This window comes from Pagrus major, chromosome 8 (genome assembly GCF_040436345.1).
Source record: "Pagrus major chromosome 8, Pma_NU_1.0".
In the NCBI taxonomy this organism is placed as follows: domain Eukaryota; kingdom Metazoa; phylum Chordata; class Actinopteri; order Spariformes; family Sparidae; genus Pagrus; species Pagrus major.
In genome coordinates this window covers 2,262,125-2,515,519 of record NC_133222.1, presented here as the reverse complement: position 1 = coordinate 2,515,519, position 253,395 = coordinate 2,262,125, and the positions used below count along the sequence as shown (strand labels likewise).

At 42.5% G+C, this 253,395-nt stretch overlaps 18 protein-coding genes across 23 annotated transcripts in view; 15 read left to right on the top strand and 3 right to left on the bottom strand.

Moving 5' to 3' along the window:
* Positions 1 to 9,855: 9,855 nt before the first annotated feature.
* Positions 9,856 to 25,525, top strand: hyal4 (hyaluronidase 4). The gene is made up of 4 exons (XM_073471340.1): positions 9,856 to 9,941; positions 18,295 to 19,284; positions 21,602 to 21,691; positions 23,246 to 25,525. The coding sequence occupies exons 2-4, from the start codon at positions 18,328 to 18,330 to the stop codon at positions 23,738 to 23,740; spliced, it is 1,542 nt and encodes a 513-aa protein (XP_073327441.1). The 5' UTR covers positions 9,856 to 9,941; positions 18,295 to 18,327; the 3' UTR covers positions 23,741 to 25,525.
* A 4,371-nt stretch (positions 25,526 to 29,896) lies between these two features.
* Positions 29,897 to 35,694, top strand: LOC141001354 (hyaluronidase PH-20-like). The gene is made up of 3 exons (XM_073472403.1): positions 29,897 to 30,811; positions 31,319 to 31,408; positions 35,200 to 35,694. The coding sequence occupies exons 1-3, from the start codon at positions 29,897 to 29,899 to the stop codon at positions 35,527 to 35,529; spliced, it is 1,335 nt and encodes a 444-aa protein (XP_073328504.1). The 3' UTR covers positions 35,530 to 35,694.
* A 4,936-nt stretch (positions 35,695 to 40,630) lies between these two features.
* Positions 40,631 to 43,000, top strand: LOC141001187 (hyaluronidase PH-20-like). Its single transcript, XM_073472178.1, has 3 exons — positions 40,631 to 41,575; positions 42,133 to 42,222; positions 42,478 to 43,000. Exons 1-3 carry the CDS (start codon positions 40,631 to 40,633, stop codon positions 42,895 to 42,897), a joined length of 1,455 nt encoding a protein of 484 aa, XP_073328279.1. The 3' UTR covers positions 42,898 to 43,000.
* Positions 43,001 to 43,839: 839 nt separating this feature from the next.
* LOC141000852 (uncharacterized) lies at positions 43,840 to 57,111 on the top strand. Its single transcript, XM_073471733.1, is given in 6 exon segments — positions 43,840 to 43,926; positions 44,312 to 45,998; positions 49,753 to 49,907; positions 50,067 to 50,293; positions 52,830 to 54,441; positions 55,303 to 57,111. Coding segments are annotated over 5 exon segments (5,316 nt in total). The 5' UTR covers positions 43,840 to 43,926; positions 44,312 to 44,320; the 3' UTR covers positions 56,947 to 57,111.
* LOC141000851 (E3 ubiquitin-protein ligase TRIM39-like) lies at positions 51,367 to 69,110 on the top strand. Its single transcript, XM_073471732.1, has 2 exons — positions 51,367 to 51,459; positions 67,389 to 69,110. The coding sequence occupies exon 2, from the start codon at positions 67,398 to 67,400 to the stop codon at positions 69,108 to 69,110; it is 1,713 nt and encodes a 570-aa protein (XP_073327833.1). The 5' UTR covers positions 51,367 to 51,459; positions 67,389 to 67,397.
* Positions 59,406 to 65,512, top strand: LOC141000510 (E3 ubiquitin-protein ligase TRIM21-like). Its single transcript, XM_073471213.1, has 2 exons — positions 59,406 to 59,520; positions 63,063 to 65,512. Exon 2 carries the CDS (start codon positions 63,072 to 63,074, stop codon positions 64,716 to 64,718), a length of 1,647 nt encoding a protein of 548 aa, XP_073327314.1. The 5' UTR covers positions 59,406 to 59,520; positions 63,063 to 63,071; the 3' UTR covers positions 64,719 to 65,512.
* faap24 (FA core complex associated protein 24) lies at positions 65,816 to 73,486 on the bottom strand. Of its 3 annotated transcripts, XR_012179580.1 has the most exons (6): positions 73,155 to 73,486; positions 72,053 to 72,195; positions 71,808 to 71,963; positions 70,798 to 71,063; positions 66,339 to 66,491; positions 65,816 to 66,129 (listed from the first exon to the last, which is right to left on the bottom strand). XR_012179580.1 is itself a non-coding variant. In XM_073472179.1 (5 exons), exons 1-4 carry the CDS (start codon positions 73,255 to 73,257, stop codon positions 70,812 to 70,814), a joined length of 654 nt encoding a protein of 217 aa, XP_073328280.1. In that variant the 5' UTR covers positions 73,258 to 73,486; the 3' UTR covers positions 65,816 to 66,491; positions 70,798 to 70,811. The 3 variants fall into 3 exon arrangements, 2 of the variants coding, with proteins under 2 accessions (XP_073328280.1, XP_073328282.1); XM_073472179.1 differs by having other exon boundaries at positions 65,816 to 66,491; XM_073472181.1 differs by lacking the exons at positions 65,816 to 66,129; positions 66,339 to 66,491 and having other exon boundaries at positions 70,199 to 71,063.
* Positions 73,487 to 75,038: 1,552 nt separating this feature from the next.
* Positions 75,039 to 95,656, top strand: tdrd12 (tudor domain containing 12). Its single transcript, XM_073471363.1, has 36 exons — positions 75,039 to 75,369; positions 78,036 to 78,191; positions 78,316 to 78,452; positions 78,643 to 78,762; positions 78,958 to 79,013; positions 79,190 to 79,275; positions 79,603 to 79,780; positions 80,528 to 80,592; positions 80,677 to 80,792; positions 80,872 to 80,937; positions 81,053 to 81,104; positions 81,379 to 81,458; positions 82,164 to 82,232; positions 82,346 to 82,411; positions 82,545 to 82,605; positions 83,523 to 83,630; positions 85,824 to 86,009; positions 86,200 to 86,353; positions 86,508 to 86,635; positions 87,134 to 87,325; positions 87,637 to 87,765; positions 88,266 to 88,383; positions 88,490 to 88,629; positions 88,764 to 88,993; positions 89,240 to 89,321; positions 89,450 to 89,631; positions 90,261 to 90,468; positions 91,122 to 91,214; positions 91,344 to 91,516; positions 91,706 to 91,999; positions 92,205 to 92,272; positions 92,561 to 92,639; positions 92,831 to 92,944; positions 94,890 to 95,043; positions 95,187 to 95,247; positions 95,354 to 95,656. Exons 1-36 carry the CDS (start codon positions 75,346 to 75,348, stop codon positions 95,425 to 95,427), a joined length of 4,299 nt encoding a protein of 1,432 aa, XP_073327464.1. The 5' UTR covers positions 75,039 to 75,345; the 3' UTR covers positions 95,428 to 95,656.
* Positions 95,657 to 97,731: 2,075 nt separating this feature from the next.
* ankrd27 (ankyrin repeat domain 27 (VPS9 domain)) lies at positions 97,732 to 121,187 on the top strand. Of its 2 annotated transcripts, none has more exons than XM_073471607.1 (28): positions 97,732 to 98,009; positions 103,073 to 103,195; positions 104,971 to 105,081; positions 105,810 to 106,118; positions 106,753 to 106,812; positions 108,191 to 108,244; positions 109,483 to 109,548; positions 109,818 to 109,894; positions 110,400 to 110,521; positions 111,768 to 111,846; positions 112,689 to 112,821; positions 112,911 to 113,003; positions 113,115 to 113,236; positions 113,923 to 114,005; positions 114,111 to 114,226; positions 115,054 to 115,146; positions 115,359 to 115,556; positions 116,353 to 116,412; positions 116,825 to 116,941; positions 117,156 to 117,200; positions 117,305 to 117,421; positions 117,530 to 117,724; positions 118,765 to 118,884; positions 119,018 to 119,191; positions 119,326 to 119,419; positions 119,594 to 119,672; positions 119,767 to 119,827; positions 120,510 to 121,187. In XM_073471607.1, the coding sequence occupies exons 2-28, from the start codon at positions 103,094 to 103,096 to the stop codon at positions 121,092 to 121,094; spliced, it is 3,465 nt and encodes a 1,154-aa protein (XP_073327708.1). In that variant the 5' UTR covers positions 97,732 to 98,009; positions 103,073 to 103,093; the 3' UTR covers positions 121,095 to 121,187. The 2 variants fall into 2 exon arrangements, with proteins under 2 accessions (XP_073327708.1, XP_073327707.1); XM_073471606.1 differs by lacking the exon at positions 97,732 to 98,009 and adding an exon at positions 100,134 to 100,230 and having other exon boundaries at positions 120,510 to 121,185.
* A 4,498-nt stretch (positions 121,188 to 125,685) lies between these two features.
* Positions 125,686 to 134,124, top strand: LOC141001392 (palmitoyltransferase ZDHHC7-like). The gene is made up of 8 exons (XM_073472458.1): positions 125,686 to 125,769; positions 127,221 to 127,298; positions 128,027 to 128,329; positions 129,480 to 129,604; positions 130,082 to 130,178; positions 130,683 to 130,764; positions 131,019 to 131,149; positions 131,370 to 134,124. The coding sequence occupies exons 3-8, from the start codon at positions 128,033 to 128,035 to the stop codon at positions 131,547 to 131,549; spliced, it is 912 nt and encodes a 303-aa protein (XP_073328559.1). The 5' UTR covers positions 125,686 to 125,769; positions 127,221 to 127,298; positions 128,027 to 128,032; the 3' UTR covers positions 131,550 to 134,124.
* Positions 134,125 to 135,586: 1,462 nt separating this feature from the next.
* Positions 135,587 to 137,729, top strand: tmed6 (transmembrane p24 trafficking protein 6). Its single transcript, XM_073472030.1, has 4 exons — positions 135,587 to 135,809; positions 136,381 to 136,507; positions 136,705 to 136,880; positions 137,165 to 137,729. Exons 1-4 carry the CDS (start codon positions 135,597 to 135,599, stop codon positions 137,396 to 137,398), a joined length of 750 nt encoding a protein of 249 aa, XP_073328131.1. The 5' UTR covers positions 135,587 to 135,596; the 3' UTR covers positions 137,399 to 137,729.
* A 12,382-nt stretch (positions 137,730 to 150,111) lies between these two features.
* Positions 150,112 to 150,940, bottom strand: LOC141000850 (mixed lineage kinase domain-like protein). The gene is made up of 2 exons (XM_073471731.1): positions 150,796 to 150,940; positions 150,112 to 150,618 (listed from the first exon to the last, which is right to left on the bottom strand). The coding sequence occupies exon 2, from the start codon at positions 150,610 to 150,612 to the stop codon at positions 150,112 to 150,114; it is 501 nt and encodes a 166-aa protein (XP_073327832.1). The 5' UTR covers positions 150,613 to 150,618; positions 150,796 to 150,940.
* Positions 150,941 to 155,576: 4,636 nt separating this feature from the next.
* On the top strand, positions 155,577 to 166,168 carry LOC141001289 (mixed lineage kinase domain-like protein). The gene is made up of 11 exons (XM_073472315.1): positions 155,577 to 155,630; positions 158,808 to 159,261; positions 160,516 to 160,587; positions 160,900 to 161,077; positions 161,558 to 161,655; positions 161,749 to 161,887; positions 162,821 to 162,905; positions 163,011 to 163,165; positions 163,294 to 163,343; positions 164,637 to 164,777; positions 165,435 to 166,168. Exons 2-11 carry the CDS (start codon positions 158,814 to 158,816, stop codon positions 165,479 to 165,481), a joined length of 1,413 nt encoding a protein of 470 aa, XP_073328416.1. The 5' UTR covers positions 155,577 to 155,630; positions 158,808 to 158,813; the 3' UTR covers positions 165,482 to 166,168.
* An 11,787-nt stretch (positions 166,169 to 177,955) lies between these two features.
* Positions 177,956 to 188,150, top strand: LOC141001309 (mixed lineage kinase domain-like protein). Its single transcript, XM_073472338.1, has 11 exons — positions 177,956 to 178,003; positions 180,718 to 181,171; positions 182,187 to 182,264; positions 182,577 to 182,754; positions 183,271 to 183,368; positions 183,462 to 183,600; positions 184,540 to 184,624; positions 184,730 to 184,884; positions 185,014 to 185,063; positions 186,267 to 186,407; positions 187,257 to 188,150. Exons 2-11 carry the CDS (start codon positions 180,724 to 180,726, stop codon positions 187,301 to 187,303), a joined length of 1,419 nt encoding a protein of 472 aa, XP_073328439.1. The 5' UTR covers positions 177,956 to 178,003; positions 180,718 to 180,723; the 3' UTR covers positions 187,304 to 188,150.
* A 4,097-nt stretch (positions 188,151 to 192,247) lies between these two features.
* On the top strand, positions 192,248 to 203,102 carry rfwd3 (ring finger and WD repeat domain 3). Its single transcript, XM_073472926.1, has 13 exons — positions 192,248 to 192,427; positions 194,269 to 194,549; positions 194,978 to 195,237; positions 195,351 to 195,406; positions 196,195 to 196,392; positions 196,516 to 196,607; positions 197,384 to 197,498; positions 197,993 to 198,245; positions 199,114 to 199,264; positions 200,473 to 200,649; positions 200,772 to 200,986; positions 201,328 to 201,542; positions 202,130 to 203,102. The coding sequence occupies exons 2-13, from the start codon at positions 194,269 to 194,271 to the stop codon at positions 202,271 to 202,273; spliced, it is 2,157 nt and encodes a 718-aa protein (XP_073329027.1). The 5' UTR covers positions 192,248 to 192,427; the 3' UTR covers positions 202,274 to 203,102.
* Positions 203,103 to 204,264: 1,162 nt separating this feature from the next.
* glg1a (golgi glycoprotein 1a) lies at positions 204,265 to 236,733 on the top strand. 2 transcript variants are annotated; one of them, XM_073471659.1, is made up of 26 exons: positions 204,265 to 204,648; positions 216,326 to 216,355; positions 217,180 to 217,266; positions 220,186 to 220,401; positions 222,728 to 222,931; positions 223,726 to 223,797; positions 224,094 to 224,280; positions 225,046 to 225,260; positions 225,658 to 225,779; positions 226,128 to 226,229; positions 226,963 to 227,116; positions 227,694 to 227,735; positions 228,680 to 228,904; positions 229,448 to 229,510; positions 230,229 to 230,342; positions 230,605 to 230,693; positions 231,109 to 231,226; positions 231,614 to 231,706; positions 232,518 to 232,655; positions 232,880 to 233,003; positions 233,220 to 233,362; positions 233,886 to 233,987; positions 234,480 to 234,587; positions 234,890 to 235,010; positions 235,130 to 235,236; positions 235,599 to 235,857. In XM_073471659.1, exons 1-26 carry the CDS (start codon positions 204,316 to 204,318, stop codon positions 235,764 to 235,766), a joined length of 3,477 nt encoding a protein of 1,158 aa, XP_073327760.1. In that variant the 5' UTR covers positions 204,265 to 204,315; the 3' UTR covers positions 235,767 to 235,857. The 2 variants fall into 2 exon arrangements, with proteins under 2 accessions (XP_073327760.1, XP_073327761.1); XM_073471660.1 differs by lacking the exon at positions 227,694 to 227,735 and having other exon boundaries at positions 204,266 to 204,648; positions 235,599 to 236,733.
* A 5,486-nt stretch (positions 236,734 to 242,219) lies between these two features.
* On the bottom strand, positions 242,220 to 249,768 carry LOC141001347 (fibulin-7). 2 transcript variants are annotated; one of them, XM_073472396.1, is made up of 7 exons: positions 249,704 to 249,768; positions 247,312 to 247,465; positions 246,499 to 246,669; positions 246,161 to 246,412; positions 245,956 to 246,093; positions 245,722 to 245,857; positions 242,220 to 243,671 (listed from the first exon to the last, which is right to left on the bottom strand). In XM_073472396.1, exons 1-7 carry the CDS (start codon positions 249,740 to 249,742, stop codon positions 243,311 to 243,313), a joined length of 1,251 nt encoding a protein of 416 aa, XP_073328497.1. In that variant the 5' UTR covers positions 249,743 to 249,768; the 3' UTR covers positions 242,220 to 243,310. The 2 variants fall into 2 exon arrangements, with proteins under 2 accessions (XP_073328497.1, XP_073328496.1); XM_073472395.1 differs by lacking the exon at positions 249,704 to 249,768 and having other exon boundaries at positions 247,312 to 247,652.
* A 2,108-nt stretch (positions 249,769 to 251,876) lies between these two features.
* The window catches only part of LOC141001137 (E3 ubiquitin-protein ligase TRIM35-like), a 2,480-nt gene continuing 961 nt past the window's right edge, over positions 251,877 to 253,395 (top strand). Inside the window, exons 1-2 of the mRNA XM_073472116.1 lie at positions 251,877 to 252,025; positions 252,121 to 253,395. The exon at positions 252,121 to 253,395 is cut by the window's right edge and continues 961 nt beyond it. Coding sequence (XP_073328217.1) covers positions 252,138 to 253,395 — 1,258 coding nt within the window. The 5' untranslated portion in view covers positions 251,877 to 252,025; positions 252,121 to 252,137. The remainder of the gene's footprint in view (positions 252,026 to 252,120) is intronic.

Genomic DNA, 253,395 nt, shown 5'->3' with positions numbered 1-253,395 from the left:
ACTGAATGCAATCGTTTGCAAACAACCAACAAACTGTTCTGATCCAAACAGGTGTTTCTGGATGTTTCTTTTGATGCTCCTGTCACAACGTGTTGCTGCCATCAAACTCAGAATCAGCATATTACAAAAATCAGTGAGGCTTAAGAGATGAAATATATTGTCTTTGTTCTGTTTTTTAATTGAATATATGTTTTAAATCTCTTTTAAAACAATATAGACAGAACTTTTCGCTACAAACTTGAGATATTTTTCCGAGCAGACCTACTGGTACGTCAAAACTTCTGCTGAAATAAACTCTGTTCCACGCGTTAGTCATCGATGGCCCACCTTCTGATGAACCTGTTTATTAAACATGTCGAGGACACGAATGAGAGTTGACAGGCACATAAAACAGAGCGACTCAGAATATTCTATAATGGATAAAAACATGAAACGTTGTCCAGTAAAAATACCATTAAGCAAACTTTTAGTGGTTTTCGGCTCCTCGGAGGACGGACGCTCTGACCGGACTGACAACCACCAAACACTCCGCCCCGAGTGGAAACTGTCAGGTCCACTCAGGACGAACATTTATTCACTTCTGGCTTTGTTTTTATAAAATAATGACAAATAATCACGCGCAGACCTCCAGACCTCTCCCATAAACAGCTTTTAACCAAGTTTTCAGATTTGTTTCCATCAGTCATTGAAAACATATTCAGATGAAGACAAAATATAAAAACATGTGAATGTATCTAATTTCTCCTGCTGTTTTTGAAAGGTTTACAGACAGTGATAAATATTACATTAACCTGACACGACAGATGGTTTGTGGCACAAAAACCAGAGGCGCCGCTAGAAACTGCTTGGAAAAAAGGGTCGGCCCTTAAAAAGAAAAAATACTCTGCAGGTGATTGGACAAACCATCGGTCTATCAGCGCCAGTTCAGCCAATCATATCACCAGTAGGAGTGCTACCACCAGCGGAGCCAGTTAGAAATCAATTTCGTGCCAAGGTCAGTCGAAGAAAAGCTTCAGTGACGTTCTCTGCTCTTTCTTATGAAATCAAACTCTCCAGTTCTGACACAACCGATGCTACAGCAGCTACGCTAACCTCTCGAGGAGTCGGCATTGTTCTCTCGCTGGTCGTCACAGATAAACCACACCGAGGTCATATTTTGATCTTTTGGTGGCGCTGGATGAAAAGTCAGAGGTTCACTGAGGTCATTCGGATCCATCCTCTGTTGACAATGAACGTCAGAACCTAATTTCACAGCCTTCAAATCCCTCCATGAGTTAACGGGACTTTAGCTGAAGCTGACTCGGCTGAATTATTCCGACAGCGTGACTCTGTCGGTGTTATTATTATCGGATTGTAATGATTGACAACCGAGGAAGTAAACAGCCTCCGCATCTGCGATTCACAGTCCTCTCAGTTTCATGTCGGGCTCCCTGTTTCCTCTATCTTCTGTACACAAAGCTGAGACTGGGAGGACTGAGAGTATCACGTTGTCAATAAAAGTTAGATCAGAAAATAGAGCGACTCTTTGTCTTTGTTTGACACAACCACAGTTAAAAACTTCACTGTCTAAAAACACTGTATCCTATATCAACGTTATAAAATAAACTTAAATACAGTATACAGAAACTAAATAGCTGTATTTTACAACCCACAGACATCAGTCAGCTCCTGTACTTTAACTAATCACCGTAATCAGCTTCAGTTCAGTGTCAGCACTCACTCTGACGCTCAGCTCATCTGCAGTGAGGCTGGACGAGACTCAACATGAGTTTGACAGTTTGTCAGAGGACAAATTCACTCCAAGAAATCAAACCAGCAACACCCCAGCACCGTCTCTGCATACTGGAGCCCTCAAAAGGCACGATATTTAATTTATGCCACCAGGGGAGTCTCTGTTGAAACAAAACAAAAGATGTTTTAGTGACAGAGAGTCGTCACTGCTCGCCGTTTAGAGCCGGCGAGATCTGGAGGAGGGTCGGGTTCAGATCCAGAGTCACATCCAATTCTGCTCTGATCGAGAGCCGTTTACTGACGGGAGGAGAGCGCAGAGATTTTAACTTTTTGGGATTCAAAAGTGGATTAATCTTCACTCCTGTTTATCAACCTGACTGCAGCAGTGATCCGCAGAGGGGAAATGTACTTCACTTCATGAATGTAACGTTACAGAGAGGAGACAAAGAAGTTAGCAGTTTGCAGCTTATACGTAGTAAAGTAATCCGGCTGTTCAGGTGAATAAACCCGCACATGAGTAACGTGAATAAACACAAATGATCAGGTGGTAAAACTCGCTTCGCTGGTGGTGAACACACAATTTAAAAAACACCACTCCTAATGAAAATCTATCGGACGTGACCTGGGCAGAAATGTTCACGGACGAGCTAATTTTTTAGTTTTATTCACATCATGTTCAGTCTCGTTCGTCGAGCTTGTGGATTTTTTCTGGGTTGGAAACATTTGGGATAATGTAAGTACACAACTTAACAAAATATAAAACAAAGTCCCAGTCGTTTTAAGACATTTCATGCAGAAATGTTACGTATTATTACGCGTTATTCTACGTTTCTGTCATCATCATCAAACCACATGAAAAGAAGAAAAGCAAAAAGAACAAAACAACAAGTTAATGAGTCTCAAAAGAGATAAAGTTTCATTTTATAAAAGGGCTCAGTAATTTACTCAAACAGCTGGGCAGTGTTGGTCTTAGTGCATTTGTTGGGGACTACTTTCAGCGGCGGATTAATCCACGGTGCTATAGCAGGACTTGCTGTTCGGAAACAAAACCGTCTCCGCACAAAATCCACCCAGAATCTTAAAGTGATTTAAACTGTGACCGGCTTTACACTGCGGCACTGACTGGCTGTTTATCAGCCGTTCATCACCTCGCTGCCGCTTCACCATCAGCTCCATCTGCTGCCGCTGATTACAGGCTGGGAGAGAAAGCAGCTAAACATTTACGACCTTCGTACACAAGCAATTCACGAGGTCTAAACACTGACGACTGATGATCAAGATGGATAAGATGGCTCGCCTCCAAAACCTCCACAGATGGGGAAAAAGACATCTGAACTGACTTCCGCCTCTCTGTAAGCAAAGAGGGGTAAAGTGATGACTAAGCCTCTGGAAAACACATAATTTCCCCATTTCGAAATTAAAGTTTGAATAAGAGGGAAAGCTGTTACTGTTAGATGTGATCTCATGCGGTTGAAAGTCTGAATCACGACTGTAGTAGAGAGAAAAAAAGAAAAGGATCTCATTCTTGTTACATTTTTTATGTTTAGTTGTGTTCAAGTTGAGATTCGAGTTTAAAAGTTGGCCGACAGCATCAGTTTTGTCCTTAATAACCAGAGGTTTGATTCAAAGTGGATTAAAAAAAAACAATACTACCACATTTCTGGATGAGATTCAGATTTCAAAAGCCTCATGCTGATGCAGGAACCCTGACAAACCCTAACCATGGATAAAATGTCCCCAAATTTCATGCCAAAAATTGCTGACACATGTCAACCAACCACTTCTGAACCGGCATTTCTGGCCAGTAGCGCTCGTCAGGGGCCAGTGTGGTCAAAGTGAAACTGCCTTAAACAAAAAGTCATCTCATCATTCGTCATTGGACCAAAGATGAGATGGTGGAACAAAGAAAACTTTGTTTTTGTGCCGAATTTTACCACCAGATCTTCTTTCTTCAGACTGACACCCCTCAACTCATCCTGAGCTCTCCGCTATAAAAAATAGTTTTAATTATGTGACTTATCCGGTCCGGAACAGTCAGAATCCGATCCGGTGACAGGCATTAATGTTAATGAAACCCAAATGCAAAAACACCAGGGCAGACAGGGAAAGAAACATGAAGTGAGCTTTAATAAAGAAGCTGTGATCCAAAAACAAAACTGGAACACCGCAAAAACCGAGGCGGGGGCAAATCTGAGAACTACTGAGGAACAAAAATACAACAATTCAAGAAATTACAACAAAGATCAGAGAACGCAGGACTGACGCAGGGAAACAGACAAACTGACAACGAGAGAGAGACAAAGACTTAAATACACAAAGGAGAGAAGACTTATAAGAGACAGGTGTTACTAATAAGACAAAAACAGCGGGAAAAGACAAAGACAGGAAGTGGAATGGAAAACATGACACCCGAGCATAAATGTACCAAACTAAAACAAACATCCAAACCAAGAGCCCAAACCACAACAATGAAGTATAACTATAATAATTATACAGAAATCTGTATAATTCACAAACGGTCTTCTTTGTTATGTAGGTCATAAAGAAGCATCGATATTAAATTAAGAGTTTAAAATTCACCCTCTGTGAACCAGGAAGTCAGTCAAGGACATCGCTGGATATCTCCACATCTGAACTACCTTTAGATGTCGGACAAAAGGTCAAAATCATCTGAGTGAAGTTTTAACCTGCTTTATAAAACTAGTACGACCACCTTTCAGAAGACTAAAATCACTCTGAGTCGTTTTGTAGCACTGTGAGCAGAGAAACAGTTCATCAGAGCCAGCAGAAGTCGTCTCCTCCAGTAAAAACACCCACATGGCTGCTGTCCAAGCTGCCTGGCGTCAGGCTGTTGATTCTGAATCCAGTCAGCCTCTCAGATCCTGATCCTACAACAACTGTGAAGCTCCTCGAAGGCCATAAAATGCAGAATTGGGTTGGTGGGCGAGGAAGGCATCAGAAACAATAATACGACCGCCGGGGAAAACTGACAACGCTGCGATAAAACTGAAATTCACCGACGTGTTTGAAAGAAACCGCACCGCCGTGACTGTATGAGACTCCTGCAGACCCTCATCTCTGTTTAACATCTGTTAATGACTGCAGACAGTCGACTGAGCTTCAGATCCTGGAGGTCAAAGGTCAGAGCCACAGCTGACTGACCGTGACGAAAGAAATGATGTCCATTTCCTTCTGTGTGACGGGCTGATATAAAACATCAGAGACTGCAGCGAGCAGTTGTGTGGTGTTGGTTTAAACAGGAAATGTGAATTTACTATAAACTTCGTTACGTAACTCTTCAGATGAGATAACACTTCTTTTCTTCTGTGTGGGAGGGTAACGGCGAGGAAGTGCTGCGTGACAGGAAGCGCTGTAGCCTCGTCCTGCCTGAAGCCCGAACTCGTAGGAATCATCCTCCTTTTGTGGCCTCTTTATACGACATCATCTGACTTCCTCCTTTGCTGCCGTAATTATTACTTTGACCACCTCACAAGAAATGTAAATATGGATCGTGATAAGCTGATTAATGACCTATGCTGCTGTGCATCAGGACCTCCCTCTGGACTGGCATATACGCCTCAGATTTGCTTGAAGTCCCGAAAAAGTTATCTGGGAAAAGGCCGATGTTCATAAAGGCCCGGTAATCCCCCCGAAACAGAGAGAATAAAAACTAAACATGGATAGTTTACAGAGCCACGTGACATTTTAAGACTCTGACGGAAGTTTTTAAATTCGATTTAATGAAATCAATAGCTGCCTGGAGGGAAACCTAAAACTTGGGAGTGATTGGGAACGTGATCGTGTTTGGGTTTAAACATGCTCAGCTACATGTGTGGCTCTTTAAAGCTGCAGATGTTTCAGGGAACCAACAGTTCAACCAGTCAACACGATGAAAAGAAGATTAGCTCAATCTGCAGCAACCACAGGAGTCAGTTTCTGTTCCTTCACGACTAAATTAAATTTCTGTCGACCATCATCCTGCAGGAGCAGGCGCCACGCACGTTTTACAGATGGAAATCTGCACGTTTCCCTCCTGAAACGCTCCATATTGTACAGTATGTATTGAACACAGGCCGGCCCTGAACCATCACTTCCTCCCCGGGCAACTCGATGCCTCATTACAGCAGAAGCCATTAAAGCGGCGGGAGGATCTGTGCAGTCTGAGTGCAGACATTTTCATAACACAATCCATATGTTCGTGAGGAGGCTCTGACCGCCGCAGCCAGCGACGCCGAGGTTTCCGTGCAGGGGTGAGCGAGTGGGGGGGTGGTGGGGGGGTGAGGAGGTGAGAGGGTTGCATGGGTTCAGCCTTTCATCCACGGAGGTGGTGGAAACGAATCTGCAGTCAGGATCACAACGGCCGGGCCAGAAGAATCCAGATACGCCCCTCCGCCCACTGTGGGAATGTGGTTTCCTCCACACACTCACACTGGGGCAGAGGTACTATGAAACCAGTCAGAAGGTTTGTATTCCTGTCGAGTTTGCGTTCATTTGAGCTGAGGAAAAAATGTGTGTGTGTACAATATGTCAGTATGTCATGTCTGTTCGTGACTATGTGTGATCTGTTGATTGAAACATTTACTGAGAGGGACGACATATTGGACTCAACGCGACTTTACACTTTCAAAAGTGTGCTGCTGAACACGAGCCAAAGTTCATTTTTGTGCAGGTTGTATGCCGATCCGTCCCATTGACTCCTGTGGAGAACAGCTCTTCAGTCAGGAGACCTTGGAAACAATGAGAACACATAACAGTTTGGTTTGGATTTGAGTCCTTAGCGCTGTATCGTAGGCAACTGGACCTGTTTCAGTTTGTTGAAGACGTTTCACGTCTCATCCAAGAGGCTTCTTCAGTTCTAACTAACTGGAGGAGAGTTGCAGGGTTTTAAACTCGTGTGGGAGTAACGTCTTCAAGAAACTGAAACAAGTCCAGTCGTCTACGACGTAGCAGTTTAAATTACCATGACCCGGAGGACTGAGAACCTTCATCAATAAGTGGATTTGAGCTGTTGTGCATCAGAAACACACTAAAATACAGATGACTTCCCCAAACAACGCTCCTCCGATTCCTAGTCACCCTCAACAGACTGCTCTCTCATGCTTCCTACGCAGAAATGCAGAGCAGCTAATTACCACCCACAGTCCGTCACAGCTGATGGAGAGTCCCATTCGCTGTCAGACTGTCCTGTGCTGCAGCTTCGACCTTCGGCCCCGGCAATGAAAGAAACGCTGTGTGTGTGTGTGTGTGTGTGTGTGTGTGTGTGTGTGCTTTTATTTTAAAAAAAGACAAAATTGTAAGGTGAGCTCAGGAAGCTAATTAAAGGAAATTGCATCTGAGGAGTTCAGAGAAGAAGATTTGTGGAAGTCTCTGATCAGTGATTATCCAGGAGGAAGCAAAAAAACATCTAACGTTTGCTCACAGCAGCTGGTGATTTAAAGGAAACACACACACACACACAAACACAAGAGTTTTGATGTCATATTTTAGAGAAAAGAATAAAACATATTTTGGTAAATGTTCTTGTTTTCGGCTAAATATCAGTTTAATCTCTGTTTCTGTTTCTCTGAAACTTTAGTGTCCCTGTGAAACAGCCAATAATGTGCTACAGGAGTTGCAGCCAAGAGGGCAAAATGTACGTTACACTAACCACCAACGCCGACTCTCCACGGACTGGCAGCTCCCAGCTGGACTGAAAGACACCGCCTCCCAGAAGAGAGAGGCGAGTTTGACAAAGGGAATACAGTTTGCAACCTGGCAACCCAGCGCAGAGTCAGCAAGCCAGCTGCAGCTAACTACATTTAGCAGCAGTTAGCGCTACATAAATCACGTCCGTCGTTGTTCTCCGAGGCCGAGTGCGGCTCCTGTCTGGAGCTGTTCACTGAGAAGCTGCTGATTATCAATATGTTTGTTAGCAGTTACATTAGCAACAAGTAAAGCTATCTGTGTCTCGTGGCAGAGCAGCCCGAGGGCAGCAAATATCTTCTCCATAAAACATGACCCGGTTTCGCACCAAATCACTGAATGAAGTTGTGTTTTTGTACAGTTATCGTATCGCATCGTTAGTCCAGTCACGAGCAGCGCTTCTCTGGAGACGTTCCTCTTTTTATACATCTGTGCCGGTGTCATAAAATAAAGAGCGCATTTATTGGACAGATAATTAATATACACCCCCGAGTGCAGGATGAGTCATCGTAATGATTTTCCAGGAGGTTACAAGCTGTAAAATACCACCTCTAAGAAACTTTAAACATTAAGGCCACAAATCCATAATGTAACTGACGAGGGCTCTGAGGGGAAGCCTACATGATGTTGCAGTGTGAGTAACTTGTCGTGCCTGTTGGCAGACAAAGTGGTGAGAAAACAATCCAAACACTGCTGGTGTCATTATTCTATAGACATTACATTGTGCGATAAACATTTTCCCTCATAATGACACGTTAAAGCAAAAAGTTGTCGATCGCCAGTTCATCAGAAATAAGACTAAAAGTTTCTCTGGAGCTCGTGAGGTCATTACACAGAAGAAACTGTGAAGACTGAAAAGATTTAAGACAACGCTCTTATTTTTAGATTCTCATTACTAGAAGCTTCTTTAGCTCAGTTAAGAAGGGAAAAGCCGTTTGTATTTAACAGAGGGGCTCGCAGGGATCGGGTTCACTGTGACTTTTGTCTTCTGGTTGTAAATATGTGCGGTGAACCACTGGAATCTCAGCGCGGGCTGGGTTAAAGTGCTGGGTCCACATGAAATGCCATCTAATCAGCACAGTGACACAGTGTGAGAATACTGAGTGAGAAGACAGATTATGAAATACACAGAGATGAAGATGCTCGTTAGCACGGCTGCGTATGTATTCTGGCAGAAAATAAATGAATGGATGTGTTGTGTTGTGTGACAGGTTTGATGATTTCCTGCTCAGATTCTCTCAGGACTTTCTGGGTTTACGTGGCTCCACTAAATAAACTGGATTTGAAAGAAGCAGGCTGATGTGTGTTGTGTGATTTCCCATTCAAATGTTCAGCAAAATTAGAGAGAAGGCGTGGCGACAAAAGCACAAATCTGTTTTTGTCTTAACGAATATAATGATAAAAGCTCCAGAGATTTTAAACTACGTGGTTCCCTAAAAATGAATCACAAATCTATCGAAGGTGCAATGTGTCAGGATTTTAGTTGAAATAAATAAGAAAATTAACTAAAATTATCAGCAGAACGTGAAGAAATATAAGTTTTGATGTTATACTACTTAAGTTAGCATGCTATCCAGCTAGCCCCGGCCCGTCGCGGTCCAAAGCTGCTGTGCTGGCAGGGTACAGACCGACACTCCCCTGGTCCACGAGCTCTGCACAGCTGACTGAGCTAAAGGCAGCTACAGTTAGCAGCTACAGTTAGCAGCAGTTAGCGGTTATTTTGTGATATGCTGCCCCCTATGTGTTTTAAATGTGAATTCAACAGATGGCAGATTCTTACATATTGCGTCTTTACACTTGAAATGTTACTTTTTACCTCAGAAACTGCTTTCTACACTTGCTAAACTATGCTCTCCAATATTCGGAGCAGTTATAGGATTTTGAAACATTTAAGTGGATGAAAAAAAGTTTCTCTGCACAAAAAAACAGACTAGAAACATCAAATTTTACATTTAAAGCTTCACTGTTCTGATCTGAATCCACCTTCGCCTGCTGCGTCCACATTAAGATGAACTCTTTGAAGTCGGCGTGTGAATGCAGACGTACGTCATCGCACACTCGGACTCACACGCACGGACTCGGTCGTTTGTTGTTGACAACTGTGTGTTTACGTCTGTCTTCCTGTCTGATGCTGATTGAAGTGGAAGACTTTTCTCCCAGAGAGGATCAAACCTCAGAGCTCAACAACTCACAGAGACTTAAAGCCTCTCTCTCTCTCTCTCTCTCTGCTGTGTGTCTCTATGTCTCTCACCCCCTCCCTCCCTCCCTCTCTCTCTTCTCTAATCGCTGTGTTGTGGTGGTGAAGCTTTCTCCTCCCTCTGCTCCCTCTCCTCTCCTCTCCTCTCCGGGCTGTATATAAGTGAGGATGGCAGTCTTGGTGTGTCAGACTGACAGAGGGAGTGAACGCGAGCCTTTTTTTGGGACGTACGGCGCAGAGGGCCACCATGACCCCTGCGGTGACCCCGGAGCAGAGACCCCCGCCTCCCTCCCCGGGCTGCTAATTAATAGTCGGTGTGTGGCATCTGCAGGTGAGCTGTTAAACTCAGGTACAGATCTTGTTTCTCTCGTTGTTATCAGACCAAAAAATGAAAAATTTTAGTCTAACTTTTTTCAGCAGCTTTTTTCTCTGCAGAGGAAAATAAAGTGTATTTTTAAACCCTGAGGGAGGCGGCACCCCTGGGTGTTACAGCATGGTCTGAGCGTCTGTTTTGGTTGATGCAGGAAGGGGGAGGATGAGGAGGAGGAGGAGGAGGAGGAGGAGGAGGAGGAGGGGGGAGCGTCTTGTCATGCCAGGAATGTTGGCTGACTCTGAACAATACCGTCGCAGCGGAGAGGGTTTCTCTGGTTCAGAAAAATCAGATGCACAGCAGCACTTTTTTTTGTTTTTAAGTCTCTGAGTGGAGTTTTTACCAAACAGGCATTCACGTTCTGCTGCAAGGCTGCACATCAGCTGTAACCGAGGCGTTAAAAAGGTCCCGTTTAGGTGGAGTTTCAGTCATTTAGCAGATGCTCTGACTCATAACGACTTACAGTAAACAGTCAGCAAAGCAAAGCCGACGACACGGGAGGTCACGGTTCTCGAGGGACGTCAGAGCGAGCAGCCGGATTGAAGTTCGGCTATAAAAAAGTTCTTCTCTGTTTATGGGATCTTGTTGGTTTTTCAGTCTGTCGGAGGGTTAACGTGTCTGAGGTTAAACTTCACAGGCTGCAGCCGGGAGTCTTGATTAGCTGACAGGGTTTCAGCTCGGCAGTCAATCTGAAGGATGCGCCGCCTTCAGGTGTTTCATTGAGCGACTGTAGTGACAACCACATGTTACAGCAGCACAAGAGACATTAAAAACTATAAGGGTGACTGTATTTAGCTTTATTTGGGTCATTAAATAACTGAGAGAAATCTGTATAGCAGCCTAGTTGCCTTAATTTTGAAAAGACTGAACGTTTTGTGGATGAAATCCTGCAAAAACATCATATTAATTGTCAGTGTTTGCTCAGGAATACATAAATTGTGCAGCGTTTCTTTTTTCTCTTAATCCATTCAACAACATTTCAGATCAATTCATCAGCACGACTGATATCAGCGGACAATTTCATCCCAAAGATCAGCCAGTGGTGGATCCTGGTCCTTCACTTCAAGGTGCACTGTGTAGTTTTGGAGAAGAAAACTCAGAATTTTAATATTTACATTATTGATAAGGTAATAACACAAGCTGAGATGTCCTCAGAACACTGTTTGAAGCTAGAAAGGTGGCAGGGTCCGCCACATATAAACAAAGTAAAACAGTATGAAACTGTGTCGTCCTTTAAGGTCAGTTTTTAAGTTATTTAGTTTGTTTCGGCATAAAAGAAAAAATCAGTTGATGAAGATCTTTCTCCTCTGATTAAAATGTCTCACTCAAAACTGCAGAGTGCACCTTTAAATAAAAGCAGCGCTACATTTTTAATATTCGACAAGTTAAAATCCTGCAATCAGAAGAAGCATAACGAGCCGCCAGGAAACACCTGTGTGGGTTTACACCACCTTTAATCTGTCATAAAATGAACATAGTGAAAAGATAGAGAAAATAAAAGTTACCAAAGACAAGTGAGGCACGATTAATGATTAATGCATCGTTAATGAGTAGTTCCTGATTCAGGACTGTGTAGTCGATGATGATGCACATTAAAGAGTAAGTGATGTTGGGACCTCTGAGGAACATGTAGTGTGTTTTACTTTACTTGAGGGGACACAAAAGTGTATGAATGAGTCGTTAACAATTAATTAATTAGTAGTTTGTTCCTCACATTTGTGTAACTTTTGAACTCTCAAATATCAAATACTGATTTTGGAATCTGCCTCAATAATCCAGTATCGTTGGAGCGGCAGTTTTCACAGCTGAAATACCTTTCGATACATATCTTAATATATTTGATGTACATATTTGATTTTTTATCTGTTCTAAATGCACCTTAAAGGGATATTTTTCAAGTTTTTAATACTCTTATCAACATGGGAGTGGACAAATATGCTTATTGTCGTCGCAACAATCCAAAACAACGATAAGTACTGTCCAGAATAATCTCCAGAATAACCTCAGAGGTGCTGCATGCTCAGAAAACATGCTGACAGCACAACATGGCAAACTCAAGTCCAACAAGCAACAACTGACGGGCATATTGAAGCTGAACCCGTCATTCGAAGTCAAGGAGGTTTGTTTCTGCTCCCCATCCACGTTACTGCTGCATCGCCTCCTGATTTCCCAAACTACAAAGCAGGCCGAGGGTCATAACGTGCGTGCGTTAAGAGGAATATGCGTTAACGTGTTATTATCGTTATTATTTGACAGCCCTAATTAGAAACATATAAAATAGGTAGAAATACATTCGTACACATTAAAGGAAGCGAGGACCTTGAATACTGATCATCCTGAGCAGCGTCCAAACAAACCAACAGGAAGAGTAAAACAAAGGCAGTCAGGAGTCTCGTCCCTGGATAGAAAAATAGTTTTTCTGCCTCCCTCATTATTTCATCTCCATCAGTTCTGTCTCCACTCTTCCTCTGAGGTCATCCATCTGTTTTCTCCATCTGACACATCCGCCCCAAACCCAAACTCACCAATCGTCCTCGTCCTGGCAGAGCGACGTCTGGAGCCTCGGCGCTCACCAGGCAGGCGCTGTGATTAGCTCTGGCTCCGTCGAGTGGAAAGATTTCGGCCTTGGTGGTTCCTGTTCTGCAGCTTTTGTTTTTCAGGCTGTCGTGTGAGGAACATGAATCATGACCACACTCAGTCACCAGGAATATTTGTCAAAATGGTTTCCTCTGCTCCGGTTAACACGGTCCAGCCAGCTTCATTTGATTGCGGAAAGTCCTGATGCAGAGTCGTGTTACCGAGATGAAACGAGCGGCAGCAAATTTAATATATCCCTTGTTGTATTAGCAAACCATGGCATCCAAACACCAACCACCCCTAATGATGGGAGGATTTTCTGCATTTTTTAGATGGATTATTTTATTGTTAAATTACTATCTGTGTGTTTTGGGACTGCTGGTCAGATAAAACAAGACATTTAAATGCGTCAACTTGAATTCTGGTAAACTATTAATATACATATATATAAGTAGCAGCAGCCACAGATCTTTTATCTGTCACATGTATTACATGTCGTGTATGACGCCTGAGCGTTGTCCATGCTGCTGGTGTAATCTGATGTCATGCTTCACGCTGTGAGGTAAAGCTCCGTTTATGAACAAAGAGCACCTCAGTTCTGTTATGAGTTCTTGATGCAACCGTTTCATCAGAACCGTTTCATCAGAACCGTTTCACAGTCACTCTCTGAGAGATACGGACGTTAGGAAACATTGCAAAACGAAGAGCAGGGATGAACTGGGACCAACTTTGCAGGTTTGCTGTGATATATAATATTTTCAAGCAACACCACCGTCTCTACGTGATAAAATAAACAGTTCACTACAAGTACTGCGAGTTTCAACACTGCTGAGGTTGAGCTCTCGTCTCCACAGAGACTTGGACAACATGCAGCTATCTAATTATGATACAGGTCTGCAGTTCTGCTACAGGAGCGGTGTTTAAAGCATTTACGCAGTCAGAGTGAGACTGAGTGATGCGACTCCCTGACGTCCGGTCGGTGTTGGAACATATTTAGGTGACAGATGGCGAATGTGAGGGAATCTGTTAATCTGGCTCCCGACCCCTCGTTCCCGCCATCAGGGGTTCGGCTCGATTCCCAAACATCAAACCGAGGACGTGCTTCTTCCTCTCCTGGCATCTCTCAACGTGTCCCGAGTGTTCTCGTCTTTCCTTCCTCTTAGAAACGCCTCCATCAAACTGTCAGCTTCATTTACATCTGAGTTCAAAATGTTTTTCTCTGGGCCTGAAGTTCACTCACATTCCAGCAGTAACAGCAGTGAAGTGAGCTCCTGAGGTTGCCGAGGTCGTGCGGCGGCACACTCAGCCCAACACCAAAGATAAAAGCTGGCGTTCCTTCAGTCCTCGCGTGAGCATGCAGATAAGAGATTATGAACTTTCCTGTTATCAGTGTGCCCACATTCCTGCCTCGCAGCTTCCTCGTGACCTTTGCCCTTCGCCATCTGGTTCAGGGACATCGCTGAGAGGCCGAACATACTTCAGAAACTGGCAACTGCGACTCAAATTCACCCCAATTTTCAACGGAGACACTGAAAATCAAACTGTCTCTTTCTTGTTTTTGTTGAACGAGCCGAGCCGTTCCACAAGAACCACAGACATCAACAAAGTCTTATCTTAATCGATGCCAGACTGGCCCGCGGCTCCAAACTCCTCAGGATAAATGATTCACTTTGACAAGAAGCCAAACCTTAAACATGAACTCCAATATATTTATATATTTCATCTGAGGCTGCTTTCTCTTTTTAATCGCGATAGGAGCCAACGACTACCGCACATGAAGGCTCGGTCCAGTCCAGCCTCCCAGGTGGACTCAAACTGTGGTTCGCATGGATGTTTTTTTTTTGTGCCTGTGATTAAAAATGAATTCATGCTCCTCAGGCCCTCTACAGTCCGAGGCTGGTTTCTGTCAATGATTAGTTAATGGTCCTCAGATCGAACACCAACAACCAATCAATGGATTGCATTCCCAGGTTGTCAAATACTGACGCTCTGACTTAACTCCAAGCGTTGGGAATGAGACTTTAAAATCATTTAATGCCAGTTGAATTTGTCACTGACATGCAGCTTGTGTGTGCTGCTGCTCACAGACCGTCTACACTGGATGCATCTCAGCTGGGTTTTCCCGACATCCCTCTCATGCGGAACAGATATGCTCCCATTTTAATCGATGCATCTATCTACGCAGGCTCCTAATGGCTCACGCTTCAGTCACATGTGTAGAAGCGTGACACATTCGGCTCTGGACATAAATCTTTGAGACAGTCGACTGAGTAGCGTGGATGGTTCGGTATCGTCAGTGTTTTAACATCTTGCTGACAGTGATAACTCTGACGTCAGTCAGGAAAATCCCTTGTAGGAACAGTCACAATCTTTCCAATGCCTCTGATAATTTCATGCTTGAATAAACCAAGAAGTTAAAGCTGAGATCTCCACAGAGATCCACAACCCGTGTCTTCTAACCTTGTGTTGCATATGCGAGGTAATTAATCCGTAAACTGTGACCCATGATGACGGCGTCCACAGAGGGTAGACATCTGTCACACCTTGATGCCGACCATCAGGAGGGTTTAGAGATTTCAAGCTCAAATAGATCAATCATCAAATCATCTCTCTGCCCGGCTTTAGATGGAAGTAGTTTCTGCCTTAACCGAGAGCCATTATCCTGCCATACATCCATGCGTTTACTGTAACACTGCTGCATGCTTGGCTTTGAAAAATTATCTGTTTTCACTGAAGGCAGCAGCTGAATAATTTCCAAACCTACAGGCAAAAACTGGCAGCGACACAAAGAAAGGAAAAGACTTTGACTCCAAACCGACATCACTCAGATTGGAAAATAAAAAACAGCTCACATAAATTTACTCGAACATTAAAATGCCTACAGGACTTCATAGGGCCAGATACCATGCTGACATGAACACGTAACAATACTTGTTTGAAAAATAGATGTAGGATTGTTTTTTTAGCTTCAGATTAAACTGATGAGGTCTTATTTTCAGCCCTGTCACCCTAAAATAATGGTTAGATGTTTGGAAAATTTAATGTCAGTCTTAGGAATAATTATTGTGACATGAACATTTTGAAAAACATCGGCTCATGTCGCAAAAGGTGAACTTTTATTCGTGAATCCCTAAAAAGTTGGCTGATTAGACGGATTGTTCTCGGGAACGTTGTAAACACATCGCTTGAGGCTCCTGCAATCCTACGATTTAGCATCGCCCACGATTTATAAGTAACAGTATCTCATGCTAACATGTTCGCTAAAGTCTTGAAACCTGAGAGATGAAACACTTCAAGATACACCGACTAACTTTTCCCTCGTGCCAACAGTTCAGGAAGCAGAATAAGTAATAAGTGGGAACTCAGAGAGACGAGGAAGGTCTCATTTTCCGATCACATAAGGCCAATAAAGAAGTGATTAATACATGTAAATTGCTACAAATTGTTACATAGAGCACCTTTAAAGTGACGTAAGTACAGGACTCAGACGTCTGATTGGTCTGTCTGCTGTCTGACTGGATGTTTGGCTCAGCCGGCTGTTTATGAGATGCAGAGACACAGCAAACACTGAGACATTTGGCAGGGAAGCTTGTTATTATGGCCTGAGGCTTCAGCTCTGGTCAGAGGAGGACTAGATGTGGACTGGAAAGCAGCAGCAGTCCTGAAGTCCTGGTTCTGATCCCTGGGTGTCAACTGACTTCCTCTCTGTGACATCTGACCTTTGGGTGCCGTGGAAATGAGCCAAGAGCTATTTACGGTCAGGAGATTAAAATAAAATGCCCCCAAAGCTCTGATTGGTCGACAGTTTCTCCAACCAGGAAATATTCGCGCTATTTCAGTCGCTGGAAGTGTGTTCAGTGTCTGAGACGGTTTGTCCTGCGGGTGGCACAAGTGGGAGCGTCATGGGGTCAATAAAATCTGCAGGATTCACAACGGGGGAGAAAATTTAACTGCAATCTGTGCAAAAGTTTTATTTTAACATAGTCCACTGCAGAACATAAAACTGACAGGATGCCATCGATAGGATTCGTGAACGTGGACCCAAATTTTAAACTCTTCCACGTCTCTCAACACGACATCTCGCATGCCTGCACCACGTCGCAGAGTTCAGGGGTGATGGCGGTGATCATGTTTTTTGTGGGGCCAATACGGATACTGATAAATAGTAACCAAGGAGACCGATAACTGTACGGTCCGATCATCAAGCCACGACCTGAGATCACACTGTAAGTGTAAAAACAGCCCGGCCCTCGCTCCCCCTGCACACTGCACGGCAAACGACGCCCGACGAAGCTGAAATTGTTGATGTTAATGTATCTCTGGATTCTCTGAAAAGTTTTGGGATCTTCCAGGAATTTAAAATAAAACTTCAACAGCTGTAAAATAAACGTGGATACAGTTTCTTGCAGTACGCGGTTGTGCAGAATCTCCACATCCAGATGTTTCCACAGACTTGAACATGGAAAAACTATTGGCTCATAAAATCACGTGTAAAAGCAAATGCTAAAGCTTTCATGATCCGCGATGTGCGCTTGTAACTCGAGCACTTCAACACTCGCAAACAGCGAGAATAGTTAAACAGAAGTTCATTTATATGACACGAGCTGTCTGTTGAGCTCATCCAGCTGTGGCTTCCATAAAGTCATTGAATGGGAACAATATAAAAACAGTCAGAAGGTCAAATGAAGTTGAAGAGACTTCTGCAGACGGGCTGAAACACTTCACGCAGTCATTAAAGGCTTCTGGTTTAATGTCTCTGCTGCTTATTCTGTCAGTCTGTCAGCATCTCTGCAGGAGACATGACGCCTCAGGCTGTTTGGTGTGGACGTCCAAACCCTGGAGATTTTTCATTATTTACTTGTATATTGTATTTTTGTTTTAGATTATTCCTTCAAAAGAGCTTTGAGCCTCACTACAGCCCTTTATGCTGCTGCACTGCATTACAACATCATGTCGCATGTTAATCTGGCCTGTCAGCAGCAAGTTTTTCATAGTTTAGTTCAGTTCAGTGTTTTTATTTAGTTTTTGGTTACGAAACTGCTTATTTTCATTGTAGTGTCTGTTGAGTTTACGATAATAACGCTGGTCTGTAGATATATTTGGATAAAGTAACGATATGATGATCTATACGTCTAACGCACCTCGACGTTGCTCTACCCGACTCTTCGACAGTAAGAATTGCCGTGCATACATAATTTCCCGATCCATCATCATCACTGCGACTCAATCTCGTCCTGTTCTTTTCAGTAAATTCACAGAAATGTAGTTGAAATGTTTCTTTAAAAATCGGGCTACATTTAATTGGAAAAAGCCTGAATGTTTTCATTGTCCAACAGATCACAGTCCGACAGAAGGAAAAGCTGCAGAAGGAAAAACAAAAAAAACACGAGTGGTCACGTGAATCTTAAAGGTTGAGTGCTATTGCTACGCTGCTTATTTCAGAGTTTTCTCTCGCTGTCCTTTGTGAGGCTCGCACACATACGCAAAATTAACAGTGGCAAATATTCGCCTCTCATTCACTTTTATTTTGTGCAAAAGAAGAGGCAAATAAAACATTTGCATCGAGCGGCGAAGCAAATTTGTATCTTGGCTTCTGTGGAGTTCAACTTTGTTGAACTTTGAAAGTCACAGCCTCGACCAAAAGCAAAGAAATGTGTGTGGTCGACTTCTCTGGCAGTCGATGGCCGTTCGCTTCTGTGTGACTGTGACCCTAACCTTTCTCTCTCTCTCTCTTCAGGATGATTGACAGCTGCTCCTTCTGAACCCCAGGATGCCTGTGGTGCCAGTGGGCGGGGCATCCTCCTCCCAACAAGTCGTACCTGTCGCCCTCACCTGCTCCTGGCTTCTTCTGGTCTTCCACACCGCCTTTGGTCAGAAACCCGCCAGGCTGCCCTTAATCGGCCGGAAGCCCTTCATCGCTGCCTGGAACGCCCCGCTGGACATGTGCACCATCAAGTACAACGTCTCCACCAACATCGATCGCCTGTTCCACATCCACGGGAGCCCACGCGCCGATTGGACGGGTCAGAACGTCACCATCTTCTACGCCAACCGGCTGGGCTACTACCCCCACTACACGCCACAGGGTGTCGCTGTGCACGGCGGCCTGCCGCAGAACTGCAGCCTGGACCAGCACCTGTTCAAGGCCTACCAGGACATCAACCACTTCATCCCTTCAGAGGACTTCCGTGGCCTGGCCGTCATCGACTGGGAGTTCTGGCGGCCTCAGTGGAGCCGTAACTGGCACAAGAAGGACATCTACCGGCGCAAGTCTAAGGAGCTGACCTCCAAGGCGTACGTCAACGTGACGGAGGCGCAGGTGGAGGAGCTGGCACGGCGCCGCTTTGAGAAGAGCGCCAAGGCGTTCATGCAGAGGACTATCCAGCTGGGGATACGCCTTCGCCCAAACACCCTCTGGGGTTTCTACCTCTACCCTGACTGCCACAATTACAACCTCCATGAACAGAACTACACGGGCTTCTGCCCTCTGCTGGAGAGGATGAGGAACGACGAGCTGCTGTGGCTGTGGAACAGCAGCACGGTGCTCTTCCCGTCCGTGGCCATCAGGAAAAGTCACACCAACAGTATCAGCAACCTGCACTTCTCCCAGCACAGGATCCGAGAGTCGCTCCGCGTCGCCTCGCTGACGTCCAAGGAGTACGACCTCCCCACCTACGTGTACCTGAGGCTGGGCTACCGAGATGATCCGCTGGGCTTCCTCACCACAGTAAGAACAAAGATCATCAGACAGTTTGTCCCATCAGCACTATGCTGGCACACAATGAAGTAGTTAATGTCCACATAGTCACAAGTCCAGCAGCTTTGCTAGAGTCACATTATGTTCAATATGGAAGCCTGAACCTCAACCAAGATCTGAGGTGGCACATCAGAAAACACATATATGGACTGTTTGAGTTTTTTGAAAGTTCCCAAAAAAACAACAACACTGAAGCACACATGGTTCAAAGTTTCTTAAAATCTTGCCCACAGTGGTAACTTTGACATAAACAGGAAACATCCCTTGCAGAATCATGAAGTCACTCTTCAGTAGTGTCATTTGCATCTTTTCTCACAGTCATTTAAAATACTTGACTTGAAACTAAATCGTACGTAACTCTGACTGATAAATTTTATCTTCTTGCCCCCAAGCCGATGAAAAGTTAGGTGAAGTTTCGTAGTCCACAAATCATTTCTGCAGAAGCAAAGCAGCGTTGCAGCATAAAAATCAACAGCTTGTCCAATCCAAGTCTCCAGAAGCCCAGAGATCCCAAATTGATCTGAGAAGATGTTATTTACACCCTTTCCTAAGCTGAAATCTTCCCTGTAGATGCTAAGCTAAAAGCGCCTGAAGTGGCTGCACAAACTCAACCACACATCTTTTCAGAGCATTTTAGAGACTTGGATTTTGCCGGACGAGCTGTACGGAGCCATTTTATGTTTTTTCTATTTCAAAGCTGCAACTCTGTTTTGCTGTGAAGCTCCAAAAATGTTTTGTGCAGAACGAAACTTCACCCGACTTTCCATCGTCACAGCATTAAGTCTGAATTTTCATTATTTGGAGAACGTATCCTTTAAATTAAGCGTGTCATGTCTGGGATGAATTATCCATCCAATAAAAAACAGTCATGTATTTTTTTTATGAGGAACAAGCGCACTGATTCTTTCGTCTGCACAAAGACAAACAGGAATGCAATAAATATAAAACATTGTGTCACTGAGAATGTCCTGACCTCAATTCTGAGTGACGTAGTCCTGCATGCAAGGTGAGTACTCACCTGTCTGTGTGACGTCACCGGCATGAGCAACAGAGAGAAGACGACTGGGTGAGGAGAGGCTGACAGCGACAGTCCAGGATGGCGCTCTGTGAAATGAGCATAAAAGATCAGTTTCCTGAGTCACTTCATCAAATAAAAGCTCTAAAGTTATCAAATAAAACTACATACAGTTACAATCTCCCTTGAATTTATTGACTACTGCCATCTAGTGGAGATCCACAGAAAGGCAGCAGCTCCAGCCTCCTCGCTCCACCTGAAAGGAGTTTTTCAAATAACCGTTGAAATATGTCGACCAGGTAACCTGCACAGTATTTTCACAGTGAAAATAAAAAGACAAATGTGGATGTTTGTTTCTTTTATTGATTAAAAAAAGCATTTTTTAGAAATAATCAGTTTTTCTTACCTTGATCTTGAACAGAATCAGAACCTCGGACTCTTTGCTCCACATCATTCTTCTCTCTGGTCACAGAAAGTGCTTAATCGTGATTATACAATACAGGAGTACAGGTGTAGCCTCCTCCAGACCACACAGATACAAAATGTATAAATAAATACTCAAATATTTTTTATTATTTATTATATATATATATATATATATATATATATATATATATATATATATATATATATATATATATATTTAATGGTGATTAAAAAGGTTGTTCCCTTTCAAATAGAAAATAAAGTAAATTAAAACAACTAAAAACTTAAAATTGGTGTCTTTATGTAATTATAACACTCCCACATTGTAAAATCTGACAACGTGACTTAAAAATCAAGGAAACCGTTTACCTCTAAACGACCAGGTGAAGCTGACTAATTATTTAAGTTGTTAAAACTCTTACAAGCTCGTACAACTTAAATGTAAAAGGCTACTTTACTTATTAAACTCTGATGGCATCGGTTTCATCGGTTTCCTTTATTAAAGTCAGCCTTTAAATTTACAGTGTATAATCGTAACAACAGTGTTTCTCACCTGAAAGCAAGACCGACATAACAGTGTGCGATCTAAACGTGTTAACATGAGCGTAGAGCTGAGGTCTATGAGAGGCGTTTATTCACCGCAGTGTGCAGAGGACTTCGTGGAGCTGAGACTTGGTCACGTCTTATCAAATGTACTGTATTTATTAAACATGATGTGATCATTTTAAAGCTTTTATTGGATAATTCAGATCCTTTCTTCTTCTCCAAACGTTCCCTGAATGTTCGCTGGTGTTAGTGACGGTGACAGGCCGTGATGTGACCTCAGCATCTGTGTGTTTCCTGCAGAAAGACTTGATCCACACCATCGGGGAGAGTGCTGCGCTGGGAGCTGCAGGCTTCGTCATCTGGGGAGACCTGAACCTGACCTCGTCCAGGGTGAGTGACCTCTAACCTTCGCCCAAAAACTCTTCGTCTCTTACGTTCTGTTAGAAAAGAGCTGCTGGTCTCACAAAAAGGGAAAAGATCCTCCGACTCGCTCTGTCACCTTCACTGATACATGAAGAACATTTAAATACAGGTCATATACGCTGCTGTGGTGGAAGATCTGCTGTCAGATGTTCTCTGATGCTCCATCATGTAGTCGTTGGGAGAGATGATGTCCGACGCCTTCCAGTTAAAAACGCTCTTCTCTCCACCGTCTTCGTTTGTTTTGGACTCCAGACGAGCCACAGCTGTAAATATGGTCAGACAATAGAGAGCTGACATCATGTGGTCGGTGTGTGTTGTGAAACCACTGACATTTTGAAAACTATGATACACATGTTTTAACAGCGTGCAGTCGTCCTGTCTGCATGGAAAAAGTTTATCCAAACAGCACCTAAACCACCAGAATCTCAGGGAGTGTCGCTTATTTATAAATTTAGCATTTTCTGTGCACATTTGTTTTTCATAAAACACGACCCACCTTAACGTTAACTGTATTAAATATGGACGGAGCTTCTCGTGTCTGAAAAGCGAAGCCTTTAACCTGCATTCTTTCTATTGGCCAGCAGGGGGCGACTCCACAAGTCCAACTCTATGTAAGCTTATGAGAAAACGACCCCACTTTTCCCTTGATTTATTATCTCAGTAAACAGTTTCCTGATGGGTTTATGGTCTCAGTCGCTTCTTCAACACAGCATGATGTTCATTAAGTGAATTATGGCTCAATTATAGTAAAATAGTCGATAAAGCAGGTTGTGCTTTAGGACAAGGAGTAGCTGGGGTCAGATGTTCGAATCCGGCAGGTAAGACGTTGACAGATCTGTCTGACATCAGGTGAGTTTGTGTCCAAATTGAGTTCAAAACTCTCTTTTTAGCTTCGGTTTGGTTTCCACCGACTCCTGAACACTAACATGCCTTTTCTCCCCATTCCAGTCTCTCTCTGTCTGTTTCCGTCTTTGTTTCGTCTCGCTGCGTCTGCCGTGCGTGATGTGCACTGATAGGTTGAAATCAGTCTTGTGATGTTGGGAAGGAATAAAAATAATCCATAATTTCCCTCAGATGCTAACTGAGCCTGTTTTGAAAATGTGAGGAGGAGAAAGTTCAGATAAGTCAAAAGCTGTCAGAGAAATAAATACTGAGGTAAAGATTTCTGAAACATCTACTTAAGTACAGCAACAAAGTATTTGTACTTTCTTACTTCCCACCTCTGCTCCTGAACGATATCTGGTTGTAATGCAACTTCAGATTCATTCCCAACCCATCAAAGACTGAGGCTTTGGGATCGTAGGTCGGGTCGGACGCCATCCCAAAGCTTCGAGTTGGGAATGAAACTCAAAAATTTACTTTTTTACAGACTTAATAAAATAATTGAACTATGCAACCTAAAAGAAAACAACTTAAAAACAGTTATTGTTGCTGTTTTTTTCCTTTAGCAAGTCTAAAAATGTATATGTGAGGATAAAGTGAGTCCTTATTCTTTTTTCGTATCACTTCTTGCTTCCACAGTACAACTGCTCCAAGGTGAAAGCCTTCCTGAAACACCGCCTGGGCCAGTACATCACCAACGTGACGCGAGCCGCTGAGGTCTGCAGCGACTCCCTGTGCCAGGGGAACGGTCGCTGCATCCGCCGGGACCCCCTCGCCCCCCATTACCTCCACCTGAGCACCAAAAGCTACCGCATCCGTCTCTCCGTCGATGGGGACTTTACCATCACTGGGTGGCACTCGCAGCACGATCTGCAGCTGCTGACTGAGAGGTTTCGCTGCCACTGCTACGAAGGCCACGAGGGCGAGAGCTGCGACAGCATCAACAAGGTGAAGGAGGACGACGGGCCGTGGAGGAAGGAGGAGGACGACAAGAAGAAGAGGTGGCTGTGGGAGAAGGAGCAGGTTGAACGGTCGGATGGAGAGAAGAGTGTGGCACCGCTGACCAGATGCAGCCTTCAGCTGATGCTGTTGATGCTCCTGTTGAACTTATCGTTAGTAAAGACGATCGTATGATGCAGGTGTCATTATTCAACGCAGCTGTGTTCAGATGTTACTTTTCAACACAGAGACGATGATGTGTTTGATTTACGATGAAGACCGACTGGGTTTTTGCTGGATTTGAACCCCGGATCTTATTGTTCCACCCTCTTTTAAAGACTTACCAAATGTTTTTTTATTTTTTACTGTCTGTGAATCTGATAATAGTTGGGTTTAGTTTTTTCAAATGATTGGCACTTTGGCCTGATTCCAGGCTGCTGACTCACAGCCAACATCTCACATTAGCTCAGTGATTCAAATACGTCTGGTGTTGTTGTCTTTGACGACTGTTTCCCTGCCTGGATGAGATGTTTGCAGCTGCACAGGTAGCTGAGAGATGACTTATAGAAATAACATCCTAACATCCCTCGGCTAATAGTTGACCCTTGGTTAGCCCTAACCCTGCTCTGGAGCAAGACCAGCAAACCTTAGGCTAAAGTCGGCGGTTTGCTCACTTTGAAATGTGCCAGTGTGAATGCTTTCGTAGCCTAAAGCGCAGTGTGAAAGCCTACGACGACCGTCTACAGTCGTCCCAGTGGTTCTGTTCTGTTCTTAGATACAAGGGTGCTTTGAAGTCGGCATGCTCGCAGTGACAATGCTAACATGCTAATATTAAGCAGGTATTGTGTTTATGTTTATAGCATGTTCAGTTTTGCATGTTAACATGCTAACAGCTGTACAGGCTGATGGTGATGACATTAGTTTTGCAGGTAGAACTGAACTGGATTTTTGACCTAAAAGTCAGGTGATCCCCAAAGTGATTAGAAACGATCCAGAGCTGGTCTGTGATGTCTGAACCAAACGTCACGGCAATCTATCAAACAGTCGTTCAGACATTTCCCTTCAAATCCACAAATGACAACGCTAGGGGAAAAGTCGGGGGACCGCCAGTCGGGTTCATCCTCTGGAAACCATGAATGTCTTTGAAAATGTAAACGAAAGAGGAACTTCATCCGATCAACACATGATCGCTCAGCTGAGGTCGCCGCTGAGTGGGAGAGAAACGTTTTTTAATTAGTTGTTCAATGTGAAACGAAAACGAAGCCTTTTTTTTCTCTGACCGCTGCTGTGTTGAAAAGTAACACATGTACAAATAAAACAAAAGAAAACAAAAAACACGTCCTTTTCAGGGAGCGTGATGGCACTTTACATGACACAGAGGTTTTGGCGTGTTGACAGGTGAAGGTTTTGGTCGACCAGGTGAACTTCTGACTTCTGCCAACAATCTGCTCTGCCTCTTCTGCCGACAACTGCATCAGTTCTTCCAAGAATGTCAATTGAGGATCGGATCGGAGGGATTGTTTCTGTTTTTTTTGTACTTTTAAAAGCTTCCTGGTTCAGTAAAACCACAGTAAGTCGTGGCAGCAGGACGGAGCCGAGCCTTTCAGTGGAAACCAAAGGGTGCTAATGCTACAAACAGCCACATGTAGGAGAAATAATCACTAATATTTGGTCATTCTGTGTTTTTGAAGACATCCTTGAAGAGTTGCTGTTTATTTCTAATGGCACGAAGCTTGTTTTGTTTTTTTCAACAATAAGCTGTTATGTTACTTGACATTATACATGAAGTATCTATTTTTTGTACTGTTGCTTACATAATACTAACTACGAGGGAAACGCCTCATATTTGAGCCTGGCGTGCACATGTTGAAGGTGCTATTTCAGAATAGTACGTATCTTTTCTATATAAAATACAAGTATAGAGGGTCGGGTTTGTTTTTTCAACGATCATGTAGACGTTAATGTTACTATATCTCAGTTCAGAGGAATCAGATGTGTTCAGTTCTTGATGATATCTCATCTTGTGGACGTCGTGTCTCTGTCTTTGAGGCTGATGTACACGACCGTAGGTGTGACGAAACACTGAACAGGATGTAAAGGATGGCACATATTGTATCTGGGAAGTGGTGAAATAATGATGTGATTAATGTGTCACATCCCATAGGATTATATGACTTGCAACCTGGAAAATGGCCGCTGTGTGAATATCGTCTATGCCTGCTTCCTGCCTACGTCGGTGGCTTCAATTCAAACCCAAAGTTTAAACCTAAACCCGTTTTTAAGGTGTTAAAGTATCGTCTCCTGCAGTAATGTAAGTGGAAGCAGGTCAGAAGTCCAAACATTTGTACCTGACATGAGAAGAACCTGGAGCGTTCAGCCTTCATGAGCAGATGAAGTTAACTGAGTTTTCATACATTTGTAGATATGCAGATATAACTTCCATTACTGAATACACCAGAATACAAACAATAACAATAATAATTAATTTTCTGACTTGATATCACGTCCGCTTCCACTAGGATTGGAGACAACGGTTACAAAACTCTGGGAGACGGAGCTGACGTAACTTCCTCCTCCCGTCAGTGGCCAACACGTTCTCGCTCCCAACTGGTCAGACACAGCGAAAAGTTAGCAAGTTAGCAATAAATGTAACTTCCGTTTAGACTTTCAAAATAAAGCTTGCTGACAAACAGTTCACATATTATGACAGGTTGTGACTTTTGGACTGTTGTTGTGGCGTGGTTGGGATTAGGCACCAAACTACTTGGTGATGTTTAGGAAAAGATCATACATACAATTAAAATGACTCCATTCAGCCACAAACTGAATCTGAAAACAAATCAATCCGGACTCTTGGTCTGAAAACAGCTCATATTGGTCAGTTTGAAAGGTAAAAACAAATGTCATGTAGCTTATTGTCCTACGAGAGCAAATGTGTCTTCGTATCAACTCAGTTTGTGCCACTAAGATCGAGTCTGTTTCCACTTGTGTCTTTACTTTGCACACAGTCACTCTGAAAATACACTTTGCACTCAATCTCAAAACACCTTTACACACTTTTTGAAAAAGCCTCGGGTGAGACTGGCTGGAGCTGGTGGATTTAGGGAAAACATGCACATTCAAGTTTGTAACTAGACTGTTCTGGAGGACAATCCAGATGTATCACAGACCAGAGACCTGCAGCATTTTAAATCCTGAGTAGACTGTTACTTTCTGGTCTCTTAACATAAACATGTAGCGTCAGACACACTGATCCTGGCTTAAACTGAATCAGTATTTTCATCTCAAACAAGCGTTCAGGTGAACTTCAGGTTCATGTTGCAGTAACTGTTTCCTGCACTAACTGTGTTTTGTCTCTGAAGATTGTAAACCAAATGCAACAAGGACTATGCAACACATGAAAAGTGTTATTTGAATGTAAATGCACTGCGATTAAAGAGTTTTCCTCAGTACAACCGTGTTTCCTCTTTTTCTGTGGAGGGGTTCAGGGGAGCTGTAGTCCAAAAGTACAAGTTTAAAGTACTTCTACTTCACTTGAGTATTTCCATTTTCTGCTACTTTATTCTTCCACTCCACTACATTTATTTGACAACTTTAGTTACTAGTTAATTTGTGGTTTACATGATGCATGAGGTGCAAAGTAGCACATTTTTAAGTACATTTATTTTATCAGCAAGGTGATAAAAATAATAATACTGATAGTCAGAAATATGCTGAATATATTATGTGATATTATATTATGTGTCATTATTCATGTTTAATGACTGACACATAAAAATCATACAGACCACAATGAATACACACTCCAGTGGCAACCTACCATGTCCGTTGGGCCGATATTAGATATTATTGAATATTGCGATATTTGCCATCATATGCAATATTTTTCACAATACTGAACAGCTGTCACGGCATCGTCTGGCTTTTATCTTGAAAAGAAAATGCACACAGAGCTGTCGTCGCAGTGGAGGCAAAGCACATCAATATTTCTGGAGGTTACGTCACGTGGCAGTTGAGCAGTTCACAGCAACAATAATATCGTCTATCGTGATATTTGTGCAGGAAAATATCGTGATATAAAATTTTGGATACTCCTCAAGCCTCCAGATCATCTGTATAATGACTGAGAGGAGGTAGCGTGGTGTACCTCAAAGCTAGCACATGAGCGCTATACTCCTCCTGCTGGAGACCTCCTGTAACTACTGCTACTTTTACGACTGCAGGTGTTGAACATAAAACATTAAAACACAAAAATACTGTACTCTGCTGCAACTGGCAGTAAACATTAAATTGCTGAATATGAGACCATTGAATGTAACTCTACTGTACATGTACTTGTAATTAACTTGTGTCCGGCAAATAAAATCACTTAAACTATTCATTTTCTTGAGTTTGAAGAACCAAAGCGAGGCCCTGACCCATGAAGCTTCAACACGTCTGAATGTGGATTCAGATAACGATCGATCGGAGTGAAGAAACAGGTTCCTCTCACAAATGAAACAGCAAAAAAAAAAAAACAGATGTAGATGAGTTTAGAAACAGTGAACAGCCACTGAGGAGAGAGGAAGGTAGGAACTGATGATATTTTTATTCATTAACAGATGGAAATACTACAAAACCATTCTTAAAATATGTATTACATTAACTGTATCTGGTACAAGTAAGGAGATAATTGGATATGGAATCAATCATCTTATAATACATTTTGTTTTAAAGGCACCTTTAATAACAATCAAGGTCACCTTACAGCATAAAAACGTAGTCAAAAAACAAAGGCAGTAATAGAACATGTAAGACATAAATATACAATATGAAGCAATGAAGTAATAAAACATGATAAACAAAGCATCATCTGAACATCTGGACAGCTTGTCCCTTAGTTTTGGGACCTGAAACTTGGTAACGGTGGTTAACTGTCATGTTAATCTGTCACATTAATAAGGGCTCATTTGTGATCTTTATTCTGACTTTGTACTTACGAAATTTTTGGTCAAATTTTAAGACATTTTAAAATGAATTTTAAGAAAAATATGAAACAAAAACATTTAGTTTATGTTCATTAAATCTTTAACTCAATATATATTGTTCTTTATTTAATATGCCAATTAATTTGAATTGACCTTTATAGAAGTGACATTCATTTTACTTTCGACATCCCTGATGTTAAAATGGCGTTAGATTATTAACAGAACAACTGCAGGGCAGCATTTCTAGATAAATATGCACATTTTAAAAAGTTAAGAATTACAGACAGCCTTTGTTTCCCCTTTAACTTGCAGCTCTGTTTAAGGCAAGAAGCAAAGCATTTTATCTTCCTCTTCCTGTCCTTTTGTAAGGAGAGCCAAATAAATTATTATTCACCACTCACACCAAAATCAAGCAGAATTCTGGACGGCTTTAAATACTGTGGAAGATAAAAACTTTAGTTTAGAAGTTAAATGTAATAACTGTGGTGTCAGAACAGAAAAAGATCTGTTGAGCCTTCAACAAACATTTTGTTGCTGCTGGCGATTTATTTAACGATGTGTATACAGGACCCACAACCACTCCTAGGGCTTGCATATACCTTGTAACCACGCCTCACTTAGCAAATAACACATATATTTAAACTTTACATTTCAACTGGTGTGATTCCCAGTGTCTGGAAGTCTGCTCGAACGATTCCTTCGTATAAAGGGAGGAGACATCAGTGATCTCGGCAAATACCCAAACTTCCCTTTAAAATCCTGGAATCACCGGTAAATAACGAACTCAAAGTTTTTCTATCAAATTATTGTGTTTTGACTCGTCACCAGTCTGGTTTCAGACCTGAGCGTCGAACCATCTCAGCTGTTCCATTAATTGCAAATGATACTGAGGAAGCATTGTGCAGCTGTTGTCATTGATTTGTCAAAAGATTTGGATACAGTTGATCATTCTCCTCTAATCCAGTTACTATGTCATAATGGGTTTGATTCAATTGCTCGCAGATGGTTTCAGAATGACCTTTTGGAAAGACTGCAATTTGTCAAAGCCGGAAATATTCAATCAGAGTTCTTGTCGGGGACAAAAGATGTTCCACAAGGATAGGTTTTGGGCCCCGTTTACAATTTATATAAATAAAAAAGTCTCTTTTATAACTGAATGCAGTGTCCGTCTTTATGCAGATGACATGATTCTGTATTGTTTTGCAGACTGTACAACTTGCTGTCGAGGGTTCCTCTCCACACTAAGAGGTTTCTGATGCCGCTTGATATTTAAAAAAAAACACTTTCCTGTAAACATGAGGCTGGAATGACTAGGGAAAGGGTGTCAGAGATCAAATTGCAAAGACCTTATTTGTTGTTTTTCCTCCTTTTGTCCAGAGACATTATGGCCCTGTCCTTTCTGTCCTGCGTCGCCCTCGGTGTCATCAGCTCTATCTCTGCCATCCTTGCACTGCCCCCTGCTGAGCCACCACTGATCAAAGACCATCCCTTTGTGGTCATATGGAATGCCCCCACCGACAGGTGTCAAAACCTCCACATCCCACTGGACACCTCAGCTTTCCAGGCGGTGACCACACCAGCCGCAGTGTCTGGTCAGTTCCTAACCATCTTCTACGAGAACCGCCTCGGCCGCTACCCTAAAGTCGACACTGTCAAGCACAAGCTCTACAACGGCGGGTTCCCCCAAAAAGGGAACCTGACTGAGCATCTGGCTAAGGCTCGGCAACAGATTGATTACTATATCTCCCAGGATTCTTCTCCTGGGCTGGCTGTCATCGACTGGGAGTCCTGGCGCCCCTTATGGGACCAGAACTTTGGATCGAAACGTATTTATCAGAAGTTGTCCATCAATTATGCCACGCAGAAGGCCCCATTTTTATCATCTGCGGAAATTTCCAAACTGGCCAAGAGCCAGTTTGAGGAGGCCGGACGGCGCTTCATGGAGAAGACCATCAGCCTTGGTATTGGTGAGCGTCCGAGCCGTCGCTGGGGCTTCTACCTGTTCCCCTACTGCCGCAACTATGACTGGCACAGTCCTGGCTACACGGGTAAATGCTCCATTAAGACCCAGAAGCAGAACAACCAGATGATGTGGCTGTGGGAGCACAGCACCGCCCTCTTTCCCTCCATCTACCTTCACCAGAGCCTGGGGAACTCCCCTAATGCTGCACTCTATGTGCGCAACCATGTCGTGGAGGCGTTGAGGGTAGCCATGCTGCCTAAACGTCCATACACAATGCCGGTCTACGTCTACTCCAGGCCACTGTACCGACAGCAGACCCAAAAGTACCTGAGCAAGGTGAGCCAGTTTCATTACTAGGGTTAGGGTTAGGGTTCATTTCTAGTTTCTCGTTCACTAACCTTAGATCTGAGGACAGAAATGCGGGTGACAGGCTATCCAGATTTGAGCTTTGCATTCAGGAGCTCCATTTTTTGAAAACCAAACCTGGAAAACAAATAATAAAACAAACAGTGAGTGACAGCAACTTTTCCACATATAAATTTGCCAAAGACACTAAATGCTACCACATTACTGTTTTATTTTTTTTTGGTCTAAGTGTGGGACATTTCTCTTTTATTTTGAACATCTTTTATTTTGAGCATTATCCAAATTTCACCCAGTGGTCACTTGCAGTATTGCAGCAAAAAATTCTCCTGCAGCCCTGAAGGAGTATTTCTTGACTAACTTGGTCATAAAGTTGATGAAACAGATTAAAGTTTACGTGCTGTGGAACAAACTAATCTATAACCTGATTATTAGGAGTATTTCTCGTCTAAAATCTCGTCTAAATTCGTCCTGTCTCAGATGGACCTGGTGAGCACTATAGGAGAGTCTGCAGCTCTGGGAGCCTCAGGGGTCGTAATGTGGGGAGCAACTGAAGACTACAACAACAAGGTAACCACAGTTTACTGAAGCACACTTACTGGTTGGACTTGTCTGCTCCAAGTCAATAATCACTTGTTAGTGTATGTTTAAAATGTAGCTGTAGGCGACTGCACTGTAGGAGATGAAGAACAAAGTACACAGTCTTTTCTTAGTCTCTTTAGTACAAAATGCCCTTTTTCTGTTTTCTTGGACATTGTTTTCATTCTCAACTGCCGTGGAGGAATAGTGACACAACAGTGACTGAGATGAAGGAAATAGAGTCAGGATCGGTATCAGAACCGCTTTATTGGCCAAGTATGTGCACGCACCTACAATGACTCCAGGTTTACACTGCTTAAATAGAGATAGACATACAGCGAGGAACAAGGACAACAAGACCTGAACAAAAGAGCTGAAGGTAAAGAGTAAAGAATGGTGAACGGCACAGGACAGTAATGTCCAGCAGCATGTAGAAAGTAGGTGTGTATACAGAGCTGTATAATGATATCATCTATGCCAACACCACACAAAGTACACACCGACCAGTCTTAATACTTATCAACTGTTCTGTGTGTTGTAAACAGAAATAGAGCAAAGAAATAATAACTAGATAAATATGCACATATGGGGAGGATGACATAGAGTCATATATCTATCTATCTATCTATATCTATATCTATATATATATATACATATATACATACATATATATATATGTATATATGCATGATTATATGTTGAAAACTGTGCATTGGTATCGTTGGTGTTTTGGGTCTCGAGGGATATTAAGAAGAAACTGGAAATGATCGTGCAGACTCGATATCTTGTGGCCTTTACAGTGTCTGTGTGTCTCTGCAGCCATGACGAGTTACTGTATGTGTAACACCGTTCACAGGACTGAAAACGGGAACCCAGATGACCAGCAAACCATTAATCTGCCCTTGTTTCCTCTTTAAGGAGGAACTTGAGGCTGTGACACTGCAGTTTTTTGTTATCTCCACCGACAGATGTGAAACTTATTTGACTTTTCTGCTTTTGCCTGTTATCGTTATGATTATTATTACTATTATTATTATTATCGATTATGGTATATATGAAATGATGGTATATATGCTACATGGTGCCGTTTAAGGTGAGTTCAGCAGGGTTAGTAGCAACGGAGACATCTGCCTGTTAGTGAAGGTCACCCTGCTGGACACAGTGCCAGTGGCGGTGGGCCTTTTAATTACAGCCTTCCTTTGACAGTTAACAGTCTCAAACAGAAATGACTGATATCATGCTGTTGAAGGTGCTTCTGGTTGGCTGTGCAACTTTAAATGGCAAGATATCTTATTATTTACCTGCAGCAGTTTGTATTTATGACAGGTATCTTGCTAAAAATGTGCAAAAAATGTAACATAATATCTCATCTATCATGTGTAGGCTGTTTTTTTCTGGGGATTGTGTAGACACTGACATTTTAATCATATCTGAGGAAAAACCATCTTGTTTGGAGGATCTGACTGGATTTGTTTAAAGATGCATGATGTAGTTTTTGAAAATAAATTCATAGAGGTAATATTTGCAATATTGATAAGGTAATAATGCAAATTAAGAAATATTCATTATTTCCATAAGTGAATAAACAAGCTGTTCTCAGAGGAAAATAAGGTCACCAGAATGCTGTTTGAAGCTGCAAAGCTGGCAGGGTCCGCCACATATAAACAGTAAAAACAGTATAAATTGGGTTGTCCTTTAAGGTCAGTTTGTTTATTCAGTTTATTCAGTCATGAAAACAAAGAGAGTTTGTTTATTTAGGTGTTTGAGCATAAAAATCATTAAATGAGTCACAATTTCTTCCCAAAAACTACAAAGTGCACCTTTAAGTAGATTGCAGGAAGAGAGAGGTCAGCTGCTGGGTCAGAGAGTGGCGCTGCACTGCTCACTACACACGGTCTGTACGCTTTCAAGGTAATAATGACATGAACAAGTCACACGGTGAATTTTCAGCTCTACCTTCCGTCTCGCCGACATCGTGTTCAGGTTCCTCTGGTCTCTAGGAAATGCAAATGCTGCGGTGACATTAGACAGTGACAACCTCACTGAGCTGTTCCTGCTCGTCCAGCTAGTGCTGTGAGGAGAAATGAAATGGAGAACATCAAGACACACACTGGATATCGTGGGAGAAAAATATGATTCTCCCAGGTCATTCTGTCCTCATACAATAAGGACGTCATACGTACCCTGTACAGACGTTAAAGTCTGGATAAGGATAGTGAAGACTGCTCTATGAGGAGCATATCTCATGGTCTCTGCAACCTAGTTATTCAAAGCTACTGTAGATATGTCTACAGAACAGATGTCTGACGAACCAAGCCAAGGCAAAGCTGACTGTTTGCGCAAAACTCGTAAGGAGGCCTTCGATCTATCTATGTTAGCAGACTTAGTGTCTGTGACCTATTTTCCTCTACTCCTCTGGCTAGAGGTGAGACGAACTCTGCACTCACCCCCCTTGATATGTTGTCAAACAGATAACCATGTATGGGAGGTACTGTCATGTTGTTCCTCCTTGATCAAGCTTGTATAAACTATCTCAACGTAAGTCATCGGTGTCTCTGAGTCTCCTTCATCTCTCCTGAATCTCTCCTGAGCTCTGCTGCCACGCAATGTCTCCGTCTGCTGGCTGGATTTTAAACACAATGGGAATTTAGAGTTTTGACTGGTGGAGGTTGCTGAAGCTGGTCAGTGGTGGAGGGTTCAAGCTGCAGAGAAGCAAACTGAGTTAACAATGTGAACTCAGGAGTTATTAGGAGGTTTTTTTTTGCCCTTTCAGAGCATGTGAAATACTGTAAGTGCCTGCAAATAAGAGCACACATCATTTTATATTAGATATGTGAATTTGTAGGTGTTTTGTTACGCAAAACAAAACCAGTCAATGAAGATCTTTCTCTTCCGATTTAAATTTCTCTCACAAAACTACGGAGTGCACCTTTAATGGAATTCCCATTATGTGTTATTATCGAGCAAACGGACGAAGCACTTTTTATATAAAACCGATTCAGCACCATCAGCTGGTTGACATTTGTGGTTCAGAGTGAAATTTCTGGACAGATTGTTGTCAAATGTTTGACTAAAACTCAACATTTAACACTTAATCTAATAAAAATGTCACCATAAATATTTCCCTTGGACATTTTCACTTTATTGTCTCTCTCTGACAAATTCCTCATTGTTAAACTAAACTTAAAGGAACAGTTCACCTAAAAATGTCAACCCAAATCCAGTCATCATCTCCTCCCTCCATGCTGGTGAAGTTTCGTAGTCCACAAAACACAAACAGCGCTGCAGCGTTCTGCTAAACAGCTGAAGCAGCTGGAGACTTTTTAAACATTTAAAAAAAAAAAAAAAAAGTACAACTCGTTCGATATAATCCCAGTGTCTGGAATCACAGAGAGCCAAAATTAATTTGAAAATAATGTATTTACACCTTTTTTTAAGCCAAAAATGACACTGCGAAGCCAGAAGCGTTAGCGTACACCTCATCTGACGTGGGTGCACGTTGACGGTGCAAACAATGTCTTTTCAAATCAGTTTTGGATCTTGGTGCGTCTGGAGACAAGTCTCCAGCTGCTTCAGTTGTTTAGGAGAACGCTGCAACGCTGTTTCACTGTGAAGCTCCAGAAATGTTTTGTGGACTGCAAAACTCCACCTGACTTTGCATCAGCATGGGAGTGAGGAGATGATGACTGGATTTTCATTTTTGGGTGAACCGTTCCTTTAACCCATTACTGACCTGTCTCAATATACCTCTCTCACCTGTTAACTCCTCCCCCTTCCTTTAGGTGGCCTGTCAGACTCTATCCGACTACCTGACCTCCACCTTAAACCCGTACATCGCTAACGTGACGGCGGCCGCCACGCTCTGCAGCGAGGTCTTGTGCCAGGGGAAGGGCCGCTGCGTTAGGAAGAGCTACAACTCCAGCCACTACCTGCACCTGAACCACGACAACTTCAGCATCCTGCGTGCGGACATGAAGTACGTGGCAGTCGGTCGCCCGTCCGCCGCCGACCTGAGCGTCTGGGCTCAGAACTTCACCTGTCAGTGCTACGCTGGAAGGACATGTTCACCCAGACTGCAGCCGCCGACCACGATCAAAGTCATCTGGGTTTAATCTGATTACATCTGATTTACAGATTACATTATGTCGTCATTACTCACTTAAAGCTACCGTCTGAAATTTGATGAAATTATGTCCACATCCACAATCTGCTGCTTCAAAAAATGTAATGTGCAAAAAATGATTATTAATCCGACACAATATTGATTTATTCGAAGCCCTAACCCTAATAAAAGCTTTTCTGCAAACAAGTTTTTGCTTTCGTTGTTTCACTGACAAACCATTGTACTGAACAGAACATCAGAACAGGTCAAAGAAATCAGAACCAAAGGGAAAAGACAGGGAAGAAAAACAGACGAACCAACGAAGAGTAAATGAAAAACACAGACTTAAAAAACACGAGGGCTAATGAACAAACGACACACGGTGTACACAGAAAAGTAGAAAGCAGGATAAACTTTCAAAATAAAGCAGGAAACCAACAGAACTTAAACCTTGGGCCGTGACAGTTCAGTCACTGAAATCCAGTCTTAATGTGGATCCGGACAAACACAAGTTAACGTGCTCAGGTTGCATCCTGGTGAACATTTTTCAGATGAGAAGATGTTCAAAAATGAAAATGCTCACTGGCATAATGAGGTTCGAAACTGGTTCAAAAGATTTTTCACCAACTATCTGAAGACGTTGATTAAACGTGCACATTGAGACCATACTGGCTGTGTCCTGGAGGATGAAAAGTGTCTCCATTGCAAATCCTGCACCACTCTGTTTTGCTGCAGGTATCAGAAATTGAACCGCAACAGCTGCTCCACCCTCGCAGCCACAATCACACCACATATTTCTGTGGCATGAAACCTCAGATTTATTTTTTCAGCATGTGCAACTCACTCCCAAAGTCCTGACTCGGTGTAGTCAGAGCTGTCACGCCTCAGTGCTCGCACATTGTCGGAGTTAGTCATTCTTATTTCCATCTGCCTTTGACCTTTGTTACCTTGTTAATGAAATTCAATTGACAGTCAGAGGACAATAAAGTCTGAATGACGAAGCTGATGACTATCTGTGTTGCAATCAGCTGATAATGTGATTCATCATTCCGGTGATGAAACCTGGTGGATTTCCTTCAGCTCAGTACGTTTCCAGCCACAGCTGACCAAGTTCAAACTCTCACTGCATTCTTTGCGTGTCCAGACGTGAGACCTTGGATGTGAGCAGCAGTCTGTCCACACATTGTCCTCATCCCACAGCTTCCTCAGATATCCTCCTCCGGGCAGAGCGGAGGAAAGGGCTCATCCTCAGCCCGGAGCACATCGGGACGTCCCAATGAAAAACAGAAACAGCTCAGGCCTGCAAATCATTCTGCTCTGACAAGTTTCCACAAGTGTTCTGCCAGTTACAGCTTATTTAAAGAGGAGCTATTTAGACTCCCAGAGGAGAGCGAGGTTAGTGTTTACGACTAACAGGTAGTAATTTCACGACTCACTCGGAGTGCAGTTTGGACGGCAGGAAGTTGGACCTCCAGAACAGGTTGGTGCTCATTAACGGCGTCTGCTTTACTGTCACGTTTGGGTTCAAAAGGTTTATTGTTTGTTTGTTTTTCTGCGAGTTTAACCCGAACATTACTGGGGTCCAGGTCAGTGGCAGCTGTGATATTGGTTCTACCTTGAGGAAAATGTAACCTGATTCATTAACTGTAGAAACACAGAAACCATAAAACTGTCAGGCTGTAAGCTGCCTGGAGACAAAGATACTGTAGTTACACATGTGATCCTGTGACCTCGTAAAGATACTGAAGTTCACACTGTGCAGCCTTTAAAACACAGTAAATACTGCGTGTGCTGTGTTTACACCGTCTTAAAAGTCACCGTGATCAATCCATCAGAACAGATTCGCTTGTAAAAATGATAAAAGTGCAAATGAGAAACTGGTTTTGGAGAAGGAAGATACGACTGTGGGAGACTGTGGACAGCTTACTATATTTAGAAGAAGATGTCTGTAAAGTGTCCGGTGTCAGATTTGTCTTTGTTTTTAACCGTCCTGATCAACACATCCTCACATCAGAACGACTGAACAGGCTGATAGCCAGCGACTCCAAAAACAGTTTGATTGTTGCTGCACTAGAGCAACAGGTGAACATCTTCATCCTGCAGTCGCAGTTTGAGGCAAACATTGTGGTTTGACTCATCACAACATTACTTGTATGACTCGTCCCTACGTTACAGGTCAGGTCATGTACGCGTCTGGCTGTCACGATATCAGATCATCACCACATGATCATCTTTGCCAAACAAATTCATGATAACAATATTAAACGTGATATAAATGAAATTACAAAAAAAAAAAAAGGTAGCAATCGAATCTGTCTTTAACTTTGTTCACTGTGTGTTTTGTCTCTTTTTTGCCAAATAAATTACCCTCAAAATACGAGTGTAGGAAAGTCTGTAACCATAACTGCAAACAAGTAAAACAGTGTGCAGAAAGAACGATTACTATCAACTGCTTCATCACTAGTGAAAAGGCAACTATGATTCCTCATGCAGACGTGAACGAGCTCACTGAACGATAAATCCTAAATCACTGTGCGACACTTAAAGGTGAACTAGTCAGCTTACTGTGAATCAGTTACCAGATTATTCAACTGGTCATATAAAACAACATAATGTGATCTGCTTATGCAAAATCAGATAAACACACCCAGCTTTTGTCCAATATTACGTTTTCTCCGGCGCATGTTTACCTTTAATCCGGTTTTCTTCATTCTTTTGCATCATGTGTAAAAACGTAAAAGAAACCAGATGTTGTTCAAACGCGAGCAGATTCGTCTTCTGCTCATGTGCATGATGCGAAGAAGCAAAGCATTATTTTGCAAACTTAACAAATCCCACATAAGGACGCCGCTGACCGCTGGAGACGCCATGATAACCGACGTCATGCTGACAGGATGTTTGAGAAAAAACTAAACAGTTTTACTTCATGTGCTTGAAAGAAATCTACCTGTTTTTTTCCATTTTGGCATTTAAAGTGCAAGCAAGCACGTTATCGGATTATTGTGGTCATGTAAACTTTTTAATGTATCTGTATTATTAATCCAAGTGTAGCGAGACTTACCGCCGCTGTAGGTTCACTCTGCACAACAGTCCTCTCTCAGGCGATGTTTCTCGGTTCCCCTTGTCTTAATTCATCCAGTCCACAAAAAATAATGTGCAAACAAAATCCCTCAGTGCCAACGTGCCTGTGTTTGGTGTGCAGCAGTCATCTGAGGTCCAGCACAGCACTGCATTAAAGGAGGAGAGTGTAATTAGCCAACAGACAACAGCTCTGACAATCAACTCAGCTGGCGCTGGAGTCACAGACTGACCACAACATAACTGTGACTGTCTGCTCATCTGAACATCAGATTTGGGTTCCTAAGAGCTTAAAGTCCAAACTATGATATTTCATTGGCAGAGACCCCAGAATTTGCATCGTCAGTCAAATTAGATGAGCTGTTTTCACCCAGCATGACACAAGGGTAACGTACCCAGATGAGTTGCTCTCATCTGTGCTGCTCTCACCAGTCATGTTATAATGAGAATGGGTGGTACAGCTGCAGGTGACGGGCCATGCATGTGACTCTCATGTCTCCAAATAAAGCTACAGCCAGGCGTTAGCTTATCTTAGCATAAACACTGGAAACAAGGTGGGAAACAGCTGGCCTGGCTCCACCCAAAGGTCAAATACACTGATTTCAGAGAGTTTATCTCGTTTTATCGCTCGTAACTAATTTCCTGACACCTTCAGACAGTTTTAACAGCTTGGTCTGTTGCTGTGGTGAATCAAGAGAAACACACAGATACTAACTGAAGCTGAAGAGGATTCGTGCCTCGACAATTACTGAATCAGCTCTTTGTCTTAAGGTTATTAAAAAGACATAAATCTTCCGTGAAGTCAGGACATGTGGGACGATGTATCACTGCTCTCGTGTGGACAACCTTCCAACTCCGTGTTTTAACTTGAACTGGAGGGCCTCTGGTCTGCTGAGCTGGAAAAACAAAAATATCAGGTAGTTAATTAAGTGTATGCAGGCTATTGTTGGAGAAATGGAGCCTTAACACTGACGAAAGGTAGTCAAAGGTTACGAGACAAGTCAAAACCAGTCTGATGTTCCCCAGTTCAAACACATGCGCTAACAGACTGTGAAAGTTTCCCTTGAGATGAAACACATCAGTAACCGAGGACACCCTTTGCCATCGATATGAGGTCATAATGTTTGTAAAAACAGCAGGGAAACCGCCTAATATTGTCAATTATGATCAGCTGACAAACACAGTCTCTGTCATTTTTGTTGTATTGTGAACAGCTGGGTCACTTCCTGTCAGCTCCTCACTTTCTGCAAGGAAACTAAAAAGGACATTTTCAGGAAATTAACTCACTTAAAATATTAATTTTGAAACTATTTATCCATTTTCAGTTGTGTTTTTTTTTTTAAATCTACTGTTTGGACATTTATGAGCTCATATGCATTTTAAAGAGATTAGACAGTGACTTTCAGTCATTTTGAAAAATCAAACCAGTCTCTTAATGTTGAATTGCCATAAATGAGCCATAGCTTTTTCTCACAACTTGCTGAACATTTTAAAGTCTTCCTGACCTGAAAAACTGTATTTTTCTGCTGTTGACATCTGAAGTTGGAATCAGTCTTTAAAAGAAAACGGCAACAAATTCTAATTTCTGCGCTGACGTCAAAGTGCAACATTTAAATTTATATTTGTTAAGACGCATCTAAACCTGCTGCTTTCCTTCTTTGCTGAAACTTTTAGCTTATTGCGCCGTTTCTTGCTGTTAAACCAGGTAAGCTACACGACAGGTGTGAGCTCATTGCCCGCTGTATATCGCTAGCCTGAAAGCTAATGCTACAATCATGCAAATCATGATAAAAATTCTACTTTTAACCCGTTAGCATGCGGTTTTCTTTCTAATGTTGAGGTTTAAGAGCCTACAACTATGCTAGCGGCTCGTAAAATTGTATTGTTGTTGTTTCACTTTTGTTATTTTGGGGAAAACACTCGGCTACACCTCTGAAATCAGGATAAATCCGATTTAGATGGAAGAGCTGCAGGAACAAATCGTGACCTCATTTCCTGTGTATGTTTCCATCTCCTCAGATTACTGTGTCAAAATGAACCAAGTCAACCTGCTCGATGTCAAACGGCACTTCTTCTCCATCTTCATCACCACGTTGGCCCTTCTGTGGTCCGGCCAGGCCTTACCGAGGACCGACCCCCCCATCCGTCCCAGCCACCCCTTCCTGTTCATGTGGAACGCCCCGACCGAGCTGTGCGACAGCCGCTTCGGCATGCCGCTCGACCTCTCCCACTTCCATTTTGTCAGTAGCACACTGAAGACGGCAACCAACCAGAGCATCTCCATATTCTACACCGACCGCTTCGGCCTCTTCCCCTACGTGGACGAAGACACTGGCGAGATGTACGACGAGGGCCTGCCGCAGCTGATCGACATGCAGGAGCACCACGAGCTGGCCGAGGACGACATCGAGTATTACATCCCTGTCGACCAGCCGGGCCTCGCTGTGCTCGACTTTGAGGAGTGGAGGCCGCAGTGGGTCCGAAACTGGGGCAGCAAAGACATCTACCGACAGATTTCCATCGAAACGGTCCAGAAGAAGAACGCGTCGTTGTCTGAAGACGAGGCAGAGGACCGGGCGAAGATCGTGTTCGAACGCGCAGCCAAAAGGTACTTCATCCGATCCATCCGCATCGGGAAGAGGCTGAGGCCCAACAGACTCTGGGGTTACTACCTGTACCCCGACTGCTACAACTACGACTACAACCAGGACTTGCCGGGCTTCACCGGAGAGTGTCCCGCCATCGAAGAGGGCAGGAACGATGAACTGCTGTGGCTCTGGAGGGAGTCCACAGCACTGTATCCATCCATCTACCTGGAGCTGGTTCTCAGAGACTCCCGGCAGGCCCGGATGTTCGTCCGGCATCGCATCCACGAGGCCATGAGGGTGTCGACGCTCCCCGACAGCTCCTACTCCATCCCTGTTTATGCCTACATCCGCCCCGTGTACAAGGACAGCATCGACGACTACATGTCAGAGGTCAGGATTAGATTAATTTTGCTGAGAGTCGAGGGTTTTTACAGAGGAAATCTGTTTTTAATGCTCCATAAATCAGAAAATACCATCAATGTGATCAATTTTCGCAATGTTTTTAGGAACAAAATATCTTATAAACCCCTCTGTATCTCAGAGTCCACAACTACAAACGTAAGGAACATTTCTAATAGAAACAGAACACAAAAACAAAACAATCTAATGACCTTAAAGTAAGAATGTGGAAGATTTTCATGTAAGTAAATATCTGTTCAGTCACTATCAATCGCCGGATGAAGCAACACAATGATGATTGAGCCCTGGCATTTGCTGTAATACCACAGATGTACACTGGGGGTCGGTGGTGACTTACCCGGAAAATATCGAAAGCAATGCAGTTAGCAATGCGTTTACGCAGCAGTGATTGGTCGGCCAGAGGGAGCAGGTGGTTCACACGTCCTAATTTTTCAGACAGGAAAAAATGGGCCATCTTGAGAGTTTACAACTGTTCATTGAGGTCGTGCTCTTCTCTGAGTGTCTGCCATGTTTTGTGTTTTTTGCAGTTTGATCTGGTGAACACCATCGGAGAAGCTGCTGCGCTCGGAGCCGCAGGCGTCATTTCCTGGGGAGACATGAACGTCACCGACACGGAGGTACAAAGTGACATCACTCTGGAGTTTTTAACTTATTGTCCTGTTTTTATTTAAAGCAACTTCATGTGACTTTAGCAGCGTCTTGTAACAGGGTGAACGGCGTCTCTGTCACTTGTGTCTGCACTGTGTGACTTCAGTGAGAGGGAAGGATCTCAGCGTTACAAACACGTTTACAAGTCAAATTGTACAAAATGCAAATTTCTACATAATGTTGCTTTAATAGCCGTTAACTGATTTAATATCCCAAAACCCTAGGACTCCTGCTTTGATGCCCGACGCCACCTGGAGCAGATCATGAACCCGTACATCCTGAACGTCTCCACGGCAACGCGACTCTGCAGCGAGGCGCTCTGCCAGGGCCGAGGTCGCTGCGTGAGGAAGCGCTGGGACGACGACGTCTTCCTCCACCTCGACCCCATGCGCTATCGGATCCAGCGGCAGCGTCGCGGCGGCCCGCTGTCTGTGAGCGGCGGCCTCTCGCAGGACGACATCAACGCGTTCAACCGCAGCTTCGACTGCATGTGCTACAGCGAGGAGCCGTGCAGATCGGTCCTGACGTTTAATTTAATCCCTGAAAGCGTCATCACGCCGAAGAGTCGAGGTGCTGAGAGGCCCATCGCACTCCTGCCGGTGATGATACTACTCTGTCTGAAGTTTGTCGTGATGTTGATATAAATTAACACAATAGACCTGATACATCTGACACAGAACATGTGGCAGTTTACGGACAATTGCACTGTTATTTCAGCTTTTTGGATAAATGTGTAGTCGAGTCATTTCTGACCATTTTTACAATAAAGATATTTTTAATTCTGTTCAGTCAAATCTCCGTTTTTCTTATTCACACAACTTCCTTTCAGAACAGGCATGTGAGCGCAATATAAACTGTAAGAAGGTTTAAACACGCCGTGTGTCATGTCTTCCACCAGGGGTCTCTCTCTGAAACTTGTAAGTAGCAAGGGATCCTGGGAGTTGTTGTCTTCATTATTAAACAACCACCATTGCTGATCTTTTGACGTGGCAGAAATGTTTTATTCACTTTACGTTTAGTCTCAATCAGCAGTATCACACTGATGAGAGCAGTTTGGGGATGAGGTCCTGGTGGAGGAGTGGGACAAAAACAGCTGATGATCTCTGGTTTCATCACTACGAGGGACCCATTTAATATTTTCACAAGTTGAACGTTTCAGGTGATTATACACTAATGAAAACATAATTATTAATATTATGTTTAATTTCTGCTGATCCTCCTAAATCCTACACACTGGACCTTTAAGACAACAGTGAGCTGAACACTGGAGTGTTGGTGGGATTGTAGAGGGAGCGTTGTGGCCTGTTGATCTAAAGATACAGTTTGTTCTTGAATATCTTCCACTGACTTCTTTTCTTATGTGCTTTATTTGTAACTGTATCTTCTTTTGGCTGCTGTAAACTTCCACTGCCGAGAAAAGACCAAGAAACAAAAAAGTAAAAGTAGTTTTTGTTCCAAAACTTTGTCAACAAGTTTCACAAGGAGTCAGTAAAACTGACAGAGCTTCACTGAGAGGAGGAGCAACAAGAAAAAACTGCTGCGCCACATTTCCTGAGATGAAACTGACAGTTTGTCAGAGTGACAGCAGAGCTGCAGTCCAGACGAGTCTCTCTGTTTTCAACTGAATCCATCAGGTTTTTCTCAACTAACCAGCAGAATCTCTGCAAACACTGGTGAGTACACTGACCTACACAGACCTGACTGAATATTTCTTCAAGACTGAGTTAAAACCAAATCAGTTAATTACACATGAGAAATCAATAATATTAATCAATAATGCTACATGAGGTCAATTAAGTCACATTTTTTAATTTACATTTTCTCTTATATGCACAAGTCCACATGAAGGTATTGGAAAAGAAAAAACATCAGCATTGTGTCATTTCAACAATAATTTATTGATGGTCTCAAAGTCGACCCGGAGTGGTGGCAGCATAACAACAGCATTCATGATGATTCTCTGAATATTCCAACAATCAAATGTTCAATTTTATCAAATTAAATATTCTAAATAAAAGTTATTATACTTTTGTCTTTTTGGTTTCTTTTCCTCCTCAGACTGTAAACATGTCTGCTGCCAGCTGTCTGCTGACTGAAGATAAGCTTCTGTGCTCCATCTGTCAGGATGTGTTCACTGATCCAGTCACCACATCATGTGGACACAACTTCTGTAAAACCTGCATCACTCAACACTGGGATAAAAATGACAAGTGTCAGTGTCCCAACTGTAAAGAGGTTTTCAACACCAGACCTGAGCTGCAGGTCAATACTTTCATCTCAGAGGTGGCTGCTCAGTTCAGACAGTCAGCTCAACAGAAAGCCAGCAGCAGCAGCTCAGAGCAACAAGTTTCCAAACCAGGAGAAGTTCCCTGTGACGTCTGCACTGGAACCAAACTGAAGGCCCTGAAGTCCTGCCTGGTGTGTCTGGTCTCCTACTGTGAGACTCACCTGGAGCCTCATCTGACAAAGTCAGGCCTGAAAAGACATCAGCTGATCGACCCTGTGGAGAACCTGGAAGGCAGGATGTGTACAAAGCACGATAAACTGCTGGAGCTGTTCTGTAAGACCGACCAGATGTGTGTCTGCATGCTCTGCTCTGTTTTAGACCACAAGACACATGATGTTGTTCCTCTGAAAGAAGGATATGAAGGAAAGAAGGCCGAGCTGGGGAAGACAGACGCTGAAATTCAGCAGATGATCCAGAAGAGACGACTGAAGATTCAGGAGATGAAGCGCTCAGTGGAGCTCAGTGAGAAAGATGCAGACAGAGAGATAGCAGCTGGTGTTCAGGTCTTCACCGCTCTGAAGAAGTCTGTTGAGAGAAGCCAGGCCGAGCTCATCGACACCATCAAAGAGAAGCAGAGAAAGACAGAGAAACAGGCTGAAGGCTTCATCAAAGAGCTGGAACAGGAAATCTCTGAGCTGGAGAAGAGAAGCTCTGAGGTGGAGCAGCTCTCACAGTCTGAAGACCACCTCCACCTCCTCCAAAGCTTCCAATCATTGAACGCGAGGATAAAAATCTCTAAACCATTGAAAAGAGCCTCTCTTCTTCAGCTCAAATTGCACAGCTTCTTCCAAAACTCCCCATCACTGAACACTGCTCCATTCACCAGGGACTGGACAGGAGTCAGCATCCGTCCACCTTCATATGAGGGGACTGTGGTGAGAGCTGTGAATCAGCTGGAGGAGACGCTCAGTAAACAGATGAAGAAGCTGCTTGAGCTGAAGAGGGTCCAGCAGTATGCAGTGGATGTGAAACTCGATCCTGATACAGCACAGCCCAACCTCATCCTGTCTGATGATGGAAAACAAGTTAAACATGGTGATGTAAAAAAGAATCTCCCAGACAACCCAGAGAGATTTGATACTTGTGCCTGTGTCATAGCAAAGCAGAGTTTCTCTTCAGGAAGATTGTATTATGAGGTTCAGGTTAAAGGGAAGACTGGGTGGGCTTTAGGAGTGGCCAGAGAGTCGATCAACAGGAAGGGACAAATCACACCGTGTCCTCAGGATGGTTACTGGATGATATGGTTGAGGAATAAAAATGAGTTCAAAGCTCTTGCTGACCCTCCAGTCCGTCTCTCTCTGAAGAGTCAGCCTGAGAAGGTGGGGGTGTTTGTGGATTATGAGGAGGGTCTGGTCTCCTTTTATGACGTTGATGCTGCAGCTCTTATCTACTCCTTTACTGGCTGCTGCTTCACTCAGAAACTCTACCCATACTTCAGTCCTGAACTTAATTATGGTGGCAAAAACTCTGCCCCTCTGATCATCTCTCTTGTCAATCACACTGAGTAGAACAAACATTTGATTTTATACAGAAAGTTTCACATCATTTAATGTAATAAATGTACATTTATGATGTATGATGTATACATGGTTGCCATTGTAGATAAAAAAAGAATTTCCCCTTGCAGGATTACAATAGTACAATTAAAATTAAATTAAATTGTTTTACCACATTGATTGATATTATCTAATGTAGCCTCATTTATTCTAATAACTGCATTACCTGCCTTCAACACTGTTAAATCATCAGAAAACAATGTACTCAGATATATGAAACATTTGTGTGTTGAGTTTTGTCTGTAAATATAAAAAGAGCTGCATCCTGACAAAACATTTATGAATGAGACAAAAGTCATTTGATTTTGTTTTTATTTATGAATAAAACAGAAAAAAACATTTTATTGTGTCTGATTCATTATTTAGTTTTTTTATTGATATCAACAGCTGATGTTTCTAATGACGACCAAATCATGTGATTAAAAACACCATCAGCTGTTCTCAGACTGACTTGAGCTGATGAGCTCCAATCCTCCATCACATCTGAGACAGCTGGTAGTGTGAGATGATGTCATGTTATTGAAGGTTTGAACAGCTGATATGAACTAAACCAGTGATCTGAGGTCGCCCTCTAGTGGAGCTCATAACAAACTGCAGCCTGTGGCCACATGAGGACCTGCTCTTAATGAAGATCTACACAGTCTGATGCTGAAGCAGATTACATGAAGGCAGAACAATGAAATCTAACTGGTTCAAGTTCTCTGATGTCACTGATGAGCTTCTCTGTGTGTTTTGTAGTTTTTTGAGCTCAGACTTTAACTTTAAAATAATTGAACTCAGCTTCATTTTAAAAGAGCAGAATCACAGAGAAGCTCTTTAATCTACAGCTGTGGTCCAATCAGAAGGATTCTCCATCTCAGGTCAAAACTCTTATTGTCCTCCTTCTAATGTAATCTGTGAGAAACGTTCCCGACAGAGAAAAGCTGCTCAACACTTTGGAGAACAGCAGTGAAGTGCAGAGGGATTAGTTGCTGTGATGGATCACAGACTGTTTAGTGTTTGGATCAGATACACACTGACATGTTACAGTCAGAGACAGGAAGTAACTAAGTACATTTACTCACATACAGAAATGAGATTACCCAACTTTTCTTGAGGGTTTCTGTTTTTGGAGGCTTCTTATTTTCCCACCACGACATCTGAGGAGGAAATATTGTACTTTTACTTCACTACATCTGTCTGTACGACTTTATAGATATACATTTTACATTCAACAGGAAATAAACTCATGTCTCTGTTGTTGTGTAATCTTGTAATTATAAATAACTTTGTTTCAGGTAACTGTTTGTGCATTTGTGCGTTTCTGCATCCGATACAGATGCCCGAGCCACCTCAGCTGACTCCTCTCGATGTGGAGGAGCAGCGGCTCTACTCCGAGCTCCTCCCGTGTGACAGAGCTCCTCACCCTATCTCTAAGGGAGCGCCCTGCCACCCTGCGAAGGAAACTCATTTCGGCCGCTTGTATCCGGGATCTTATTCTTTCGGTCACGTCCCAAAGTTCATGACCATAGGTGAGGGTAGGAACGTAGACTGACCGGTAAATCGAGAGCTTCGTCTTTTGGCTCAGCTCTCTCTTCACCACGACGGACCGATACAACGACCCCATTACTGCGGCCGCCGCACCGATCCGCCTGTTAATCTCGCGCTCCATCCTTCCCTCACTCGTGAACAAGACCCCGAGATACTTGAACTCCTCCACTTGAGGCAGGAACTCTCCCCCAACCCGGAGGGAACAAGCCACCTTTTTCCGGTTGAGAACCATGGCCTCAGACTTGGAGGTGCTGATTCTCATCCCAGCTGCTTCACACTCGGCTGCAAATCGCCCCAGGACATGCTGGAGGTCCCGGCTCGAAGGAGCCAACAAGACATCATCATCTGCGAAAAGCAGGGATGAAATCCGTTGGCTCCCGAACCAGATCCCCTCCGGCCCATGACTGCGCCTAGAAATTCTGTCCATAAAAATAATGAAAAGAACCGGTGACAAAGGGCAGCCCTGCCGGAGTCCAAAATGTACTGGAAAAAGGTCTGACTGACTGCCGGCAATGCGAACCAAGCTCCTGCTCCGATCGTACAGGGACCGTACATCCCTTAGCAGAGGGCCCCCGACCCCGTACTCCCGAAGCACCTCCCACAGAATGCCACGAGGGACACGGTCAAATGCCTTCTCCAAGTCCACAAAACACATGTGGACTGGTTGGGCAAACTCCCATGAACCCTCCAGCACCCTGCGGAGGGTATAGAGCTGGTCCAGTGTTCCACGGCCAGGATGAAAAACGCATTGTTCCTCCTGAATCCAAGGTTCGACTATCGGCAGAATTCTCCTCTCCAGTACCCTGGAATAGACTTTACCAAGGAGGCTGAGGAGTGTGATCCCCGATAGTTGGAACACACCCTCCGGTCCCCCTTTTTGAATAGGGACCACCACCCCGGTCTGCTAGTCCAGAGGCACTGTCCCCGACTGCCACGCGATGTTGCAGAGACGTGTCAGCCAAGACAGCCCCACAACATCCAGAGACTTGAGGTACTCAGGGTGGATCTCATCCACCCCCGGTGCTTTGCCACCTGGCAGCTTCCGGACTACCTCGGTGAATTCGGCTTGGGTGATGAATGGATCAACCTCCGAGTCCCCAGCCTCTGCTTCCTCTATGGAAGACGTGTCAGTGGGATTGAGGAGATCCTCGAAGTACTCCTTCCACCGCCTGATGATATCCCCAGGCAAGGTCAACAGCTCCCCGCCTCCACCGTAAACAGTGTTGGCGGGGTGCTGCTTTCCCTTCCTAAGGCGCCGGATGGTTTGCCAGAATTTCCTCGAGGCCGACCAGTAGTCCTTCTCCATGGCCTCCCCGAACTTTTCCCAGACCCGAGTCTATGCTTCCGCGACCGCCCGTGCTGCAGCACGCTTGGCCTGCCGGTACCCGTCAGCTGCCTCAGGAGTCCCCCGAGCCAACCAGGCTCGACAGGACTCCTTCTTCAGCTTGACAGCATCCCTTACTGTCGGTGTCCACCACCGAGTTCGGGGATTGCCGCCACGACAGGCACCGGAGACCTTACGGCCACAGCTCCGAACAGCCGCGTCAACAATGGAAGCGGAGAACAAGGCCCAATCGGACTCAATGTCCCCAGCCTCCCTCGGGATCTGGTCAAAGCTCTCCCGGAGGTGGGAGTTGAAGACCTCCCCGACAGAGGGTTCCACCAGATGTTCCCAGCAGAACCTCACAGTATGTTTGGGTCTGCCAAGTCTGTCCAGCTTCCTCCCCTGCCAGCGAAACCAACTCACCACCAGGTGGTGATCAGTTGACAGCTCAGCCCCTCTCTTCACCCGAGTGTCCAAGACGTACGGCCGGAGGTCAGATGACATGACCACAAAGTCGATCATTGACCTCCGGCCTAGGGTGTCCTTGTGCCACGTGCACTGATGAACACCCTTATGCTTGAACATGGTGTTCGTTATGGACAAACTGTGGCTAGCACAGAAGTCCAACAACAGAACACCACTCGGGTTCAGATCAGGGAGGCCGTTCCTCCCAATCACACCCCTCCAGGTAACACTGTCGCTGCCCACGTGAGCGTTGAAGTCCCCAGTTGGAGCACTTTCCAGTACCCCTCCCAGGGACTCCAAGAAGGCCGGGTACTCTGCACTGCCGCCTGGCCCGTAGGCCGAAACAACAGTGAGAGACCTATCCCCGACCCGAAGGCACAGGGAAACGACCCTCTCATTCACCAGGGAAAACTCCAACACGTGGCGGCTGAGCTGGGTAGCTATGAGCAGGCCCACACCAGCTCACCGCCTCTCACCACGGGCAACTCCAGAGTAGAAGAGAGTCCAGCCTCTCTCAAAAAGTTGGGTTCCAGAGCCCAGACTGTGCGTGGAGGTGAGTCCGACTATCTCTAGCCGGTAGCGCTGAACCTCCTGCACCAGTTCAGGCTCTTTCCCCCTCAGCGAGGTGACATTCCATGTCCCCATGGCTAGAGTCAACGTCCGGGGATTGGGTCACCGGGGCACCTGCCCAGGACAGCCACCCAAATCGCACCGCACCAGCCCCTTCTGAACCCTCCTGCGGGTGGTGGGCCTACTGGAGGGCGGGCCCACGTCGCTCCTTCGGGCTGTGCCCGGCCAGGTCCCGTGGGCAAAGACCCGGCCACCAGGCGCTCGCCTGCGAGCCCCAACCCCGGGCCTGGCTCCAGGGTGGCGCCCTGGTGACGCCATTCTGGGCGACGTACACGTCCTTGTTGTAATGTCTGTCATAGGGGGCTTTGGAACCGCTCTTAGTCTGACCTGTCACCTAGGACCTGTTTGCCTTGGGAGACCCTACCAGGGGCATTAAGCCCCGGACATACATACATACATACAACATAGCTCCTAGGATCATTCAGGTGCTCAAACCCCTCCACCACGATAAGGTGTCGGTTCAAGTTCAAATATGTATTTTAAAAGTGCTCAGATCTCAGGCCTCCTGAAACAGCTACGACATTAGCATCAGTACTTTTACTTTGAACCAGATTATTGTTGTTGTACTTATCTCGACCTGAAGGAGTGAAAACTAATACAGTTTGCTGATGTTTGAAGACATTATGATTGAACTGCCGTCAGACTTTAGTTTTTGTAATATCTCATATTTATCAGTGGTAGTTGTGTCAGTGTTTTGACACTTATTAACCCACACAGGTTCAACTATAAGAGCAAGACGTCACTTAACAATGAGGAACATGTTGGAGTCAGAAAGACTTGATTCAGAGTTATTTGGACACTTTTAACACTTGTAGTTTCGAGTTCTGTCACATAAGATTAAACCATATTTATACATGTTATTAAGGAGGAATGACTTTTCTCTTGAGGCTCATACTGAACAAAGAAAATTAAGATCATAATTCATGTCCAACAACTTCCTCATTTACTATCAATAAGCAGTAATCAGGAGGTTATTGAGGGAAACTCTTCATAAACGTTCTAGTAGTTGTAGAAAATAATCACGCAGAATAAGGAATTAATAAGTGCTTTATAATGACTAATAAAGAGACAATATGCAGCTAATAAGCAACTAGTTAGTGGTTAATATGTGTCGCCTGATATCAAGTGATACTGAAAGAATAAGAAAAAGTAAAGACTCATATTGATCCAAAGCTTTTTCAAGGTGTTTCCCAACGAGGCAATAAAAGCTCACTTACAGAGCTCCACTGAGAGGAGGAGCAACTCTGAGAGAAGAAAAGCTTCAACGTCACATTTCCAGCAGTAAAAGAGGAAGTTTGTCTGAGTGACAGCAGAGCTGCAGTCCAGACGAGTCTCTCTGTTTCTCTCTGAAGAAAGATTCAACTGAATCCATCAGGTTTTTCTCAACTCAACAGCAGAATCTCTGCAAACACTGGTGAGTACACTGACCTACACAGACTAAATGACCTGACTAATAATCAGGTCAAACATGAGTTAAAACCACAATCTGACTTTTTTTTTACATTTATGTAAACATGTTGTGTTCAACATGTGAGTCATTGAGTTTGTTATACCACATACTGCACACATAGAAGACAGTAACTAAATCCAACAGTAGCAGAGAAAAAAGTGTCAACTTGTCGTGCTAAAAGCTAACTAGCCTAGCTTAGACACCCTTTGGAGGGTCCAAAGTACAGATGACAGTATCTGACTTCAGGTGACTGTTGTTTTATTGCCTTAAAGGTATAAAACTGATGTGTAACAACTTATTTAAAAACTTTGATCAGTAGCTTGAACTTTGGACACTTTATCTCAGCCTCACTGTTTCTGTAGTTACTGTTGTCTGCCTTTATAAAGCAGTACAGCTGATAATATTTACCCTGATATTAACACAAACCTGAGCTCTACTCAGACAGGAAGTTCCACTCAGGGCATATTTTCACCTGAGGTCCGTCAGTGGTCGTGGGAGTTTTGGAGAGAAATAGTTTGAGTGTCCTGCAGTCCAGAGCAGCTTTCATCTCTTCTTCTGCACATTTAATGTGTGTGATTCTCTGCTCTCTGTATCTTCATCCTCTCTCTCTGTACCTCCTCTTCCTCCTCCTCCTCCTCCAAGCTGACTCTCTGACACTGAAGCTCTTTGGACACAGATGCTGATTTTTCTCTTTCTGCCTCAAACGCTTCAATAAAACAAACAATAGAGACAAATACTGGATAAATATATTATCAGCCTGAAACAGAGACTTTCAGTATTTTAATAACATGTACATTTTCCATCTAATTCTACATACGTTCAATGTAAATGTCACATTAAACACAAAGTGTTTCTGTCATGTTGAGTCAGTGTGTAGAAACTAAATAACAAGATGTGCAACTTATTACAGGAGACAGAACGTATCTAATGTGACCCTTTCTATTACAGTTATGTAATAAAAATGTACATCTAATTAAAACACTTAAATTCATTGTTTTAGCCAAAGTTTTTATTAACGTGCACAGGAAACCATAATAAATGTGTTAAGTTTGATATTAAAATCAGTGACGAGACTTGTCTCACTTACAACTCGAGCGGCTATACAGGAAAACTGGACTTCATATACACAAAGACATTTACAAAAATCATATGTTACATTACAAGAACTGCATTACCCAAACAAAATCCAATTATTACACTGGCATAATCTGTTCCAACAAAGGTAACACCAAATCACTGTTCTCACTGTACAAGAATATCACCCAAGCCCCGGAATCTCTGCCATCTCACCTCTGTTCCACTGCTTTCTGTAACTCCATCATGTCATTCCTCAGTCAGAAAATCCAGATGATCCACCAACATCTCAGCTCACAAACCACCCTCAATGTCGTATCCGAACTTCCTCCTCCTACCCACTCTTTCTCCTCCTTCCAGCTCCCCACCACCTCAGAAATTTCAGATCTTATCCGCAAGTCCAAGCCATCCACCTGTCAGCTCGACCCTCTCCCCACAGTTCTGGTCAAAGCCTGCCTCCCTTCCCTGGTCCCTCTCATCTCTGCCATCATCCACTCCTCTCTCTCCACTGGAACTGTTCCTACACCATTCAAGACTGCTGCAATTACCCCAATTTTGAAAAATACCGGTGCAGATCCCATAAGCTTCAATAACCTACGTCCAATCTCTAATCTCCCCTTCATCTCCAAGATTCTTGAAAAAACAGTAGCAATTCAACTCCATTCTCATTTATCCAACAACAACCTGTACGAACAGTTCCAGTCTGGTTTCCGCCCTCTCCATAGCACAGAAACTGCACTCATAAAAATAACCAACGACCTCGTCATGGCAGCTGATTCTGGTTTACTCTCCATTCTCATCCTCTTCGACCTCAGTGCAGCCTTCGACACCATCTGTCACACCACCCTCCTCCAGAGATTATCCTCCCTTGGCATCACTCATACTCCTCTAAACTGGTTCAAATCATATCTCTCCTGCACTCAGTTCATCCTGCTAAAAACCTTCACATCCCAACCTTCCCCTGTCACCTCAGGTGTGCCTCAGGGCTCTGTCCTGGGGCCTCTCCTCTTTATCATTTATCTCCTTCCCCTTGGCAATATATTCCACAAACATAACATCACTTTTCACTGCTACGCAGATGACACCCAGCTCTACCTCGCCAATAAGCCCACTTCCAACCTCCCGCCCTCCTCCCTTAATGACTGCTTAACTGAAATAAAATCCTGGTTCACTTCAAATCTACTAAAACTCAACTCTGACAAAACTGAGATTCTTCTCATTGGCACACAATCAACACTTTCCAAAACCGACAGATTCCCCCTCGTCATTGAGAACTGCTCCGTTTCCCCCTCCCCACAGGTTAAGAGTCTGGGTGTCATCCTCAACAGTACACTTTCCTTCCAATCTCACATCAACAACATCACCCGGTCTGCTTACTTCCACCTACGCAACATCAACCACCTCCGCCCCTCCCTTACTCCCCATACCACTGCTTTCCTTGTCCATAGTCTCATCACTTCCCACCTGGATTACTGCAACTCCCTCCTCTCCGGTCTCACCCACAAATCCCTGCACAAACTTCAACTGGTTCAGAATTCAGCTGCCCGTGTCATCACCAGAACCCCCTCCATCCACCACATCACTCCCGTCCTACAGCAGCTCCACTGGCTCCCGGTTAAGTCCCGCATTGACTTCAAAATCCTTCTGCCAATCATTCAAGGCCATTCACAATCTTGCCCCCCCATATCTTTCCAATCTTCTCCATATCGCCACTCCTTCTCGCACCCTCCGTTCATCCTCCTCCATTCTGCTGACTGTCCCCCCGGCCCGTCTCACCACCTTTGGGAGCAGAGCTTTCAGCCGCTCTGCTCCCCGGCTCTGGAACTCTCTGCCACCAGAAATAAGGAACATCAGTACACTATCACATTTCAAGTGCCAACTCAAAACACACCTGTTTAAGATTGCTTTTTCCCTTTAACTGAATTTCCTGTCCATTTTAACTGTTTTTACTCTTGTGTACATTTGTGGCTTTCTTTTTATTTATTTATTTTATTTTTATTTTTAACTTATTTTATTCTATTGTGTACTGTGCATTGTCTCTTTTTTACTGTAAGGTGTCCTTGAGTGACAGAAAGGGGGCTATGAAATAAAATGTATTATTATTATTATCCAGTGTAATAACATCTTTATTTCTATATTTTAGTACTTTTAATATTTCATTTTAAAATGTATTTTAATACTTTATAAGTTTTATCCCTTGTTACTGGTGTCATATTATCTTTCTCTATTTAAATCTTGTTTATATCTACAGTATGATATTTTTTATTATAGAAAGAGCGACTGTAACATACACATTTTCCTCCTCAGGGATCAATGAAGCATTTCTGATTCTGATTCTGATTTTGATTTTGATTTGGAGTCACTGGGTCACATTACATCGACTCTGTTAAAGAATACTTCGAACAATTTCTTTACAATTAAACCAGATCAGTTTATTACACATTAGAAATCAATTAACTTGTGCAACATGAGTCTAATTTACCTTCAAGTCCACATGAAGTCATTGGAAATTATAAAACATCAGCATTGTGTCATTTCAACAATAATTTATTGATGTTCTCAAAGTCAACACTGAAGCACGAGGACTGGGAGCAAACTGTCCTCCTGCTGCCAATAAAACAACTGAATTCATGATGATTCTCCTCATAATCCACCAATCATTGTTACATTTTAACTCATTAAATATTCTAAATAAATGTATTAAAGCTGTTGTTCTTTTCTTTTCATCCTCAGGCTGTAAACATGTCTGCTGCCAGCTGTCTGCTGACTGAAGATCAGTTTCTGTGCTCCATCTGTCTGGATGTGTTCACTGATCCAGTCACCATACCATGTGGACACAACTTTTGTAAAACCTGCATCACTCAACACTGGAGTGTTAATGTCCCGTACAAGTGTCCCAACTGTAAAGAGGTTTTCTACACGAGACCAAAGCTGCAGGTCAACACGTTCATCTCTGAGATGGCTGCTCAGTTCAGACAGTCAGCTCAACAGAAAGCCAGCAGCAGCAGCTCAGAGCAACAAGTTTCCAAACCAGCAGAAGTTCCCTGTGACGTCTGCACTGGAACCAAACTGAAGGCCCTGAAGTCCTGCCTGGTGTGTCTGGCCTCCTACTGTGAGACTCACCTGGAGCCTCATCTGACAAAGTCAGGCCTGAAAAGACATCAGCTGATCGACCCTGTGGAGAACCTGGAAGGCAGGATGTGTACGAAGCACGATAAACTGCTGGAGCTGTTCTGTAAGACCGACCAGATGTGTGTCTGCATGCTCTGCTCTGTTTTAGACCACAAGACACATGATGTTGTTCCTCTGAAAGAAGAATATGAAGGAAAGAAGGCCGAGCTGGGGAAGAGAGATGCTGAAATTCAGCAGATGATCCAGAAGAGATGACTGAAGATTCAGGAGATGAAGCGCTCAGTGAAGCTCAGTAAGAAAGATGCAGACAGAGAGATAGCAGCTGGTGTTCAGGTCTTCACCGCTCTGAAGGAGTCTGTTGAGAGAAGCCAGGCCGAGCTCATCGACACCATCAAAGAGAAGCAGAGAAAGACAGAGAAACAGGCTGAAGGCTTCATCAAAGAGCTGGAACAGGAAATCTCTGAGCTGGAGAAGAGAAACTCTGAGGTGGAGCAGCTCTCACAGTCTGAAGACCACCTCCACCTCCTCCAAAGCTTCCCATCACTGAACGCTGCTCCACCCACCAAGGACTGGACAGGAGTCAGCGTCCGTCCACCTTCATATGAGGGGACTGTGGTGAGAGCTGTGAATCAGCTGGAGGAGACGCTCAGTAAACAGATGAAGAAGGTCGAGCTGAAGTGGGTCCAGCAGTATGCAGTGGATGTGACACTCGATCCTGATACAGCACATCCCAAACTCATCCTGTCTGATGATGGAAAACAAGTTAAACATGGTGATGTAAAGAAGAATCTCCCAGACAACCCAGAGAGATTTAATCCTTGTCCTGGTGTCTTATCAAAGCAGAGTTTCTCTTCAGGAAGATTTTATTATGAGGTTCAGGTTAAAGAGAAGACGGACTGGGATTTAGGAGTGGCCAGAGAGTCGATCAACAGGAAGAGAATAATCACACTGTCTCCTCAGGATGGTTACTGGTCGATATGGTTGAGGAATGAAAATGAGTACAAAGCTCTTGCTGATCCTCGTGTCCGTCTCTCTCTGAGGTGTCAGCCTGAGAAGGTGGGGGTGTTTGTGGATTATGAGGAGGGTCTGGTCTCCTTTTATGACGTTGATGCTGCAGCTCTTATCTACTCCTTTACTGGCTGCTGCTTCACTCAGAAACTCTACCCACTCTTCAGTCCATGTGATAATGATGGTGGTGAAAACTCTGCCCCTCTGATCATCTCTCCTGTCAATCACACTGCGTAGAACAAACATTTGATTTTCTACTGAAAGATTCACATCATTTAATGTAATAAATGTACATTTATTGGTGATGTATGATGTATACATTGTTGTTTTTCAGAATCTGATTAATGTGTTTTTATCATTTTAACAGCAAATGTTTTTCTTTGATGTGTCACATTGATATTTACAACACACCAGTTTTACCACATTGATTGATATTATCTAATGTAGCCTCATTTATTCTAATAACTGCATTACCTGCCTTCAACACTGTTAAATCATCAGAAAACAATGTACTCAGATATATGAAGCATTTGTGTGTTGAGTTTAACCCTGTTATTGTCTGATCATTGTACATATAAGAAGAGCTGCATCCTGACAAAAAAAGTTATAAATGAGCAAAAAGTAATTTGATTTTGTTTTTCTTTATGAATAAAATAGAAAGAGCAAAAGAACATTTTATAGTGTCTGATTCATTATTTAGTTTGTTATTGATATCAGCAGCTGATGTTTCTAATGACGACCAAATCATGTGATTAAAAACACCATCAGCTGTTCTCAGACTGACTTGAGCTGAGGAGCTCCAATCCTCCATCACACCTGAGACAGCTGGTAGTGTGAGGTGATGTCATGTTATTGAAGGTTTGAACAGCTGATATGAACTAAACCAGTGATCTGAGGTCGCCCTCTAGTGGAGCCACCACCACAACAAAAACCCTCAGTCTCTTGTTATAAGGAGAAAAGTTATAAAATATTCTTCATGTTATTTGAAATATTTGCTTGTTATTACTGGATACAAATGATTCTGTTATTAAAAAGATTTCACTTTATACCACAGAACTCATTATTTTCATAAAATAACATCTCTCTCTTATTCAATCAATCTTTTCTGGTCATCACATGATAAAGTGGCAGGTTGTTATAATACAAAACTTCTCCATTGCCTCCAGCAAACGTTTACCCCTTTCACATACTCACGAGGTCTGTCAATAATTTGTTATTATAAAATATTGATGAAGGTTTTTGAACACAGAGCGGTGCAGCTGTCCAGATGTTGCCTAAGGTGAGAGTTCAAGTCCAGTTCAGGATCTTGAGGACGTTCCTCTCCCTCTGTTAAATATCTCAGTGGAACCAAATCTTTCTGTTTTTGGATCCTATATAATGTAACATGACGTCTCAGAGGACACCAGGGGACAAATGTACTCGATATTTCAAAAGAAGGTTCAAATGAAAAAAGTCGACATTGCAGACAAGACATCCACTTGTCTCCTGCTGCATACCATCCTGTCTGATGACATCAACCTCAACCAGCCAGTGACTCAAACACATAACAGCTTCTGATAAGAAGAACAAAACCTGCAGCAGGTGGTCGACTCTTCTCTGATTCATCTGTTTTAGAAACCAAACACCTGCATGATGTGTGAGTCAGGGAGAGAGAATGAGCCTGAACAGAAGATGTACTGAGTGTTATGTCGAGTCATCTGATGTCAGATAATGCAAAGTGTATGAGGTCATTTAATGTAATGTAAAGCTGTTGTTGTGTTTGAGAAGGTGAAATGAACACAACACAAATGTTAGTAGAGATTAAATGACAGCTGAGGTCGCCCTCTGGTGGAGTTTTTAACAAACTGCAGCCTGACGCTCTTCTGCTCCGTCTACGCTTCAGGATTTTCAAAATAAAGCGAGGAAATAAAAGTGATAATTATAAATCCCTCTGTGTTTTATCAGACAGACTACTGATCTTTGAGTGATGTCACCTCTCTCTCTAACTGAGGAGATTTTTCTAAAAAACACAATTTTACTTTGACTTTGTTTGGTTTGTCCGTTCTGGGCTGCCGTAGAAACCTGACAGACTGTGGAAGAGGAGCTGCTCCCTCTGTGGATATAAAAGTCTCTTTCTAAAGTAAGAAAACACAACGATTCTTAGTTTCAGGTGATTATACACTAATGAAAACATCATTATTAATATTATATTTCATTTCTGCTGATACATCCTCCTAAATCCTACACACTGGACCTTTAAGACGGCTTTGAAAGTATTTAAAATCACAGTGAAACCCACTTTCTGTATTTCCTCCCTGTAATGTGACAGGTTAGAAATCACACAACAAAAGTCTGACAAAGAAAAGATGCTGAACAGTTTGTAAAGCAGCAGAAAAGTGAAATGACAGACTCAACAGTGAGCTGAACACTGGAGTGTTGGTGGGATTGTAGAGGGAGCGTTGTGGCCTGTTGATCTAAAGATACAGTTTGTTCTTGAATATCTTCCACTGACTTCTTTTCTTATGTGCTTTATTTGTAACTGTATCTTCTTTTGGCTGCTGTAAACTTCCACTGCTGAGAAAAGACCAAGAAACAAAAAGGTAAAAACTTGTTCCAAAACTTTGTCAACAAGTTTCACAATGAGTCAGTAAAACTGACAGAGCTTCACTGAGAGGAGGAGCAACAAGAACAAGCTTCAAGGTCACATTTCCTGAGAAGAAAGTGACAGTTTGTCAGAGTGACAGCAGAGCTGCAGTCCAGACGAGTCTCTCTGTTTTCAACTGAATCCATCAGGTTTTTCTCAACTAACCAGCAGAATCTCTACAAACACTGGTGAGTACACTGACCTACACAGACCTGACTGAATATTTCTTCAAAAGTGAGTTAAAACCAGAATCTGACATTTCTACACGTGTTCACAGGAAGTACAGAGCAGATTAAAACCAAACCACAGTGACTGAACTCCAGCTAGTTGAAGTTACACAGAATCCAGTCACAGCTGGTTTTAGTTTAAACTGATTTACCGTCTTTCTCTGACCTGTTTCTGGTGTTAACACAGAACCTGAGCTCTACTCAGACAGGAAGTTTCACTCAGGACGTCGCCATTTTAACTGTCACCCATCAGTGGCTGAGGGTTGTAGAGAGAAACAGCTTCAGTTTCCTGCAGCTTCCATCTTTTCTTCTGCACATTTAATGTGTGTGATTCTCTGCTCTCTGTATCTTCATCCTCTCTCTCTGTACCTCCTCTTCCTCCTCCTCCTCCAAGCTGACTCTCTGACACTAAAGCTCTTTGGACACAGATGCTGATTTTTCTCTTTCTGCCTCAAACGCTTCAATAAAACAAACAATAGAGACAAATACTGGATAAATATATTATCAGCCTGAGACAGAGACTTTCAGTGTTTTAATAAAATGTCAATTTTCCATCTAATTCTACAAACGTTCAATGTAAATGTCACATTAAACACAAAGTGTTTCTGTCATGTTGAGTCAATGTGTAGAAACTAAATAACAAGATGTGCAACTTATTACAGGAGACAGAACAACAGATATCAAATGCTTTTTAAAATTACTTTTAAGTTTAATACTTGAATAATAAACACTAGAAACACATATTATGTTTATGTAGAAGTTCCCCATAACTTTATATTAATGATTAAATAAACTCATCAGGTTTATTTAACTCTGCATTAATTTAATTTGTTCAGACTAAATTATTTATTCACATTGACTCAACATGATAGAAAAACTTATTAAATGTGACCCTTTGTATTAAACTTATGTAATAAAAATGTACATTAAAACACTTAAATTCACTGATGATTTAGGTAAAGTTTTTATTTACGTGCACAGGAAATCATAATAAATGTGTTAAGTTTGATATTAAAATCAGTGACGAGACTTGTCTCACTTATCCAGTGTAATAACATCTTTATTTCTATATTTTAGTACTTTTAATATGTCATTTTAAAATGTATTTTTAATACTTTATAAGTTTTATCCCTTGTTACTCGTGTCATATTATCTTTCTCTATTTAAATCTTGTTTATATCTACAGTGTGATATGTTTTATTCTAGAAGGAGCGACTGTAACGTGTATGAAGGTAGATTTGTGTCTTTATTATTCAATCAAAAAAAAGGTTGCTTCAATCAAAAAATATATTTTCAATCAAAAAAAAACGTTTCACTCAAAGAAAAAAAGTGTTTGAATGCAAAAATATATTTGAGACTCAAAAAAATGCATTTGAACACTATTTTTTTTTGCTTGAAAATGTTTTTTTTGATAGAAGTGAAGGTTTTTTTGTTTGAAGCAACTTTTTTGATTGAAGTATTGTTGTTTTGTGTTTGGGCCATATTATGAGTAGGACATTTGTGTCTTTATAATTCAATCAAAAAAGAAGTTGCTTCAAACAAACAAAAAATATTTTCAATGAAAAAATCTTGATACATGATACATGACGGTTAAATATTGAATCTGTGTCTATAATAACCAGATCCTGACACGTAAATGTGATGTCTGTCTACCACACTGTCAACTTAAATATGGACAACTGACTGCATAATATATTAATCAGAATCAGAAATACTTCATTAAGCCCTGACGGGAAATTGCTTGTGTTACCGTCATGTATCATCACAGTAGCAGTGTTACATACGTTGGCAGCTGTAAACACATAAAAACATTATAAAAGTACATCCGGTGGTTTGGTGCCCACCTGTTTACTGAACATATGAGGAGTAGTTAACGTTTATAATCATCCGAGGACGTTACAGACGTTGTTTCTGGTTCCTGTCTGTTTCCTGAATATATTCGTACGTGTGTGAATGTGTAAGTGAGAGACATTAACTTATAGCACTTTGCAGAAGGAGCTTTCTAAAGTTCACTCCATTCACTTGTATCAGTTCACGGGGCAGATCTGCCTCCTCCAATATGGCGGCGACTTCGACGTATCGCAGCAGCGGAACAACCCGCTCAATGAGGCGTCTCTGTATCTATGTCTGTGGTTTTATCTACTAACCACCATAGACCATGGATCTATTATAGATTCATGCCATAGACATATACAACAACTCCACCACTGCTTCCTGGCTGCTGGCGACCATGACTTGCTTGTCAGAAAGACGTCGTTGGTGTAGACACTTGTCACTCAAACATGTCTGACCAATGGGGAAGCACCCGCCCACTGCGGTACGTTTGTGTCAAAATGATTTTTAAAAAAAACGACTTCAAAACTTTTTTCACTTCATTCAAAAAAAGAGAAAGTTCAATTTAAAAAAAAAACACTTCAAATGATTTTTTTTTTTTTGCATTTAAACAGTTTTTTCTTTGATTGAAAATATATTTTTTTTGATTGAAAATATATTTTTTTTGATTGAAGCAACTTTTTTGGGATTGAATAATTAAGACACAAATGTCCTACCCATAACATGGTCCAAACACAAAAAAGATTACTTCAATCAAAGAAAACATTTTCAATCAAAAAAAAGTGTTCAAGTGCAATTTGTTGAGTCTCAAATATTTTTTTGCATTCAAAAACATTTTTTCTATGATTGAAAAGGTTTATTTTTTGATTGAAGTGATTTTTTTATTGAAAATATTTTTTGTTTGTTTGAAGCAACTTCTTTTTTGATTGAATTATAAAGACACAAATGTCCTACTCATAATATGGCCCAAACACAAAACAACAATACTTCAATCAAAAAAGTTGCTTCAAACAAAAAAACCTTCACTTCTATCAAAAAAAACATTTTCAAGCAAAAAAAAATAGTGTTCAAATGCATTTTTTTGAGTCTCAAATATATTTTTGCATTCAAACACTTTTTTTCTTTGATTGAAAATATATCTTTTGATTGAAGCAACCTTTTTTTTGATTGAATAATAAAGACACAAATCTACCTTCATAGACGTGCACATTTTCCTCCTCAGGGATCAATGAAGCATTTCTGATTCTGATTCTGATCCTGATTTTGATTTTGTTTTTGATTAAGAGTCACTGGGTCACATTACATCGACTCTGTTAAAGAATACTTCGAATATTTTCTTTAAAATGAAACCAAATCAGTTTATTACACATTAGAAATCAATAAACTTGTGCAACATGAGACCAATTAAGTCTAATTTACCTTCAAGTCCACATGAAGTTATTGGAAATTATAAAACATCAGCATTGTGTCATTTCAACAATAATTTATTGATGGTCTCAAAGTCAACACAGAAGCACGAGGACTGGGAGCAAACTGTCCTCCTGCTGCCAATAAAACAACTGAATTCATGATGATTCTCCTCATAATCCACCAATCATTGTTACATTTTAACTCATTAAATATTCTAAATAAATGCATTAAAGCTGTTTTTCTTTCAATTTCATCCTCAGACTGTCAACATGTCTGCTGCCAGCTGTCTGCTGAGTGAAGATCAGTTTCTGTGCTTCATCTGTCAGGATATGTTCACTGATCCAGTCACCATACCATGTGGACACAACTTCTGTAAAACCTGCATCACTCAACACTGGGATAAAAATGACAAGTGTCAGTGTCCCAACTGTAAAGAGGTTTTCAACACCAGACCTGAGCTGAAGGTCAATACTTTCATCTCTAAGATGGCTGCTCAGTTCAGACAGTCAGCTCAACAGAAAGCCAGCAGCAGCAGCTCAGAGCAACAAGTTTCCAAACCAGGAGAAGTTCCCTGTGACGTCTGCACTGGAACCAAACTGAAGGCCCTGAAGTCCTGCCTGGTGTGTCTGGCCTCCTACTGTGAGACTCACCTGGAGCCTCATCTGACAGCCTCACGTCTGAAAAGACATCAGCTGATCGACCCTGTGGAGAACCTGGAAGGCAGGATGTGTACGAAGCACGATAAACTGCTGGAGCTGTTTTGTAAGACCGACCAGATGTGTGTCTGCATGCTCTGCACTGTTTTAGACCACAAGACACATGATGTTGTTCCTCTGAAAGAAGAATATGAAGGAAAGAAGGCCGAGCTGGGGAAGAGAGACGCTGAAATTCAGCAGATGATCCAGAAGAGACGACTGAAGCTTCAGGAGATGAAGCGCTCAGTGGAGCTCAGTGAGAAAGATGCAGACAGAGAGATAGCAGCTGGTGTTCAGGTCTTCACTACTCTGAAGAAGTCTGTTGAGAGAAGCCAGGCCGAGCTCATCGACACCATCAAAGAGAAGCAGAGAAAGACAGAGAAACAGGCTGAAGGCTTCATCAAAGAGCTGGAACAGGAAATCTCTGAGCTGGAGAAGAGAAGCTCTGAGGTGGAGCAGCTCTCAAGCTCTAAAGAGAACCTCTTCGACTTCTTCCAAAGCTTCCCATCACTGAACACTGCTCCATCCACCAAGGACTGGACAGGAGTCAGTGTCCGTCCACCTTCATATGAGGGGACTGTGGTGAGAGCTGTGAATCAGCTGGAGGAGACGCTCAGTAAACAGATGAAGAAGCTGCTTGAGGTCGAGCTGAAGAGGGTCCAGCAGTATGCAGTGGATGTGACACTCGATCCTGATACAGCACATCCCAAACTCATCCTGTCTGATGATGGGAAACAAGTTAAACATGGTGATGTAAAGAAGAATCTCCCAGACAACCCAGAGAGATTTGATTCTTGTCCCTGTGTCTTAGCAAAGCAGAGTTTCTCTTCAGGAAGATTTTATTATGAGGTTCAAGTTAAAGAGAAGACTGACTGGGATTTAGGAGTGGCCAGAGAGTCGATCAACAGGAAGGGAAAAATCACACTGTCTCCTCAGGATGGTTACTGGACGATATGTGTGAGGAATAAAAATGAGTACTATGCTGGTGCTGGCCCTTCAGTCCGTCTCTCTCTGAAGTGTCAGCCTGAGAAGGTGGGGGTGTTTGTGGATTATGAGGAGGGTCTGGTCTCCTTTTATGACGTTGATGCTGCAGCTCTTATCTACTCCTTTACTGGCTGCTGCTTCACTCAGAAACTCTACCCATACTTCAGTCCATGTTTTAATGATGGTGGTGAAAACTCTGCCCCTCTGATCATCTCTCCTGTCAATCACACTGAGTAGAACAAACATTTGATTTTCTACAGAAAGATTCACATCATTTAATGTAATAAATGTACATTTATTGGTGATGTATGATGTATACATTGTTGTTTTTCAGAATCTGATTCATGTGTTTTTATCATTTTTACAGTAAATGTTTTTCTTTGATGTGTCACATTGATATTTACAACAACACACCAGTTTTACCACACTGATTGATATTATCTAATGTAGCCTCATTTATTCTAATAACTGCATTACTGCCTTCAACACTGTTAAATCATCAGAAAACAATGTACTCAGATATATGAAACATTTACATGTTGAGTTTAACCTTTTTATTGTTTGATCATTGTAAATATAAGAAGAGTTGCATCCTGACAAAACATTTATGAATGAGAGAAAAGTAATTTGATTTTGATTTTCTTTGTGAATAAAATAGAAAAAAACATTTTATTCTGTCTGATTCATTATTTAGTTTGTTATTGATATCAACAGCTGATGTTTCTAATGACGACCAAATCATGTGATTAAAAACACCATCAGCTGTTCTCAGACTGACTTGAGCTGAGGAGCTTCAATCCTCCATCACACCTGAGACAGCTGGTAGTGTGAGATGATGTCATGTTATTGAAGGTTTGAACAGCTGATATGAACTAAACCAGTGATCTGATGATGCCCTTTTTACAAAATCCTTTGTACGTTGCAACAAGATATTCTTCATGTTTTTTGTGACATCTGTGCTCGTTGTTACAGGAAACTAATCAATTCTGTTTGTACGAGAAACTTTTTTAGTTATTACAACATTTCACTTTATAACACAACACTCATTGTTACATTAAACTAACATATCTCAATAAATTCTGGTCTTTCTTATTGTTGTTGTGTTTGTGTGGACTCCAGGAAGACTAACAACCACTTTGTGAAAGATGACGAGGATTCAAATAAAGAATAAGAATTGTTGTACTTGTAATTACGATGATTAATTTAATTGGTCTAATACAAATAACAACTGTTAAATATTTTACTCTGGAAAACAACTTGTTAGCCAAAGCAAAAATAAAAAAAAGAACAAGGTATTTTAGCTTCAATAACTACATTTTTATAGACGACCATATCTCTGTGTCCCTCTCTTATTAAATACTTGTCTACGTTTTAATTACAACATTTTGCATTTAGACTACAATCAGCAAAATAACAGATATGACAACATCTGTGTTATGTGATATATGTTTTTTTTGTGAAATTTAAAAAAGGCTACAATAAATTATATGCAGTGGAGGTAAAAAAGTGTCCTGTAACCACAGCTGTGCCAGTAAAGCCTTCTGTGTCTTGATCCAAAATAAACACTGATCCGAAAGTACTTCAGTAATCAGGTCGAACCTGAAAGGCAACAAAACCTCACCTGCAAAGTGAGAGAGGTGGAGCAGCGCTGGAAAAACACAGGAGTTTTATTTCCACATGTATTAAATGAAACTAAACATTCACAGGAGAGAACACAGAGCTGCAGTCGAGACATATCTCTCTGTATCCATAAAATACTTGAGTTCATTATCCTAAAATAAAAGTGTGACCCAGGAGAAGAGGCCCAGTGGTGCTGATGAGAGAGAGGCACTGAACTGAATGCATATTGAAGCTCACCGTCACAGTCATGTCAGTTAGTGTATCTGGCCTCGTGTGTTGCTGCTCTGTCCGGAGGTGGTGGTGGGAGGGTGGGAGATGTCCAGTCTTGTCATTTACTTTAACATCTGCAGTCTGGTGTGACGACAGCTGCAGCCGGGTCACTGACGATCACTGAAACACACACACAATGATTACAGCATGTCCACATTCACATGTTGTATGTTTGTCAGTCTGCTGATGTGATTGCTCGAGGCCATGAGGACGTTTCTTGTTATAACAACCTGCCAGTTTATCATGTTAATGTTGTCCTATGTGTCACGTGTTTGCACATGTGATGTGAAAAGGAACTTAACACTGAGTGGATGTTGGGATTGTTGTTGGCTTGAGGAGAGACTGTAAAGAGAGTTGGAGCCTGGAGTAGTATTTTATTGCAGGTCTTGGATTGACCTCTGTTGTTTAGTTGTCTGACTGTCATCACATGTTAAAGACTCCAATACAAGAAGAAATGTGAATGACATGAAGTAGAAACTGTCCTGTTAACACAGACTGCCCTGAAAGCTTCAGTGTGTTGTATCACAATAGAGCTTGTACCAAAATATGTCAGTAATTAAGTTGAACCTGAAAGGCAACAAAACCTCAGCTGCAAAGCAGAAAGAGGCGGAGCAACACTGGAAAAACACAACAGCTTTAAAACCACATTCATTAAATGAAACTAAACATTCATCAGAGAAACAGCCGTCGAGACTCGTCTCCCTGTTTTCTCGAAGGAAAACTTAAGTTGACTCAGTCAGGCCTTTCTCAGCAACACAGCAGAATCTCTGACACAATCAGGTGAGTACAGCTGATAATATTTGCTGTATTTCAACAACAATTAACATAAAACTTCAACTCTACTCAGACAGGAGGTTCTGTTGTTTTTAGTATCTGGCTTCAAATGAAACTTCTGCTGAACTACAAAATAACTAAATAATTCACAGTTTTGTTTATCTAGCTTGATGTTTTTCTGAGAAATCAAGAAGAATTAAGTAATTCATGTTTTGCTTTATTACACGTTCTTTTCCTCCTCAGACTGTAAACATGTCTGCTGCCAGCTGTCTGCTGACTGAAGATCAGTTTCTGTGCTCCATCTGTCTGGATGTGTTCACTGATCCAGTCACCATACCATGTGGACACAACTTCTGTAAATCCTGCATCACTATACACTGGGATAAAAATGTCCCGTGTCACTGTCCCAACTGTAAAGAGGTTTTCAACACCAGACCTGAGCTGAAGGTCAATACTTTCATCTCTAAGATGGCTGCTCAGTTCAGACAGTCAGCTCAACAGAAAGCCAGCAGCAGCAGCTCAGAGCAACAAGTTTCCAAACCAGGAGAAGTTCCCTGTGACGACTGCACTGGAACCAAACTGAAGGCCCTGAAGTCCTGCCTGGTGCGTCTGGCCTCCTACTGTGAGACTCACCTGGAGCCTCATCTGACAAAGTCAGGCCTGAAAAGACATCAGCTGATCGACCCTGTGGAGAACCTGGAAGGCAGGATGTGTACGAAGCACGATAAACTGCTGGAGCTGTTCTGTAAGACCGACCAGATGTGTGTCTGCATGCTCTGCTCTGTTTTAGACCACAAGACACATGATGTTGTTCCTCTGAAAGAAGAATATGAAGGAAAGAAGGCCGAGCTGGGGAAGACAGACGCTGAAATTCAGCAGATGATCCAGAAGAGACGACTGAAGATTCAGGAGATGAAGCGCTCAGTGGAGCTCAGTAAGAAAGAAGCAGACAGAGAGATAGCAGCTGGTGTTCAGGTCTTCACCGCTCTGAAGAAGTCTGTTGAGAGAAGCCAGGCCGAGCTCATCGACACCATCAAAGAGAAGCAGAGAAAGACAGAGAACCAGGCTGAAGGCTTCATCAAAGAGCTGGAACAGGAAATCTCTGAGCTGAAGAAGAGAAGCTCTGAGGTGGAGCAGCTCTCACAGTCTGAAGACCACCTCCACCTCCTCCAAAGCTTCCCATCACTGAACGCTGCTCCACCCACCAAGAACTGGACAGGAGTCAGCGTCCGTCCACCTTCATATGAGGGGACTGTGGTGAGAGCTGTGAATCAGCTGGAGGAGACGCTCAGTAAACAGATGAAGAAGGCCGAGCTGAAGAGGGTCCAGCAGTATGCAGCGGATGTGACACTCGATCCTGATACAGCACACCCCAAACTCATCCTGTCTGATGATGGGAAACAAGTTAACTGTGGTCATCCAAAGAAGAATCTCCCAGACAACCCAGAGAGATTTGATTCATATGTTTATGTCTTAGCAAAGCAGAGTTTCTCTTCAGGAAGATTTTATTATGAGGTTCAGGTTAAAGAGAAGACTGACTGGGTTTTAGGAGTGGCCAGAGAGTCGATCAACAAGAAGGGAAGAATCACACCGACTCTTCAGGATGGTTACTGGACGATATATTTGATGAATGAAAATGTGTACGGAGCTTTTTCTGACCCTCCAGTCTTCTTCTCTCTGAAGTGTCAGCCTGAGAAGGTGGGGGTGTTTGTGGATTATGAGGAGGGTCTGGTCTCCTTTTATGACGTTGATGCTGCAGCTCTTATCTACTCCTTTACTGGCTGCTGCTTCACTCAGAAACTCTACCCATACTTCTGTCCATGTAATAATGCTGGTGGTAAAAACTCTGCCCCTCTGATCATCTCTCCCTTCAGTCACACTGATGTCTTGAACACAGTAGACTACTATCAAGCCATCAGATCGTTGTGTTCCAGAGTGGTTCATTTCCCCCACTTCACTAAGTGACTGGTGGATGTAACCGTTTGCAACTAGTGAACGTGACCCCCCATGACAGTTAACGGTCATAAGCACAAGTAGGCATTAATAAAATGGAAGCTGTTGAAATGGGTACTATCACACCCTCTGTCTGTAAGTTTATAACATGCAGCTTTCCAGGGATATTTAATGTGTCCTAAATCACATATTTGATGTTGCATATGACATTGTTGACTCTGAGGTTGGGTGGTAATGCATTTCTTGATATAGTAAATGTAGTAATTTAGCCGAAATCCTTTCAGAAATGTGTTAATATTACATTGTTCTGCTAAAAGTGAGCTCCTGGATAGATGGCAAACAGTTCACACATGGTGATCGTCCCAAACGAGAGTGCACCGGGAATATTGGGGCTAAAATCCTGTTGTGTGAACTTTCTATAGAAAGATTAAATGTTGGTTTTTATTGCTGTTTGTTCAAACTCAAACTTTTTCACTGTCTGATCATTGTATATATAAGAAGGGCATCATAGGCTATAACTTGGGCTCTAGGATTTTTATTGTGGTAGCTTTGGGGTGGCAACGGGATGTCGCAAAGTGGCCAAAATAGGCTGATGATTTTATGCATGGCACACAGAATTTTAAATGTGATAAGTATTTTAATAGGCAAAGACATAAATCAATATATATACATACACATAACTGTTGATGGTCAGTCTCCTATTTTGCAGAACCATTACAGACGGGTAGGATAATATTAACAATGAAAAACAAATAGGACCTTTATCTGAGCTCATAAATAAAATGTAAAGGCCATTAAGTGGTCAACTGCTCGAAGCAAACATAATGGAGACCCTGGGTTCAGTCAAAATAACTTAACATGACTCGCCTGAATTACAAAGTAAAGAATACCGTATATTATTGGGTACACTGATATAATAAGACAATTAATCTGGATGTTTTGGATTAACAATAAAAAGTAGGAGTGGGAGTGGAGTGATCATTGTGTGTATACGTAAGAAGTGTTTCATACTATTATTGAAGAGCAGTTCATGTAGAAGACAAAAGATTTCTTCTTTCTAGCTTTTCTCTCTTTTTCATTTTAAATAAACAAAAGCAAAATGTTTTTTTAAAAGTTTTTATTGTGTCTGATTAATTTATTTTGTTCTTCATTAATAATTTAAGATGGAAAAACAACAGCTGATGTTTGTAATGACGACCAAATCATGTGATAAAAAACACCATCTGTTCTCAGAGTGACTTGAGTTGACGAGCTCCAACACTCCTGGGAAAGTTAAAATACCAATATAAAACAGGAGGTTGATTTAAAATTCATTCTGAAAAGCAAGAACTTAATTAATTAAGAACTTACAATTGATCCTGCAATTGACTGATATTTATTTAGTGTGGGTGCAAAAGTGCAGAGTGCAAAACCACAAAACAAACAAAAAGATGGCACACTGGCCAGTGAAGGCAGCCGTCAAATCACCAAACCAAAGTCAGTTTTCAAGCTCTCTAGTTTGAGCCATGTTAGCTATGCTTAGCTATCTATGAACGGCAGTGTTGGTCTGTTGGTCCACCACTTTGGTCAAGACTGAAATATCTTAAAAACCAAGCTGTGAAGCAAGTACAGCAGTAAACAAATAAGCAGATAGTGTTCATGTGAGCCGAAGTGTATCTGCATTATCTTTAAATCAAATCCTCCCAGCTTAGATACAGACCCAGAGTCCAGCCTTCAGGTTCCAGCAGCAGTGGGTTTGTGGAAGAAGTTGTGGATTTGCTGAGCTGCAGCTTGACCCACGATGGGCTCCAGCTCAGTGGGGGCGGCGTTGCAGAGCTGCTGGATGCTGGAGAAGTGCTGAAGCAGGGCCAGAGCTTTGACCCTGCCGACCCCAGGGACCTGCTGGACCATAGCCAGAACCAGCGGGTCCAGCAGCTGAATTGAACTCCTCCTCCTGAAGGGGTTCTCCCTGCCCTCCCCGTTAACCTGGACACAATGAGAGCAGGTTGGAGAATCAGCATCAGACAACAAAGTGTACTGCAGTGTGGTGTGTTTGACTCTGTGTGTGACTCGGGTCACATCATGACTGGGTTATCACTGTTATCTCTACACCTGCAGGCTGTGACTTTTAAACACACAGTATGTAATCACTGCCGCAAGAAGTCGTTTGCCAAGTGTTGTGTGAGGAGGGCCGGGCTCAGAGCCTGCCAGCTCTGGAAGATGAGTCGGGTGCACATCAGATTCTGCTCTGATCTGGGGCTGTTTACCAACGGGAGGAGAGCTCAGAGATTACTTTGTAGCTGGAGGGGAAATGTACTTTACTTCATGAACTTAACGTTACAGAGAGGGAACCAGAGTCTGGTGAGTACTGAGTTGAGAGACACCCTCGGTGCTGTTGCTTGTTACCTTACGGTTGATGTACAGAAAAGAAATTTGCCTCAACTCAAGATTGTGTTGAAAATCAAGCATTTTTCAACAATTATATTCTCATTTCATCATATTTCTCACCTATAAAACGGTTAAAATTAAGCATTTTCCAAACTGTGAAGACTATGAAGCCTAAAAATATCAAACACAAAACACTGCTTTAGCAAAGAGGAACAGAGGACACTGACTCAAACACAGATATTCTACAAATACCTACAAAGAACTTGAATCAACACATTTGATACTGTCAACAAATCAAACTGGTATTGATTGCAGGTTTATTGTTTTGTCCTGCCTACTTACAATCTGCGTGATGAGCTGTGAGGCCTCAGTCTGCCCGCTGACTGGCAGAAGAGTCAGGCCGAGGTCAAACACCACAAACTTCTGCACAGCACTGAAGTACTGCTCGCTGAGTCTGGTGTTCTCCACCAGCACCAGCTCCTGGAAACTACTGTTGCTCTGTAAATCAGGACGGACACGGTTCATATCAGACACAGAAAGATATACATCAAAACTGCTTCATCAGTCATTTCTTTCACCAAACTCACATTTCTGTAGCGGACCAGTTTCCTCTTGTAGCTGCTTCCTGCTATGATGTCGCACTCGGACACGTACAGGATGCAGCTTTTGTTGGGCAGGTGGAAATCTGCCACACCGAGCTCACTCTCAAAGAGGATTTTCACACCTCCACCTGCAGCAGAAGGAGAGCTTGTTTACGGGAGCATTTTATTCACACAGACTGTAAAATGACTAATCTCCAAATTAGGACGCAGACAGGAAGGTGCCAAGTTTCAATCCGCTGTGACCGAAGATAAAGTCATCACATACTCGAGGCCACAGAAGGCAAACACTAAATAAAGTACAAGGAGCAGCCAAAGAAGTGGAGGCATTACATTTAACTTTAAAGGAAACGTCCACCCAAAAATGAAAATTCAGACATCTAATCACCCACATGTTGATGGAAAATCTGGTTTACGTAGTCCTATAAAACATTTCTCAGGCTTCAGAGACTTTACTTACGCTGCAGGAGCTTTTATTTAGCCATTTTATTTTTTCTTTTGTTGTATTTTATGTTTCAGAAAATGCTGCAATGCTGTTTTACTGTGAAGCTCCAGGAATGTTTTGTGGACTACAAATCGTTTAGTTGAACTAAGTTTTTAATATTTTCCTAGAACCTCGGCTTAATCTGCCCAACTAACAATACATTACCTAATATCATAATTATTTATAGTTATGTCACAAACCAAAAGACAGAAAAACACTTAAGTTGATATCACAGAAGAGTAAAAGACAAAGAAAAGCAGCAGGGGAGTGAATTTAAGGTATGTGTGGTTGGTGGCTTCTTTCACACAGAACTCCACTCAGAAATCTTATAAAACACTACACTAACGATAATAAGACATTAATATTGAATGTAAACTTTAGATTCAAGAGACTCTTCTGACACTTTAGGGTACACCCTTCAAATCGGCTTTAATAACATCTACTAAACAGCGCTTATTTCTGTAAAATAACACATTTCTTACATACCGACATTTCTGAATTGGCACACGCTTGTTGCCTCCGTACAAAAACACGACCCACACAGACAGCGAACGATACAAGCTGAAAGGCGGATATTTAAGTGTTTTAATAAAATTACTGAATCACCTTTTAAACTTTGAATAAGCGACGAGTTTCTCCACTTCTCGCTGGTAATAACGTGTCCGTAAGGAGGAACCGCATTCAGCACAGCAGCTGCTTTAGTCTCCATGTAGCTCAACCAAGTTTCACCGTCTTCATGTGGTTAAAGACGGACGTATTATGTCCTCCAGAGATGGTGTAAAGTTTATAGAAATAGATATAAATGCAACAACCGGGTTCAAAACACGAATGTTAGCTAAACAGATTAGCTGTGTTTGTTTTGTTGCCTCCAAAAGTCTGAATTTCTTCCTCGTTCGTCAGGTCATTGGTGTCTGCGAGGAGCAGGTGTCTCTTTGTCGCCCCCTGGAGGATCAGAGGGAACACACATCCCCCACAGTCACACCACCTCATACATCTAATAAAAAACTCAACTAAACGCAAAGATAACACCCACATTACTACGATAATTACTTCAAAATGTGTATGAAAATATTTACTAGTATTTAATAGTAATATGTGGCGTTTTCCAACAAGCAGTTCATAAATAGATGGTTATTTCTTCAATACATTTCCAGGGAAGTTCGTGCTGATCACGTCAAATTCAAACTGCTCCCTGATGTCATCACAACAGGTATGTCCTGTGATTTTCAGGCCAGCTAGCCAGTAGATTTGTCCAATGTAGCAGGGGGAACGCTTCCTGACAGCTTAAAATGTGTTGAATATGAAAGGAAGCACACACCACGTCTGTCAAATCCACACGGCTCATTATGAACGTATCTACAGCATTAATGAACTTTTTATGGTTCTGTTTGGGAAAGAACTTCATCTTGATTAAACAGCCTAAAGAAAAGGTCTGCAGTTACTTTAAGCGATATATATCTTTACTTTATTAACTTTTAACTAAAACTCAGGATGTGAACTCTCCCCTCTCTGGGGGACAGTGTTGCACCATTTACAGTTTAATAGTATGCATAACCATGGTTTTTAATGTTTACACTTATTCTGATTTATCATTCATGCAATATTTTGTTTCATCTTTATTTGTATTGCTTGTTTTTATCTTTTATTTTGATCTTTAATTATTTTAACTATTTATTTCATTGCAATCCGCTGCATTAGTTTTGAAACCCGCTTTTGTTTTCTTAATATCCAGTGTTTTTTTCTTTTTCAATCACTGGTAAAGCACTTTGAATTGCATTTTTATTTTTAAATGTTTATTATATGTTTTAAGGTTAGCTTGGTGATCCCTTAGCTTTTCATATAGCGCCATTATCAGCTTAATTTCTTTAATAACACTTTAGTTTAAATACCTGCAAAACTAGCGGGGTTCCTGTTAGCATTAGCTTTACTGTGTATCCATTGCCAATTAGCAAACGTCAGCTTGCTAACATGCTAAATTCTGATGGTGAACCTAGTTTAGCATGTTAGCATTGTTACGGTGACCATATTAACATGTTGACATTAGCATCATAGAGCCACTAAGATGGGTAAAGTTTATATGTATTTCAGACGAAAAGCAAACATTAGCTCAGTTACACGGGGCCAAACATTGAGACATTCACCTGGTAACCTAGCATTAGCTTTAGCATTAGCATTAGCTTTAGCTTTAGCTTGAGTCTGCCCTGAGGCGGTTTAATGGCGTAGTTTAAACCGGAAATGACAGAGAGCTCATTACCTTTACAGTTATATATATATATATATATAAGTGTCTGTCACCCTCATATAAACGGAGCAGGTTATTAGATACATAACTTTGAAGAAGAGAATAAAGATTAAAACAACACTTTCCTCGGAGGTGACGTGAAGCTGAAGCTAGGCGGCGTCTCCATGGCGACCACTAGCGGTCACGATCAGAATGACGTAGGTCTGATTTTCCGGTCTTTTCCACGAGTCACCTGCTGCGCCCGCGCAACAGCTCGAGGGCAGCGACGTTTCCCGTGTGAAACTCGATGGAAACCAAACAGGACAAATACACAACGACACATACATGAACACCTGACAAATTCCGCTTCATCCCGCGAGGTACGTGTTCAGTTTGAGGCTTTAGTGAACGGCTGTGACGTCGCCGCTGGTGAGCTAACGTTAGCTAGCTAGCTAGCTAGCTGACAGGCGCTAATCGGTCTGAAGCGTCTGATTATTCGGCGTTTGGCGCAAAACGCGTTCACTTGCTGTATTTTCTTGCAGTGTTCGTTGTTTTTAAGACGTCTGTGTGCGGACAATGCTGAAAATATCAATTTTGAAGGTAAGTGAGCTTTTCATCGAGTAGCTAAACTAATCAGTGAAGTTAGCTAAAGGTTGGGAAGGTGATGCTAATTAACGAACATGTGACTGATGCTGAATGGTAATTAAGACACGTTTGTGATTAAAGATGGATATCAGGCGGTTTGTGGAGGCGGTGATGTTCATGTTTTTATCTTAAAACTGTTATATAACATTAATTTGGAAGTAGATGTTTACTGTAAGTCCCAACAAACCCAACAACTGTGTCCTAATTAAAGCATCAGTCAGTCCAAGTCTGGATGTATCAGATGAGAAAGTTTTAATTGCAATTAAAATTAAAAACAGTTTCAATATAATCTCTAAATTAGTCGAAGACACTTGCAACCTGCAATTTGAACCAGTGGCTGTTAAATTAGTAATACAAAAGGTGGAGCATCAACAGAGATTACAGGTGCATCTCAGAAAATAAAAAAATTATCGAAAAGGTCATTTTTTTCCCCCGTAATTTAATTCAAAAAGTGAAACTTTAATATATATTCTAGATCCAGTACACAAAGAGAAATATTTAAAACCTTTTTTGTTTTTAATTTAGATGATTACGACTTAAAATCAAAAATCCAGTATCAAGAAATATTAGAATATTACATAAGGTCCCCAAGGGTCAATTTTAGGTCCAACTCTTTTTAATCTTTACATGCTTCCCCTTGGGGACGTCATCAGGAGGCATGGCATCAATTTCCATAGTTATGCTGATGATACACAACTGTACATTGCCGCGTCTCCTGATGACACAGGGCCAATTGATGCCCTTTTTAACTGTATTTTAGACATTAGGTCATGGATGGCAGCAAACTTCCTACAGCTCAACCAGGACAAAACAGAGGTTTTAGTCATTGGTCCTGAAGGCCAGAGAGAGAAACTTTTACCAAAGCTACAGGATTTTAAACCCTCAAAATCAGTAAAAAATCTGGGCGTGATTTTTGACTCTGACCTCACTTTTATTCCACACATCAAAAACATAACAAAGATAGGTTTTTACCATCTTAAAAATATAGCCAGAGTCCGCCCGTTTCTCTCCCAGGCCAGCACGGAGGTGCTGATGCATGCTTTTATCTCTTGTCGTTTAGATTATTGTAATGCCCTGCTCTCTGGTCTTCCCAAAAAGAGTTTGCATAACTTACAATTATTACAAAACTCAGCTGCACGAGTGCTGACGAAGACCAGAGGGCGGGAGCATATTACGCCTGTTTTAAAATCGCTGCATTGGCTCCCTGTGCGCTTCAGGATTAATTTTAAGGTTCTTTTACTTGTTTTTAAGTGTCTTAACGGTCTTGGGTCTTCTTATCTATCTGCATTACTTTTACCCTATCAACCCTCGCGGACCCTGAGGTCCTCCGGTGCTGGCCTTTTAACGATACCACAAGTTAGAACTAGAACACACGGGGAGGCGGCATTCAGTTATTATGGCCCCCGATTGTGGAACAGCCTCCCGGAGAACCTCAGGGCCGCAGAGAATGTTGATGTTTTTAAAAAGAGGCTCAAGACCCATCTTTTTAATCAGGCATTTAATTGAGCTCATTTAACTCTTTCTAATTACCGGCATTTTTTATTATTTATTTATTTATTTATTTATTTATTTATTATTATTATTCTATTTTATATTAATTCTTAGTTAAGCCAATCCTGTTTTATTACTTACTTGTTTTATCTCAATGTTTTATTTCAATGTTTTAGTCGTTATTTATGGTCTATTTTATACATTATATTGTTCTATTCCCTCAGTTTTAGCTTCTATACCTTTTATCTTATTTTACTGTTTTAGCCCCTCGATTCTCCAGTGTTTCCTCCTGGGGGCCTACCACACCGGGAGTTGCTTCTGGTCCACCGTTGGGGGTGCTGTCCCGAGGACGGCCCTGGCCGGAGTGGCGGGAGAGCTTTACGCCTTGGTGTGGAGCCTCCTGTCTACCTGGGCTGGGGCGGTCCTTTTGGTGGCGCCCCTGCAGTCATGGACCTTGATTCCTCTCGGTGTGCACGGCCCCCAAAGGTAGCTGTTCCTCACCTCTGATCTTTGTGCCGAGCCATGTCTCCTTAGCAATAACTAGTGTATGTCTGTGGGTGTGTGTATGTTTGTGTGTGTGGGGGTGTATGTATGTCAGTATGTCTATGTATGTACGTGAGTGTGTATGTAACTGTGTATTTGTGTGTATGTTTATGGGTGTGGGAGGCTTGGGGTTTTTATGATGTTGTCTTGCTCTGTTTGTTTGTTTTTATCCTCTGTGAGGCACTTTGTGCTGCAAAACTGCATGAAAAGTGCCATATAAATAAAGATTGATTTGATTTGATTTGAAGGTCAATCAAAAAAATGTATAATAGAGAAATGTTGACCCTCTGAAAAGTATGTTTATTTATGTACTCACTACTTGGTTGGGCTTTGACAGCGGCCTTCAGCTCGTCTGTATTGTTGGTCTGGTGTCTCTAATCTTCTTGACAACATGTTCAGGTCAGGCGAGTTGGTTTGCCAGTCGAGCACAGAAATACCGTGATCGGCAAACCAGTTACTAGTCCTGTTGGGAGAGAAGAAATCAGTACCTAACAATACAAAAGGAGCCCCGACCAAGTAGTGAGTGCATAAATGAAGTATAAATCTGTACTGTTGGACCCAGTTCCTCTTTCTTCTGGCCTTTGCAGGTTGAGGACCCGTCCTGCCTCTGGGGTCGGGTTGTCTGCGGTGACACAGAGACCACAAAACAGTACGACAATCTTCTGAATCAGATGAACCTCTTCTACCACGACGTCACTCGGGACCTGCGGGAGCTGCAGCCTACATCGTTACAGGAGGGAGAGGTGATGAAACACCTGGAGTGACTCTGTTTTTACACACCTGACCCAGCTCGGGGAAACCTTTTTAGTGTCACGTTGATGGCGCTGAAGGCGGATTGGATGTGTGCGTTACTGTATTTCCTCTCAGGTGTGTGTGGTGTACTGGTCAGCGATGAAGTGGTGGTGTCGGGCTGTGGTGGAGTCGGTCATTATGGAATCGGTGTGCTGTCAGGTTCATTGCCTCCTGGTGGACCATGGAGAACGGCTTGTCGTCCCCTCAGACCGGTAAGACCAGAACAGTATCAGTCTTCCTCATCACTGGACCTATACCATTTTAGACTTTGCCATTTTAGGCCTGAAGGCAATAAAACCAAGCTCATGTGAAACAGTCTGCAGACCTGAGTGTGTGTGTTTGTGAACGCGTATCTGTGCTGTTTGTTTTTTAACTTGTGTGCTCCCCTCTGGTTCTGACAAGGATCCGAGTCGCTGTTCAGAATTTCCTCCAGCTGCCTTTCTGGGTGAGGAGGTTCCACCTGGCAGGAATCAAACCCATGACCCTGCAAGTCGATGTCCTTGAGGAGAAGGCAAAGCTCATGTAAGAAGAGCTCACCGCTTGCCATCGAACTATCGGTGGTTTTGTGAAGTACAATGTGCACTGAGGGTATCCAGCCCATAAAAGTGTAAAAATAAAACCCTACTCAATCTGAAGTAGTGAAGGATCTCTGAAGCACACACATCTTCTTCTACTTTATCTCTTGTGTTGTGAAGATTTTCTTCTTTTCCTTCGCAGTCCGTCCAGTCAGTGGGACAGCTCTGCTACACTCTACCTGCACAACCTGCTGCAAGGTGAGCAACACGGCAGATAGATGAACCAAGACTACAGTTTGTTTGTTTTGTTTTATTTTTCATTATATTTTACATCTTATAAGCAACATTTGATGCGTTCTGAATGGTTCTGCGTTGATGTTAAAACATATTTTCAGTCTTGTGGATTCACTTGAAAGATTGCTTCCTTCCATCAGTGTCGACTCGGACGGAGGCCGTGTTGCTTGAATCAGTGTCGGACTCCACCTCCATTGAGCTCTACCTGACTGTACGCAGCATCAAGGTGAACTTTGACTCCACACTGTTGGATTTAACAAGACACGAAGAGCTTCAAACATTTAGTTTCAACACAGAGCTTTACACAGACATAAAAACAGAAAAGATGATGAATAAGGTCTGATACTTTTCTCCTCTTAATCATTTTTATCTTTATTGTTGACAACATCCAGCTTTCATCAGTCGTCTCTTGTTTCTTGCTTTCGTTGGACAGTTTTTGTGTATTGTCTGTTTTAGTTTACATTTCCTTGTGCAACTTGTTATCAGAGTTTTTTTTTTTGTTTTTTTTTTACACATGGAGAAACTAATGGGCAGGTTTTTGTTGATTTTTCAGATCTGTGTGAACGACGATCTGGTGGCCAAGAAGTTTGCACTTTACATCAGAGAGTCAGCTGATGGCGGCGGGCTGGATGAGGTGGACCAATTTCCTGTCATGCTTTCCTCCAACATCTTAACTCAGACTGTCTGCACGACCTCAAACAAGCTGGCAGCACAAACCCAACCACCTCCTGGTAAACACACAGACGTCACTTCCTGTTCATGGCAGTCACAGATATCATGGCGGACAGCAGTAGTTTACGCTACATTGGTTGTCTGCATGTAGACTCGTGCATATGTGCAGTCAGGTCCTTAATTGTGTGTATACATTTTGGGCTACCTGCAGCACAATCATAAGTTTTATCATGATATGTTATTGTATTTATTCTTTGGACAATGATTCAATATTTGCTGATATCACAAAGTCTGCCACAACACAGTTCTGATCTGATTTTAATTCACGGGATGGATATGAGACGATTTTGTCTGCCCTTTAAACATAATCCGTTACGGATTAAGCTGCCACCCCTTTATTTCCTGCTTTTGGCTAAGAAAGAAAAAAGACAGAACATCGTAGTTGAATTTCAGCCTGAATGCACGTTTTCTCATCCAAACATTGTTGAAACAGAGCAGCTAATATTGTTGTAACGAGAGCAACAAGTTGGCAGACTGATGAGAGAGACGCCCAGTTTGTCTGTTGTCCCGTCTCTTCTCTAAAATCCAAAATATTTCTACACTTCTGATTTATTCCTGAGAGGCAAACAAAGATCCTCATTGTCTTTGTCTTGGCTGCTTTCTGTTGCCTTCGTGGTGCTTGCACTGTGTAGGAAGGAGGTGTGATGAAGTCTGAACTGATGGTTGTTTTAGTTCCAGTAAGAAGTGACATAGTGTCGTGAATCTGTTTCACATTCACACCGACTCTAATCTGGTTTGACCCTCAGTGATGTCACAAGGTTTGGCTGCAGCCGGAGCAGGTGATTGGCTGACGGCTCCCTTTACAACCCAGGTCAGCAGCTCTGCTCACTGTGTTACTGTCTGTTCTGCACTAAGTGTCCACCCATACTCACCTCTGAACTCTCTGCTGCTTTAGAGGCAACAACATGAGCAGAAGACCTCTGAGGAAGGCAGCAGGTCAGAGGTCACAGATGAACGACCGTCTCCAGGCAGCCAATCAAAGAGGGGCTCGGATACTGCGGCTGCAGAGAGGTGAGCACAGTTTGTTGTCGATTATGGCTGAGATATGTCAAAGTTTAATGAAAGTTAACTGACCTGCTCTCATGTTCAGCGACTCATCAGAGGACACAGACTCGTCTCTGGCTGCAGCTCTGACCAAAAACTTCAGTCTGTTCAGGTGAGACTTGACCTGATCGCACACAGCGCCTCTCATGTGATTGGCTGAAACCCACAGCAGGTTTCATGTCTTTCTTTATGTGATTGACAAATGCTGACGGAGCACTTCCCCACAGGTTCCTCAAGTTTCTGAATCCGGACAGCAGCAACCAGCAGGCGTCTCCCAATGTGAGTACACGCACACCACAGGAAGTGTTTCTCAAGGAGAGCACCAGCTTTTCAGAACTGAAGCTCTGATACAGTTTTCAGCACATTTTGAAAGACGCATTACTAATTCATGGCACTCACAAGGCTATAGATTTTTACTGAGGGGGGTCTAAACTCGTTCACTGTGACTGGAGTGCTCACAGATGTGGTAGCTGGTTTCTGTATTTCACCTGCACAGTCCAGTCAGGAATTAAAAGATGAATCAAGACGGTTCGGTTTGTCTTTTTCTTTCCAGGTCAGTCAGCAAGAAGAGCTAAAATACATTCAACCCGAAGAGACAGCTGATGCCTCCAGCACCTGCATGGGACAGGAAGTGTACGCCTCCATCACACCTTCAACAGTCCGGTTTATTTACTGAAGACCCGTTCAGACAGGATTAAAATTACTGGGGGAGGTGGAGAATTACATCATCATTGTGCTCCTTTACTTCGCCATTTTAAGCCTTGTGAAATTACAGCATTTGAAATGAATGAGTCAAAAATCCAACTGCTTCCGAGTCATAACTCAAATCTTAACACACATATGAGACACATTATCTCAAATATCCATCAAATAAACCACAGAGAGAGATGCTGCAATCAAGTTTTTAAGTTTTATTCAGTATCAAAGTAATCCAGTGACAACACGACACTTCTTCCATTTTCACACAAAGATTTCACACTGAGGTGTTAACAAGGAAAAATATAAAATAATTAACAAGAGGCTCTTTAAAATCTATCTTGACAAAAAGGACTTCCGTCTGGATGAGATTTAAATTACAGGAGGATCAGTGAGCTCACTGAAAACAGAAGGTGACTGTGATTATTACTGTGGTGGGGCTACAAATCGCTGACCATCACAGGTAATGTTAAAATCAGTCCACCTCCCCTTTGAGTCGAGGCTGAACCTCACCTGACTTTCAATCAGCATGGGGGGAGGAATACATGACTCATTTTTGACTAAACTGTTCCTTGAATGTTATTTGACTGAAACTTCCAGCTGTAGTAACTTTACTCTTTGGCTTGATTTGTATTTTATTAGTGGAAAAAGTGGAACTGAATGGCTTGGTGACGGCAGTCAGGTTGAATATCCGACTGATGACGATACAAGGTACAATGAAACAGATATTGACCCTATATCTTACAGCATGACTACATTATAGTCCAGGTGTAATCCAGTCAAGATAAGATACAGTCTGAGCTGATCGTCTGTTTATTTTTCAGCGGTTCATGTAGATCAGCAGAGTCGGAGAAGATGTGCAGGAGTAAAGAGGAGCTGGTCTGTTTACGGTGAGCTGGACAGGAGTGTCTGTTGATGGCAATGAACATCTGATGGCTTGTCAGGTTGCCACGCGTCACAGCCTGAAAGTTAGAAATTGACTAAAAGTGCGTTTTTTTATTCTCATTGTTTTGTCTGATGCAGCTTTTTGGACTGGTTGAACCCGGAGCCTCTGAACCCCAAGCCACACGCTGCGGACGATGTGGTACGTTCCGTCATTTCAGTCTGAACTTCACAAACAAAATGTTTTTGCCAAGGTTTTGGGTTTTAGTTTAGTTAGTTTCTCCTCCGCCTCTGTGATTCACCTGTTCATGATTAGCCTCCTTTGTATTTCTGGGCCCAACATTAACTTTATGAAGCGCCCATGGCACAAAGTTTAAGAACCAATGGTCTGTCCTACTGGGACATGTTTGTTTGGCACAGACTCCAACAAATGTCAGATCATTATGATTGTAACAGTGTTTTTTTTGGTGAAAATAAATATTGTGATGCAGAAATGATCATTCCCCCTAATCAAGAATCATAGTGCAATCGTAATATCTACGGATATATTCGCATTATGATCTCTTTTTTTAATCATATCTTGCAGCTGTAGTGTTTAGGCAGCATCAGACTTGGCTTGCTCGCTCTCTTCAGTTCGCTGTGTTCGTAGCGTAGCTAATCTCAAAATGTATTTTTGTGTCAGTGCTACTGATTCAGTGTGAGCAGGCTCTCTGGATGGATCTTGGTCAATCAATCATTCTCCCTGTGATTTTGGACGTATTACAAAAAATGCTTTCGTGTCACGGCGGTATTCATGTAACTAAAAAGCCGAGTAATCAGTGGCACTTAACGATGACTTTTAACTTGTCCGGTGGGATAAGTAAGTTTCCCTTTTATCTGCCCTACAACAAAATCCACTTTTCCTGGACAAACGGACGAGCCTTAATGTGGAGCCGTTGTATTTAGTCCCTTTTTTAAATTGTCAGTTTATCTGCGTTGTTTGTGTTTGTATTCCTGCCTGTGTTCCCTGTGCTTGACCGTTTGTTCTCAGTTGAGTTTTTGTATTGCTCTAGTTTTTGTTGGATTTACCTCAGCCTGCGTCGTTTGTCATTGATTGTCGTGCCTCCTGACCATCCTCAGGTTGTCTCCAGTGATCCCAGGAGAAGTGGGATTCTGGTGCACTCTGCCATCCCAGTGGAGCCCTGCACCAGCCTGGATGATGCCCCCATCACCGATGCTCTCCGCTGGGTAAACAAGAGTTTTGTTTGAGGCTATTTCGATGTGGAAAATCTAAAATAAGAGAGAAACGGGTTGTTCAAGACTGAGACATTAAGTGCAACAATAAACCCACTTAGTTAAGTAAAAGTTACTTTAATTCAGGGTTCCAGTTTTGAAGTTTAAAAATAGCTTTTACTAAAGTCTGGAAAGGGAAAGACATCAATCAATAATTAAGACAGTTCTGTAGCCTCTTTTAATCCAAGATAATGTTAACAGGGTACAAAGAGGCTGATATATTTAATTTACCCGTACATCATTTATTATAATAGTTTTCTTTATGTATGAGCATACATGGAAAATGTGTTGCAGCACAGAGTTCATACAGTTTAGATTGAGTTGATTGAGATTTAATTAGACAGACTTTGACTTTTGGTTTTCTAACTTGAGCCATATTTTATTTTGTAAAATGTTCCTCAATGTAAGTCTTCCCAGTTTCTTTCATACTTTAGGTGAATTTAATCCGACCTGTTTTAGTTCATATCTGTAATAATGTTGGTTGTTCAAATCTTTGCTGTCACAACAAATTACACCATTATTAAAACAGCGTTTCCATCAAGAGTCACATATTTTGTCCATATTCTGAATTATGTCCTCTGTTCACTGTGAGCAAGTCAGACATTGTGTTCTTCGTTTGTGTGATGCAGCCTTTAACGATTCAAGGACTCTCCATTAATGAAGCCTGGACGATGACGGATCAACCGTTATGTGTAGATTTTATTTTTAAATCTAATTACATAATCTTTCAAATTATTTTGATGGTGGAAGTTGTAGAAAAATGAAACAGAGCATCAGTTTATGACGCGTTGCTTTCAGCATGCAAAAATTCAACACAGGGACTTCAATAGACATAATTAGCATGTTGATATCAAGATACAAGTATTCAGTCATCCAAGACCCGACCTGAAACATTTAACACAATTTGGCAACAAAGACACAAATACCATTCGTTTGACTCTGAAGTAAAGATGCACTTATTTTATTTTTTTTAATTTTTAATTTCTCAGCCGATTCTGATTTTCTTTCTATTATAATTGACAGCACATACAGAAAATTCAATTGTGTATTCATAATAAAACATTGACTATTAAATAACATTTTCTCAAAAACTGCAAATCTTAAAATAAATAATAAAGTGGGCTGTTTGTGAAAGTTAATTTAAGTTTAAGCATTTACGCCTTGTATACTGGTAAATCCGGGACTCTTACTGTGGAACAGAAGGAATCTGGCTGTGATGAGCTGCAGTTCACATGTGAGCGGGATGAAATGTTGGCCGCCCTGGTTCAGACAACAGAGTCGGTGTTATATCCTCAGACTACAGGTGCAGCAGATCTATACAAAAACAAACGTCTCTGCTCTGCTGCATGTCTGTGTGGACGTTAGAAAGCACGACTATAAATGACAGCAAAGACGCACACTTACCTGAAATAAAACAAGTGCGCAAAATATTTGGTTTATTTCAGTTCAGGCTGGTGGTTTTGTTGGGGGGTCGGTGGATGGTAAGTGTGTGACCGGCACAAAATCAGATATATCTGACGCTCATGGGTCGGTCACTGTTCATGACCGATCATAGTAATAACCTGCTGACTTTAGCTGGTGGCCAATCATTCGGTGCCTCTCTACTCTGTAGTGGCTGCTGACAAACACGAGGATGGTAAGAATGTAGATGTATTATAACACCTGACACTGGACCTAAAGATGGTGCCAAGAATCTCAAGCTGCAAAGTAACTAGTAACTTAATGTATCAAATAAATGAAAATAAAAAAATTGTGACACAAAGATTCATTTTGACTGCAAATGAATGGCGGTCGCAGTCCCAAATATCGTTTTTCATTGATTTCTAATCATCGGTATCAACCCTGAAAAAGCCATATCGGTCGACCCCTAGTTCCAGGTACCAGTCACCAGGTATCAGAGGTAAACTTGGTTGACTTCTGGCAGTGTGTCAGTCCTGGCAGCTGTGGAGACTGAATTAAGATGCTGAGTGGGCTGCTGATCCATCTGTTGATGAACAGCAACTGTCACAAAAGCTGGTGATGGCGTGGGACATAGGCCAGGCAGGTGAAATACACTGGAGCTGTTATTATATGTATCAGGGGAAGATGTTGTTGAGCTGCATGTTTAAACTTCACCTGAGTTTCACATGGCGACCGCTCTGTCTCCAGGTGCTGCGGAGGAAGCAGTACTACACTCTGTCTCCAGCTGACTGTTACAGCTGGCCAGCCGTCGCTCGAGGATGCAACACCGTCATCATCTCCCACAACGCTGACCAGCCGCTTAGCTACCTCGTGCCGCTCTTAACCCACATCCTGCTCTACTCCATCTACACCTCCCTCACCTCCAGCACAGGGGTGCGTATCATCACCGGACGGGAGGTCATGTATTATATCGGATGAAAGGCTTCACATCTGGTTCTTACATTAAACATCATTACACTAAATCTTTCTTCACCGGCACCATTCATTGATTGTGCTCCCAGTCAGTTATTATACGACTTGTTTTCAGAGGATAGTGCGGTTCATTCATGATGTTTGTGTCCAGCCCATAGCGGTGCTGCTGTGTCCTGGCTGGGAGAAGGTCCAGGCAGTGTATGACCTGCTGGAGGAGATGAGGGTCATCCAAAGCCTCCACCCTGTCATCGTGCTGCTGGGCATCGGAAAAGACGAGCCCAAGGCTGTCAGGATCCCCAAACACTGTGAGCACAATCTCAATCTGCTCAGCTAATCACTCCACATTTTTTAGGTTATTGTAGGAAATCTCCAAATGCATGTATTTATTTTTTAAGTTAGATTATCCCAAAATAGTTAGTCATATAACTTTCTAAATGTTTTGTTTTCATTTTGTACCAGGCCTACTGTTAGTGACCACTCCCTTCAGTTTAGTCCGTCTGCTGTCCTCCCACTGCTTCCTGTTCCTGCGTCTGTGCCACCTGGTTCTGGACGAGGCCGACCAGCTCTTCAGTCTCGCTCCAGATCAGGTGACGGCCCGTTCCTCATTCACACTCCATGTCATTCAGCAGCTAACTGAGTAGCACAAAGCACACAGCCCCTGGGCCAAAGAATGGAGCCACTGCTGCAGGAACAAATTTGTTCCCTGGCCTTCACAGTAACGTTGGCACAAAGCACACACCCAGAGCAAAGAGCAGTAACTGCCGGGCAGTTCATGAAGGCTATTGTGTGTGTTTATGTGATTGTGGCACTAAATGAGTTGTTTATTTGAATATCAATTTGACTAAAAAAGCTGAGGAAGCTTGTTGAATAGCAACCTATTCACTAACACATCTCCCAGCTGGCCAGTGAGAGCTACAGGGTAGTTGGCGTCAGTGTTGTCAGGCAGTTCACGTTCATATGTTTTTGGAGGAGTGACTCTTGAGGGAGTCCTGAAGGGTGGATTGTTTTGGTTGAATGTATCTTACCCTTGCTGGTTTCTCCAATCATACCAACCCCAGCTGCAAACATGAATGTCCTCCTGATAGATGGCGACCATCCTGCAGCATTTCCAGAAGGTTACTGCAAGTGTGGAGAAGGGATCCTGTTCTCAGCAGCTGGTCGCCGTGGCCAAAAGATGGACCAGTCACATGGAGAGTTTGTTAGCCAATCACATGCCGTACCCCTGCATTGTCACGACTGTCCTTGAGGAAGCTGCTCTCTATGGTAACGTCCAGCAGGTCAGTCTCAATGAATCATCCATAGATTTGTCTTTATGCTGTTGCTATGGTGCACTGGTAACTGTTTTGGTCTACAAAATGTAAGATTTGTACAAATAAGATGCAAAAAAGTGCAGTCAAATAATTTAGTCCCTTTAGATTAACCAAGATGATATTTTAATGTCAAAATAATTGTGAATTACGCTAAAAAGTTAAATAATAACTCTCTACACCCACTGTGCATTTAAAATGTGCAGTGAAGCCGCTGTCATTAGTTGTCGTGTCGACTAAAGCTCAGCTGTATGTTCTGATGATGATGGTTCCTCTCACAGATCATCCTCATGACTCTGGAGAGCAGTAAGATCTCAGTTCTGTTGGGTGCGTTGGATTTTAACCCCGCTGTCGGCCAGAAGACTCTGATCGTTGCCAACTCTGCTCAGGAGGTGGAGGATGTGTTCAAGGTGAGTACACTACATCTGTAACTAGAAGTGACTTACCACAGCAAAGGCCCAACAGTGCCTCAAGATCAGTGCATTATGAATTAACGTAGGTGCAGAAAAATTAAAAAGTCAGAAAAACATTCCTGGATTTGTCCCTTTTATCTGGATCTTATCAGGTCTTTTCTGGGCCGAGACTTCCTCTATCCAAGTTTGGTGGAAATCTGTTCCATAGTTTTTGTGACCTCCTGAGCGGAAGTAGTATTATAATACTGACAAATGAAGAAACACAATGTACTTGTTGTAACGTGGAGGCAGAAATGAAAAATTAGATCATTGTAGTCTGAAAATGCCAGAAAGCAATGCAGCAACCAAAACTCGTCCATCATTACCACTGAGTCCTCATGCGTCTACAGATTGGATTAGAACAGGTGAGATTAGATGACTGATGACATCTGACTGTAGAAAGAAAAACCACGGGGGAGATTTTCTTGATGTTTACCAGCTTCTTTTCTAATCTTCAGGCTGTGAGCAACCGAATAGCACTCTGCCTCAAGACCCACGAGGGGTTAACTCACCAGTTTGACTTTGTCATCCAGCAGTGGAGGAAAGTCATCGGCCCCGGCACTCATATTATTCTGGGTAAACACGGAGAACATCATCCACAAGAAAGACATTTGAGTTTCTTCCCTGAACATGAACAATCCTGTCTTTTTCACTTTGGTTGTGTTTGACTTTTGACCCCCAGTGACCACCAACGAGTGTCTGAAGTGTCTGGGAATCAGAGATGCGACTTGTGTCGTCCACTACGACTTCCCCACTTCTCCAAAAGTATTCGGCAGCAGACTCTTCTGCATGGCTGACAACTTCAGAAACCTCTCAGGACGAGTAAGACGAAACAGATGATTATGATGCGTTAAATCATATATTTCTGTGTGAATGATGAATGCATTAACAGAACTACAGTTTCAGCATCAACAGCTAAAAGATGCCCGGATGATTTCTGTGGTTTCTTCTCCAAGGTTCCCTCCCAAAATCAAACGGAGAAATGTCCTCCAGTCACCCGGTCTATGCTGCTGATCTCTGAGAGGAACGCCCGTCATGTAGTCGGGGTTCTGCGTTACCTGGTGCGAACCAACGCCCCGCTGCCCCCCGAGCTGCTGTCCTTCGCCCAGAGCGTCCATTTCGTCCGGGAGGACCAGAAGACCAACATGCCTCTCTGCAACTACCTGAAGAGCTTTGGAGTGTGCAGGTCAGCTTTTACACTTCAAGTCATGATAAACTGAGGGGAGGATCCGGCAGATTTGAACAGTCTAGAGCTGAAACGATTAGCCGGCTAATCGCTTAACTAACGATGTAAGTTTACAAAAAGAATTTTCAAAAGACTATTCCTTTAAAAGTCCCAGGTCTGGCTCAGGTTGGGGAAAACAATCCCTATTGCAGTTTTTTAATGAGACAATGAGCCGTGTTATGCGATTCTGTGTGTTTCGTTTTGCAGAGACAGCAGTGTGTGTCCCGACCGTCACACATTCATTTCCCACCTGGATCAGTCTGTGCTTCCTGCCACGGGAGTCATAGAAGTGAGGGCGGTCAAATCTGTGTCTCTACATTTTTTGTATTGCGAAATGTTTTTAATGAAACGACTGGTTGTGTCATCTGATGCTACACTGCGGTAAATTTGGACCTGCATTGTGTCCGATGCTTCCAGGTTGTGCCTCTCCACATTAAGACGGCGTCAGTGTTCTACGGTCGGATTGTCCGGAAGGAGGACGGCGGTTTCCAGAGCATGGCGTCTGAGATGACTTCTTATTATGCCGAAAAGAAACCTGGAGCCAAGGAGTTGCTGGAGGGAGGCTTATATGCCGTGCAGGAGGATGAGCTCTTCCACAGGTACGACACAACCTAACTATACATTGATGGGAGCTTTGTGGGCTTGAAACACATTTCAGTCATGACACCAAAAGCTCAAATGTTGTTTGTGTCACGATATCCTCTGTCAGCGAAGCAGAACAGCCAAGGAACTCGTATTTTATGCTGCGTTCCAGACAACTCGGAACTTGAAAATTTCCGACCTCTGACTAGAAAAAGTACAATGAAACGCCGCTGAAGTCAGATTTTGTATCTGTAAAATCGGGCCACATTTACTCGACCTCACGAGGGGGCCGTTGTCTGACGTCACACAACAATGGCTGCGTGTGGCAGATGTGGCTTGTGTGTACATTTGCAAAAGAGACGTCATTTTGTTGCGGTCAGCCAATATTTTTGTTGATGTTTGTCATCTTGGACCTGGAAAGCTTTGAGATCGGAAGTTGAAGGAAACTAGGAAATTCAACCCTCCAACGCTGTCTGGAACGCACCGTTAGTGTCTGCTAAATGAGGTTCCTGTTTGGTTAGCAGGCTGCCGTTTGCTTCAAATGAGTTTAATTTTTATTTCTCTAAGTAAACTGAAACTTGTTTCTGTCTGGATAAGAGCACCACAGAAAAATGCATGTAATGCAAGTATGTGCTCCCTGCGGCAGGGTGAAGATGCTGTCTGTTCCAGACAGAGGTGACCGGCTGTTTTTCAGCGTCTTCGTTCGGTTTATTGACGTTGGAAAGGAGGAGGAGGTGAAATCCCATCAGATCCTTCAGCTCCCGGAGCAGTTTCACTCTCTGCCCGGCCAGGCCGTGGAGATCATCGTCTGCAGGGTCAAACCCGCCGACGCCGAGACCAACTGGCACCCCAAGGTTTCCTGCTCACCTTCTCGCTTTGCCCTTAAAATTACCACTTTTCCTGTGACTGATTTTCTTTTCATTTACTCGGCAACCTCAATTGATCCTTTCTACAGTTTTTTCCAGTCTGAGCTAAATAAAACTACAGGTGTTACACAAGATATATGAAGAGCTGTGCTTTACATCAGCTGGCAGAGCTCACTCTGGCTCTTTATACCATTTCACACTGAAATTAGCACATAAAAACAGATTGTTTAAATGTGGATAACCCACTAAAAATTGGGCAATTGATTTCTTTTCCCATTGCTGGTCGATAAGTTTAGCTTTGGGTTTCTTTTTTCTGGAGTGTCAGAAGAAAGTAAACAAAGCTCCGACAGAAAAGATGTCAGAGGGAAACGATGCCTGGCCACCAGTGGTTCCAGGAGCACAAAATGTATTTAAGAAATGACAAGAAATACTGATGCATTTTACTTCAGTGGTGGAAGAAATACTTATGTGGACACAGGCCCTTAAATTGATTACATTTACAGACACCCAACATTAAATCTGCAGGTGTTACTGATCAGATTCAGGGCCTCCACTGTCCTGGACTTTAACAGAAAGTTCAGTCCTGTGTAAAACAAGCAGTTGTGTGGTCATCATGTGATTGATCTTTTTTTGGCTCACAGGTCACCAGAGCGATCAGCCAGAAGATCCGAGGTCTGCAGCACCGAGCCAGAGCCGTTTTCAGTCTGGGAAACACTGTTTTTGTTGACCCCATGGTAGGTTTTTACCTGCTGATCATCTCCTCATCCAGTCAGTGGGTGACTGTTGGACAAACAAAGTATCCGACACAGTTTATGTGTACACTGTCCAGCTTTACAGTTTTCTGGACTGTTTTGTTTTTTTAGGTCCGTGTGACGCAGGTGCCAGGTATGAAAACTGTGATCAACGAATACAACGTGCAGTCAGAGATCCTGAACACTGGGATGGCAGTCAGCAACCCGGAGCATCTGGACCTGCTGAGGGCGTTCTGCCAGGAGAGCAAGACCGGCAGCAGTAAGGAGGCGGGTCACCTTTCTGGGTAAGTACTTTCAGTATAAGACTAAGGTAGTTTAACTGAGGTCGTTAGAGCTTGGCAGGTTTCTGGAACGGTTCTTTTGGAACCATCCTCAACTTTTGCGAATGGAAATGTAAAAAGAATTGAACTGAACTGAACCGGACCTCTTGGTGGAAACTATGATGATTGAAGCAGCATTTAATGGTTTTGTAGGTTGGAGGATGGTCCAGGGTCTCTTGAGGTCCGGATCAAGGCTGAGGAGGAAGTTCTGGCTGAAGCCTTCAGAGCAGCCGAGGTCAGTCAGCTTGATGTCCCTCCTCAACTCGAACCATGTGAGCCACTTAGTCCAGCATCTTCGGTGATCCAGTCCCTGGTCCCAGTACCACCTGCAGCTGAACACCACCTGGTTCCAGTGTGTGATGAGAAATCCCTGCCGGCCGACCCGGCAGCTGCTACACAGAGAAACAGCCACACTGCTGATCTGAAGTCAGCTGAGCTGATGATGAGGTTGGTGTGTTTACTGAGGAACTAATTACATATAAACAGCATCACAGCAGACAGTTCAGTCACAGAAAACAATCTTCAAACCAATTTAGTCACAAATGTTATAAAATATCAGGAGGTAGAACTATTATCTTAATTAATGTCTCTAGCTTCAGGTTGTTGGTGTAAATGGGGAGCTGAACAGAAGCTTTGTGATTTTGGTTCCCAGGAACGGAGACAGAGGAGAAGTTTGCCCCCCGACCAGCCAGGCTGCTGCTCTGAGCCCCTGTGAAAATGGTAAAAGTTAAATAAAGTTTTATCCTCATCCAACTTCAAGAATTATAGACACTTTATGTTATTGTGACACTTTCAGGCAACTTAAGATTAAACTTGAGATCTTTTAGGTTTATTCCTAAAACTGGATTAGAGAAATAAAGAGGCTGATAAAATATTATATATGAGTTAATAAAGAAAAGTAAAAAATGTAGGGCTAAGAATTTTGTTGCCTGAGACAAATATCATGGTGAGTAATCATGATCTGTCTCCACTGCTAACACACAGTAAACCGTGTGTGTGTGTGTTCAGGTGTGCCTGCAGGTGATGATCAAAGCGACCACCAGCAGCTCATCAGCACTGAGACGGACTGCGAAATCTCCCAAAAAAGGTACAGGAGAGCTTATCTGGATATTACTAGAAAACTCGTTAACACATTGTGAGAAAAAAAGTTAATTTAACCTTTTTTTTATCTTTATTTTTTTATCTGCAGTCGATGAGACACAACAAACCTTTTAATTTGAAGTGTAGATGAGTTTTTATAACTAAACTGTGAATGTTTCTCCTCTGGTTGTTTGTCAGTTTCCACCCTCAGCTCCGCTGGCACCAGACGTCCGACTCTGTGATCATAAGGGTGAAGCTGATGAACCCGGAGAGCCAGCGCTGTGATTTCTACCCTGACAGAGTCGTTTACAGGTCCGTCAGGAGCAGACCACCAATGATCGCTCACTTACTTCACATCACATCCACCATTCAGTGGAGCTTTTTATCCAGAGCACTTTACACCGGTGGGAGCGGGTACATGTTTAGCCAGTTCTGACTGGCTGGTAACACGTCAGATGTTGTTCAGGTTGTATGTAGGAGACTTCATCTACAAAGTCCATCACATTAAGTTATTCTGTAATGTTGTTTCTGTTGTTGTTTCACAGCTAAAGATCTAATCAAATGAATCTGTGACATCATGTGTTGCAAGATGTTCGTACAGACAGAGATTGAAACGGTTCATTAGGAAAAAAGTGTCTGATTTCTTTTACTGCTGTTGCTCTGATGCAGTGAAACCCGACAGCATCTACACACCTCTGTGACTTCAGTTTGGACCTGTGTTTGGCATAAGCTTCTCAGCTACTTTAGCCTTTAATAAAATGTTTTACAATCAATATTTACTGTGATGATGATGATTATTTTCCAACAGTTGGTTGTCGTCATGCCATTTGGTCAAGAATCAGCGTGGGGTCGCGCAATCGGACGATTTAAGTTTGTGATCGAACCACAATCTTCTTTCCATTAACATTACTATTACTTGTATTTCCAAACTTCACACAACGTCATGGACCAGCAGATCCAAGCGATGTAGTCAACTAGATGGCTGATGCTGATTGGATGAATTACTTATGTGACTCGTCCTTGGGTGACCTGTTATAAACAATGCAGCACGAGTTACAATGGGCAACATGGTGGATGAGAAGCTTGTGCCAGAAAAGATCTTTAATGCAATAATGTGTTGAAGTACTGGGCATTTCAAAGATGAGAAAAAAGACCAGTTTTTGGTCAGATTGCTGGTCCGGGAGCAATCAGGGCTGGATAATATGGCCTGAAAATAGTATTGTGATATGTTGAAACTCTATCGCAGTACACAATATATGTTGATTTTTTAAATATCCCTCTTTATAAATGCTAGGAGTAGGCGACAAAATCAAATATCACAATGTCTTTGACCAAATACCTGGATATTGATATTATGGCAGTATTGTCGGGATGACTGTTGGTGCTTTAGTAGTTGGTAGGAAATAAAACTGTAATGTCCAGTTGTAAAATACAAGAACAATAACTCTAAGCTTTCTGTGTGAAAATTACAAATATGCAAGGTGCTTTAACAACTCAGAGGCTCCAATAATCTCAACAGAGGTTCATTACAGGTCTGACTTGCTGCTAATTTTGGGTTTTATACAGACAATGTTTTAGGACAGTGTGCATTTGGTCTGCTGTGTTGTCAGGAACACTTGAGTCTTTATTTTAGTGCTGAAAAGACACAATTTCTATAATTAACTGTTAAAGTGGTGTATATTGCAAAGATTCACTGTTCAGCTTCTTAAACGTGAGTCAGTTTATCGTAAACTGACGCTGCCGGTTGGACAGTTGAAGACATCACCTGAAACTCTGATCTGCACTTTTCACTGAAGTCATTGTTAGTTGAAGCCAGCATGTTATGTAACTCTAAACCACACTACTCTTAATTTAAAAACACTTTTTTTTTAAAGTAATTTGTTATTTTACAAGATGACCTCCATTGAAAAGTAAGTTATGTTAGTTTTACCAATAATAAAAACCCCTTTGTGATGAAGCTTCAGCTGGGAGATTTGTTCTAGTGACGATTGCTGCCTTCATACTTGGTCTAATACATCTTCAAGTTGCAACACATCTGTACTTAACCTCATCGTCCTCTATGGTGGCCGCTGAGAGGCCCACTCCAGAGCCAGTGTTGGGTTTGTCCGTTCTGGGCTTCTGTAGAAACATGGCGGAGTCTGTGGACGGGGACCGGCTCCGTCTGTAGATATAAAGTCTCATTATAAGGGAACGAAAACTAAACTTGATCCCTCTGAGTGCAAACAAACGGTGATGAGATTGTGTTGATTGTGTTCAGTGGCAGAGTGAACGGACAAATCTACAGAGCCGACCTGGAGCTTCAAGCCAACGTCGCTGCTGACCGCTGCTGCTGGGAAATGAAGTCCAACGAGCCAGTTCTCAAACTGGTCAAACTGCAGCAGGGATACTGGGAACGACTCCTCAGGAACAAGGTACCGGAGGTCATTTTGTTCAGTCCGCAGCAGAAATTAATGTTTATCCTCAGGGAAACTAAACAGTAATTGACTTTTTTAAATAACGAAGTTCAAATTGAGGAAAAAACAACAGATGAATTTCTTTTCATTTCTTGACACAGAATATTTTTGTGAGTTACGACATGAACCACTTTGAAGAGGATGAAGACAGAATCCCAAATGGTACGAACCACAGAGATGCTTGAAGACGATGTGATATATCGTCTTTGATACCTGCTGTCGCGCTTCATTGATCTGTCGTCTGTTGTTTTTGTTGTTTGGTCTTCAGGTCTGTGCTTTGTGGAGGACACAGGAGAGAATAACTGCTATGTGAACGCAGAGAGCGGCAGTGAGAGCGACTAGAGATCACTCTCCAGGACAGGATGTTGATTTCAGGGCCACATCGTAGGCACCTGGACTTGTTTCAGTTTCTTGAAGACGTTTCAGTCCTCATCCAAGAGGCTCCTTCATTTCTGACTAACTGGAGGACAGTTGGAGGCTGATCACCCACCTACAATCCTGAGTTCTCTCCCCAGACAGCTGAACAACCACTCACACCTGGGCTCACCTGATCCTAGCAAACCACACGAAGGCCACCGCCCGAACGACTCTGAAGCTCAGAGCTCGCACGTGTCCTTAACGACTCTGTAAGGACACTCCCACACAGAGTTTAAACGCCTGCAGCTCCCCTCCAGTTAGTTAGATATGTTTAAGTAGAGAATAATGGTAATTCTCACCCGGGCAAAGGCCGAATACTTTGTAATCCACTGTAGGTGAAGTCTCACAGGCTCACGTTTGATTTTTTTAAGACTAAATTGTGAAACAAAATGACTTAAATAACAGTCTGATGGCTTAGATGAGTGTTTTCATGTGTTTAAGTTTACCAGCTTTAACGCACATCGAGTGTGAATCTTCTTTACTTGTTCTGGGATCGTTTCCTTCATGTTACTTTGTAAATCCAAAAAAATAAGTCGTTTTTTTTGTTCGATTAATGTAAATTTCACTGTTGGTGAAAGCTCTACTTTGTTTTTCACATTTATTCTGTTTATCATTATTGTTATTATTTATAAATGCTGGAGTGTCAAAAGTACTTCTGTTCAAGTATAAGTACTGCATTCACAATGTTGACTTATTACCGATACATTCATGTGTACGTAGCTTTATAATGCTGCAGTGGTTCAATGTGGAGTTAATTTTACTTTTTTACATGGTTGAATCCGAAACGTTAAGTATTTTATAAATTTGTGATAGTTTGTCAATCATTGATCTGTCAGGTGACCAGTAACTATAGATTGATTACTGGTAAATACACACATTGAATATGACACAAGTGAGAAACCTGCTGATAACATTGATATAAAAAATATCAAATGTATTGATGTATGTATTTATATAGTACCTTTACATTTATATAGTACAGTTTAGTGTAAGTGCTTTGACGATATTACAGAATAAACTCAACAGTTGAGACGAACATGAAGTCTCGTCTGAGGTGAGTTAAAACAAGAAGACAAAAATAAAATTGCAAAAATAGAAATATGAGAATAAAACAATGGACGATTAGAAGACGACATCACATCAGAGGAATTTAGGAACGGATAAAAAGATTATGAGCAATAAAATGAATATAAATAAATAGATTAAAGATAAATAAGCAGTCAGGGATGGTAGGAAAGAATAGAAATAGAAAGAATTCAGTTAAAAAAAAGGATGACAGGTCCATAAAAGTGGGTTTTTAACAAGTGATTGACAAGAAGTTACTGATTCTGCTGAGCCGTCTCCTCGGGTCGGTCGTGTCAAAGCCGACAGGCCCTGAAGATCAACACAGTCACAGTCCAGCTCGTTCACAACCATCATCACACTACTAATAGTAAAAAGAGGGCGACTCCTGCTCAGGGCTGCAGGATTGTAGAAATACTGAGGTGCCTCCACCCGACCCGTCCATCAGAACATGTTGAAGACTAAAGTATGAATCTGAGCATTTCTCTGCATTTTGACAGAACCGATAATCACCTAGGAAATAATATCAGAACCAGGACATCGATGAAAACTGGACTCAAATTCAGACAGAAGAAACTTAATTAAACTTATTTCTTTGCTAAAATAACTTATTGACATACCACATTATAATAACCATCATTAATAAATAGTACATTTATAGTTTATTAGATTTAGTTCAGTAATTTCACTGTTAAGAAACAATGAAATGGTTCTTAAAACATTTATGAAGCAATTGTAAAGGTTAAAAACATCAGTTGCAACCATCAAATCACCATGTAAATAATGTTTATAAATGAAATACACAATATTAAGTATTATGAACATCAATTGCAACTTTCCAATAAGGAATTGCTATATATTGCTATATAATTAACTATAAAAAAAATGTTTTATTATATATAAATGTGTTTTTTGATGATATGACAGATATTAAGAAATCAAAGACACAGAAGAAACATGACCTCAGTGGTAGTTCTGGCTCTGCTCCTACTGACAAGTCATGTGATTTATTATAAATGAATAAATATTAAACATTTGGGGGAGTTTCCCTTCAGTGACCCGCAGGCTCCCTGCGGTGCGGTGCGGGGCGCGGTGCGGGGCGGTAGGGGGCGCTGTAACCCAGTCTGCAGCAGCAGCATCTGCGGGTCAGGTGAAGTTAACAGTCACAGTGTGAAGACTCAACACTGCACCGTGTGTCCGCCGGCACACACTCACACACTCCTGTGGATGAGAGAGACACGCACTGTTTACACGCACTGAACAGCGGCTCGTCTGACAGCCTATTTTACGTGTTTCCTCTGATGTCTGGCAACCCCGACCCACAGGCTCCGGTCCCGCCGCGGTTCGCCAGCTGATCGCAGTAAACAGCCGCTGACAGGCTGCTGCGTGTGTCCGTCCCGGCCATGCCCACGCCTGGATGACCCGAGGGGACTCACTGCTAACAGGTGAGACGGTCTCCTTCCTAAAACACCGCGTCCGTGCGCTCATTTTCACGCTCGTGTCGTGCTAACGCGTTAATAAGCTAACGCTAACGTTAAATGTACCCCGGCGGAGCTAATGCTAACGAGCTAACAGGCTGATGTTGTTGCTTTTAGCTAGCTAACAGGTTCAGTGTCAAACTTCCGGTGCCAGTTCGGTTCGGCTGAGTCACGTTATTAGATTCGTTAATGTCTGAGTTGATAAATGTGAACAGTTAATTTAGCAAAAATAGCCTAAAATGCGTCCTGCCACCTGTGACTAGCGCCGTTAACTAGCTAACCCCCAGAACCGAGCCCTGATTAACGGCTGCATCAGACCAAACTCCATTCAAAAAATGTCAAATTTAAGGTTGAGATATTTGCGAGTGAGCGTCGCCTGTGTACGTTTCGTACGTGAATTAGACGATTAAATATTTGTTATACACCGTTTAAAATAGCTGCATACAAACTAAACTGGTTTGCCATTATTAATATTTAATTTCATAATGGATGGAGGGAAAGACAAGTGTGAAGTAAAAACAAAACAAGTGATAGTTTATTAAATCCGAGACCAGTTAAAAGAATAATTTTTTTGTCGAATGAATCAGAAGACCCCAACGATTACATAAACGTATATTTATAATCATTGTGCTTTACAGTTTTGTCAATGAGCAAAGAAACATTTAAAGTGCCCGATTTTTAAATGGAGTTTGGTTTAGAATTTCTAGCTGCCTCGGAGCTGCTGTAAGAAAAAATTAGAGCACAATATTTGACCCCAAAGCTCATCACATAACACGTGTCACTATCTGTATTATTATAATTAAAATATGCATCCATTTGTGGCTCATTGCATCAACGAGATATTGTTTGTCAGTATGGCTTTTATTTTGAAAATGCACAGTGAGGTCTCATTATTAGCTCAGGCTCAGTGACACTTCCTTGTTTTGCCTTTAAGGTCAGTTACCTTTAGTTTTCTGACTGAAGTTGTTGGTTTGAATCCCGTCACACCTGGCTGTCTGATAATTTGAAGTCATTTACAGCTTTACTTCCTGGTTTCTCTGATCACATGTGTGCAGCCCTGAGGAGGAGGAGGAGGATGATGATGATGATGGTCACATCCAGGCTGTGAAACCTCTTTGTGGAGGTTTTTGCATTGAGCTGCTGAAAGGTTTTTATTGATCCAGACAGGCCAGCAGGCAGAAGAGTGGTGTCTTTTTCACTTCACCCAATTACTCTGACCCTCTGCTGTTGTTTCTCTTCAGCTCTCCGGTTATTATCTTCACACTTTATTCAGGGCGCTCATGTTTATAACGAACACTTTAATCCAGCTCTGTATCGATTCACGGGAAGATATGAGAATATCATGTCACGATTACACTGAACAAAGTAAAATTCAGGATATTATTCTGACAATCGTCAACAAATGCTGAACACTGAAACATCCTGAAGACACTGAACACTTCTTGTGTTCCCTCCCTGTTTCACTGCTTCCAGCTTCTCAAATATAAATCTATTTGATGCTTTTCTTCGTCTTATTTTTGGGGCATGACGTCACCTTTTTCTCAAGATTACCATATTTTTCAGTGTGTCTCTCCTTACGAATGTTTCTTCCTGACTGTCGTCCTTTAGACAATTATGGGGGCACTTGAAAACTGAGCCAAGCCAAAGTAGTTTTGATTCATCTCTTTTATATTCTCTCCTCCTTTCTTCCACTTTGTTTGTGGATTCATGCAACAAGAGTCGTGTCCTGGACTTGAACTGGAGACTTTGCGATCAGGCTGTCAGTATCTTATCAGCAGGACCTGGAAGTGTAGTATTGGATTGTGGGTTTTGGTTATTTAAAAATCGATGGTCTCGGCCCCGTCTGTGTGGATTTCTGACCTTTAATCGGCTCACTTGTGGTTGTTGGCTGCGCTGCTGCTGAAGTTTTTCCCCTGCTCGCACACTGTGTAAGCCTCGGGCTCAGACGTCAGCTGAGCGAGCGCAGACCGAGTGTAATGTAACGGACATTCCTCTGCACCACCGAATACGCCGTCAGCTTCGAGCTTGTGAGGTCACGAGGACCACGAGGGTCACGTGACTCATTCCTGAGTTTCATCCCCAGCTGAGCAGCCTGACATGAGGCCGCTGTGGTGGGGGGAGTCGGCCTCAGTGTGTCTCGCACTGGAGCTGAGGGAGGATGAAGCTGATCTGTGAGCAGAGAGATGAGGTGAGTCGATCAGCTGTCAGATGAAGAGTTTGGTTATGAAGGATGAACCTGAGGAGTGAACAGCAGCAGGGAAGTTGTGTGTGGACGTAATGACTCATCAGAGATCAGTTTGTTTAAGCTGATGCCCTCAGACGCCCCACAGGGAGGATCTCTGCTTTATTTAGGTGACTTCTGAACAGAAATAATGTTTTATGCATTTGTAATTGTAGTTTATTCGGGACAGACTGATTCTTGAACTGGCCATTTATTCAGAGACAGTATTCAGCATTTTTCCAATTATCAGTATTGATGTTTTTTGTGTCAGATTAAATAAAATAATTTAAAAATGCCCGATTTGGCTCTGAGAAAACATCCTGAGTGGTGACACCACTGTGGTCTCTGAAAGCTTCAGCTCGATAAGTCTTAGAGATATTTTGTCAGACAGAATATTTTTGATCCGTTGACCTCAAACTGATCCTGAGATGATGTTTACAAGTTAATTTTTATTAATTACAGTATGTTGGTGAAGTCATTTCAACGCTTCTGCCTTCAAAATAAAATCAGTCTTTGTCACTGAGGTTCATCAGGAGGGATGAAGCGTTCAATTGTTTAGTGGAGCTTAACCATTGATAACACACACACACACACACACACACACACACACACACTTGACACTTGACACAGTTTCAGTAATAACAGCCTCTCCTGTTGTCACTTTAATCCTCCTGCAGTAAGACGCCAGTGAAAAGCCTTTTTCTTGTGACTGTGGTCAGATGTTTCTTACGTCTGCGTGAAATTGAGACGTTCACTTGCTGGAAAACGACTACGTGCTGCTGTTGTCTGGTCTTGTGTTGTTATGGAGTCATACATAATGTGAAATAATCAGAAATCATCCAGTGACGGCTTTTTCGCCTAACTAATCAATCCTGAATCGGACTGGCTGCAGATCCATTACAGAATTTATTTGTATTTTATTTTACTGATTACCTTTAAACTTTTGTACTTTTCTGAACTATTCACCTTATTTTCCACCTCGGGTCAGAAATCCACATCTTGTTAAAACCGCATGATCCGGGCTGAATTTTAAAATTTGACTTTCAGGGCATAAAACCAATGATCTGTTGATCTTTACTAATCCAGATGTGATAGTCCAACAAGGAAAGAGCTGTCAGTGCTTTGAGAAAAAACTCTAAATTGAAAATTGAATCATGGATTTGGAGATCATGAGATTAGCAAAATGCATCTCCATTTCTTCAGTCTTTCTCTCTGCGGCTCGGCGGTGGTGAAACCTGTGTGAACCTGTGTGAGGTTTGACAGCTCGGCCGGCGACAGATCACACGTTTCCCGTCTCGAGGAGAGAGATCCAGCTGTGGAAGAAGAGATAGTGGGAACATCCACGAGTCTGGCAGTTAAACTCTGCAGGCTGCTGAAAAATGGTGGAAAAATGACCCCCTCTTATATCAAAGCTGGATAACAGTGAAGGGACTTTCTGTCCGGGAGCCTCAGTGTCAGCTGCTGATTCAAGCAAAGTGGATAATAATATTATGTGGAATATTATTCAGCATGTATTTGTGCCTTGTCTTAATCAACTCAACTTGGAGACATGAAGGAATCATAAGATCTGTTTTGCTTTCTTCTCTCATCAATAATTGAGCATAACTCACTTCTCTCCAGCATCTTCACATGCTTTTGTTTGGAAACTCGGCTGTCTGTCTGTCATACTTTATCAATTACCGGCTCGATGATGTCGATTACTCTTTATTTAATCTTTTCATGATACAGTTGTTGCTGCTGGTATGACGGTGATGGCCACTTGAGTCCAAACTGAAATACCTCAACAACTATACGATGTAATACCGTGAAATTTAAAACTCATGGTTCCCAGAGGATGAATCCCTCTGACTGTGGTGACGCTCTGACTTTTCTCTGCTGCATCACCTCTGCGTTAGTCAAACTCACTGGATGTAGACCGTTGGTATGAGCCTGCCGTTGGCCGACCTTTTCAGCTGGCATCGTCCTCCCCGTCTGCAAAACAAGCTAGCTAGTTAACTTATCTTTTGCAGGTTTTTGGCAATTTCAATGCCAGGGCTCGCTTCACACGTGCAAAACATGTTCCCCCTCGACACTGTTTTGCAGGAGCATTCGGTCGCCCAAGACGACCTGTAATCTGTTTAAAGAAACATAAACAGGCCAGAGCGTTTTTCCCTCTATAGCAGAATGTTAATGCGTGCAGCCAGACCTTTCACAGACAGGTGTACCGTGAAGTCACCCACGGGTTTCTGAAGAGCCAGAATAAAGCTCAAAGTGGGTGGTACCGACCGTCGCCATCTTGTCAGTGCTGGTCTGTGCTTAACTCCTGGCTAATCAGAAGTGGGCAAAGAGCAGGAAGGTCCAAAGCTAGCTAAGGCTAACAAGCTATCAGTGTTAACACATCAAGAGGAGCTCTGTCTGTTCGTCCAATTAACAGCTGAACAAACCATATTAGCTGTCCGAAGCACCACGCCTTTAATTATTCGCAAAATAATTTAATTAAATTGAGTCACAAAAATTCCCCCCTGCAGTCGTCATGAGCTGGAAATTAGCTAAAGAGACCAAAACCATTTTTTTTAACAGGCTGTAGACATGTTTATTTCTGCATTTTAACATGGGCTCTTATGTAGATCGACTCACTTCGAGCCTCAAGTGGCCACTCGAGGAACTGCGGTGTTTGGTACTTCTGCGTTCGCTTCATTTCTCAGCCCTTGAGGTGCTGCTCGGTTGATATTTGTGGTTTTGACTGAAATGCAGACGTTCTCCTCCACCTCGAGCCTTTTGAAACTTTGTTTTAATCACACTAATCAGTTCCTTCCATCATCCTCTGCAGGATCCAGACTTCCAGCTCCTTATGGCTGTATATGATGAGAACATCTTGAAGAATCCTTTCTACTTGGCGCTGGAGAAGCAGAGACCGGACCTCTGCAGCCGAGTGGCCGAGCTCCGCGGCATCGTGAGTCCCACCTGTTTTACCCTTGTCTCTTGTTTTTTCCTCAGTTTCTCTCCTTTTGCAATCACATCCTGAGTTGCTCTTTAACTCCGAGGACGCGAGGACCTCCTCGCTCCCTGATGTCGGCGCTTGTCTTCTTTTGCATGTTAGTGCTCGTTTGTGTTTCCTGGCAGTTTCCTGAGTAATGTTGGTTTCTGCCTAATAACAACCGTTCTGTGGGGATGGGATGCCAGGAAAAGGCAGAAAACATTTCCTGGTGAGATGAGATCCCAGCAGCAGCAGTCGGAGTCTTCACGGCTGGAGAAGGGAACGTCTGAATAAAACAACACAAACACCAAAAAAACAAAAACTTCATTTATTAAATCAGAACAAAGAGACGGTGTTGTTGTTTTTGCAGTTAGAAGAGATTGAGAGGTATCGAAAGAAGTCACACTGAGATCAGGAGCTTATTTATTAGCAAAAGGAAAAAACAAATTAATAATAATGTTAACGTAATTTGTACGATGAGGCCAGAATTTCAGTCTAAAACGTAAAAAATGAACAAACATCGTCATCAGAGTGTGAAGAAACAACATGACACCTTTTTAAATAAACACTGAACAGCATGACCAACTGCGTTCTCGTAAAAATACAAGCATATTCTGTTAAAAATGTGTAAAACAATATACATTAATGCAGACAACAGCCTGAGAATACTATTATAACTTTGTTATAGGCAGGTGATGACGGAGGAAACACTGCAGAGAGAAAACACGACGGTATAAACGCTTCACTTCCTCCTCTCTGGTCGAACGCATGTTGATCCCTGAACCTGCTGCACACTTAGAAATGAGACACAGTAGGATCCTGGACTTTCACGGGCCTCGTTTGATTACTGCAGAACTGCAGAGACAAGCAGTTTGTTCAACATAAATCCCAGAGGCTCTGACTCAGCACCAGTGTTAAAATGTGTTGGATCAGGAGACCGAGGCGACTGGTTTGACTCATTTTGACAGTAAAGCCACATGTTCAGCTGTCGGACTGTTTCCTGTCTTGACAGCAGGTCAAACGTCACTAAAACAAGGGTTTTTTTGTGTGGTTTTGGCACTCTCTCTCTCTCTCTCAGCTGCTTCCTCCTCTCTCTGCCCACACCTTCCTCTAAATTCATCTCTCAGTTTATATTTAATCGGGGAAGGTGACAGAAGTGAATGATAATATCTTTTAGTTATGTCAGGGGTTGATAACGTGAAAGATAAATGATATGAGTGTTCTCAATCAGCTCACTCAGATAAAACTTAAAAAGTCGAGCCAGCGAGAAACTGTGAGAATCAATAAATATCAAATGACCTTAACGACAGCAGTGACCGCTCTATAAAACAGGTTTTGGCTTGTCAGGATGCCTGAAACCTCAGCAGAGGAGGATCAGGTGTGTGTAGACCGGCAGCAGCTCTGATTCATCACAACTTCTCTGGAAACTCAGATGATCTTTGCCGTCAAAACATCAGCGGAGCAGGAAAAAGCATCTAACTGGATTACAGCTTCTAATGCGCATTTCACAGCAGACTGCTGACCTGGAAAATCAGTTATACGAGACATAACATACAACACTGTGTATGTGCACTACACATTGTACGATACTTCCTGGTTGCACAACCTCATCTGACTCAGGATCAGATTTTTAGATTGTAAAATTTTGACATGTTCAGCGTCAACAAAATGTTTCTTCTTTCATAAATTGAGTGTAAATGGTGAAATCGGTTGAAAGTGTTTTCCTGTCTAATGTTGGTGACCACCTGCAGGTTCTGGTGCCTTGTTGTGGAAGTTTGACCGTCAGCAGCTACTCAGACTCTCAGTTCGACAGCTATGTTCTGCAGCCCGTGGAGGACGGATACCAGACTGCGGATGGGAAGGTTTGTCTCGCCTCACACACGGCTTCACCTCAGAAACATCAGCTACGACAGAGACGCTCGAGTCTAAGGAATATGCGCAGATTAGCCTTGACCCTAAGTTAGCCTTGGTTTCAGAGTTTGAATTAAAAGCCTGATGCTCTTGTTGGCTGCTCCGAAATCATGTGACTTTTCTATAACTCGAACAAAACAAGTCGGCCGTTCCAACATTTTAATGAAGGTCAGGTTCTGACTAGTTTCTCAAAGCTGAAATGTCAAAACAAGAAGCTTCTGGTGGCCTCAGGCTGTTTCACCTGTATCATTGTGTCACAGTGTTGTGTGTGTGTGTGTGTGTGTGTATCTTCTTCCTCAGTGCCAATCGATGTCCACAACTGTTATAAACACATCAGTGAGCCACACTGTTGCTCCTTCAGTACCATGAACACACACACTGTAGTTTAGTTTGACTCCGTCCCTGGAGCACCAAATGTGTATTAATCCGCCGCTGAAAATAGTCCCCAACAAATGCAACAAATCCTCCAAAGGGCCGGTCTTCTCACTGATGGTCTTGTTTGCTTATGTAGGTCATATAGAGGCAGCAGTATTACATTGAGAATGTTTCATAACCTGATAAAAAGTCCCTTATTGTACGTTTTAATACTTAAATATAAAGATAATCTGAAATTGGGTGCGTTACCTGTGTTATAAATACTCTACCTGCTTACCAGAAGTGTTGGTCTTGTGTGTTGCAGGAGGTCAGGATCCAGGACAGGCAGGTCCTGCTGGGATCCGGCTTCCCGGCTCCGGCGTCGGTCCCCATCCTGTTTGATGAAACCTTTTACAACGACCAGGAGCAGAGCTACAGCATCCTGTGCATCTCCAGGCCCGTCGAGGTGGAACCGAGCCCGGCCGAGCTCAGCCCGCCGCCCCCCTACTGCCTGAAGAGCGTGGAGGACGTCAGGGAGTTCCTCGGCCGCCACGCCCAGAAACTGGACAAATTCATCCAGGGCTTCTGTCAGAGCTTCAGAGAGCAGGAGAGGAAGGGACTCCGACACCACATAGTAGGACGGATTATCTTCTTCTGGGCTTTTACTCCGTCCCCTCCACTCTTTCTCCATCTTTATCCTACGTTGTCTTATTTCCTCTTCTTCTTCTTTCCCTCTTCTCGTTGTTCTTATCCATCTTCCTCCTGCCACTTCTTCTCCTCTTCATCTTCCTCCCTGTTTGTTCGATCTACTTCACTCCTTTATTTAATGTTTTTGTTCCCTTCCTTCTTCTCCTCCTGCAGCAGGCTACTTTATCTTTGTGTTTTTTGTCTTTTAACTTTATTCTGTCGATAAACTTCATTGATGCAGAATTTATTTGAGAAAAATCTTGAATCAAATGTTTTTATTTAACAAAAGCTCTTTAAAAGTTCCCAACAAGGAGTTTAACATTTTTAATAATTCAAGACCGACTTAAAGTATTTTTCTGTATTTTGTTTTATCTTGTTCGTTTGTGTTTTGCTTTGTACTTTGTCCTGGTTTTAATCATAGTTTGTGTTTATGTATATTTTGCATGAATATGTGAGTAATGATGAGAAAACGCATATAAAAAAAACATATAACAATTAAACAAACATGTAGCAGGAATGTTTCTTAAGTGAATTTAACAGTAGATGTAACCTGACAGCCCTCCTGTCCTCTCTCCACTCAGGACTCTGTGAACGGTCTTTACACTAAATGTCTTCAGTGTCTGCTGAGAGACTCTCGTCTGGTAAGTAGAAGCTGACCTGCAGGACCATGTGATGGAGATGATGGAAGGTGTTGGAGGGTTAAAGATGAAGCCTGTGTCTCAGTTCAGGTGCAGGAAGTTCAGAGTCATCTACAATTAATTCAAGGGGATATTTTCAGCCTTTTTAGTACAAACCCCGTCTTTTTGTTACTGTCCATCCTCGGAAACTGAAAGGCCTCACACACCAGGCTGACGGTCACATGTCGGCCAATGTCGGGCCGTCAGTGAGCGTCTGTGGATGTAGCTGTAACGGTGTGTCCTTGTCGGCGGCTTTTTAGATGAAAGCTGAGTTTCTCCTTATTTTTCGCCTCTTCACCAGTGACATTTGCAACTTTTTATCAGACATATTCTTGATTAGAAGTGACTTTATTAGTGAGAGTGGTGTGGAAACACTGCAACTGGTGGTATACAGAGTTATTTCGTCTCACGCAGGCACAGAACGTACAAGCTAGCTGGTCGTCAGCTGCAGTCTTTGTGGTGTGTTCAAGTGCAGCTTTTACACTGAGACACAGGTGTGACGTGAGGCGACGCCACAGTCGACCTTCGTTACTGCTAGTTCTCTGATGTGTCATGGATGAGTCTGGGTCCTCACAGGGAAACACGCTGAGAGGATTTTATACTGAAAAGGTTTTTAAAGTTATCCTTGATTTGACTGACTCAGACTGACGGAGCTTCATATTTGCTCCAGATAAACATTCGAATGCATTTTTGCACAAACATGAACTGTAGACTTTGTCCCCCTTCGTGCCATTTGAAGGCAGATTAAGAAGTGATCTCCTCATGTCCAGTATGATTCATTACAGCATTATAACCTCTTTAAATGTTCACATGGGCAGCTGAGTATTGCTTTAAGACAGATTTGAGAAATTGAATCTTGTCAGCAGGTGTTTGTCGTCACAGGACGTTAAATTAAATGGAAATTATATGATTTCTTTTTCTCACTTGTCCTTCACAACTCGCTTTGTTTTTCCACTCGAGGATAGTTTGTTGTTCATCATCCTTGAACCCTCTGTGCTCTTTGAAAACTTGAGTTGCATGCATCTTTTAGTCCTGAGGAGGAGCAGGAGCAGCTTCAGTCTGATCTTCAGCTTCGTGCCGTGTCCTCCGATCGCTCTGACCCTGAACTGAAACACAAACAGCGTGTAGATCAGTGATGGCATCACAGGACACGAGGATGTGCCGTTGGTCTCCCTCTGGAGTCTAATAAGATAATCTGTGTCATAACTGTTGTCACGCTCACCCCTTGTCTCAATTTTCTGCCTAATCACAGTAACGGGAGGGGTTACATCACGTCCTGTCAGCGACTAATGCATTTGTCTGTATTTACTGGTCTGATGAATGGAATATTTTGTTTCCACAGAAACTTCTGGCGAAGCAGGAGCTTCAGATGACTCTCCTCAAGCAGGCAGTAGAGGTAATGTTACTCACTGTTACATGTCCATCTCTCTAGATTCAATAAAGAAGCATTTGTTAATGGAAGTAAATTAAAATTAGTTTCTGATGCACATTTAATGCAAAACAGAGCTTAGAGCTCACTAACAGACAGATTTCATAAATATTTGATTTTGAATGAGAATAATGTGGGACAACTTCCTGGATCCTCAAAAGCGTAGAGAGTGTCGACACTTAAAGAAAAATCTGGTCCAGAAGTCTCACACATAACAAACACGTCTGATTATACAGCTGCTTTAACCCACAAACAGTCTTTCTGAACGACTCTACTGCATTCTTGTTTTCAGAATAAAGGAGTACTTGGAAATAACCAAACATCTGACGTGACTGGTTGCATTCAGAAATTATGATGGATTAAATAAATGTGTAATGTAGCTTCGCTCACAAAAGTCAAGTTTCAAAATGCACTAATTTAGAGCTGCAAGTAATGATTACTTTCACTGTGGATTAATCTGTTGACTTGGTCCATAAAATGTCAGAATATGGTGAAAAATGTCCAAGATGAAGTCCTCGACTGTCTCGTTTTGTCTCACAACTCAAAGATATTCAGTTTATTGTCATAGAGGAGGAAAGAAACCAGAAAACATTCACATTTAAGAAGCTGGAATCACAGAAATTTGTCTTTTTGTCTTTTAAAAATGACTTAAACCGATTAATTGATGATCAAAATAGTAAATAAAGAAAATTTCATAGTTGACAACTAATGATTAATCATTGCAGCTTAGAAATGCACAATATATAAATCATTAAATCAGTGACATAGCTGATAAAAAGAGGCAATAATATGAAATCACATGTTGGATTGTGAAGAAGAAGAAGCGCAGGAAAATCCAACTAATCAAAGAGATCTGTGAGGTTTCCTGTGTGACTGACAGAAACTCAACCACCAAAGAAAACAACAGTCAACTGATGAATGTCAAATAATCTTCCACACCGACCCTGATGAGGGAGATGTGCTCATATTTTCAGGGGCTTTTGTTGTTTCCAGGCTCTGGATGACTCTTGCTTCTTTCTTCACTGTCAGTCTTTTATTCAGAGACGTGTTTGTTTGTCACTTGTGGTCAAACTGACCTGTCGAGTCACCAAATTAAATTCTCTCTTCCAGATCACTTTGCTCATTTTCTGCAGATTTTGGATTGTGTTCTCGCAGCTGTTGTTTAAACTAAAGTGTTGTCTTTTTGTTTTTTCTTCTTGTCGCAGATGTATGTTCATCATGGTATCCATGATTTAATTTTTAACTTTGTGGGAACACTTGAAGCGAGCCAGGTACGTGTGAAACCTGATCTGCCACACTTACAGAAATATGTTTGGAAAGATGTATTTTGTGTTGTAAAAATGTTTAGTAAGTAAAGTTTCTGTCATGCAGGTCTGGCTCTTGTGTTTTGTTTTGATAGACAGACTGAGCAGCAGAAATTATCACTGTGTTTTTAAATGAAAGGATGTCGATGTACTTGTGAGTTATTGATTTGTTCAGACTTCATGTGACGACGGTGTCACCAGGCTGATCTCATGTCTGTTCTGCTGCTCGTCAACAGGACGCCGCCTTCAACAAAACCAGCCGCAGTCTGCAGGATCTGCAGCAGAAAGACTTGGGAGTCAAACCTGAGTTCAGGTCAGTGCAGCAGAGTCTGTTCCACTTACTGGACTAATGACGGCTATTAGACGCGTCAAGAGACCAAAGGTAGACTTAAATGGTTTTAGGATGTGTGTGCTGGTGCATTCAGGAATACTCAGACGTCTGAGAGCTGACGTTTGCTTTTATCAGAGCGACTGTAAGCGCACCACAGTGTTTTTTAAGATTGACCACAAAATCAATCTGAAAGCTGTTGATTTATCTGAAAAATGTTCACCTGTACTGCGTGAAAACACAACTGACCTGGAGATAATTGTCTAACGTCTTCAGAAACAACTGATACTGTTCCTGAAGGTCTTAAAAAGCATTAACATGTGAGTTACTAGCTAACAGTTACAAAAAAACATGTAATCGCAAGGTTAATTTCCTTTATGAAACTCTGTACTCACATCATCACACCCTGAAAATCTCGGGGACACGTTCAACTTAAGGCCTGTTTCATGTTCGTCACCTGTAACCTGCTGCTGTCGTTGTGTCTCCGCAGTATAAACTTGTCTCGGGCAAAGAGAGAGCTGAGTCAGCTCAACCAGCAGACGTCCCCCCTCCTCAAACTGCTGTGCCTGCGCAGAGTCGCCCTGACTGCCACCCAGACCCCCCGACGCACCGGTACGCACCGACCCTGTCAACATCTCTGTCTCTGATAAATGTGGCTTAGTACAAGTTTAATTAACCCGTTGATCCCACTGGGCTCGTCTTTGTTACCTCACGTGTGCGACGCTGTTTTGTTTCGTCCTTCGTATCCCACCGGGAGTGTTGTCGAAGCAGAGCGTCGTGCCAGTCTGATGTTGTTAAGTTGTACCGCTGTTTGTGTGTTTATCGTTAATATTTCAGACTTTGTTGTGCTGCAGATCCTGAGTCTGCACAGGGCGTTTTATTTTCAAAATTGACCAGATGCTAAATGCTGTTCTGCTTCCAGTCTCGTTCGATGTGCTCTGGACAGATTGATGTCGTTGCTTCTGTCAAAAATAGACTTGCATTGTCTCGTCTTAATGCGGCGGAGACGGACCCAGTGGAAACTGGGAGTTAGTTTTTTAACTGAGCGAATATGAAGACTGGAGCATAATTTCTACCACAGTTTAGAGCTGGGGTTGTAAGATTGTAGGAACCATTAAGAAAAAGCTAAATTTTGAAAATATCCATCTGAAACAATGCCACCCCCTCCCTGCAAGTCTTTACTGCTTATGAGAGAGCGAGCTAAGATATGTTTTGTGGAGAACGGGCCCTTGGAAAAATGATAAACAGTGACGTTTGCCAGAGGTGGCAGAGGTCCACCCATTCTTTCCTCCAGTAGAAGAACAGATACTTGTGTGAAACAAGACGCCCTGATTCAATTTCTTCACTCACTCTTCTTGTCAGAGCAGTTGATTTATGTCGGGATGTTCAGAGATTTTCTACCAATGTAACAAAATGCTTTAAAGCTCTTTTTGTCCAGAGAGTGAGACTTCTCTGCTCCTCTTCATTTCTTTCTATCTTGAATCGTCGTTTATCGTGAAGTGTGATTAATGTTTAATCCTGTCAGTAGTTAGTTTTCCGGTCACGTCTCCTGAAAGGCAATCTGAACTCTCCACGATCTCTGAGCGTCCTCTCACTACCTGTAATCGGATCAGCACGCGGGACAATACCTGCCCTGTCAGCCGCTAACGTGTTTGTCCAGTTTGCTTAGGAAATCCCAGTTAATTGGACCACAACAGCCCCGCTGTCAGTCTGCAGAGTGGGACGCTCCGCTGCTAATCAATGTTTGTCGAGTGGCCAATTTAGTGATTTGGTTTTGGACAGAGGGAGAGTGTCCCACAGTGTCGGGACTTCATGTGTTATTTTTGTCTGTTGTCTCATGTTATGTCTTCCTCTACAGTCAGTATAGAGGCGGTGTGTGCCGACGACCTGCTGTCTGTCATCCTCTATCTGCTGGTGAAGACGGAAATCCCCAACTGGTGAGCACTGAGGGGGGATTCACGGTGACCTTTGACCCTTGTGGCTTGTTTAGAGGAAACAAAGAAGCTGATCTGTCACTTCTGGGATGTGTAAACGTCCAGTGGTGTCACTTCCACTTTAACATGAATCATGAGGAGGAAAATGAAAGTGAATGCAACAGTAAGAGTCTACAGTCCTGCTGGGAGCTGTGGCACTAAACACAAAGCACAGTCTCTAGTTTTGCAGGTATCATCAGAGTTATTACAATTCATCTGCTGGTGATCATGAATGTTTGAAACTCATTTTATGGCAACTCAGTGAATAGTTGTTGACAGATTTGAGAAATGTGAACCGGCTGCAGCAGCTAAAGGAAAAGTCACTGAATCATCAAAGTCAGCAGGAGCAACCCTCTGGGGAACACGACTCTATGAACAACAATTCAATTTGAAGGAACAGTTCACCCGACACCTTTTTTAAAAATAAAATATGGCTCCATACAGCTCGTCAAGCATAATCCAAATCTCTTCTTAGCAGCTACAGTGAAGATTTCGGTTTAAAAACGTCTTTTCAAATCAGTCTGTGATCTCGGGGCTTCTGGAGACTTGGATTACACCGGACGAGCTGTATGAAGACACTGAAGGCTCCAGCTTCTTCAGTTGTTTAGCAGAAAGCTGCAGCGCTGTTTTGCTGTGAAGCTCCAGAAATGTTTTGAGGACTACGAGACTTCACCTGACTTTCCATCAGCATGAGGGAGGAGACGATGACTGATTGTTCCTTTGTTCTGCCAGTGAATGGGAACCTTGTCAAAGACACAGCCGGGGGAAATGTTTTCTTGCTGAGTTGTTTTGGTGTTTGTCTTCAGGATGGCCAACCTGAGCTACATCAGGAACTTCTGCTTCAGCCACTCCAGTAAAGATGAACTCAGCTACTGTCTGAGCACCTTCGAGGCTGCGGTGGAGTACATCAACCTGGGGAAGCTGCAGGACACACACACTGTGAGTCGTCACCCAGGAAAAGGGAGTGGTTTTTTTCTCAGCAGCGTTTATTAGTACTGATGGTCATCCATGTTGTCTTGTTCCTGCAGGGCTCAGGTGAGCTCAATGACAAGGCGTTGTTCAAAGAGAGGATGAGTCTGCTGTCTCAGAGCGCTGCCACGCCCATCCACTGTCTGTTTGAGGTGAGCTCAGGAAACTAAACCACCACGCAGGCAATCGGATAAAACACACCGACAATAACACCAACGCTGATAACACGTATAAGTATTCAGTATTGTGTGTGTGCGTTGCAGCACATAGCGAATGGTAACGAAGTGGAGGTGGAGCACCTGCTGAGTGAAGGAGAGAAAGACGAGGACGTCAGGATGTGTCATCCCCTCTGCTCCTGTGACGTCTGTGACCTCCAGCTGTCCGGGTCTGTGTCCACACACACATGCACGCACGCACACACACACGCACACACACAGATTAAATAAAATGTATTAATATTCAGGTGTTTTACTGAAATAAAGTTTTTTTTTCAGGAAACCTTCTGATTTCTTTCATTTCCCCCTTTTCTTATTTTTTGGTTGTATCAGAGCTGTGAATCAGGAACAAAAAGCTGTCGACGCTTTCACTTCCCAGTTTAAAACACACACACACACACACACACACACACACACACAGAGGGTATTTTGGGATTTCGCGTACAGTGAAACAACACAAATGTATCATTTGCGTTAACATTCGATTTGTGTAATTCAGGCCAGTTTGTACTTTCACTCCTCGTAACTGTTCATCTGAATCATCTACGGTGGCCCACAAGGGACATGAGCCCAATGTACATCTAAATACTTGACATGAGCCTGAGAAAACTGTGAGCAGCGTGTGATTTTACAGCATTTAATGAACTTGAACAACATTTGACTCACAGCTGTGTTACTCTCTGACGCTGCTCTCAAACGTTTTCACAAGTACAGATCATTCATTCGACCATTTAAAATCTTAATGTTATTCCTTGTTACTATAACTGTATGTTTCATGAAGTGACACTCTCTAATTAACCTGTTTAACTGTTAACAACTGCCGTAAAGTGACTTTGGTTGTTGCTTCCTGTTGCAGGCGGTTGAACGACCCGTCCATCGTCACACCGTTCTCCAGAGACGACAGGGGTTACACTCCGCTGCACGCTGCTGCCATCTGTGGTGAGCAGCTGTGAACACGCACAGGGATGAAAGATGAAACCTTAATGATGGTGATTTACTGTACATGTAAAAACAAATGTGTGTGTGTGTGTGTGTGTGTGGCAGGTCAGGCCCAGCTGATCGACCTGCTGGTGTTTAAAGGAGCGCCGGTCAACGCCACAGACTACCACGCCCTCACACCGCTTCACCTGGCCTGCCAGCGGGGATACCAGGGAGTCACGGTGAAAACACACACACACTATATGTCTCTGTTTGTTTACATTATATCCTCCATTAAATAAGATGATATTTTTCAGTGTATTAAAAAACAATATGTTAAGTGTCTCTGGTAGCGACGAGCTTCAGTAGAATTATCAGCTGATTCTGCACCTCCCCTCGGCTTTATGGACCTTTATAGTTTGAAAGTTTCAGCTCCTTATTTATCTGTCCAGACAAAACTTTATTGTTTTGGTTCACTCTCAGCGCTCTTGTTGCACCGTAAAAAAAAAACTGTTAAAAGACACTGTACACTGCCCACTACCCATTTAGCAGCTAAAGAGACAGATATGTCCCTCGGGAGCTGGTGGAGACCAAAGAGAGAGCTGAAAGAGAGATCAAACTGGGTTTAAATTCATCAGGTGACACAAACTCAACTCCAGATGAAGGATCATGTTGCTCTGTAACTGCTGAATGTGAAAATAAGCAACTGTTTGCAGGAAAAGTTCAACATGTCGGTGAAGGTAACAACCCAAGTGGCCAAAGAATGGCATTTCTGCATTAAAATGTCTAAAAATGACTCGATCTTTGTCAGATATTTGTTGAGTTGTGTACTTACGTGATCCCAAATTACATTATCCGTCAGTAAACGACTCCGGATCAGAGCAGAATCTGAAGTGACTCCAGGTGTTTATTCCTTCAGAAGGTCTGGATCTGCACAGACTCTCTGAGCAGCTGATCAGCAGCTCTGACCACATTTAAGATTACAGTCATATTAAACAAAGGTAATAATATTAAATAACATTCATATCACTGATAAAACCTAATCAGTAATGTGTGTTCTGTCCTCTAGCTGTTGCTGCTGCACTACAAGGCCAACACGGACGCTCAGGACAACAACGGCAACACGCCGCTGCACCTCGCCTGCATGTACGGACACGAGGACGTAAGTCAAACACTGACTTTGTTTCAGCTCAGATCCAGACAGAAAAGAAAGGAAAAATACAAGTTAAGAAAAGAGGCTGAAAAATCCTTTTGTAACTTGCTATATTTTTTTACTTTAATAGACTAAGCAGTCAGTCAGTCAGTTACTGCAGCTTGTAATGGATTTGTTAATCGATAATGACAATGATTGTTTCTGTGCTGCGATGGTGTCAGTGCGTGAAGGCGTTGGTGTACTACGACGTGCAAACGTGCCGTCTGGACCTGCAGAACGATAAAGGCGACACGGCGCTGCACATGGCGGCTCGCTGGGGCTACGAGGGAATCATCCAGGTGCTGCTGGAGAACGGAGCGAGCACCGACATCCTCAACAAGCACAAAGACTCGCCGCTGCAGTGTGCACTTAACTCCAAGGTCAGATAACGTTGTGTAGGTCGCAGCTGTTTGCTCCTGAATATATGACAATGTTCAAACAGGAGGCCAGATGAAGGTTACACTTTTGCGGGAGGCTGTTTGACTACATAATGAGTACTTTTACTTTTGGTCTTTTAAGTTTATTTTGATGCTGATACTTTTGTACTTTAGCAACATTTTGAATACAGGACTTTTACTTGTAACAGAGAAAGTTAATGCTGAGTTTCTGTTATTTTTAGTTCTTCTTCCACCGCTTCTTATTAGTGGTGTGTTGTTTTCACAGCTGAACGACACGCAGCGCTGCGGTCCGACCGTCTCACTGTTACTCTTTGAAGCTGTTCACTACATGAGCTGCGATCTGACCGTAACAAGCTGCTGAACTCAGAGCATTCTGGCTCCATCTAAACTGACATTGTTTTCATGTTTCAGAGCTGTGTAGTTTTAACTAATCTGGTCAGCTGCTGCTGTTTCCAGGAACTTAAAGTGTCTGAGCAGCCGGGTCGTGGGAACCGATCCTCGTAGTCGCAGGATTGATCCTGTAGAGAACCTGACTGCAGATCAGATGAATTAATCAGAGCAGATACTGAAACATCTTCCTCCAGCTCTGATACTGATATCAGGGAGTAAAAAATTCCAATATCGATACATCGGCCTGTATAACGTTTTTTTCTGTGATCCCTCAAATGTGGTCATCAAACCATTTTTAAGGGAGACAGGATATTTGACAGGTAAATGGTAAACTTGTCTAAAATGACATCAGTGCGCTGAGAACTAAATGCCATGAATCTTCTTGCAGATCCTCATGTTGTTGCAGTCGACTCAGAACGGCCGTCAGCGCAGCGGCAGCGGAGTCGATGTGAGTCTGATCTGATGTTTTCATCAAACCGTGTTGATACATTTCAAGTTAAGGAACTTTTCCCCTGAAACCTCAGAGTCCTCCGTTTCTGTTTGTGTGTATGTTTACTCCCAGTTTTTGTTTTTAATATAAGGCCATATATTTTAAAAACTAAATAAAATAGATAAATAGATAAAAAGTCCCAAAAAAGTGCTGTCCCATTCCTATTTCATCATTTCGGCCCCTTGCAGAGTCTCTGATTCAAACACTCACCAGGTGACGTCAGTAACGTCCCTAATGGCTCAGGGCTTAAGGACTTAGGGGAGATTTTGGGAAAGATATTTCTGCACCTGTAGTTGGTTTTTAATTAGACCTCTTTGTCTTTTCCTCCTCCTCCTCCTCCTCCTCCTCCTCCTCCCTCTCCTCCTCCCAGTCTCCCAGTCGCTCCCCTCATGCCTCTGACTGCAGCAGCCGTCGCTCCTCCATCTCCAGCACCTCCTCTCTGGGCTCCGAGGCCAAACCAGAGGGAGAACGGGTCCGACACAGAGAGGTGAGGGAACAACCAGATACTACAGGAAACACCTCGAATCAATTAAAAGTCTAAACTGAAGTGAAACTATTAAAACAACAAGTGTTTAGTCTGGAAGTAGTAATAACTACAGTAGTATTCACTGCAGCAGCTGCTGCCGTTTCCATGGTGACTGACGCTGTGTGTGTGCGTGTGCGTGTGTGTGTGTGTGTGTGCACGTGTGTGTGTGTGACAGGTGGAGAAGCTGCTGCGTGCTGTAGCAGACGGTGATGTGGAGATGGTGAGACCAAAGTTCAAAACAGGAAGCAGTCACATTTTCTGTACCTGAACATCCTGTTCTCATTCATCACTGCTGTTTCCATGTGTGTGTGTGTGTTCGTTCAGGTGCGTTACCTGTTGGAGTGGATGGATGAGGATGAGGACGATGAAGAAGAGTTTCGGTCTGAGGCTCTGCTCTGCCACCCGCTGTGTCAGTGTCCAAACTGCGCTCCCACTCAGAAGGTCTGACAGAAACTAAATCTAAACTGACGTGTTGACAGACAGACAGATTATTAATTAATGGATTAATTAATCCGACCACGTGTCCTCCGTGTTGTTCGCGTGTCGCAGCTGTCTGTCCTGCAGGCCGGCGCTCTCGGCGTTAGCAGCTGTAACGTCGACGGTTACACGCCGCTCCACGTCGCCGCCCTGCACGGCCACTCTGCGCTGGCCGCCCTGCTGATTCGCCACGGAGCCAACGTCAACGCCCGCACCAACCAGAGCGCCACGCCGCTGCACCTGGCCACCCAGAACAGCCACATCCAGGTAGGAGGAAAGGTTTGCAAAATAGGAAGGAAGCGATCGACAGTGTCAGTTTGTCACAGACACACAGCAGTCATGTGTTCTTATGCAGGTCCAGTTGTTTGACTGTGTGTTCATGTGACGCTTGCATGTCACAGTTAATGTGAATCCATCAGTCACTGATTCACAACAATAAAACAGTTTATTCTATAGACTGATTCAACATGAAATCCCAAACTTTTATATTTCTGTTGTTTTTCAGCCATAACTGTAACATTTAAAGATCCACAGTGAAACACGGCGGTCCGGCCTCTCTGACGTTTCTGCTCTGGTTATATTTGATATAGTTTGACATCAACACAACAGCAACATCTCAGACTAACTGTGACCCGACAGGATAATAAGGTCCGACACTAACATTAGTGAAAGTGTTGTTATTAATGAGATATGACATCATCAAACATGTATTTTAGATGATTAGATGTATACACTATAACAGAGCTCCTCAAAGTCTGGACATTTACTGTCGGCTCCTAAATCGCAGATACGCAATGTGTCTGGTTTGCTCCAGTAGACAGTTTCTACACCTAATGTAGTTACTTCTCCTTCTCCTTCTTCTTCTACATCACACTATTGTGTCACACTAGTAATAAAAGGTTTTATAGTGTTATGTAGAAGTGGGTCAACCACAACACTGTGATCTCTCTGCAATAAGGAAGTCTGCTTCATGTTTCTGTCAGCTTCACTTACACCACCTTGTGGTAAAAAGACGAGCGTGCACATTTAAGAGAAGTCTACATTTTTCTTCTTGTCAACAAATTTCAGACCAAAACCATCATCATCTTTTCCGTCTGTCGGCCACACACTGTTATTAGTCTGAACGACAATCTGAAACTGACTGAAATGAGGAGAAAAGAAGGAAGATTCAAAACAGACGTCGGCCTTTAAGAAAATAACTTGAAGTCAGGAAAAGACTCCGGTGTGAATCTGCAGCAGGTCTCTGTTCGCCTGCTGTCCATCACCCGTCACGTGATGAAGTGTGTCTGTGTCTGTGGTGTGTTTAGGTGGTGAGGTTTCTGCTCGAGTGCAACGCCAAACTGAACAAGAAGGATCACTACGGCAACACTCCTCTAATACACGCCTGTCTCTGTGGAAACGTGGAGACCGCCACCACCCTGCTACAGGTAAACACCTGGTGTTAAAGTCACCTCCGTCTGAATGACAAGAAGCCGTCTCTTTGACAGTTTGATGAACACACAGACACACATACACTCCTGAGTGCCAAGATATCAAATGAGCTTTAATGTGTCCGTGCAGAGTAACGCGTTGGTGAACATCGCAAACCTTCAGGGCAACACCGCCCTCCATGAGGCGGTGCGGGGAGGACACCAGCCGCTAGTGGAGCTGCTGCTGAGGGGCGGAGCCTCGCCCGGCCTCAGGAACAAGAGGCAGAGGACGCCGCTGGACTGCGCCTACGAACTGGGCGGCAAGGTGGTTTACACACACACACACACACACACACACACACACACACACACACACTGCAGAGACACCTAAGCTGAAGCATTGACTTTGATTAACAATCAGAAGAACAGTGTGAGCAGTAACAACGTTTTCTCCTGCAGAACACTGAGATCCTGCGAGCTCTGCAGAAAGCGTCTGGACTTTCCCCGGACGCCGAACCAATCAAACTCCTGTCGGTGCCCAAAGGAGCTCTGGGTAACGAATATCAGAATTAGTGCTTTAATGTTGTCAGCTTCCAAGAGATGATGTCATTTATTTCAAGCTTTGAAACGAGGTTGAACATTTCTCGTGTGTTCCTATCAGATGTTTTGTCAAATGTAGAGAAATCCAGTGTTTTATTTTATTATATTTCACTTCTTGTCGCTGCAGCTCATTCGTTCGTCCAGCGTCTGAGGCTGCAGGATCACGCCAACGGCAGGCGACAGAAGCTGGCTCAGTCCATCAGCAGGTGGCCTCTCACCAAACTTCAGCTCACCCAGAATAAGACAGCAGATTCTGTCAAAGTCATTGTGTTAACTGTGTTCGTGTGTTCTTTGATTTAGGATTCAGCAGATGAAGAAAGGCTCTTCTGGTCCTCCGTCCAGGTGTTCAGCCACGAACCAGGTACTCTGTTCACTTTCTCACCGAGGATAAACCCTTTAAGGAACAGTTCACCTAAAAATTAAAACTCAGCCATCATCTCCTCCCTCCATGCTGATGAAAGTCAGGTGAAGTTTCGAAGTCCACAAAACATTTCTGGAGCCTCACAGCAAAACAGCACTGCAGCACTCTGCTAAAGTAGCTGGAGACTTGATTTAAAATGGAAAAAACAACCAAAAAAACCCAAATTACTAAATGAAAATGCCATTTAATGCACCAAAAAAATTTAATAAAGATTAATGTAGGCTTTATAATTTATAATATGTGACATAAATTCATTCTTCTTGCTTTAATTTGCTTTTGTTTTTATTTAATTTTGTGTTATTCCCCTATTAATTTACTTCCAATTCGATTTTCCATATGTAACAGATAACGTTTTGGGGAATAAATGGGCGGTAAAATGCAAAATGTAAAATAAATACATATAAAAAAAAAAAATTTCAGTCCTCCATACGACCGCACGGTGAGGCTGTAAATAACATCTTTAATGAATCAATTAGGGATTAAATAATGACCTAGTTTTTGGGTGAACTGTCCCTTTAAACAACTTGACCTTGTTGTTTCAGAGAAGTTGTAAAAATCGGACCTTTCCTCTGGCGCCACCCTCAGGACAAACTTTACATTTGCTCTTGATTATTCCTCCCAGGTGAATTCTGACAGGAGGAGGTTGAGGCGAGGGGAGACGGTGGAGGTCAGCAGCCCCTCAGCGAGCCTCGACGCCGGGCCGCGGCTGAGAGAGCGGCCGCTGGGTCGCTGTCACACACTGGACTCGGGAGAACAAACACCGGCGCAGCCTGAGCCCGAACACACTCCCCAGCAGAGCGATCAGACGGACGTCACACACAAAACAAGTGAGAGCACTCTGTCAGCAGACGACACGCAGCCCGACACCAGTGAAACACACTCCACTGACGACTGCAGCAGCGGCAGCGAGACTCCACCTTCCTCGCCCTCAAATGCACCGGCACATCCGGACGATCCGTCTGAAGCCCCTCCTGCACACGCATCGACTGATAGCTCACACAGTCTCGGCCCTCTGAACGGACAGTTGGAGTCATCCGATGACCTGACTCACAGCGAGGCTTTGCAGTCGGAGAGCGAGCGCGGAGACTCCGGTCCCACCGGCCTCGCCGCCCTCCACCCTGCAGCCCAGACTGATGGAGGTGATCAGAGAGACGCCAACCAAACACCAGAGAGGAGCGAAGAGTCGAACTGTGGAGGCTGCGACTGACTTTGAGATGTTGTGAGAAGCCGTGTGAGGAGATTAGAGGAGCAGTGAAAACTGGTTGAAACATCACAACACACACAAAACTACATTTCTGCCAAAAGGAAAAAAAAAACAGAAAGCACACAGTTTCTGATCAGATGTGACTCTGCTGAGGCTAAAGACTCGTACTGTAGCTGACTTCTACCAACTGCTCACCGAGGCTCTGTTTTAATTCAACAGTTTTAATTCTGCAGAAACGATGCAGACGCAGGAAATCACAACTTACCCAACTTACGAAACAATATATTTTCTCACTTATCTCTTGTTTCCTCTAACCATGCAGATAGATTTGCTTCAAATGAAACGATTGACAGGGTTGATAATGTTGTGATCAAACAGGGCGGGTCCGACTGATTTTCACTGATGAGACTGCACTTACACCACGAACGGCAGCAGGAACTGCAGCCTTTCCTGCTCAAACTCGAGGAACAAACAGCGTGTCGATAAATTAACCTCCTCTCTGAAGTGTGTTCGTTCATTTTAAGTTCCTTGGTTCGGCTGTGATGAAGCACATGATTGGTTTTTTCGGGGGAGGGGCAGAATATGTGTCGTACGACTGCTGTCTCTGGCGTAGCGGACTTTTCTGTTCTGTCTTATCAGTCCTGCAGACAGAAGCTCAACACCTCGGCAAATAAGTGAGTAAATGTGTTTGTAATTTGGGTGTACTGGCCCTTTAAAGTCACAAAGAAATCCTAAAAGGAAGTTTTTCTGTGTCAGACGTCTTTTTAAAGGTTTATTATCTGTTTTTTGACTAATAGTAGTCACCCAAAAATCCCATAAATTCCCTCCTGGTCTCTTACATTACTTTATTTTTGAATCCCATCACTGTAACTTTCTGCGATTCAGCTAATTTCTCCTCGTTAACTTAACTGTGGGAAAACCAGTCACCTCAAATCAAAACTGCTTTCACTTTTTACCAGCTGACAGTCTTTTCATTTACACTTTTCTTTGTTGATTTAAAGGGAACAGAGTAGAACGATGCACCTTGGAGTAAAAGATGATTTCCTGCATCATGTTTCATCCTGTTACAATTCGAATTCTACCAAAATATCATTTCACGGTGACTCTAACAGGTCGGATGTTGTTGGTAACGTGATGCGACTCGATCAGATCCTCTCTGAAGGAGTCTCCTGTACCTCCTTCTCCTCCTCTCACCTGAGTTTGAAGCACTTTCTTCTTCTTCTAGCCTTCACAAAAAGAAAAAGGGATGCAAACTGACGTTATTTTACTTTGATTGACTGAATGAATTTAGTTGCTTTAGTTTTATTTTAAGCCACTAGACTGTAGCTCTGATCCGAGCACCAGACTTCATGTGAAGAACATGTATATTTTGTTTTGTTTTACTTGAATACTAGACGTTGATTTACAGCTTGGTTGATCCGCTCTTTTTTCTCCTGCGTTAGCATCGCACTACTCTTCTCATGTTTTTATTAGGAAACATTTATTTTATTTATGACCCTTGTTAGTGTGTCGTGTGTTCAGAGAGTTTCAGCGTCTCCTGAATGTGTTTGAATGTGTTTTCTCCACAGACGTAGAACAGCTTAAAGGATCACACCGCTGATTTAAAATGTTTTTGCCCATTAATTAAAAATCTTACATTTTACATCACTGCCAACTTCAACCACTGATCTTAGTTCATTTCTGTGAAAATCAACATGCAGAGACTTGCTGGAGAAAGGTGCTTTACTGAGATCAAAAATGTATTTTACAGGAATCTCCTGAACAGAGAACAGCAGCACGCGACATATAGTTACAACAAATGAAATACACATTATAATAATAACAAATAGTGACTGGAGGGATAGTAAAACTGCGTTCAAGAACACAAAAATGTCGTAATTTCAAATTTGTTTCTTGTCTGCAGCTGCTTTGTCCCAGCATCCTTGAACGCACCGACAGGGAAAGTCTTAAAAAAAATCCAACAAAGTACAAAGTGCTGCACAGACGAGAAAAACAGCAGATAAAAAAACTAAATGAAACAACACAAAACATTGTGCGACAGAACAAAGTTTAATTTGAGTAAAATAATAAAACCCAGAACTTATTGAAGAATTCATGAATGGCTTCGTATTAAAGAGGGTTTTCAGAGAAGATTTCAAAGATGCTGATGATGCAGCCTGAATGATTTCAACAGGCATCCACCGATCTTACAGAACAGCCCGGCACATACAGGGTTACTATATCTTCAGTGTTATTTGGGGCTTTAAAAGTGATGAGGAACATTTTAAAACCAGTATGAAATAAAACAGGCAGCCAGTGTACGCTGGCTTGGACGGGAGTGATGTGCTCGAGTAGTTTTCAAGTAGTTTCAGTGAAAACTCTCTGTTGGTGCAGAACATCCTGGCAGAGATGGTCAGACATCAAGACACACCTGCACACAGTCGATCATAAACCTGCATTCTAATAAACATCACATCCCAGAACAAGATCAGAACCAGGTCAGGACTCAGAACCTGAATACTGGACGGCATGTGAACGCAAAGATTTGCTTTTCACTGTTTTACAAAAATTGAGATACCGACCGGTGTGTTTTGTAGTTTTAACTATTTTCTGACATTTTACAAACCATTCGTCAATTAAAAAGGAAAAAATGCAGATTAATTAAAAGTGAAAATAATTTTCTGTTGCAGCTCAAATTAGAAAACAAGTTGAACTTTTAGTTTTACAGTTTTGTACAAAGTTATACTTCAGTAAAAAGTAGATATAGTGTTAAAATATGACTTAGATAAAAGTGAAAATCACCCATACAACTAGTACTCGAGTAAAAGTCTTAAAGTATCTGATATTAAATGTACTTAAGTATCAAAAGTACAAGTAAAAGTAAACTATACATAGTTTTGTGTGTATGTACAGTAAACTGTTTATTATCAGATATGATATTCAGCATTTTTCTGATTATCGTCATTTTTAAAAAAAATCTGATTTCCAATAAAATAAATTATTTTAAAAAATGCACTAATGCTCTGATGCAGTATGTAATCTGCAAAGTAACTAGTTACTAAAGGTTTCAAGTAAATGTAGTGGGAAAAGTGGACAAAAGTACAGTGTGCCTCCAAAATGTAGTGAAGTGGAAGTGTACAACAGCAGGAAATGGAAATAATCAAGTAAAGTACATCAAAATTGTACTTAGTAAAGTATTTGAGTGAATGTACTTAGTTACATTCCATCATTGGTTTTACATGTGAAGAATTTAATTTAATTCTGATGCAGAACAATAAAACAGTTCACTGCATTTTAAGATTATCAGTATAATTATTTTACAGGCTAATAACTGATACTTATATTGAATTTATTGATTGAATTCAGTATTGATGGATCAGGTTCAGGTCTCTGCCAGTTGAATTTTGAGGTAAACTGACATGAAGTGATCGATCGGCTGCCTGCGGGATCAATGTGAACAGATTTTGCAGCAGTGATGTAAAAAAAAAAATGAGCAAAAGCAGCAGTTTGGTCCTTTAATGTTAGAAGATATTTAATCGTATTTAATAAGCTGCATCACAACATAATGAAACAGCTGCCGTACTGTATAACTGTCCCCACCAGTGTCACACTCACCCGCTCGCTTTCTGTACGTGTCGGACTGTTTCATGTCCAACCGACCTTCATGACCTCGTTGACCCTCTGTTCTCTGCTCCACTCAGTTGTTTCACTGTAAACCGTCCGTTTGTTTCCACTCGATGTGTTTTTCTTCCCCGTCACACAAACTCGTCAGCAAAGCAGCATCTTTGTGTTCCACTGTCTGTTTACTTTTAAGGAACAGTTCACCCAAAAAATGTAAATTCCCTCATCATCTCCTCCCTCCATGCTGATGGAAAGTCAGCTGAAGTGTCGTAGTCCACAAAACATTTCTGGAGCTTCACAGCAAAACAGAGTTGCAGCGTTCTCCTAAACAACTGAAGCAGCTGGGGAAGATTTTGGATCAACACAAGGCAGAGTCCAAGTCTCTGGAAGCCCCCGAATCCAAAATGTATTAGAAAAGACGTTATTTACACCCTTTAAAGCTCAAATCTTCACTGTGGCTGCTAAACTAAAAGCATTTGCGTGCACCACGTCTGAAGTGGGTGCACAAGCTCAACTGCATGTGGACGGTGTAAATAATGTTTTTTCAGATCAGTCCGACTACGTTGGACGAGTTTTTTTTATTTTTTTTCCTATTGTTTTTGACATTTTAAATCAAGTCTCCAGCTGCCTCAGTTGTTGCTGTGAAAAACTTCACCTGACTTTCCATCAGCAACAATGACTGAATCCTCACTTTTGGCTGAACTGTTCCTTTAAGCCTAAAAGGATGTCAAACCCGATCAGAAGTCTTAATTATTTTTGTACCACTGTTTTTAATTTCAGGTTTGTATGTTTAAACATGATGTGAATGTGCCTTATTTAATTCACACCCAAATAACCGACAATAAAACTCATTGAGACTAATTGTTTTTATTATTTTTGTTGGGTTTTATTCACTGAAGAAGCTGAAATAATCAAAATAAGTGATGTTTATTAGCTGACGCCCCCTGATGACGCAGGCGCGCCGATGACGTCACTGAAAACATGCCGTCGTCATAAAAAGGCGTATCAATGAGTGTAGAGCAGAGCGGAACTACCGTTAGCATGTTGCTGCTTCATCCGCAAGTTTAACGTCGTTCCGGTGAGAATAATCATCAACCACTGACTGAAACGTCTTGTAGAGATGATAAAGAGTCTTGTGTTGGTTTACATGTCTGGTGCTTAACATCTAAAGAAAGATAAAGGCGTGTCGTTAGCTCGAGAGATGACAGCTATGTTGATAAGCTAGCTGTTAGCTGACAGCTAGCTTGGGTTGGCTAGTCTAACTTATGTCTCAGCTATTAAATTAATATATCGTCTTGTCACTTTGACGTTTTAAGGTCTATGTTTGTAACCAGACGTCAACACTGGAGCTTTTTACCGGTGAATAAATGTTGCTAACGTACAAAGCTAAAGCACCATAGCCGCTACGTTTGTTATGCTAAAGTAATGGGTTAGCTTAGCTAAATATCGCTGTGGGAACGTTACCATGTATTTTTAATTTACAGCACACAGATCAACACTGCTGGAAACCTTTTATCGTTATAATCAGAAATAACGAAAATCATAATCGAAGCCAGTCCAGCAGGTGGAGAGTAATGTTTTTGTTAGCCAGCTGTTAGCTTTAACATCTGTATCCTGTAAGCTTGGAAGACAAAAAGTAGTGATGTTTACACCCCAAAGGCAAAATAAAGATCTAGTTTATCTAATTTTTATCACCATTGATCTAGTTTCGACTACATCATCTTTTATCCAGTGGTGAAGATGTTTTCAGGAAGTACTAATGTCTCATTGAAAAGTAAAAGTCCTACATTTAAAACCTTTAGTAAAAGTGTGTCAGTATTGTCAACAAAATGCATTTAAAGTATTTAAAGTACTCGCTGTGTGTAGTAGTACTGTGAAATGTTCCCTGTCAGCTTCATCGTGTTCACTAATGTTTCTGCATCACTGCTGTATTAATGTGTATTAATGTGTATTAATGTGCGTTACAATATTAATGAGGTCATAATACAAAACTTTTTGTTCTGTAAGTGAATAAATGAGCTGTTCTCAGAGGAAAATAAGGTCCCAGAGCACTGTTTGAAGCAAGAAAGGTGGCAGGGTCCGCCACATATAAACAGTATGACATTGCGTTGTCCTTTAAGGTCACTTTGTTTATTCAGTTTATCCGGTCACGAAAACAAAGAGAGTTTGATTATTTAGTTTGTTTAGGCAGAAAAGAAATCAGCCAATGAGGATCTTTCTCTGCTCATTAACATTTCTTCACCAAAACTACAGACTGCACCTTTAAGGTTGAGCTCTTTTTAACCACTTTACCTGCTGCGGGCTCGTGTCTGCAGCGGTGCATCGTGTTCTGTAACGTCACTGTAGCGTGTCGGTCCCGTCAGAACCACGTTTCTCTAAAAAGTTGACTTTTAATGGTGTCAGAAAAACGGCCTCCTCGCTTTGTGACGACGCATGTTCCAGTTTCTTTAGATAAATTAGTAATTAACAGTACTTGAGGAAATATACTTGATCAGCTTCCACCTCTGCTTTTATCTCTGCTGCCTGCAGCAATGTAATCCAGAGGAGAAGCAGTTAGTGACTCCACGGAGCAGCTGGAGGAGGAAATACAGTTAGAGGCACTTTCAAGTAAGTATTCATCATTCTGGGTCTTAACTTTTATCTTCAGTGTTTTCTCTGGGATGTCGCATTACATTGATTTTCTTCACACTTTTTTTCACTCGCTCATATTCTCTGATAATGTATGAAGTATTTTTGTGCTCGTTTTTGTTTTGGTCGTGCTCATACTTTATTTAGCAGTTTTCACAGTACTCAAAGACTCTTTACATCATTTAAAAGAAAAACAAAAAGCTAAAACGTGAAAAACGGCATCAATCACAGATTAAAAGTAGATGTAAAAAGGTGAGTTTTGATTAATGATTTAAATGAGCACAGATTGGTGAAGGCTGGATGAGATCCAGAGGGAGGGGACGGCTGTAGAAACGGCTCTGTCACCCTTCGCCCTTGGTCCTGAGTGGAGGAGATAAGGAGGCTGGGGGAAGGAGCGACTGAGTTCAGGATGTTTATTTAGGACTTTGGATGGCGTGCCATAATATGGTACACTCTGAGTCAAATCAAATCACAAGAACTGCCTTCTTCCAACTAAAAAACATAGGTCGTCTTCACCCATCACTTTCCTTCTCTGCTGTCGAAACTCTGATCCGTGCCTTTATCACATCCAGAATTGACTACTGCATATAGGAGTTATTAGCAGCTGGAATCCAAATGTTGTAAATATCCTCGATCTCTGAACGATCTGTATCAGTTAAAACTCACTTTACATACTTCTTACTTTTCTACCTGGTTCCCTCCATCAGGGCACAATGTCCTCAGGCCACAGGCTGAGAGACGTGGAGCAGCAGCGCCCCCTGCTGGACGGGGAGGAGGTGGTGGAGAGCGCCCACAGCGACGCAAATCAACTGTGGTTCATCCAGGACTGCTGCGGCATGGTGTGCGCCTTCATCACCTGGTTCCTGGTCTTCTTCGCTGACTTTGTGGTCACCTTCGTCATGCTGCTGCCCTCCAGGAGCTTCTGGTACGCGGTGGTCAACGGGGTGGTCTTCAACAGCCTGGCCGTGCTGGCTCTGGCCTCCCACCTCCGCACCATGCTGACCGACCCGGTGAGGAACCTGAGGGTTTAAGGGCGAGACCAGCTGCCTGATGTTAGTTTCATGGGGAAAACCGAAGCTGGAAGAACAAGTAGTCTTAAAGGGAAATGATGGTATTTTTTAAACCCGGCGTGTGAATGGAGTCAGGAGTCAGCTCCGTATGTTGCTTCAATTGGCTGCAAGTCTGTTACAAAACTACGTCCACTAAAAATGCTTGTTTTTGGTGAATAAAAAAATCCTTTCTGGAACCAGAAACACGACGAGACTCTGTTGTCTCGCTCTGAAATCTTGCAAGAAGTGCTTTGTTACAGGAAGACAAAGGTGGAAACATGCAGTTGGAGGGAGCAGTTTAACTGAGAGGAACTTCCAGCGAGAATTTATTTCCAAAGTCGTGACTGAATATACTGAAGCAACCACTGCAACAACTTGCCTCGCGATTTCAGAGTGAGACTTCTCCTTGAGCAAGACTTGTGTTTTGTGGTCATGTCTGCATCGTGTGACAGCGGCGACACAGCCACTAGACAAGTCTTATGTTTCAACCACCTGCACCAGGCCACGTTTCTGCAGCTCTCTGCTCTTCTCACGTCAAGTCTATTTTTGATGGAAGCAGACAGCAGCCGAATCGATCTGCACAAAACAAATTGAGCCAGACAGAAAGTCAGACAGCAAACCAGCACAGAGCACCCGGTCAATGTTCAAAACTAAAACACCCTGTGCAGACGCTCTCTGAGCTGCAGCACAACAAGGTTGGAATAATTAAAAATAAACACACTTGAAGCACAGAAACAGCAAAACCATTTAACTATGTAACCTACTCACCCATGGAAGAATCAGAAAAATAAAGGAAAAATGACGAAATAAACACAATCTGAGGAACTCATCTACATCAGGCCGGCATGATATGAAGCTGTGTGGAGGACTGAACACACAGCAGGTAACAGAGAGGTGTCAGGTGGAACCAACCTCAGCCTGTCAGAGACAAAAATGAGCAGCATTAGTGACGAAACTTTGACGGTCAGCGTTTCCCCAAAGGTTCATGTTGCAGCCATGTTGCGGCTGCCAGCTGAGGCGACTCTACGGGAACGTTTCACAGGTTTAAAAAAATGCTGAAATAAAATTTTTCCTGTCTTTTCATTTCGTGTCTCCTCCCTCGTCTCCTCAGGGAGCCGTTCCAAAAGGAAACGCCACTAAAAAGTACATGGAGAGTCTGCAGCTGAAGCCGGGCGAAGTCATCTACAAATGTCCAAAATGCTGCAGCATCAAACCGGAGAGGGCTCATCACTGCAGGTCAGAGTGACTCAAACTACCAGGAGGGAGTTTAGACAATAACTCTGCTGTGTTTGAAGCTTTAGAGATCGATTTGAGGTTTTTCTGGGCACTTGGGAGGAAATCAAAAAAATGAATTTGCCTTAAAAAGTTGCATTCAGGTTTCTTCAGCTGCTCAGTGTTCCTGTTTCCTCACCAGCTGGTCTCTGACTGCATCTGTCTGGTGTTCGGTGCTGAGCAGCTCGTCTTTATCTGAGGTCAAGAACGAACGTTGGATCCTTTCTGTGGAATTTTTCTGAAAATGGAGACGTCTCATGCATTTCTTGTTAGAGGCAGAGAGAAAGATGCCAACATGTTTTTCTTTGTTGTCATCTCAAGCTGTTATTCCCTCATCTGTTAAAACAGTCACCTGCCTTGTTGAAATCTTTGAGACAGTTAAGAGACGATAAGTTAGTCAGTCGTCAGGAAGTAACGCTGGTTTCCTTCTTCTTCTCTCAGTATCTGTAAGCGCTGCATCCGTAAGATGGACCACCACTGTCCCTGGGTCAACAACTGCGTCGGAGAGAAAAACCAACGCTTCTTCGTCCTCTTCACTGTGAGTTCAACCGCTGGTGTTTCCACACGCTGAGATGATTTTGATAATGACGTATTTTTCTCTCTTTAATGTTCAATCGTGACTCTTGGAAACCAGCCAGTCTACGTCTGCTGATTGAGGAAGGTGACAAATCTGTGTGTGAATAGAGTAGACTTTAGTTCTAGTTAGAAACATCGTTAGAGCTCAGACTTTGCACCAAAAGTGACTTTCACTGATTGAAAGTCTTTGCCTGTCGAAGAGTCAAACATTTGATATATGAAATCATCATAACAGAATTTAACAGATACATCTGTTGGTTCCAGCAGCGAATCACAGCCTGACACATCTTCTTCCTCTGGACCACAGAGCACATCAGTGAGCCACACTGTGGCACCGGGGACATGTTTCCTTCATTCCCATTTTATCACATATGTTTCATAATAAAATGAACCTCGGTGAATGTTTCCACGTCAGGCTGAAACTGACCGGAGTGAAGAGGGCTGATGTGTTTTCCTCCGTCCACAGATGTACATCGCTATGATCTCAGGTCACGCTCTGGCTCTCTGTGGATACCAGTTCGTCACCTGCATCAGAGTCCAGTGGAGCGGTGAGATTCACTCTTTCTACTGATGTTGTGTCATCCTCAGTTAGTTCCCTTCTGCAGGGCTTTGAACCTCAAGTACAAAACGCCGGCATCAAAAGCTCAGTCAGATTCTTCGTGTTTCATTCTTTGATCAGATTTGAATCATGTTGAGTGTTTGAGTTTTTCTCTGTGATGAATTTCAAGCGACAGCCAGCACTGTAGTTACTGAAGCCGTCTGTAGTTCACGTTGTAACTGTGTTGTTGTTCTTCTGGGTCAGAGTGCAGTGACTTCTCTCCTCCGGTGACCATGATGCTGATGATCTTCCTCTGCATGGAGGCCCTCCTCTTCCTCACCTTCACAGCTGTTATGTTCAGCACTCAGCTGCACTCCATCTGCAACGACGAGACGGTGAGGACATAAACTCGGGTTCCCTTTTACCGATGTGTGTGTCGGCTCTGACATCGTCCTCACGCAGCCAGTGTGGCTGATGTAACCTGCAGTCTGTGTATCTGCCCTGTTATGAGTCATAGTTTTTCACCGTCTGTCTGAGGGTATTTTTCTGTGTCAGCTGAAGACGTGTAATTCTTCTGTGTGACGAGCTTGTTTGTATTTGTTCGTTTGTTGTCAGGAGATCGAGCGTCTGAAGAACGAGAAGCCGACGTGGGAGCGTCAGACTCGCTGGGCCGGGCTGAGGTCTGTGTTTGGAGGTCAGTCGTCACTGATGTGGATCAGCCCCTTCGCTGGACTCAAACTACCAACCTTAGTCCCCAAACGCACCTGGAGGGGCGGGGCCGAGTTCTCTGTCTGACTCCTGTCTGTCAAACACTACACAGTGGAGGGATTCAAACCAAACACCAGTGGTGCTGTCTGTTTCACGGTGCTGATGAACCTGCAGCGAGTCCAGCTGGCCTCACAGATCCCAACAGGATGTTTCTGAGCCGGAGAAACCAGGTGATTGGTCTCCATCTTCATCGTGGTCGTTCATTCCTCATCAGTGAGGGATTATCGTCCCTACTGGGCGTGAGCCCAGATGTGTCCCGGTCAGACTGGAGGCCGGCGCTGCTACACGTGAAGAATCGTAATGTTTTTATTGCTCTGACAACACGTTCAGACTCAGAGTCTGGATGTTTTTAGTAAATGTGCTCGTTAAGATGCTGGATCTTCTTAGAGCAGTTACTGACCACAGAATTATTATTGGACTGATAATCATATGAACCACTGCTGAGACTAAAGGTGTGTGTAGAAGTTGATCTGCACCGCGTGCGTCAACATCAAGCTGTCGCAATGAAATGAAATATTATACAATAATATAATGATTCTTCCTTTCTGTTGACTTTCAAAGACACAATGTGCATCTGTTTAAAGGGACCCTGTGGAGTTTTCTCATCAACAATCAAAAATTGTTCCTACGTTCAGTGTTAATCATCAAAACTCATCGTGTGGATCCTCGAGGTCGAACAAAAGTGCTTCTCCTTCAGCCAGTTCGTTGCTGTTTGTCAGCTCATTACCACCTGGAGACCAGTGGAGCAGTGTAAGACTGCATGTGCAACAAAACCAGGACCCACTCATGAAAGCGCCTCTCCATAGCACCGCTAAAGGAAACCTTGAAGAAATCAACTTAACATAATGCTATAAAAAGTATGAACACCGTCGATTTCCTTCCTTACATGCAGTATTTTAACCATCAATAAATCCACACTGATGTTTTCAGTCCCCACATTTTCTTTAAACCAACAATTTCTTTTCTTTTTAAAAAAAGTCCTTTTCAGTTTGGATGTTCACATTACATCAGACCTCTTGTGTTTTCATCCTAAACATCCTTTTTTTGTTTGGTTTGTTTGTGTGAGTGTTCAGATTCTTAACATGTTGTAAACTAGTTGTTTCAACTTGATGAATTGACCACCGGAGCCCTCAAATGGTTTTATAGAAGACAACCTCCTCGACTGTCGGGGCCAGTTAATTACCGGGGTAGTCAGTGCTGGAGTTTGTGAATTTAATTTCTGGATAGTTTTTTCTACAAAATGTGGCAGTCAGTTGAAACAAAACATCTCACTTACCTCCGACAGACAAAATGGCCCGGTCGATGTATTTTGTCAGCAGTATCACAGACTGGCAGAATATTTCTTCGTCAGCGCACGATATCTTAGGAATGAATCTCTCACTGAGGACGCGAGAGAAAACAGTCTGGTGACGTAATAACTGTTCACTTGGATTAATTGTGATGAGGAAACAGACTCGACTGGATCAATACTGTAACTTCATCGCTCCCTCGCTCGGCCACAGACGAACACGTTCGTAGCTAAAATGTCACAAAAAAGTCAAATAAACGTCGTCCCCAGTGTGAAGTTTTGCTGTTGGACATTAGTAAAGGACTGGACCTGTGTGGTGTTTAGCATTTTAAATACTTGTAAAATCAAAGTCAGTAAAGGTCCAGTTTGTAAGATAGCTGATTTTTGGGTCTCATTCCCAGCTCGTCAGATACTGACGCTTTGGGCTGGTGGCCGGCCCGACCCGCCAAACCAACACATCAGTATTAAACGAGCTGGGAATGGCTGGAGAGTTTTATTTTTGTATTTGTGTTGATTTCAGAATCTCATTTACACTCCAAATCATTTACATGTAAACTTTGAATGCGACAAATTGTCTTAAATCACGTGTCCGTTGCATTTAGGAACAAATCTGTTCTTCAGAGTGAGTCACATCTTTCCAGAGGCCTGATGATGTCAAAGTGCCATTTATTTGTGATTTCTACTACAGTGAACACTGTTGAGTGTGTGCAGTGAGATTGAACCTTGTGTATTGTGTATCCAGCGTCACTGAGCTGTTGTGCGATGACTCTCGAGAACGGGAAATAACCACAGTGGCGTCTGTTTCAAACCACAGTGACCATCAGGACCGGACGCTTCTCTTCACATCTCAACACGATGAAGCTCAGTGTTTCTCTTCTGTTCCTGCTGCTTCCTCCTGTTCAGGGGAGTTTTCTTTATTGATTATTCACTAAATTATTTATCCATAATTTGCTCTTGGATTAAGCGCTTCTGCAGATCTTAGGAAAAAGTCTCGACTTGTCTTAAATAGTGAAACTCAAACCCTTAAATGGCCTTTAATGAAGTTCTGTAAAATGTTCTTTTTCTCTTTGGTGTTTTTTTTCTTTTAATTTCTTCACTTGATCTGATATTTAATTTTGAAAAGCACTTGGAAATCATTAAAAGTCCTTCAGTCTAAATCTAAACTTGGTGAGACCAACAGAGAATCTGACCTGCTGAAGATCGTACCTGTGTCTTTGTACTTTTGTTTTTTAGATTTGAGCCTTTTGTACGTTCATCTCTTTCCATATTATTTCAGACACTTTGAATAAAGTTCCTCTCTACCTCTTAAAAGCATCTCAGCTTCTAACTCCATTTTTACTTTGTCTGAATTCAGTTCCTGAGTTGAGTCATAACTTTTGGTGATCGTCTGACAAAACTACAACTTACAATTGTGTATGTTGTTGTGTCGCTGTGCCCGCCATCCTCAGATTATAAAAATATATTCATAGGTATGGATGCTATATTTTCAAAGGGGCTGTTTGTAACTATATGTATTAATTTAGATGTGTTAATTTTTTTATTGGTCATATCTGAGTAGATTGTAACGTGATGTGAAAAATGAGACCTTCCTCGTCTCCCTCGGGTGTCTATACAAGCCTGTGGACGACTTGTTGGAGTTATTTGTTGGACTGTTGATTTCTTTGTGAAGGACTGAGTCCAAAGGATACGAGACATCAGACACTTTATTTGTCATTGTCGTCATACAGTGAATTTTGTTTGATACCAGCAGCAAAATCAAAATATAAGAAAACAAGAGTTTTAAGTTAAAAACGAGATGAATAAATAAGAAGAATAAACAGACCGGTGCTGCGATCTCGTCTGCCATCCTCACATATTGGATGTGACTTTATGCTCGTCCTCGAGTGCCTTATCTGACCATATCTGTGTACAAAAGGGTTGAAAAGCTAAAGCGGATAATAAATAAACTAAAATGGCACTCAGTAGAGCGCATACCTCCGCCAAGGCCCGACAGTCGCCTTCAATTTAATCAAGCCTAATGAAAATATATATATATAACAACATATTTAGATTCACTTGATCCAGATTATTATTTTTTTTTATCTGCATCAAATAGTTCTCCCTCAGAGTTACCCGCCACTTAAAAACGCCTTATTTTTGTCATCAGGATCTTTATTCCCTGAGAAAACAACAAAAATGTAAATCTCACAATGTTAAAGAAAGTGAGAAAAACACTTCCTGGATCTTCTGGATCTTCTGGATCCACAACAAGTCATTGGGTGTCTATTCTGTGCCGAGACCCATCCTCCATCCAAGTTTGGTAGAAATCTGTTCAGTAGTTTTTGTGACAAACCAACAGTCGGACACGTGGGACAACACAACCTCCTCGGACCCAGAAAGTCCATATGAAAAACCTTATTACTGTTGTCAGTGTGAACATGTTAGCATGTTGACATTAGCATCTAGCCCACTCTGAACGTTCAACACAATTTCAGGTGGGGATGGATGTTTTTAACCTAAATCCTGATTGTAGCTGCAGGAATCCTTCCACATGTGTTCACGTCTGTCTGAACTGTGCAGCGCTGCTATTATTCAGCTTGTGTTCAGACTTTCCTGCAGCTCCTCCCTTCAGACCTGCAGGGTGAACAGTTGTTTCCATCACAGTGGCTCCATCTGTGATGGCCGCCCAGTTTTCCCACCGACTCGGGCCACAGTTTGACTCCAGTTAATCATTTCTGATCTCCCCTCGCTGCCTCTCGCTCCACCTGCACCTTTCATTTGGAGGAGATTTCCCCGTTTGTTCAGACATGTTGTTCAGGGGTCCCTGCCTGTTTCTTGTCCTTGTGTTTTGGGGTCGGGTCGGCGGGGGGCCCATGACAGACCCCCACCCAGACATGTCGGACCAGGAGCTGTTCTGGGGCTCCGACCAGTACGACTTCTCCGTGGTGCTTCGTGCTGCGGGGATCGAGTGTTTCTGGCACTTTGCTCACCGCGGAGAGACTTTCTACCTGAACTTCATGGTAAGAAGAGACGCTGAGGCCTCGACACGTTTCTCTCAACGTGAGCAGATGTTGTCATGTTTACTTTGTTTTCAAGCCCATTGACGTGGTTTTAATCTTCAGTATTTATTTGTTACAGTAGATAAACATCACAACATGTTTTTTTGAAAAAGTTCAAAAAATGAAAAATGTGAACTCAGTCATCAGATCCTCCCTCCATGCTGATAGAAACTCAGGTGAAGTTTCGTAGTCCACAAAACATTTCTGGAGCTTCACAGCAAAAATGGCGTCGCAGCACAACTGAAGTAGCTGGAGACTTGTTTTAAAACGGGAAAAACACAACCTAAAAATCATAAAATGGCTCCACACAGCTCAGCCAGAGTAATCTTCAGTCTCCAGAAGCCTCAAGATCACAAACTGATTTGAAAAGATGTTGTTTACCTCGTTTTTTAAGCCAAAATCTTCACTGTAGCTGTGAAGCTAAAAGCATTAGCACACACCCCGTCTGAAGTGAGTGCACGAGCTCGACCGCATGTTAAAGATGTAAATAATACACATGCGTGTAACTCTGAGTTGTGTTGTCTGTCTGTAGGTCCAGTGGGTCACAGGTGTCGGCAATGACAGACACCTGTCTGTCAGCGTCAACGCTCCGAGCGGTCTGTTGGTGTCGACTGTTGATGATGCGAAGGGTCAGATCAACTTTGAGGCGAAGGAAACAGGTGTCTGTCCGTCTGTCTGTCCGTCTGTCCGTCTGTCTGTCTGTCTGTCTGTCTGTCTGTCTGTCTGTCCGTCTGTCTGTCTGTAACACCGGTTTACTTTGTATTTGTTCACTTCCTGTGAATGAAGCTGCACCGTCTCATGTTGTTGTGTACCGTGTGCTCAGTCGCTCTCACTCGTTGTGCGTCCGTCCCTCCAGGTTTCCATCAGATGTGTTTGAGCAACTTCCACAACCGCTTCGGCGCCATGCAGATCTTCCTCAGCTTCGGCGTTTACTACGACAGCTTCCAAGACCCCAGCAAGAGGAAAGAGGAGGAGAAGAAGAAGAAGGAGGAAGTCAGCAAAAACCTGAACAACACACTGACCGTCATAGAGGTACACACACACATACACACACACACACACCTGAGCTGTAACTGTATGTTAGTACAAAAGTAGTATAAGTAGTAGAGTCACGGCAGCAGTGGCATTAATAGTGGTCCCACTAGTAGTAGTGAACAGTGATGGAATGTAACTGAGTACATTTACTTAAGTACTGCATTACTACAGTACTATTGGTAGTGATGATACTGGTAATAATGTATGGCAGCAGTAACAGTAGCATTTGACAGTTGCAGTAATACTTGCAGTACTTTTATTTGTGTGTTTTTGTGTCTCAGGATGCGAGTAACAGAGTGTCGAGCTCCGTCTTCCACATGTTTCGCTACTACACTTTCGGCCGCATGAGGAAGAGCGCCGACTACTTCCTGCTGCTGTCCAACTCCAAGTACATCACCTGGTGGTCGACGGTGCTCAGCCTCCTCATCGTCACCTCCGGCTACCTGCAGCTCCTCTTCCTCAAAAGACTCTTCATCACCAAGACGTGCACCGAGGCAGAGAAGCCGCGCTGCTGACGGACGCAGAGCGCTTCGCAAATAGATCTGTGTTAAAACATCGAAATGTGTCTGCATGTGTGAAGGAAGGCTGGCGGCCATTTTCCTTTGGTGTTGTGTTTGTGTACTTTTATTCCTTTACACACGATAACAACACAAAAACTTACTTTCTTCTTCTACAAAAGAACATAAGTGTGATTTCTTTATCCAATATTCATTTGCTTTTGCTCTCTTTGTCAGATTTACGCTTTTTAACTTCAAAACATTCTTCACGTTTGTTTCGGTTGATTTCTATTGTCGGATACTAAATGAACAAACTTCACCAAAGAACTGAATAAAAGAATAAAAGTTATGTTTCCTCTTCCTCTGCATGCAGCCGGTCCCTGACGCTGCTCTTCTTCTCTACTTCCTGTCACCTCCACAGTAACGTCACCTTCACCTGGGGATCAGGGCTTTTTTACCCTTCATGTGTTTTCATATCTTTTCTGATAACCACATTTGAGGGATTATTGTAAACAATGTGTGTAAATCAGCCAATATGTTGATATTGGAACTTTTCTCTTCTTGATATCGGTGTCGACACACACGGCCCCAAGAGTCCAGTGTGTGTCTGTCTCTACACTGTCTGCACCTCTGACTGACAGAAACCTACAGCGGCCTGTCGGACAGCACTGAGGGAAGTTATATATAGTTGAACAGGACGAGCAGGTTAAACAGTCAATTAAAAGTTGTTACTATGTCTGTGGACAATAATGATTCTGGTAAACGACTGGTGCTACTTTCATTTACTGTAACCGGCACTGTTTGATTCAGACGAGCTGCTTGACATCAGGTAAATATACTTTTAAGATTTTGATCATTTTTAACCAAACTCCATTTAAAACTCTTTTAATTCATCAAATATTTTTAATTTTATTAATTTTGCGGTGTCAGTTTTCATTGGATGAAAAGAAATGCTGATTTTTTTTAGCTTTCTGACAATTAATAGATTTTTAATATAATCCAGTTGTTGTTTTTTTATTGCTGTTTTTTCTTCATTGGACAGTGACAGAGCGAGAGAGACGGTAATTATCAGCACTCCTAAAAAGTACTCAGTTACACTTGTATAAAAGTAAAGATATTGTTTAAAATATGACTTTGGTAAAAGTGAAAGTCACTCAAACAAATAGTTCTTGACTTAAAGTCTTAAAGTATCGACGATGAAATGTATTTAAGTATTAAAAGTAGTTTTCTGGCAATAAATGTACTTAAGTTTTAAAAGAACAAGTAAAAGTAAACGTTACATATATTCACATGTGTGTACTTTTATGAATATTGGAAACTGTTTGTTTTTTATCTGATTGCTGACGAAATGAATTAATTTAAAAATGTGTTACTTTGGCTCTGATGATGTAATCTGCAAAGTAACTACAGTACAGTAGTAACTAAAATAATCAAATAATGTAGTGAGCAAAAAGTACAAAATGTGCAAGTAGCAGAAAATGGAAAGTGTATCAAAATTGCACTTAAAGGTTTGTAAGACGCTTTTTACGTCTCATTCTGACACTTTGAGCTTAAACATCGTCCCAAAGTATCTTCAGTACTTGAATAAATAATAAATATTAAAGAAGTTCCTCTCTAAAGCAAAATCGATGTGTTTCAATGTGTTTTCGACCATTTTTACATGTCAGCTCAGGTTTTATCTGTAATTTGTACAATTGTTTGTAGGACAAGAAAGAATGGTGAGAAAAATCTGGCCAGAGGAGTTTGAAACAAAGGACAATAAAATAAAAGACTTAATTATTACTTTGGTCTCTGATCATTCAGAGACCAAACTCCTCAACTCCACCCGCTCTCACACAAAAGACAGGTATGCGGGAAGTATTGGTGATTGACTCAATGTCAGTTCTGGGAAATTACAGGGATCAGTTCAGTATGGTGGCCCTGAGGGTCAAAATACAGCAACATTTTAGGAAACACAACGACGTTTGTTTTTCTGATATGTTGTTGTGTTCGGACTACTTGGCTATAAGCTATAAACTTCATAAAATAGGAAAACCAAACCAAAAAGGTAGATGACAACGATGAGAGTTCACTTCAGTTTTCTGTCTCTGTCTCTACAGTTAATCATGGAAACAGGAGATGTACTCGCTGTCGTAGACTTGATCTTGTCTGTGTGCAAGACCATCTACAACATGGCTAACAATGCAAAGGCCAACAAGAAGCGCTGCCAACAAATCGCAGAGAGAGTCAAAGTTCTGGAGGACCTGGTTCTCACCATCAGGAAAAGAGACCGGAGCCGAATCTCTTCCTCTGTGTTCAAAGCTCTGAAGGAACTCCGCAGAAGTCTGGACTCTGCCGAGACCCTCATAATGCAATTTTCCCGAACCAGTGCCTTTTTGGGCTTCGTGACGTCCGGCAGACTTAAAGACAGGTTCAATGACGTGGACAGCAGACTGACAGATAACCTGCAGGTCCTGTCTGGGGCTCTGCTGGTCGAGCAGGGGGACGTACTGCACAAAGTGTATAAAACTGTAAGAGGACAGAAACATCCTCCAACTCGATCCACATCACCAACACCTTCATCTCTCTGGAGCAACACGTCGCCCCTTCAAACGTCCATCCCCACAGCCGCCACGCCTGCACGCTGCGTCATGGCCCCGATGCAGATGTGCAGCCCCGTGACTCTCACGCCTGTCAGATGCATCATGGCCCCCATGCCAGTATCCAGCTTCATGGCCCCCATGTCTCTACCAGGAACCATGACCCCCGTCACTTTCTCCACCACCGTCGTCTCCAATACTGCAAGAGTGTCCCCTGATGTCATCAAGTCCCTCATAGGCCAACAGTCTGTCTTTAGCATCAATCCCCCCGTGACTTTCTCAACACAGAATCTGTTCTAAGATGTCAGGTGGTCGACAACTCTTCTGTCTCGTAAAAACATGGGAACAAAGGCTGTAAAAAGTGTTTTCTGCCCACACATCTCACCGTGTCTCTGGTGTTGTAGCCCCCATGTGTTACTCTGGAGACTTGAGGCCTCCACAGCAAAAAAACTCTCACCCTAACAAGTTATTCAGTTGCATCTTCAACCCTTTTTGAAGAGTATTTTTATCATTTACAACAAAGGTGCACAGCCAAAATAACTCAGGAGCGTTGTCGGGCTGGGTACCAAACTACTGACTACTGATTCACAATAAATCAAACAGCAGCTCACAGAGCATCTCTGGAGGGTAGAAAGGAAGAGAGACGACACTCGCTGAATTATCTGTGCTGCGAAAATGCAAAGTTGACGACCAGGGTGTAACGCATCTCACCCGAAGACACACCTGGTCAAACATCAAATAAAGCCTTTTTGTTTTTTGCAGAAGCAGTATTTTATTTGAACACTTTAAGCACATTTTTGTACTTGTTCTTGAGTAAGATTTTAGATGCAGGACTTTTAATTGTAATCAAGTATTTTAAGCATTGTTGTACTTACTGTTATATTGAAGTAAAGGCTCTCAATATATCTTCCACCAATGGTCTTCCTCTGTTTGATTGTCAAATAAATCCTCCTGTGTTTCCACCCTTTTATTTTTGCTTTATCAGGAGACGTATACAGTGTCTTGTCCTTTAAGGTCAGTTTGTTTATTCAGTTTATTCAGTCATGAAAACAAAGAGAGTTTGATTATTTAGTTTGTTCAGCCAGTGAGGATCTTTCTCTTCTCATTAATATTTCTTCCCCAAAACTACAGACTGCTCCTTTAACTTAATGTCACGTTGATGTTAAATACAGCCCGAGGAGTGAGTTTCATGGGATCCGTTGAGACTTTCTGTCGTGATTTTATCCATGGACGTCTGGTCACTCACACAGTGTGTGATCGTGGTCGGGTTACACTGATTTGTTATCAAGCGTGCAGGTTTGTAGATGTGTGATGTGGTTAATAATTGTTTTCCAGTTGGTATCTGAGAATCAACAGGAGAAAGCCGCGGGCTCCTTCACGTCCTCCACATCGAGCTGCAGTCATGCTGTTGAACACTCTGCTCGTGGTGTTGAGCTCTCAGTGCGTCTGGGCAAGAAAGTCTGAACCTTCCTTCGATGAGGCGGACGCGGGGTTTTTCAGGGGATCAGATAAATATGACTTTGCCGTCGAGGTTCCTGCTGCAGGGGTGGACTGTTTCTGGCACTTTGCCCACCAGAGTGGAAGCTTCTATCTGATGTACATGGTGAGTGATATTCAGACCAAACCTGCAGGATCGGGTTTCATCTCGTCTGCACAGATAAATGTCTTTATAATTTTATGTACTGTCTGTTTGAATGCACAGTTGGGTATGTTGTTGTGCCTTTGTGCCACATCAGGCTTATCACACTGGTTTTCAAGGTGATCTGGTTTGACTTGTGGTCATTGTTGGTGGATAAGTGTGTGCAAAGGTCTCCCATACAAATACAGACTTGTGTTAGCAGTTTATATGTTGCTTTGTATGTGGATGACTAAATTATCTTGATTTGATAGTTGATAATTTAAGAAAAGACATCAAATCTGTAGAATAAATGTTGGTATTGTTCCTACAGTGTTCAGCTGTTCTCAACACAATGATTGCTGGGAAATGCCCCGACAGTCTTTTCATGGGACTTGCTGATTTTTAACTGTGTGAATGTGACCACAGGTACAGTGGGTGACAGGGATGGCCAATGATCAGCGCCTCTTTGTGACAGTCAACTCACCACTGGGCTCTCTCATGGCTTCAAAGAACCAGGCTGTTGGACAGATGAACTTCCAGACTGAGGTGACAGGTAGGACCATCAGAATCACAACAGTCCATTATGCATCCAAAAAATGTTATATTGTCTCGTGGTAACTGCAGTCCCCTTCCAAAAGGTTTTTACCGGATGTGTTTTGGGAACCACAACAACCGGCTTGGAGGCATCAGGGTCTTTATGAACTTTGGCGTCATCTACGAAGGCTTTGAGGAGTCGCAGAGAGAGTTGGAGGAAGGAGAGAAAGTCCTCAATGGCACTTTGGCCGGCATTGAGGTATTTGTTGCAATTCCAGTCTCTGGGATTTTAGACATAGTTGTAACTGAACAAGGAGCCAAATGCTGCATCATTTGTTTAAAATATAATTAGCAATAAAGAACGAGATGTCGTCTGCATAATGAGATACAGAACAAGTGGTGTTACTGAAAGTTATGGGGTGACAGACAGATGTTGGTAGTGATAGATGCTTCATTACTTTGTGAATATACAGTACACCTACACCTACATGGAAAAACAACTTTGGCCATGAAATCAGATAAAATTTGTTTCTTTACACCTCAATTCCACATTTTCACACATTTTCACATACAATTGGCTATTAATATACGTATATGAACCAAAATCCTAAGGCGAAAAGAAAATTATGTCACATGTGAACTGGACATTTTCATAAGTGTTTGGCTTTTTTCACCTATGACTGAACTCCCACATGTGTATTAACATTTTCACATGTGATGACAAACATTTATAGGTGATTGGCTTTTTTCAAATGTGGATAAGAAATTCCAGTAGAAACAATAAAATGTTGTGTGAACCGGGATTTTTCACAAGTGGTTGTTCTTAACATGTGAAAAGAAAATAATGACACAAGTGAACTTAACATTATCAAAACTGATTGAAGTATTTTTTTAAATTTTACATATGAATGAATGAAAATGTCCACATAAGAAATTCACATTTTCACAATCTGTTGCACACTACGACATACAGTTACATGCAAATGACGTGAAACTTTACGATGTACCATGTTTGGTGTAGGAGAGTGTACAGAGGCTCCAGAATCAGATCTTCCACATGTGGCGTCATTACAACTTTGCCCGCATGAGGAAAGGGAAGGATCACCACCTCCTCCTGTCCAACCTCAACTACGTCACCTGGTGGTCGGCGGCCCAAAGCTTCATCATCCTCGTGTCCGGATACCTGCAGCTCGTCGTCCTCAAAAGACTTTTCCGCTCAGACTCCAGCAGGCCGCGATGCTGAGAGCAGAACATCCACACCTACAGATGATGTCGTGATTTCTACTTTCTCATATCAATTTTCTGTTGATGCATTTTTGGAAGAGATGACGCTGCACACAATCTGAAGCAGCAGCTAAAACACCTCACTGATAAAGACATATTTAATTCTCTTGTGTGTACAAACCAACAGCTAATCCTTCAATACAGGTCCGAGCTTTTGTTGGGCCAATTTTTAAATGATGTTTTACGGTGCCAAAATAAAATCAACTTCTCTTCTCAGAGATTTAGTGATCTCATTTTACATCCTAAACATTTTAATGTTGAAGTAACAATACCACAATTAGAAAATACTCTATTACAAGGAAAAGTCTTGCATTTAAATCAACCTGTTCATCAGCCAGAATAAATGTTGGTGATGTACGAAACTTTACATTCTTCATGTTGCAACTATATATTTGTATCGGTTCAGTTTCCAGTTGATGTCGTGACAGCACTGTGTTTTTGGTCTGGTTAGTTTTAGGCACTAAACCACTTGGTTGGGGTTTCTGATGCTACAAACAGCTGGAAAATATCCAGAGGTCAAGATAAAAACATCCAGCCACTCACCTTACAGTTGTTAAGATACTGGTCTGAACAGAACTGTCTCATTTGACAGCCGTCTTGTCAGTTTAGTCGTGAAGTTTTGCACTTTTTGGACTCCTTCTGTGTCATAGTATATAACATTAACATTTACATTTAGCTCATTTAGCAGACGCTGTTGTCCAAAGCCACTTAAAATAAGTACATTTGTCACCTCAACACATCACTGTCGATAAAGTAAGAATGAAAAAATAGAAACAATGTTCAAGCCCTCATCTGAGTATAGCAGCTGCTATTTATCAAAGATACCTTAATCGCATAAGTGCTATGATTTAAGTGCAAAAGTAGAAAGTCATGCTGTGCGTCTTGAATTGGATCCGGGCTGCAACAGGAAGCCAGTGGAGGTCACGGAGGAGGTGGATCACATGGGAGGACATGGGACATCCTGAGGATTTGGACCAGGAGTTGCATTGCGTCCTTTGTGAGGAAAGACCAGATCCTGCGGATGTTGTAGAGGGCAAATCTGCAGGATCGGGCCACAGCAGTGATGTTGGGGGTGCAGGATAGTCTGTAGTCGAGGATTACGCACAGGTTCCTCGCAGTCGATGAAGACGATACTGTGACGTCCTCGACAGCGACTGACAGGTCCATGTGAGGGCAGTCTTTCCCTTTATTATGTGAGACAATTTTAAGTGTTTGTTATTTAAATGAAACAATCTGAGAAGCTGCCAACAACACAAACACATCTAACAACTAGACACAAACCCACAAATGTGCTGAATTTATAAGCTAATCATGTGGTTTGTGAGTGGCCGATATAAATGTACATGATCACGTGTAATTAAATGAAACAACTCCATTAAAAGCACGTAATAAATATATGCTATATAAAACTAGTATAGTTTGGATTGCAGGGTTGAAGTTTGGTCCTCAGGGTGAAGTTTAATTGCTGGAAATGATCCAGTGAATGTAAATCTCAAAGGTAAATATCAGTTTAAGCAAAAAAGTAAGTATGTAAATGTCTTTCTGGCTCGATCATGTGCTTCTTTAACACGTTTCCTGCAGAGCGTTTTAGGTCAGACAGCCGGTTCACATGGTAATGCCAGATGACGCCTGTCTGAACTACTGTGCGCTGTCTCCAGTGTCCGCTGTCCCTCCCTGTCTCCGTATCAATTGATGGCGTTGTCCTGATATTGAAACCTCAGCGTGGTTTCCCTGTGACTTCTCACTTTACCCGCATGCCTGAGCTCATTACGACCCACATATCTGATGCCAATGGACTGTAGCTCTTATAACCTCAAACAGGATGAGCAGGTTTAACAAAGAAATGTTGTTTTGTCTGCGCCGCTGCGTTGCACATCATCATAGATGCCAGGGATGTTTCATATGAAACACCTGAGAGGAACAGGGAAGGTTGTTCGTACATAAGTACTTGGATTGTCTCTCTCTGGCCTGCTTGGATCCGCACGGATCAACAGGTAAATAATCTCTCAAGGTTTTTTAATCATTTAACTGAATGTCTGTCGTTGCTCTCAGGTGAAAATCTACAAAATGTCTTTTCATTGACTAAAAGAAACTGTCTTTAGCTTGATGACATTTCTTTCATTTAACACAGTTGATTTTTAAATTCATGTAGAAATGTACATTTAGTAGCTTTTCAAGTCATCTTTTTTAAAATAATGGGCGTTGAAACTTGGTTTGCTGGCTGTAAATTCAAAGTTAATCTGAAGCTGATTCGAGGCTTTAGCAGTCAAGTGGTACAAACAGTATCTTACAGTCCAGAGTGACAGTTACACAACTCTAAAATTAATTCATTCATTTGATCAAACTGCTGAAGCTTCAGATTAACTTGTTTTTAATGAATCTTTTCTTCTCAATCTTGTGTGAACAGGAGGAAGAAACACCTGTTTAGATATGTGTGAAATGTAAAACTCTCCTTTAATCATTAGTTAAACAAAAAAAATCAATTAATTAAATCAATTAAAAGCCCAATTTGAAGATACAAGTACTGTACATTGTATAAAGAGGTAGACTGATACTGCACATGTACAAGAAATGTGTTAAAGTGTTAAAGTTTTCCTTTCACAGGAAGTAAAGGTGCTGAGGGGGCTGCAGCACCCCCCAAAAAGGCATAACCATCAAAAACCTTTCACTGATACAAAACTTCCTTTGATTGTGAATCCTAATGTTACGTGACAATTCTCTGGTTAATCTGCCAAATGTATGAACTACACTGAAGACTGGAGTCTCTGTCAGCTGTGACAAACAGGCACATATTTTCTATATTCGTGTATAACATTCGCCGAATTTACAAGAAGGACCAAATAATTGAGAATTTATCGTGGAAAGTGTAACACGAAGTTTATAAAGTTTCTCCAAACTCAACAACACACAAAATTGAGAGATTTTATAAGGGAGTCTGGGGAATTCCTCTCCGTCTTCGTCTCCTTGCTGTTGTCGACTGCAGGCGGTGTAGCTGCTGTATGTTGGTTTTCACACATGCATTTTTCTTTTAGCTTTTAGATATGAGTTGTCCTTGATACAAAGAACACATTCATTCATACAACATCATTATGCAAATCGACTACTGTGACTTCCAGCGTCTCTGTCCACAGGCTTTGTGTTGTGAGCAGTTTCATATCGGAAAACTATTTTCTTTCTACCAAACCACCCAGCTGAGAAGCGTGCATGTGCTGATGGATGAGAGCTAGTTAACAGAGCTAACTATGCTACAGCTTAGGTGGAGGCCATTAATGTTCACATCTCATGCTGTCACGAGCTCGAGCCTCTCGTCTATGAGAAGCTGCAGCTTCCCTCAGCACGGCTAAAGTTTAATTATGCAGAAATAACAAAAGTCAAAAAGAGATTTAGATTTCTGGGTGTTTGATGAAAACCTCTTGTTATTTGGTTCACAGCTTGTGTTTATTTACTACAAACAACCAATCAACTGTGCTGACATTAGTGATTTCATGCTCGTAACTGTCAGCACCGATCGCGTGTGGAGGCTAAAAAAAAAGAAAAAAAAAGCTGACGTAGTTTTCTTTTGTATCTTAATGAAGTTGAGTCATTAAGCTGTGATATGCTTTGTTCAAACCGAAACATTTTCAACTTGAATATCCACATTTCTAACTGCCGTCCATGCTACATAGCGTGTGTTCACATCCGCTCTTATCTTTTAACGTTGTAATCATGCCATTTTTAAGATTTGACTTCAGACTCAGACAGATTTTGATTTCTCTGAAATGGTTTGAAAACTCAAGCAGTGTGATAATCTTCATGTGGAGACTCTGCTCCACATTACTGAAATGCTTTGATCAGAAATGTTCTCCATGAACGTATTTATGCATCGTCATGTTTCTGTTAATTCAGCCTGGTTGGGTTCAATTCACTGTGGCACCACCTAACTGCCTCTCTGCCCCTGCAGCTAATCATGGAGGTGGTCCGGGCCGTGGGTCAAGCAGGAGATGTCTCGGGTGCATTCCAGTGTGTCTTGTCCTTGTGCACGACCATCTACGCGATGGCTCAGAATGTGAAGGCCAACAAGGACCGTTGCCAGCGAGTCGCCAAGAGAGTCAAAGCTCTGCACGACCTGGTTCTCACCATCAAACAAAGGGGGCCTGGTCAAATCTCCGTCAATGTGGAGAACGCTCTGAAGGAGCTCCACGGCAGTCTGGCTGCTGCCCAGCAGCTGATGATGAAATTTTCCCGAACTACAGCCGTGATGGGCTTTCTGAAGGGTTCTGCCCTCGAAGAGAAATTCAACGAGATAAACGAAAGACTGTCTGATAACTTCCAGATCCTGTCTGGGGCTCTACAGGTCCAGCATGGGGATGTGCTGCACAAAGTGTATGAAACTGTATCAGGAAGGAAACAGGAGGAGGAATATTGCAGTGGACAAGCCGGCTGCATCAGCCCCACAGCTCCCACGCCCCCCATGCCAATGTATAGCCCCACAGCTCCCATGCCTCCACCCCAAGCTCAGGCCCCCATGCCTGTCTCCATGCCTGTACCCCAAACCTTTGCCCCCATGCCTGTCTCCATGCCTGTGCCCCAAGCCTTTGCCCCCATGCCTGTCTCCATGCCTGTGCCCCAAGCCTTTGCCCCCATGCCTGTCTCCATGCCTGTCTCCCGGCCTGTCTTTGCTCCGTTATCCCCTCCTGTTATCTCCTCCACCATGGCCTTCAAACCTGTCATAAGGACCTTTGCTCCTGCGCGAGCACCCGTTGCCGTTGTAAGAAGCTATGTGGTTAACAACACTTATTTTCCTTAAAACAATGTGAACACAGGACGAAGAGGGACGACCAGGAGAGAGAGGACTCTGACCAGATCGCTAGAGCTGGAAACCCTATTTGTTTCTCTGGAGACTTAAAGATATAATATGTAAAAGTTTCTTCAAGACACTAAACTTAACAATGTGTTTGGTGACATATTCAAGTTTAGCAACTGCTGGAAATGTCACCGACCCATTTTGTTTCACCTGTTTGTGCCTGTACAGATGTTATAATACAAGCAGGGAACGTATTAAAAACTGTTGAAAACATCTGTTTGTTTGTCCATTTTACAGGCCGGATAAGAGCCGGCGTAATTTACCTGTTGTTGTTTGAGTACTTGAGTATAGTATTCTGCAGAGGTGTGAGCGTCAGTTCAGATCTCACTCGGTCAGAGTAAAATAAAGTTGAACACGGCATAAACAAAATATTTTATTTCAATTTTATAGTGAAATCTGAACATTTCTTCTGTCAGGACTGATGCTAATAAAGTGCAGCAGAGCAAAGTTAGAGACGTTTCATTCGAGACATTTAGGACGAATCCCCAAATTAGCCACTTTAGCACATTTTTGCACCATCTGTGTCATTTTAGATTCCTCACGTTACAGCCGGGAAACATACAAACATTCAGTCCATGTAAGTACGACTGTTTCTGTCCTTAAATCTGTAGAGTCTCAGCTGATATGCAGCATATGGTTTGTGTTTTGTGCAGCTTTGTGGGCTCAGTTTTTGTTGCTTCTGCTTTCGTTTCTCGGTGTTGGAATTATGTTTTGTTGCGGGAAGAGATTTTTACGATCTGCTTTTATCTGGGCTTCTTCCTGTCAAGTGGATATGCTGCATGACTATGTTGCTACATGATTAGCACGCCCTGTTATGGTGTGTTGTGTAATATGACACCCCGCCTGTGCAGGGGGCGCTAGAGTTCAAGATGTTAATCAAGTTGAGCTCCAACATGGTGCATCCCTCCTTCTTACAGTGACATTATGTCGTGTTATTGAAGGTCTGAGCAGCTGATATGAGCTAAACCAGCTGCTCCTGGTTTGTACAGATGAAGTGACGTGTAATGACGCTCTCTAGTGGAGCTCATAACAAACTGCAGCCTGTGGCCACATGAGGAAGTGTTTTTAATAAGTAACTACACATGATGCTGCAGCAGATGAGACGCAGGAATCTGTGACACTCGTATCTTGATACTGTCACGTTGAGCTCTATATAATGGAAAGTTCTCGTTCATGGTCCCTCCCTCGTCATAATTTAGTATTTAGAAACATCTAAGTGGGTTCCCAGGCAGGCGACACGTTACAGGCCATGTTAAAGTAATTAAAGCAAATGTTTTTATTTCCATGCTCTTATTTATGTTGAAAGAAACAATGCTACACGTTACAGAAAATAAGGGTCCCCATGACCCTGTTTGAAGCTAGAAAGGTGGCAGGGTCCGCCACATATAAACAAAGTAAAACAGTATAAACTGTGTTGTCCTTTAAGGTCAGTTTGTTTATTCAATTTATTCAGTCATGAAAACAAAGAGAGCTTGTTGATTTAGTTTGTTTAAAATCATCCTTTCTCTGCTCATTAACATTTCTTCAACAAAACTACAGACTGCTCCTTTAATTATTTGCTAAGGTAAATCAATAATCAATCATGAATAATAAAGTATATCAACAAAGATACAGAAAGTTCTCAAAGGTAAATAAATGAATGTTTCCTGGGTTTTAAAGCTACAAATTATGTGCAAACAATGAAGCATTTCTGTGATTCTGTTCTACATTTATTTTGCACAACAACCTGCATCTCAATCACTGAGACGTTGATTATTACTGTAGGATCTGACACATGTCATGAAGACCTCTGTGTCTGTTATCAAACCCAACCAGCCCTCGGCGCTCCCATCAGGCTTTGACAGCCTGCCAGCGACAAAGACTCTGCTCCTCTTTATTGCAGCACACAGTAGTACGCTCTAGTTTCGTACGCTAACTTTGACTCCACTCTTTGCAGTATGTCCTCCTGCTCTGCTAGCTTGACTTCCTGCTCGTTCAGCTTCCTCGTCTGTTCGGCCAGTTTGTCCTCCTGCTCGTCCAGCTTCCTCTCCTGGTGGACGTGCAGAGCCCCGGAGAGAGTCACGAAGGCATCGGTGAGACTTTTGTTCAGGTTGTCGAACTCTGATTTGTAGTCGCTGGATTTATACATCTGAGTCACCGGATATTTCTTGCTGAAATTGGTCAGCAGCTCGTTTGCTGACACCAGGATGGCGTTAAGTTTTTCCAAAGCTTTGCTCACGTCTTCAGAGAGTTGGCCTGACTGCCTCTCTTGGACGAACGCCACCAGCTTCTGCAGTGCTTCAAGTCTGCTCACAATGTGGGGGCATTGCTGATCATTCTTCTTCATCCTGTCAAACATGTTGTAGACGCCCATGAGGGGCTTGATGACCTCCATGATGAGCTGAAGAGACAAGGAGGCAGTTAGCAGGGAACAAAATGGATAGGATCATTTCAAGCCTCTGGTATCTGGCAACATGGGTCATAGCTGCTGCAAAGATCAGTTAAGCCTCCTTATAACTAAAAATGTTCTAACAAGAACCCAAGTTAATTCATATATTGAGAGGAAAGGATTACTTACTGTAGAGAAGACGCCGATGCACGATGTCTGTCTAATTGCAGGTGTGTGGGTGAAATAAAAAAATTATCATCCTGTAAACGAGGTCGAGCTGATAAGTTATCACCCTCTCCTCCCCTGGGTGTCACTCTCCAGTCAGACACATCACAGATTCACAACTTGAGATATTTAAACTGAGTCAGTTTTACTCCACACGGGACGCAAACAGGGTCATTGTCCTGCACAGGTTGGTCTCCGAAGATCAACAGGTTTCTGTTGGAGACCCGAGAAAGACCCACAGGACCTCTGCAGGTCTCTGCAGGTCTCAGGCCTACAGTTACATAACCCAGAGATAATAAAAACTGTATTGTCACTGAAAACAAAAGATGGTCGAAGGTTTATTGGCAGCACTCTTTATAACGCAATAAAACTCTGTAATTCAATGAAATGATATGATATCATTTACTGATGATGACGTCAAACCCAGATAAAACAGACTTTAACTGCCTTGTCATCTTGTTTTGCTGGCAAAAAAAAAAAGAACAAGAAACATTTGTATATTATTTGTGCTGGACTACAGAATCAATATTCAATCATCAATTAATAATGATAATAATAAAAAAGAAATGTACCCTCTGAAGTGTCACCCCTCTGTGTCTCTGCGCCTCCTCTTCAGCCACATTGGTCCGATCCATCAACATTTTCCATCCATCCACCAGATGTCCTCTGACTTCTTCCCCTTTAACCTGATTGCCGGATCATTCCTCACACCTGCCTCCACTTCCCTCATCAGCCTTTCTGCTCATAAACCAGCCGGTTCAGTTTGTTTTCCTGCACTCGTTTGCTCCTCCAGGCTGCGTCCTGTACAAACGGCCCATCAGTCTGACTGTCGTGTTGTCCTTGTTAGAAAGTTGCAAAGTTGGACCGAATCCTGACCCAAAAGCAAATCACTGCTTGATCACTGCTTTGGTTTTTTAAAATAGTTCTTAAAAACAATTTGATTTGCACGAGAAACTGGTGAAATAACAGTTTCACTAGTTTGTTTGTTTTTTGTGTGGAGGGGATCAACTATTTCACACAACAGGGTCACTGTTGTGTGAAATAGGGTCACACAACATCAACCTGTGTCATGTGAGATAAAACATCTCTGCAGCTCATATCTCAAAACTCTGCAACTCAAATGGATAAACTGCAACGTACGACCGGTAGGAGGAAACACATGTGTTTCTGGTTTCAGGTTGAACTTTCCGCTTGTGTTGACCACAGACCTTATTTCAGGCGTCTAACCAAAACCCAGAGACGAATGAACTCATTTTCAGATTTAGGACATTTATGAAGCAACCAAACCAACTAAGAGGAAGAACTTTTGTAAAAGTTTTGTTTTTTGTTGGGGTGGACAGGTTGGGTGGACAGGTTGGACGTGTTGGAATCTATTGTCCGTTGCCTACTACAGAAATTGTATATTTGCTGAAAACTGAAAATAAAAAATAAACCTTGTTTAAAAAAAAAGAGTAAAGATGTGGTGCTGAAATGTTTTTCTGGTACAAGTGAAAGTCACAAACAGAGCTCGAGTAAAAGTCTGATATCAAATGTACTTAAAGGTTCAATATGTAAGAAGTTTAGTGAACATATTAAAAAAAGGTTTGTTTAAATTCAACTAAAACTATCAACAGAATGTGAAACAGTTATGACGTCTATGTTTTGTGTTGCAGAGAGATCTATTGAAGTTAGCACGCTGACCAGCTAGTCAATATATATAAAGTATCCAATATTCATATTTTCTGATTTTCTGAATCAGTTTTATTTGTTGTTACTAAAGTTTTCAAATACATTTGCCCTCAAAATGTGGTGGAGTAGCTCAAAATTGTACTCAAGTGCAGGACTTTGGTAAATGTACTTAGTTACATTACTTCACTGGTTGTGGACAAAAAAAGACATTTGAGGACGTCATCTTAGGAAGAAGGAAACACTGATCGATATTTCATTACTAAGAAAATACTCAACATGTTAATCGACACTGAACGTAAGTATCGAGTGTGAGAATTCATCTAGAAGTTTTCGGGCGGCTCACATTTGGGTCTCACAGGTGTAAATCAATGATCAATGTCACGTGTCTGTGACTGAGTCGTTTTCTGAAAAGGAAAAAGAAAGTTTTATTGTCGTCTCCTTCAGGTCAGCTGATAAGTTATCAACCTTCGCTCTGCGTGTTGTCCTACACGTCTCTGTCTGTGACCTCTGGTGACACAGCGGTGAGACAGTCGACGCTCAGTGTCTCTAGGCAGCTCAGGTTAAACAGACAACAGTCTCGCTGTCCTGCTGGCAAACATGTGGACGTTTCAGTTAAGTTTTAGAGGTTAATGACCCTGTGTTTAATGTTACAACGCTATGAATTGTGGGTAATTCCCTTCGGCAAAGTCAGAAATGCTGACTTACGGAAAATTGTTTGCAACTTAGAGTAACCAACTTGTGTATTTATGTTGTTGGTCTTTGGTGATTCATATTATTTTATATTTTTTGGGACCAAAAATATTCACAAAACACAGAATAAACAAGTGAAACACTGAAATATAAACCTGTGTTTTGCACATACTAGTAGTAGATTACAGACTGAGAGAAACTCCTGCTGTGTGTTCACAAACATAACTAATAAAGCTGATACTGACACTCCTGCCCAGAACAATGGAGGTGAATGGGACATTGTCTGCAGGATTCAAATTGTTAAACTTTATCAACAGCGCTCCTTTTTTCACAAACAGTGTCCCCGTTACTCTTGATGATGCACAGCAGGCTGCTGCTCATTAGGGACGATAGACGTCATGAGATGCTGCAGTCAGACACAAACCTGGTGCCACAAAAACAATCAAGAATGACTGAGAGCTGAAGGAACGATCGACACCGAGAGTCGTTTTGTGAAAATATACTGTGAGAAGCTGAGTTGTTGTTGCGTTTGGCTTCGTGTTTTTGTATTGTTACTAATATAATTTCATAACTTAAAGAAAAGGTTGTTCCCTAATAAACCTCACTCTCACTCTGATGTTCAATCTGTCAACAGGTTGGATTTTTACCCACAGAAATGAAGGACAAAAGAAGTGCGTCTGCCTCTGCGCAACTAAAACAGGAAGAGGCGTCGTCTTCCCCGGTCACCGTCCTCAGGTAACGGTGGAACAACTGGAAAACTGGAAACTTTACACTGCAACAGAAAAAGAAGAAACCGCTGATGGACGAGGTCTGGTGCTCTGGTGTTTCCTAGCAAGAAATGTCGCCCAGTGTCGTTTTTTTCAGAGTGCTCCGCCTTTTTTGTGCAGCCGCTCCGAGCGCTTCATCACCAGTCACTATGCCGTCACTATATATTATTGTGTAATATTCAGCGTATTTTTGTCTCCTATGGATCCTGTCTTGTACTCACATCCTCCTTCCTCTGATGTCCCGATGTCAAATAAAAAACAGATAGTAAACCGCAGAGGATCAGTGTCCATCACACAGCGGTGGTTGTCAAGATATAGAGGCAAAATGCACGTGCAGCGGCCTTAGTAACAAATCCACCCACATATTAATACAACCTGCTGTTTTAATCTGCCTATTCACAGACCTGAGATCAGGGTTTCTGGATCAAACTGGGATTCTTACAGCTGGTGTTTGCTTTGGTCAGTAGCCAGGCTGCTATGCTGTGTTTGCATCAGGGGTGCTAACAGTAATAGCACAGGAAAACTCAGGGAGGGGGGACAGTTGAAAAGTTGTCTGTAATTAGAAAACCACTTATAAGTAGTTATTTATAAATCTTGACATGGAAATGATTTTATCCCTAATCAGAGTCTAGACTGAAGTGATGCCCCCGCAGGTCATGTCGGGGGCATTGCAAGTTGTGTGTCCGAGCCTGTGGTGAACCTGAGCTTTATGAACCATGTGCAGTGTGACGCACTCAGAGCCGTGTCTGACTTGTCAGCTCAATATTTAGTCTGCTGAACAACACACGTCATCTGGCTTCAGTCTCCTCGCCCGTCGCTGTGGTCCATGTTCCTCCTGACCACACTCACCAACTGCTTCACTGAAATCAAGTCCTGGATGCAAACAAACTTCCTCCAACTAAACTGCGACAAATCGGACATGGTCACCATCGGCCCCAAATCCCTCATCAAAACCGCTCACAACTTCTGCCTCACCCTGGACAACTCCACCCTCTCTCCCTCCCCACACAGTCGGAGTCATCTTTGACAACAACCTCTCCTTTCAAAAGCAAATAAAAAAGGCAGTTTCACCAAAACTGCCTTCTCCCACCTCAAAAACACAGCCCGTCTCCACCCATCACTCTCCTTCTCTGCTGCAGAAACCCTGATCCACGCCTTCATCACCTCCACACTTGACTACTGCAACAGCATCCTCTACAGCGCACCATCCAAACTCCCAAATAAACTCCAATACGTCCAGAACTCTGCTGCTCGCCTGCTCACCCACCCCCGCACCTGTGACCACATCACCCCTGTCCTCCAGAAACTCCACTTTCAATTCAAAATCCTCCTCCTCACTCACTCTGTGTATGTAGACTTGACCTGGGCTGAGGATGGGTGATCCTGACAGACCATCAATAGCATTTAGCCTCCGTATCTGATCTGCTCTGCACTTCTCACCCCCGGCGGTGAGTTTCTGCTTCAAGGACAGGATGAATAAATCCTGGGTGTGTCAGCAGAGCATGAATAACACTCAGAGGGGGGAAGGACTGGAAATGTCAGAGAGGAATAGGAAGCAGAGCAACAGAGGGAGGAGGAGCTGAGGGTGTACAGGCAGTTTCGTTTTTGCTCAGCACACACAAAGAACATTTACCTGGGTTCAGACGAGAAGCTTTCACTGACGTCCACACACAGGTGAGTCGTCTTTATGTTTCTTCTGTCTTCATGTCCACTGTAAACTGCTCTGCTTGTGAGACTGCTGCAGGTTCAGCTTGTAGATCGGGAGCACAACAACTCATATGAGTTTACAACAAGCTTTACTGTAATGCTGCTCTGCAGTTCTGCCAAAGAGAAATGTTTAACTCAGTGACACACCTTGAAGTTTGATCTGTCAAACCCTGGTGCAAGGTGATTTCAGCTTCAAAAAGGGGCTAAAAACATCTTTTCAAATCAATTTGAGATCTTCTGGAGACGTGGATTGTGTTTTTATTTTGTTGTTTTTCACATTTTAAATCAAGTCTCCAGCTGCTTCAGTTGTTTAGGAGAACGCTGCAACTCCGTTTTACTGTGAAGCTCTGGAAATGTTTTGAGGACCTGACTTTCATCAGCATGGAGGGAGGAGATATAACTTCATTAAAAAACAGTCAGAGGGTCTGTTTGGATGTGAGTTTACAACAAGCTTTACTGTAATGCTGATTTGCAGTTCTGCCAAAGATAAATGTTTAACTCAGTGACACACCTTGAAGTTTGATCTGTCAACCCCTGGTGCAAAGTGACAGGAAGACAAAGGCATGTTATTCCCTGCAGGGCAACAGAGAGCGATAATTACCCTCTCTCAGGCTCCTGCCTCAGCTGTGTGTTAAAGGTGCAGTGTTAAACCTGCTCGTATGAATGAAAGTACAGATTAAACAAACATTTACCAGAAGAACAAATCTCAGAGAAGTTTAGGATTTACAAACAAGAAATCAGTACATACTGACAGACTGTGGTTTGAGTCAGAAGAACTGCAGAAGAGTCATTAATGAATAATACATTTAATTGAGCAACGCTTTATGCTGAGGCAGGTGAATTATCAGCACTACATGCATGAAGAAGCATGTATTCATAAAGTACATGTATTCGTAGTATCTCATGCCTGACTTCAGGAACAATACGTTATTAATGCAACGACTGAGGCGTTTAAATCATCATGATTTCTGAGTTATTATTGATGTTTCATGTCTTCTTCATGGTGACAAGCCAAAAAAACTGACCAGTCACAGCAGTGCACATGTAATCAGCTGTAATCATGGTTACTTCAGCATCACTTTTTCATGACTTCATCATATTTGTGGCCCTTTTTAAATAAAGTGTTGCCCCGGTCTGTCTAACTATTTAAAATTCATTTACATTTTCAGTTTCTGAGAGGAGAAACGAGTCAGATCTCAGTGTTGAGCCTGTTTTTGTCCTGCTGTATGAAGTGAGGCCTTGCAGCTGTTTGCTGATAAACGGTATGAGTCAGTCTGCTCACGTCGTCTGAGAGCTAAACATCCATAATTGGTTTGTAATCATAAGTTACCAACAAACAATCTGTCTGAATCAACGCTGCCACATCAGAAAAGTTTCAGTTCCTGTTGTGGAGTCGGTTTGTTCAGCCAAAAATTAAAACTCAGTCGTCGTCTCCTCCCTCCACGCTGATGGAAGTCAGCTGTCGTAGTCCACGAAACATTTCTGGAGCTTCACAGTAAAACAGCGTTCTGCTAAACAACCGAAGTAAAGACTTGATTTAAAACAGAAAAACAACTAAAAGAAGAGGATAAAATGGCTCCACACAGCTCATCCGGTGTAATCCAAGTCTGCAGAAGCTCTGAGATCACAAATTGATTTATTAAATGTTATTTACACCCTCGACGTGCAGCTGAGCTCGTGCACCCACTTCAGCCACAGTGTGCGCTAATCCTGAAGCTTCAGAGCTACAGTGAAGATTTCAGCTTCAAAAAGGGGCTAAAAACATCTTTTGGAGACGTGGATTGTGTTTTTATTTTGTTGTTTTTCACATTTTAAATCAAGTCTCCAGCTGCTTCAGTTGTTTAGGAGAACGCTGCAACTCTGTTTTACTGTGAAGCTCTGGAAATGTTTTGAGGACCTGACTTTCATCAGCATGGAGGGAGGAGATATAACTTCATTAAAAAACAGTCAGAGGGTCTGTTTGGATGTGAGTTTACAACAAGCTTTACTGTAATGCTGATTTGCAGTTCTGCCAAAGATAAATGTTTAACTCAGTGACACACCTTGAAGTTTGATCTGTCAAACCCTGGTGCAAAGTGACAGGAAGACTGTGAATCAGCTCAGCACTACAGGCCTCCCTGACTGGATCTGAGGAGACGTTCCCGTGGGAAATCTTCTCAGCAGATAACTTCACAGAACATGAGCTCAACGTCACCGTTCAATACAGAGCCAGCTGCTGGTAATAACAGTGGATCTGTCCTGTCCTGACAACGGTTATTTAATTAATTTCTTTTTTCATGATGTTATTTCAAAGTGTCATCTCATCTAAACTATATGTTTGGATGCTTTCATGTATAAAACACTTGCCCATCATGTTAGTTTGACACAGTTCACCTGTTGGGCCACAGACTGAAGACAAACTTAAGCACAAGAGAGACATCAGACCAGATACCAATCAGCTACAACATTAAAACCACCTGCTTAATACTGTACAAGTTCCCCTTGTGCAGCCAGAACAGCTCTGACCTGTCAAGGCATGTTGATAAGACCTCCGGGTGTGTGGCACCGGGACGTTTGTGGTGGGTCCTTTGGGTCCTGTTTGTTTCGAGGTGGGGCCTCCACGGGTCAGACTTGTTCTTGCACGTCCCACAGATACTCGATCATGTTGAGATCTGGGGAATGTGGAGGCCTCGGGCTCCACGTTGTGTTCGTCGGGCCATTCCTGAGCAGTTTTTGTGGCGTGTCAGGGCTCGTTGTCCTGCTGGTGGGACCACTACCATCTCCATGAAGGGGTGAACTTCCACAAAGCTCTTAAGATGGGTGGCGTGTGTCGAGTGGCATCCACATGAATGCCAGGACCCAAGATTTCCCTGCACAACGTTGCATTGTAATGAGATGATCGATGTTATTCACATCCCCCGTCAGTGGTTTTAATGTGGCGGCTGATCGTGTATATCTGTAAACATCACTGTACAAACTGTTAGTGTGACATTAAAAGATGGATGAATGGATATACCAGTGACACTGCAGTATTTATACTTTCACTTAAAGGTGTAATATGTAAGAATTGGCCACCTGTTGGATTTATAACAGGGCTGCACCTCGAGGATAAGAGGGATTCTTCCACCACAACTTCAGCTTTATTTGCCTCTCTGTGCCCCGCAGCTGATCATGAACTACGTAGAGCCCATCCTGTCCATCGCCTCACGGATCTACACCCTGGTGGAGAATGTGAAGGCCAGCAGGGAGCGCTGTCGACGTGTTTCTGAGCGAGTCGGAGCCCTGGAGAGGCTGGTGAGGTCCATCAAACAGAGAGGGCAGGCACAGACATCTGACAACGTAGAACAAGCTCTCGAGGAACTCCATATCACTCTGACATCAGCCGAGGAGTTCATCATGAAATTTGCTAAGGCCAATCGGGTGGAGCGCATCCTTAAATCCAGCAGCCATGGAGACGAGTTCAACAGTGTGAACGAGCGTCTCAACGACGCCTTCCAGGTCCTGTCTGGAGCCCTGCAGGTGGAGCAGGGGGACACGCTGTTCAAGGTGTTTGAACTGACCACCAGAAAGGGAGAAGACGAGGTCGACGGGAAAGAGGACGACAAGGAGCTGAAGAGATGTGAGTGTTTTGAAACTTTATGAAGTTTACTTGAAGTGACTATGAGGAACTTTAAAGTGTTTATGAAACAGTCTCTGATTCCTCTGATGATTATAAATGAGCTGTAACAGCAAACAAGACCATCAGCAAAAAGACTGCTATTTTTATATAGTTATTATTAATGCCTGTGCTCGTATAAAATCACATATACTTGCACTTGCTTCCAAAACAAATGCATGTGCTAGTAAAGACCAACAGATCGTACCGCTTTTGTCCAAAGGGGCGCAACAATCAACAAAAACTGAAAGTTCCTCGTTGTCACTTTAAGGTAACGGACTAAACTTAACAACATTACATCATCTGTAAACATTCGTACCTGGCTGGATCATTTGTGTTTATTTGCTTAACCAATGCAGATTACTTCACTGTGCACTAGATGTAAGCTAACATTAGTAAACAACAGCACACACAGAAGGTGTGTGTGTGTTTGAATCCAGGTGAAGCTCTGAGTGAACTCAGCACTCAGCAGAGACTCTGGTTTTGGTTCTGGTTCTCTCTCTCCGCTCTGTTACGTTACGTTCATGAAGTAAAGTACATTTCCCCTCCAGCTCCAGTCAGCAGTCGACATTACAGAACAGAGACACCCGAAAGTGGAGGTCACCTCCGTGTCACTGCTGCAGTCAGGTTGATAAACAGGAATGAAGATAAATCCACTTTTTAACCTCCAAAGTTAAAAAGTAATCTCTGAGCTCTCCTCCTGTCGGTAAACGTCTTCGGTTCAGAGCAGAATCTGAGGTGACTCCTGGTGTTTATTCCTCCAGAGGGTCTGGATCTGAGCAGCTGATCAGCAACTATACCCCTGAGATTCCCACAGTAGCAGAAGTTACATTTACGATCAAAAACAGTTTTGTGCATTTATTAGAAATACAAATAATTGAGGTTTCAATTATTCTTTGATCGGTCAAACAGATTTACTGCAAGACATAAATTCTGTTAAATAAAAACAAATCAATACAAACATCTCCAAATGCAAGAATCTCACACAAACTCTATTTCTGAGATAGCATCAACTTCCCCATAATTTACTTAACCTTCACTTCACTCTCGAGGCGGGAAAGCAAACAGGAGTGAGTCAGAGGAACTTTGGCAGTTCCCAAATTTTGGTCTGACTGTAAGCAAACTCGACTGAGCTTTGCGTTGTGTAAGCGCCAACAGGAACCGACAGGATTAAGTGTTTGGTTTCATTTGTTTCATCCGTGTTTGTTTGTTCCTCAGTGCTCATCGAACACATGGAGCGTCAGCAGAGAGAAGAACTCAAAATCGACGTGCAAAAACTCTTGAAGATCAGTGACTACACCAAAACACTTCAATATATGATAGTCGGATATTACTGGAAATGTATCACTGCATTTATTCGAGAACGGATGATAAAACGGGTATGAACAGACTCACAGTGGAGCATTTAGCATCTGTCCCTCAGGAGTTGATCATGTAACTGCTGGATGTGGAAATAAGCAACTGTTTATATCAGCTTTAAATATTACGACATACAGTATAAAGTGTTAAATGTTACCAACACGTGTCGGCTGCCCCCTAGTGGCCAAAACAAAAACAACAACGACAACAACAAAAAAACTAAAAGGTAACTTGTTTGTACAGTGGATAAGCCCAGCGTCACTGATGAAGTCATCCGGGAGATCAAACCAAACGAGCTCAAGTACGAACATCCCAAAGAGCCCTTCATGACAACATCCACCTCAGAGGTCTACAGAGGAGAGTACCACGGCTTCCAGGTGGCCATCAAGAGATACACTGACCTCGTGAACGCCAGCCTGAGGTGTGTGCCACATTTCAAATTAAAACTTTACTTTTGGTTACATAAATACCACAGACTCACCAGCAATAAATAGCAATCCAATGCAGCATCTGATGTCCAAAAGATGAGGGGTTGACCAACAGTTCTGACGTAGTTTACTTTCGCATTTAAGCTGCTGGATGTCCTATTTTTGCTTTCCAACAAAGTCAGACAACAAGTCACACAAACAGCTTCTGTTCGAGCAGAACTTTCCCGCTCAAACACTTGATCCCAAAAAACTTTAATATTTTGACATTTAGTCACTTTGTTTCTCCTGAAACAACGTTGAAAAAAAAGGACTCTGACCCCTTGTAAATGTTAAAATGTTATAATCTGGTTAATTTAAAGAGGCACTACAGTATGTTAAATATTGAGCTAAATCTTCATGTTGCACTTGGCCTTGTGTATTCCTGTGTGACTTCCTGCAATTACTGTCAACATAAACACATTGTCTGTGTGCAGGGAGGTACAGTACGTTTTCCAAAAGGAGGTTCATACCATGAAGCGGTTTGAGTCGCCCAACATCCTGCGAATGTTTGGCATCTGTGTCCAGGAGGAAGGTGAGTGAACTGCAGCAGGTGAATCACAGAGTATCAGGAACAATCCACCTTTACATTTAGAGTGACGTGATGTGGCCTTGTGACTGCCTGTAGGACCCAGCCCTCAGTTCCTCATCATCATGGAGTACTGTGAGAAGGGAAGTCTGCGTCAGGTCCTGGACTCTGAGCGCGGGAAGCTGTCCTGGACCCGGAAAGCTCGAATGTGTCTGGACGCAGCAAAAGGACTCTACAGGTGAGTCACGCCAATTATTATTTATATGTCTGAAAACGATGAAACACAGAGAGAGGAAGGGGGGAGGAGCTTAATTGTGCAGGTGAGAATAATAAAGTAAAATGCTTTGTTAGGGGTGGATGATGAGATTAAAACCCTCCGTCACAGTACATGTAATTTATTTGTGATTTATTTTCATGAAGCTACGTTACATTTTCCAGACAGGAGAGTCTGTTTATGTTTGCCCCCTTTTTAAAGGGACAGTTCACCCTAAAATCAAAAATGCATATTTTTCTTACCTGCAGTGATGTTAGTCCAGAATGTTTTGGCTTGAGTTGCAGAGTTTTGGAGATGTCGGTCGTTGAGATGTCCCTCTTTCTCTCCGATACAATGAAACCAGATGGCGTTTGAAAAACTCATCAGCAATGTCTCCTTCCAGGAATCATGACCGGTTACTCAAGATAATCCACAGGCCTCGTTGTGTCTCAGTCTCATGTTGGAACTATGTTTTTCCCTCATCACTGCACAGAGGCTGTTAACATCATTAAAATTCACATTTTGCACTGTCACCACCAGCACGAGCCTCTTCTCTCTGCTCGGTGATATGTTGTAGCATTTCAGCAGAAAGAAATTAGTTCTCCTCTGCTGACCTGCAACGTTAGCTAGCTTACTTAGCTTAGTCGGCTAGCCTCTCCTCCATGAGTAGAGGAACACGTCCTCGTGCTCGGTGATACAGAAAGAAAATAGTTCCTCTATGAAACTGCTCACAACAAGGTCTGTGGATTATCTTGAGTAACAGCGTCGTGATTTCTGGGAAGAGACATTGCTGTTGAGTTATTTTAATGCATTTTTTGGCACTTTGAGAGTTAAAGATATTAAAGTGCAGCTTTTAAATGATCTCTATGATTGATTGTTTATGACAGAAGCAACATGATTATCACTGTTGTCTCTTAGGCTGCACCAGACGGAAGAAAAATCCAAGGTGCATGGATGCATCAACAGCTTCAAGTTCCTCGTGACTGAAGGCTACACAGTCAAGGTACTGAGAGCAGTGCATGCTGGGAGTGCTCACGGTCCGCCGAGTGGCGTGATTTGGTGAATAGGATTGAAATCTTGACGTCGTTGATTTATTTTTTTTTATCAGCTGGGAGGTTTGGAGCTGGCGGAAACCGAGACATCGCTGAAAAAGTCGACGAAGAAGTCGGCGAAGGACCAAGAGATCAGGTCTCTGTGCTACTCGTCTCCTGAGGCCCTCGAAAGCATCAACCACGTCTACAACAAAGAGTGCGAGATGTACAGGTCAGAAATAAACCGCGACTTCATCTGTTGTTTAAAATGATTCAGTATCTTAAATGCTCTTTGGTTTCATTTTTTTAAATGTGAAGAATAGAATAGAATAAAATAAACTGTTTATTGTTGTCTTTCAGCTTTGGAATCGTCCTGTGGGAAATTGCAACCTGTAAGAGACCGTTTGAAGGTTTGTATCTGCACAACACAGGGTTCAACATCCAGCTCTCAACTTTCTGTTCAGAGTTCAGGCAGCTGTTAAAAGTTTTCTCTTTCACACTGAACAGCGGCCGTTGTCGGCATGAAGTCACGAAGCCTAAATCAGGCTCCAAGTGACTTGATCTTCCATCGACTAGTTCGTTTTAACAGGTGTTTTGTAAGAACTCTTGTTTTCTGTTTGACAATAATTTATAAACGGTAATAAAGAAATCATTGTACGTGACTTTGTTCAACATTTATTTATACAGGAAGGCCCGATGAGAGCGGTTCACTCTCTTTTGCCCATGCAAAAGTGAAAAAAACTCAATGTGGCGTACAAAGTTAATCTTCAGATTTAAAATATGTTAAAGGAGTCAGGTGATCACACTTTCATTCCTGCTTAGTTTTATTCAGCCTGACTGGAGCGAAACATTAAATTGTTTCCTTCAGCTCTGTTTTAGATTTCACTCATTACTAAAGTGAGGCCGACTTAAAATTACAATTAAAATGACAAAGATTGCAAAGATCTACTGATTATTTTACCTTTATTATTAATGACAGACCTGAAATGCAAATTCAAAACAAAACTAATTTAATTGTTTCCATTCAAGCTTTTCCTCATTTTAAGTTTCACATTTGAAGTTTCTTATTTCCACTGTTTCAATTTCATCTTTAAAATTTCGGCTTTCAGTTTGAGCTCTTCCATTTCAACTTTTATTTAGTGCCTGATTATTTTTAACTGTCTTTTTTAAAAATCTTTATTTATTTGACTTTTAATTTTTCGGTTTGGACTTTGACTTTAATCATGACCAGAAGTATCTTTCACACAGAGGATGCTTTGAGTGCCTTGAAACTGAAAGTGTGAAATGCTGCACAATACTGAATTTATGAACGCACCCATATTTATAGCTAAACAATCAAACGGTTGCTTAATCATTAACCCATGTCTGTGTAGTTAACTCTCTGTGTGCTGCTAGCATACCTAACATACAGACACTGATGGGGAAACGAGGGGTGAACTACGAGCTCAGCAGTCGATACATTTCTCCGCCTGTATGTATGTGATGTACTCTCACGAGATGCTTGATTGCTCCTGTTTCTGCTCTTACATGCAAAAGACCTGTTGTACTTTAAGCAATGAGCACTGAGCATCGACTCTAGAGAAGTTTAACTGGAGTTTTGAGTGCACTGTCATCAGCGCAGGGTCTCTGTGTCTGTGTGCGGGATCACTGTAAGTGGTTGCCACTGTATTTCTGCTCATAATGTGTTCTCACTTTTCTTCCAGGTTGTGCGAATGAGGATATCTATGAGAGAGTGTGCAAAGAGAAATATCAGGAGCCGCTGCCTGACGACTGTCCCAAACCACTGGGGGATCTGATCAACACCTGTCGGGCCTATAAGAGCTTCCACAGACCATCTGCTGGAGGTGAGTTACAATTACTTTATTTCAGACTCACAGAGGTCCCATAGAAATGAAAAGAGAAATAAAAAACAAAGATAAACAAGACAAACTAGATAAAAGATAAGTAGCACCACACCATACTGCATTGTATAATTGTATAATGTTGTACAGTACATTTGTCATGTTCAACTTCTGACATAAGAAATAAACAATATTCAAACCAAAATTAAAGATAAAGAACATTTGACAGAGACAGAACACATACTAAACTTGCAAAGCAACATACTGGCCCTAAAGCTCTGTCGATAAATATCTGTCATCACTCAGATGATCAGTAAGAAAATGACCAGGGTATTTCATTTCTTCACATGACATAAGGGGAACACAGGAAAAACTGATTTCCTGTCCTCTCTACTTCTAACATTGCCTATATTACTTTTAGACCATTATATTTAGATACTATATCTGCAAGACTGCCTCACAAATGAGCGAACGTGTTTCAGTGTAGAATTTTTCCTTAATTTCCCATTGAAGAGATACATATAAAAAAGAAATACAGAAACATAAACAGTTATTAATCAAAGAAACATTAACATTCTTCCAATGATGTGGCAAAGTGTGAAAAATATATAACAAGGAATAGTGATGATGCTAATGTGGCTGTCTGTGTCTCTTCTGCAGTGCTGGTGGATCAACTGCGCAGCGTGGTGGCAAAGTTAGAGGAGTAATAAAACTCTTCATCCCTCTTCGTCCTCAGTACTCAGGGTCTCTGCTCATACTCAGGAGAAGAAATACAGCTGTGAAACCATAAAACGCGTCTCTGCCTCGCTTAAAAATTGCATGTAATCCACAAGAAAGTTTACAACACACTAAAAGCCCCAAGTTTGTGTTTCAGTTCACCGTTACTGTTGGAAAAACGTCTCCAACAGGAAGCTGTTCCAAAAATCTACCTTTCCTATGGATCTGTGTGGGGTGTGGGGGGTTGTTTGACTTAAAGGGTTAGGGCTTTTTATTTTTTAATGAATGCATGTAAAGTAGCTCAAGCATCTGCTCAGGGACTCCTGACTGCTGGTTGACATTTTAGGATGACTTGGAGGAAAACACTTTAATCTACAGTACTTACTAACCACAGAACTGCAGGTCGTCACTGATCCGTATACTGTCTGTTATGCATGTACAAACTTGCTACAAACACCAGCTCTGGAGGCTGTAACTACATCTCATCACACAGAAAAGGCCTCCACCAAGTGGTCAAAGTTAATGTTGCAACAAAATACCATTTTCAAACTTTTTACCTCTGAGCCTTTATGTTTACCATGACAACAAACTGTCTCTGTGAATAACAGTGGTGTCTGATGCAACGCGAGTGCTGATGTTTGCTGCAATATACCAAATAAAAACAATAAACAAACCTATACAGTTGTTAGAAGCCATTTTGTGTTGAAAATAATATTGTCAGAATTAATATGATTAAGCAGATGATGATTGGCGGTGATAGAAGGGGTGGGACTGAGTCTTTTGTCTCTCTTCAGCAAACAATCTCACGTTACATGAATAAAAGTTCTGTTATTTTGTTTCAATAAATCAGCAAAACGAAGGATTGTGATTTGATTGTTTTTAACGCCCTGTTAAGATGGCACAGTTTAAAAGACTTTCAAACAACATGACTCGACAACAGTACTTTTTCAGAACACCTGAGAAAAGGAAAACCACAGAGGGAAAGTCTTTTTCTTCCTCATACAGTGAGATCATGTGTCTTTGTGGTTTCCTAACTAATTTTGTCCTCCACTTACAAGTCAAGGTTTTTTAGCCTTTTTCATGGCTTTAACGGACAGAATAGCTGAAGAGTGACTGGAAACGGGCAGAGAGATGGGGGGATGACATGCAGCCATGGATTTGAACCCTGGGCCCCTGCAGAGAGGACAAATGAGAGGAGAAATGAAAAAGACAAAGATGGTGATTTGGACAGGGGGACAGTCACTGCTGGATGAAGCTCTCCTCTCCACTCTACCTCCCAGTAACCCGGCCCAGTCAGAGCCTCTCCACCCACCAGCTGATGGTGCTGTTCAAACCTGTCTGATCATCAGGACACAGCTGATCCTCTCTACACCTCCACCTTCCTCATCACTCACGCTCTGACAGAGATCAATAATCCCATCTGAGGAGAGAAGCAGAGACAACAGGAGTGATAAATGAGTGTTTGCAGAGACTCCCTCCATCAGCTGTCAGTCAGTGATATAAAGACCAGCAGGACTTTAGTCCTGTTCAGACCACAAGTGGAGCGACCTGCGACCTGCAGACACTTTGTTTCATCGAGTCTGTTTACTCTGCAGTTTGACTGAAGGACACAGTGGAATAAACTGCTGAGAGTCCCTGAACGCATCATCACTGCAGAAACAGAGAGACATTCACTGCTCACTTTAATGATGATTTACTGCTGTTAAAAAACAGTCTCAGTCAGAGATATATATACAGGTGCAATTCAATACATTACGCAGCCCCTAAAGGGACATGGGGGAAAAAACTAAACTTAAATGTTTCTCGTGCTTATGAGAATCGTTTACGTTTTTTTTCTTCACGTGCCCAAATTATGCGCAACAATCAGTGGCATCCCTCAGCCTGGGATATCGTTTGAAAATGGAAGTTTGATAGGTGAACACTATTCATTGAAGTGTAGTTACGGTGAACTCAGCCTGCATCATGATCAGGACTCACAATGATGATATGGGGGGTGACGATTCTGTGAGAGCTGTCACTGACTTTATTTACAGGCTTTCATAAATCATACAATCCATAATATTCGCAGGTGGTGAGGATGATCCAGGTGAGCTGACTGGAGAAGGCAGAGTGTGCGGCGGAGACTGCGCTGTCTCCAGTGCGGCAGAGCGCACAGAGTGCACCTGACAGTCGTGTCCACTGCAGAGATTTCACATGAAACTTTCGCGTGCTCACGAGAAACCTTTACGTTTTTGGTTTTTTTCCCCATGTCCCTTTAGGGGCTTCGTAACACATTAGAATATGTGGAAAAGTTAATTTATTTCAGTAATTCAATTTAAAAAGTGAAACTCGTATATATATTGTGGATTAATTACAAAGTGAAATATTTCAAGCCTTTATTTGTTTTAACCTTGATGATTATGGCTTACAGCTCATGAAAACCCAAAATTCAGTATCTCAGAAAATCAGAATATTACATAAGACCAGTAACAAAAGGATTTTCAATACAGAAATGTCGGCCTTCTGAAAAGTATTTTCTTGTTTATGCACTCAGTACTTGGTTGGGGCTCCTTTTGCATGAATTACTGCGTTAATGCGGCGTGGAATGGAGTCGATCAGCCTGTGGCACTGTGGAGGTGTTATGGAAGCCCAGGTTGCTTCAATAGCAGCCTCATGTCTCTCATCTTCCTCTTGACAATACCCCATAAATTTTCTATGGGGTTCAGGTCAGGCGAGTTTGCTGGCCAATCAAGCACAGTAATCCCATGGTCATTAAACCAGGTATTGGTACTTTTGGCAGTGTGAGCAGGTGCCAAGTCCTGCTGAAAAATGAAATCAGCATTTCCATAAAGCTTGTCAGCAGGAGGAAGCATGAAGTGCTCTAAAATTTCCTGGTAGACAGCTGCGTTGACTTTGGACTCAATAAAACACAGTGGACCAACACCAGAAGATGATATGGTTCCCCAAATCATCACTGGCTGTGGAAACTTCACACTGGACTTCAAGCAACTTGGATTCTGTGCCTCTCCACTCTTCCTCCAGACTCTGGGACCTTGATTTCCAAATGAAATGCAAAATCCTCTCAAGGCTGCGGTTATCCCTGGTTATTTGTCAAGTCAGCAGTCTTCCCAATGATTGTGAAGCCTACTGAACCAGACTTAGAGACCATTTAAAGGCTCAGGAAACCTTTGCAGGTGTTTTGTGTTAATTAGCTGATTAGATTGTGACACCTTGAGTCTACAATATTGAACTTTTTGACAATATTCTAATTTTCTGGGATACTGAATTTGGGGTTTTCATGAGCTGTAAGCCGTAATAATCAAAATCAAAACAAATAAAGGCTGAAATATTTCACTTTGGGTGTAATGAATCTATATATTATATATGAGTTTCACTTTTTAAATTGAATTATTGAAATAAATGAACTTTTCCACGATATTCTAATTTATTGACATGCACCTGTATGTATGTATGTGTGTATAAACATGTTAAAGTTCCTACATGTTCATACAAAGACTGACAGTAGTCCCTGGACTTCAGCAGAGGTTCTGGTCTGTAGAAAGACCACATGGTTACTAAATGTTATGATGGTTCTCTGAAATAAGAGCCATTGATTTGACGGCTTCAGTCAGACTGATCTGAAAGCTGTGACAAAGATGAAATGATCAGTTGTCACCATTCTCCTCTCACAGCTTCACGGAGGAAAGCAGGAAATACTGGATCTTTACTTTGATGCTAACTTTGTTTATTACAATACTGCTGAGACCAGCACCACCCTCCACTGACCTCAGAGTCTCCAGTCTACAGTGTGGACTCTTCTTCAGATCAGACAGCAGCTTCACTCCTGAAACCTGCAGGTCGTTTCCCCACAGCACCAGTTCTCTCAGATGGGAGGGGTTGGACTTTATAGCTGAGGCCAGAGAAACACAGCTGATCTCGGACAAACTGCAGCCATACAATCTGAATAAAGAATAAAGTATGTAGATAAAAATGTCCTATTCAATGAGTCGAGTGACTTTGTCATTGTGTTATTGTGGATCATAATGTCAGCCTTCTACAGACATCATCCAAATGTCAGCTCAACATTCATTCACCTGTTCATTTCAACACACATTCATCTTTATCATTCACACATTATCAAGTTAAAACAAATATTAGTTCAGAGAATCTTCTGTTTACACATGTGACCATTTAAACATTTATTTACTTAACCCTGGACATTTTCTGCAGTTTATTCAGTCTTTTGCGACTGCAGACTAAATTGAGCGCACAGATGAAAATATGAACAAAGGGACATTACATACAGATTTATGGATGAAAGTTATGCATGTACATAAATTAGCTTCAATTGTTAATTAAACATTTAAGATCTACAACAGCAAAATAGTGTCAGTGAACTGACCTCAGAGTCTCCAGTCTACAGTGTGGACTCTGCAGAAATTCACACAGCAGCTTCACTCCTGAATCATGCAAGTTGTTGTAGCTCAGCTCCAGCTCTCTCAGATGGGAGGGGTTAGACTTCAGAGCTGAGGCCAGAAAAGCACAGCTGATCTCTGACAAACTGCAGCCATACAAACTGAATAAAGAAAAAATTATGTGAGTTTAGACGACAATGTTTCTGCTTGAAAACATTTAGTGTTTAACAATCTGTTCAGAGCTGAAGAGGGTTTCGAAAGTAGAAGTTTAGAAAATGGAAACTCCAACGTTGTGCAGCCAATGACGAATAATATCCCACAGAAACTGATTTAAGATTGGACTCAAAATCCCAAAGTTCCCAAAGATGACAAATGTGAATGAAAGGCATCTACAATATTTCTTTTAGGGACAGCAGAGTCATTAAATCAGAACATCTTCTGTTTAAACAGTATCAGCGTCATATAGCTTCATAAACCTGAACCTCGTCGAAATACAGATTATTTATTTAATGTGTTATTTATGGTCTTTATATTATCATTTATTTTAAAACAGCAGTGGCATTTAATGTAAAGTATAATATCAGCCTTATGTCTGCAGTTCAGTGTCACCACAACTTTCACATTAGATTAATCTGAGCACAAGAAGTAAAAACATGGTGTCTGACCTCAGAGTCTCCAGTCGACAGTTTGGACTCTGCAGAAAATCACACAGCAGCTTCACTCCTGAATCCCGCAGCTTGTTTCCACTCAGGTCCAGCTCTCTCAGATGGGAGGGGTTGGACTTCAGAGCTGAGGCCAGAGAAGCACAGCTGATCTCTGACAAACTGCAGCCACGTAATCTGAATAAAGAATAAATGATGTAGATAAAAATCTATTTATAATCCAATCAGATGTGTTCAGGTTGAGCTTTTCTCTAAAGTGAGTCTAGTGACTTTGTCATTGTGTTGTTGTGGATCATTACAATGTCAGCACAACATTCATACACCTGTTCATGTCAACACAGATCACAACAATAACAAGCTGCTGATCTCAGTCAAGTCTGTAGTAATGATCAAATCATGATGTTATTTTACAGCTCCCTGAACGAGAGCAGAACCACCAGACTGACATCTTGGTTTTCGGAGCCCTCTGCCCAGTCCAGAGTGAACTTCTGCACTGAGAAGGTTTTTCCAACTCCAGCGACGCCGTTGGTCAGAACCACTCTAATGGGTCTCTGTTGGCCAGTTAAGGCTTTAAAGATGTCGCAGCACTTGATCGGTGTTTCACTGAAGGTCTTCTTCTTGGAAACTGTCTCAAGCTGTCTCACCTCATGTTGGGTATTAACCTCTTTACTCTGTCCCTCTGTGATGTAGAGCTCAGTGTAGATCCTGTTGAGGAGGGTTCCACTTCCTGTTTCATCACTTCCTGTTCCATCACTTCTGTAGGAGATACACTAATAATAAATGTAATTTATTAATCACTGGCGATTAATAAAACACTCGTTAATGGGGCACCACCTCCGTTGTTTTGTCTATTTGAATAATCCGGAGGTAATTAATCAAATTCGACTGGACAAGTTTAACTTGTATCAATTCTAATCAATTTCAGATCAACTTATTCAATCTCATAAATGAAGCAGTGATTTCTACACAGTTTCCCTCGGTTCTCCACATTAAAACAAACCTGCACAGACAACGACATACGGTTAAATATGTTTATTGACTAAATAATTCAGGTTAAATAAATGAAATGGCAATTTAAATGAATAACACGGGTAACAAGAAATATGAATAACTAAGTCATGGGTTATTAGTGGAATATGGGCTGATGGTGAGATCACGAGTTAGGTTGAAGCATTTAAAGATTACGGGAGTAATTTTTAATACTAACGAGGCTCAATGCCCAGCGGGATGGTACCGCTAGCGATCGCTGGGGGCTTGTCAAAGAGTCTGTCTTTCGTTGGAAACCGCTTGCACGGTCTCGGACACAGCAAGTTGCTGTAGTGTCGTGATGATGATTGTGATAAAGATGTTCTTCTTCGTTTCTTCGAGTTGTTCTCAGGCTCTGACTTTGTAAACTAAATCTAACTTCTTGAATAAAATAACTGAGGATGATACGTTGATCAGGCGGATCTTCCGTTGTTAGTTAATGCAAGATAATCTAAATTAAGTTCACTTCTTCCAAAGCAGGTTACGATACTTAACTGTATAAAACAAATTAAAACAGAACTTCGTTCTGGTACAAACTTAATAAAAGAAGCTAATCAATACTGCGAAAATATAAAAGTGAGAAAAATCAACGCGTGAGCACTTCTGCTGAGATCGCTGTCTTGGAGCGTGTTTCAAAGTAAAGTAAAGAGCTTCAAAAATAAGTTACCAAAGAAAACTTTTAAAACAAAAGAAAAACTTAAACTAAAGAATACTGAAAACTAAAACTCAAAACTAAAAACAACAAACTAAACTGACTCGAGAGACGTGATCTCTCCATTTTATTATTTGCAAATCGAGGTGTGTCTAGGCGGGGCTTACCGCTTTTATCTCCAAGACTTAAACGTTACAAAACAGTGTTTCACCTTCTCACAGAATTTCACCATGGCTTCATAGATGTACTTTGTCTATCATGAAAATGATTATGACGTGATTAAACATTAATTATACATATTTCAGCTTAATACTTGATAAACAAAGACATATCAGAGACATTTACTGGTTATAACCATAAACATATTAAACAGAATATTTCTCGTCCAACTGTACCAGGACTCACCATCAGGAGGTGCTGTGGTTCCACCGAACACAGGACAGATTAAACATTAAAACTTGATCTCAGTCAATCTTAATCGTAGAGAAACGGGATAAAGATCAGTTTTATGAACTTCTTTTACTGTTCCTTAATGTGTTAGAATTAAGATTGTGAGATACTGACTTAATGGTTAATTAGAAATGGTCTGAAATCTGGAAGAATACAGAGGCCATTTGAATGGAATGTCCCACAGATAGTGAGTCGTAAATAACAGAAGACAGAGTGAGAGCATAGAACAACTCAGCAGAAGGTGTCTGGTGTCCTTTCACTCTGGAGAGTGTGTTTGTGAATCAGAAGTCAGAGGGACAAAGAGGGTGAGAGAGAAAGAGAGACATCCGACATGTTACTTAATTTCCAAATGTAAAGACATTAGTATTAACACAGCCTCTGATGACCAAATAGCTCCGGTCCCTCCTGATGTGGAGAGAGTAGGTAACTTCATGTTTCCTCAGACTGACCTGTGAGGGAAGGATTTATCTGTTTTGAGGGGTAAGAGAGTTCAGAAATGGGAGTTTGGTTGTAAATTAATTAAAACTGTCCTCATTTGAAGTCTTTATGGTCCAGGAAAAACACTATCCTCTCTGCCAGGAGATAAGGTGGCAGGCTGAAAGGCGCCTCCTTCATGTAAATTGTCTTCATCCAGATGAAAGGGGTTAACAAGAACAACAGGGCCTCAATGTAATGCAGAGGCGATGGACATATGTTCCTACATGTTGAAGACCCGAGAAAGACCCACAAGACCTCTGCAGGTCTCTGCAGGTCTCAGGCCTACAGTTACATAACCCAGAGATAATAAAAATTGTTATTGTCACTGAAAACAAAAGATGGTCGAAGGTTTATTGGCAGCATTCTTTATAACGCAATAAAACTCTGTAATTCAATGAAATGATATGATATGATTTACTGATGATGACATCAAACCCAGATAAAACAGACTTTCACTGTCTTGTCATCTTGTTTTGCTGGCAAAAAAAAAAAAAAGAACAAGAAACATTTGTATATTATTTGTGCTGGACTACAGAATCAATATTCAATCATCAATTAATAATGATAATAATAATAAAGAAATGTCACCTCTCTGTGTCTCTGCGCCTCCTCTTCAGCCACATTGGTCCGATCCATCGACATTTTCCATCCATCCACCAGATGTCCTCTGACTTCTTTCCCTTTAACCTGATTGCCGGATCATTCCTCACACCTGCCTCATCAGCCTTTCTGCTCATAAACCAGCCGGTTCAGTTTGTTTTCCTGCGCTCGTTTGCTCCTCCAGGCTACGTCCTGTACAAACGACCCGTCACTGCGTAAAAGGGAGTCTGACTGTCGTGTTGTCCTTGTTAGAAAGTTGCAAAGTTGGACCGAATCCTGACCCTAAAGCAAATCACTGCTTGATCACTGCTTTGGTTTTTTAAAATAGTTATTAAAAACAATTTGATTTGCACGAGAAACTGGTGAAATAACAGTTTCACTAGTTTGTTTGTTTTTTGTGTGGAGGGGATCAACTATTTCACACAACAGGGTCACAATGTGTCATGTGAGATAAAACATCTCTGCAGCTCTTATCTCAAAACTCTGCAACTCAAATGGATAAACTGCAACGTACGACCGGTAGGAGGAAACACATGTGTTTCTGGTTTCGGGTTGAACTTTCCACTTAAGCTTGTGTTGACCACAGACCTTATTTCAGGCGTCTAACCAAAACCCAGAGACGAATGAACTCATTTTCAGATTTAGGACATTTATGAAGCAACCAAACCAACTAAGAGGAAGAACTTTAGTAAAAGTTTTGTTTTTTGTTGGGGTGGACAGGTCGGGTGGACAGGTTGGATGTGTTGGAATCTATTGTCCGTTGCCTACTACAGAAATTGTATATTTGCTGAAAACTGAAAATAAAAAATAAACCTTGTTTAAAAAAAAAGAGTAAAGATGTGGTGCTGAAATGTTTTTCTGGTACAAGTGAAAGTCACAAACAGAGCTCGAGTAAAAGTCTGATATCAAATGTGCTTAAAGGTTCAATATGTAAGAAGTTTAGTGAACATATTCAAAAAAGGTTTGTTTAAATTCAACTAAAACTATCAACAAAATGTGAAACAGTTATGACGTCTATGTTTTGTGTTGCAGAGAGATCTATTGAAGTTAGCACGCTGACCAGCTAGTCAATATATATAAAGTATCCAATATTCATATTTTCTGATTTTCTGAATCAGTTTTATTTGTTGTTACTAAAGTTTTCAAATACATTTGCCTTCAAAATTTGGTGGAGAGAAGGTATAAAGTAACAAAAAGTGGAAATACTCAAGTAGCTCAAAATTGTACTCAAGTGCAGGACTTTGGTAAATGTACTTAGTTACATTACTTCACTGGTTGTGGACAAAAAAAGACATTTGAGGACGTCATCTTAGGAAGAAGGAAACACTGATCGATATTTCATAAACCAATCAGGTAATCGATTAACTAAGAAAATACTCAACATGTTAATCGACACTGAACGTAAGTATCGAGTGTGAGAATTCATCTAAAAGTTTTCGGGCGGCTCACATTTGGGTCTCACAGGTGTAAATCAATGAGGCGTGTCTGTGACTGAGTCGTTTTCTGAAAAGGAAAAAGAAACAAAGTTTTATTGTCGTCTCCTTCAGGTCAGCTGATAAGTTATCAACCTTCCCTCTGCGTGTTGTCCTACACGTCTCTGTCTGTGACCTCTGGTGACACAGCGGTGAGACAGTCGACGCTCAGTGTCTCTAGGCAGCTCAGGTTAAACAGACAACAGTCTCGCTGTGCTGCTGGCAAACATGTGGACGTTTCAGTTAAGTTTTAGAGGTTAATGACCCTGTGTTTAATGTTACAACGCTATGAATTGTGGGTAATTCCCTTCGGCAAAGTCAGAAATGCTGACTTACAGAAAATTGTTTGCAACTTAGAGTAACCAACTTGTGTATTTATGTTGTTGGTCTTTGGTGATTCATATTATTTTATATTTTTTGGGACCAAAAATATTCACAAAACACAGAATAAACAAGTGAAACACTGAAATATAAACCTGTGTTTTGCACATACTAGTAGTAGATTACAGACTGAGAGAAACTCCTGCTGTGTGTTCACAAACATAACTAATAAAGCTGATACTGACACTCCTGCCCAGAACAATGGAGGTGAATGGGACTTTGTCTGCAGGATTCAAATTGTTAAACTTTATCGACAGCGCTCCTTTTTCCACAAACAGTCTCCCCGTTACTCTGGATGATGCACAGCAGGCTGCTGCTCATAAGGGACGATAGACGTCATGAGATGCTGCAGTCAGACACAAACCTGGTGCCACAAAAACAATCAAGAATGACTGAGAGCTGAAGGAACGATCGACACCGAGAGTCGTTTTGTGAAAATATACTGTGAGAAGCTGAGTTGTTGTTGCGTTTGGCTTCGTGTTTTTGTATTGTTACTAATATAATTTCATAACTTAAAGAAAAGGTTGTTCCCTAATAAACCTCACTCTCACTCTGATGTTCAATCTGTCAACAGGTTGGATTTTTACCCACAGAAATGAAGGACAAAAGAAGTGCGTCTGCCTCTGCGCAACTAAAACAGGAAGAGGCGTCGTCTTCCCCGGTCACCGTCCTCAGGTAACAGTGGAACAACTGGAAAACTGGAAACTTTACACTGCAACAGAAAAAGAAGAAGCCCGCTGATGGACGAGGCAAAGACGGTGGAGAGGGAGATGTGAAAGTCTGTTCCCCTGCTGATTTGTGTTTCCTAGCAAGAAATGTTGTCCAGTGTCTTTTTTGTGCAGCCGCTCCGAGCGCTTCATCACCAGTCACTATGCCGTCACTATATATTATTGTGTAATATTCACCGTATTTTTGTCTCCTATGGATCCTGTCTTGTACTCACATCCTCCTTCCTCTGATGTCCCGATGTCAAATAAAAAACAGATAGTAAACCGCAGAGGATCAGTGTCCATCACACAGCGGTGGTTGTCAAGATATAGAGGCAAAATGCACGTGCAGCGGCCTTAGCAACAAAACCACCCACATATTAATACAACCTGCTGTTTTAATCTGCCTATTCACAGACCTGAGATCAGGGTTTCTGGATCAAACTGGGATTCTTATAGCTGGTGTTTGCTTTGGTCAGTAGCCAGGCTGCTACGCTGTGTTTGCATCAGGGGTGCTAACAGTAATAGCACAGGAAAACTCAGGGAGGGGGGACAGTTGAAAAGTTGTCTGTAATTAGAAAACCACTTATAAGTAGTTATTTATAAATCTTGACATGGAAATGATTTTATCCCTAATCAGAGTCTAGACTGAAGTGATGCCCCCGCAGGTCATGTCGGGGGCATTGCAAGTTGTGTGTCCGAGCCTGTGGTGAACCTGAGCTTTATGAACCATGTGCAGTGTGACGCACTCAGAGCCGTGTCTGACTTGTCAGCTCAATATTTAGTCTGCTGAGCAACACACGTCATCTGGCTTCAGTCTCCTCGCCCGTCGCTGTGGTCCATGTTCCTCCTGACCACACTCACCAACTGCCTCACTGAAATCAAGTCCTGGACGCAAACAAACTTCCTCCAACTAAACTGTGACAAATCGGACATGATCACCATCGGCCCCAAATCCCTCATCGAAACCGCTCACAACTTCTGCCTCACCCTGGACAACTCCACCCTCTCTCCCTCCCCACACAGTCGGAGTCATCTTTGACAACAACCTCTCCTTTCAAAAGCAAATAAAAAAGGCAGTTTCACCAAAACTGCCTTCTCCCACCTCAAAAACACAGCCCGTCTCCGCCCATCACTCTCCTTCTCTGCTGCAGAAACCCTGATCCACGCCTTCATCACCTCCACACTTGACTACTGCAACAGCATCCTCTACGGCACACCATCCAAACTCCCAAATAAACTCCAATACGTCCAGAACTCTGCTGCTCGCCTGCTCACCCACCCCCGCACCCGCGACCACATCACCCCTGTCCTCCAGAAACTCCACTTTCAATTCAAAATCCTCCTCCTCACTCACTCTGTGTATGTAGACTTGACCTGGGCTGAGGATGGGTGATCCTGACAGACCATCAATAGCATTTAGCCTCCGTATCTGATCTGCTCTGCACTTCTCACCCCCGGCGGTGAGTTTCTGCTTCGAGGACAGGATGAATAAATCCTGGGTGTGTCAGCAGAGCATGAATAACACTCAGAGGGGGGAAGGACTGGAAATGTCAGAGAGGAAGAGGAAGCAGTGAGCAACAGAGGGAGGAGGAGCTGAGGGTGTACAGGCAGTTTCGTTTTTGCTCAGCACACACAAAGAACATTTACCTGGGTTCAGACGAGAAGCTTTCACTGACGTCCACACACAGGTGAGTCGTCTTTATGTTTCTTCTGTCTTCATGTCCACAGTAAACTGCTCTGCTTGTGAGACTGCTGCAGGTTCAGCTTGTAGATCGGGAGCACAACAACTCATATGAGTTTACAACAAGCTTTACTGTAATGCTGGTTTGCAGTTCTGCCAAAGAGAAATGTTTAACTCAGTGACACACCTTGAAGCTTGATCTGTCAAACCCTGGTGCAAGATGACACGAAGACAAAGGCATGTTATTCCCTGCAGGGCAACAGAGAGCGATAATTACCCTCTCTCAGGCTCCTGCCTCAGCTGTGTGTTAAAGGTGCAGTGTTAAACCTGCTCGTATGAATGAAAGTACAGATTAAACAAACATTTACCAGAAGAACAAATCTCAGAGAAGTTTAGGATTTACAAACAAGAAATCAGTACATACTGACAGACTGTGGTTTGAGTCAGAAGAACTGCAGAAGAGTCATTAATGAATAATACATTTAATTGAGTAACGCTTTATGCTGAGGCAGGTGAATTATCAGGACTACATGCATGAAGAAGCATGTATTCATAAAGTACATGTATTCGTAGTATCTCATGCCTGACTTCAGGAACAATACGTTATTAATGCAACGACTGAGGCGTTTAAATCATCATGATTTCTGAGTTATTATTGATGTTTCATGTCTTCTTCATGGTGACAAGCCAAAAAAACTGACCAGTCACAGCAGTGCACATGTAATCAGCTGTAATCATGGTTACTTCAGCATCACTTTTTCATGACTTCATCATATTTGTGGCCCTTTTTAAATAAAGTGTTGCCCCGGTCTGTCTAACTATTTAAAATTCATTTACATTTTCAGTTTCTGAGAGGAGAAACGAGTCAGATCTCAGTGTTGAGCCTGTTTTTGTCCTGCTGTATGAAGTGAGGCCTTGCAGCTGTTTGCTGATAAACAGTATGAGTCAGTCTGCTGACGTCGTCTGAGAGCTAAACATCCATAATTGGTTTGTAATCATAAGTTACCAACAAACAATCTGTCTGAATCAACGCTGCCACATCAGAAAAGTTTCAGTTCCTGTTGTGGAGTCGGTTTGTTCAGCCAAAAATTAAAACTCAGTCGTCGTCTCCTCCCTCCACGCTGATGGAAGTCAGCTGAAGTGTCGTAGTCCACGAAACATTTCTGGAGCTTCACAGTAAAACAGTGTTCTGCTAAACAACCGAAGTAAAGACTTGATTTAAAACAGAAAAACAACTAAAAGAAGAGGATAAAATGGCTCCACACAGCTCATCCGGTGTAATCCAAGTCTGCAGAAGCTCTGAGATCACAAATTGATTTATTAAATGTTATTTACACCCTCGACGTGCAGCTGAGCTCGTGCACCCACTTCAGCCACAGTGTGCGCTAATCCTGAAGCTTCAGAGCTACAGTGAAGATTTCAGCTTCAAAAAGGGGCTAAAAACATCTTTTCAAATCAATTTGAGATCTTCTGGAGACGTGGATTGTGTTTTTATTTTGTTGTTTTTCACATTTTAAATCAAGTCTCCAGCTGCTTCAGTTGTTGCAACTCTGTTTTACTGTGAAGCTCTGGAAATGTTTTGAGGACCTGACTTTCATCAGCATGGAGGGAGGAGATATAACTTCATTAAAAACAGTCAGAAGGTCTGTTTGGATGTGAATCAGCTCAGCACTACAGGCCTCCCTGACTGGATCTGAGGAGACGTTCCCGTGGGAAATCTTCTCAGCAGATAACTTCACAGAACATGAGCTCAACGTCACCGTTCAATACAGAGCCAGCTGCTGATAATAACAGTGGATCTGTCCTGTCCTGACAACGGTTATTTAATTAATTTCTTTTTTCATGATGTTATTTCAAAGTGTCATCTCATCTAAACTATATGTTTGGATGCTTTCATGTATAAAACACTTGCCCATCATGTTAGTTTGACACAGTTCACCTGTTGGGCCACAGACTGAAGAAAAACTTAAGCACAAGAGAGACATCAGACCAGATACCAATCAGCTACAACATTAAAACCACCTGCTTAATACTGTACAGGTTCCCCTTGTGCAGCCAGAACAGCTCTGACCTGTCACGGCATGTTGATAAGACCTCCGGGTGTGTGGCACCGGGACGTTTGTGGTGGGTCCTTTGGGTCCTGTTTGTTTCGAGGTGGGGCCTCCACGGGTCAGACTTGTTCTTGCACGTCCCACAGATGCTCGATCATGTTGAGATCTGGGGAATCTGGAGGCCTCGGGCTCTATGTTGTGTTCGTCGAGCCATTCCTGAGCAGTTTTTGTGGCGTGTCAGGGCTCGTTGTCCTGCTGGTGGGACCACTACCATCGGGGGGTGCCATCTCCATGAAGGGGTGAACTTCCACAAAGCTCTTAAGATGGGTGGCGTGTGTCGAGTGGCGTCCACATGAATGCCAGGACCCAAGATTTCCCTGCACAACGTTGCATTGTAATGAGATGATCGATGTTGTCGATCCCGTCAGTGGTTTTAATGTGGTGGCTTTTCGTGTATATTCGTGTAAACATTACTGTACAAACTGTTAGTGCGACATTAAAAGAGTGATGAATGGATATACTAGTGACACTGCAGTATTTATACTTTCACTTAAAGGTGCAATATGTAAGAATTGGCAACCTGTTGGATTTATAACAGGGCTGCACCTCGAGGATAAGAGGGATTCTTCCACCACAACTTCAGCTTTATTTGCCTCTCTGTGCCCCGCAGCTGATCATGAACTACGTAGAGCCCATCCTGTCCATCGCCTCACAGATCTACACCCTGGTGGAGACTGTGAAGGCCAACAGGAAGCGCTGTCGACGTGTTTCTGAGCGAGTCGGAGCCCTGGAGGGGCTGGTGAGGTCCATCGAACAGAGAGGGCAGGCACAGACATCTGACGACGTAAAACGAGCTCTCAAGGGACTCTGTATCACTCTGACATCAGCCGAGGTGCTCATCAAGAAATTTGCTCAGGCCAAGTGGGTGAAGCGCATCCTTAAATCCAGCAGCCATGGAGACGAGTTCAACAGTGTGAACGAGCGTCTCAACGACGCCTTCCAGGTCCTGTCTGGAGCCCTGCAGGTGGAGCAGGGGGACACGCTGTTCAAGGTGTTTGAACTGACCACCAGAGAGCGAGAAGACAAGGCCGACGGGAAGGAGGACGACATGGAGCTGAAGAGATGTGAGTGTTTTGAAACTTTATGATTCTGCACGTTTCAACTTGACAACATTTCATTATGTCTTTTCAATGTATTGTTCTGACAACGACGTGCTGATGGTCTGAATAGGTTTTCGTACCTGGCTGGATCATTTGTGTTTATTTGCTTAACCAATGCAGATTACTTCACTGTGCACTAGATGTAAGCTAACATTAGTAAGCAACAGCACACACAGAAGGTGTGTGTGTGTTTGAATCCAGGTGAAGCTCTGAGTGAACTCAGCACTCAGCAGAGACTCTGGTTCTGGTTCTGGCTCTCTCTCTCCTCTCTGTAACGTTACGTTCATGAAGTAAAGTACATTTCCCCTCCAGCTCCAGTCAGCAGTCGACATTACAGAACAGAAACACCCGAAAGTGGAGGTCACCTCCGGGTCACTGCTGCAGTCAGGTTGATAAACAGGAATGAAGATAAATCCACTTTTTAACCTCCAAAGTTAAAAAGTAATCTCTGAGCTCTCCTCCTGTCGGTAAACGTCTTCGGTTCAGAGCAGAATCTGAGGTGACTCCTGGTGTTTATTCCTCCGGAGGGTCTGGATCTGAGCAGCTGATCAGCAACTATACCCCTGAGATTCCCAGAGTAGCAGAAGTTACATTTACGATCAAAAACAGTATTGTGCATTTATTAGAAATACAAATAATTGAGGTTTCAACTATTCTTTGATCGGTCAAACAGATTTACTGCAAGACATAAATTCTGTTAAATAAAAACAAATCAATACAAACATCTCCAAATGCAAGAATCTCACACAAACTCCATTTCTGAGACAGCATCAACTTCCCCATAATTTACTTAACCTTCACTTCACTCTCGAGGCGGGAAAGCAAACAGGAGTGAGTCAGAGGAACTTTGACAGTTCCCAAATTTTGGTCTGACTGTAAGCAAACTCGACTGAGCTTTGCGTTGTGTAAGCGCCAACAGGAACCGACAGGATTAAGTGTTTGGTTTCATTTGTTTCATCCGTGTTTGTTTGTTCCTCAGTGCTCATCGAACACATGGAGAGTCAGCAGAGAGAATTCGAAGAACTCAAAATCAACGTGCAAAATCTCTTGAAGATCAGTGAGTACACCAAAACACTTCAATATATGATAGTCGGATATTACTGGAAATGTATCACTGCATTTATTCGAGAACGGATGATAAAACGGGTATGAACAGACTCACAGTGGAGCATTTAGCATCTGTCCCTCAGGAGTTGATCATGTAACTGCTGGATGTGGAAATAAGCAACTGTTTATATCAGCTTTAAATATTACGACATACAGTATAAAGTGTTAAATGTTACCAACACGTGTCGGCTGCCCCCTAGTGGCCAAAACAAAAACAACAACGACAACAACAAAAAAACTTAAAGGTAACTTGTTTGTACAGTGGATAAGCCCAGCGTTACTAATGAAGACATCCGGGAGATCAAACCAAACGAGCTCAAGTACGAACATCCCAAAGAGCCCTTCATGACAACATCCACCTCAGAGGTCTACAGAGGAGAGTACCGCGGCTTCCAGGTGGCCATCAAGAGATACACTGACCTCGTGAACGCCAGCTTGAGGTGTGTGCCACATTTCAAATTAAAATACAGGAACTTTTTTTGTTTGTTTTTTTTTTGCATGCTTTACTTTTGGTTACATAAATACCACAGACTCACCAGCAATAAATAGCAATCCAATGCAGCATCCGATGTCCAAAAGATGAGGGGTTGACCAACAGTTCTGACGTAGTTTACTTTCGCATTTAAGCTGCTGGATGTCCTATTTTTGCTTTCCAACAAAGTCGGACAACAAGTCACACAAACAGCTTCTGTTCGAGCAGAACTTTCCCGCTCAAACACTTGATCCCAAAAAACTTTAACATTTTGACATTTAGTCACTTTGTTTCTCCTGAAACAACGTTGAAAAAAAAGGATTCTGACCCCTTGTAAATTTTAAAATGTTATAATCTGGTTAATTTAAAGAGGCACTACAGTATGTTAAATATTGAGCTAAATCTTCATGTTGCACTTGGCCTTGTATATTCCTGTGTGACTTCCTGCAATTACTGTCAACATAAACACATTGTCTGTGTGCAGTGAGGTACAGTCTGTTTTCAAAAAGGAGGTTGATACCATGAAGCGGTTTGAGTCGCCCAACATCCTGCGAATGTTTGGCATCTGTGTCCAGGAGGAAGGTGAGTGAACTGCAGCAGGTGAATCACAGAGTATCAGGAACAATCCACCTTTACAATTAGAGTGACGTGATGTGGCCTTGTGACTGCCTGTAGGACCCAGCCCTCAGTTCCTCATCATCATGGAGTACTGTGAGAAGGGAAGTCTGCGTCAGGTCCTGGACTCTGAGCGCGGGAAGCTGTCCTGGACCAGGAAAGCTCGAATGTGTCTGGACGCAGCTAAGGGTCTCTACAGGTGAGTCGCGCCAATTATTATTTATATGTCTGAAAATGATGAAACACAGAGAGAGGAAGGGGGGAGGAGCTTAATTGTGCAGGTGAGAATAATAAAGTAAAATGCTTTGTTAGGGGTGGACGATGAGATTAAAACCCTCCGTCACAGTACATGTAATTTAAATTGTGATTTATTTCATGAAGCTAAATTACATTTTCCAGACAGGAGAGTCTGTTTATGCTGCCCCCTTTTTAAAGGGACAGTTCACCCTAAAATCAAAACTGCATCTTTTTCTTACCTGCAGTGATGTTAGTCCAGAATGTTTTGGCTTGAGTTGCAGAGTTTTGGAGATGTCGGTCGTTGAGATGTCTGTCTTCTCTCCGATACAATGAAACCAGATGGCGTTTGAAGAACACATCAGCAATGTCTCCTTCCAGGAATCATGACCGGTTTCTCAAGATAATCCACAGGCCTCGTTGTGAGCAGTCTCATGTTGGAACTATGGTTTTCCCTCATCACTGCACAGAGGCTGTTAACATCATTAAAATTCACATTTTGCACTGTCACCACCAGCACGAGCCTCTTCTCTCTGCTCGGTGATATGTTGTAGCAGTTCAGCAGAAAGAAAATAGTTCTCCTCTGCTGACCTGCAACGTTAGCTAGCTTACTTAGCTTAGTTGGCTAGCCTCTCCTCCATGAGTAGAGGAACACGTCCTCGTGCTCGGTGATACAGAAAGAAAATAGTTCCTCTATGAAACTGCTCACAACAAGGTCTGTGGATTATCTTGAGTAACAGGGTCGTGATTTCTGGGAAGAGACATTGCTGTTGAGTTATTTTAATGCATTTTTTTTTGCGCTTTGAGAGTTAAAGTATTAAAATATTAAAGTGCAGCTTTTAAATGATCTCTATGATTGATTGTTTATGACAGAAGCAACATGATTATCACTGTTGTCTCTTAGGCTGCACCAGACGGAAGAAAAATCCAAGGTGCATGGATGCATCAACAGCTTCAAGTTCCTCGTGACTGAAGGCTACACAGTCAAGGTACTGAGAGCAGTGCATGCTGGGAGTGCTCACGGTCCGCCGAGTGGCGTGATTTGGTGAATAGGATTAAAATCTTGACGTCGTTGATTTATTTTTTTTTATCAGCTGGGAGGTTTCGAGCTGGCAAAAACCGAGACATCGCTGAAAAAGTCGACGAAGAAGTCGGCGAAGGACCAAGAGATCAGGTCTCTGTGCTACTCGTCTCCTGAGGCCCTCGAAAGCATCAACCACGTCTACAACAAAGAGTGCGAGATGTACAGGTCAGAAATAAACCGCGACTTCATCTGTTGTTTAAAATGATTCAGTATCATAAATGCTCTTTGGTTTCATTTTTTTTTAATGTGAAGAATAGAATAGAATAAAATAAACTGTTTATTGTTGTCTTTCAGCTTTGGAATCGTCCTGTGGGAAATTGCAACCTGTAAGAGACCGTTTGAAGGTTTGTATCTGCACAACACAGGGTTCAACATCCAGCTCTCAACTTTCTGTTCAGAGTTCAGGCAGCTGTTAAAAGTTTCCTCTTTCACACTGAACAGCGGCCGTTGTCGGCATGAAGTCACGAAGCCTAAATCAGGCTCCAAGTGACTTGATCTTCCATCGACTAGTTCGTTTTAACAGGTGTTTTGTAAGAACTCTTGTTTTCTGTTTGACAATAATTTATAAACGGTAATAAAGAAATCATTGTACGTGACTTTGTTCAACATTTATTTATACAGGAAGGCCCGATGAGAGCGGTTCACTCTCTTTTGCCCATGCAAAAGTGAAAAAAACTCAATGTGGCGTTCAAAGTTAATCTTCAGATTTAAAATAAGTCAAAGGAGTCAGGTGATCACACTTTCATTCCTGCTTAGTTTTATTCAGCCTGACTGGAGCGAAACATGAAATTGTTTCCTTCAGCTCTGTTTTAGATTTCACTCATTACTAAAGTGAGGCCGACTTAAAATTACAATTAAAATGACAAAGATTGCAAAGATCTACTGATTATTTTACCTTTATTATTAATGACAGACCTGAAATGCAAATTCAAAACAAAACTAATTTAATTGTTTCCATTCAAGCTTTTCCTCATTTTAAGTTTCACATTTGAAGTTTCTTATTTCCACTGTTTCAATTTCATCTTTAAAATTTCGACTTTCAGTTTGAGCTCTTCCATTTCAAATTTCTTTTTTTCATTTACCCACTTTACATTATTAATTGCTTTACGTTAGTTTTATCAACTTTATTTATGGCCTGATTATTCCCAGCTGTCTTATTTTATTTTTAATTGTTTGGACTTTGATTGTAATTATGACCAGAAATACCTTTCACACAGAGGATGCTTTGAGCATCTTGAAACTGAAAGTGTGAATTTCTAGTCAATACTGAATTTATGAACGCACCCATATTTATAGCTAAACAATGAAAGGGCCTGTATGTATGTGATGTACTCTCATGAGAGGCTTGATTGCTCCTGTTTCTGCTCTTACAGGTGAAAGACCTGTTGTACTTTAAGCAATGAGCACTGAGCATCGACTGTAGAGAAGTTTAACTGGAGTTTTGAGTGCACTGTCATCAGCGCAGGGTCTCTGTGTCTGTGTGCGGGATCACTGTAAGTGGTTGCCGCTGTATTTCTGCTCATAATGTGTTCTCACTTTTCTTCCAGGTTGTGCGAATGAGGATATCTATGAGAGAGTGTGCGAAGAGAAATATCAGGAGCCGCTGCCTGACGACTGTCCCAAACCACTGGGGGATCTGATCAACACCTGTCGGGCCTATAAGAGCTTCCACAGACCATCTGCTGGAGGTGAGTTACAATTACTTTATTTCAGACTCACAGAGGTCCCATAGAAATGAAAAGAGAAATAAAAAACAAAGATAAACAAGACAAACTAGATAAAAGATAAGTAGCACCACACCATACTGCATTGTATAATTGTATAATGTTGTACAGTACATTTGTCATGTTCAACTTCTGACATAAGAAATAAACAATATTCAAACCAAAATTAAAGATAAAGAACATTTTACAGAGACAGAACACATACTAAACTTGCAAAGCAACATACTGGCCCTAAAGCTCTGTCGATAAATATCTGTCATCACTCAGATCATCAGTAAGAAAATGACCAGGGTATTTCATTTCTTCACATGACATAAGGGGAACACAGGAAAAACTGATTTCCTGTCCTCTCCACTTCTAACTATCATGACATTTAATATAATATCACGATCTATTACGATCGTATTGTGAGTACGCCTTCAGTAAGATTAGTACGACTGATGACAGAGTTTGCAACAAGTCAGCCTGTATGACACCTATTTAATTATTTAGATTAATCATCCATAAACACCTCAACGAACACCATTACTGACATGAAACGGAGCAGATGCAACATTGCCTATATTACTTTTAGACCATTATATTTAGATACTATATCTGCAAGACTGCCTCACAAATGAGCGAACGTGTTTCAGTGTAGAATTTTTCCTTAATTTCCCGTTGAAGAGATACGTATAAAAAAGAAATACACAAATATAAACAGTTATTAATCAAAGAAACATTAACATTCTTCCAATGATGTGGCAAAGTGTGAAAAATATATAACAAGGAATAGTGATGATGCTAATGTGGCTGTCTGTCTCTCTTCTGCAGTGCTGGTGGATCAACTGCGCAGCGTGGTGGCAAAGTTAGAGGAGTAATAAAACTCTTCATCCCTCTTCGTCCTCAGTACTCAGGGTCTCTGCTCATACTCAGGAGAAGAAATACAGCTGTGAAACCATAAAACGCGTCTCTGCCTCGCTTAAAAGTTGCATGTAATCCACAAGAAAGTTTACAACACACTAAAAGCCCCAAGTTTGTGTTTCAGTTTACCGTTACTGTTGGAAAAACGTCTCCAACAGGAAGCTGTTCCAAAAATCTACCTTTCCTATGGATCTGTGTGGGGTGTGGGGGGTTGTTTGACTTAAAGGGTTAGGGCTTTTTATTTTTTAATGAATGCATGTAAAGTAGCTCAAGCATCTGCTCAGGGACTCCTGACTGCTGGTTGACTACATCTCATCACACAGAAAAGGCCTCCACCAAGTGGTCAAAGTTAATGTTGCAACAAAATACCATTTTCAAACTTTTTACCTCTGAGCCTTTATGTTTACCATGACAACAAACTCTCTCTGTGAATAACAGTGGTGTCTGATGCAACGCGAGTGCTGATGTTTGCTGCAATATACCAAATAAAAACAATAAACAAACCTATACAGTTGTTAGAAGCCATTTTGTGTTGAAAATAATATTGTCAGAATTAATATGATTAAGCAGATGATGATTGGCGGTGATAGAAGGGGTGTGACTGAGTCTTTTGTCTCTCTTCAGCAAACAATCTCACGTTACATGAATAAAAGTTCTGTTATTTTGTTTCAATAAATCAGCAAAATGAAGGATTGTGATTTGATTGTTTTTAACGCCCTTTCAAACAACATGACGTGACAACAGTATTTTTTCAGAACACGTGAGAAAAGGAAAACCACAGAGCGAAAGTCTTTTTCTTCCTCATACAGTGAGATCATGTGTCTTTGTGGTTCCCTCACTAATTTTGTCCTCCACTTACAACTCAAGGTTTTTTACAATTCAGCCTTTTTCATGGCTTTAACGGACAGAATAGCTGAAGAGTGACTGGAAACGGGCAGAGAGATGGGGGGATGACATGCAGCCATGGATTTGAACCCTGGGCCCCTGCAGAGAGGACAAATGAGAGAGGAGAAATGAAAAAGACAAAGATGGTGATTTGGACAGACGGACAGTCACTGCTGGATGAAGCTCTCCTCTCCACTCCACCTCCCAGTAACCCGGCCCAGTCAGAGCCTCTCCACCCACCAGCTGATGGTGCTGTTCAAACCTGTCTGATCATCAGGACACAGCTGATCCTCTCTACACCTCCACCTTCCTCATCACTCACGCTCTGACAGAGATCAATAATCCCATCTGAGGAGAGAAGCAGAGACAACAGGAGTGATAAATGAGTGTTTACAGAGACTCCCTCCATCAGCTGTCAGTCAGTGATATAAAGACCAGCAGGACTTTAGTCCTGTTCAGACCACAAGTGGAGCGACCTGCGACCTGCAGACACTTTGTTCATCGAGTCTGTTTACTCTGCAGTTTGACTGAAGGACACAGTGGAATAAACTGCTGAGAGTCCCTGAACGCATCATCACTGCAGAAACAGAGAGACATTCACTGCTCACTTTAATGATGATTTACTGCTGTTAAAAAACAGTCTCAGTCAGAGATATATATACAGGTGCAATTCAATACATTATGCAGCCCCTAAAGGAACATGGGGGAAAAAACTAAACTTAAATGTTTCTCGTGCTTACGAGAATCGTATCGAATTCACACAGCAGCTTCACTCCTGAATCCTGCAAGTTGTTGTAGCTCAGCTCCAGCTCTCTCAGATGGGAGGGGTTAGACTTCAGAGCTGAGGCCAGAAAAGCACAGCTGATCTCTGACAAACTGCAGCCATACAAACTGAATAAAGAAAAAATTATGTGAGTTTAGACGACAATGTTTCTGCTTGAAAACATTTAGTGTTTAACAATCTGTTCAGAGCTGAAGAAGGTTTCGAAAGTAGAAGTTTAGAAAGTGGAAACTCCAACGTTGTGCAGCCAATGACGAATAATTTCCCACAGAAACTGATTTAAGATTGGACTCAAAATCCCAAAGTTCCCAAAGATGACAAATGTGAATGAAAGGCATCTACAATATTTCTTTTAGGGACAGCAGAGTCATTAAATCAGAACATCTTCTGTTTAAACAGTATCAGCGTCATATAGCTTCATAAACCTGAACCTCGTCGAAATACAGATTATTTATTTAATGTGTTATTTATGGTCTTTATATTATCATTTATTTAAAAACAGCAGTGGCATTTAATGTAAAGTATAATATCAGCCTTATGTCTGCAGTTCAGTGTCACCACAACTTTCACATTAGATTAATCTGAGCACAAGAAGTAAAAACATGGTGTCTGACCTCAGAGTCTCCAGTCTACAGTTTGGACTCTGCAGAAAATCACACAGCAGCTTCACTCCTGAATCCTGCAGCTTGTTTCCACTCAGGTCCAGCTCTCTCAGATGGGAGGGGTTGGACTTCAGAGCTGAGGCCAGAGAAGCACAGCTGATCTCTGACAAACTGCAGCCACGTAATCTGAATAAAGAATAAATGATGTAGATAAAAATATATTCATAATCCAATCAGATGTGTTCAGGTTGAGCTTTTCTCTAAAGTGAGTCTAGTGACTTTGTCATTGTGTTGTTGTGGATCATTACAATGTCAGCACAACATTCATACACCTGTTCATGTCAACACAGATCACAACAATAACAAGCTGCTGATCTCAGTCAAGTCTGTAGTAATGATCAAATCATGATGTTATTTTAATTACACTCATTCTCTTGTTTCTTTGAATTCATAAAAATCATTTCTCATTTATGAAAAATACAAAGAGAAATGTTTTCTATAGAATTCCAAAATGAAATAAATCAGACTTTCTAAAATAATAATAATTACAATAACATTACAACATTACAATCCTGTTTAACACCTGTCCCAGCACTTCTGAGACTCACTCAACACACAGCTGACTGACTGAGAGCTTCATCCTCCATCATCTTGATCACTGGATCACATGTGCACTAAGCACAGTTCTCTTGATCTTTAATCTAACCTCAAAGCTCCCTGTAGAAAAATAGTGTGTCACTGATGCTCCTGTTTACTGGTTGAGTCAAAACAAAAAGGGACATCATTTCCTGAATGGAAGTATCATCCCATGTTGAAGTGATGGATCAGACACAACACTTCAAACACCTGCATTTGGATGTTTGCTTCACTTTGTCTCTGTGCTGTGTGTAAAGTTTACATTGTGTCAGTGTGTGTTTGTGTCTGTATGTGAGGTTTACTCTGTGTTTGTGTGTGTGTTTGTGTCTATATGTGAGGTTTATATTGTGTATGTGTGTGTGTGTGTGTGTGTGTGTGTTTGTGCTTTTTATGTCTGTGTGTGAGAGAGAGAGCAGCTTTATATAGAAAAGTATACGTTTGTGTAAACCTGGGTTCTGATGGTTCTGTATGAAAATACATTATTCCTGAAAATGTGTTGAACTGAGTATTTTATATATTGATGTCTGACATGTAACAATTACAAATAATGACTTAATTTCTCAGCACATTGAATGATAAATCCTACAGTTTCCTCACTGACACCAGTCCAGTTTGAGTTCAAACTAAACTCTGAACCAAACTGTTCACGCTGACAAACTTTAAGAACAGTTGTTGTTATTTGTGAAGAGAACTGAAGAGAATTTCAACCTTCTGTTATGGTTTTAAATTTGGTGGATAAACATTTTACAAGAGTAAAACACATGAACTGACCTCAGAGTCTCCAGTCTACAGTTTGGACTCTGCAGTCCAGCCAACAGCAGCTTCACTCCTGAATCCTGCAGGTTGTATTCACTCAGGTCCAGCTCTGTCAGATGGGAGGGGTTGGACTTCAGAGCTGAGGCCACAACTTCACAGTGCCTCTCTGAGAGTCCACAGTTATTAAATCTGTGAATACAGATAATAAAACATTTAAAGTATAATAAAATCTGACACTTTATTATGAAGTTTATGCATTCTGCATCACAGAGCACATTAACATGAGCAGCTGTAGCTCAGCGGGCCAGTTAGTCAGCATGAGCTGGTCAGTCACTGATCACCAGGTTTGTAGTTTGAAGCTTGAGCTCATCCTGTCCACATGTCCACGAGCAACATGATGAGCCACAAATTGATGTTTTTTGTACAAAAGTGTCACAGTACCAAATGAATGTGATGTAACCATGAGTCATGTCTTGATTTACAGCGTGATGTGATTTGTGTCTGTGAAACTTTAACGTGATGTTCAATGAACTGTAAAATCACTGTAGCTTGTAACTCCTCTCACATGTATTTACCTCATGTGCTTGTTTATATATTGTGCATCTTTGATTCATCTTATTTTGTCACTTAATCTCCTCTTAATAATACTAATATTACTATTTAATTCTTATTTTGCCAATCAATTACTTAATCGATTGCTTTATACTATGTCATAAAATAGTGAATAAGTTCAACCACAACTTGTTAAATCTTAAAAAAAAAAAATAGTTAAAAACCCAAAGATAATAAAATTATTTGAATTCTGACATCTGAAGAGCTGACACCAGCTTTTTTTTTTGTATGTGTCACTTTTGCTTGAATTAATTGATATGAAAATAGTTGCCAATTAATGTTCTGTTGATGGATAGCTTTTATTTTGAAAGGGAAAAACATTGCTGCTGAACGTCACCTTCCACCGTTGTGCATTACATTACATTACATTACACTTCACAGCCAAATCAGAGAGGCATTTTTCTTTAACATGCACAAAAATGCTTCATAACACAACCAAGGAATCAAGGAAAGGCAAGAAAAAACCCACAGACTTTATTTCATGCATTTAAACTGAATGCCTGCACCTGCACCACTCTACAACCACCAGTAGGGGGCAGCAACGCGCCACCGCAGCGTCGAGTCTGCCGTGTACCAACGAAGAAGAAGAAGAAGAGGAGGAGGCGGGACATCCGCGGTGACGTCACGGCAGGATGGGGCGGGCACAGTGAACTGGCGCCGGGAGATTCGATCCCTGACCGCCCGAACAGTCCCGCTCCGGTCCGCGAACTGGACCCGCCGGACCCAGACGCGTGTCGTGAGTTGTTTTAGGCGTCATGTTGTTTCCTGTCGTTGGGCTCAGCGGCTGGTGAACCTTCTCTTCCGCACAGGTGAGTGTCTGCTCGGCTGCCCGCGCCGCTGCTGCCGCCGCTGCTGCCGCTACAGCCCGAGCACAGCGCCGTCTGCTACCTGACAAGCGAGCCTCGCGAACCGGACAGCCGCCCCCGACACATGTCCGAGGTGTCCGAGCAGCGGCAACAGCATCACGGTTAATACCAGCATCGGCTCGTTACTCACTGACTTTAATATCAGCGCGATTTAAGGTGTTTTAAACGCGCGCTGGCGGCATCACAGCCGCTCAAATGCTAGCTAGCTTTAGCTAAAGCGTCCGTGGTTACCATGGGGCCATAAAAGAGAGTTTATTCCTTTTATCCCGTATCATCATAAAGCGTTACTCGTATTATAAGAAGCTGTATCTAAAATAACGTTTACTTCGATCTGTATTGATTTCAAGGAGCTGCTATTAGCTCTGTTTTGCTTGGAGGCCTCGGCGACCTCGGTCTCTAGTTCGGTGCTTGGCCGCAGAACGCGCGCCCTGTCCCCGCAGGACGCGTCGGGAGGTGTTCGCCGTCACAGATAACAGACACATTAATACATGATGAGGGCACTTTGACGGGCAGCTGACAGCCAGAGACGCTTATTCTTTGCAGGGAGAGTTGTCACCTCTGATATTAAATACTGTGCCAATCAACGTGAACATTAGCTAGCTAGTTAGCACAACATGCAGATTGTGTAACTTCTAACTTTGTGCAGCTGGTCGGAGCAAAGTTTGGCTCCACTGTGAGGCCACCTGTTAAAGTACGGAAACGCCATTTGAAAAACAGCTGACTAATGAATGTCTGTGAACGATTAGTGAATTATATTGATGTGATATTTCATCCTGAATGTTCAGTGTACAGAAGTAAACAAGGATACATTTGTTGTCACTGCAGAGCTGCTCTGACAGCTGCCAGGACTGATCGATTAGTCGATCGTAAGGCTGAGCCATAGGGACTTGACATAATAACACAATATTTTCACACTATATCACGATAAACAATAGATGTCTTGATATTTTGTAATCTTCTCAAAAGTACTAAATACATTTTAAGATTGATACAACATTAAATATTATGATATTTTCGGCCAAATACCTCGATATCAGTATTGCGTCAATATTACAGGCGGTGACTATTGACACATTGACAAAATATTAGATATTAATATAGATTTTTGATCAACAATCATCAGTAATGTGGATGTAATGACCAAGTGGGTAAAAACAGCTATTAGAACAGTCTGGTACTTCCCGTCACCACAATGTCGCCCTTAAAACCAGGAAAATACAACACTTGTGTCATATCACGATATATAACAATATCCATAATCTTAGACAACATATACTCTCCTGTCAGGGTAATAATTTTAATATCAATATATTACCCAGCTCTAGTCGATCAAAAGAAATTTAATCACCAATTATTTTGATTATTGGGTTATCAGTCATTTTTCAAGCGAAAGTGTCGAACCTTTACCTGAAAGCTTCTTAACATGAAGTAATTGCTGCTTTTCTTTGTCATTTATGATAATGACAATTAATATTATTTAAAATTTTACAACCTAAACAGTCAATTGATAATGAAAATAATCTATTAACTGAGAGTAGCTTTTCAATATTACTTAAAGGAGGTGGAGGACGTTTGTGTCTTAAAGATCATGAGACAGAGTCATGGACCTTTTTTAAAGTACCAGTTTAATTATTCATTCCTGTAAGACACATGAATTAGAATTAAAAAAAAATACATCAAAACAAAAAATGTGACACAAAAATCATTGATTTAAGGTGAAATATGCTGGCTGAGCACCGTCACTACGATCAGTGACCTAACCTGCGTTCCTTCCCACTGTGCAGATGGAGGCCATGGAGGTGGACTCCCCGATGGAGATGCGGGGTAGAGGCAGCGGACAGCCAGCGGTTGCTGCCGCAGCTGCGGACTCCAACGCGCCACACGTGATCTCAGACTCCAGCAGCAGCACGGAGGTGGACGAGGATGACGATGATGACAATGACGGAAGACAGATGGCGGCTCGCGTGCCGCCGAGGCTTCCTGCCACTTGGGCATTCAGTCAGAGAGCAGTTGGCAGCTCTGCAGCCACACCTTCAGCTGCTCAGCCCATACGGAGGAGACTCAGGTACCCAGAACAAATGCACAAAGAAGGCTTATTCATTTTTCTAACGTATACTGTGTAATACCATTTTAAAATGCTGTAACCCATCAGTTCGCACCTGGCATTAACATGCGTCTTGAGTGACCACTTGTGATCAGAGCTCACTGACCTGCTCAATATCCATTCATTAATTCATTGAAAGAAACAAGACACAACTTAATGTATTTAACACTGAATTTTCAATCAGGCCTGAATAATTTTGTCATAGCTATTTTGCAAGGTTCGATAAGTCTCCAGGGGCATTCACACCTGTACTCAGAGCTCCACCTGTGATCGGCTCTCTCAGGACGGATGTTAACGCCAAAGGAGAGCTGCCTCTGATTTGTTATTCTTTAAATTCAGCTCCAGTTGACTTTAAGCCTGAGATGTTAGATTTGTGTGTGCTGCTCCAGGCAGGGCCTCAGGGTACACTACCCCAGCCAGACTGCAGCGCCCTCCAGAGGCTTTCCAGACTTCCTGCTCCGAGCACCGGCTGCCAGCGTGGCTGAACCGGAGTCCGGCAGCACCACCGAGGTCAGCGAGTCTGATGAGGAGGAGGGGACCGACGAAGGCCCGCCTGCTGCCGCGGAGCCGGTCAACCCTGTGCCGCCGGCCAGTCCTCGCCTCAATGCCTCCAACCAACACACAGAGCCACGGGAAGTCGGTCCAACCAGTGAGTCCGAACAGCGTTTACTTTATGTCGTTCTCTGGTTTTCACAGACCAGAGCAGAGTCTGTGTTGTGTTCAGAGACTCCAGTGTGATTTATCTTTTTCCTCTATGTTCAGACTCCAGTTCAGCTGCAGATGGTGAGAGGACAGAAGCACAACATCAAGTTATCCAGGTAACGTTCAGACAGTTTCCCTATTTGGTACTAGGGTGACCGCAGTGTTGAAATTTTCCTTCCACTTAATACACTTTTAACATTGGTGTTACCTGGTTTGTAGAGCGCTGTTTTCATCACTTGGCCTGTTTGGTAGTTGTAGAAGAAAATCATTTTGCTGTTATTACTTTTCTGGTATATTTTCTTTGTATGATTTGGTGTCTTCCCTTCCACATGACAGTCAGCTCAAAGCATTTTACATTAATTAACAGACCTCTGTGAGTAAAACTTTATTGTGAAGACAGTCTAGACATGAGTCCCTTTGATTAAAAGAAACCTTTTGTTAGTGCCCAGATCAGCCCTGTGAGAAGTCTCACCACACGCTTCCTCTTAGCCTTTCAACATGACAACAGTAATCTAATTAACACTAAAGTATGATTTTTAACATAGGAAGGCCAGTGTATAATTAGCCTTTTGCTTTTAGACAGTTGCATATTGAGTATATGTAACTCAACCCAGACTTTGGTATATGGTTTTCCAGACGCCCTCTCCCCTGTTGCTGAGTCCAAACCTATTGTTTCTCATTACCTGCTTATGATACCGACCAGAAAGTCACTCTGGTCAGAGAGAACTTTGCATCCCTGTTGTGGACTTCTGTCTCCACTGATCAGTTACTAAAACTCATCTTGTATGTTTCTGTTGAAGTGAACATTTTTGTCTCAAACCGTCCTGTTTGAACCAGTACTTTGATATTTTTAATGGTATTTATTGTGTCCCTGTGCCTTGAAACTCTTCATGTCCACCTTTAGCCGCTCCCTGTGGCCTCAGCTTCTGTCCAGCTATCAACAAGCGAGGAGGGAGAGGGCGACAACTGCACCATCTGCTTCGAGGCATGGACGACAGCAGGCGAACACAGATTGTCCGCTCTGCGCTGCGGACACCTCTTCGGCTTCATGTGCATCCAACGCTGGCTGAAAGCTCAGGGCCCGGATGCTAAATGTCCACAGGTCAGCAGGGTTACGGTATTTTAACTGGAAGTTGAATCGGTCCTTTGTTTCCCCCTCAGGTGGCATATCCTGCTTCTCACACCTGGACTTTGATGATGACTTGTTTTTGTTGTTTGTCTTTAGTGCAACAAGAAAGCGAAGCAGTCAGACATTGTTCGGCTGTACGCTCCAAAGCTGAGAGCCCTGGACAACTCCGAGCAGGAAAGCTTAAAGAAGTGAGTGAGTTTCCTCTGCTTCACTGCCAACACACTCGATCTGTTGGACTCATATAAGCTGATTAGAGGCGGAAGTTTCATTTCAGTTTGCTGAAACTTCTGTGAAAGAGTTAACGTCTATGCTGCTAGAATAAATATCCCAACCGAAATTTCCCTTTTTATTGTCGGACACCTGCCTCCTCTGGCACTGGAGGTGGTTGGCAAACTTTTTGTGGTTCATGGATAAATACCTGCGTGACTTATTGTGCCAAAGTTTTCATGTTGTTGACGTGCTGTAACCGTGTTGCAGTGATGTCTAATGATATTTTGGCACTAACATCAAACACCTCCACAGCACTGTGCAGACAGGTCTGGCTGCAAGCATCATTCTGCTGTAAGGGGAAAGCTCTGGCTGTTTGTATTTCTTTAAACCAATCACAAACCAATTTCTTTTAATATTGTGCTGTATTATTTCTGCTTCAACTTGCAGCAACTGTAAACAAGCCAGAAAATAATGTTGTGGGGATTAGGTACAATTAAACCTCTAGATAAATATGCTCATGTGATTTTGAACGTCCATAGTGTTTTTAAAAAAAAAATTAATGCATTTTATTGTGAAAGCGCAAAACCGTGAATATTCTTCAGACTATAATCGTACCATTTAAAACTTCGGTTCATCCCTAGTAGGTAAAGTACTGTGATGTCACTGATGGTCTATTTATAGAAAACTTGTGTGTGTGTGTGTGTGTGTGTGTGTGTGTGTGTGTGTGTGTGTGTGTGTGTGTGTGTGTGTGTAGGTCTCTGGAGCAGGAGCAGTCTCTGAGGAGGAAGGCTGAACTGGAATCAGCTCAGTACAAACTGACACTGCAGGTGGTCACCAACAAATATGGACAAGCACAACAGGAGCTGCAGGTATCAGTGACTTCTGTTTCTTTTCTCCTTTCCTGAAACTTTTTACAGTTTTAGTTGTGATTAAAGGGAATGTTGTGGAGAAGTTGTTACTCCTCTTTATTGTTAGTACTGGCCAAAATGTGTCTAACGGTGAGAATTATAACAAATAATTGACTTTAAAATGTAGTATATTTTCTTTATTAGTAACAGAGTGAAATAAATAAAGAAATAATTTTACAATATTTTGTCATTCACGTCATGATCTCTACAGTATTAGAACACTGTAAATATTCTACCAATTAATAAATCTGTTTCTTTGTTTTGACATGAACTTAAGTTTCTTAATGTTTATTTGGAGAAGCTTGACTTTTTTCAGGCATAATTAATTATCTGATTATAATTAAGCACTGACAAACTGTCCTTCACATGACTGTCCTTTGCACTCAGATGTCAGGAGATGGATCCGTTGACCTCTTCCTGGTTAAAACCTTCCCTTTTTCTCTCCCTCTGTGTAGGAGCTGAGGGCTCTGATGGCCCAGGCCGGTAGAAACTCATTTCCCTCCTCTTCCTCCTCGTCCTCCTCCTCGGCGTCGACCTCGCTCGTCCTGGGTCTTTCCCATAGAGCGGACGGCTCCAGGACGGCACAGTACAGTTTCTCCAAGGCGGTGCTGGTGTCCCAGGCTGGAGGCTCCAGGGTTTTATCCTACTGTGAACCTCTCAGCTGCCTGTTGGCCTCGCAGCCTTCACCTCATTCCACACTGGTGCCTGGTGAGACGCACTTCCTTCTTCCTTTTGACCCGTTAGCACCACGGCCTAAAGATGGCAGCACTGTTTCATCCATCTGTTTGTCCAGCACTTTGGTGTAGAGCAAAACATCTAGACAGACTGCTATGAAACCTAAAGCTGGGGTTGGTCATTATTATACAGTTTGTGATTATCCTCATCAATTATCAAATATACCTGCATCAGAAATGTGACATCGACTCCTTTTTGTGGGCTGAGACTTTATCTTTGCTGCACACATTCATGCTGTCTGAAGGATGAATCCTCTCACTGCCCTTTAGCACCACCGTCAGGACAAGATGTTGAATTGCAGCCTTATTTAATTGCTGGAACTTTTCCATGAACCCAGCAACCTTTTCAGGAGCCCTGGGAGTCGTTCTCTCAATTTCCCAGCACGTATTCAGTCAGAAATTGGCGTGTGGATTCTTGGTTCTGGTCAAAACACTACAGTTGCTACATTGGAGGCAGTAAATCTCACACTGTGCATGACTAGTTATTAGTGTATCTTGGTCATCAGCCTAATCGTCTTGTTCCTCAGATGCTGTGGAAACACATCATGTTGCTAAGAGACTAAGCGAGTCTCTGTTTAGTTTTTGTGTGACTGTCACAGAACATCTTTTTCTCAGAGGCAGGTGTCCATGAAATTCTCCTCAGAGAACGACCCGTAGATATTAATGACCCCAACACCTTTGCCGTAGTGCCATCCTAACAACATGCTCCAAACTCTGTGAAACACTAGATGCAGACAGACAAGAAATACTCAGATCACGGTGTGATTCTTTAGGCAGTCCTTATATTGTCACTGTGATGTGTGATGCACTCTCACCGGTCACCTCTCTGTCTCCTCCTTCAGGCTGTGGGGTGAAGAAGGTGAGCGTTGTCAACATGAAGGCGAGTCAGTACGTTCCCATCCACAGTAAACAGATCCGAGGTCTGTCCTTCAACAGACAGAACGACAGCCTGCTGCTGTCTGCTGCTCTGGACAACACCATCAAACTGACCAGGTACACACACACACACTCACACACAGGAAAACATCTAACCTGTTTTTTTCCAGATTGTTCTGCAATAGATAGATCGATCTGCCTCGCAACAATTAAATACTTTGGTAAAACAACAATTCTGAGGAACGACATCCACCGTTTCCACCCTGAGGTAACGTCTGCAGCCATGAAGAATACAGCGAGCCCAGATAATCAGCCAAGAATTGAGGAGGTGGTGTTGCCTCAATCTTACTCTGATGGTACATGTCTGCAGGGGCGTGTTTTGGACTCGAGAGCTCGCGCCACTTCGAAGCTCTGCACGCTTGACCAACACAGGCTACGACGTCAGTGAGCCTCGCTAAGACTTACTGGCTGAACATGATTGGATGAACTCCACTCGTCTGCCGTCTGCTCCGAAATTTGAAACCTGACCAACATTGCGGCTCATTTCTAAACGTTCTGAAATGTATTTCTGAGGACATTCTGGCTGAGAGATGGTCACGCAGCTGCCAAATCTGTCTTCATTTGAACTCGACAATGATTAGTTTTTATAATTCTTCAGGAGTTTCCAGAGGCAGCGAGTCGCGCCGGATGCCCCTGATTTGCATTTAGTAGCCGAGACCTGAACTTTATGCAAATTAGAAGCTGGCGACACGACCAGAATGCATTGCATGACTGCATAGACAATGAGTGGGAAGCGTAGAAACGACAGACCCTGTGGAGACGTACCATGAGAGAGGTGTGTGCAGCAGAGTCTTGGTCGTGATGTTCACCACATTCAGGCAAACACGTCTGAGAGCTGCAGTGTGATCAGCGCGCACGTGTACTGTACTGCAGATGGACTTATGTTTTGTATTTGTAATGTTGATGTGCTGACGTGGGTCACACAGATTCTCGTACTGAGGAGATGCAGCTTTTATATTGTAGACCGTTGTAGTCTGATTTAAATGGACTTCCTACATGAAAAGGAAGTTCAGATTTATGACGTTGAAAGAGAAGCTGTGTGCAGAACCTGGTATAGATCATTGCAGTACATTAAGATGTATGGAGCATCGTTGTGCATTCGAATGGTTGACAGGTGAATCATATTCAAATCAAATTATGAGGCCTGCAAAGATTCACACCTCCCTCCTCCAAAACCACCGTATACACAGAGATGATGAGAATGAGTTATAGTATCATGTGATAAATGGACTTACTGTGTGTGTGTGTGTGTGTGTGTTTTACAGTCTGCTGACCAACACGGTGGTTCAGACCTATAATGCAGGTAAACCTGTGTGGAGCTGCTGCTGGTGTTTGGACAACAGTAACTACGTCTATGCAGGACTGAGCAACGGCTCCGTGCTCGTCTACGACACCAGAGACACCAGCACGCACGTCCAGGAGCTGCAGCCGCTACGCTCCAGGTACAAACGAGTGCTGGCGTAGTTACGATGAAAGTGTTGGGTTGAATCTGGTTTTAGAGGGGTCACATGGCGAACACTGGTTCTGTTTGTTCCTGAAAGCTCTAACATGCTGATCTGTCCAGGTGTCCAGTGGCGTCTCTGTGCTATGTCCCACGGGCGGCATCCAGCTCATTCCCCTGCGGCGGGCTGATCGCCGGCTCTCTGGAAGGGGGTTGTTTCTGGGAGCAGGTCAGCGAGACCACGTACAGACCGCATGTCCTGCCGCTGGAGACGGCCGGCTGCACTGACATCCAAGTGGAGACGGAGAGCCGACACTGTCTGGTCACCTACAGGCCAGGTGAGACCCAGACTCCCTGAATACAAGACATAATGATCTTCACCAGGAGGATGAGGATGAATATGATGGTTAACACTTGAAGCTATTTAGCATCTATGTCTGTGATAGATTAGTCCTGTCTCTCATGTGGACGCTGTCTGAAAAGTCTTTTGTTAAGTCGTGTGGTTGCAGTCAGATCATTTTTGCTCGTTGCCTCCTGAACTTGAATGCGACCCGGATTATTGCAACAGAACAGCAAGTGTTGAACAGTACGGTGTGAGAGCAGAGCAGACGCGTATTTATCTGAGTGTTGAGGTCAGTTGTGTGAGTTTCCTGTATGAAACGTCCCGTCTCTCCTGCAGGACGCTCCAACCCGTCTCTGCGCTGCGTCCTCATGGCTCTGAACAGGACGCCTCAGCAGGACTCGAGTCAGCTGCCCAGCTGCTCCTGCTCTCCTGTTCAGACGTTCAGCGCCGGCTCGTCCTGCAAGCTGCTCACCAAGAACGCCGTCTTCAAGAGTCCAGATGGAGGCGGGACGCTCGTCTGCGCCGGGGACGAGGCCTCCAACTCTACCATGGTCAGTCCTGTTGGTGTGTGATCAGAGGCTGTCAGGAGAGTTTTGACGGTCGAGTATTTCAGTTGGCTTCAGTCCTGATGACATAACAAAGAAATGGAGTCGTGTATTTTGACGAGCCTAAAGTTGCTTTATTTATTAATTTATTTTTTATTATACATTTGCTCTTTTATTTTGTCTAATGTAGTTGATTCTTTTTTGTAATTTCTCTTTTGAGAACATAAATTTACCTAAAACAATTTCAATCAATTTAATTAGATTATTTTGGTTGTTTGTCATTTTAAAGATCCCAAACCTGCAGAGTACATTTGAATATATACATAAATATTTGACTTTTTTTTTGTTATATTTGAGTTTAATTTTCAACAATCATCATTAAATTTCCCAACAACTTTTTTTAAATTCAGTTGTTTTATTATATATATTTTTTTATTTTTTTCCTTTTGATTTATTAAGGTGCTTCTTTTTGTCATTTCATTCAGAGAACATACCTTTACCTGAAAGACTTGCTTTATATTCAATTAAAAGATAAAAGATTATTATCAGTTGTTGATTTATGTCCTCCTCCTCCTCCTCTTCCTCCTCCTCAGGTGTGGGATGCAGGCAGCGGCTCTCTGCTGCAGAAGCTTCCAGCCGACCTCCCGGTGTTGGACATCAGTCCATTCTCGGTGAACGGCGAGCACTTCCTGGCCTCGCTCACTGAGAAGATGCTAAAGCTCTACAAGTGGGAGTGATCGAGAAGGACTGAAACCGGAAAACTAGAAAAAAAACCACAGACAGTCCCGGAGAACAACTGTGTGGAAACTCAAATGCTGCTGAACTTTTATCCGTACGTTTAGACACGCAAAAAACTGATTACTGGAAGTGATCGACCTGAAGAAACATTTCAAATTCAACGTTACCATTTTTTATTTTTGGAACCAAACATCCTCGTTTCTACATCTGGTGACCTTTGAGCTGCACAGGAAGCCAAATGAAGCCTGAGTCAGGTGTTAATAATTGGACGGATGGATAATGTAGCTGTATTAACCAGGTTGTGCTGCGCCATGCTCCCAGTAATAAGGCTGTGTTTACATGAGTCAAAGGCCAAATTATTAATGTGTAAGTTAACACGTTTGACTTCTGGTCAGTCTGTCCACTGGAGTCCTGTTATGCTCAGATTGTCCTGTTGGTGGTTGTCGGCTGTGAGCTGGTGTTTTTAGTCCGATGGAAGTGATGCTTTGGAGGAAAGTGGTGACATACCGTCATCTGTGTGTGTCGGTTGTAGCTCTCCAACTACAGAGCTGATGGATTTTGTTTTGATTTTAATGGTCCCTTTTGTCAAACAGAAAAAAGGCTCCTGCTGCAGTCCATCACTACAGTTTCTATCTTCTTCTGTCTCATTTGATTCTTTTATCTCTACCCTCCTCTGAACCCAAACATCAAGTGCCAAAAGACTCTGCTGTTGTACATTTTACTTTCCTTGTTTTCTTTCTAAAGGAAGTTGTATATATGTATATTTGCTACCAACTGTTTGTGTACGACTTCAAAGTTAATAAAAATTATGACTTATTTTTAATTAAAGTTGTATGAGTGGACTGTTTGATTTTCATGTTTCTGGATGTTTTCCGGCTCTAATAAAGAGAGATTGTGTGAGGTTTGCACACGGTGTCAGGAAAAAATGAGTTTAAGGTTCACATGTCATAATATTCATGTGATAAGTGATTTAAAAAACTTCTGTAGAAACATGATTGAAGTGTGGAAGCTTTGCATTCAGCACTTTTTGAGGAAAATGTCATGAAACAGCCTTTTGAAAAACTAACATAGCATAAAGCACTGAATCAGAATCAGAAATACTTTATTGATCAACAAGGAGCAAATGTGGTTATGTTACACTCGATTCTTCTAGATTAGGAATGTCACAGTAGAGCAAAATTATAAAATGGAGACATAAGAAATAAAAATGTCAAAATATGCGCATTAAACTATGATATAACAACTATACAGTATATACATCGATCAGAGTAAAACCACTGACAGGTGAACTGAATATGATTGATTGTTTCTTCTTTCTTCTGGATGTTCTTTGACACACAACACTCGTGTAAACACTGCTGCAGACAAAGTACACCCTCATTGCTATTTCTCTGTTCCTGTATCTGAAGGTCACTGCTCCTCGTGACAATAATGACGTGTCCGTATGTGAGTTCAAATATTTTCTTAAGATCCATTTCTTCTGCCCATCAAACAAACACTGGCTCCTGCCTGTCGTTCTTCTGCAAACACTGCACCAGTTCATGCCGGCCGATGGACCGACTGTCTCACAATGAGAAGAGTCTGAGAGACGAAACAAAAACAGATCTCAGTCCACACGAGCAGTCAAAAGGCAATTAATCAACAACTTGTAGAATCAGTTTATCATTTAATTCATTTTCAAGCAAAAATGTCCTTTTTGTTCCCATTACATTTACTGAAGTAATGTACTTAAAGGTGCACTATATAGTTTATTTTTATTTTTATGAAACTTTTATTTGTGAGGTGTTTTTAAAGCTTTACATCTTCAGTTGGACCCAACCTTTTTAAATATATTAATTTCCCATTAAAATAATAAGGAATACCCGGAGATGACGTTTCCATGTCGGTTGTGTGTGATTGGTTGACTCAGAGCAGGAATTAATTATTCATGAGCTGTCCACTGCCATCCTGGAAAAAAAAAAAAACGGGAGCAACTTTACTCCTAGGTCCCATATTTCCGACAGCCCGTGAACGCAGCGGCAGGCTGACTGGCTCTGTGAAGATGGCGGACTGTCTACGTGTTCCTCTGCTCCTGCTTCTGATGTGCATCTCGTCGTCTGTGCGTCCAATTCAAGGAGAAAACAGCATCGTCGCCAAGCTCGCGGCTAAAGATAATAACCCACAGAACCCGGCCGGAGGTCCGGGGCCGGCCGCGGCGAACCCGGGAGCCGCTGATAGGAACCTGGGCGCCGGGGCCTCGCTCACTCGGAGGCGCTCTACCGGCTGGAAGTTGGCTGAGGAGGCGGTGTGCAGGGAGGACCTGACCCGGCTTTGCCCCAAACATTCGTGGAACAACAACCTGGCGGTGCTCGAGTGTCTCCAGGACAAGAAAGAGGTAGAATAGCGGGACGGGGTGCTGTGGTCGCAGGGAAAACGCAAGGGTGTGCCTGGTGAACGAACCAGCTAATGTTAGCTGCCAGGATTAGCCTTTGCTAGGAATGAGAGAACGTCACGCCAAATGCCGGTCAAAAATCCAGCAATTTATTACTTACGAGACCGTATTCAGCATGACAAGCGGCGTAGAGCAAGTTTAAACACAACATCACAATCGACAGGGTCCACTTCTCGGTTCGGCGTGATAAAGTGCCACGAAGGGCTCTTACCATCTTAAACACTATCAAGTTTTTGAATCGTGTCGCTTCGTATTTCTCGTCTTTAACGTCTCTCTTAAACGCACCGAATTGGAGCCGCGTAACGTCGATAAACAGAAAAACAATGGGATCACGCTGAAATAAATGATGCTAGGGTGAACACTTCTGAGCCGAATCCACCAGAAGACCCAGTTATTGCAGATTAATCCTCAAGATTTTGTTCTGCTCGTTAGCAGCGATTTAGCGGCTCGATATAACGTTAAACTGGAAGATCATTAGCGCAGCTCGGAGGCGCATCTGGACTGGAAGTTAGCTAACAGCTAAGCGTATAATTTGGCCGTAAAATGTGCCAACCTGCGGGTGTAACAGTCCGGAGCCACAGGTCACTACAAGGTGTCTCGGATAAGTGAAGCCCCTGGTAACTTTTTAAACCAGGTTAGCTGCTAACTAGTTGCTAGTTAGCTAGCTAGTTGTAGCCTGAGCGAGATGTTAGCCCAGATAACCGTTACCGAGCCTCCCGCTGCTGGATTTTTAGCTTTGTGTATTTTCGGTAATTACAGCGTTTCATTTAATTTTAGACCGTAACGTTGAACGGCGATAGGCTGTAATTACTTAAATGACTGACAGCTTAGCTAAACTGTGACTGTGTGTGGGTCTTTTTGAGCTTCTTCCATGCAGCTAACGTGAATGTGAGGCAGACAGGACAGTTTATATCCATTTTGTCTGGAGAGACTCTCCTGTTTTCTCCTGGGAAAAGCTCGTCAGTGGCCTCCCACTTCAGCCCGGGGCAGCACCATTAGCAGTCACTGTGGGTTTTATTATGGTGGATGTTGTCCTGACATGTTTAGGCAACACACCACCAGAAAAGTGATCAGAAAGATAAAACTGCTGACACTCTCCACACCAGAGCCTAAACAACGCTCAATGTTCAGGCTCCTGTATCTTATATCTTAATGTCAGGAACAAGCCACGCTTGTTATGCACGTTTTCTACATTCCTTGTACAGTGTTGCCCATGAAAAAGACAGTTTAAAGGTGCAATATGTAAGAATTAGCTTTAGCTTAGTTAGCCGTGCAGCTAGTGGTTTGGACTGGAAGCTCTTCAGTCCTACCTACGGTGACGTGTTCACTGTCATTCACTGACAGCCCTAAACACTACGATAATGTTTTATGTATATAAAACATATGGATACTTCTACAGTCTATACTTCTAGATATTTCTGTATTATCATGCGGTTGAGTATTATGTCTAGCGTACACGATTTAAGTAATGTTATACGTTATAACGTTGGAACATTTTCAACAAAAATTCCTACATATTGCACATTTAAAGTTGGAATCTATGTTAAATTTAGTCAGTAAGTAGTCACAAAGAAGGGACGGGGACAAGGTGATGTCTTGTTTTGCTCGGCCAATGACCAAAAAGAAATATTTTATTAATTTGGTGCCCGTTAACTTGCCATTTAAAGAGGCAATATGTAAGATCTTTAGTTGAAAATGTTCCAAAAAAAATTAGCAGGATGTGAATCGGTTTAGCGACTGAAGTAGGTGTTATTCACACATACGCTGACAGTTGTTCACACATACGCTGACAATTGTTCGCACCCTGATCAGAGATACAACTGATAACTTTCTTCCTGATGTGCCGTAAGATGAGACTTTATTTATTCTGGGGGAAGCTGTGAAAGAGAAACACAATGAGTAGTTTCCCAGCAGCTAGTGGATATCTTGTTTCAGCACAGTCCACTGGCAGTTGTTAAAGACACACGGACAATTTCTCATTACTTTCTCACTCAGACTCACAGTCAGTAATCTTGTCTTGTTGGTTAGTTATTGTACTTTTTCAGGTCACCAGGTTGCTTTTGTGACCTTTAGGCCCATTCAAGTGCGTCCTGAGAGATCAGGTCGGGGCTGTGGCTGCTGGCTGGGTGGCGGCTGACTGCTCACTCTCTTCTTTAAGCTCATTAGCTGCATGTCAACAGCAGAACTACGGCAGACTGAGAGACCTCTATACGCTACAACAGGAGCTTATCGCAGCTAAGACAAGGCCTTGGTTTGTGCCCATTATCTGGTTACTCTGAATCACAAGACGGCGTCGCCTCTAGTGGTTAAAGTCATCATGAAATACTCAAAGAAGGCTAAAGGCTTTTAAGGAAAGAAGCACTGCATGAGGTGTGAGAGTCGGAAAAAAAAAAAAATCAAGTATGAACGGCTTAAACAACTTTAAAAAAAGCTACTGAAGATTTCAAGCATAACACCACAGGAAAGGCACCATTTTGTAGTTCCCGTAGTTATCGCAGTGGTAAGGTTGGTTGCTACTAATCAGCATGAAGTAAAGCTGCTCAGTTAATCGCCGTTAAGAAAACCAATTAAAAACACGTTTACCGACAATCGGAGATGAGCACAAATACTATAAAGTATCGTCGTACAAATTACAGATATTTGCTTATCAAAATAAATGTGAAATAATGGTGTAAGAACATGTATTTAATTAAAATACAAGTAATTTGAAGTTTTAAAAATACAAAAGACATTCTATACAAACTGATATTATTAATGTAAGCTATTGATTAGCCTCAATATGGGTTGGATTTTGTTGAGCCAGTTGCTGGACGTGGCAGTGGGATCTGGGAAATCAGTGTTTCAATGATTTTTTTAAGTAAAAACATTTGGTTTCTCATATTTGTCATGTAATATATTGGCAATAAATTGATCTGTAGATTGATCAGCAATGAAAGTTATCATTAGTTGCAGCCCTGATAAGAATATTCACTCTGTGATTGACATTTTTAATCATTTTTTTGATATTTTATAGAACAAACATTAGAAAAGCCATGAACAGATGGCTGCTCCGATAATGCTCAATACTAATTAAGCGCAGGCATAAACGAAGACATCAGATGTTTAATTTGAATGCAAATCAGCCACAAACAGTTGTCTGGTCTGCCATTTTTAATATACTGATAAAATTTAAGCGAGGAAATAACAGTGAGTTAAGCCAAAAGCCAAATTAAATGCAGTGTCCTTGTTTTAAATGTCCTCAGTCTTCACACATGGCAGCACGTTGACATATCAGCAGCATCTACACCAGTTTCAGGTTGCCGACTGACTTCCTGGGAATTTAAGTCGATCTTGTGTTGTAATCATTTACTCAGAACAAAGATCTTCCTCATTCTCGTCTTCATGACACAGTGAAGTTCAAGGCTGAATCACTGTGTTGACAAATCATCAGTGTCCGTTATTCTTTTAAAACTTACAGTAACCAACCTGAATTCCTCTGACATTCAGCATATTTACCACTTCTCTTCTGCTATGACAGATATCATGACCTTTTTTTTTTTTTTTCGCTTTGGCAAGCTGGTTTCTTGCCAAAGCAAAAAGATGAGGGTACTCTTTATGTCATAAAAAGTAAAGAAACACCAGAAAGACCAAAAGTACGTAAGGTATGTATTTAAGTAAATATGTCCAAGTAATCATTTAGTCCATCCCAGGTGTAAAACTAAAATCAGTCCCTCTTTATGAGCTGTATTATGAATGCAGCTAAAGACCCAGTGAACCCGGGTTTCTGGGTGTGACGTCTCGTCTCTCGACGCCGACCACCAGCGCTGCTGTTGATCAGCTACCGTGGAGCCCGTCCACCTCCTGTGTGCCCAGCTGGCACTCTGCTGCCGTTCTTCGGTTCGAGGGTGAGATTAAGAGCTGCTTTTAGACTCGTAGCATTCTTGTGTGTCTCTGGCCTGCCCGCTGTCAGTCCTGCTGGTGGCTGTGGTTTTGTGTACGTGGTGCAGAGACTCAGAGTCCAGAGGGAGGAGGCTCCGGAGATTGAAGGTTTTGCTGTGGCCTGTCAGCTTGGTGAAACCTCCATGTGTCTGTTTCTGTCTCAGCCTCCCAGTTGTACCCAGTTTGTGTCCAGTTTGATGATTAGCACATTGCTAAGGCTTCAGGACATTCTCTTTAAAAAACAAACCTGTTGGCAGAAAACAGCGCTGTAGGGGTGACGTATTCTTGTAGACCAACCCAGAAGTTAGCATCGGCCTGGCTCCCTCAACAAAAAGCCTACGGGATATTTTTAATTGGATTTTGGATTATTGCAGAAAAAAGCTCTGTGGCAAACCAAACACAAGTTTAAGATACGTGCACATTTTGTTCAGCGAGATGATCTTCACAGATCAACGCCACTTTTGTGATTGTCGAAGCGTGAAATGAGGGAACAGGATGTACAGAAACGATAACTGATTAGGACTCATTGCTACAACACTCTCTACCACAGCTCTTGATGAAGCTGTTTGATACCCAGCAGTGGTGTTTTTACATCCGATACTTTTGTCTGACAGAGATGAAAAAACTTTTCTGAAGTACAGGTGTTTACTGTTGGTTTTTGGGAGACTTCTAAGTCCCGGTTGACTACGTATCAGACGTAAATGACTGTACTTTATACTTTATTCACAATCGCCATTCCAGTTCATCCTGAGCTGGATGGGGTTGAGTTCAGGGCTCTGTGCAGGCCGGTCACATTCTTCCACAGAAACCTGGGAAGACTATTGGCGCTTTTCCACCGGTTGAGTCAAACCGTGTCATGCTGATTTGATTAACCAGTTTAGCCGTGCTGAGCCGTACCTGGGATGGACCTCCTCTGCAGTGGGGCCAAATTATTCCTGCTGTGCCTCCAAGCAGCAATGACGTCGCATGACTGCAGCCAAACTGTTAAGACCCCTATCCCCCCCCCACAAAATAGTCTCTGTGCTCAGCTCTCGGTAGTATTGTAGCCTCTAATTGAACCGCTGAGGTTTAAAGATTTGTACTTTTGGACATCTGCTGTATTTTACTGTTTCATCATGTTTTCTTTCAGCTGTTTCAGGAGTTAGTACATCTCATGATTTTGCTGCTTCATACTAAAAGTTTTTAAATTACTATACAAAGGAGGACTTTTATTATGAAGATTTGATAGGAAATAAAACATGTTTATCACCCAATTGGCAGAGCTTTTTTAGCAGCTGTTCCTCTATAATACTGCGGGAAGGACAAGTATTTAAAGCTGCTCATCTGACCATTAAACAAGAAAAGCATGCCCTTAGTTAAAGATTCACCTTCAGTTTGTTAGTCCTGTTGTAACAGTCACATGAAGAGACAAACACAAACTGATGTGTACAGCATCGCTGCTGTGGCATCACAAGATATCGCTTCATTGGCACTGTGGAGGCCAAAAGTATGCAAACGGATGATGTCAGGTGTCCAAATACTTTTGGCAGTTTTGATTGTACTGCTACTTTTACTGTTTCCACCACTGCTGTCTGAACCTGATTGGTTTTTTTAGCAGCATGTCAGTTTCGGGACCGCTGTGTCCTGATGATAAAACAATAATAGAAACATCTCTGAGTACTGAATCTCCACCAGGACGCTGTTGCTTTTACAGGATTATTTTTCATTATCCTGAACAAAGACAGAAGCTTTTTGTTTATTCTATACATTTATTTTGGTACTCTACTAAAAGGAAGAAGAAAATGTTCCTGGTTGCTGAGCAACATCCTTTTGTGTCCTTCCAGTGTGTGACGGTCCGTTCAGGCTCGTTGTTGACGTTTATCCTAAAGTGTTCGAGTGTCTAACTGCAGCTCTGCTACTCTTGTGAAGCCGAAACAATGTGGTAACCAGTAATGAAAAAAAAACAGATGCGTCACTGCCCGTGGCTCATCATCTACGCTTAGATTTAGTGATACGTTTATTGTCGAGACTCGTATATTCAGTTACGAAAGTTTGGAAAATGCTTAATTTTAACAGTTACATTTTCATGGTTAGGGGAGGCATGTTTTTCATCTACACAATCATGTAAACAAAACATGTTTCGATATGTGACGGATGACGCCCGATGTGCATAATTAGGAATTAAAGAAAGATGTGGATGTCAGACCGGTTGACGGCTGCCTCCCTGTCCTGCACGTCGGATGCTTCTGGCCTTCATGTCGTCCATTAATTCATTATTATGGAAGACATGAAGTACAGTAATACTTTAATGCAATCGTCTTTTTTTTAGTTTGTGAAGGACTTACAACTATTCAAACGTCTTGAAAGTCCAGTTTAATGTACAATCCTAACTACCCCGATGGCAGTTTACCACCAGCTAGACAAACTCACCATTTACAACTGAAGAGATTCACTAAAATTGTTTTTAAGATGATCTGGTATTGTTTGATTTGTACAGTCAGGTTGAAGCCTGACAAAGATTTGCACACTGTAGAAGGTAACGACAGTTTCCAGAGCAAACAAGAACCTTAAATAAAACGCACCCATGTAACCGTGATGTTTGATCAACTTATCATCGACTGTGGGTGTGTGTGTGTGTGTGTGCACATGCGGTCAAGTTTCCTTCTGCTGGGGTTCAGTTTGATAAAAATGTCAGTGTAAGAAGCTGTTTTCAGTCTTGTGTTTTATTAGTGGTGATGAAAACATACATCACACACACCTGACCTGAACTCTACCCAGCTGTTTGGTAGGAATAAACGGCACAAGGTTTCTGGGTGGAGAGTCGAAAACACGGTGTGCAGTGACTCCGCTGAAGTTAAAGAGTGGTTCTGGCTGATCTGAGTAATTAAAATGCGCTTAAGCAGCTACTCTTTGCTGATGTGCTGCCTCTGGTAATCCATGATTAGTTTTTGATTGGCTGATTGAAAGTGCAGCATGCGTTGTTCACCATCACCACAAATGTTACAGGATGCAGCTGCATTAACTTCCGTCTTTGTTGCAGCTGCTGGAGGTGATCCGGTGCCATGACGTTGTTGCGACGGCCCATTATTCCAATACACTAATAGTCTGAGAAATGTCCCATCGGACTGAAAGGCCATTGGTGCGACAGCAACGTAATTGGATAGTTATGTTACCCAACAACCATCAAAAACAAGGTCACCTGACGAGTCACCTGACTTCATCCACTCATGCTCGTCCAACTACAAAAAGATATTAGGGGCAAAAATCTCTCTGTACAGTGTTTTTCTGAACAACATCCTTTTGGAGGAGAGTGTGTTTGTTTTTTCAGGATAATGGGTTGTTGGCCAAATGGGACACCTTTTGGACTTTACTGTGCTGATATCCAGTGGAGCATCTCATTTGTGGCTGGTCTATATTTGCCAGACCGGCTCTTTTCTCTAAAGCATAAACAAAGAAAAACTATTCACTGTTTTTGCTATTTTGACTATTACTACTACTAAATTATTTTGATAATCAATTTTATCCTTAATTTAAGTCCTTTTTTACATGCAGAAGTGCCAAACATTCTCTGGTGCTGCTTCAAAATTGTGAAGATTTGCTAGTTTTTTCTTTTTGATTGAAATTAAATTAAATGTTTTTGGGTTTTGAACCATTTTTTCAACAAAACAATTCAAAGACATTACCTGGCTTTTAAGAAATTGTAATAGGCTTTTGTTTTTTTTACTCTGTTCTGACATTTTGTAGACCAAACATCAATTAACCAATAAGATATTTGGCACATGCTAATATACATTATTCAGAAAATACAGGTACAAAATTAAGATATGAGGTGACGTTTCCTTGGCTTTAGGTAGAGTGAGTCTTCTCAAAGACTTTCAGTTAGTTAATTATTGCTGTCAGCTCTGTGAACTCGACAAACTCAGCTGCTGTGCTCTGTGCTTCATGACTCAGGAGGTGTTGGGAATAGCTGGTTTCCCTCTGCATTATCCCCTCTTTCTATCACTTCATGTGTCATTTTCTCTCTCCGTCTTTTTCTCTCACCCACTTCCAATTATAGCTCAACCTCATGCCAGTTTTCCCAAGACGAAACCAGGAGAAACTGATTAAGTTTAATTTGGCTGCAGCTATTAAATGAGACGGAGGTTTTCACAGTTTTCACTTTCAGTGAGTGGAGTAGGAACGTTGGTAAACAGCGAGCCTGAATTCTTGGGTCCTGACTAAAGTATGTGAAAGGGTGTGTCGGCTGTATTGGTTTTATTTCCTCCTGTTGTGTTAGATCACTGCTCTAACAGCTGCCTGCAAACTCAGAGTTAGATTGATACAACAGCCAATTGTTGTATCAGCCTGATTCACCTGAACGGGTAATATCCTGTTGACATATGAAAGACTGGTTTCATCATTGTTAGTTTATTTTGGCCTTTAAATCAATGTTTAATTGATCAGATTAGAAGATTAGTCTTTCCGAACTTGCAGATCCTCTGACGGAGCTGGACATACGCCCGCATGAGTCACATTGTGTTCTGCAGCAGTGTGATGTGACGTTTTGGCCGAGTCCTGAGGTGGACTGAGCGGGTGCAGAGGTGGGGTTTTTCCCTGCGGCCTGGTCCAGAAACACAGAGTAAAATAAATGTCTTGCTCTGTTTGATCTAGCATCAGACTGACCGGCTCCATCCAGGTTAACACCCCCCCACGCCCTCCACCCCCATCAGCTTCACTTTGGTACATTCTGCCTTTCATACACTTTGCTGACACTGACAGACTGATCGTGTTGACTTTAAAAACAGCAGCACCAGAATTACAGGTTGAGCCTCCATAAACAAAACAAAAAAGCAAGGCAGTGGATATGGGAACAAACTGTATTTTTTATGCTTGGCAGGATACGTGTCATATCCATTCAAAATCAGCTTAGTTTTGTTTGTTTTTGCTTTTTTACAGTCTTATTATGTGACACTGTCAGAGACCGTCTATGTAGCACTTTAGTATCTCTGCATGTATAGGACCATCGGTGGTAAAGCTGCAAATCAGTGAGCAGGATTTAATTTCAATTTCTTTCCCTCATTTTTATTAAACTGCACCTTGACCTGACTTTTTGTTTATTTTTACACTGTATTATTTCGTTACTAGATCATTTCAATTTCAAAAGGCAGTCCCTGCTTAAACAAGCCAGAAAAGAAATGCTGTGGGAACAAAATACAATAAAACCTCTAAATACAAATGTTCATGTGATTTTTATACATCCTTAGTGTTGTAAAAAATAATAATTGTGAAACCGCAAAACCAAGATTATTCCTCAGACTATAATCGTACAGACAAAACTTAATGTTGTGAGTGGAAGCATCCGCAGAACAGCACAGTTTAAAACCACAGCAGGATGTCTTAAAATCTTGTGTAAAATCTTAAATGCAAACCCAAATCTAATGGAAACATACAAAATTGTCCCGTTTCTGCTCTCAGCTTTGCCAACAATGACTCTGTGAAAATGATCACCACAGCTGTAGAGTCTGACATATCTTAAAGCAATCTTTAAGTTCAGTGTGCTGGACTGTCATGTAATTTGCTGAACACGTTAATAAATTATATTTTTCTCATATTCCAAAGCGAGGTGCATTAATGAAAATCCATCAGTATATTGTCGAATATTTCTAAAAACAAAAAAGTACCAGTACTTTCTAAAATACAAAAAAACACACAAGGAGGAGCCCTGATGCTGGTTCTACTGTGTTGTTCTGGTGGTGGGTGTGTCAGTGGTGGCTGGTCAGTCTGGTCACATTTCCAGGACCATTTATTTATTTTTCCACCCAGTTGACCACTGCGTCAGCTCTGTGCTGTTTATAACATCTGCCGCTCCGTCACCCACCGTACCGTCCTCTTCTTCAGTACGACCTGGCTGGGACCCCCACCACCTCAACCCCCCACCACCACCACCGCCACGCTGCGTTTACTGTCTGTGTAAAGAGCATTGTGACACTTGACTGTAAATAAATCACACACACACACACACACATGAATATTCAAACGCACACAGACAGCCTATTTCTGGCTTCGCGGTGCTGCTGCCATGTGGTAAACAGTCAGAAGCTCTTCGGCCATCTGCAGAGCTGCGATTTCAAAGACACACACACACACACACACTCTCTCAGTCCTCCATTGGGACTGATTTGTGCTTTTCTCTGGTTTAAGGCGGGGGGGGGGGGGGGGGGGGGGTGTCCGTTGGTCTGTAGGCTTTTGGCTGCCAGGAAGTCGGACAGGTCACCTCAGGTCAGCACAGCACAGCAGGAAAATAACTCTGGGGGACCACCGGCCCAAAGTGTCGGTATTTAACGACTGAAGAATGAGACTCACAAATCTACTCTTTTATTCAGAATTGCTGTAAAAGTTTGTCTGCTTATACCCTTTTCACACTGGTCCCGCTAACATTCACTAACATCTGGCTTTTGTTTGCAATGTGAATGTGTATGATCGGGGTTTACTCCCGGATCAATTAACCCTGCAGTGCTCTCCGGTATGTGTCGACTCTGGCTCAGCTCGGCTGTGATGTGAACACAACACCCGGGTGAATATGTAATTTTCTCTCCTTCTCAGGAGCACTGCTATGGTGTGTGTTGAAGTTAAGGCCGCTGGCTTGTTATTATCTTTCCATCCGTCTCTCTGTTAAGCAGCACTTGAACGTTCAGTTGGTGCTGAGTTTAAAAGAGAGAAACTGTTAAAGATGTTTAAAAAGTAACTGTTGTTTGTGGCTGCCGAGTCTGAGCCGAGTCAGCGGCCCGATCCGTACTGTGCATGTGCAACTTTCAGCAGAGATGAGAAAGAAGTGAGATGTCTCACTCCTTAGAAACTTCCGTTATCACCTTTGGAAAAAACAATGTGTGTGTTTTCTGATGAGGTGTATGATCTGCTGCTCTCTACTGTTTTTCCGGCGCATACGTAATGACGAACATGACACACAAGGAAAAAAAGACAACAGAAGTGCAAACTCGCCTCCTGGCAATGTTGAAAGAGTCAATCACCAACTTTTAGCAGGTTTACCAACATTTATAAAGACGTGTATACGCACTAATTTTGGCGTTGAAGTGGTACTAGTGTTGCTTTAACTGTTGCTGTAACTTTCCATCTTTTTTTTTTACCCAAAACACACCTCAGTTTGAATTTTGTCGTACGTGATTTTTCGTTTTTCACATCAGCATGCAAGCTGCCCTTCCAAACTTTCTGACCCGACGTGGTACCGAATGACATCGCAACAACCAGGTGCACTTACAAGCTTGTGTGAAACAACAGCATGCAGTCCTACATTAAACAGGAGAGGTCGCTTCACAATTGGTGTGTTTGCAGGAGGGATGGGAGGGATGTCTCTCCGTCTGCGTCCTGCTGAGGGCTCTGGGGCCAAAACTGCTTCTCTTCTCTCTACAGATGTTTAACTTTGCTCACACTTCTGCTATTCTGAACAACACGCGCCTGAACACACCGTTACACTTCAGATAAGCTTGCAATTGATTATTGGATGTTACAGGTTGCAAAAGGTAGTCTGGTTGTGTCCTCCACATTTCTTACAGCTTCGAGAAATAGCAGTGTCGTCGATCCAGTGTGACGCACTTAGTCTTGAATCTCACATCGTTGTACGGCATCGCTGCCCTCATGAAGATATGAATCTCTGGAGAAATGATCTGAATCCTAAAGTCATCTCCAGTTCACACGCTCACCTCTCCTTTCTCTCCTTCTCTTTCAGGAAACTGAGATTGCTGCTGAATGCAACCATGTAAGTGTCTTCACTCCCAGTGTCACTTCCCAGCATGCATCATGTTATTTTATAGTACTTTTGTTAAACATTAATCAACAAAGAGTGCTGAGTTTGGTACCAACATTAACAACCGTAACAAAACCCCAAAGTCCACTTACTAGCTTTTTCTGGAGCTCTCAGCCACATGACATTTAGGACTTATGTTCTGTATAATCTTAAATTTAGGCTCCACAGTTCTTTATTGACCTTGGAAAAAAATAGTTTAACAAAACAAACCCAACTTAAGATCTACTTACTAGCTTGTTCCTCAGCTCTCAGGTGAAACTCTTAAATAAGGTTGAAAAGTGAAAATATTTAGATTACCAAATTTACCAAGTGACTGTGTTTTGACATGAAGCAGGTTTTGTCATTTAAATGCTGCTGAAGTTAAGTAAAAATAAACTTTTCAACCAAATATAGCCCAGTTTTAACCGACCATAGATGTCTAGACTTCCTTTGGCATCAAATCAAATCAATGTTTGCTGAGAACTGAGCTCAACAATTGGACGATCTCCCATCAACTGGCTGCAAGTTGTACTTCAAACACTTTTACCTTCTGCCGTCTGTAGGTGCCAGTCCTTTTTGCTAGTTTTTCTGTGATGTCGAAGTATTCTCTTGACAATCTGTTCAGCCTCCTGTATGCTGTAACTGTAACAGAAAAATAAAGAAATAAAAAGAAGTAAAACTGCATTAGAAATATATAAAACACAAAACATTTGATTTCTTGAATGTACCAGCCTGTCACATCGTCTCTGTCGGTATCTGGATACTGTGTGTAAATCTGTGCGTCTTCTGTCTTCCAGCTGCTGTGGAACTACAAGCTGAACCTGACCACCGACCCAAAGTTTGAGTCTGTAGCCGTGGAGGTCTGCAAGGCCACCATCTCTGAGGTCAGTCGCTTAAACCGAACCTCTACAGCTAAACTACAGGATTTCTCTTTAAAAAAGTTATAAAGACACATCGAGCTAGCTGGGTTTAGTAGGGCAGTGCTCTCAGTACTTCTGTAGCTTCTAACTGAATCTCTTTAGTTTCTCTCCGGCGTCCCCATTTCTACCTTAAGACATCTGCTTTATTTCTGTTTCATCATGTTCACCTTCAGTTATTTCAGGAGTCATTTTAGGTTACTGCTGGTGACAACCAGACATTTCCTGACTCTGCTGCCTTATAATAAAAGCCTTTTTAATAACTGAAGAATGAGGGCGGCTGTGAGGTAGAGTGGGTTGTCCAGTAATCGCACGGTCACTGATTAAATATTTGTGTGAATGATTGATTGGGACAAGTATTGTAAAGCACTTTGAGTGGTCAGTCGACTGGGAAAAGCGCTATAGAAATGCAAGTCTGTTTACTTTTGAGGTTAAGAATTTAAAGGAAATTAAACTTGTTTGTCAACAAATAAGTGGAGCACAGTTAGCTTCGATCATACTGCAGAGAGAGCGAGAGCGTTCACAGCCACTCCTCTGACCACTACTGAAGACAAGCGCATCATTATAAACGCACCTTGAAGTGGGTGGACCTGTTGTAATGGAAATGCCTGGTCTATATGCCAAGTCAAACTGAGTCAAGCTAAGCCAGCACATGTGTATGGAAAAGCCCCAAAAGCTGCTGTAGTGGCCCGACACGAACAATCCTGCCTCTCTTCACCACCACAGAAATATTTGGGATATAATTTGGATTCTGCTGGAAACAGAACAACGTTTAGTCCTTGAATGAACCCATGCTCCATTCAGAATGTATAGTACGTTCATTTCAGCCTGTTTTATTGATTTATTTCAACAAAATAACTTTTTTATCCGAATATTAACTGAATGTGGCTCATTTGGGTTCATCCACAGTCAACTTGATCTGTTTCTGGAAATCAACAGACATGTAGCATCTGTGGAAAATCTATATTGCTAGTACACAGCACATTGTAATAAACAGGAAGTCGTAATCTTTTAAGATCAGTTTGAAGTGTCTTTATCAGCCATCAAGCTGTGGCCTTTTTTTTTTTTTTAAACAAAAACTCATGAAGCTTCCTGTGGCTGCTTTCTGCTCCAAAACATCAGCTCAACACATGTTATTAATCTCAATTAATTAATTAGTCCTTCATTTTACATTTTGTCAGGTTTCATATTATTGTGTCTTAATCTGCTTTATAGTAGTAGAAGTAATCAAGCAATGAAAACATAAAATGATAAAGAAGACGAAGAAATGATTTTCCTCTAAACTCGATGAGGAGTCTTAACAGCTCAGCAGGTGTCGACATAATAATGACATCATTTCCTTCATATATTACATGATAGTAGCTCAGCCTGATTGTTCATCAAGTGTGAATGATTTGCTTTGTGCAGTGAGCACAGCGCTCACAGAGCTCAATGTACTTAAACACAAAGCACATTCAGACAAAATGACAAATGAAGCACCATTGTCGCCAGTGAGATGACACCATAGGCAGCGTGAAGAAATGGGGAAAAAGGCAAATAAAAAAATGGTGAATGTGTAAAAAGTCGTAGCTCGTTGTGATGAACCCACACAGACTTGATTCAGGCTGGCTGAGCTTATCAGAGTTGTTAACAGCAGCAGCAGGGAGCTGATTTTAGGGTTTAAGGTCACCATTTTCATCACAGTACGATATTATATTGATGGTTTTTTATATTTTGGACAATACAATATTTGGTGATATCACAAAGTCGGCTATGATTTGATGTCTATTCAATTCAGGGGCCCACAATCAAGATTAGACAATATGGGATGATAATAATTCCAATTATCACAATAATTCTCCTCTATGATTGGCCAAAAAGAAATAAAACGAGTGTAACTGGTTATTTGCGGTTTACTTTAACCTTTTAAACTCTGCAATAGATGCATTAGTATTTTTGCCTACTGTGATGTCATTTCTTTGAGTATCTTCAAAAGCTTCATATCCCTCAAATCTTTACAACCCAAGCTAAAAGTTTATGTAACGATTAAGGATGTTTTCATCAAATTTTCATCAATAAAAACAGAAAACATATTAATACAAAAGATTTTTAAATGTGGAACCATGAACAAAATGTTTTCTACCACTCAATAGAAATAGAGTAGAGTATTCCCCTTGTGCACTGGTTTATGTTACTTTCATGTTAATTTCAGGTTGCATGTACATTTTTCCGCTTAACAATGTTTAAAGAGATCAGCAGCTGTTGTGTTTACATCTCGCTTCACTGCCTCCAATTCGATAAAAATGTATTCGTGCATCTTTAACGTACAGTATATTTAGCTCCCTCAGCAAACTGGAGCTTTGTATAGAAATAAAAAAGGGAGTGTTATTTTACTGACATCGTTCAGACGATAGAAGGCTTATCTGTGCATTTATTTATGTATGTGCACATAAATAATACAGAAATTACAGAACATGTTTGTTTCACTCTTTGTCTTCCCATCGCTCTTGCACATTTAATCTAAAAGCAAAGTAGAGGAACCAACCAACCAATAAAAATAAACCAATAAAAATAGTGACGAATATGAGGAACAGCGGTTCCTTATTTACCTAAATATGCTCAGCACTGTAACTGGGAAACAGCCAGCTTTTGTTTGAGTTAAGGATGACGACTGGTTGCCGGTATGCAGGTTTAGATTTTGGCCACATTATCTGATCATGATGTCGTGATGAGAGAATAACTGTGTTGGTTAAATGTTACAGATGTTTTTATTCACAAAAATGAAAGTCTATAAAAACACCTACAGTCTCAGCAGTTGTTGCCAGATCTGTTCAGACATTCAGGTGACACATACGCTTTTTGTTTAATCTACATCAAGTCATGACACTGTCTGTGGTCTTCGTTCAGATTAAAGAATGTGCGGCGGAGGAGCTGGGGAAGGGCTATCTGGTGTCGTGCCTGGTGGACCACCGAGGCAACATCAGCGACTACCAGTGTAACCAGTACATCACCAAGATGACCAGCATCGTCTTCAGCGACTACCGGCTTATCTGCGGCTTCATGGACAAGTGCCGCGAAGACATCAACGCTCTGCGCTGTGGCAGCATCAGCACCGGAGAGAAGGTGAGACGCAAGTTTTATTTACTATTAAACACGAACAATCACAAAACAAAATGTATCGGGGTCTCTCACATTCAGCTCGGCACGTTTGATCGCATTACACATCAGTCATAATGTTGAGGGAAGGAAAGCTTCCCAGTTTTCGCAAGTTGCGGGGATGGTGCTTACTACTTCCTATGTCTTTTATGGAAAACCTGTGCTGCAAAGCCAGAATGTAGCCCTGATTTGACTGTCCTGTCCAGTATTTGAGGAAAGGACTGGTAGACCATGTAGGTTGACTGCAGGTAAAAGAAGTCTTAACAACAGTACATGTAGACGTAAGTATTATTTGCATAACTCCCCAAGCAGCTGAAGTTTCTCAGAATTTGTGGTGGGTCTCTGAACCTTCATCACTGCTTCCACTCAGTCTGAAACACCCAGAAACTGTGTTCAAAGTGTGACTCAGCTGGAATGAGAAAAGAGAAGTTTGACAGCAGTTTGTCAGCGCGCACAGCGAATCGATCTCCTCTGAACGTGTCTTCCTGCTGCTGAGCCAAGCTGAACCTCATAAGCCTGTTAGACACGCAGTTATTATAGGATATCACGTTGGCACAATTATAACTTGGAACAAATTATTTATTTGTCAGCGGGAGCGGAGTCGGTTTCATTATCAGGAATTTGTCACGGCGGCTCATTTCAGTGTGGGGAGCTGCTCGGAGTGGAGATTAGACTGACCGTGTTTAGTCCGACAGAGCTCGCCTCCAGAAAAAATACAAGACACACACTGACAGAATGATTTATGGAGTGAAAGGAGACCTCACTCTGCGTGGGATTAGACATGCTATAATCTACAGAGTCATTACTTTTATATTGGGAACATTTGTGATTGTGTTTCACGAGTTTTTAAAAAAACAAATGGTAAAAAAAAATATTATTGTAATCATTCAGTCAATTATCGCCCCCTCCCAAAACAAAAATAAAAAAACAAAGGGATGACACATTTGCAAGGTGTTTCTGATGTATTTGTCAAAAGTCAGGCAAAAGGTCTTCCCAGACAATCTTGCCAGTAAGCTGCAGCAGCATGTTGACACATGAATGTGTTGACAGCAGAGGTGTAACGGTACACAGAAGGCACGGTTGTTTGATATCCTGGTTTAGGAGTCACGGTTTGGTGCAAGTTCAGTACAGCAGAAACAAAATGCATGAGGATACATGTCTTTATTTTGAACAGACAGAAGGACAAGTGTCAAAGACAGACAGAATCCTCTCGCTGGGGTCTGAGGAAGCATTTTTCCCTCCGGCTACTTTGGTATACTACAGTATTGTCATTGCGACCTCTGGCCGTTTGCAGAATGTCGTCCCCCCCTTGCCCCCATCCCATTTCCCGTCATCTCTCTAAGCTGTCCTATCAAAAAAAAAAAGCCATGAAAAGGCCAAAAATCTATTTTAAGAAACATTCAAACATCTGTATTACACTAAAACACTTTCCCATCAGACAACTGGTCACAAGTAGGCTATACAACTGAAATGCATCTCTCATTCTATGAAATTAGAATAACAAAATAGAAATAATATAGTATTATAAAAATAAAACTCATGCATTAAAGAGGTGTTTTTCAGCTAGTTCCACATTGGCTATCAAACATTTATGTATTGCATTGTAATAACTAGGTAGAGCGGGTCGTCCAGTGATCGGAAGGTCGCTGTTTCGAATCCTCGGCTCCATGTCGAAGTATACTTGAGCAAGATAATGAACCCCAAATTGCTCCTGATGAGCAGTTGGCACCTTGCACGGCAGCCACTTCCATCAGTGTATGAATGCATGTGTGAATAAGTGAATGTGACGAGGGTTGTGAGGCGCTTTGAGCGGTCAATAGACTGGAAAAGTGCTGTAGAAATGCAAGTCCCTTTAGGACACAAGTGTTATTATTGAACTTACCCTTTTTAATAAGCCTCCTGAAGAATTGCCACCCTAAAAAAAAAAAGGGTTATCAAAGCTGGGGATATATATAATGTTGAAACATGCTGCAGTATTTGAGGACCTGCAGATACTGATGCAAAAAAATTGAATGAAAATGTTTTAATGGTGAAGACGTCTCCGGTGTCAAACTGTGAGCAGATGGACCAGGACAGAAAATGATGACGGCTGTCTCTCTCTTATTATACAGAGCATGACTCTGAAATTAATGGGATCCAAAGTACTGATTGAGTTGAATGAATTGAACAAAAAGACCATCAATTAAAACTTAAATTTAATATTTAACTTCAGCTGTTGTATGAAAAGGCCTCTTTGTCATGTCAGAGCTGAATGACACCCTGATACCTGATGTGACCTCTCCTCTCTGTGCAGGACATCCACTCTCAGGGCGAGGTGATCGCCTGTCTGGAGAAAGGTTTGGTGCGGGAGGCTGAGGAGCAGCCGGGGGCGCACCCCATCAAGGAGGATTGTAAAAAGTCCATCATGAGAGTCGCCGAGCTCTCCTCAGACGACTTCCACCTGGACCGCTACCTCTACTTTGCCTGCCGGGAGGACAGAGAACGCTTCTGTGAAAACGTGAGAATTTATTATGTTGAGTATGTTTCATGTGCAGTTATGGCTTTGTAGAGCCACTGACGGTCACAGACGCAGTTTTTTGTTTTCTCAAAATGAAAATTTGTCATTACTTAGTCCCCCTTAAGCTGATGGAAAGTCAGGTGAAGTTTCGTAGTCCACAAAGCGTTTCTGAAGCTTCACAGCAAAACAGCGTTGCAGCATTCTACTCAACAATTAAAGTAGCTGGAGACTTGTTTTAAATGTAAAAAAAACTAAAACAATAAAACCCAGAAAATGGCTCCATACTGCACAAACGGCTTAATCTATTTCATAAACACCCTCTTCCCTGATGTGAATTTTCTTTTTGTAATGTTCTTCAGGTGTCAGCTTTGTTACTGAAACCTCCTGATAGCTTTGGACAAACCTGTAACAAATGTAGTGCTGTTACAATTAACAGAGAAGCAACAGACAAATTATTTACAAAGTGTTAAAGATGCAGGCATGCATTAGGCTAATCAGTGACCAGATGCATTCATGACCTTTCAGACTTAGAGAGTTTTGCCTTCTGTTGTCTCCATTAGGCCAATCAGGGCATTTTTTTCATCCACCTGTAATAAAAATAAATTCCTGCCCATTAATGGTTGCATGAGGCCTCAGTATCGGGCATTATCATAATGTGATGTAACATGACTCTGAATTTTTTTTGGCTGATGGAATAATGGAAAAGAGAGAGAGACATTTTTCCAGACATTCACAGTATAAAGGAATCTTTCTTCTCTTGATGGAATGATTTTTTTTTTCTTTCTGTTTTTCAGACACTGGCTGGAGAGGGACGAGTTTACAAATGTCTCTTCAATCACAAGTTTGAGGAGGCGTTGTCTGAGAGGGTGAGTGCTGTTCTAAGATGTTTTTATCTTCTTTTTCGAGATGAAATAGATTTGCATTTTTAACGAGTGGGTCTGGAGAAGTCTGCAGCATTTACTTGAGCATCTCCAAAATATTTGGCTTTGCTACACAGATCGTTGTGTTTTCTGACAAGCTCAATAATTCTTGTGAGAAAACCAGGTCTTTTCACCCTCGTAATCTCTCATTCTGCTACTTTCAAGTAGAAACCAAACTAATAATTAACCACCACAAAGTTTGAACGTCTGATGTGATGCTGATGGTGGGTTTGTGTCCTCAGTGCCGTGAGGCGTTGACCACCAGGCAGAAGCTGATCGCTCAGGACTACAAGGTGAGCTACTCACTGGCCAAAGCCTGCAAGTCTGACCTGAGGAAATACCGCTGCAGCGCCGACTCCAACATGCCCCGAGCCCGAGAAGCTCGCCTGTCCTACCTGCTGCTCTGTCTGGAGTCGGCTGTGCATAGAGGTAAGCAGTCTGCCTCCCAGTGGTCCTCCTTTCTGTCAATACCTCTCAATCCTGTGCACTAATTTATGTTCTTAACTGACAGTCAGAGGCCACTATTAGCTGAATTATCTGTCAGTCACTTGTCTGCTCCCACCACTTATTAACTACACAGTGGACCTCCTACATGTCCGTCAGTCTGGCTCAATCTCTGTAGAGCTGAATGCAATGTGAGTGTGTTTATACTGTCAACGTTTTCAAGACACAGGCCGGATGAACTGCTTCATTATTCTCAGAAACACATGTGGGGAAGGTGAAAATGCATTATGGGATGCATTTTTGTTTGTTCTCTTCAGTGCCCATAGCCTGTCTTAGCCTGTCAGCCTCCTTCACTACTGCGAAAAAGTTTCTAAAGTTGCACTTCCTACCGTGACAATGGTTGACAACCTGAGCATGGGGGGAAAAATCCATTCAAATCACAGCAGTTACTTTGAGAATGAAAACAGCAAAGAATTAGGAGATTCAGACCCAGATTATAAAATGACTGCTGAGCTGCGAGTTGTTAGCCAAAACTCAGTGGGTGACAGAGTTTGAGGAAGAAGAGGAATTCAGAGTTTGCTGGATTCCAAGATGACAAGAAAACAGGGAAACGCATACAACTTTTAACATCCCCACACTGCAGCTTTCCCTTGTGCATTAATGTTGCTGCCGCTCATGAACTTTTTTTTTTAAACTATTGTGTGTGTTGAGTGTTTCATACAGCTAAATGTGTGTTTGTGTGTGTCCCAGGTCGTGTCGTCAGTGGTGAGTGTCAGGGTGAGATGATGGACTACAGGCGGATGCTGATGGAGGATTTCTCTCTGAGTCCGGAGATCGTGCTGCACTGTCGGAGCGAGATCGAGGGTCACTGCTCCGGTCTGCACCGCAAAGGACGAACGCTGCACTGCCTGATGAGGGTCGGCCGAGGAGACATGGGAGCCATCGACCCCAACTGTCAGAGGGCGGTAGGTCAAAAACAAGCACTCAGCAGCCATAAATGTTTATTTGCCGTTAGTGGCGAGGTAATTTTATGAAGTTAATATTCTCCTTTTCGTGCAAACATTAAATGTTTACCACTAGTTGATACTATTTATCCTGGTGGCTTAAGATGCTGCACAGCATTTCATCATTCTGGGCAGTGATTAAATTTTGCTGTATCACTTCTGCTTTATTTTAAGACAATTTTGATCGTCGCTCTGCAATACAAGTCTCAACACATGCATACATGGCGATTTGGCAGGTTGTTTCCAGGAATAAATAAGCCGGAGGGAAAAACTGATTACATAAGAAATTCTCAGTTGTCTTAAACCTGTTTTCTTTTGTGTTGCTTTTAATTGATGTTGTTGTGTCTTCCATCTTCAGCTCCAGACTCTGATCCAGGAAGCTGACCCCGGAGCCGACTACCGCATCGACCGAGCGCTCAATGAGGCCTGTGAGTCCGTCATCCAGACCGCCTGCAAACACATCCGCAATGGAGACCCCATGTAAGTCCTCCTGAAGCTTTTTTTGTCTCTCTGCATTAAAAACCTTTCATTCAGAGGTCAGACAAAAAGGAGTCGCTCCTAGTTACAAAATACTAATACGGTTCTTAGAATAATGACATTTTCTCAGAATTGGGAATAGGCAGGAGGACTGTTAAGAGCCTCAGGAGTTTCTTAAGCAGAGGAGAAAATGGTAGAAAGACAAAGGAAAGAGAAATGTTCTCCAAACGTTAAATGGCAGTGAGTTAATGAAACACTACAGTTTAGATTAAGCAGGGATAATGTTTGTGGTTGATCTCATAAGAGATATTTCAATATTTAATGCTTATATTTTTGTTGCTGATCCTGCAGGATTCTGTCATGTCTGATGGAGCATCTGTACACTGAGAAGATGGTGGAGGACTGTGAACACAGACTGCTGGAGCTGCAGTACTTCATTGCCAGAGACTGGAAGTAAGTCCTGGTAACCCTTTGTCCTTCACAAGCTAAAAACCTGCAGCTTTACATTTCATTTGGATGCACCAGCACATGATTAGGTGCAGGTGGAAATTTTTTTATTAATGGCAAACAGAGGAAACACTGCAAATGAGGCATCTTAGCTCAGGTCGAACGGTTTCCTCTCCCAATTATGTCGGGCTGAGCCTTTCAGGTTAAAAACAGGTGCAGCTGCATTTGTCATGATGAAAAAATAATCAATAGCACAATTTAAAGTGAAGAGGACTATTTTTAAGGTTGTGGTGTCTCACAGTTTCTCTGGTTTGCATCAATTAATGTGAGAGCAGTACACACACGATGTACATAAAATCCTGCTGACAAAAGAATGTACAGAAAATATGTTTATAGGCTGATATGTGTTCGACATGTCGACACAGCCAGTTGCTGTTTGTTAAATACTTTCATAGGCTACATAATTTTTTGAATCGGGTGTGCTAAAGTTCAGACGCACCTTTGGGACGAAAGCAGTCACACCCTGGAGCCATGTTCATAATGACCTCGCAAGACCAAGAAAATAAAGTCAGTCAGAAACAGCCAAGACTTATGAAAGCAAATCATAAAATGTGAGATGTGTGAGAGTGGAACAGCATCAATGTGTGCTGCTGGTCGAAGATGTGCTTCCTTTTCATTTTAGCAGATGATACGAGATCCAGTTGTTAATCAGTGCATTTCTCCCTGTCTTGTTGCTCAGGTTGGATCCCATCCTGTATAAGAAATGTCAGGGCGATGCCGCCCGGCTCTGTCACACTCATGGCTGGAACGAGACCAGCGAAATGATGCCGCCCGGCGCCATTTTCTCCTGCCTGTACCGCCACGCGTACCGCTCCGTGGAGCAGGGACGAAGGGTAAGTCTCTGCGCCTGTTTCTTCATGGGAAGCCTCTGTCCATGATGACACCACAAACTCTCGAAGATATCTTTTTTCTTTTTTTATGTAATTAGTTTTAACCAGGAGTTAGGACCAGGAGGTGTCTGAGGGGAACGTTTCCTTTAATCTCTATAGACAAAGTTTTGACATATTTGCTGCCACTCACCAAATGCATGACCGGGTCATTAGAAGTAATCTTCAGACCTCGTTTTATTCAACAGCTTTGATTCTGAGCTAAATAGATGATACTGTGAACACCACAAGGGCTTTCACCCCCTTCACACTGGGCTGAAGTCTAAGGTGCAGAAATCACAATAATTTGGATAATTTAAAGTAGCTACTTGTATGTGAAAAAATGTGTTTGTGAAATTTGAGTGTACTTGAGGCTGTTCGTGCTTTTACATTCAGTGGAAGCCACGTTAGAGCATCAGCTAAATGCCCAAACTGACATTACAGGCACAACTGTATTTCAGTAGATGTCAGTAAGTATAAGAAAAAAAGAAACTGCAGTAAAAATACAGGAAGTCTGTGAACTGACCAGAGAATGTCCTCATAGCTCCCCAGTGGGGCGTCTGAAGCAGAAAACCCCGGTTTGACTGTGAGTACGTCCTGCTGCTGAACTGATGATGATGATGATAATTAGGACATGGCTATCATGATGCCTGGTGGTTTGTAGGGGAAGTGATTGTGTTCTGTAATTCTTATCTTGTATCAGTGCATGTTGGTGGCTGATTTTGAAGAGTAATTGCTGAAGTGAAGTGAGCTGCTGAGCTGTGATGTGCAGAATCGGTGCAGATCTCCAATTATGGAAAAGATGATAATTCAATTTTAGCAAATTAAATTTGTGATAAACTACATGTGCTTCATGTGTTAACTGTCCTTAAAGTGATACTCCACCCAAACACATTCTTTTCTTCTCAAACACTCCCCGGTAGTTTCCAGATTTGTATTTAGTATGCAGGATTTTGCTTCTACACTTGGTGGTGTAAAACTGCTTATGACTGCCATTTTTAAAAGACAGAGCTAATGTAGCGTGTTGACTCATCCATGGGAAACTATTTTCACTAATGGAAGCAACGGTGGTCCAAGGACCGGTCAGGTTTTGATGCCAGTGAAGGCACTCAAGGCCAGGAGCAACACAGGAGTCAATGCGGTCCCATTTGTTCCGAGTTAGACAGTTCGATAGTCGTTCCCAACAGTGCTGGGAAATTGGAGACGTATATAGTGTCTGAATGACGTGACTCTGTGGTGGCTGTCATGTCCGTGGAAAAGCAAACCAGCTCTTCAGAGGCTCACAGGTTTAACCAGCTTTGAACCGGCACTGGCACCAGCACTTGGTTTGCTTTGGTCGAAAAGCAGTAAATATTAATACATTTAAGCTATAAATTGTCTATTTCTGATTTAAAAAGTCACCTTTCAAATTTGTTTTTGAAGAACAAAACAATGGAAACAATCTAGGATGGAGTATTGCTTTAAGAACACTCTGAACAATGAAAGTGAGGTGTTTCTCTTGTGTAACCCGACGTGGTCGTGCTCCTGCAGCTCTCCAGGGACTGTAAGGTGGAGGTGCAGAGGATTCTCCACCAGAGGGCGCTGGATGTGAAGCTGGACCCCGAGCTCCAGAGACGATGTATGACCGACCTGGGGAAGTGGTGCAGCGAGAAGACGGAGGCCGGACAGGAGCTGGAGTGTCTGCAGGATCACCTGGAGGATCTGGTGTCTGACTGCAGAGAGGTGGTGGGAAACCTGACGGAGCTGGAGTCAGAGGTAACCACAACACCTCCTGCTGCTGCTACCCATGATGCAACACTGTGACTGGCTCCGCTGCCAAGAACACATTAAGAAACTCCTGTTGTTCCCTCTGTACTGTGTTTTCTCTAGTTTGTTCTGCTCATGCAGACACTGAACAGGCGGAGACGACCGGTGAAAACATGAGAGTTTAGACCAGCTGAGGAAAATATTTAGAAAATGTAAAGATAATTTACCTTTTGTTAATTTTTGACAGTTTATTTTTTACTATTTAACAGTTTTCTGCTCTTCAGCACCGTGCATCGAGTCAAAGAGAAGTCGAACAGCATCTGTTCAGAAGGAAGCTTCTCTACAGAGTCTGGACAATTACCAGAATCCTCCCCTAATTTAGTGGTTCATAACCTTTTTGGCTAGTCAGTCAAAACAAGTAATTATAACTTTGTGACGTCTTGTTTTTGTTGCAGGAGCTGAGAACATTTTGTATTGCATTTTTTTATTGTAAGAGAAATATGTCAAATCTGTGACACTATGAGCTGATTCATCTGTTCATTCTGTCCTCAGGATATTCAGATCGAGGCGCTGCTGATGAGAGCCTGTGAACCCGTCATCCAGACCCACTGCCATGTAAGAAATGTATTGTCTCATTTTTATTTTTATTTTGGACCGAGTTAGTGGAAAAAATTCCTGAATTTATGGCTTAACTGCATCAAAAGAAGAGACGTGTTGCTCTGATTTAAGAAGAAAAAAAACTGGCTTCCAAAGCAAAAATATTTCAGACAGAAGAAAACAGAGAGGATGTCACATGAACTGATGAAGTGTTAAAACACTGTGTGCACAATGAAGACTGAAAGGAGCAACAGGAAGTTTGTGTTCTGAAGAGCTGGTACTCTTCTTCCTGTCTGATCAAAACTTGAATCGTTTTCTTTCACCATTTTGGACGCTCATTTTCTCTGATTTTTTTTTTTAAATTGGGTCTATAACCTTCTGTTTGCAGCATACACACTTTAACATTAACATACATGTTGAATAGTGAGAAACGGGCAGATGTTATAGATTTGTTGACTGACAGAGATTTGGCCATTTAGTTTATCCCATTGTGGCTGCTGCTTTTAATTCTGGTTGTATTGTGGACAATTCTGCAAATCAAAAAGCAAAACTGCTTCATTTTTATATGATTATGACCGGATGACCCAAATGCAGACATCCTTGTCAAGCCTTGTATCCATGAACTGTTTCTCTGTTGATTGATTTCCCAGAAAATGTGCCAGATCAAGATATATTGCATAATTAGATAACATATTCTTCTAATATCGAATTAAAACTGTCTGTTTCTGTCTGTTAGGAGGTAGCCGATAATCAGATCGACACCGGTGACCTGATGGACTGTTTGGTTCAGAACAAACACCAGAAGGAGATGAATGAGAAGTGTGCGGTGGGAGTGACACACTTCCAGCTGGTGAGCAGACTGATGAAAATGTGTTATCGTGATGTTTCAGTTCAGCAGGAACATAAACAGGAGCTTGTTGTTTATCTTTCTCATCGAACTGTACTCAGAAATACTTTATTGTGCATCATGAATTATGATACAAATGGGAAGATATTGTTGTTACATCGGTTGTATTCTACAGTTTCTGTTGACTCATATTGACATGTTAAAAATAAACCCATAAGATCATCTCTCTACAACTCATTAACTGTCACTGTCTGTCTGTCTACAGATCCAGATCAAAGATTTCCGTTTCTCCTACAAGTTCAAGACGGCCTGTAAGGAGGACGTCCTCAAACTGTGTCCCAACATCAAGAAGAAGTAAGAAACATGAACACACAAACAAACAGGTGTTTCAGGGATGATACAACAATTTACCTTTCATAAGACATTCAGCAGATAATACAAATCTCCAAAAATCTAAAACCACTTGTTCCATTTTATCGGATATGTCACAAAACAATTCAAACGAGGAAGGTCCAGGCCCGCTTCATCTCATAGAAGCTGGTAAAGGGACCTTCTGTCTTTGTAAATGATGGTTGGTCTAAAACTCCTCCTGAGTTCTTCAGTGTCTGCTGTTTTAACTGTTTCCATCCAGCATGAAGCAAAAAGTACTTCCACAACTGATCAACAGACTTTTCCATCTTCAGCGAGGTGTAAAAATAAAGTCGACATATAATAAGATAGAAGTCAGACGGGGTGCGTTAACCTCTTCGCTTCTCTTCCTGTCGTTCAGGGTGGATGTCGTGATCTGTCTCAGCACCACGGTGAGGAACGACACCCTGCAGGACGCCAAGGAGCAGCGAGTGTCCGTCAAATGTCGTAAACAGCTGCGGGTGGAGGAGGTGGAGATGGTACGTTCACTGACACACAGTCAGTCAGTCAGCGGTCCAGTCTAACGTCTGATTAGTTTAGTGTCACTTACAAAGGTAGTGAGCTGCTGTCCAGAGACAGGAAGTCCAACCACAGTAGACCATGTTACTGTAGGAAAATTTTTTTTTTTTTCCTTTTCTTTTTTTTACCAATTCAAGAAATACTGCCAAAAGTAAGGAACATTTTCTTGTACAACAGACTGTCTAACTCACCATTCAAGTGTATCTCAAACCTCAGCAAACAGATGTTGTGTTGTGACACTGTTATCTCTCTTGTGATGTTTCCTTAAGCCTGTTTTCTCTCCTGCACAGATTAAAAGTTTCTGTGTTTTCTTTTAAATCCACAAAATCCTCCGTTTATCTCTGCAGTCCGAGGACATCCGCCTGGAGCCTGAGCTGTACGACTCCTGTAAGCAAGACATCAACAGACTGTGTCAGAACGTGGCCTTCGGCAACGCACAGGTCAGCTGCTACACACAAAAGCTCCTGGTAGTTTGTCATTGTACCGCTACACTGGGGTGAAATAACATGAAAGTCCCGCAGTCACACATAATGTAATGTTAGCTGTAGTGTGAAATAGCGTTCTGTTCAGCAGATTTATTGCTGAGAAACATTTCCAAGTCAGTTCAAGCAACACAAGTTTCTGCAGTGAAGAACAGTGCAGTATAATATCTGTCAGTGTCTTTAAAGGTCCAGGAGGTGGCAGGTTTTAGCCCACAGGAGAGACCACGACTACTCTGATGTCAAAACTCCGTAATACACAGATTTGGCGAGCTGATTGACGGTTACTGAAAACATTAAAGTTAAAGAGCTGTCGAACAGACACCATTTTTTGTCCATATGTCGGGTTTTCATTGGCCCGTTTGTAATCAAATAGACTCATTGGCTACAAAAATGCAGATGAAACTGAAAAAATTATTTGAGTAGATGTATTAAGTTACTTTCACCCCCAAAAAAGACAAAAGACAAAAGAATAGTAAAACAATAAATGAATGAATAACAAAAAGAGACGAATAATTAGTTTAAAAAAAAAACTTTTATGTTTTCTCTTCACAAAATGCAGAAACAGAAAAGTTTGCGAAAGTATAAAATGGAAGATCTGTTGTGGTAAACGTTGATAATGAAGGCAACTTTATGTGTTAACTTTGAAATTGAAGGACGTAATAACATGTACAAGTTTTGGAGCCGATGGTAATTGTGACGTCGTGTAAGAATCGTCCAGCATCACATTTGTTTCACTGACGATCGAATGTGTTTGTCTTTATCTCTCCAGGTCATCGAGTGTCTGAAGGAGAACAAGCGTCAGCTGACTCAGCGCTGCCACCAGCGGATCTTCAAGCTGCAGGAGGTGGAGATGGTTGATCCCGAACTGGACTACCAGCTGATGAGAGTCTGCAAGCACATGATCAGGGTAGGTCAGAAACATTCAACAACAGCAGAGTCACATCAACATCGTCTCTTTAACAAACCGGATTCAAACCTGAAATGTTCAGAATCTGCTGCAGTTCCCACAACACTGAAAAGAAACTGATGTATGAGTCTGAAGCTGTTGAATATAAACAATACAGTGTGTTGTGTTTGCTCCTGTTTGTAACAGCAGTTATGTGTGTTTTTGTGTGTGTGTGTTTGTTTCAGCGGTTCTGCACAGAGTCTGAAGGAAAGAACGTTCTTCAGTGTCTGAAACAGAACAAGAACAGCGAGCTGATGGATCCTAAATGCAAACAGATGATCACCAAGAGACAAATCACCCAGAACACAGGTACACACACACACACACACACACACACACACACACACACACACACACACACACACACACACACACACACACACACACACACACACACAGTTCCAGGTCTCTCTTCTGGAAAAATCCAATAATCTTACATCATGACCACAAGTACAACTGCTGAAACTGTGTGTCTCTGTGTGTGTGTGTCTGTCTGTCTGTGTGTGTGTGTCTCTGTGTCTACAGACTACAGGTTGAACCCGGTGCTGAGAAAGGCGTGTAAAGCCGACATCCCAAAGTTCTGTCAGCCCATCCTGAACAAGGCGACGGCTGACAGCGAGCTGGAGGGTCAGGTCATCTCCTGCCTCAAACTCAAATACGCCGACCAGGTCAGCCTCCATGTTCCACTTCACTTCCAAGTCTGCGCCTGTTGTTTGATTCTTCTTGTTAAACTTTCGTAGAGGATTTCTTCCATCAGTCTTTCAAAGAAAGTCTTAGAAAGATAAAACTGTAATTTGTTTCGACCTGCATGTTGCTGGTTTAACTTCAGCTGGGGGCAGTAACACGTCAAACAACTCTCCTCCATGTTTCCTGTCTACCTTTCTATTTACAGGCAACAGAATAGTAATATAAAACTTTAAAACTCACAGGAGTCGACACATTGAGTGACACTAACGAAGTCCTCAGTTTATCTTTCTTGGGGTGAAAGATGATCTTTGTGTATTTATGTTGCAGGGAATCTGCAGATATTTGGTGTTACACTGTTGATACAGAATATTAAATCAAAACATGAACTATTCAATATCTCTAATATTGAGAAGACGGTTTAAAGGCAACGTTGAGTCTGGAAAGTTCTTGAATTCATTATTTAGTCCATGAAAGTATTGATCATTTTTGTGTTTGTTGTCTCAGCGTTTGTCTCCAGACTGCGAGGATCAAATCCAGGTCATCCTGCAGGAGTCGGCGCTGGACTACAGACTGGACCCTCAGCTGCAGATCCACTGCACACAGGAGGTTCGCACAGTTTTGCTTCTTACACAAAGTCTCATTATTCAGCTCAGAGTTTGTGATTTCAGGAGTAAAAATACTTAGTTTCTTTAGATATTTTAATTGAGTCGCAGCCACTTTTCCTTCAGTCTGTGTCACAGTTTCATACTGTGTGTTTTTAAGTATCTTGACAGTCATTTTAAAAGTTGACGTAATGTCTAAATGTTCTCATTTGATTGACAGCATTAGTTAGTTAGTTAAGTTAATTTCCTGTTGGCACACAACATCAAATTAAATTTTTTCTTAACTAACGACCTGAATGTTGCTCTATCAACATTGGATTATGGTGGAGTAAGATTAGTATCATAAGTATCCTGTATGTACTTAACTCACCTGGAATCAGCTGTCATTTGTAATATGGCTGTCTGGCCAGCAGGGGGTGATGATAACACATTGAAGCTGAAGGCAGCTGATCCAGAAATATTCTCCATGTAAACATTGTGTGATGTGTTGGTTCAGATTTCCAGGCTGTGTCCGGAGGAAGCAGCAGCTCAGGAGCAGACGGGGCAGGTGGAGGAGTGTCTGAAGGTGAACCTGCTGAAGATCAAACAGGAAGGATGTAAGAAGGTAAACTAACCCATGCTGCCTTCACTGACCACTGAGAGGGGAGGAAATCACAGTGTCCCGACGTTCAGTCCATACTGACACAAATTTATTTTCATTTTAAGACGAAGACTTGTACAATAATACTGATACTTATAATATTGATGAGCAGTTTACGTACCTATATCAATCACACGTTGTTTTTCCAAACTTTGAAGTATGAAAGTATAAAACCTTGTTCTCCTCCTCCTCCTTCGTTGTCTCATGTCTATCCTCCTCCACCTCTCCCTTCTCCCCCGTCCCTTCCCCTCCGCCTGCTCTTGCAGGAGGTGTTGAACATGCTGAAGGAGAGTAAGGCGGACATCTTTGTTGACCCCGTCCTCCACACAGCCTGCGCTCTGGACATCAAACACCAGTGTGCAGCCATCCCACCTGGCAAAGGACGCCGTGAGTCTACAAACACACTAACACACCTCAGCTGTGACTTAGACACGAAAATCCCAACGTCTTCTAACCATCGTCTCTAAAAGATACCAGCTTCATGTGTGTTCCTGTTGCTTCCTCAGAGATGTCGTGCCTGATGGAGGCGCTGCAGGACAAACGTGTTCGTCTGCAGCCAGAGTGCAAGAAGAGACTTCAGGATCGCATCGACATGTGGAGCTACGCTGCCAAGGTACATGAGCTACAACTCCTTCACCCTGTCAGTAGAAACCCTCTGAACACTGTGAAAACACAGCCGGAGGTGATGTGACGGAGAGCAGGAGACGCACCGAGCGCTTCACACCACAGAACCAACTCAGACATTCACCTCAACCTGTAGACGAGTCCTGCATGTGACCCGTTCAGCTGAGGAGGCCTGGACGTGTTTTCTGACACTGATTTATATCTCTATCTTTTTTTTAAAGGATTTACAGTCGATGAGTGAGAGTTGTTTGTATTAGCTTGGACTTGGGGCTTTTATTTTGAAATTCATTAAATATGCTACATAAAGTATAATAATGTGACTCACTCTGTCCCGTCATCACTTCCTGTCAGGTGGCTCCTGCTGACGGTTTCTCAGACCTGGCCATGCAGGTGATGACATCACCATCGAAGAACTACATCCTGACTGTGATTGGTGCAGGCGTGGCGCTGCTCTTCATGATGGGCCTGCTCTGTGGAAGGTTCACCAAACGCGTCACTCAGGAGCTGAAGGACAGGTAGACCCCGCCCACTCCGGGGTCAGGACACACCCACGGGAGAAACGACCACGACTGAACAGAACCTCCACCTTCATTTCCTCCCTCTCCTTACGGCCCTGAGATCTCCACCCGCCTCCCCCGATTCGCCACTTCAGTTCTCCTCAAACCTCCAGGTCTATTTCAACCCCGACCCCCTTCGCTGGAATGACATTACCCACAATCCTACAGGCGAAAGTGGGCTTGATCAGTGACTCACCTGCTCTTCTTCTACATGAGCCCCGCCCACTCTCCAAGAGGCCACGCCCACTGTCGTCTCTTCTTCTCTTCCTGAGCTTCAACACAGAGCACCGGGTCGTCCTGCAGTTTTACCGCGCTCTCACCTGATGTAGATGCAGATGCAGTATTACGCCACTTTTTTTTCCCTCCCCCTTTGCGGTAGGGTGAGGAGAGGGAGGGGGTTGTAAGGATGAGGGGTCAGAGGTCAAGATGTGGCGGCGAGGGAGCTGAATGAAATCATATTAAGTGTAAATGTGTAGAAAGTGGGATGGGAAATGCTCATGTATAGAGCGGTTTAATGACTCCAGTATTTTAATGACTACAGCGTGTGTGTGTGGGGGTGTGTGTGTGTGTGTGTGTGTGTGTGTGTGTGTGAGAGAGAGGGTGTGTGTGTGTGTGTGTGTGTGTGTCTGTGTGTGTGTGTGTCTGTGTGTGAAACTGTCTTTCTACCACCATATTGTTCTAGTTTGTCCGCCTGCTAAAGGTCTTTGGGGGTTGTTTGGCTCTGGATTTTTTTTTTTTTCTTTCATGTGTGTTAGTTAGATTTTATTGCCATGGGACTGCCAGGCGGGCGGTGCCAACCAGCCAGCCCTCGACCGAGCCACAGATGAGATAGAGGGGAGGGGCTAACGCATCACAAACACTCCCAGCCGTCTCGCTCAAATCTCAATTTCCTACAACAGGATTTATTTGTGGTTATTTTATCTTTTTATTTAAAAAAAAAAAAAAAAAAAAAGGCAGACCTGGCAACCTCAGCTCTCTCCTAATGCAGTCCGATTCTTTTTCTTTCTTTCTTTCTTTTTTCCCAGCCCAACCTGTGCCATAAACGCACCACGTCCCCCCGCTGCTCCCAGCCACCGGTCCGGCAGCGGGTTGGGACGCGTGTTTGGCATCTCGCCTGCTGCCTGGCGACGCTGTGACGCAGCGATCCCAGTGATCCCAGTCTGAAGCAGGACTGGGTGGAGCAGACAGACTGGATGAACTGGCTCTTTTTTTTTTTTTCTTCAGTCATGAACTGGCAGAGCGGCTGCTGGTATCGCACTGGTTGGTACGGAAAAGCTGAGAGCAATGCAGGAAAAAAAAACCAGAATAAAGAGATGAAAAGATTCTAGATTATTATAGAGATGTGAACATTTTGTGTAAAGATGATACTGGAATCATTGCACATTTTTCTTTCTTTTTTATATCTATAAATATATATATATTGTTTTGTCATAGCCTTATTTATTTGTTTACTAATGGTCAAAGTTTTTGTTTCTTTGTTTCTATGATTTGAATGTTCTCCTGTTGCCTTTTCTTGTGAGCGTCCCTCCTTCCTGCAGGGGGGGAGGAGGGAGGGAGGGAGGATATGGGGGGAGGATGCAGGTGGTGAAGGTTTGGCCTCTTCTGGGCATCAACCTACTGCAGCAGCTGGCTGATTTTTTTTTTTTTAGCGTATGGCAGTGAACGCCTCTCGGAGGCACATGAGAAATCTGATTTGATGAGCAGCTGTTAAACTCGGTGTCCTGAATGTTCAGATCAGATCAGAGACATGAAAGTCCAGAAATCTGAGGTGAGGAGAGGCGACCTGTGCGATGGGGAGGAGTCGGTACATCCTCATCTTTAATGTGATGATACTTTGGGACGACCACTGGTGCTTTCATACCTGATCAGTGATGTGGACCTGAAGTTCAGCAAACGGTCTGATTGCAGCGTAACGCAGCCTCTGAAGACTTTTATCATGATTTTAAGTGTAGTCAGCTCGGCTTTAAAGCCGTCAGTCGAACTCCTGTTGATTAATATTCCAGTTATTTCCTTGATTGATCGTTTTGACCCTAAAACATTAGAAACAAAAAGTAAACATTTCTAGAGGTCAAGGTGACGTCTTCACATGTTTTGTCTGACCAACAGTTAAATTTCATGACAGACAAAAAGCAACAAATGTGTTTTTCTCACAAGCATTTTTAATTGAATGATTTATTGGTCGGCAAACCACCAGACTGAAATGTGAAAGTCGTGGACGAAGCGTAACTTATATTTATGTAAGATCATCTGGTAACCGTGGTCAAACAGAAGTGTGTTGTGAATTTTAGCAATTGAAACGTAGCGACTGAACTGTCCTCCCGTAACACGACGTCACTGAATGTCCTCCGTCATAATCATTTCATTATTATTTCTAACTGAATCCACACATCAGGTTCAGTAAAGTCCTGCATGAGCTGCTGCTGTCAGTCCTGAATCTGAGTTTCCCACGTGATGCAGGACGACATCACAGAAAAACTGACTTCATGATTCAGCTCTGTTTGTTTATAACAAGCGGGTGTGAACATGAAATGTGTCAGAAGTTATCGGATCGTCGGAGCGTTGGATCGTTAGATGAGCTTAACTGCAGGTGTGGAAGTGAAAAACTTGGTCTCATGTTGTCTCAAGTCTTCTGTTCAGAGTGAATCAGCTTGGATGGAGCAGAGCAAAGAGAAAGGCAGCACAAAACAAAGAGATAAACCAGATTCATGCGAGCCAAACTGGACAGTAAACAAAAGTAAAAATAGCTCAAAGGTCCACTTACTGTCTGCTGCAGCTTACGGCCTTCTTCAGTGAACGGTTCAGTCGAGGTTTCGGTGCAATCGTACGTCAGAGTTGCGGTGTCGTCGAGCTTTTTGGTCTCGGTGTGACAACAGATAAAGTCGTGTGTGAAAAGGTCTTGATGTAAAAACACTGAGACTGTCTCTCTCCCAGCTCGAGTCGATCATGTGTACATGTGTACTATACTGAGTGATGACATACTGTAAACTACGTACCGTGCAGTTAGCCTGTACTCTTGATTTCTTTTGTAATTGTTGAAGCTTGCTGTGGTGAGCGCTGCCCTCCTGCTTGTAAATGAGACGTCCTGATTCGTTGAACTGCCTTCACTTTTTTCTCCATCTGACGTCGGTTTTATCGAAGCGTGCCTACTCACCGTCCCGCCGAGGGATCCCGCTGTACAGAACATCCCAGAAGCCCCTGCAGCACCCAGCAGAGGAGCATGTGGGCATGTGAGTGTGTGAGTGTGTGTGATGGATGACGTGTGTGTGTGTGTTGCCCACAGACTTTGTGTCTGCAGGATGCTGTGTGATCTCCGGTCGGTTCCTCGCTGTTCTCGTTGTCCCGAGCGATGATGACTAGAACATTTTGTTTTAAAGTTTGTGATGATGAAGATCTTTTTGTAAACGATGTTTTGTGTCTGAATCCATGGAGCTTCTGATCATCTGATTTATTTGATCCCTGTCCACTCTTCTGTTCTTTTTTTGGTTTCTTTTTGTTCTGTACAGATGAAAATTGGACAGTTTGTTAATAATAATAAAGTCTGCAAGGTTTCTATTCTGTTGTCTGGCCTGTTAATGTCAAAACCATCTTTCAAACCTAAGGTAAAGTCTTAAGTTGTTATTCTCAACAAATTGTCATAAACGGACCCAAACCAACGTTTTTATTTACATCTTCAGCAGAACCAGTGAGCTCAGAGCCGAGACAAACGCAACACGCTGTTTGTTTTGGTCTTTTCCTGAGAATCCTTGTCAATAAGAAAGTTCAACAACGCCACCGCTGTTCATACACCACTGTGGTTAATGGCAATCAGTTAAAGGGGTCATATGTAAGATGTGGCCATATTTAAAACATTAAGATGTTGGTAAAATTCCTGACTTGTTTGTAGATTTCTCTCCACATCTCTTTTTATTGTCTGAAGCATATTTCTGAAAGACAAACAGCAGCCTGGAAACAAAACAAAACTGTCTCAAGAGAAACACAAAGTGCAGTCAGACAAATACAATGATGCTGTTACATCTACAAATAAATCTAACTTAAGAAACTGTCCTTAATCCTCTGAATTAATTAGAGGACATGTCTGTGGTTTTGTATATTCGAGCCTCTTAATTATAAATTGCACTCGGTACACTTTACAGCCTCCCATTGTTTCAGCTCTTCCTTCCTTCCTGCGGCACTTTATTTATATCAGTGTGTTTAGGTATGAAAATCATCCTGTCAGCTCATGTCTGCTCTTATTTCTTTGTATTTAAAGGAACAATCTGTGAGATGTGGCGGGAATGTTGGTGTAAAACATTCAAAAAGTGAACTAACAAGAAACAACAGAGCTGACGTTCTGTCAAAGTCTACTGAAATTCGCCCCTGCTAACCGGCGAGCCCCGGCCCGTCCTGTCTCATAATACCACTTTGTATATATCCCTTTTTAACTGAGGCGGTTCAGGTGCTGGTTCGGAGCCAGTGCCTGCTCTGGAACCAGTTCTTTCGACAGCCAACTGGGGGCAGGTCGTGACCATCTACATCTGCTTATGACTGCTGCTTATTAAAAACCAGAGCTAGTGTAGCGTTTTCTGACTTATCCACAAGAGAATAAAGAAAAGATTTTCATGATGGACGCCAAATTGAAGCAACAGTCATGTTTGGGTGCCATTGTAGGCATCCAGAGCCGGGAGCAACACTTAGCAAGAGTCAATGTCTACGGTGGCTGTCATGCACGTGGAAAAGCAAACCGGGTCTGAAAGGTTCAAACCAACTCCGAACCAGCACTAAGTTCACCGTCTGAATTCAAGTTTCTCTCTTTGACTGAACTCAGACGAGCTTCATCGCCTCGTTAACTCATCGTCAAACACACTTCATTCAAACTGGACACAAACTGAATCAAAGTCACCAGAACAGTGTTGGTTTGTCTCCACAGTCACCTCTGGTTCGGTCCAAATAAATCCTCAGTTCACAGAGTAACGTGAAAATACTCGGCTCTATACGCTGATGATGTCCAACTCTCTCTCTCCTGTCCTCTCCTGGTCCCGCCTGCCGTGTCTTCTCGTCCACCGGAGTCATAGTCCTGGTCAGAGCCGCTGTAAATCACCTCCATCCCAAAAATGTTGGTTTCGACTTTTCTGAACCGCACTGGCATCACAGGGAAGTGGCAGCGAGGGGTCGATGGCAGGCGAACCAACTGCAGGATTATGACCCCAGAATCCAGAGTTCTCATCCAGTGTGTGGTCAGGTTTAGGCAACAAAAGCTCTCCGGTTTAAGATGGGAAGTGGCCGTCGTGGTCCACGCAGGTGCAGCGGCCGGCAGCTTTTCAAATTTGGCTCCTTTTTTTATTTTTTATCTGTTTGTGTTGCCTGGCAGACAAAGTTCACCAGCTCTGTTTGACATTTATGTTGCGTCATTTTTAGTCAGGCATTTCTTAAAAACATTGATCTGGTCGTCCATAAATCTGACGTCACACTCTGGATCACACACAGATGTATGAGTCTGTGTATGTGTGTGTGTGTGTGTGTGTGGTCCTCATGTAGACGTCCTGTTGTGTGTTTTCTGTCTTATACGTGTGTGTGAGAAATGTGTCTGCAGACATAAAGTGTGACTGTATGTCTGCATGTGTCTGGTCTGTTCAGGCTTCAGGCTGTCTCACAGATCTCTGCTAAATTCTTCGCTCCGACGATCAAAACACGTCGACCTCGCAGGAGAAAAACCCAAAACATCCAAAAATACCTTCGTGGACGATTTACAGCTTCTAACAGAAGAGACAGAGACGTGCTCGGGACGTAATGTCGGGGTAAACATGTTTATTGTTGTAATTTAGCAATATAATCAGAATACAGACAGAAACACAGACAGAGCAAATATCCTGCCACAGCGTCCTCCTCTCATGCATTATTATGAAGTTCATCTCACAGAGCCGAGCGTCTGTTTCTCAAAGATTAATCCCCGATGATCTTTCTTACAAACAAAACACTTCCTCAACAACATTTTCCAGAATCCTCAAAACAAAATCTGGTTGAAAAACGTTTTAATCTGCTGCAGAAGAACAAATATTTTTAAATCTCTTTCCAAACGACGGCTGCTGAAAGTGATGTTTCTGATGCTTCCTGTGACTCGACTGTCATGATGATGCATCAGAGGCAGAAATAATTCATTTAGTTATAAAAAAAAAACCAACTTTTACGACCAAAACAGCAGACGACAGCTGCCGGTCGTCCTGACCGACAGAACGAACTCTTCATCAATTTATTCTTCTGTGATTGTGAAAACCTTCTGTTGGGTTTAACTCACACATTAAACATCTTTGGTCTACATGAACATAGATTATATACAGTTACAGTTGTACAGAAGAAGCTCAACAGATACAGTAAGTCACCTACAACGAGGCCACAGACACTCAGTGGTTTGACGTCCCTCCCTCCTCAACCCCTGAAATACTTTCCAGTTTTTTCATCACATAATCTCATTTACATCAACTTTAAAGGAACGAGCACAAAATCACATCTCGGTTAATTCCCCTCGTAGATTCAGAAAATTCAACATGTTGATATTGTGTTAAAGACAAAAATCAGAAATTATCTTGTGGCTCCACAATCGACACTATTTTTAAAGTCCAACTGAAATTTCAGTGCACGTTACTTCATTAAGATACTGAACATGTCAGCAGCTCTTTTCTTTTAAGAATAAAAAAAAATCAACAATTATTAAAGTATTAAAGAGACCTGGATACCACTTTCATTCCTGTAAAAGTTGCTGACTGGACTCTGCCGGCTTCCTCACGTTTCTGTGTCATAGAGGACTTGGTGTTTGTGGACCACATGGATCAAATTCAGAGAATAACAGGAGTCGTTCCAGAGGGATTGTAACGCTCAGAAAAACATGTTTTACAGCCCATCTTTGGGTCACATGATGAATGCAAGGAAAGCTGCATGAAGACAAAAAAGCCCAACCCAGTTCTTCTGCGTTGTGCGGGCTGTACTAGAGACTTCTGCCGACTAACTTCCGGTTTAGTGCCTGGCTAACTTGAATAGAGATAAAATGATTTAATCTTGCAGCTTTCCAAATGTCATTGGACCAAATGGCTCAAATTCTGATAGTCAAAGTCGAATGACTCATTTCACGGGAGTTGTGACGCATCACGTGACGTAATTACATGGTTTGGCCACTACGAAGGTGCTTTAAAGCCTGGCGCTCTCCCTCAGGGCTTGGATGAACATGCTGCCATTAACATTAAAGCTTCACAGCCCAGTTTGGTTTCTGGGACAAACTGCACAAACTGGGGCTTCTGTCAATCAAACATCCTCCAGCTCCCGTCCAGAGATTAATTTTCTTCCTCTCAATAATAAAAAAACATCAACAATATATTTAAAAACCACTTTGACGTCATTTTTGACTTCTAAAAAGGAAGACATTTGTGATTTCAGTTGGACTGTAAAAGTTCTTCAGGCTCTTTCTTTAAATTGAGTATAATATCGGCACCAGACCCAGTTGGACCCCGATGAACCCGGGTCTCATCGATCCTCCCTCTAAAACTCATACGGGGACACAAACAGTGTGACCTTGGTGAGGTAGCGCCCCAGCAGCGAGTTGTGCTCCAGCTCGCTCATCTCCACCTCAGCCTCCAGAGTGGCGGGACCCTTGATGGGCGTCACCAGGAGGAGGGTCCCCGTTTGCCGCCCGGACCGCTGCACGCTGAAGTGGCCCCGCCCACGGCCGCCGGCCAGGCCAAAGCGCAGCGTGTCGCCCAGCACGCGAGCCGCAGACACCCGGAAGAGGACGCGAGGTGCTGACATGTTGGACACCACAGCCAGGAAGTGGAAGGAGATGGAGCTCGGAGCCTGAGTGCATCCTTTGTCTCCAAGCATGCACGGGTTCCTCTCACAGCGCCTGCAAACACAACGTGGAAAATATTGTTGATTAAGGAGGACTTCTTTCATCGGTAGCTCTGAGGCTGCCGTGTGATTGGCTCAGGAGAGAGGAGAAAGAAGAGAGAGGGTCACTTGTCTACACCATCACGCATGGCTGTTGTAGGCTCGAGGGCGGGCGTAGAAGCTCCTATCTTAATCTTAATATGTTACTGAAATGGATCTACTGGACATTTGGTAATAAGAGAAGACTGTAAGACTCATTATAGATCTTTATTTCCTTATTTACACCAGTGTATAGGCGGAAAAATAATCTATTTTAAGAGCAAAATGCATAAACCTACATAAAACTACATAATTTCCAAGTTTAGGGCTTTAATAACTGATATAAACTACATATTACTGGTTTTATTTTGAAATGTTTGCATGAATAGACTCACGAGAGCCGAAGCTTTTCTAACGATGTCTGACACGACTGTACACTTTCACTGAGCCGTTTGTCTGTTTATAAGTTTAGAAACAGCTTGAGTACATTTAATATCACAAACTTTAAGACTTTTACTCAAGTTTCTATTCGTATGGGTGAATTTCACTGATACCAAACTCATTTGTGTTACATGGCACCACTGCCTGCTCAGGGCTCCCATCATATAAAACTGCACTCGATGGCTCACGGGTCGTATTATCCAGCAGAGGAAATTATTGGTTAGACATCAGTCAGCAAAAACTTTATTTATATCTTCACTGATCTGTGGTTGTGGTTTAAGGGCTGGTAATTCATTCATCTATTCTTCCTCCTCCTCCTCGTCCTCCTCTGAATCGCTGCAGTCCTCCAGAGACTCGGTTCTTGTTTTTGTTCTGCCCAGTTTGGAGAAATCAAATCAAATCGAATCCCACTGCTGCACTCCGACCTCCTTACACCTGGACAGGTGACAGGATTCACATCACTTTTGCAGTTGTGGAAAATAAAATGTGCTCGTCTTGATTTTTTGACCTGAGCCAAAATCAAAGATCCTCTCCAGCAGAATGAAACTGCACATGACCCTTAACCTCGAGCTCACCCTGGAGAGTCCGTCCACCACAACATCGCCCTCCCTGCATTATTAAAACACACAATTATGTTTCAGCTGCAGGAGTAAATCAAACTCATTTAGCTCCCGTCCTCGTTCCATAAACATGTTTCAATGCCTCTCGACAGCCAGCAGCTGATCAGCTGAAAACCTCAGCTGGGCGTCTGAGGCCAAACCTCAGTCTGACTGTCAGCCCGGTTACTGTTGGAGGAGGAAGCTAAGTGTCGGGTGGAGAGAGGAAGTGGGCGACATGGAGGTGAAACGTATTGTTTTCAAATCTCTCTCCATCGCTCTCCCTGTCATTTACATTTTATCTTTTGAGGTGAGAAGTTTTGTGGTTTTTCTTCGTTTCATCTGCCCAGTTTTCATTCTCTCTCTACTGAGTTTGTTTGCAACTTAATTGTACTCTCAGTACAAACAGTTTGCTTTCTCACCAGCTAACAGACCGACTGAGTTACAGAGAGGACAGTGTTTCCTGTCACAGTGTGAAACTCTTGTCAAAGTCAAACTCAGTGTTCTGGATCTGTTTACATCTGTTGAGTCAGGCTGTCTGAAACATGCAACCAGAAAGCTGAACATTTTGTTTCTGAGCAGTACGTTAGAGTTGTTCCGATTCAGACACCAGTATCGTATATCGATACCAGAAATGCCACCCATACTGCTGAAAATGCAAGTATCAGTATCGACGTGCACGTGAGTCAAGCACCGAAGCGACCACATGTTCAGTGTGCACAGCTGTAATTTTGAGGGGCGGCACGAGTGTTTCAACAGCAGCATCACGCGAAAGAGCACGACGAAGATAGTGAGACACATTTCAGGTGGGCTGAAAGATGCCTGGACACACAGCCCAGGTATCGATATCGATATCTGGAAGGAAAAATTGATATCAGAACATCTCTACAGTAAACGGTGACATGAACCTCGACAGTAACTAGTTCGGTTTGTATTTGGAGGGAAAATGCTCAGAAGGAAAGCTGCCGGCAGACAGACGGATCATCTTACATCGGTGACGTCCTGATGTACGTGGCGTTTTTCACGTGAGGACACTCCACCGTCGCACACTGGAAACCTCCGAAGGTGTTCACACACAGCTGCTCTGCTGTGCAGTTGTGCATCCGGTTTTCACACTCGTCGATGTCTGAACACAGAAGGATAGAGGCGAGCGTTACAAAGACAAAGTCCACACGACTGTCAGGATTCTCCCCGAACCGATAGGATGACCTTTTGAACCCTGACCTGTGCAGCTGCGGCCGTCTCTGGCGAGGTCGTAGCCGGCCGGACAGAAGCAGTGGAAGCTGCCGGGAGTGTTTACACACTGATGGACGCAGAGCCGACCGGGCTGAGCCAGAGGAAACAGACGGCACTCGTCGATGTCTGAAACACAAACAATCCTCAGTAGAAGTTCTGAGAAGCTCAGTCACTGCTCAGAAATATTTATTACCTGTGCAGATGTTGTTGTCGCGGCCTGATATGGTGAAACCCACGTCACAGGTGCAGCGGGTGGAGCCCAGGAAGTGAGTGCAGTGAGACGGACGGACGGAGGAGGACGGGGAGGAAGACGTGGGCGATAAAGAGGAGAGGGGAGGAGGTGAGGAGGAGGAGGAGGATGCTGACAGAGCAGCAGAGGCAGGGAAGGAGGAGGAAGGAGCAGCAGGAGAGAAGGAGGCCAGGGAGTTGCCGGTGCTGTTGAGGCCTGAAAAGAAAAACAAGACTTAAGAAAAACTGCTGTAGCTGAACCAGTTATCAGTGTCACAGTGACGGTCCGGTATCAGTGTTTACGTCGGCACATCGGCTGCTGGCCGTTCCACTTCAGAGACTCCAGACACACTCGGGTCCGTGGGCCAATCAGCTCGTAGCCGGGCTTGCACAGGAAGTGGACTTCATGCCCGATGCCGAACACTCTGCCCAGCCGGCGGCCGTGAGCGGGGGGATCTGGTTTGGGGCAGGACGCTGCGAGAGAGAGAGACGTTTACCTTCTGAACCTAAAGGATGAAACTCGTCTGGTTATCTGACATGATCCTTTTTTAATTTAAGTTATTTAATCTGCTGTGATTTGCTTCTTTCACTGAATCTGCCTCGACTGTGAAGGACGTCGTGTGAAGGAAAATGGCAGCCACTTTTCAAAAAATACATGGCAGGTGATAGGACGAGCCATCTGTCGATCACAGTCTACTTTAACCAATCAGATCGACAGTAGAAGAGCACTATCAGAACCATCGGCGGAGCCAGTTCGTAAATCAAACTCTTCCTGAAGTCAGTCGAGAACAGAACCAAAGCATCTTCTCCATCGGGAAAAGACTTCAGCGTCGTTCTTTGTTCGTCTTTCAGTGAATAGCAGGGAAATGACTTCCCTCTGGTCAAGACTTTGCTCAGAGTTAAGATCATTCCCACCTCAAAGTCTGGTTTTATTAATCACGATGGTTTTCTGCTTGAGTCACACATAAAAATGAATCATCTGATGATTGATTGTCTGTGAGGAGCGATGAGGAGACTGTAACCTTCCTCACATTAATATTGTTTCATGTTGTTTCTGTATCTCCTCTTTGTGTCTGCAGCTGGATGAACCTCGACACGACGTGTTTTATTTCTCACCGCCGGTCTTGAAGATGGCCATGGTGCTGTTGTGCAGAGCGCTGATCTTCTTCCTGAGGGAGCGCAGGCCCTGCTGGTACGACGCCTCATGGACCGCCAGCATCTTCTCCACCTGACGCAGCGAGTTCACCAGGTCGTGGGTGGAGGGACACTCCTGCGGAGGGGACGAGGACAGGTTAGAGGACAGGTTAGAGGACAGACTGATGCTGCTGGAGAACATCTGAACAGGTGAGCACACTTTGTCTCTGGTCCTCAGATCAAATCATCGTACCCTGATGTGTTTCAGTGGAGCATCAACCTCCAACATAAACTGTCGTCTCTTATTCTTAAATGTCCACTAGATTCATTTCAGTTACATATTTAGTCGAAACACAATATTACATCATTAAATAGTGACAAAACTGCGATCACGGATGTTTTTTTATGCTTTTATCGGTCGAATAAAGGCTCCAGGGCGGGCAAGTCTCCAGCTACTCCAGCGGTTCAGGAGAACGCTGCAACTCTGTTTTACTGTGAAGCTCCAGAAATGTTTTGAGGACCTGACTGTCCATCAGCATGGGGGGAGGAGATGACGACTGAGCTTTCATTTCTTGGTCAACTGTTCCTTTAATAGCTTCCTCAAAACCTACAACTTTCCTTGTTATAGCATGAAGACTCCTGGTGAATCTGGTGTCCTCATAAAGAGGAAAACATTCGTCCAGTTATCTAACAGAAGGAGAAGAAGAGGAAGAAGACTCCAGACTGCCAACAGCCGTCTGTCTCCAGTCTGCGCTGTGCGTCAGGTGTGAGGTCTATACATAGAGGTGAGGTTTTCAGAGCCGCGGCCCGCCGAGGTGACACCTGAGTGATAATTGGTCGTGAGCCGGCCGCTGACCTCACACCGACGGCTGAAACACAGCGCTCAGAACAACACGTCACGCCGCCGCCGCAGCAGCAGCAGCATAACGAAGCTGTGGGATCGTGTGTTCGGAGGCGTTTCTCTGTGGTTTGTTTGTTGGAAACAGACGAGGTGAACCTGAGGTCAACATGTTGGAGCTGGTTACAAAACAGGACGTAAAAGAAACCTCAAGATAAAACTGAAGTAAATGAAATATTCCAGCATTTAATGAAGCCAAATTAAATTAAATCTTATTTCAGGTCAGTGTTTTAGTTTTGATGCGACAGCTGCTGTGACTGTTTAAAGACAGACGTGTTTTCACAAAGAAAATAATCTACTTTCACCATGAACATGATTAAGATTCATCAAAACTTTCCTCTCATTTATCAAAAGCATCTGAAATCAAAAAACATTCACTTCAGGCATCAAACAGTCGTTTTGTGTTTAATCTTTCAGAGGCACCACAACATGTTGAACCACAAACTTCCTGTCAATGTTTCCTTTTTGTCCCTTCAGGGATCCCGTCCTCCAACACGCTGTTCATCAGCAGCTGAGTCATATAACTTTTATAATGTAAGATACAATACTTCCTCTGTTCCATCCAGTAATAACTATTAAAACATATATTTTTATCTGGTGAAATAAAGATACAACGATGGATTTCTGTCGCCTTTTAAACACATTTTCAAGTTTTTACTGTTTATTTAAGAGGAAAAACCCCGAAACTGAAGATAACTTTAGCGAGACATTCCTGACGGAGACAGGCAACAAAACAACGAACCACAAAATATGTCAACTGTTAAATTATAAATAAAAGTTCCTTTAAAGGAGCAGTCTGTAGTTTCGAGTTTAGATCTTCATTGGCTGATTTTTTTTTTCTGCCTAAACAAACTAAATAAACAAACTGTCTTTGTTTTCATGTCCGAATAAACAAACTGACCTTAAAGGACAAAAACACAGTTTATACTGTGTTACTTTGTTTATATGTGGCGGACCCTGCCACCTTTCTAGCTTCAAACAGTGTTCTGGGACCTTATTTTCCTCTGAGAACAGCTGGTTTATTCACTGATGGAAAAAAAAGTGTTATCACCTGATTAATATTGTAAATATTGAAAACCTGAGTTTGAATTTTCTTCTACAAGCATTGTACCAAATATGTCTCTGCTAACAGAGAAGTTCACGTCCACTTTGACCTTTAACCTCTCAAAAGAAAAAGCAAAGTGTCCTTGTGATTCTTCATCACAGGTTTGTTCAACACGTGATACTTTTCCTTCAAACTTCATTTCATTTAAAGGATTTTAGCGTCCTCATCACTTCACAATAAAACAGGGAAAAGACAATAAATATATTTTGCTCTTTTCCTTTCAACCATTGTTTTAAATTGTGCTTTAATCCATGTAAATCTGAAGTAATGTGATTACTGAATGTTCCTGTCAGGTTCTGATGAACCGGGTCGGTAGCAGCGCCGTAACGAACCTCAGTAACGAGACTGTTGTCAGAGTCACCTGTACTCACCTGAGCAGAAGAGAAGGACGTGTGATGAAGACACAGCATCAACGTAACGACACCAGCAGCCTTCATCCGGAACAAAACCTCCATCCTGATGATCGTGATCCTGAAGGAGTCTCAGCAGACTGGAGATCAGCTTAGTCCTCTGCTGCGTCTCCAAAACTAAATCATCTCCTTCTGTGTCTTTTCAAGGGCACTTGCCAAATTTTTTAACCCCCCCTCCACCCTCCACCCTCCTCCTGCTCAGATTTGGAGGTGGGAGCTGGAGGAGGAGGAGGAGGAGGAGGAGGAGGAGGAGGAGGAGAGCAGCTCCCACATCTGGAACACACTTTCACTTTTTGATCCATCAGCATCCCAGAAATAGATCTTCAAATTAGAAGGAGAAGTCATCTGGCTGTGGCGTCTTTCAATCATCATCCGAGCAACAAAAGCAGCTTCACTTTGACTCTCGACTATTTCAGATTCACTCTCCGGCTCAGGAATGCGACTTCTGCTCCAATTATAGCGACTATAAAGACCCACGGTTTTTCTTCTTGAAACCCGAAACCTGCTGGAGGATGTGCTGTGGCTCCTCAATGACAGGGCAGCGGTGTCAGCTGATGGCCTCGATGTGATTATCAGCTCAGAAAAAAAGAGCTGCAGGGATCCTGGATGAGATGTTAGAAAGACCCTGAAAGCACCTCCAGCTGCTGCAAGGCTGAACTTTATACTTAAAAATACAGTATATAAAGTGTGACGATGGCTGAGAATGCACACAGACTGTAATCTCCTGTAGGAATGAATTCTTAAACTTCAGATGTTTGTGAATCGAGAGGGGAGAAATGAAAAGAGAAGAAAGAAAAGATGTAGCTTTGAATGTGCTGATTTTAATCTTTGTACTATCAGACCTTGAATGTTATTAAAAGTTCCTTGAAATAGATGCAGTCAGACATTAAGGTCCAAAAGTCTGACACCACAAGTCAAGAAACTTCTATTTTGTCCTTGTTTTGAATGTAATACTGTTTTTTCATGACAAATAATAATATTAGTTTAACAGTTTGAGTGAAAAGTTTCACATAAATGTCAGAATTTAACAAACTTTTTTAAAATATCGGCCAACTTTTCGGTACAAGCCGTGAGAAGCAGGTTATTATTGGTATCAGCTGAACAAAATCCAGATCCTGCATCACTGGTAGAAATGTCACAGCACAGAGAGATGATGAGAACAATATAAATAGAGAATAAGAGACAAGAGCATGGAAAATAAAATGATGTAAAAATGAACATTTTTGCATTAAACAATGATATATGACAGCTGTATGCATCAGACGATTATTAAAATAGTTGCCAAAAGTCTTCATTTGTAAATTAACCTGAAGCTGTCAGATAAATGTAGAGGAGTATAAAGTACAACAGGCCTTGAAAAGTCCTTGAAAAACTGCTCTTATTCTCAAAGAATTACACAAATTAAAATCCAGCATCGTTTTCCAAAACTGTTTCTTCACTCAGACATCAGACCTAAAAAATCTCTGAAGGTTTTTAGGGACTCAGTGTTATTATTTATCTTGTAAATATATGATGGCTGAAATATGAACTGGTTAAATATGACTTTAAAATAAATTGTAAGTAAGATTTCACATCAGTGTGATGAGATTTGCGTCCTGCAGTGTTGCTGTTGTCCACCAGGCGGCGCTTCAGTCTGTCATTTTGAACCTCTGGCTGCAGCCCAGTTCTCTCACAGATGTTTCTCCACATGTGGCTGAGCTGCACTTTGTTTAATGATTATTCATGTTGGTGAAGTCACTAATTACAATATGAACCTTGATCCCAGAGACACAGAAACAGGTCGTCTTTGTTCCTCCAGTTGATGTCGAGGTCGGTCCGTCTCATGCAGGACACTGTTTCAACTGCTGCCTTAAATATTTGAGTTAACTTAATTTATGTTGAATAGTTTGTTTAAAATCTTCTGTTTTCTATTTAAAGTTAACTGAACGTGGCAGTGCTGGCGCTGGTTCTGATGGACTACAGCCCCTCCAACAACAACAACAAGTTTATCAGACGACATTTCCAGCAGTGAATCAGTACTTTGGACTGAAACACTCCCCTGAGTCACATGTGAACCAATCAGCATTCAGCAGAGGTCTGACAAAGCTCCGCCCTCACCTGACTCACCTGAGACAAACCAGGAAACAGTTTGTCGGTGTGTGTGTGTGTGTCTCTTTAGTACAGACCCACAAACAGACGATCAGATTCACCTTCAGACTGAACTAACAACGTCCTCTGAGTGAGTTCATCTACAGGCGAGAGGAGGAGGAAACTACAACACTGCAGACGCTCCACACACTGAAGGTGAGTCCGACCAGAACCAGAACTCAAAGTAAACTTCAGTGAAATGAAGGAGGACGTGGAGCTGTGACTGACTGTACTGTCTGCTGTGTTCCCAGCGTCACTCAGAGACAAAATGGCTTCCAGATTAGAGGAGGATCTCTGCTGTCCGGTGTGTCATGATGTCTTCAGAGAGCCTGTCGTTCTGTCCTGTAGCCACAGCTTCTGTAAAGACTGTCTGCAGAGCTGGTGGACAGAGAGACAAACACGTGAGTGTCCAGTTTGTAAGAGAAGATCTTCAAAGGATGTACCACCTTGTAACCTGGTGTTAAAGAACCTGTGTGAGACCTTCTTACAGGAGAGAGATCAGAGAGCTTCAGAGGATCTCTGCAGTCTCCACTCTGAGAAACTCAAACTCTTCTGTCTGGACCATCAGCAGCCGGTGTGTCTCGTCTGCAGAGACTCAGAACAACACACCAACCACAGATTCAGACCCATCGATGAAGCTGCACGACAACACAAGAAGAAACTTCAGGAAACTCTGGAGCCTTTAAAGGAGAAGTTAAAGGTTTTTGAAGAAGTCAAAGTGAAGTTTGATCAAACAGCAGAACACATGAAGGTCCAGGCCCGACACACAGAGAGGCAGATTAAGCAGCAGTTTAAGAAGCTTCACCAGTTTCTAGAAGAGGAAGAGGAGGCCAGGATGGCTGCACTGAGGGAGGAAGAGGAGCAGAAGAGTCAGATGATGAAGGAGAAGATGGAGGCTCTGAGCAGAGAGATAGCAGCTCTTTCACACACAGTCAGAGCCACAGAGGAGGAGCTGAGAGCTGAAGACGTCTCATTCCTGCACAACTACAAGGCTGCAGTGGAAAGAGTCCAGCAGCGCCCCCTGCTGGAGGATCCACAGCTGCCCTCAGGAGCTCTGATAGACCAGGCCAAACACCTGGGCAACCTGAGCTTCAACATCTGGACCAAGATGAAGGACATGGTCTCCTACACTCCTGTGGTTATGGACCCAAACACTGCTCATCCAAACCTCATCCTGTCTGAAGATCTGAGCAGTGTGAGAGGAGGAGAGAGACAGCAGCTTCCTGATAATCCAGAGAGGTTTGATTACTTCTGGTCTGTCCTGGGCTCTGAGGGCTTTAACTCAGGGACTCACAGCTGGGACGTCGAGGTTGGAGACAATACAGGCTGGTGTCTGGGTGTGTTAGCAGAGTCTGCTCAGATGAAGAGAGACAGGCTGTCTGGATTATGGAGAATAAAGTTATACGAAGGTAAATACTCAGTGCGGTCAGTACCAGCTCCACCCACTGATCTCGTAGTGCAGAAGAAGCTCCAGAGGATCAGAGTGAATCTGGACTGGAACAGAGGAAAGCTGTCGTTCTCTGATC

Excerpts from the sequence above, each read along its gene's own strand:
- tmed6 (XM_073472030.1), top strand. The coding sequence starts at position 135,597 with ATGTTGTTCAGGGGTCCCTGCCTGTTTCTTGTCCTTGTGTTTTGGGGT. Across the intron at positions 136,508-136,704 it reads CTTTGAGGCGAAGGAAACAG|GTTTCCATCAGATGTGTTTG; the intron begins GTGTCTGTCCGT and ends CCGTCCCTCCAG. Across the intron at positions 136,881-137,164 it reads ACACACTGACCGTCATAGAG|GATGCGAGTAACAGAGTGTC; the intron begins GTACACACACAC and ends TTTGTGTCTCAG.
- LOC141001289 (XM_073472315.1), top strand. The coding sequence starts at position 158,814 with ATGAACTACGTAGAGCCCATCCTGTCCATCGCCTCACGGATCTACACC. Across the intron at positions 159,262-160,515 it reads CGACAAGGAGCTGAAGAGAT|TGCTCATCGAACACATGGAG; the intron begins GTGAGTGTTTTG and ends TTTGTTCCTCAG. Across the intron at positions 161,078-161,557 it reads CTCGTGAACGCCAGCCTGAG|GGAGGTACAGTACGTTTTCC; the intron begins GTGTGTGCCACA and ends GTCTGTGTGCAG.
- LOC141001187 (XM_073472178.1), top strand. The coding sequence starts at position 40,631 with ATGAACCAAGTCAACCTGCTCGATGTCAAACGGCACTTCTTCTCCATC. Across the intron at positions 41,576-42,132 it reads TCGACGACTACATGTCAGAG|TTTGATCTGGTGAACACCAT; the intron begins GTCAGGATTAGA and ends TGTTTTTTGCAG. Across the intron at positions 42,223-42,477 it reads TGAACGTCACCGACACGGAG|GACTCCTGCTTTGATGCCCG; the intron begins GTACAAAGTGAC and ends CCAAAACCCTAG.
- LOC141001392 (XM_073472458.1), top strand. The coding sequence starts at position 128,033 with ATGTCCTCAGGCCACAGGCTGAGAGACGTGGAGCAGCAGCGCCCCCTG. Across the intron at positions 130,179-130,682 it reads GCTTCTTCGTCCTCTTCACT|ATGTACATCGCTATGATCTC; the intron begins GTGAGTTCAACC and ends CTCCGTCCACAG. Across the intron at positions 130,765-131,018 it reads CATCAGAGTCCAGTGGAGCG|AGTGCAGTGACTTCTCTCCT; the intron begins GTGAGATTCACT and ends CTTCTGGGTCAG.
- LOC141001347 (XM_073472395.1), bottom strand. The coding sequence starts at position 247,531 with ATGTTCTCCAGCAGCATCAGTCTGTCCTCTAACCTGTCCTCTAACCTG. Across the intron at positions 246,670-247,311 it reads GGCCATCTTCAAGACCGGCG|CGTCCTGCCCCAAACCAGAT; the intron begins GTGAGAAATAAA and ends TCTCTCTCGCAG. Across the intron at positions 246,413-246,498 it reads CCAGCAGCCGATGTGCCGAC|GCCTCAACAGCACCGGCAAC; the intron begins GTAAACACTGAT and ends TTTTCTTTTCAG.
- LOC141001309 (XM_073472338.1), top strand. The coding sequence starts at position 180,724 with ATGAACTACGTAGAGCCCATCCTGTCCATCGCCTCACAGATCTACACC. Across the intron at positions 183,601-184,539 it reads GCAGCTAAGGGTCTCTACAG|GCTGCACCAGACGGAAGAAA; the intron begins GTGAGTCGCGCC and ends GTTGTCTCTTAG. Across the intron at positions 184,885-185,013 it reads AAAGAGTGCGAGATGTACAG|CTTTGGAATCGTCCTGTGGG; the intron begins GTCAGAAATAAA and ends GTTGTCTTTCAG.
- LOC141001354 (XM_073472403.1), top strand. The coding sequence starts at position 29,897 with ATGGCCCTGTCCTTTCTGTCCTGCGTCGCCCTCGGTGTCATCAGCTCT. Across the intron at positions 30,812-31,318 it reads CCCAAAAGTACCTGAGCAAG|ATGGACCTGGTGAGCACTAT; the intron begins GTGAGCCAGTTT and ends GTCCTGTCTCAG. Across the intron at positions 31,409-35,199 it reads CTGAAGACTACAACAACAAG|GTGGCCTGTCAGACTCTATC; the intron begins GTAACCACAGTT and ends CCCTTCCTTTAG.
- rfwd3 (XM_073472926.1), top strand. The coding sequence starts at position 194,269 with ATGGAGGCCATGGAGGTGGACTCCCCGATGGAGATGCGGGGTAGAGGC. Across the intron at positions 195,407-196,194 it reads CACAACATCAAGTTATCCAG|CCGCTCCCTGTGGCCTCAGC; the intron begins GTAACGTTCAGA and ends GTCCACCTTTAG. Across the intron at positions 198,246-199,113 it reads TCATTCCACACTGGTGCCTG|GCTGTGGGGTGAAGAAGGTG; the intron begins GTGAGACGCACT and ends CTCCTCCTTCAG.
- LOC141000851 (XM_073471732.1), top strand. The coding sequence starts at position 67,398 with ATGTCTGCTGCCAGCTGTCTGCTGACTGAAGATCAGTTTCTGTGCTCC.
- LOC141000850 (XM_073471731.1), bottom strand. The coding sequence starts at position 150,612 with ATGGAGGTCATCAAGCCCCTCATGGGCGTCTACAACATGTTTGACAGG.
- LOC141000510 (XM_073471213.1), top strand. The coding sequence starts at position 63,072 with ATGTCTGCTGCCAGCTGTCTGCTGAGTGAAGATCAGTTTCTGTGCTTC.
- faap24 (XM_073472179.1), bottom strand. The coding sequence starts at position 73,257 with ATGGAGACTAAAGCAGCTGCTGTGCTGAATGCGGTTCCTCCTTACGGA. Across the intron at positions 72,196-73,154 it reads GCTTATTCAAAGTTTAAAAG|GTGGAGGTGTGAAAATCCTC; the intron begins GTGATTCAGTAA and ends CTTCTGCTGCAG. Across the intron at positions 71,064-71,807 it reads CACAGCTCATCACGCAGATT|GTTAACGGGGAGGGCAGGGA; the intron begins GTAAGTAGGCAG and ends CATTGTGTCCAG.
- ankrd27 (XM_073471606.1), top strand. The coding sequence starts at position 100,201 with ATGAAGCTGATCTGTGAGCAGAGAGATGAG. Across the intron at positions 116,942-117,155 it reads AACGGGTCCGACACAGAGAG|GTGGAGAAGCTGCTGCGTGC; the intron begins GTGAGGGAACAA and ends TGTGTGTGACAG. Across the intron at positions 119,673-119,766 it reads CTGGCTCAGTCCATCAGCAG|GATTCAGCAGATGAAGAAAG; the intron begins GTGGCCTCTCAC and ends TCTTTGATTTAG.
- hyal4 (XM_073471340.1), top strand. The coding sequence starts at position 18,328 with ATGCCTGTGGTGCCAGTGGGCGGGGCATCCTCCTCCCAACAAGTCGTA. Across the intron at positions 19,285-21,601 it reads CGCTGGGCTTCCTCACCACA|AAAGACTTGATCCACACCAT; the intron begins GTAAGAACAAAG and ends TGTTTCCTGCAG. Across the intron at positions 21,692-23,245 it reads TGAACCTGACCTCGTCCAGG|TACAACTGCTCCAAGGTGAA; the intron begins GTGAGTGACCTC and ends TTGCTTCCACAG.
- tdrd12 (XM_073471363.1), top strand. The coding sequence starts at position 75,346 with ATGCTGAAAATATCAATTTTGAAG. Across the intron at positions 83,631-85,823 it reads TCACCGATGCTCTCCGCTGG|GTGCTGCGGAGGAAGCAGTA; the intron begins GTAAACAAGAGT and ends CTCTGTCTCCAG. Across the intron at positions 88,630-88,763 it reads TCAGAAACCTCTCAGGACGA|GTTCCCTCCCAAAATCAAAC; the intron begins GTAAGACGAAAC and ends TTCTTCTCCAAG.
- glg1a (XM_073471659.1), top strand. The coding sequence starts at position 204,316 with ATGGCGGACTGTCTACGTGTTCCTCTGCTCCTGCTTCTGATGTGCATC. Across the intron at positions 216,356-217,179 it reads TTGCTGCTGAATGCAACCAT|CTGCTGTGGAACTACAAGCT; the intron begins GTAAGTGTCTTC and ends TCTGTCTTCCAG. Across the intron at positions 220,402-222,727 it reads GCATCAGCACCGGAGAGAAG|GACATCCACTCTCAGGGCGA; the intron begins GTGAGACGCAAG and ends CTCTCTGTGCAG.